The following is a 226,406-nucleotide window of genomic DNA, read 5'->3' as shown; positions in this document are numbered from 1 at the left end:
TCCTACTGGTTTCTCTGTCTTGTGATTCCTGATGTCAGATTTATGTCCAAAAATTTTCGCAGCCATGCACTTTGAGCGTGCCTGTGAGGACTCAGAAGAGGAATCAACTTTACTTCGAAGTTCAAAGCAAAATCATGCACAGTTCTATTGTGTAGCATTAATGCTGGTTTTAACATTGAAAATGTCAGAGTTTTTTTGATACCTGTACAAATATACAATTAAATGGAGTAATTTTTAATTTTGCTACTGTATTGGCAATGAAAACTTTATTTCAAAAAGTAAAGCAGCAAAAATACTGAATAAATAAATTGACAGAATGGTTTGTTTTGTCATCTCCATATAACTGACAGCCTTCATACAAAACAATAAAATATTGTAATGAATAGAATAAACCAATGGTCTTTAAAAAAAAGGCTAGGATATAAAAAGTAACACTTTTTGACATAAAAAAAATACAGCACAGAACTAAAATAAATCTGAATACAGTTTTTTCTATTTACATGGATAATTAAGGCCCAATTAACATATGGCAAAGCACATTGGGAATTCATGTAAATTTGAGAGTTGGGACAGGGGTGGGTGGGTGGTGGTGGTGTGAGAAAGTATTCTTCATTTTACCACCCCATAAATGTACAATATTGCAGCTACAAGGTACAAACCATGTTGCCAACCTAAACCTTCTCATATTACATATTAGAGACACAAAGCTGCTGTTCTTAAGATTCATGTGAATAAGCAGACCCATGAACGATGAGCATTTGTCTTCAAGTCTCATACATATGGAGGGCAATGGTCACACTCTGAGCCGGCCCACTGAAATCAATGGAGTTAACTCATTTGCAGCTAATAGCATCACCCATAATCTCAAGCTTTATATTTGCAAATATTCTCAGACACAAATGCTTCATACCAGTGTCACCATCTCTTTAGAAATATCAATATTTCTTCTTTGAAAACCTGTGTGCTCTTATTCACAAAGCAAAATGTCTACTTGAGGGCTTTAACAAACATAATACATAATACTGACTGAGGTAATGTGAATCTTCCCAGAGGCCCTTTACAATGACACTGAGATCAATAAGATCAGCTGCTAAATTATGTCCCTAACACCCTTGGAAATGTTTGTGGTTACTTTCAAGGCAAGGGTGCTTCTTCTTTGCTTTTTAAGTTGGGGGGTGAGCCTGGACCGAGTCTGTTTGCACCCCTGGGCCAAACACAGGCTCCTGCAGAGACTTCTCCAGGTCTCTCAGTTGTCAACGTAGTGGCAAAAGGAGGGACACCAGTTGCCCCAAAGGAACTTTGCCAGTGGTCCCTGTCCAGGTGGGGTTTCCTACATACAGGTGATAGACCTGGCACTCATTCCCTTTCCCAAGGAGTACTCTACCCCTAATGCTGCCACAAATACTGACTTAAACTCAAAACATTGTTTGCTCTTGTATAGGCAAGAAATTGCATTGACAAGAAATGCATATATCCTCAAGAAAAATTGGCTACCACACCACTCTAAGTTGATTTTGTGTCTTACAGGTTCATTTGAAGAGCAACATTGTTTGAGTTTGAACTGGATCTTATTTATTTTTAAAATATAGCAATGAATGAGGAGCATTCTTAAATGGAAATGGAAGCTTGAATTAAATTTTGGTCTGCTTACTAAATTAATCGGGCTAGAGGTTTCTATAAACTATTTTATTTTTAAAGGACTTTAGAGATATACCCCTTCAATGTTCTGCTTTGTGAATAAATAGGTTTCTGCATACTGTCCTGTCCTGCAATGAAGGGTCAGAATACACTGTGTTGACCTAGGGGCAGGGTCCATATAAAACAATCCCCTTAAATCCCAATGGAATGAATGAGATTTAAGCATTTAATTGTATGCTAAAGTCCCATTTTAATGAGACAGATTCCAATTTCTGGAAACTTTAAGGCCAGCATTTGTCTTAAAAATGATTCCGCAACTTATGGGTAATGAGTGCCAAATTGTCTGCAGGAGCAAATCCTAGAATGTTGCCAAGAAAGTCAAAGAGCCCTTAAGGAATCTGATGATACTAGTTGTTCATGCAAACTGAAAAATAGGTGAGGTTGGATTCTAGTATCTCTTGAAATACCCAGAAATAATTACGGTCTTACAGTTCTGCTTCAATACACGAGTCAAATAATCATAGATCCAGTTATCAAAACAAAACTTGCCATGCACAAGGATTTTTATGCACTTCTTCCTATTTCGCTTGCCCATGCACTTTTCTTCTCTACACCTACCTCTATTGTTCTTGGTTTCATAAATGAATGAGTTCCCATTTTAAAAGGGGGCAATTTCACTGGAGTCTTTTTTGCATTGTAACACAAGGACCAGAAAAGTTTGTGGTGGTTTTTTTTGCACTTTTACAGAACTTAAAAAAAGGAATACTGCTTGGTTATTTAAGCAAGCCATTAGACTGGACCTGCACAATACAATAGCCGACCTCTCTCTTCCCACCCCCCCCACCCCCCAGCTGTGTGTGGCAAACACCATCATATGGCTTGATAAAGCTCTTGGTTTTGCTGCCAATCTGGTACTGCAGAAACAGGAGGGTTTTCAAACACCTGCCTGGCTCAGTGAGTCGAAAGGAGCACATGGCAGCATTGGACTGAGTTATTGTGTCTTTTGGGATGAGCAAGGCCTACGACGACACAAGAATGCAGTAGGAGGGGGGAAATACTATAGTGGAAAAAAATGCTAAACAAAAAAACCAAAACAGTGACAGACCCCTTTGGCAAGGCTAAATATGTCTCATAGTGTTTTGTACTTAAGTGTATTTATTGTGGCAAAATATTTCAAATATAAATTTAATTTAAAAATCTACCCAGCCTAGAAGATCTTCACATATTGAACGCCTCCTTATGAAGTGAGAATTAAGTCCCATGGAATAAGTCATTGTAAGAATCCTGCAGTGATTCCAACATAACATAACTTGCAACAGAGCAAGAATATCAGAGGCTATTTTGAAACTCTGCATCTTTCTCCCCTAACAACATTCTGTCACTGTGAATCTCTGTAGTCTGTTCTCATTCTAAACTCATGCACGTGCAAATTCTCTCCCTCTTCTACACATAAACACCCTTTCAGGCTGCAAACATCCTTTGAGAATGGAATTACAAATGAAGCTTGGCACAGGGCTTCCACTGAAAACGGCACCCCTGCGTTGCATCCCCCCCCCCTGTAATGTGCAAGATTCCTTATTCCAGGTTGTGACATTAAACTGAATGCGGGAATGGATGAGTAGACAGGGGGGTAAATTCACAACATGGTGACATCAGGGAATGATCCAAGTGATTCTACAAGCATGAGTGGAGAAGGGGAGTAATGAACATGGAGTGCTGTTTAAGGCAGCCGTCCTGGGTTGGACTTAATATGTAGTCCTGCTCTTAGGCAAGAAGTGTTTCTATGTCATGGCAACATTCACACATCCACTGATCAAATGGAATAAATTAAACCCCCGTTTCTTGCACTATGACCAGCCATTCATGCTGCTAAGAAATGTTTCCAAAATAGCAATTTAAAAAGATAGGTATTTTGCTCCATCGCTGAAGTGCTCCTCCACAGTCCCTTTTGTTCTTCATTGTCATCAGTGCATGGGCAGGACTCCAAGTTTGTTGTAGATCTGGTTTTGTAAAAAACAACAACACTCCCAACAATGCTTGGCAGCTTCTGAAAGGAAGTTATTCTCATCTCTGGGAGAACAGATGCAAGAGGGAAGTGCGTATGGCCCACAGTACCTGCCTCGGTCCTTTCCAGCAGGGATATAGACTGTTATACATAAATGCCCTCTGGGTTAAAACCAGAGGACAGTGGATTCTGCAGGATCCGAAGATTGCTAGGAAGCTGTCTAGATGAACCGGGGCGCTTCAGGGATCCAGTCTGAAAAGTTGTTTCTGTGAGAGAAGATATCTGTTAGCACAAAGGACAGGTGAAAGATGTCTGCATCAGCTGCTCTCCCAAGTTCATTGTGATTTTGCCTAACTTTCCATGGACTAGAATCCCTCTTCACATGCACCCTCCAATGCAGACATTTTCATGATGATGATAACTTTATTATTTGTATTCTGCCCACCTGACTGGGTTGCCCCACAAATGTACACACACTTGTGCAGAAAAAAAGGTGCTTCTATTCTCCCCACCCCCCAATGAAGGGGAAAAGGTGGGGTGTTTTTTGGATTTTTATTTCTTTTATTTTTGCTTGGGAAAGGAAAGTGGGAATTGTCAAGGAAAGGGGCAGCAGGCTCCACTGCTTTATGTTTTTTACTGTCTCCATCAAATGCGTGAAAAACCCAGGCTTTTTGTGCATTTGAGAGAAGGCTGGGAAGGCTGTCACCCATTCCGAACCAGAGATTGGGGAAAAAGAGGAAGAGACAGGCGTATTTTGCAATTCCCACAACATACCCCTCTCAAGCTCTGTTTGGGAAGCCTCCAATTCAGTTGGTTCTGCTGGCAGCACAGTGACCTTTGTCCCGGTCTGCTGGATAAACTGCTGGAGGTTGACCTGCCGTAGCTCCTTTGTCAGCTGCTCTAGTTCTTGTTCTTTTTCCTAAAATAAAAAAAAGATGTAAACAAGCTTATTCACACAGAAACCAGGAGGGTATGGTTTCACTTTAAAACAGAAAAAAAGAAACCATGGGTGGTGTTCAATAAAGATTTGCAATATTAGTTTTTGAGATCATTATTTGGAATTTGCCATTTCCTCACAAAACAATTATATTATGATGCACATACTTCACCACAGCCCAGCTGTGGACCGTCCCTGGAGTCTTCTTTAGGGATAATCAAATGGTTCTTTCAAAAACTTCATGTGTATAACATAAATGCCAACTCCAGAATGCACTGACATTCTGCCCCTACCTTGTCCTGGAAGCCACACTGAGGTATTTTTAAGATTCCACGTCTGTGAGTTATGGAAGCATTAGCTAGGGAATGTGAAGCTCATTAAGAGAAGGGAGCACATTATGCATCAAGAGGTGAAGTAGAATTTGGTTCATCATTGCCTCAGATTTAACCCAAATCTATCAAAGCAGTCAAATTCCATCACCTGAAAAGATTGTGGAAAAACTGAAGAAACTGAGAAAATGTACATAGTGAAAATGGTTCCACAGCTGATGTGCTGGTGGCTTTTAAGGTTATAGTATCTGTATTGCAACAGGGGCAGAATCTTCCTTCTCCAGTTATAATGCTACCTATAGCACTATGAAGACAACAACAACAACATCAATTTATTATTTATACCCCGCCCATCTAGGCTGGGTTTCCCCAGCCACTCTGGGCAGCTTCCAACAAAATATTAAAATACAATGGTCTGTTAAACATTAAAAGCTTCCCTAAACAGCTTCAGATGTCTTCTAAAAGTCTGGTAGCTGTTTTTCTCTTTGACATCTGATGGGAAGGCATTCCACAGGGTGGGTGCCACAACCGAAAAGGCCCTGGGCATTCCACAGGGTGGGTGCCAATACCGAAAAGGCCCTGGCATTCCACAGGGTGGGTGCCACTACCGAAAAGGCCCTCTGCCTGGTTCCCTGCAACTTGGCTTCTTGCAACGAGGGAACCGCCAGAAGGCCCTCAGTACTGGATCTCAGTGTCCGGGCAGAACGATGGGGGTGGAGACGCTCCTTCCGGTATACTGGACCGAGGCCGTTTAGGGCTTTAAAGGTCAGCACCAACACTTTGAATTGTGCTGGAAACGTATTGGGAGCCAAGAAGACTAAGATTGTGCCTTGCTAAATCATACCAGACCAGCACTCACTGAGTCCAGCAGTATGCCTCAAACAGTCACTGGTCAACTTGGAAGCCCACACTCAATTGATTTCCAGCATCTAGTAGTCAGAGGTATTATTGCTGATAAACAGAGCTTCATCTTTTTCTTTTTCTTTTTGAAAGCTACTATTATTTATCCATCTTCTGTGAGAGGGGTAGTTAACCTTTTTTTTTTTTAATTGGAGGGACTCGTTCACCCTGGCACAAGCCTCAGGGAGCTGCATGTCACATTCTCACACACTCTTGGCTGGCACTGGCACACTGACACACAGTGTTGTTAGAAACTCAGATATATTTAAGCAAGGTGCCAAATGGCTCTTTAAACCAAGGTCACAGGTGCAAAAATAGAACACCTAGTTGCTATTTGGAGGGTAAGATGGTTCTAAAGTCTTATTTTTCAAATGATGGACTGACTGTGACCGATTCTCAGTTAAACATCTGGCTGGTTCAGAGGACAACCTTGGTCTAGGTTAAGAACTTTGAGAACTTAAAAAAGAAAAGTCACTTGATCCAGGGACGGTCCACATATATATTGACCTATTTCTACCTCTTTCTTAATGGTGACACAGACCATTTATACTGTAGGGATATTCTTCACAACTGTGAGCAGGGCACTGGGTGGGGTATGTGAGGAGAAGCTACAATAATTAACTATAATGTTGTTCCCTGCTCCTGCGCAGGCTGCACAGAAAAAGCATTTTGGTTCCTGAAATTCACTTCAATTGTGCAGATTAACTATAACTGATAGAATCCTACAGGATGGGGCATTTGTGTGTTGAAACAGTAAAGATCCCAAAAACCCCAGACATGTAGCTCCAGATGGTGTAGATGCCAGGCACCATCCTGTCACCCAGGGATCTTCACTTGGTTGCAAGTGGCCAGTAGCCAGGTGCAAAATACGCCTGGCTAATTTCGAACAACACACACACACACACCACTATCTCCTCAGCTGATCACCAGGGAGGGGGGGGTTGCATTTCTGCCCACCCCAGCTCAGGGTCTCTCTTTGCTGCTATCAAAAGCAGGGTCCTTGGCATGAAGCATACACTGGGGGGGGGGAGCTGGATTAGGTCCCTTAACTGGGAGTAAGCCAGTAGGGTTTATGATGCCATGCCATCCTCTCTAGAAGTCAAACATTTACTGGCCAGAAATATCTAACATGTGATATCTACATACAGTATTTCCTCCATGGGGGGCGGGGAACTGTGTGAATTGAGTACACATCTATGATACGCAACTCCAGTGCATTGAGTTCCCTGTTGCATCATGTGTGGGAGACAAGGTCACCCCCCCCCCCCACTTAGAACATCTGCAGGATTCTTACTCATGTATTTGATCCTGACTATAATTCTTTCCAGCAACATTTAAAAATCTTGTCTCTAGAATGATGAGCCCTTGAAACATAAAACAGAATTAAATGGAATTCTCAGGATTTTAGCAAAGCCTAGAAGATACACAAGAGATCTTTCATGGCATATAAGAAATGGTGGATATTTTTGTTCTAACTACAGTGGTACCTCGGTTTATGAACACAATTGGTTCCGGAAGTCTGTTCATAAACTGAAGCGTTCATAAACTGAAGCGAACTTTCCCATTGAAAGTAATGGAAAGTGGATTAATCCGTTCCAGACGGTCCGCAGAGTAACCGTTCATAAACTGAAGCGAACTTTCCCATTGAAAGTAATGGAAAGTGGATTAATCCGTTCCAGACGGGTCCGTGGAGTACTTAAACTGAAGCGTTCATAAACTGAAACATGGGTGTAATTGGTTCCGGAAGTCTGTTCATAAACTGAAGCGTTCATAAACTGAAGCGAACTTTCCCATTAAAAGTAATGGAAAGTGAATTAATCCGTTCCAGATGGGTCCGCGGCGTTCATAAACCGAAAATTCATAAACCGAGGTGTTCATAAACCGAGGTTCCACTGTATATAACCTTGGGTAGCATTTTGATATTTTCTGCAATTCTGTTTCCATGTAAGAATTCCATGTAAGAATTCAGTATTTATGAGATATGGCTGCCAAATCCATACAAATATTTCTAAATCATTTTTCATCAGCAGGAAAAGTATCACTAGGTTTAATTTTATGGACTCCCAGGACTCCCAAGAGTTATTTGTTTGGTGGGAAAGGTAAAAAATTCTTGGGAGAAAAGCAATGACAAACCTAGACGGCATCTTAAAAAGCAGAGACATCACCTTGCCTACAAAGGTCCGTATATTTAAAGCTATGGTTTTCCCAGTAGTGATGTATGGAAGTGAGAGCTGGACCATAAAGAAGGCTGATCGCCGAAGAATTGATGCTTTTGAATTATGGTGCTGGAGGAGACTCTTGAGAGTCCCATGGACTGCAAGAAGATCAAACCTATCCGACCTGAAGGAAATCAGCCCTGACTGCTCACTGGAAGGACAGATCCTGAAGCTGAGGCTCCAATACTTTGGTCACCTCATGAGAAGAGAAGACTCCCTGGAAAAGACGCTGATGTTGGGAAAGATGGAGGGCACAAGGAGAAGGGGACGACAGAGGACAAGATGGTTGGACAGTGTTCTTGAAGCCACCAACATGAGTCTGACCAAACTGCGGGAGGCAGTGGAAGACAGGAGTGCCTGGCGTGCTCTGGTCCAGGGGGGTCACGAAGAGTCGGACATGACTAAACGACTAAACAACAACAACAAAGGTTAAAAACTCAAGCAATTAAGTAATTCTCCCTCAAGAATGTGCACAGACTACGATGACCTCTCCACATACATCTTGGACCAATGGCTTGCTTGTCCCCTCCCCATTTGTTTTTCTATGCCATTTTAAAATTGTAGTAGAAATTGGAGTTCTTGGTGAAGTCCAGAAATAAACAGTAAATTGCAAGAACTCGGGCCAGGAGGAAGATGAATTTCAAGTAAGTCTTCAAAAGGTTTTATTTCAATGTACCAAGGCAAAGATGCTTGGTACACTCTGACCATTAAAACATTATATGCAAGATCTCTTGAGTGTGTAGAAGGCTACATTACATTACATTACATTACAATTAACAGAGCTTAAACTCTTGCCACTTTTGCATTCTTCTGTCCCTACACAGGGAGAGGAACTGAAGCAAGGAAGTACAAAGTTATGTATAAAAAACGAGCAGTATATCATGCCTGCTTCAGAGGGAACCATGGGATGAGGACTGTGAGGCCCTCCAAATGTGGCTGGCCCACCATCAACTCCCACCATCCTCCAGTAACATCTGCAGGGACACAGGTTCCCCACAGCTGACCTACATAGTTTGTAATATACCGTTCACCTTTACTCAAAGATGAGACACAGTCTACTATTCCGTATATGACATGGTTGAAATCATGTCACATTGAATAATTTAGCTGACATCAAGAATTAAAGCTGGTCCACATGAGATGGACCCACTCACCTGTAACCGCTTGGTGGCTTGGCCCAGAGACCTTTCAACAGCTTTAATGCCGTTTTCGAGCCTGAGACTCTGCTGTCCCTGAATATTGATTTCACCCTTCACTTTTTCAATCTTCTCTTTGACTTCTTCTTCATTTACTTTTAACTCCTGCACTTCTCGGTGCAACTTTTCCGCCTCAAGGCCACTTTCCATGCTCTGGATCTGGGCCACATATTCCTTCAGCTTCTTTTCACAGTCCAAAATCCTATGCCTGATCTCCTGGAGCTGCTCCTTCAGTTGCTTCTCATTTTCCTGCTCGATCTGGAGTTCATTTTCCCAGAATTCCTCCTCCTCAATCTCTACCTCATTCCTTTTAATCTTCTGCTCCAGTTTGACAATTTCATCTTCTAGGCTGTAATTAAACTTGTGCTCCCAGTACTTGACTTCAGCATCATTGGAATCCAGCTGTTTCTCAATGGACTGCAGCTTCTCCGTCTGGAAATGAATCAGCTTCTTCAGCTCATCAACTGTTGCCTTGCAGCTGAGAACTTTCTGTTTAAACTCAGACTCTTTGCCTTTGCCAAAAATGTCCATTAATCCTTTTGCCCCTCCCGTGAAAGTCAACGATTTCCTTTTTGGCTCCCTCCTTTTTATCAGCTTATCATTCTGAGGCCTTAACTTAGCCAGTGGAGGTAAGCTCTGGCGGTATAAAGTTCTTTCCGGTATCCGAGCAACACTGTCTGAAGTTGGCCTCTCGCTGAGAGATGGCCCAGTCCGCCTCAATACTAACTGCACATCGCTGGCATATTGGCCCCATTTGTTCAAGGAAATGATAGGATTCTCATGAGGTGCCAGGTGTCTCTCTGTGTCTCTCCATTTTTCTATCAAGGTATACCTTCCTGTACGGCCTAGAAAAGAAAAGACAAGAATGTCTGAAACTTTGGGTAAAAGATCTAGAACAGTCCAGTAGAGGGTGGCATTGCACAATGAGAGGTGTAGGGCAGCCAGTCAAACCATTGCTTTGTTTCTAGAAAAATAGGTGCTGGTACTTGCCATGAAGTAAGTGCCACACTTTTTCACAACAAAAAAGAGGTGCCAGTACTGCATACCCCTGAGTACCCCCTGGAAAAAAAGAACCGAGTCAAACCATATTATCAATGTAGCCGGAACCCACATAACCACCTATTTATGGAAGCTAAGGAAGACACCATCTTTAACGGATGCACTGCCGCCGGCTTATTGGGTCACAAGTACTGTGAGCTTTTTAGCATATTGTTCCATTACGGTGGTACCTTAGTTCTCAAAGGCCCCAAACCCAGAAGTGTTCCGGTTTTCGAATGTTTTTCAGAAGCCGAATGTCTGACGTGGCTGTCGACTATTGTTCCCAGGGCACCTGCACCAATCAGAAGCTGCGCCTTGGTTTTCGAACATTTTGGAAGTCAAACGGATTTCCAGAATGGATTCAGTTTGGTGCTTTTGTTTTTGCTATTTATTTTGCAGATTTTGTTTTTGAGGCTCTTTCGGTTAATTTGTTTTGTTTTGTGACTGTGTGGAACCCAGTTCTGCTACTGATTGGTTGATTGTGTGACTGCGGAAATGGATAAAAGCCCCCCATCCAAACAATGACTATCATCAGTGCAGGTAAGAATTTTTTTTTAAATCATCTACAGTACTGTCTTATTTATTTAATAGTACAGTGCATTGATTATTGCTTTTATGGGTCAATGGTTTCGTTAGATAGTAAAATTCATGTTAAATTGCTGTTTTAGGGGTTGTTTTTAAAAGTCTGGAACGGATTAATCCATTTTGCATTACTTTCTATGGAAAAGTGCACCTTGGTTTTGGAATGCTTTGGTTTTGAGAACCAAGGTACCACTGTACTACAGTCATACCTCGGTTTAAGTACGCCTCGGTTTGAATATTTTCAGTTTAAGTACTCCGCGGACCTGTCTGGAACGGATTAATCCACTTTCCATTACTTTCAATGGGAAAGTTCGCTTCAGGTTAAGTACGCTTCAGTTTAAGTACAGATTTCCGGAACCAATTGTGTTTGTAAACTGAGGTCCCACTGTACTTTTTAAACTGATCCCCCCTCCTTGAGCTATGGCAAACTTCATAAAAATTGAAGGGGGTTGGAAGTCTTGTTTGTTCTTCCTCATGAGAAATGCAAGCTTAGTAATGAACAGAGCATGAATTGGAGCAAAAAATACTGTGGGTTATTTGTAGTGGGGCAGTTCTCCTCATTGCTTTCTAGTGGTCCCTCCCATTTACGTCTGAACTCCTCTCAGCCTGATAGTAACTAACAGTCATGGCTAGCAGCTGAAATGTATATGAAACAAACATAGCATATAATCACTAAAGAAAAGGTGCACAGGTGCAGGTGCAATGAAATACCTTTATTTCATGGCACAGCTAAGATAAGGTGACCAGATTTTTTCAGTGAATCTGGGGACACTTTTCAACTTCCTACTAAATAGATGGATTTTGTCAGGGGACTGGTTTGTAAATCCGGGGACTGTCGCTGGGAAACGGGGATGTCTCTGTTTCACATACAAAAACAATCTGTAGAATACCAGCAAATGTGGTGGTAACTACTGAATATGACTGCTAAAATCTGAATTTATAATTACGATAAGCTATGGAATGAAATCAAGAGAGATTTGGATATATGGTCAAATTTGAAATTATCCTTGTTGGGCCATATTTCTGTTGTTAAGATGAATGTGTTGCCAAAAATGTTATTTTTATACCAAGTCATTCCTATCATTGATAATATGAAATGTTTTAAAGAATGGCAAAAAGTTCTGTCAAAATTTATCTGGCGGGGGGGGGGGACGACCTAGAATTAAGTTTAAACTATTAAGGTTGAATCCTGTTAAGACAGAAGTACTGTTTGTGGGGGACAGGGGGCTGGCAGGTGTGGAGGACTCCCTGGTTCTGAATGGGGTAACTGTGCCCCTGAAGGACCAGGTGCGCGCAGCCTGGGAGTCATTTTGGACTCACCGCTGTCCATGGAGGTGCAGGTCAATTCTGTGTCCAGGGCAGCTGTCTATCAGCTCCATCTGGTACACAGGCTGAGATCCTACTTGCCTGCAGACTGCCTAGCCAGTGGTGCATGCTCTACTTATCTCTCACTTAGACCACTGCAATGCGCTCTACGGGGGGCTACCTTTAAAGGTGACTCGGAACTACAACTAATCCAGAATATGGCAGCTAGACTGGTGACTGGGAGTGGCTACCGAGACCACATAACACCGGTCTTGAAAGATCTACATTGACTCCCAGTACATTTCCGAGTACAATTCAAAGTGTTGGCGTTGACCTCTAAAGCCCTAAACGGCCTCGGTCCAGTATACCCGAAGGAGCGTCTCCACCCCCACCATTCAGCCCGGACACTGAGATCCAGCACCAAGGGCCTTCTGGCGGTTCCCTCATTGTGAGAAGTGAGGTTACAGGGAACCAGGCAGAGGGCCTTCTTGGTAGCAGCACCCGCCCTGTGGAATCCCCTTCCATCAGATGTCAAGGAAATCAGCAGCTATAGTAATTTTAAAAGACATCTGAAGGCAGCCCTGTTTAGGGAAGCTTTTAATGTTTAATAGATTATTGTATTTTAATGTTTCCTTGGAAGCCGCCCAGAGTGGCTGGGGAAACCCAGCCAGATGAGGAGGGTATAATAATAAATTATTATATTATTATTATAAAAGAAAGACAAATAAAAATAATAGACACATCATAATTGTACTACATGTCTAATGTATAGGAAGCACAAAACATTTCAGTAAGTAAAAAAGTACATCCTTTGTTATCTATTTAAAGCACAAATAAGAGGGCAGAGGGAAATCAGACAATCCCTCAAAATTCATGCTAAGAGGGTTGTGACCACACGGTTTCAATAATCAATCATACCGTATTGTATTTTGCAGTCAGTGTATTTCCATACATGTTGAAATATCAAAGACCTTCAATAAAAAGTTGGTGTTTAAAAGGCAGGGGGAAAGCTGCTAAACCAGCTTACCGTAAGTCTAGAGTAACTCACAATAACTCTTTATGAGGCTGACACTGAATTCTGCTTTAATATTTATTGGAATTGCGAAATATTGGCTGCTAAGGGTTACTATGGTGTATGGTGCCATACATCATTATGGATTGTTTGTTTGTTCTTACCAGAGAACAACTGCAACCTATATATTATTTGTTAATATTAATAATCTTGACGACTGAAAAACCTAACTGAAATTATTGAGTCACATGCATAGCCAAGATGTAGACTGGAATCAGCATCTACTTTGGGAAGCCAAAACATCTATTTGTGGGTTGCAATGATCTTGTGCTAAAAAGCAGCTTGTCCTGGTAAATGCAGCCTATCCTGGCAATTGAAGCATCTCTTTTAAAATTAAGGAGGGAAACAACAAAGCGACATTGGTGATGTTTTTTTTTGGGGGGGGGAAGAACTATGATCCAACACTCTCAGTTAATTAAGATTCAGAGCTTTTAGACTATTTAATAATGCTATTAAAGACTTCTTGTGCCAACCAGAGAGAGATTTAAGTGTAAGCTAACTGCTTAGCGTATGCAATTTCAGGTTGGTTTGTTGTTAAAAACTATTACAGTGCTAAAACCAAAAAATGAAGAAAAACAAGGGATAAAACCTACATTTGCAAAAGAATCAAGATATTAAGCAAATTGCAGAACAAATAAGCAGCTGTTCATGACTGGGATTATAGTTTGAGAGCTTTGAGTTTTCATAAGAAACTTGTGTTCTACCTTGCAGAATTAAAATATACAGACTTATAATTAGAGCTGGTCTACAATTCACCATAGATTCAGGTCATGTCCTTCCCCACACAATCCCAAGTCCTGCTGCACTCCCTTGGGAGCCAGAGGCAGTGCAAAATGCACAACTCTGCCATTTCTTCTGATGGTTTATCAACATACTAAGCTAAGTTTCCAACTCTATGCATGGTTATTAATCTTCATGATAAGCAATACATGAAAAAGCTTTGGAAATACCATGGTTTCATGGTAGCTTTCCTCTTTTCTAGTTCTGTAGTGGCTCAATGTGCTTTTAAAACCACTGTGTTGGGACTGCTGAGATGTGTGAACGGCAGTTAAGTTAGCTGAAACATTGGATGTAGGAGTGAAAGAAGCAACAGTGACAGCAAGCTCAGAGTTTTGGACACTAATAATAATAATAATAATAATAATTTATTATTTATACCCCACCCATCTGTCTTATGAAGAGATCAACACTGGTGCGGACTCATCAGAAGGACTCCTTTGCTGCTTCCATTGCACACTGATTGTGCCGTACAGCAGAGCTTTACCAGGTAGTGCAAGGCATGTTACAGTCTGGCCCAAAGGAGGTGGAAGAGCCAACAGCAGCTTGCTGTGACTTGTATGCAAAACATTTTGAGGAAAAATTCACTTGCATCCATTGGGATCTTGCATCCGCTGCTACAGCAGATGAATTTCACCGTCTAGTCCTGTTGTGTTGGATGAATTTCAGTTGGTAAGGCTTGAGGATGTGGACAAGGGGCTTGGATCAGTCAGGACAACCACATGCCCCTTGTCCCTCGTGGCTGATAAATGCACACCGGAGTGCGTGTGTGTGATGACGATGAATGCCTCCTTATGAGAGGGAGTGGTCCCTGCCTCCTTGAAAGAGGCAGTGGTAGTAAAACCAGAACTTAAGAAACCTTCCCTGGATACGGAAAATCTACCTACTTGTCACGGCTCAGGAGTCAGCTTTGCCTGCTGAACAGCAGCCTGAAGGGACAGAATACCATCGACCATGGTATTCTACCTGCAGCTGATCCGCCTTCAAGGAAGGCGCTGTTGAGAACCAGCTGGCTTCAGCCTTCTTAAGTAGAGCTTCCGCCAGATGCTAGGAACGACGCTTGTAGTTCTTGGCCCAACCTTGCTGCTTTCTGCTCATCTTCACCCTTGCCCCCAAGATCATCAGATTACATGAGGCCCTGGACCATCTCACCATGGGGGTTGCTGTTTGCCCAACCCTAGAACTGTACCCAACTTTGCATCCTGCTTCTGCCTCTGGGCAAGTACACCCCAGAGACTCTTGGCTGGCCTCCCACTGCACTGAGCTCTGCACTTGGTTGCTCAGCAATGAGACCACGACACTACTGGCAAGGTGCTAATTCCCCTTTCCCGAGCAAGGTCCTGGAGTAGGTGGTTGCAGACCAGACCCAGGCACCCTTGGAGAAAACTGATTTTCTAGATCAATTTCAATTGGAGTTTAGGCCTGGTTTTGGCACAGGAACTGTTTTGGTCCCCCTGCATGATGACCTTTGTTGAGAGAGACAGGGGAAACATGCCCTTGTTAATTCTCCTCAACCTCTCCATCGACCATGGTATCCTTCTGGGTGGGCTGTCTGAGTGGGCGCAGGTGGCACAGCACTGCTTTGTGGTGGTTCCAGTCCTACTTGAATGGTTGCTCCTAGAATGTGGAGCTTGGGGAGAGCTTTCCAGCCCCGTGGAGCCTTCAGCGGCGCACAGAGTTCCTCAGGGCTCAATTTTATTGCCTATGCTATTTAACATCTACATGAAACCACTGAGTGGGGTCATCTGGAATTCTGGAGTATGTTGTCAGCAATACGTATGTTGTGATGCACAAATCTACTTCTCCTTTACATCTGCAGGTGAGGCAGTGGATATGCTGGACCAATGTCTTGCCTTGGTAATAGACTGAATGAGAGCCAATGAACTGAAGCTCAAGACTGAGACACCTCAGACAAGATGACTGGGAGTGGGGATGCCTGCTCCCGAGGTGGTTCTACTCCCTCTGAAGGAGCAGCTATGCAGGTTGGGGGCACTCCTGGATCCTTTGCTGTTACTTGAGGCTCAGGTGGCCTCAGTGGCCCGGAGTGCCTTCCGTCAGCTTTGGTTGGTGGCCCAGCTATGCCCCTATCTGGACAGGGATAGCCTAACTTCTGTTGTCTCTGCTCCCGCAACCTCTAGGTTGGATCACTGCAACGTGTTATATGTAGGGCTGCCTCTGAGGATGGTTCAGAGGCTTCAGCTGGTGCAGAATTCAGCAGCCAGGTTGCTCACTGGGACAAGATGGTTTGAGCGTATTACACTGATCCTGCCCTGACTACACTTGTTGCTAATTAGCTTCAGGGCCCAATTCAAAGTGCTGGTTTTGACATATAAACCCTTAAATGGCTGAGGACTGCAATACCGCAAGGACTGCCTGTCCTGGGCTCTGCATTCATCATCTGAGGCTCGGAGGGCGGCAACACAAGAACGGGCCTTTTCTGTAGTGGTTCTCCATTTATGGAATACTCTCCCCAGGGAGGTTTGCCTAGCACTGTCATATGTTTTTCAGTGCCAGGCTAAAACATTGCTCTTCAACCAGGCCTTGGGCTGATTAATATTCTACAGCCTTTTAAATATGTATGGGGGAAGGTTATTGCTTTGCTGTTTTGTTTTACTTATTTTTATTCTGTATTTTATTCTGTGAACCACATCTTCACTCTTATGATGAAGGGTGGTACAGTATATAAATCTAATAATAATAATAATAATAATAAATAAGAATGCACCACAGCAACTTCCATTTAGCACCCTGTTTAATATCAGCAGCTAGCAATGATTTTGTTACTCTAAGATAAAACAATGGACAGCTGATGTAACATCAACTACAAATGTCTTGCACATGAAATAGTAGTAGCAGTAGTAGCACGGTAGTACCACCACTCTATTCTGCCTTGGTCAGACCACACCTAGAATACTGTGTCCAATTCTAGGCACCACAATTTAAGATGGACGTTGACAAGCTGGAAGGTGTGCAGAGGAGGGTGACCAAGAAGATCAAGGGTCTGGAAACCAAGCCTTATGAGGCACAGTTGAGGGAGCTGGGTATGTTTAGCCTGGAAAAGAGGAGACATGAGAGCCATCTTCAAATATTTGAAGGGCTGTCACATGGAAGAGGGAACATGCTTCTTTTCTCCGGCTCTAGAGGGTAGGATTCGAACCAAGGGCTTCAAGTTACAAGGAGATTCCAACTAAACATTCAAAAAACTTTTTGACAGTAAGAGCTGTTTAACAGTGGAAAGGATTCCCTTGGAAGGGGGTGGACTCTCCTTCCTTGGAGGTTTTTAAGCAGAGGTTGGATGGCCATCTGACATGGATGCTTTAGCTGAGATTCCTGCATTGCAGGGGGTTGGACTAGATGACTTGGGTCCCTTCCAGCTCTATGATTCTATGATAATTTTATTATTTATACCCTGCTCATCTGTCTGGGTTTCCCCAGCCACTCTGGCAGGCTAACAGCACATATAAATAAAAAAATTCCTTCAGTAGCACCTTAAAGACCAACTAAGTTTTTGTTTTGGTATGAGCTTTCGTGTGCATGCACACTTCTTCAGATACACACTTCTTCAGTTACCTACCTGTAACCAGCACATATAAAAACATAGTTAAGACATCAAACATAAAAAAAAACTTCCCGATACAGGGCTGCCTTCAGACGTCTTCTAAAAGTTGTGTAGTTCTTAATTTCCTTGACATCTGAAGGATGTTCAACATGTTCAACATTACATGTTCAACAAGGAGGGCACTACCGAGAAGGCCCTCTGCCTGGTTCCCTGTAGCTTCACTTCTCCTAGTGAGGGAACCAGCAGAAGACCCTTGGAGGACCTCAGTGTCCGGGCTGAGCAGTGGGCAACTGTATGTGCCAGACTTAAATCTGGTTACACAGGTATCACCAATTAGTTCCTGGCTAGCAGCTGGAGAACATGTTACACATGGAAGACCTGGCTTACCACGTTCAATTCTCCCTCTTGCGAAGTTGCAGAACCTTTGTAAAGCTAGCTGCCTGCAAGGCACATATAGTACTATTAAGGCTTATAGGTTTGCCTGAAAGGTTTAATCATTCAGTCTAATTTGTTTCAAAAGAAAGAAAAACACCAGCTTTTCATGCAAGGCCCTAATGGAATATTGGCTTCTACCCAAGTCTGTAAGATGCCCAGAAATAATGCTGGGATAGCTATATTGGAATCTCTAGAATGAGAACACAATTGTTCCGTTTCAGTCACAGGTGGATTTTTATTTTTATTTGAATGGACACAGAAAAACTGCAAAGCTCTGCAAAAAAGCCTACAGCAACCAATGAGGCAGAAAATTATCAGTTTGTTATGAGTCAGTGGGAGTTGTCTGGGACACAGCCTCCTGAGAGTTGAACCATTAAGAGCAGAGCCAACCAAGCTGAAGGCTAATCGAGATTGGTGTATATCCACTTTCGATATATATAGGCTAGGCAATTTGACCAAAACATTCACAAGAAGCTACAGCTTTTTAAGATGTCCCAACAAGAACCTGTATTCAGGAAATATAGATGCTTGCCAATTTGATACAGATGGGGCCTTCCATGACAGAATTTCTGAACTATTCATTGTAGTTAGCTACTGGATGAAAGGAGATTATTGCTCTGAGCTTTAAGACTAATGTGATTTCAGAAAGGCAAATCATTCTAGTCTGCAATTTCTAGACAGCTTCCCAAAAGTCATAGAGGATACAAGCAAACTGCATTAGTTGAAAGCCCACGTTGGGGCATTCAGTGTAAGATTTAGGAACCAGAAACTGCTGGGAAGATGTACGTGGCTTCACACACTTATAGATGGGCAACGACAAGAGCTAACTTCTGGGAGTCCAAACAGTGCTGGCAAGCCATGGATTGGTGGTGAAGGAGGCCACTATCAAGCAGGCATTTTAGACTAGGATTTAAGAAATAGCTTCTGCTGAAATCCTTCAACGAAGTGATACTGTGTAAAGAACGGGGATAAGTGCCATAACAATGTTACACTACAATCAGTGCTACTAGTCAGATATATACCCCACATGACCACATAGATTGCAATATGAATCTGCGGCAAGCAATGTTAGACACTCAAATATATAATCTAATTGCCAAACAGCACCTTAAAGTTAGGCTGCAGTCGCCACAATGGAATGTATATGCGTTATTCCACCCACCCACCCCATGATTCTGGATTCTTCTTCTTAGGAAAGTCTACCATGACCAAATTTACTTTGAGCATATTTGCAACTCTGTTCCATTTCTTCTTTTCATTTCATTTTGGTCTGTCAAGTTGCTGCTGTTGCTTAAAAGGCTGCAGTTCTCGCTCAGTCACACAGCTTAAAATAGCAGTTTGGTAGGGAAGCGGGTGGTGCTGTGGTCTGAACCACTGAGCCTAGGGCTTGCCGATCAGAAGGTCGGCGGTTCGAATTCCTGTGACGGGGTGAGCTCCCATTGCTCGGTCCCAGCTCCTGCCAACCTAGCAGTTTGAAAGCACGTCAAAGTGCAAGTAGATAAATAGGTACTGTTCCAAGCGGAAAGGTAAACTGTGTTTCTGTGCACTGCTCTGGTTCCACATGACCTGGAAGCTGTACGCCGGCTCCCTCGGCCAACAACGCGAGATGAGCACCGCAACCCCAGAGTCGGTCACGACTGGACCTAATGGTCAGGGGTCCCTTTACCTTTAGGTAAAGGATACACAAAAGTAAATTTACTCCATCCCTTCTAAAAGTTTTATCGAGGAAAACTGTTCATTTAACTACCACACCACAGACATGAGTTCTTACCTGATATATAGTTCAGAATAAAATCTGTATGTAAAACTAAGAATGCACAGTAAATGATGTTTTAGCACTTAACGCTGAATAATGTAGCCTCAGATATCAGAGGTTTCCTCCCTCATTTTCTAATTATTTGGTGAAAGTATGATACACCATTAAAAATGCTCGCAACTCTCCCCCTTACTATGCAAAATTCTCATGTAAGTATTACAAAGCATTACCTGAGGATTTCAAAGTGAAAACAGTGGAAGTTTTGCATATGCAAATTTCGGAAAGCTTAACAGAATAGCTATTTGAATTTAGTCTGAATCTGCACAGCATGAAACAGGATTTTAAGCACAATTTCCCATTAAAACAGAGATACTGACATATTTTAAATCACATTATGGATACAGCAGCTTGAATGCTGCAAAGACTTCCGTAGGTAAAAAAGGTATATAAATACATATCCAATTTATGTCAGAATAGCTATAAAAATTAAATTGTTCAGGATGCATAACCTGATAGCACTCATTCTCTCTGGAAGAAGATATATTAATGAAATTAAATTCTAGATTTAAATCCCTTCACCCAAATCTCTTCTTAAAAAGATTTATAAAAGAAAAAGAAATTGTAAAATCAAACAGCTACTTTCAGCCAATTAGTGTAGCAGTGGCAATAGGTCCACAATAGTAAAGGAATTGAAAGTCTCATTTGTCAGTGTGGGAATATTAATAGGAAAATAGAGCTTCAAGGATCATAACCTGCAGCATACAGAATATAGAGTTGTTAAGTACTGAAGCAGTGCTAAGCCACTTACTCTCAGTTTTTGTTTTATCACAGAGATTGCGTGGGCTGTTAAACAAGCAGCAGTGGTAAATCTACATTTTCTTCTTGGAGATCTGAACTGTTTTAGGTAACATATCACATTCACAATTGGTTAAAATGGGTTAGAACTATGTGGGTGAACCTGAATAAACCAGAGCAAAGCCCCAGGCTTCCTCTTCCCCTTCCCTTTTCCTCCTTCCACATGGCCAGGAAGAGAACGTAAAAGAATCCTGGCTTAGTGTTTATTTGAACCAAGGATTCTAATTTAAAATGAACTTTATAAGTTTCATTAACAAGCAAACCTTCAAATCGTAGGCTAGGAATACGGTTTGCTAAACTATCTAGAGTTTAACCTAAACCACGGTTCCTCATTTGAACAAAATGCAAAACTAGGATTCTTTTAAAGTAAAATAAATCAAAGTCCTCTTCACGACCCCAAGGGAGAGGATAGGAAAAGTACACCTGAAAGGAGAAAGAGGTTATTCAGTTTTCAATAAGTGTAAGCAATGTGTGTATAAGGTGGCCACTGCCACAGTGTCCTTTCTCTTGGCAGATCAAGTTGAGGAGGCGACAGCAAAGGTGGCAAGGTTTTTAGCTGGGGCAATTAGAATATGATCCACTATTTGACTATTGATTCAAAACCCTAAAATGTATTTTATATAACTGACTTTTTATTTCTATTCTTTGTATATCGTATTGTTGTTTTATTGCTATGGCCGATGGCTGATGCAAATAAAGAGTCATTCATTAATTCATTCATTCAAAATGGTCAGAACTCATTGGTGACTGAATCTTAAATTCTAGGAAGCTTCTTATCCAAGTGCAAGTCTACAGTAAGAAGCCCCATAGAAGAAATCCTCTTATAAGGAAATCAACCTTTCTCTTGGTAGTGGAGGCCAATGAGAACAGAACATGGTGCTTCATGAAAGGTAATGTATCAAGTGCAGAACCCGTCGCCCTCCAGATGCTGCTGGACCAAAACTCCCATCACCCCGACCATTGGTGATGCTGGCTGGGTCTGACATCTGGAGGACCAAAGGTTCCCCACCCCTACAATAGATTAACGTATTCCCTTCAAAGCCTTGCAATGTACACTCAACTTCCTCTGCTCAACTTCCATGTACCTCCTTAGAGGGATGATAATAAAGGGAAACATCTTGAATCAAAGTTTGGTTTTGGTGCTTCAAGTATATACGGAAGCAACAAGTTGTTTGCATTATTGAAGAGTCAAACAAATGGTTTTTAGCAAAAGTGACCACATTGGAAAACTTCCAAGAATGTTCATTTGTTCAATCAAGTCAACAAGACAACAGAGTCAGGTTCCATGGAGAAGAAGCAAATGGGCAGGGACCTTTTCAAGCTTTCCTCAATAGCCATGTGGTAAGAAAATACAGAAGTCATTGAAGTGCAAGCATACCTGAACAGTTGTCTCCAACAGAAAAAGTGCCCCCACCCCCACAACACACGGATCTCTGCACATGGAGCACAAGGAGATTATTTCACTTACCTATAGCCTGAGCAAGAGCTATAACAACTTCCTGGCAAGTTGTAATTTCTGTGACACCACAAACGATCCTCTGGACTCCATCCACCCATACTTTCAGCTCCATGATTTACCAGGTCACCCAACAGCCATGGATGCAATTGAGATGACAAGTCACGTTTGCAGCTATGCCAGGTAGTGTCAACATACTGGTGGGAATTATCTGGAAAATAAAATAAAAACTCTGCTTATAGTGGCCTAGAGAGACAAAAGAAGAAGAGGAGTTTGGATATGATATCCCGCTTTATCACTACCCAAAGGAGTCTCAAAGCGGCTAACAATCTCCTTTCCCTTCTTCCCCCACTACAGACACCCTGTGAGGTGGGTGGGGCTGAGAGACTTCAGAGAAGTGTGACTAGCCCAAGGTCACCCAGCAGCTGCATGTGGAGGAGTGGAGACACGAACCCGGTACCCCAGATTACGAGTCTACCGCTCTTAACCACTACACCACACTGGCTCTCCCCTAGGTTAAAAAATTTATATGTAAAATGAAATGTACGTAAGTGGTAAAAAGAAAGAAAGAAATGTAGTAGTAAAACAACGAAGTTTATCTTTTGAAGGCAGCACTTTCTATCCTCCTCCCAACGCCCTTCCAAACAACAGAAATGGTAATTAACTCACTTTATTATTTGATTGGGTACACATTCCTATTACTAAAAAATGAAGCAACATATTAGGCTTAAAAGTAGGACATACTATTGCATAATTTAAAAAAGCAAGATTTCTGAAACTGACTCAGAACAGAACTACACTGATCCATCCATACCTACTGGCTAGAGCACTTAGTTTGGCACCAGTTCAAGGTCCAGCACTTTCCCATCCTGAGGAGTATTAACAAAGAGACAGGTAAAACTCTGGATGCCAAAGCACCCAAAAAGGATCCTCAAAATCTTTCCTACTTTCAGAACATCTATTCCTTTCAACCCATCCTGGAGCATTTCAAAAGCTGTTTGGCTCATCACACTGGTCAGTAGCTCAGCACACCCTAAATCATCACAATTCAGAAGAAAAGGAAAAAGAAACCCCAGACGGCAAACTAATGGAGCAGATGGCTCATTTAATTCAATTTTTTAAAATGCCACTCTTAGGCTTAAAGTCTTAGCACAGAATGTCCAGTGCCTACCAGCTTAATCCAGCAAAAATGTGAAGTTTAGGGTTAAATGTTCCCTCTGAAGCCAAGATGCAATTGCAAAAGCCTAACCACATTCTGTAGAACTCTGGCACAAAGGGAAGAATGTTCTGGCCATAACTGGGCTCATCTATAGGCAGCAGCACTCAAGGCAAGTGGGACTTTGGTTTTAACATACAGGTGAAACTTGAAAGATTAGAATATCGTCAAAAAGTTCATTTATTTCAGTAATTCAACTTAAAAGGTGAAACCAATATAGGAGATAGACTCATGACATGCAAAGCGAGATATGTCAAGTCTTTATTTGTTGAAATTGTGATTATGGCGTACAGCTGAAGAAAACCCCAAATTCACAATCTCAGAAAATAGAGTAGTGTTTAGCTACTCAATCCATAACTCCTGCAAAGGGTTCAGTAGGAATCACAATCATGGGAAAGGCCGCTGACCTGACAGTTGTGCAGAAAGCCAACATTGAGACCCTCCATAAGGAGGGAAAGCCTCGAAAGGTCATTGCAAAAGAAGTTGGATGTTCCCAAAGTGCTGTATCAAAGCACATTAATGGAAAGTTTTGTGGAAGGGGAAAGTGTGGAAGAAAAAGGTGCAAAGGCAGCAGGGATGACCGCAGCCTGCAGAGGATTGTCAGGAAAAGACCATTCAAACATGTTGGGGACTTTCACAAGGAGTGGACTGAGGCTGGAGTTAGTGCATCAAGAGCCACCCCACACAGACAGATCCTGGAGATGGGCTTCAAATGTCGTATTCCTCTTGTCAAGCCACTCCTGATTTTAAGTTAAGTATCTGCTTGACATTCATGATCCAACTCTATTTTTTCAAGAATATTGGGAAGAATTAACGTTTTCTATTGTAGTTTCAGGAAACCACCAGATTCACACAAACAGGGTACTGATCAGATACTACCGGTACTTTCTTCCTATGTGGTGTGATTGTGGGGAGGTTCCAAATTGTATTCAGGAAGAAGTTTGGCTCTGATGTCTGAACAGGCTTCCATACCTTTTTTATTTACAGTTCTGAAATGGAAGTATAAAAACCAATGAAAAAGTGTGAACCTCACAATGAAGCCATAGGTGTTGGCATCAAAAAGCCACCAGATGCCGAACACTAGGGTGTACCCAACAAAAGCATGTTACTTAGGTTTAAGTAACATGCTTTTGCTGTACAAAACATGAAGTCCTTGAAGTCCTATCAAAATAATAGCCAGCTCAATGATAATTGCCTAGCTAACTCACATGGAAAGAAAAACATTCACACAGCAAAAGAAATGGTCAGATCAGCTTTTATTAGACCATGTTGCCGAGTAGTAAAGACTCAATCTCAAGTTCAGAAAAATGGCATTACCCTTGCTTATGCAGTAACAACATTTTGAGCTCTTACGGCCTTGCCAGATTTCTTGCCCTTCCCCCTCCTGGCTGATGCGGTGGTCTTATTCTTGGGCAGGGTGTTCCCCTGGGGGAAGGTGATACCTCCAAGCAGAGAGTGGAGTTCAGCATCATCACTGATGGCTCTCTGTAAGTGCCGGGGGGCAATTCGGCGCTTGTGGTCGTTTTTAGCAATGTTCCCAGCTATATCCATAATGTCATAGGTCAGGTACTGAAGCACTGCGGCCATGTACACAGACGACCCTGATCCAATGCGCTCTGCGTAGTCTCCCTTCCGGAGGAATCTTTCAATGCGGCTTACAGGGAATACCAGCCCAGCCCGGCAAGAGCGAGATGTTTTCGGCCTCCTCGCATGGCACGATGGCTCAGGTTCTTCCCAGCTTTCTGTATCACACGGATCATCAGACATGTCGCAGTCCAGCTTGCCACAGCTGCCAACACTTGTTGATCTGGTCCAACTCTTCAAGGTGTTTGCCTTGCTCTGGCAATTCTTAACCTTGTTGGATTTTTGCTGTTTTGGAGGGGTTTTTCCGGCTGTTCTGCTTTGCTTGCTTCAGTTTTCCTACCCTGCCCTTTTTGGATTTCTTCCTGGCCTTGCAGGTTAAGCTATCATTTGAAAGGCTGCCACAATTAAAAAAATACTGTGTGCAGAGTTTTCCATAGCCTCTTTGCAGTGAAGATAGTGAGTGCCAAATTTGGCTCCTGATAGGCTGGGGTGCTGGCCAATAGGATGCTGTGTGCATTGTTAAATCATTTCTATTATCCCAGTGTTTGAGCTGAAAAGCCACCCTCTTCATCACACTTCCCTCCCTGAAAACCTCTGTTGCCCTTCTTCATGTGCCTCCCCTACCAGAGGTCCAGAGGGTGGAACAAGTCTTTTCTGCAGTGGCTCCCTGTTTGTGCAATGCTCCTCCTTCAGCTGGTGCCTTCACTATACCCCTTTTAGGTGCCAGGTGAAAATGTTTGGCCAGTTGTGGGAGGGAGGGATTGTTGGCTTGTTTTTGCTCATTTTTTATTATGTATTTCAAGCTTTTATATTGCAATCATTATATTGTGAACTACTCTGAGATCTATGGATGAAGTGCAGTATGCAAATTTAACAACAAGAAAAAATTTGGTTACTAAATCAAGTTTGCAAACATTTGGCATAGTGAAAAAGGCCAAAGTTGATATGTTCAGCGTACAACTTTCCGTCTGATGAGGAGATACCTAGAAAATTGGCCCCAGTTTTATACACCCCCTCAAAAATTGAAATTTTCTAGGAAAAACCATAAAGGAAAAAACCTTGAATCTTCAAGGAGTCTCACTGCAAAGTTATAAGCTACATGAGATGCATTTCATATACTCAGAACAAGGTAAAAAAAAACCCCAGCTGCTCTGCATCATGCAGTGAGCCCAACAGTCCTAGTAAGACTACACAAACATAGAATCACAGAATCATAGAATCATAGAGTTGGAAGAGACCACAAGGGCCATCCAGTCCAACCCCCTGCCAAGCAGGAAACACCACCAAAGCATTCCTGACAGATGGCTGTCAAGCCTCTGCTTAAAGACCTCCAAAGAAGGAGACTCCACCACACTCCTTGGTAGCAAATTCCACTGCCAAACAGCTCTTCTTACTGTCAGGAAGTTCTTCCTAATGTTTAGGTGGAATCTTCTTTCTTGAAGTTTGAATCCATTGCTCCGTGTCCGCTTCTCTGGAGCAGCAGCAGAAAACAATCTTTCTCCCTCCTCCATATGAAATCCTTTCATATATTTGAACATGGCTATCATATCACATGTAGGATTCCAGAGAGGAGCTCATTGCTTTGCTGCTCCATAGTACTTTTGAGTGCCACACCTCACTGAGGTTTGGCTTAGCGTACTGTCCAAAATACAACTCATGTGTACCCTTTATCCTCATGAGCCAAAGGACACACCGGGAGCAAACTGGCTGCAAGGCTCCCCTCCAGAAGCACATGTAGTCTCACTGAGCCATACCTTCGTCCCTTAAGATTGCAACCCTTCAGGCAAGGGGTTTGTCTTCAGAATTCAGGGTAAAACACTGTGATTATTTTAAGGATTAAACAGCAATAAGATCAATTAAAATAATAAAAAGGAGGTGATTGGGAGGGTTTATCTTAGTAGCAGGGTTAGGAAGGAGGCCTAGTAGAATTGTCTAGGGAGGGAATTCCACAAGGTGAATACTCAAAAACAAAAACAAACAAAAACCCTGCCTCAAGAACCTAAGAAGAGCCTGCTGGATCAGGCCAATAGCCCATTTAATCCAGCATACTGTTCTCAAAGGGCCCAGCAGATGCTTGTGGAAAACCTTCGAACAGGATTCAAGCACAAGAGCCCTCTCCCCTCCTGCCCCTTCCAGCAGCAGGTATTCAGAAGCATTGACACCCTCCAAACTGCAAAAGGCGAGTGCAGAACAAGGAAGAATCAGCAAGAAAACATCCTGGAACAGTTCTAATCTATGATAACCCTTTAAAGGAAGCAGCCATAATCTTGAATTGGGTCTGAAAGGAAATACCAATCCAGGTGAGCCAGAACTGGAGCAACATGAGCTACAGAATTCTGTGTCAGTTGCAGCTAATGGAAGCAAATTCCCTTCTAAAAGAGAGTTAATCTTGTGATACTAAAAGAGAAGATCAAATGGAAACACAAGCAGTTTGGAGAATGTGCAGCAATGCTTTAAAGAGAATGGCAACCAAGTATTTACTAGCTGTGGTGCTGTGGGTTAAATCACAGAGCCTAGGGCTTGCAGAAGGTCGGCGGTTCGAACCCCCACGACAGGGTGAGCTCCCATTGTTCAGTCCCAGCTCCTGCCCACCTAGCAGTTTGAAAGCACGTCAAAATGCAAGTAGATAAATAGGTACCGCTCTGGTGGGAAGGTAAACGGCGTTTCCACGTACTGCTCTGGTTTGCCAGAAGTGGCTTTGTCATGCTGGCCATGTGACCTGGAAGCTGTATGCCGGCTCCCTCGGCAAATAAAGCGAGATGAGTGCCGCAACCCCAGAGTCGTCTGCGACTGGACCTAATGGTCAGGGGTCCCTTTACCTTTATTTACTAGCTAAATGACTTGGGGGTAACATCTGAATTGACACATCATGGATTTGATAGCAGTCTGCAAACCATGGTTTGCAAGCCATCTACAGTTTGCTGTGACGTCTAGACTGGCAGACTTGCTTCACTGGAAGATTAAAGGTCAACAATATGGTTAGCAAACATGGCTGGGTCAGTGGAACAAGAGAGCAAGCAAAGTTTTGAAATGCAGTCTGGAGTGATATCTGTGTATTATTGTTCAGGAGAGATAGCTCTGCTTATTAGTAATTTATGACTAAGGGATTGGCCACTAGAAGAATACAAGAAAGCATTAAAGGATTGGCAGCTCTTCCTCCCATCTTGCCCAGTGGTGCCTGACACATCCTCCCCTCCCCCACCCCCTCCCCACTGGACTCCCTTCAAGCGAGAGGGAATAGTACTGGGGGAAATAGCCTGTTCACTGAGTGGATGTGTCCAGGGACAGAGTGTACCCTTTAGGCATCATCTGCTGAGGTCCGTTAAGCGGACTCATCTCTTTCCTCATCACTTGGCCTTCACACTGCTGACATCATACCTTCCTTTTACAAAACGGCATGGCGACAACCTGCTTTTCTTCTATAGAAAAGCCACAAACTGATCTACATACTTTTTGTACATCCCCAATATAAGTAATATTTTGCAGAAGAGTGAATGTTAGCACACACAAAAACCAAACTTTCCAAAACACAAGATTATTTGCATAAAAAAGTTTTCATCTACATCTATTCTCTGCTATATATAAAAATCTTTTCTAGCCAAGATCTTTATGAAAACAATGATGTTTTCTTAGCTGGGTTTACAAATTATGTAGAAATGTCAGGCAATGTTATTTTATTCATAGTGTATCATACCCCCCCCAAAAAAATGTAAAAATACTTAAAACTTTAGGCAGCAACTTGATTGAAGTTTGGACTGTTTTTCCTCTGAAACACTAATGAATGGATCTGCTTTGCTTCAGCAACAAGCAGTTTAACTCTTCTTTCTCTGAAGCCAAAATTTATATTTGCTTTCTCATTCAGGAAAGCTGCCAAAAGCTTTAGTTATATTACAGTTTTCAAGCTGAAATGCTAAAAGGAAAAAAGTTATCGCCTGCCAAAACTAACTAACCCCCAAACAAGCCAGCAAGGTTGAAAACAATGTTTTATTTTGCACAAAAAAGACGGTATAGTCATTTTAGAAACCAATGATTTTAAACAAAGGATACCCCACCTAACCCCAATTCTCCTTAACAAAATATATTTCTACACAAAATATATCCAAAACCTTTGGGAGCAGTGGATAAAGAAGTGGACCCTAACATAAGCCATGTTATTTCAGGTTAATCAATACAGGAAAAAGAAATAAAATCAATGCATATTTTTAAAAGTATTAGGGAGGTGACTTCAAAATGTAAAGCCAATTTAACACAGTGGTTTACAGGCTTTGCACATGCGGCCTTAGTGAGAAAATATGCAGTGTGCAACAATGAAACAAGGGTGGTTTACAGACCAGAAATCCTCAACTCAGCATTTCATTTTATTTAAAGAAAGTTCAGCAAAGTTCTGATATGCAACTTCCACAAGGAGGTGTTTAGTCAGGAAGATGATCCTCAAAAAGTGCTTCCTCATCTTGTCTAGGCTACAATAGCCCCCTTCACCAATATTTTCCTTCAAACTTTACAGTGCAAAGCTCAGAACACATGCTGCTGCCTGATAAAAAGCTCTGTGGAACTTGAAAGCTAGGATACTCTTGTGTTACAAACCAGTTCAACCACTTTAAAGCCTGGCATATGGAAATGCTATGAGATTTTAAAAAGTTCAAAAAAATTCCCCACATCCAAATAAAAAATTATGCATTTACTTATTATTCTCGGTCTAAAAATATATATGCTGCAGGGCAAACAAAGAAGCCTATGCACTTCCACTGAAGGGGGAGGGAAAGAGTCAAACAGACCGGTAATTAATTAATATTCATTTTATTATGAGTTGTAGAAAACAAGAATCTGATTGATAGTTATGCTCAGATGCAGTATAACATTTGCTGCACATACCCTGGAAATACTATTTTATTGTGATTTATTGTCAAGCTTTTAAAACTACACCTGATGAAGTACACACAGTCATAAGGTTTTAAAACGGCAGTCATGCCTACATGTTACAGATTAGCTTTAGTACCTTTTTCTGTACAGAAGGAAATTTATCTCAAGAGCTACAATCATTTTTACACAATAAAGAGGAAATCGCATACATGTGATACTCTTCTTTCAAATAAGAGGCCTGCATCATTTAGATAATCAATTTTTAAAAATAGATTTATCCTAACTTTAGTAACACTATTAATCCTCAACTACAAAACTGGAAAGGGGGGGGCTAATTTTTTTGTTCCTCAAGTAGCGTAAGATTTCCTGCTTTTGTAAGTTTATGTTTACCCTAATCTGTACGTTATACTTTCCAGGCTATAGTTTCAAATGTTTAATTAAACAGAACATGAAAAGGGAGGGGGCACACATTATCCTATCCTACAGTTCACTCCTGGTACATATTTTTCAGTTAAATGCTATTAATGCAAGAAAAACTTAGCTATGTAGTGTTCTACATCAGCTGCCATTAAGTAATAACATGAGCATACAGCTTGATCATGCTAGAAATCAATGGCCAAGGCTGAGACCAGAAGGTCAAGCATGCATAGCTGGCTGAAACCGGCTACATGACAGTTCACACAGGTAAGTTCTACATGCATCTTGTCATTTTAAAATCAGGTCTGTGCAGAGTCATATCAGTGGTTCATCTTACTCAGCATTTCTGTTTGCACTGGCTATGTCTCTCCAGAACATCCTTTGCATGTATAGATGCCAATGATGGAAACTTGTGGCTTCCTATGGGTGAAGCATGTGCTCAACGCCTCCTCTCCTTAAAGAGCGAGACACTCCTCAGTCTTGGCACTTTGCCGGAAGCCTTGTTGTTTGGTGTCGAGAACTATTTGACTCAGAAATAGAAGACACTACAGGACTTAAAACCTCTTGTAGTGTAAATGAGGAAAAATATAGAGTATTAGGTACAATATTTTTTGCATGAGTGACGCCAAGCAAAGCTTTTCACATCAGCATTATTGACGGTACTATTAATAATATTATTAATAACTAATATAATATTATTACTAAATAATATTATTAATAACTGTATTATTAACTATTAACTGTATACCAATGTGCTACTTTACCAAGAGAAAGGCAAAAAGTTCACTCTAGCTTGACTACAACCCAGCTCTTTGTTCTGCAAGTTTCCTTTCTAATGTTAATCTTTGAAAGAATGTTTTGACAGAGTACTGCTGGTATTGGGCAGCTGACAGAAGATTACGATACTGTTTGTTTGGGATTGAGAAGTCTAGTATTAGATTGCTAGTTGTCAGCAAAGGACAGGATATACCACATGGTGTCTTTGCACTATATGACACCAGGCCCAGACCTGGCATACACATTCCTAGTCCCATACAGAAACACTATGTTCCCCACTCATTTTGAACTCAGGTTTGTACTGAAAACAGAGAAATGTTATACTGCGCACTTTGGGCAGGATTCATTGCTCTGCTGAATTTTCTCATTTTAATAAGCTTTGATATGCAAAGTACAGCTTCTACAATCAACATACAGAAGAATAACCTTTCAGGAACACCTCCCCAGACCCAATACAGTGGTACCTCTACTTACGAATTTAATGCGTTCCGAACGCACATTCGTAAGTAAAAAAAAATTGTAAGTCGAATCCCATAGGAATGCATTGCGAGAAAAAATTCGTAAGTCAAAGCAACCCTATCTAAAAATTTGTAAGTAGAAAAAATCCTATCTAAACCGCATCCAAGATGGTGGAGGGAGCACCATTCGTAAGTAGAAACATTCGTAAGTAGAGTTATTCGTAAGTAGAGGTACCACTGTACAAAAAATAACCATGCGCATTCGAAAAATATAAAGCCAACGGGGGTGGGAAATAAAAAAATATCTGTATTGTTCACTTTCAAGTCCTTCCCCCATAATGGTACAATTGGCACCCCTGGCTCATTTTTATTTTTAAAAACGACGACGCATTACACAGCGAACAGGGACACAGAATGAGAGGTACTAGCAGCCATATGTTTAGTTAAAGTCCATCCCCTAAACTGTAGTCCACCACCCAATGGGTGTTTTTTTTTGCTGTTTTTAAAGTCAACAATTGCCATTTCCACCACTGAGTGTCAGATTTCAAATTACTAGTGCTAGACCTTTGGCAAAACTACAGAAAGCTGAAATCATGCTTGCCAAAAACCAATCAGCAACCACTCTTCGAATATAGCTGTGCTGTCCTCATTGCTGCTAGGTAAAGGGACCCCGACTCTGGGGTTGCGGCGCTCATCTCGCGTTATTGGCCGAGGGAGCCAGCGTACAGCTTCCAGGTCATGTGGCCAGCATGACAAAGCTGCTTCTGGCGAACCAGAGCAGCACACAGAAACGCCGTTTATCCTCCCGCTGTAGCAGTACCTATTTTTCTACTTGCACTGCGTGCTTTCAAACTGCTAGAGTTCCCGTTGTTCGATCCCAGCTCCTGCCCACCTAGCAGTTTGAAAGCACGTCAAAGTGCAAAGCCTGGGCACCCCAAAGCGCCTCCCCCTAGTCCTGCGTGTGGGCACGCGCCTCAATTCGGGCGCCGGTTCTGAATCGGACTAGGCAGTCTTGTTTTCTGATATCTCTGCACTGTAAATAATATGCACAATAAAAATCTGAAAGATAGAACGGACTGGAGCGTCTTTACTCGAGAGTAGCTGCAACAATCCCCTGACAATGGTGTTAAAAGGTAAAGATTCCAAAAGCACAATTTGTTCTTTTGACACAAACTAGCCAGTCACCAGAGGTGAAAACTTCCAAGACTTGATGGTGAAATCATTGTGTGGAAACCTAAACAAACCCTGCCAGTTTTGAATCATTTACTGTCAGCATACTGTTTTCCCATTCTCTGAAATCTGTCAAGTAAGCATAACCTTTCTCTTACCTAATGAGAGAAAATTAATCAAACCAGGCTTAATGATATAAGCAGTTAAGGCCAAGTGGGAGATGCAGTTCTTACAATCTGTACAAATCCTTTAATGGAATGACGAAACCAACATAATGAAAACCAAACAAAGACTGAAAAAAGTAAACATCATAAATGCTTAAACTCTCCTGGTAGTTAGAAACAGCTTCTCCAAGCATATAGGTGCTGAATGCATTCCTCCTTATCTGAATTTGATTGTCAGTTACAAACCAGTTTAAAATACTTTCTTCTGGGATGGCTTCTACTCTCTACTTGGAAGGCTCCCCATATCTCACTTGTAATGAAGACAGAAAACACTGGGGAACTAGTAAAGGAATGGCGAAAGGAAATGCACCCGCCTCTTCCCAACAGCGGGGGAAAGGGTGGGACAGGCTTTTTAAAATAACAACTATCTTTTCCATAATAAAACTTTATTTCTAGCACATGTTATTTAATTACAACTGTTTTAAATAAAATATTTGTACTTTAAGATGGCTGGACCCTGGGACCCTGGTTGTAATATTTGCTGCATCAAAATCTGTACAGAAAATTTGGGACTTTAAGCACACCCTGATTCTGAAATGATGACACACTGCAGCAAGGCAATGGTTCATCTAGACCAGCATCCAGTTCCCACAGTGGCCAATGGGTTGCCCGTAGAAAGCCAGCAAGCAGGATTTGAGCACAAGAGCAGCCCTCTCCCCTCCTGCGGTTTCCAGCAACTGGTATTCAGAGCATCGCTGCTTCCAACTGTGGAGGTAGAAGAAAGTCATCAGGTTCAGTTGCCATTGATAGCCTTCTCCTCCTCCATGAATTTGTCCTATCCACTTTTAAAGCCATCTTGGTTGGTGGGCATCACTGCCTCCTGTGGGAGCCAATTCCATAGTTTAACAATGTGCTGTGTGAAGAAATAACTTTACCTGTCCTGAATCCGTTCAGCTTCATTGGATGTCCATGAGTGTTATGAGTTGGGGGGGGGGGGACTTCTTTCCATTCACTTTCTCCAAGCCACACATCATTTTATAAGCTTATACCATGCCACCTCTTATTGCCTTTTCTCTAAACTAACAAGTCTCAAACACTGCAGTCCTCCTTCCTAGGGAGTTGCTCCATTCCTTTTCAGAACTATTTCCAACTCTACAATATCCCTTTGAACATGATAATGTAAATAGGATCCGGTTGCATCAACCCACAGAGTCAGTTTAGCATGGGGAAATTGATCCATTTTTTAAAACAATAAATTATATTCCATATCTTTCTAACTGATATAATTGTTTCAAGAGAACCCCAAGTTCTAACATATTTTGATCCTATTGCTGTCCACCCAACCGAAGGAGCTGCATATGCATGGTCTAAAATTGCCCAGGTCAGAAAATTTACACTGGTTTTAGATTTCCAATACAGTGGTACCTCGGTTTAAGAACAGCCCTGTTTACGAATGATTCGTGTTACGAACTCTGCAAAACTGTTGCGAACTTTACCTCGGTCTAAGAACGGAAGCCAAAAGGTGGAAGGGCAATGGCGGCAGGAGGCCTCATTAGGGAAAGCACGCCTTGGTTTAAGAATGGACTTCTGGAACGGATTAAGTTCATAAACACTGTATTTAGCATTTGATATTAAATAAGCTTGATAATATAGTTCCAAATTTGAAATACCAAATCGTCCTCATCCTTTACTTACATTTTCAATAAAGATATTCTTGGAATTGAAGAACCCCATAGACACTTCCTATCTTTTCCAACTTAATGTAACACAATGTCCTAGAAAAACAAGCACACTTCATCATTCAAGTGGCAATTTGATAAGAAACGCCCCCCCCCCCCATGTAGAAGCTATTCATTTGTAAGAATTTGAAAAAGACCATTTGTTGAAGTGGATATTTTACTTACTTTAATGTTATTTAGCATTTCTCTATATGGTTGAAAGCTCATTAATACAATAAAAGTACAATTTAGAGATTTCTTTTCTATGTTGTGTAGACTTCATTATGTAGCTCTCACAGATTATACTTAATGTGAGGGGAAGACAAAAAAGTTTGCGAAACTTAGTACTGGTGAGAAAAGTTATTCTCACTGTACAGAATGTTCCCTGAAGCCACTGGAGAAGCATCTGAATGATTCTGTATGGGCTTCTAGATTCCTGCCGACACTTTCATATTCCTACCCTATTATGGGAGAATCCTCATTGATTCCATTTTTCACACCAGTCCAAACCCTCAGCTGCTGCATTTGAACAGTCACAGTCCCAAAGTTCTACCATTTTATAAAAAAGTAGAAAAAGCGTATTGCAAAAGAATGCAATAATCAACCATACATGTAGGTGTTAACAAGGCTATTAGTCTGGAAAACAGAGTTTGAAACAGAAGCTTTAAACATTATCAGTTTAAATCTATAAACTATGCATTGTCTCACTGGACTGAAAAAATGCAGGGTCATTATAAAAGCTATAGCACAGATTGCGCAGGAAACAAGACCCATATTGTTTCACAATAAACTTTTTGAAATCAGGGAGAGAGTAAAGAGAGATCACAAACTCACATTCCTGAAGAACATAGCAAGAATTCACTTCCCAAGATAACATCCTCCATTTTTCTTCTGTATTAGGACATTTTAAAGGAAAACAATGTACATGTGAAATTTAAACAGTTTTGATAGGTAAAAAAGGTAAAGGTAAAGGATCCCTAGGCAGTTAAGTCCAGTCAAATTCAACTATGAGGTGAGGTGCTCATCTCACTTTTAAGTGCCGAGGAAGCTGGCGTTTGTCCTCAGACAGCTTTGCAGGTCATGTGGCCAGCAGGACTAAACCGCTTCTGGAGCAACGGAACACCATGATGGAAGCCAGAGCTCATGGAAACGCTGTTTACCTTCCAGCTGCAGCAGTACCTATTTATCTACTTGCACTGGTATGCTTTCAAACTGCTAGGTTGGTAAGAGCTGCGAAAGAGCAACAGGAGCTCACAAGGATTCAAACTGCTGACCTTATGATCAGCAAGCCCAAGAGGCTCAGTGGCTTAGACTACAGCGCCACCCATGTCCTTATGGTTTTTATACATGCACTTGAGCTGACTTTTTTTAAATACGCCAGGCAAACTTGAAGTTTGGGGGGGGGGTTACATTGAGGAAACTTCAAATACAAAAACACTAACATTTTCTAAAGTAGTGCAGACCAAGAATCACTCTACTACCTGATTTTACTTAGTTTGCAGCTCAGCTCCAAGTCAAACTGGACAGATAGTAACAGGTGCAAAAAGAAATACAGTGGTACCTCGGGTTAAGAACTTAATTCGTTCTGGAGGTCCGTTCTTAACCTGAAACTGTTCTTAACCTGAGGTACCACTTTAGCTAATGGGGCCTCCCGCTGCCACCACCATGCAAGTTCTCATCCTGAAGCAAAGTTCTTAACCCGAAGTACTATTTCTGGGTTAGCGGAGTCTGTAACCTGAAGCGTCTGTAACCTGAAGCGTCTGTAACCCAAGGCACCATACGAAGAATAACTGATCTGATGGCTGAAAACTGCACATAGAGCTTTCAAAGTATTGTTTTAACATAGACAAGCAACCTCGTGATAGTAAGAAAGATTACACATGAAAATTGTTAAATCACCTTGCTACTACATTCTCTCTGCTTACTGATAAAGGTAGAGGGACCCCTGACCATTAGGTCGAGTTGTGACCGACTCTGGGGTTGCGGCGCTTATCTCGAACCAGAGCAGCGCATGGAAACGCCGTTTATGAAACTTCCTACTGTAGCGGTACTTATTTATCTACTTGCACTTTGACATGCTTTTGAACTGCGGGGATTCGAACCGCCGACCTTCTGATTGGCAAGCCCTAGGCTCTGTGGTTTAACTCACAGCGCCATCTGCATCCCACACTGCTTACTGATAGTGAAGGGTAAAAACCAACTGCTGGTGCCAAAACTGAGTGCAAAAAAGGTGTCATTAATCCCATAATCCTAATTCCCCATTCTTTCTTTAGTCCCTGAGGTAACTGAATATCCAATTTCCTGGACTGTGATCTTGTCAGCTTTCCAACAACTTAAGTAGGCCAGGACCTGGTTAATAGGTGTTCTCCCACCCAAATGCAGCGACTGCAGGAAGTCTTGGTGACTCAACAGAAGGCTGCCATCATGCTGAGACAGTATCAAACATGATGCTTCTCTGCACTGCTGTGTATTAAACTACTGACTAGCTGTCTCTGGAGAAAACTGTCTTCCAGGGAATCATTGTGTAGCTCAAAAGGTTCTCTGCAGTTTCTCAAACAGAATATCGGAAATAGTGAATAGCTTCTCTGCCAGTATTTCCATGTACAGTGGTACCTCGGGTTACCTTCCAGAGAGATGCTCTTTTATATCTTCATTTTTTTTTAAGTTTTAGTTGACCATTTTCTTCTATTAATAAATCTTTGTATGTTACCCATTTTGTTGTCACATTTTTCTTTTTTACCGTAACTGCGAATGCCTCTAATGGTGATACCCATTTCGGCGTTTTTGGCTCTAGATATTTTTCGTATTCATATTGTGCGTTTCTTATAATATGGTTGTTAATAGGGTTGTGGGCAATTTGAGTGGTCGTGTCCCTGTATATGGCGATTGCTGGCAGCTGCCTTCCAAGGGGCAGGAAGGTGAGGAGGGCAGCAGGAGCCAGACCAAGTGGGCTCCGTTGGAGCTGGTTCCCTGGGGCTGGCTGGCTGGCTGCCTGCCTTCCCTTTGGGCTCCCTTTCCCCTCCCTCCTCCCATTGATGGTAGACTAGTGTCCCTGCTGGGCCTTCCTTGTGCTTCCTGTCAGCTGATGGCAGAACAGTTTCAGGCTCAGCGCTTCGCCATAACTGCCGTGTTCCCTCTCCCCACTCTGGCTGCTTCGTCGCAGTTCACCTCAGCCAGTTGTCAGGCACAGAGCTGCCCAGCGCCTCCTTTTCCTCTGCCTGCACCACTTTCCTTGCTTGACAGGCTGCTTCCAACTCCTCAGAGCTCCCATTTTCACATTGGCTGCCCCTGCTCCTTCACCCACTCCCCCCATCTCCCCCACCCACAGATCTCCACGGCTGCTCCGTCGCCCGATCTTCATGCAAACCCTACATAGGGTTTCAGACATGGTGATATCTTGCTATATCGCAATGTTTAGTTGGTGCTATATCATTATGTTGAAAACCAAATATCGTCCAGCCCTACTTGCTGCAACACACTATTTAATTTTTGGAGGAAGAGTGATCAACTGTAACCCAAAACCTATGAAAGAACCTTACCCTATGTACCATTACTGAACTCCTCAAGAATCGGTCAGCTACCATTTTTAAAGACTGGTATAGCACTAGGTATAGAGAAGAATTATTTAGATTCAATGCAGCTTTTATAACATAAGCATTTACTCAAGATTTACAGTTGACCTAAACCTAATGGGATTGTAACAGGTAACAGCCGCTGTGTATTAAAAGATTAGCCCCTGCCCTTGAACAATGCGCTGAATTATACAGGCCAGGGAGAAACTAAAGAACCAAAACTCAGGGAGAAACAAGGTCAGCTGCAGGTTTTTCAGTGTTAGAGGCAGCGGATAATGAATCTTCACTAGCCAGGCCAGTCATTTCCTTTTTAAAAGCAAGGGAGAAAAATCTGGGGTGGGGTGGGGGGCTGCAATGCTTTTCAGACTGTTTTACCACATAAATTCTTCTCCCCTTTTGTTCTTCTCTTCCTCCCCCATGACCCTACACTTTCCGGTAATTGACTCTTTGTTAACTGTTGTATACAAAATGTATAATAGTTGGAAGCCTGAGTTGTTTAATGTGGATACAGTATAAATATCTGCTTTAGTAATATTTATACAAAAACATAAATAAAAAGCACTATCAGGGAAAGCAAAACACATTTTTTAAAAATGGAATATTCTAATTTTAGCTGTTTCACACACAAGCAACCCTCAAATATTGGAATAAATTTTGTCACAAGGTCACAGCAACAGCACAGTATATAGCTAGGCTTCTTCAGCACTGGATGGCTCTCTGTAATAATGAGCTCTAATTTAACTTTCCCCGGCAATAAAATGTCTTTCTGGTGAAGCAGAGGTCCAACTCATCAGTTTGCAGAAAGGGCCCAACATGTAGATGACTGCTATTTTACATCTTTGACATTAGTTTAGAAAGGTCAAATTGTTTACATTTTTATGTGCTTGAAAGCCTGACTTTGTTGCCATAGACACCGTGCTGTGTCTAGAGTGCTCTTGTTCCAGGACTTAATGGCCAGCCGGGCCCAATAAGAAAGCACCATTTTTACTCTCAACAGTCCATTAAGTTTACAATTAAAACAACAAAAGACCCAGTAGCCTACATATTGCAAGCTACAACAGCTTTCATTGGCTTTAACAATAATGTAACCGAAAGCCTCATGATATTTCCATGTTCTATGAAAACCTGGTTTGCCCAAGTACAACATCTGAAATGTCAAGGTTCCCCAGAGCATTTCCAATGGGAAGATTTCTGACCCAGGCAGACCAAGTGACCTGTAAGAAACTGGTGAAGACTTATGTGGCAACAACTTTTAGAGAGACACAATCTTCACCTCTGGATGTTAATGCTTTGTTTAATGCAACAAGCCACTTGTCGGAGACAGGAATGTCGCACCAGCACCAAAGGAGGAAAAAACTTAAACACGTAGCAGAGTTTCCCCCCCAAAAATAGACCAGAGGTAATTGTACTTCATCCAGCAGAGCTTTTACTGGTGCTGAAGGCAAATGAGCATCATGGTCACAAATCCAATACATTCAGGATTGGCACAGTCCTAAAAACCCAGTTGCAGCACTTACAATAAAACTTATAAAACTTATACTAAGTCTAAACCATAACACTATAGCATAGCGATTCATAGTTAAAAGTCATTTATATATCCTCTTTTTTGCTCTTCAAAATATGGCCACCGAGTAAAACCAAGTAAAGCATCCGGATGAGGACTGGAAACAACTCTTTCCCCCCAAATGTACCCCAATTACTTCGTTTCTTATATATTGTATTTTATTGTATGCACTTTCAATTCCATAAAATTATACTCTTTTTAAGCCTTGTGAAATTCCCCATGAGGTTTAATTTCTCCTTTTTGCCCTTTTGTGCCTCAATTCCCCACCTCCTACCCTACCTTCTTTCTTGCCTAGGGCTCCCTGTCCATAAGCTTCTGTACTGGGTTTTGTGAAGATTTGTTGAGTGTTCTTATTTGGCAGCCTTTTCATTTTCACTTGAGACTTTATACTTATGGATATATGATTTATTCCCCCTACCCCCAGGAAAGAAGGGGAAAATAAGATGCAAATGCCTTCCCGGCAGGGCGAGGGTTAAACTGCTTGCCTCTCCCTGCCCTTTTTGGAGCCTTTAAGAGAGAAATGCAAAAATGGCCTTAACAAAAAGGTATAAAGAAATAAGATAGAACACATGATACAAAAACATAATTTAGATATAATATACTTACAGGAGACACATGTTGCAAGAGTCTTGATTAATAAAAGACTTGGATTGGAATTTGTAACATCAGATAAATCTAAGAACAGAGGAGTAGTAGTATATACCGTATATAACCTAAACTGGAACCGAAACAATTACTTAAGATGAGAAGGGCAGAATGAACGCAGTACAAATAACATCACAAGGTGAAAAAAAAATCATTTAATTAGAATTTATGTACTGATGAGAAAAAAATTGAATTTTTTTAAATGTTGGAATATATTGACCAGAAGATAATTTTGATGGGAGACGCAAATGGGGTAGTTTCCCTAGAAATGGATAGAACAATAAGAAAAACAGAAACAAAATGAGGGACGCAACTTTTTAAAAACTGGTCAATAATTTTGACTCAATAGATATTTGGACATTTAAACACCCACTGCATAGGGAATACACATTCTTCTCAGAACCACATCAGTCCAGTGTGTGGCTAGGTGTGGCTCTCGAGAGAATTGTCTATACAGGTCAAAAAGGTAGAGATAAAACCAATAACACTTTTGGATCACATTTCAATAATAATAGAACTAAAGGAGAAGAAAAATACCCTGTTTAGATGCAGATTAAATGAGGAACTTGTAGATAATCAGAAAATCTTACAAAAAAACAACAGAAAAAGCCCTGTGAGATTATTTTGAATTAAATAAGTGAAAAGTGGGGTCAAAGTAAAAAAGTGGTCTGCGTTGCCAGTAAAGCATTAATGAGATGCTTTTTTCATCCAACAAAATGCTTATCAGAATAAACTTAGAGAAGGAAAAAAAGAAAGAAGTGTTGGATGAATTGATTAAATAAGAAAGAGTTGGTTAATAAACCAGGGAATGAGGCAATAAAACAAACAATAAAGATGTTACAAACACAATACTCAATGATGATAAATCAGGAAATAGAATGGAAAATAAAAAGCATGAAACAGAAAATTTTTGAATATGCTAACAAACCAGGCAAATTGCTGGCATTTTTTAAGGAGAAAACAGGGCATAAATTTAATAAATAAATTAAATGCAGAGGGGAAAGTAATAGATAATCTGAAAGATATATGAAGGCAATTTGTAGAATACGATACAGAACTGTACTGAGCAGGTCCTGAAAACAAAGAGAAAGTTGAAGAATATTTAAAACAAAATAAACTACCAAAAATTTCAAAGGAGAAAATGGCTTTTCTAAATATACCCATTTCTACACAGGAGGTGCAAGAGGCAATTAAACAAGCTAAAATAGGTAAAATGCCAGGGCCAAATGGATTATCAGCAAAGTATTATAAAAAATTGCAACAACCACTTAAAGGGTTAATGGATGAGATATTAGGGACGGGGAAAGTACCAGAATCCTGGAAAGAGGCCTATATTACATTGATTCCAAAGCAGGATGCTGACCCACTTTTAGTTAAAAATTATAGGCCAATTTCTCTATTAAACAATGATTATAAATTATTTGCCAACATTCTAGATAACTGAATGAAGAGGGTTTTAGTCAGTTTAATTCATCATTAATTCATCAAACGCAGATTAAATGCTCAGAATTCAAGGTATAATGAAAAGTATAAAAAGTTTTCAGCTAGCAGATAAAAGAGATAGTATTAGTGCAGAGAAAAATCTACCTTAGTCCATACTTTTTAAAAATAAATAAATTACACCTCTGAAAACTCCCCCACTGGTCTTAAAATTGTTGAAAGCTACTAAAAAAGTTGTAAGAAGGGAAGCAGGCACCCCATCTCTGAAAGAACAAAAAGTGATATTATACCTGTCCTTTGTTAACTTTTCATATATGGTCTTTTAAGCTTGCAGATCTTCCTCCAACTTGTTTTTACGAGAATATTCTTCTTTAAAATTATCCTTAAAAAAAGTTTTGCTTCTTGTCTACAGTACTGGAAAACAATGCTAAACTACATAACGGAAGTTCAGGTGGAAGAATGCCTAGCACCACAACTTCATTCACCTTCAGATCAATAGCTCTAAGGCACCAACCACTAGCATAAGCCATAGAAAAACTATTCCCCAAAGAATCTCAGTTCCTTAAGCAATGATAGCAGAGAAATGTATCACAAGTATGATTTAACTTAAGATCATGTTATTTCTTTCTAAGTCTCATCTTCAGAGTGAGCAGATCCTTCTGTATTCTTTGCACACCATAGAAGCAACTAAAAGCAAGGCAAAACAATGTATTTTGGTTTCTGGATTCTCTGCTCCTTTCCTTCCATAATTCAGAAGATTTTAAACAGCCTACTACGGTAATTAAAATACATACTTTGAGATTCATTTGCTGCCAAGCAGAAGCTGAAAGCTGCAATTTGGACTCAAGTACTTTCTGTCCTTGTAACACAATGTAGTCAGTCATTTACAGAAAACAGCAACAACTCCAATATTCCGCTACAGAATTCAAATGACTCATTCTGGGGACAGACAGATGATGTGCTTCCTTTCTCCTCGAAGAATCAAATGAATCTATTTAAAAGAATCCAAGCCAACAAGCTCTCAGAAAAAGAGCAGCCTGTCCTGCTGCACTGCCATTACAAAGAACTACAACTTTATAAAACAGTGGTGCACAAAATTCCTGAATCCACCCCCCCCCCCAAATAGCATCATAACGATTGAACACTGGAAGAATCTGCCTACCTATGAGAATTGTTAATCATTTTTCTGTTGCTTAAGTTGCATGCTAGGCAAATTTCTGAACTTTAGTGCAATATACTTAGTGAAAAGCAAAGCACACATACAAAGGCAAAAAACACTTGCAATCTTGAACTAGTGAGGGGTTATAACTGAACTGGAAACATTTATTGCCTTCTAATTCAGCTGTTTTAAAAACATGTTTTATAAAGTTATGGAGCTAAATTCTTGCAGTACTACCTTTTGCCTAAAATGAACCTACTGTTGATTTAACTAGATGAGGGGAAATCTCTATAAACACACACACACACACCTCTTTCTTTGTTAATCTTAATTTCCCCCCTTTCATGCATCTCACTACCTGTTGCTTCCACATACCTAGTTAAACAGAACCACACACAGAGATTTTTTGTGAATTATAGGTAATCATCTTGCAAGCAGGTATGAAGTAGATTTGAATGTGCCTCATTATTATGAGAGAAAAACTGTCCCCAACGCCGTCCCCTCTAAACCCCCTGGCTCACCACCCACTGTTCCACCACGCAGCACATAACTTCCAGGTAAAATCATGACAAGCCAAAGGCTTATCCCACCTAGCAGACTTCTACAAAAATAACAAAGCCACCTTGACACAAGAAATACAAGACAAACAAGGCCCTGGCTAACACACCGCCAATGTTCATCAGTACGCGGATGACACCCAACTCTATCTCTATTTTAAATCAGAACCCGTGAAGGCGGTGAAGGTCCTGTGTGAGTGGCCTGGAGGCGGTTGGAGGTTGGATGGCGGCTAACAGATTGAGGTTGAATCCTGACAAGACAGAATTACTGTTTGTGGGGGACAGGGGGCGGGTGTGTGGGGGGGACTCCCTGCCCCTGAAGGACCAGATGTGCAGCCTGGGAGTCATTTTGGACTCACAGCTATCCATGGAGCCACAGGTCAATTCTGTGTCCAGGGCGGCTGTCTATCAGCTCCATCTGGTACACAGGCTGAGACCCTACCTGCCTGCGGACTGTCTCACCAGTGTGGTGCATGCTCTAGTTATCTCCCGCTTGGACCACTGCAATGCGCTCTACGTGGGGCTACCTTTGAAGGTGACCCAGAAACTGCAATTAACCCAGAATGCGGCAGCTAGACTGGTGACTAGGAGTGGCCGCCGAGACCACATAACACTGGTCCTAAGAGACCTACATTGGCTCCCAGTACGTTTCCGAGCACAAAGTGTTGGTGCTGACCTTTAAAGCCCTAAACGGCCTCGGCCCAGTATATTTGAAGGTGCATCTCCACCCCCATCGTTCTGCCCGGACACTGAGGTCCAGCACCGAAGGCCTTCTGGCGGTTCCTTCACTGCGAGAAGCAAAGCTGCAGGGAACCAGGCAGAGGGCCTTTTCGGTAGTGGAACGCCCTCCCATCGGAGGCCAAGGAGATAAACAACTACCTGACATTTAGAAAACACCTAAAGGCGGCCCTGTTTATGGAAGTTTTTAATCTGTGATATTTTAATGTATTTTGGTATTTGTTGGAAGCCGCCCAGAGTGGTGGGGGAAACCCAGCCAGATGGGCGGGGTATAAATAATAAATAATAATAATACATGCCCTCTTAAACAATCCAGTAGTAAAACCAGCAGCAACTAGGCCTTGACAACCTTCGGAAACCTCCTCCTACCCACAGAGACACAGAAAGGGGGTGGCATCCACAATATACAAAATACTGCTCCAAAACCCCACAAGCTCCCTTGACATAATAATAATAAAAAACCAATGGGAGGACGACATAATAAACCCCACCCAATGGACTAGAATGTGGTCTAAACTTCCCCTTGAATCCACCTCAGCTAAAAGAAAAGAACTCACCCTGAAACTCACTTACAGATGGTACCTAACACCACGGAAACTAGCGCCGATGCCCAGGAGCCTCACCAAAATGCTGGGGAGGATGCACCTCCACAGGCACATACCTTCACATGTGGTGAGAATGTCCCAAAATCCAACTCTTCTGGACATCAGTCAGACAAGAAATATGCAAAATAACTAAACAACTATTAGAAATCATCCCAGAAGAGATCCTACTCAACATCTTCCAAGACAATAATGCCCACTCACATCATAAAGAGCTCATAACCCACTTACTCTCAAGCAGCCTGGAGAGACCTGCCAGGAGTAAACATGGACCAATGGTATCAAATAGTAGGGGAAACAGCCTTACTAGAAAAGCTAACCAATACACTGAAACTGACACCTTCAGCCCAGTATGGCTCCCTTTTATCACATACATAGCCCAAGAGGAAAACAACCAGAATCCACTGACACCATGCAAATCAACATGGCTAACCTGACCCAAAACTCACCCCCTCACACACATCAACAGATCTCACTACAGCCAACCAAAGACAACCAACCACCCCCAACCTCTCTCACCACCAAGGAAATAAAACAAGCAAACAGAAAGAGAACCCACACAAGTGACGCTGAGACAAAACCCCACACATACACTGAGTAAAAAATAGAAGCATTCCCACCCCACCCCACTCACCATTCCCCCTCTTTCCCCCTTTTCTTCCCAACCTTATACTGTATGCAACACTAATGTCTCACAACAAATGAAACTGATCTGCAGAAAACACAATTCAAAAAAGACAGTGCATGTATTTTTGTAAACTAAGAAATCTTTAATAATTTTTTTAAAGAACCTATACACACAGTCTGACAAGAAAAGAACTATTGTTCTTCACAACATTTTATGAAAGGTTAAATATAATAAGATGAAATTATTAAGAGTGCAGCTGTCGACTAAGTGATAATTTTGTAAAATGGAATGTAACTAGAAGTAAATAAGAATATGAAATGCGGTAACATCATATGACAAGGACGTGTCAAGAATGGCGCACGGGAAACCACTTAACAAAATTGTATTAATTTAGAAGTAATCTGTATAACTGGGATAAAATTTGGAAAATCAATAAAAATAAATTGGCACAAAAACCACCACCATGGAATCCTATTGTGGTACAACCTAAGAAAAAACAGTCATTATGTTCCACAAACTGTGGTCCTGCCTTCACTCCTCCACAGAATAGGAGGAGTCATTCTAACTTGTTCCAGAGAAGTCTCCGCTTATCAAAACCACTCACATACAGTAAGACATTTCTTGTAGAAGTGGCTGGACAGTGAGTAAGACCATTTGAAGCATACTGTAAAATACATCTTTATTTTTTCTTAGCAGCAATGAACAGAGACAAAGAAAAAAACATTGAGAAATATTGCACACTTCAGCTGGCCCCAACATGCAGTGATCACCTGTTTCCCGCTCCAATATGCTGACAGGCATTTTTTGACATGACTGCCATCATTAATGGCCCCATAAACCATCCCCTTCTCAATTTTCATCTGTTTCGTATGGCAAAGACTGAACCTTCTGGCCTTCTATTGGCTCCTCTTTGGTCTTCTGCCGAAACCATGGATATTTAATATAGGAAGAGACATTCATAGCATCAGAATTGTAGAGTTGGAAGGGACCCCGAGGGTAGTCTAGTTCAACCCCCCTGTTCTCACTGAAAAGAGAAAGGGGGGCAGCAACTCTTGAAAAAACGTTTATATTAACCTTCCATTGGGGAGACAAACAGCCCTGGATTGTGTTTGTTAATATACACACATATTCTTCTATTTCCAGTCAAACAAACATAAAGGTGTCTGGACTGCTAACTAACTAGCTGCAAAATAAAAAAAAAATCAGCGTTATCCAACAACTTTTCTTTGGGAGGAAGGGATGGGCTATAAATTAAATTAAATGCAACAAACCTAATGCACGCTCTCTCTCTCTACAGACACACACACACACACATTTTGCAGAAATATTTCCCCCCACAAGTAATCAACAAAATACATACAACAGCATCAAACTACAAAAAGTGGAGTAAAATACGGTAGATCTTCCAGTGGAGAAGGTGCAAAGTAAACGTAATTCACTCTGTACTGCTGTTAAGTAAAACTACATTAGCCAAAAATAGTAATACATGCATATTCTCCAATTTTTTTAAAAAAAACCTTTGTCCACCTCCAAACAGTTACATAACCTCACACTGCATTAACTAGCTATGAACTGCAACAGACATAGAAGTGTTTACTGGCTGCTGCTATTTGACTCATGGGAAGTGGTCATATTTCAGCTACAATCCTTTACCTAAATAAATAAAGTTAGAATACCTCAACAATAATAGCTGGAGGCCACAAATGAAATAAGAAATTCAGCTGCAGGGCTAGAGTAGTCTTCATTCCACAGAAAGGGACAAAATAAATTGCCATTCTCCTCAAGTGGTACCTTGGCATTTATGCACTAGTTTTCTGAAACATACTTTAGTATAAAATGCTGTAACATTTAAAAAGTAAAAGTAAAAAGAGGAACCATATTCTGCTGCCTCACTTGCCCAATACAGGGCTCTTTAGAGAAGACAATCCCTCAAAAGCATCTTCTGGATTACTAAATTTTTCTAAGGACAAGTCCACCTTCTAACTCTTTCAGGAAAAGCCTTTCTACATAACAAAACATTATTTCAATATTTATTGTGTTCTAGCTTAAATCATTATGGACAATTTTTTGTCCATAATGCTGTGGGAGCCTGTCGGCGGTGGCTCTACAAATCGGAGTTTACCTCAGCGCAGCGCGGGGACTGACCAAAAGCCGCGCTGGAGATGCTTGCTGCCCCGCGACGCGTTGAGGTAAAGTGTCCCTTTGGCCTTGGACACTTGGTGAGTTTTCAAATGGTCGTGCGGGCCAGGTTCATGACCCTTTTGGACCACATCCGGCTCTCAGGCCATAGTTTGCCGACCCCTGGTACAGAGCACTCAGCATCCTATTGAAGAAGTCATCAGCAAGAGCAAGTAGTAGAGGATAATCGTTTTATCCTTTGCTGACCCACGAGGCAGAGGTTAAACACTAGACCATCCTTAAGATGCTAGACAACAACTTGAAGATGAAGAGGGGGGGGGAGGAGGGAGAAGTCTGGGCACAAGCCAGATGCCCTGTCCTAGTTTCAACCAGACATTGCTAACAAAGGGATTCATATTGCTCAGTCCCCCTGTAGTCTGGCTACGTTTACATGAAAAGGAAGTGTTTCATATATTCATCATGGGCCTCCGAATAAACTGAGAGATCACATTGTCCAAAACCCAGACTAGAGCAGCCACGGCCCCCACAGAACAGTAATTCGCTCTCTCTCTGAACTGGCAGCAGTAAGTGCTTTCCCCCAAACCCTGGAGAGTGGGGATTCAGAGAGAGAGAGAGAGAGAGAGAGAGAGAGAGAGAGAGAGAGAGAGAGAGAGAGAGAGAGAGAGAGAGAGAGAGAGAGAGAGAGCACAAAAGGCCACTTCTCCATTCCACCAGCCTTCTCTTTCTTTAACCTGCTGCAGTCCATCTGCAAGGTTATGAGTGGGAACAAGCCCACATAAGCACTTTACTTTGCTTAAACTGAAGATTATTCATCTCTTTGTTAAAAGATTGTCATCATATAGAGCGTAATAGGACCAGAAATTTGAACTGTGTAGTAAGTGCAGTATAGAGCTGACTTGTTATCAGAAATACCAAAAGTTGTTATCCTGAATTGATATCCTCTCCTTAGACAAGCTTGAAACAGCAAGGCTGTTTTTTAAAGCCACATGTAAAAAGTTGGGCAAATAAAGCTACCTGGTTACTCCCACGTAGGCCTGCACAAACTGTAGCCCATCAACACAGCCATGTATTATGGTCTGCTAGGTGGTCTACTGGGGCGCGGGTGGCACTGTGGTCTAAACCACAGAGCCTAGGGCTTGCCGATCAGAAGGTCAGCGGTCTGAATCCCCACGACGGGGTGAGCTCCCGTTGCTTGGTCCCAGCTCCTGCCAACCTAGCAGTTCGAAAGCATGTCAAAGTGCAAGTAGATAAATAGGAACCGCTATAGCGGGAAGTAAACGGCGTTTATGTGTGCTGCTCTGGTTTGCCAGAAGCGGCTTTGTCATGCTGGCCACATGACCTGGAAGCTCCCTCGACCAGTAAAGCGAGATGAGTGCCGCAACCCCAGAGTCATCTGCGACTGGACTTAACTGCCAGGGGTCCTTTACCTTTTTAGGTGGTCTACTAGTCCCAGAGAGGTAGCAAACACACAAACACACACACACACACACACACACACAGGCACATATTTGAATAACTTCGAAGTTTGAAGCCACTTGTAGTAGAAACCCAACATACAGCTCAAATAAAAGTTTAAAACCAGCAGCTTAAATTTAAACACAGTAATTTTAAAGTTCTAGGAATAGAGAAATTTAGTGCATATGGTCTTGTTCATCTATTCCCAGCAATAAAAAGTAAGTTTTTATTTCTGTCTTTACCTGAACGACTAGAGTCTGACTCTGTGATACTGCAGACCAGCCGGCCGGCCTGGTGCCTTGTAGATGATGTTGGAACTTCCATCATCGCTGGCCACTGGGTCTGCTGGCTGAAGCTGAGGAGAGTTCCAGCCCCCAGAAAGCTGGTGTAGGCCCCTTCCTACACCAGCTGCCTGAAAGGCTAGCTTGCTACAAGCCTAGATAGTATGTAGCTGTTACAGGACAAGTTTACTGCAAAAAACTCTCGAGATATGGTTATTGTCAGAGAAGGTTGCGGCTACTCATGAGTAAAGATGCTCCACTCCGTCGCTTCTTTCAGGGTTTTATTGTGCATGCTATTTACAGTGCAAGAGTATTGGGAAACGTGACTTCTCAGTCCGTATCAGAACCTCGCAGTGGCTTCTTCCTGGTCTTCGCACAGCATAAGAGCCTGGGGACCCCAAAACGCCACCTCCTCACCCTACAGGTGCTAGCACGCCTCAATTCAGGCGTCGGGGAAACGGACGCCCTGTATCCGATGGCTGTCTCAGCTCCCCCTGCCCTAGCTCTCCCTCAGAGTGGTGCAAGGGCTCTGTAGATACGACAGCCCTCTCTCCACTCCGCTCACTTCCTCATTCCTCTCCTCTGACTCGCTACTGGTGCTGACGCTGGGCAATGAGCTGGTGAAAATGATGGGTGGGTGGGGGCTCTCTGTAAGGAGACCCCCTGACAGTTATCTTAATACTTATTATGAAGTGGTTAGGAAAAACCAGCAAATCAACACTACTGCATTTTCACATTTGCTAACCCTGTATGTCAACTTCTGCTTTAAAAACAATGTTTTTAGTATTCTCTTCATTCAAGTACAACATTCAAGTTGACATTTGAAAAAATTGCGTCTCGCAAGTTAAATTTCTCCCAGAAAACCTAGAGGTGATGGTTGTAGTATGTGCATGCCTGCGTGTTTATATATAGTATTAAGTGGTGTAAATCAGCATGGGCTCTGAAAATATGTCCACTCCCAGGTTCACCAGTGTCTAAGCAAAAGACACAAAATGAAACTATGAATTGATTTTAAAACTCAATTTACAAGGGGATTTAGTAAACTAATTATTTAATAGGAATTACTATTTTCAAGTGTCTAAACAATCTCATGCATGGGAGTAGGTTCTACTGCTTTGGAAATAAGGTCAACATACATTACTCTTACATGAGCAGAGGAACAACTTTGGTTGAACACACCATTATCCATAGCAAATACCTTGGTTTTCAAACGCAATCCGTTCCGGAAGACCGTTCAACTTCTGAAACGGTCAAAAACTGAGGTACAAAGGTCTGTCTGCAAATTCAATAGAGAAAATTGAAAAAAAAAAACTAAGCGGAAGCCGTTCGACTTCCAAGGCACGTTCGAAAACAGAAGGTTTTACTTCCGGGTTTTTGGCATTCGAAAACCGAAATGTTCAACTTCCAAGATGTTTGAAAACCGAGGTACCACTGTAATATTAAAAACATGCAGCCTACCCCCCTCCCAGGAAAACTTCACTACTGTCACAGAGGAGAGCCACTAACATGAAAGGAAACATTCCACTTTATTCTACTCCATAATCTTGCAGAACCTGTAAGTTTAATTGCAAAATGAAAACTGGGTGATCTATATTTTTCTTGGAAATCAGGTATGCATAGCTTTGGCCAGAAGTTAGGAAGAAATGTTAGAAAATGTTAGTGAAAGAAATGAAATGCATACAACCAACTCTTCCTAGTGTCAGTGAGTATTTACTATAAGACTGTAACACAAAACACACAACACTATTACACAAAACACACATATGTGGCCATCATGTTGGTAGAACAAGGAGTTTCCTTGACCCAAGGGCTGAATTGCCAAGCAAAGCTTCTTCCAAAACACATTATTCCTACATTGTTCTAGCATGCTGATCTGAATACAGAACAAGTGTCAACTCAAGTTATTCAAATTTGTAACTGTGCCTTCTCAAGTGCTCCCATCATTCCGTATCATAGATAATTCAGGACAGCTCACTCTGAGCCGGCAGTGCATTGAATTGCTGTAACTTTAGGATTTTGGAAATCTGCAATATTGCAGAATGGATTCTGACACACTGGAAAGAAGAGACCAACATGCAGCCCTAACTATTTAAGAAACCATATTTCAGATTTCAACTGCCTATACTCATGGATATAGAGGTGCCCTGTGAAAGAAGATTTATTTATTTATTTATTAAAAAGCTCAACACACTGCAGAGCGAACTTTAAAACACTGTTTTTCAACAGAAGATCACAATGCAAGTCTGTAGTTTTAAGCACACAAGTGCAAGATAAATGGAAATAGGATTTTAAAGTAAGTCATGGCTGATGGGCAGTATTCTAATCCAAAATCTTTTAAACACATGCCTGAGACCCCTTGCTTGATTCTACCAAAAACACCAAGCGCCTTCAAGAAATATCAAAGCTGTAAGATTATCAGTGTTTTCTATGCATAATCTCTCTTTTCTCCCCCACCCTCCAATGACTGGTAGTTTCCACAAGGTTTGTGGAGGAGAATTTCCGAGCAGATTGTGTCAGACAGATTAAATCTGTCTGCCTCCTACTCTGGCACTCTCAACTTTGTCCAAAATCGACACATCTTGCACAAACTCTCACAACGGCTTAGAGCTTGGACAGCACATCTCAAGCCCTAGGAGAGCTCAGAGTATGTGCGGTATAATGTATATTTATCCACATGCACAATCTGTGTGTTATAGCATTAATTACTTTAGTAAACAGGGAAGAACAAGAACTGTCCTCCTCCCCCTGAACTGTTGCAACCTGTCATATGACAACCATGAGCCTTTAAAGAGAGATTATAATAGCTGCCTCGCAACACAGACTCATTCACCCATAAACCAAAGTTCTGCCAAGTTCCTACAGTTAATGCCTCTCATGCACAGAAAGGTTTAATCATTAAAGCAGTGTTAGAAACTGAAATATGAAAGCTAGGAGCTAAATGGCACCTTAAACCTAGGTTATGGGCCCAACAGAATGTCTAGGCACACTTTTTAATAACAAGAATACAAAGCTGAAAATGAATGAACTGCAGCTAAAATATTGTGTTCCGTTTTTTACATAGAATCATAGAGTTGGAAGAGACCACAAGGGCCATCCAGTCCAACCCCCTGCCAAGCAGGAAACACCATCAAAGCATTCTTGACATATGCCTGTCAAGAATGTCCATTCTGCGGACATGACCAAGCCAGCATAGATGTCACTGGGACTGGAGTGCCAACATGCTGGGAATGTGGACTTGGGAGAGCACGTCTTTCTTTGAGACTCTGTCCTGCCATGTGATGCCCCAAATCTTCCTGACACAGTGCACATGGAAGCATTGAGGCATCACTCCTGGCAGCTGTAAGTTGCCTACGACTCACTTCCATAAAGCAGCCTACTCAACATGCAAGCCTGATGCTTTTTACGGTATATATCTATCCAGTCCTTCCTTTTAATCTGTTGCCCATAGTTACAGGTAGGTAGCTGTGTTGGTCTGCCGGAGTTGAAACAAAATACAAAAAATCCTTCCAGTAGCACCTTAGAGACCAACTAAGTTTGTCATTGGTATGAGCTTTCGTGTGCGTGCACACTTCTTCAGATACACCCATGTTGCCCATGTGATAGGCAGGGAGAAAAATAAAGCTCATTATTAGGGTCCTCTGCACATGGGAACTGTGTTGCCAGCTTTAAAATGGCTACTCAAAAACAAGTCATCATCCTTTGTAAAAATACAACAAATAGTATTCACTCATGGGAGTGGGAGCAGACTAAAGAGCCTACAATAACTGAGGGCCCTGCTCGGTTTGTTTTACTGATGTACCGCATGCAGCAGATCATAATTTCTAAAACACTGTAGCCAATCTGATCTTCTCTCTCATTCCAGAAATTAGCAGTCACAAAATATAAGAAATAAATTGCATATTGTTGCTGGAGGAAATACCATTCACCCTAGGTGTCAATTCTCTGCACGCTTACTTGGGAGTACCAATGAATTAAGTGACACTTGATTTTCCATGTAAATACTTTATAGGATGACACTACACAAAAATTGCAGAAAAACATCCCTGAAGAGCACGGTCAGAAGTAATGAATACACAATCCCACCAACTGCCTACCTTTACGAACAATTTAAAGCAAAAACTGCTTTTCTAACTCAGCATAGTATTATTAGGTTTCTCATTATGATGAACAGCAGAAATGCACATTTAGAGGCTACAGAAATACTAGCTACCTCTGCCTCATCTGCCCATGAAGCTAATGCTTGCCTCTCCCTATAATTTACAATGTCTATTTTATCAAAGGGGTGTATGGAGTGTTAGGGGAGGGGTAGTACCTTTGGTGGGGGACACATCATGCTCCTTCTGCGGTGCGTTGTACACCTTTGGTGCCCCCCCTGCAGTGCTGCAATATTAAAGGTAAAGGAAAAGGTACCCCTGACCATTAGGTCCAGTCGTGGACAACTCTGGGGTTGCAGCGCTCATTGTGCTCTATAGGCCAAGGGAGCCAGCGTTTGTCCACAGACAGTTTTTCCTGGTCATGTGGCCAGCATGACTAAGCCGCTTCTGGCGAACCAGAGCAGCCACGGAAACGCCGTTTACCTTCCCGCCGGAGCGGTACCTATTTATCTACTTTGCACTTGAGGTGCTTTTGAACTGCTAGGTGGGCAGGAGCTGGGACCGAGCAACGGGAGCTCTAGCAGTTCGAAAGCACACAGTGCAAGTAGATAAATAGGTACCGCTCCAGCTGGATTCAAACCGCTGACCTTCTGATCAGCAAGCCCTAGGCTCTGTGGTTTAGACCACAGCGCCACCCGTGTCCCTGCAATATTAGGATCATGCAAGAAAAACATGACATGATTGCCTCACTAACCCCAGCATAACTCATTTGTTCAAGAGACACAGAGCTGTGCGCTCACCTGAAATCACGCCTCCCTCCTGTCTGCACTTCCATCAGGGCTACTCTTCTCATTTTGAAAAGCACAGCTCAAGAGTTTATCCACACATACCTTCCATCTCTAGGACTACATACATTCTAAGACTAGTGCCACTGCCAGCCAACTCAAATTTCAAAATGAATGGGGTTTGGGACACTAGCTTTTAGGTGCCCGTCCCCAATCTACTGGGCTCTAACTTTAAAGCAGTGGTTTATGGACAAGTGGGTTGTGAAGCCTGTGCAAGTAGGTCAGGGCCTTTATAAGCAAATCTCAAGTAATTATTGCTTGTGATCCTTAACTGGCATGATCCTCTTACAACATTTTGTTTTGTTGTACAGTGTTCTCGAAGCTACAAACATGAGTTTGACCAAACTGCGGGAGGCAGTGGAAGACAGGAGTGCCTGGCGTGCTCTGGTCCATGGGGTCACGAAGAGTCGAACACGACTAAACAACAACAAAGATTGGTGACAATGTGAGAGAACAACAAACTCAGCAAGATTCTCCTATGCAGCAGACTGTTCTTATGGCCCCATCTTCAGATGATCAGATTTTGTTACAGTGCTTTAATACCTTTATTAATTAACCATCTGTTCAACAACATGATAAAGCCAGACTAAGATGAATAAAAACCCTCCCCATACAAAGTATTTTCTTTTAATATAAAACATTCTCAATGAGCAGAGAAAAGAAATGTAAGTCTTTAACAGCAGCTTAATTTTATCTGATAAGCACAATGAGGAGAAAACAATGGTTTCCCTGCCCCTTGCTTTCTTTTAAAAAAAAGTCAGTTCAGGGAGATGGAAACTACCTAGCAAAACAAACACATCCCTATAAACAAAAATCTGCAAGACTCAAGATGGCAGAGACGTTTGATGGGGCTTTTTCTTGTCCTACAGAAATCCCAATGGAACAGCTGTGGGAAAGATTTAAAGATGTTAATCTAGCTTCAGTCTTAAGAAGATTTCAAAAATTAATACAACCTGTACAACTGTTTAATGCAACTGCCACTGTAAAGGGGGTGTAAGGATGAGTCCCTACAGTGAGCCAGCCCCCATCATCCTGACGTCCACCTCGCCAAGCACAGGGAGCAGCAGTGGCTCTGAAGCAGCCGGGGGGGGGGGAGAGACTCGGAGGGAGAGAGAAATCAGCGGGAGGAACAATGGGAAGGCTCAGGGGAGGAGAGATGCGGGCAAGGGCTCAGGGATGCTGGAGAGTTTTGCCAGCGCCCGCTCAGGGAGGAGACTGAGAGGGCATCGTTCCTCCCGGTGCAAGAGTTAAGGAGAGCACCGCGACGCAGTTCAAGGGGGAGGCGTTTAGGGGTGCCCCAACTACTTTGCTGGCATAGGAACAGACCTACGCCATTGCCGGATTCTGATTCGGGATGAGAGGTCATGTTTTAAGCTGTCTCTGCACTGTAAACAGCTTGCACAATAAAAGTCTTTAAAGACAAACTGTACTCAAGCGGAGTTACTCTAGAGTAGCCATGATGACCCCCTGACAGATAGGTAATGGGTCAGAAGGGGGGGGGAGAGACACAGGGATGAAACCTGCCCTCTCCACAGTATCTCGCCTCGGCTTTGCAGACTAGGCTGAGTGGATTTAGGGGCCTGCCTGGGGTGGGGGGGTGGGGGGGCTGAATAGGCTGCAGCATAGAATCAACTGAATATGGGCCTTTCACAGGGCCATGCCTTTGGGTAGAATAAATGTTATTTCACATAACACATGTGGGTAGGGGAGTCAGGGTTGGGACAGGGCAAAATTTTACAGAACACGCGCATTGGGGGAATGATTGTGTGCAAAATGAACGGGTCACAGGGATAACCCGGGGGGGGGGGGTGTTGGAAGGAGGAGAGGAGGGAAATCACAGGGGTAAGTGGGGGGGGGTTAGGGGGAGGAGACACAGGGGTAAGTCGGGTGGGGGGAAGAGGGGGCATAAAAGGTCATGGATCAGGACAGAGTTGGGGGATTCGCAGGGATGAGGGGGGGAATCACAGGGATAAGCCAGTGGAGTGAGGGGAGTAGTGGGGGAACCACAGGGATATGTCATTGGCACAGGGTAGGGGAAATCACACAAATAACCCACAGGAATGCGTGGCAGGGCCAGCTAGTTATTTATAAAACTTGTTCATTGTGTGTTCTGTGTACACAGAAATATTTCAAATAAATAAATAAATACTAAGTTGGTTACAGTGCAGAGTAGTTGTTAAGAGTGTCAGACAAGGACCTGGGGGACCAAGGGTCAAATTCCCACTTGGCCATGAAGCTCCGCAGGGTGACCTTGGGCCAATCCATGCCTTTCAGCCAAACCCAGCTCACAGGTTGTTGTGGGGATTAAATGAGGAGGGAGAGAACCAAGTCAAAAAGGTTTGATAGGAATGCAATGAATAGAATAATAATAAAATAAAATAATTACATTCCACAAGATATATGGAAATTAGGGAGAAATGTATAATCCTTTGCCATTTTTCCATTCAAATGATTGCTGATTTGCCCATATGTTTAGAGAACTTTCTTTGCTAGTTTGAGCTGAAGGAGTGACGCCTCCAGCTGCAATGTCTGACAGTATCCACACAAAAACCAGACAGTAGTAAGTATCAAATTATACCTGGTGCTCTAAAGAAGAGAAAGAAAAAGATTAGGTTTCCTAATCTGTCCACATCTACAAAGGAAAACATCTTAACAGAGACATAACAAGTTGCTGTTTACATTTCCCCCTCTTTTCAGGTATCTGATGTGTGCATATTATCCAGGCCTTTTCAGCTTAAATGAAGGTTACAGAGTTTTTAAAGTGTTTTAGGAAACGTGTATGTGCACATTCGCAGAACACACATATTTGAGAGCATCACAGACTGAAGTAAACCAACACCAAGACTATTCAGTCATAGGCAAGGTGCTTCTTCATACACACAACAGTCTATCTTGAGCGGGGGGGGGGGGAGAGAAATCAAACATAAATAGTAGCCTTTATCATAGTTGAGTAAAGCTTTTTGTTCTTCAGGTTGGATATTAAGTGAACACACCCAGGAGGAGTGAGGTGGGTAAGTATAATGAAGTTTATGGTACATTTGCAGCTAGGACACACTGCACCATACACTAGTTTTGTCATAAAAGCAAAATAATTCATTAGTGACTCGCTGCTGTCTTCTTAAAAAAGAAAAAAAGAGCAGCCAACCCTGTCTCCCAGAATTGAGCCTAGACCCACAAGAGCAGCCAAGACTAGCGCCCATTGGGACAGAAGGCAATAGGTGAAAGCAGATTCAGCTGCAGGTGGAACCAACTAGTCCTGGTTTTGCCACATTCTCCTCCTTCCTGAATTCTGCAAAGAGAACACAGACACTGAGGATGAGGAAGCTGAGAACCAGGGCTACCCCACCCCCACTCTGGACTGGTTGTGAGTTGCTGGCAGCTGGTGTGGGCAAGCCGCTGGTGCAGCCGGAGCGCTCCCCCACTGGAGCCCAGCGGGGCCATGCTGCGTAGGGGGGGGCAGCCTGAGGGGGAGGCAGCGGGCAGACGCCAGCCCCATGCTGCCATTTTAGACAGTACAGAGCCTGCAGGCGCCTGAGCCACTGCATCACTCCTGGGAGAGATTCCCCCCCCTGCTCCCCTAGCTACGCCTCCCATGGAGAAGAGCACTGGGGTCGCCTCTTTCCTGCCTCCCTCCATCTGTGCCTGCTCACTGTAGGTCTGGGCTGCTCTGTTGCCTTTGCTGGGGCAGGGAACCCCAAGAAACCCGGCGCCTGCGTGGGGGTGCCAGGATGCAACCCCCCCCCCCGAATTTTGTGCCCAGGGCCATGGACCCCCCTGCCCCACCCACACTATACCACTGGTTGTAAAGCAAGGAGCCAGTGGAGGCTGGTTGAGGGCAGGATGAGCTCCATGAAGCTGTGCCCAATTCATCCCAATAGACCAGCCGTCACGGAAACACCAGCAAGACGTGTTGAACAGCTAGGTGAACCTTACAAGGTCTGCAGTGAATAAGGGGGCCAGGGCTGAGGAGGAGAAAGCACAAAGGACAACAAGGCATGCGAAAAGTCCAAGCTTGTAATCGGCAATAGTCTGTTATGAATTTGTGAGGTGCCTGGACTCCCCTTCTAATTTCTGGGTGCCAGACACTGGGTTTAGCATTGTAAAATACAGACCAAACCAGTCTTCCCGAGTCTAGGACTGCCCAAATGGTTCAGTGGGTAAGCAACAAAGACAGGGTGGTGGTAAAAAATGCTTTCAGGCTGAGGGAGCTAGTGTTTGTTCAGCTTTCCGGGCTATGTGGCCAGCATGACTTCTGGCGCAATGGAAATCTGACGGAATCAGAGCGCACGGAAACGCCATTTACCTTCCTGCTGCAGAGGAACCTATTTATCTACTTGCACTGGCATGCTTTCGAATTGTTAGGTTGGCAGTGGGCAGCTTGTGGTTAGCAAGCCGTTTACAAGCTGGAGAAAGGGGGAATCAAAGCATCATGGGGCTGGCAGTTTTGCATCCATGAGAGAGGCGGAACCAGCTTTGAGCATAATGCTTTGAACCCCTCTGCATTAAGCTCAGGTTGTATATACAGTCGAATGGAATCCGTTCCGGAAATCCATTTGACTTCCAAAACCAGGGGACCTCAAACTACGGCCCACAGGCCGGATCCAGCCTGCCAGGCTCTTAAATCCGGCCCTGCACCCAAAACGCAGCACCAGGTTTACCTCAGCGCGCAGGGACTGACTGAGCGGGCAGCAAGGCTTCCATGGCTTCCGATTGACTGCAGGAAGCTCCTGCAGCCAATCAGAAGCCTTGCCACCTGCTTAGTCAGTCCTCACGCGGTGAGGTAAACCTGGTTCAGTGTTTCCGTTAAAAAGAACGTGCGCACTTAGTCCCTTCGGCCCGTTGCCTTTCACGCATACATGTGTGCCCACCACAGTAGTGAGCTCGGGACACGGAAGTGGGCAAGGCCATTTGGAATTTTGGCACAAGAGTGCAAACCGGGCGTTGAGGGGATTTGTGCACGCGCATGAGGCAGAGGGAAGGGAGCAAAGAAAAAAACAGGGCTGCTGCATCCGGAAACTCTCGGACGGACGGAACAAAGCGATTTGCTCGCATGCAGGTACACACGAGCCCTTGCTCTCTGGGGCTCCGAGGAAATTTAAAACAAAAAGAGAAAGGGTGGAGAGAGGTAATGTGCCAGCGCTTTTGTGTTTCCTCACTGGCAGGAGCGGCAGGGGGTGGGTGGGTGGGGGTGGCGTTGATGTCGCCAACTTTGGGGCAGGGGGAAAGGGCACCCTCCCTCCCCTCCACCTGAGGTGAATTTTGGGGAAGGGTGAGCCTGGCAGAGGCGGTGAGGGTAGAAACAGGGCCCTCACGTTGTATATTGATTTCTATCCTGCCGTTTCCCATGACAGGGACTTGGGGTGTCTTACAGAGGGAATGGGAACCAGCCAAAACCTGGAGGGGGGGGAGCACAAGTAAAAACATGGATGAAGCTGTGTTTCTGAGAGGCCTGGGGGAAAGGAAGCTGAGGCAGTGGTAGGGGTCGGAAGGGGCTTATTCTAGCCAGGGTCATACTTCCAAGAGGCACCTAGTTGGGGAGGGAGGGAGGGAGGGAGGGAGGGAGGGAGGGAGGGAGGGATATTGTGCCCAAGGCTTCGTGGAAAGTGTGAGGTTGGGGGGGGGGAATTATTTGAGGTGCATCCCATCCTGGGAGGGTTGGAGGCAGCAGGACTTCTGAATGCCCATCTAGTTAGCCAAAATCAGGCCCACACTTCCCACTGAAATACTTGTAAGTTATGTTGATTAAAATTGGTCTTCATTTTAAATATTGTATCGTTTTTCCTGTTTTTTGTTTTGTGAGTGGTCATCTGTGCCATCATGAGTATGAGTTTTGTGCCTGCACAGTGGCAGGTTCAAAACGTTATTGAGCTAAGCAGTAAAAAGTTGTCAAAATCCTGCTGACAAACTTCACAATAAAGACCTAGGATTATGGTTCCAGCCTTACTACCTCTTCAGGACAATAGCAACGTTCACTTGGCACGGCTTTTGAGGAAAGCCTCTTTTTCTCTTCATCTTTTTTCATCCTGTATAGTTTCTCTTTCTTTGCATTTTAGAATTTTTGATCATTACTACACCTAGTAAACTGGCTAAAATGTATAAGGAAGTTTCTAATAATTGCTGGAAATGCCAACAAGCAGATGAACCCTTTTTTCAAATGTGGTGGAATTGTAGGAAAGCAAGGGCATTTGGGGAGGTGATTTTTGATGAGATTAAAAAGATGTTTAAAGTGATGGTATTAACCCTATATGAAGCTTTCCTTTTAGAGATTATAGGGACAGAAAGTCCCAAAAAGGATGATTAAATTGTTTACACTTCCAGAGCTAGATACATTACTTCTGTTAAATGAGTCACTATAGCCGCTAGAGGGCTGTGAAAATTTGTGTCCCAGGCTTTTTAGACACGGTCTACCCATATACTATCTGAAACCAATGGGGCACATGGATTGTCAGATGTGAAATATATTGGCATCACTTTCAGCTCTCCGGCCCCACTGCATAGTCATAATACGCTTTTAAAGGGGGAATTTAACATTCCTAAAGCTGTAGCTACAGAAACACCTGCTTGAAAAGCAGTCCACTTATGTCCCTCACACGCCTTGTTCAAAGGAACACCTCTGATCTGCAGATATAACCAATTGTTTCCTGTTTCCATATATCATGCCTTTGAATACTGCTGCTGCTAATACTACTAATACTACTAATCATGTAACTCCTCCTTAGGCTATGTACCCATTAGCAGCTTAAAATGCAGCAAGGTTGTTCTCTCCCCACTCCACATTTCAAGGTTCATTTGTGCCTTGCTGTGCACACCAGAGAGGGGGCAAGGTTGTCTTCAGCAAGTACATATTAGCTGTTTTTCTTCTCACCCCCGCCCCATATAGCCCCCTCCTAGAACTCCTCAATGACTGTCTCCAATGTACACACTTGACTTAAGTTTTCTAGTTGGACTGAAGCTGGTAGGAGGAAATTGCACCAAACAGTTGTACTTTGCAAGAAACGACACCACTGATATGCATTGTGGCTGCAGTTTCAAAAACTAAATGTGTACAGTTCCTGATATTAAGATAGAAATACTGTATAACTTCCTCCAAAATAGTTAAAATTAATGATGATCAAAATGGTCATTAAAATGATCAAAAATAATTGACTGTTCAACTACTTTAATTCTCTTCTAATTATAACAAGGGCTGTAGGGATGCTGTGAAGACCAGACTCCTGAAGAACATCTTCCCTCCTAAATGTAAGTGCTTCTCAGTAAAGCACATCTCAACTTTTTAAATTTTGCTTATGTTTTATACTAGTCCTATTCACATGGGCGTAGGCAGGGGGCAGGAGGGGGCAGCTGCCCCCCCCCCCCTAGAAGCAAAAATTTAATGTATTTTACAGACCATAACCAGCACAAAACTGAAGTGGAAAGGGCTTTGCTTTAGCAAGAGCAGCTAAGTCTCCGCTGGGGGGGGGGCACAGCTGTAACAAAAACACATCAAATAAATAAAGCAAAGTGGCTACCAGTAGTTAAGCAGTTAAGACAATGGAGCATATATCCCCAGGCAAGATTCGATAGCTGACCACTTCACCCTACTGTTCTTCAGTGGGAGGAGTTAATGAGCATTCAGGAATCGCATTAAGAGTTCTATTGGCGATTTAATGAGGGTGCAGAGGATTCAATTTGACTAAGGTGGCTCTGCAAGGCTAAAAGGAAGTGAATAAGAAAGGGGGGGCTGTAGCTTTGACAGACACAGTGATGTTTATAAAAAGCAGTGGTGTTCCAGTCTGCCCCTCCTCCTGCATCTGTATACTGTAAATCAGGGGTGGCCACCTCCCAAGAGACTCTGATCTACTCACAGAGTTTAAAACTGGGAGTGATCTACCCCCTTGTGGGGGGTTCAGGTCAAAGCTGTTGAGTTTTTTTAAGGAAGGGAAGCCCTGTTTTTTGGGGTTTAGGTCAAACTTGTTGAGCTTCTTTTAGGAGGGAGGGAGGTCCATTTTTGTTTAGGGCTTCAGGCCATAGTTCAACTTTTTTTAGGGAGGACGAAAATTTTGGGTGAGCTTTTTTTAGGGGCGCCAGTGACCTACCAGTGATCTACCACAGACATCCAGTGATCTACTGGTAGATCACAATCTACCTGTTGGACGTGCCTGCTGTAAATCAAGCAGAGAGAAAGCTGCTTACAAGGCTCCTTGCTGCAGAGTTCCAGCATCACAGCGTCACCCAGAGGCACCCACAAATATAAGTTATCCCTCTCTCTATTTCTTCCTTCCTTCCCTCCCTCTTCCATCCTTAATAAAATAGGGGGGGCAGATAAGCCCCACATAGAAAGCCCATCAACATGGGGGGGATGACTCTTTCAAATACGGTATTTACCAGTAATTGGGGGGGGAGGCACCTAGGCCTCTAGGAGTTGGCTGCTATGCCTAGGAGTAGGACAATTCAAGAAAGCAGAATGATGCATATGCTATGGTAATATATCAATAGAATCATAGAATTGTAGTCGGAAGGGACCACAAGGGTCATCTAGTCCAACCCGCTGCAATGCAGGATTTTTTTCCTAAGGTGGGGCTTGAACCCATGACATGGTTGAAATATTATGCTGATATGCAGCAACGCCTCGGAGCCGTCGTGGCTGCGGCCGTGCCTTGCCTCGCCTTCGCCCGCCCTGCCACCCCCTCTCGTCTGCCCGACCCTCCCGCCCTCTCCAGCCAAGCAGGGTAGCCGCCGACGCTGCCAGTCCCAGAAGCACAAGGTGGCCGCTGCTGCTGCCGCCGCCACAATGTCCTCGGGCCCGCTGGCCCTGTAGCCCCGCCCACATCCCACTTTGTGGCCCCTCCCCTCCCGTGCCTTGGCCCCGCCCCTAAACGACCATGGCTTGCCCCCCCCCTAGTTTTGATCCTGGCTATGCCCCTGCCTATTCATTCAACGAAGCTGAACAACCACAGACATTTTTTCATTAAAAGCAAAGTAACTGCAAGACGCTGGAGATCTCTCAACTGAGATATTTTGGAAGTTTGGATCTCAAAAGGCACGGGGCTTGATACATGGACAGACCACCTTAAAATGTGAACACTGTATAGGAAAGAGGAGCACCACCTTTTCTGTAACATGGTTTGATTTTATTCAATACATACCATCCATTGAAGATGGTTTTTGCCAACCAAAAATACACAGAACACTGTGGAATGGTACTTTCAATTAATCACTTTATTGATGCTTGTGAAAACTTACAAGCTGTGCAGAAAACTACCGTATGTCTTATTTAGAGGCAAATCCACTATGGGAAGGGAAGGGTAGTTTTATTTGTTGTTTTAATGTAATTCTGTTTGTTTGAAATCAATAAAATACATTTTTTCCACACACAAAAAGCAAAGCAAATATGTGGACTGCATGTAAAAATAATACTGAATCAGGAAAACCAGGATCACTTTCAAAAACAGAAACCACCACCAAGAGAGAGATTTCTGCTCCCCTTTATAGCCAGCATTCACCAAGTTTGTGTCCTCTTGATCATTGGTCATCCATAGTGTGGGTCAGGACCTGCTGGATGTTGGTTCCAGGTATTATTAGTCATAGTCAGCAGAGCCAGTCAGAGACGAGAGTCGAAGAAGAAGAAGGAGGAGGAGGAGGAGGAGGAGGAGGAGGAGGAGGAGGAGGAGGAAGAGGAGGAAGAGGAGGAGGAAGAAGAGGAGGAAGAAGAAGAGGAGGAGGAGGAGGAGGAAGAGGAGGAAGAGGAGGAGGAAGAGGAAGAGGAGGAGGAGGAGGAGGAAGAGGAGTTTGGATTTGATATCCCGCTTTATCACTACCCTGGGCCTAAGGAGTCTTAAAGCGACTAACATTCGCCTTTCCCTTCCTCCCCCACAATAGACACCTTGTGAGGTGAGTGGGGCTGAGAGACTTCAGAGAAGTGTGACTAGCCCAAGGTCACCACCCAGCAGCTGCATGTGGAGGAGCGGAGACGCGAACCCGGTTCCCCAGATTACGAGTCTACCACTCTTAACCACTACACCACAGTGGCGGTGGAAAGCAGCAGACTGGGAAAGGCTATGGCCAATTGATCTTATTCCCCACATAGTGCCAGTAAAAACCTGACTGCAACTGTCCTAAAAGGAGCTCAAGGTGGTATACCTGATTCTACAGTCTCCATTTTATTCTCAACAACCACCCAGTGAGGGAAATTAGGCTGAGAGTCAAGACTGAACAAAGGTCATCATGAGCTTTGTGACTAAATGGGGATTACATCCTTGTCTCCCAGGTACAACATTCTAACCACACCACACTTAACCATGGCTGAAAGATTGACAGCTTGCCCTTGGACCACATAGTCCCTCACTTCTCTTCGCCAGTACAAATTCCTTCTTCCTACATCAAGAAAGTTGTTAGCTGTGGTTAATGCAAATCCTAGCAGGATTTCCTAACTAGCCTCAGGGCAGGGGAAGAACACCATTTGCCCACTGGCCAGAGCCATTTCCTCAACTCCAGTTGAGCCCTTGATGGTATAATTATATACAGAAATGTACGGAGGAACAGTATATCTGGGTAAAACAAAACAAAACTCAAAACTATTTATTGCTATTAACCTTAAATAATAATAATAATAATAATAATAATAATAATAATAATAATAATAATAATAATTTATTTATACCCTGCCCATCTGGCTGGGTCTCCCCAGCCACTCTGGCCGGCTTCCAACAAAAAAATGAAATGAAATAATTTATTAAACATTAAAAGCCTCCCTAAACAATGACTTCAAGAGGACTGTTTTGAGTATGTGGCCTGAAGAACATACTTAAATCTGCCATGGCTGGGGAAACCTCATTTAGAAAATTGAATAAGCATTGCCCATGCCAACTAAGAGTACTTTTTCATCATACATATTTAAGTATTCATAACATGGGCACCAAAAATAAAATCCAGTCATCGTCATCACTCCCTTATGCACTTCTAAGGTGAATATTTCATGCTTGCTCAAAGGCTGGGAGAAGTCATCATCACCATGTCAGAACAAGAAGAGAGCCACTGGAGATGGCACAGGCACAGGCACAGGCAGCCCATGCCTTTCCAAATCATTGAACCTCTACAGACTCTTCATTTTAGAACACCTGTAGGTCACTCAGCAAACAGTGGCTCATGCAGCCCAAATGTTTACTTTGAATTTCAAAGCTTTACATGACATACCAGATTTATTTTGCCACTTAATGTACTCTCCCCAATCTTTCACTTTAAATACATTTTATGGTTTTTAAATGAGAAAGGGGGGGGGGAGCTCACTTGTACTTACCTGAAAGCAATTTTAAATAAATGGCTGATGTGAGGAGTGTGTGGGGAAGGAAAGGCTTGTTCTGGTCAGCAAGATAGCTGCCATCATGTTAATAATAATAATAATAATAATAATAATAATAATAAGATGCCAATGTATACTACTAGTCTGAGGAGGGCCAGAGAATAAAAGCATTAACAGTTTGCTAGAAAACTCAAAAGCTTGGGAGAATGGCACAGGGGTTATCAAATGAAAGGTATTTGCTACTCAAGTTTTTCATAAATCAAATGTAACACTATTTTTCAGCATAGATATTTCCTTTTCAAATGCAGAATGTGTTGGGGTAGTGTATAATTTTTAAAAATACACTCTCAGGGTTTCTCAAGACTGGTGACAGTCCTTAAGTTTGAACTTTGTAAGCAGAATCTTAGTTTACCTACCGTCTCATGAGCCAAATTTGAACTCATGTTTGAGACCTGGGCCAGAGGTTCCCCCTCCTGATCTAGACCTGCGCATTTCTAAATCTTGCCATAAATCTTGCCTCCAATGTGGATTTATTTTCTGTAATAGTTTATTCATCATCTTTGATAAATGTGATACAATGTGTAACTAATTTTAGATGTAGCATTTTCATGCTGCTAATATTCCTACATCTGAATGAACCAGCTAATATATATACTTACCCCTCACAGACTCAGCAGCAAAACTCCCTTCCCTAAGCACATGCTTCGGTGATATGTGTGCAACCAACTATTTGAAAATGCTAACACAAGGATAATGTCACAGCAAGTGTAAAGGTTAACCAGCTGAAGAGCTGGCTGAGTATCAGCTTCAAAAACGGGTATGTACAAATTTACCTCTCACCTTTAACTCATTTTTGTAAAGAGCACACTTTTTGCCAATGCACATTACACTAAGCAGCAAATACTTTTTTTTTGTTTTAAGGTTATGAAAATTGAGGTGCACATTAGATTTGATGGCACATTGGACTTGAGTAAATACAGCAACCCTCCTCCCATGGTTAAAACACCCTGAGTAGGGACTCCAATGAAAACCTCAGCAAACAGGTGGATCCAAATGGGAGAAGGCCCCTTGCCAGTTAGGGTTTTATAGGCTCATGTCAGCAGTTTCAACTGGGCTCAGAACTAACTCAGAGTAAGTGCATATCTTTAATTTGCCTTATTGGATTAGGTGTGTTTGGACTCTGAATAGGGAAAGAAGAAGCAGCAAACACTCAAACCCCAAGTCCAATACTCCTGTATACACGGGCTCCTCTTCCACCTTTGCATGCTGAACATGAAGCTCTGAAGGTAGATTCTAACAGTCTTCAACTGACAACCCTCCTACTTTAGTAGCCTGTTTAGAACTAAGGCAGACCATGGCTTCAAGCAAATGCAGGCACTCTCAGGGAGGAGATTACAACTCCTTCACTTCGCCCCAGGAGTTTTCTTCTGCATCATGTTGAGCTAAACCATGGCTTTGCTTAGCATGTTGCCAAAACCTAGGCTTGTTGTTTAGTTCTCTCCAGACTAACCACGAGCTATAAAACAAATCCTGGCTTAGTGTAACATGTGAAGCCGGTATGTCACTTCTCATCATTTGTTCACACCCCTTTGAATTCATGTCAAGCCCAATGTGGCAATCCTACAGTACCTAAAGAAAGCTGCAAGTTCATAAAAAGCCAGGCAACATGTTTAGCAAAAAGAAAATACTTCCACTGAATATAAGCAGAAGCAGGTTATGTTCAAAACAAAAGCCAACCATGACACAGGTGGAGAGTTCCAGCCTTAAACAAAGTCTTTTTGCACTATTCCTCAAGAGACTAAGTGCAGCAAAGAGGCTAAATCTGGAATGGGGAACCTCTGCTTTGCAGGCCAATCACGGCCAGGCAGGAGTCCCAATTTAGCCCGCAAGGCAGTTTTCCCCAAACCATGTTCACTTGCCCACCGCTATCAGTTGACACCACTAATTTGGCACTGGCTGCTTGATCCTGTTCCCGGGAAGCAACGAGATTGTGTAGCCAAGGCAGCAGGATTTAATCCCTGCTCATCAGCTGAGCATGGGCGAAAGCACCCTTTGAAGCAGCCTGCAAAGAGGCTGTTGCAATAGGCTATCTTAAACCCTTTTTCAAGTTTCCCTAATTCCCCATTAAGTTCCCCCCTCAAATTCCTGATATCAGGGAATATTATGGAAGAAGGGGGTGACTTAGAAAAGCTTTTTCTCCTTTTCCTGCCTCTGGGAGGGGGGGGCTGTCTTTTTCTCCTTTGCTAGGAATTTGATGCCCAACTGTCAAATTTGGCCCATAATGCTGACCCTGATAAGGATATGGCCCATGGAACCAAAACACACTTTCCTTTTTTTAAAAAAAGAAGAAGCTACATGCAGGCTTGAGTTAGATCATGGATCAGCAAATGTTTTTGGGAGGGAGCCGGTTCACCACCCCCAGTCCTTTGGGCGGGACGGGCTGCACATGCATGCACGTGGCGGAGGGGGCTTCTCTCTCCCCCTCTCTGCCCCAGCCCTCCCCTCCCCCTGCCTACCTTCCCCCCAGCTCTGCCTGCGGTTGGGAGCTGGCAGCAGTGGTGGCGCCTCTCCTTTCCGTGCCAGTTTCCCCTGGGGGGCCAGCAAGGCTTCCTATTAAAGCCCAACCCCCTTCCTCCGCAGGGCGGGGAGAAGCCAGGAAGAGGAAGGGAGGAGGTGTCATCGCAGTGTGTGCGAGGGAAGGGGGAATTGGGGGGGGGAATGGCGCCTGGAAAAAATTTTTAAAAATGGTGATCACACCGATCCAAGCAGTGACTCCAGAGGGCAATTGGGCCTGATCCAGTCCGCAGACCTTAGTTTGCCGACCCCTGAGTTAGATGAATCATAACATCCCAGGATGCAGAATGAACTCTCAGCAAAATATAATTCCTCTCATTTACTTCACAACAGCTCTCACTAGAAAGTAAAACAAGCTTAGGTGTCCTCAAACCAATGATCCATCTCTTTTTCACCTCATCTGGATGCTCGAACTATCAGATGCTGTTCAAGCAAAGTACTTCAACAGCTGGATGGCACAGATCAATGAAACTAAAATCTCTTTTCTCTTGCCACAGTTCCCCTTTCCCAGTCTTCCTTTGAAGTCTGTACTACTGAAAAATCAAAACAGCGGAAGAACACGTGCTGCCATTACAACTCTGAATACAATGACAATATTGCACAGCATGATGCTTTGTTCTGTAATCCCAGATTATAGAAAGTATTAGTTTCTTTTGTTGAAGACAATCCTGTTTTTGAGTACCTTATTGGAGTAAACAGGAAAACTAATTTTGAAAATTATGTTAAGATTAGAATGACTAAGTACCTTGTTTAATGCACCAATCCATTCCACACTACGGTTCTCAAGGTTTACAGACAAACATTTTTAGTGCATAAGTGTTCAGAGTCCATCATATCAGCAGTCTTTACCAGGCCATATAATAATGCTCTGGTCCATGGGGTCACAAAGAGTTGGACACGGCTAAATGACAACAAATAAGAATGAAGGTCTGCATGATGCCCCCTCATATTGCAACCGAAGGGGGGGGATTGCTGAGGCTAAAAGAACAGAGAACTTCCTGACCTAAGGCCATCTAACCAGTGTTAGAAACCGGATAGAAAAGTCATTTGTCACATGGCTCCTGGAACGCAAAAACATAATAGCTAGTCGCCATTTCACACAACCCACCCCCAGTTCAGTGTCACTTTCTATTTATTTTTCTGAAACACAGGAAGTAATTCATAATTCACATCAGTGACACATTGTTAATATCACGTTTTTAATAGTAATTATATGAAAGGTTCTGGGATGCCACATTTACCATGGCAAACTAACTATGTAAATGTTAATGCATTTTGGAGACCTTCCTTTCAATATCCAGAAGCTGAGAATCTCTTAAAACATTAAAAGAATACTGTAAGCACCATCCCCCCTCTCCCACTTGATGTCTGTCATGCCCACTCAAGAGTGTGGATAAAGAAGATGTCAGATGAATGCTATTATGGCATAAACGAAATGAACATTTGTAGGCTAGTCTACAAATGGGAGTGTGCATCCACAATCAATATCTCATGTGGATATTATTGGGCACAAATATTACCTCAGTCTGGAAATGGACCAGAAAAACTTTCAGTTTCACAATCTTTTTTTATATGAACTCCAGAAAACATCCATTTGCCCCTACAAATGTGCGTGTAAATGACAAAAATGGCAACCTCAGATTAATCTGCAAAACAGACAGCAGCACTACCCAAAACAAAACCAGATTTTTGCAGATTATATACTGGAAAAGAGAGCAAGCTATTCCATTGCTAGCCCAATTCAAGTCCACAAACATACACATTTTCTGCATAAATTGGGATCTGGCATAAATTGGCCAGATTAGAATGCTTCAGCCCTTAATAGAACAAGTGAAAAGCATTCTTTTACTATCATCTGAAGACTCTGGTGCCCAAATCAATGGACAGAGATTTGTTTACTGTCTCTTCACAGTCCAGTGAGCATTCAATTCTAACTAGCAGTGATGCTGCCAAAGTGTGATGCAGAACTGGCTAAAACCACAAGACAGACTTTGTAACTCTGCAGCTCAGGCAGGCAGCATGGTTTGGTCAGGGATGCAGGCATTTATTTTCCTTCAACATTCCTGCCCTCAACCCTCCCATTTTTCCACAGGCATGTTATCTCTCTCTCCTGCCATCCAATGCAGGATGTGGCAGGTGTTAAATCTTTCGAGAGTGCCTTTCCCAATATTGCATTTTCATTTATAAACATTACTCAAACCCATGAGCAATAGTAACTTGCAATTTAGCAAAAGCTCTGCTGACGTTATCAAAATGACATGGAAACGCTTTACTGCACAGCACAGGATTAGGAGTTTTGAAACACACATAACACAACTTTGTACCATTATCAGTGACTCATAGGAACAGTCACCACAGACCTTGAGAAGGGAACTTGCTGCTGCAGCCTGGACCAACAAACCAAAGCCATCCGTTCAACCTTTTCTACTAAACTAGCCGGATTCAAACCGCCCTATTAAAAAACAACCCTGATCCACTCCTGCAGCGGCAAAGTTGATTTATTCCCCTCGGCTGGATCCTAGGCATGCTTTGACTCAAAGTATTTCTCCCACGTTCTGCAGGACTTCCAGGTAGGTGCGCACAGGGGTGGGAGATGAACAAGCTGCCCACTTGGCAGAGAAGAGGAAAGGGCCAGGTGTGGGGCTTTCTTATACTTTTTTTTTTAACCCTACAGAGCAGCGATCCTCTTTACGCACCAGGAGCGAAAGATCAGCCTGACGTTTCGACGCATCCCGAGTCCAACCCCCTGCGCACGTACGTGGGAGGTGGTGGTGGGCGGGCGTCCCCCTGAACTCCGTGGCACTTCACTTGAACCAAAGCGCGCTGCCGATTTTTATTTTTACAGTCCTGTATTTAAATGGTGGGGAACGTGAGAAGGCGCCGACGTAAAAGAGGCATTAGAAGGGGGAAATGAGAAGAGGAGGAGGCAAGACGGAAGAAGGGGAACGCGTCGGGGTCTGGGAGAGAGGAGAGTGAGACGCTGCGGGGAAAGGGAGGGAGGGAGGGAAGGGCGGGCGAGGGGGAAGAGGGAGGGGGCGCCAGGAAAGTGGCCCTGCAACTCCCAAGTTCCGACTTACAGCTTTTCTGCAGCAGAATCCAGCCCAGCCGGGGATCAACTGCCGCAGTCGCACCAAGCGGCGAAGCCCAGCCGAGAGCGAGGCGCGCGCAGGACGGAGCCCCCGTCGCTTCCCGTGGCGCAGAAGTTCGCGTCTTCTTCCTTCGGCAGCCTGAGGCGCCGCCGAGCTGCGGGGCGGACCAGAGGCGCGGGCGCGCGGGCGGGCGCCCCCCCTCTCCCCCCTCCCGGCTGGGCTGGGCTGGAATGGGCTGGGCGGAGCTCCTCCCTCCCTCCCTCGGCGCCTCTGCAGCCCCCTCTCCGCGGCTCTCCTCCGCCGCTGCTCTGCCCGCCCCCTCGCTCTCTGCGCGCTCCTGCTCCGGGAGAGATGCCGCGTAACGGAACTGGGACGCGAGCGCAGCATTGTGGGAGCCCTTAAAGCAGCAGCCCGGGGAGGGCCCGATCCGCACGGCACGACGCCTTGCCTCGGTTCGGTTCGGCGGCTGCTTCGCACGTGCCATGGATACGTGACGCAGAGCGGGCTGCTTCGCGAGCGCGCGCTCCGTCACGGGGCTTCCCCTTCAGAAAAAGGGGCGGAAAGGAAAATCGCAGGAGCACCGCTGCAGAACTTTTTGCAGCTCCTCACTCTGGAGGCCCCTGCGCTGCGTGCCTCAACCCAGGGCTGCCCTTGCTCCTCGCGTGGCTGCTGAAGGTTGCTGCACGCATCCTCACCACAGAAAAGCCACATCAGACGTTAAGCTTCATAGACTGGGGTTTCAGGGTAAGCGTTTCTTACCCTGCGGAAATTTTGTGAGAGCCAGGTAAATTGCACAGGCAGCACACGTTAATAATTCTTCCACCTTTCAAAATGAGTTCGAGGATGGAGAAGTCTAGGAAGGGGTGGGGGGGTTGCATGCGCGGGGGGGGGCGCCCGATCAAGTAAAACGATAAACATACTTAACTAACTGGCCAATCACGTCGGTTCTCCCCCCCCCAACAAAAATCCTGGCTACGCCCATGGTGGGTTCCATTAATTACATAGGTAAACCAGGTGTGAGCCTTTCATGTTTGAAGTCACAATAGAAATATGTGTCCCATGAGTCATATTCCTTTTTACATTAAAAAATACCTAACATGGGTTCAACATGCTAGGTACTACCAAATAGGAAACCTACTACTGAAGCAGGAGAAAATCTGCTAGAAACAGGCATTATTCAATTATAAACGATTATTATTATTTCCACTTTGCAAACAATAACTTTTTAATTATTTCCTGTACTGCCCTGAGCGTAAATTTGTAAGTGTGGGAGAACCATTCTGTCATTCAAGTTCAAAATGTGCCGTGGCGTTCAATCTGGATATAAGCTTATACTTTTTAGCTCTTGAATGTGGGCAGATTTAACTTGTATTGTGTTGAATAGTTGGTTGACATAGCACACGACACAGCTATTTCTCCAAGGCAGCTCTTTCTTTGGAAGCTGGAACAGAACTAACTGCTCAGCCAGCCTGCTTTTATACCCTGCTGGCTCAAACAATGTAACAAACCTAACTCAAAGTCCCCTCCTAAAGTTCCCGCCTAAAACAACTGACGAGGACCTGAGGGAAAACTCCAATACATACCACCCCTCCCCACTGAGAGTTTCGTTAGTGCAACAGCATAATGGTTTCAAGGTACAAAAGCATAATGGTTTCCTGGTACATACTTCTATTTACCACGCATTGTATCTTGTACAGAGCTAACATAGTCCCTTAAGTAGGCTGGCCGCTTGGTGACCCTGTTGGATTGCCGAGGGCCAGTACTCGAGTTCAGGGGTTTTTCCGATGCCTGCTGAGGCTGCCGTGCAACCGATGGAGGCGGTGAACCCAAGTGTTCAGGCTCCGCTACTGTCAACAAACCCTCCCTGGTTGGACTCTGTGGTTGATTCAGTGCAGCAAAAGTCCGAACCCCGGGAGAGTCCGGCTTGGCCTCTGGCGTGGCTTCGCTAAGTTCCTCCTCTGCAGGTTATGAAGGGGATGATGATGGAACCTCGCCTTCCATTGGTGTTCGTTCTATAGTTGGAGGTGCAGTTGGGGGCACTGTGGTAGTGTCCAAATTCCCAACCCTGTGGCTCAACTGATCTACGAACGACCGTCCTCGAGCGCCACCTGGTACGATCAAGGCCCAGTGACCCCCACTACCGTAGCCGGCACCCAAAGAATGTCCCCCACCAAGTTCTGAGCAAAAACCCGATCTCCCAGAATGAAAGACTGTGGCGCATTGACACACCCCGGGGGTTCGGCCACACTAACGTTCATCAACAATTCAGCTGGACTCCGCCCTGTAGTTGCATGAGGGGTGATTGTTGCACGAGCAAGTACTCTGTGACTCACTCGTGCCTGTCCCCTTGATTCAGGCGTGCAAGCAAACACCGTATTTTTTGCTCCATAAGACGCACTTTTTCCTCCGAAAAAGTACCAGTAAGAGGAAATGTCTGTGCGTCATATGGAGCGAATGCATGGTCCCTGGAGCCGAATTGCCCAGGGGTGAAAAGCAGACCGTGCTTTTTTTTTAGAAAGAGCTAAAGGTTAACAAGAGGGAAAGAGAACCCACTCAGCAGCTGATTGCAAGAGACCGGGAGGGAGATAATAATAATGATAATGATTATTATTTATTTATTTACTTACTTATACCCTGCCCATCTGGCTGGGCTTCCCCTGCCACTCTGGGCGGCTTCCAACAAACATTAAAATACATCAAATCACAAATTAAAAACTTCCCTAAACAAGGCTGCCTTTAGGTATTTTCTAAATGTCAGGTAGTTGTTTATCTCTCTGACCTCTGATGGGAGGGTGTTCCACAGGGCGGGTGCCACTACCGAAAAGGCCCTCTGCCTGGTTCCCTGTAGCTTCGCTTCTCGCAACGAGGGAACTGCCAGAAGGCCCTCGGTGCTGGATCTCAGTGTCCAGGCAGAACGATGGGGGTGGAGACACTCCTTCAGGTATACAGGGCCCGAGCCGTTTAGGGCTTTAAAGGTCAGCACCAACACTTAGAATTGTGCTCGGAAACGTACTGGGAGCCAATGTAGGTCTTTCAAGACCGGTGTTGTGTGGTCTCGGCCACTCCCAGTCACCAGTCTAGCTGCCGCATTCTGGATTAGTTGTAGTTTCCGGGTCACCTTCAAAAGTAGCCCCACATAGAGCGCATTGCAGTAATCCAAGCAGGAGATAACTAGAGCATACACCACTCTGGTGAGACAGTCCACAGGCAGGCAGGGTCTCAGCCTGCATACCAGATGGAGCTGATAGACAGCTGCCCTGGACACAGAATTGACACAGCTAGCTCCCTTCCCGGTCCCACCCCCTTGCCCAGTCCTCCATTGTTGTGTTTCCCCAGCGACATGTGACTGGCTGATTAGATTATCTGTCTGGAAACTGTAGAAATGGCTCCCTCCCCCCCCTTTCCTAAAGAAGCTGCAGAACTGTGAGTTGAACTCCATAAAAACAGGATTTCCCCCCTTTGCAAGGTAAGCTGCACAACTTTGAGCTGATGCTCAAAAAAATGGAGCTTTCCCCCTTTGCAAAAAAGCTGCACAACTGTGAGCTGATCCCCAAAAAAACTGGGCTTTCCCCCTCTAAAAATTAGGTGCGTCTTTTGGTTAGGTGTGTCTTATGCGCGAAAAATACGGTAGTTACAATAATGCAAAAATAAACATCACTATTACATTTCATTAATTACATTTCATTAATAATTGACCCGCCTAACAACAAATAATTACAATTACAACAAATAAAGGCTTGAAATATCTTGCTTTGCATGTATCTATCTCATATACAGTGGTACCTTGGTTTGTGAACGCCACGGAGGTGTTCGCTCGCTGAGGTATTTGTTCGCCGAAGGCACGCTTCTGCGCCGATAGAGTGCTTTCGTAAACGGAGGTAGTCGTTAACCGAGGTTCCACTGTACAGTATTGGTTTCACCTTTTAAGTTGCATTACTGAAGTGAATGCACTTTTCGATGATATTCTAATTTTCCGAGTTTCACCTGTACACTTCATGTTGACTGAGGATGTTAGGACCAGTGCAGGTGTGAGAGTGGCCATAACCAAATCTAAATCTGGAATGATTCCAACTCCAGCTCCCCAAAAACAGATTATTGAGCGAGCACCTCAAGCAGTTACCAGTGGTCACTTCATGAAATGGTCTCTAGTTTACCCTTGCCATAATAAATTAATTAGTTCTTAGGATGCCACAAACCTTCGATTGTTTTTGCTTTCATATACAAGTTTTAAAAGATCTTGGCTGCAATCCAGATGGCACACATACATTTAAAAAAAAAAATTGTGGGGGGAAATCCTGTTCCTCAGCTTTTTCCAGGGAACTCGTGAATTGCATTTGAATCTCCCAAATCTAGAAATAAATTTGAGGTTTTAGTAGAAGAGTTATTTAAAGGGACATTTAGGGGAACGGGAGGGGATGTGTACAATAGGGGATGCCTAACCCCTCACCATAGACCACTGAGTACACAGCAGCCAAGGTCTGAGTCTGGCAGAACCAGGGCTATATCCCGCACCAGGTCAAATTAATAGGACAGTCAGTACAAAAACAGTGCCAACTATCATGTTACCAAACCTATACAGGTCCCCAATCCTATGTTACATGCAAGCTCAAGTATTTGCAAGGATGCCAGATGCATGTGATATGTGGTGATCTTTATTCCACAGGTAATACCACAGAGCTTATTGCACTTGGAGGAATTAAAAAAAACAATTCAGTCCCAATTTGAGTTTAAACAGACTAATACTTATTTACAGTGCCAAAATTATTGTCATTGAGTAAAAGGGTTCTGCGGCTTGAAGCACCAAATGCTATTCTGCATAATAGCAAGATGGTTAGTTATTGCAAGGGTGGGGGAGACAGCGCTGAATATGGAAGAGTGAAATGAAGGCCTAGATGCACCAAGGGAATGCTCAAATACAAAAAGAGACATGGGGGGTGTTGGGAGGGCAGAACCAACCTGATTTGTCAGTTAATTATTTTTATTGTCTTACTCAGAATGGATAACCAAACTAAGTCTACATGCACATTCTCCATCCTAATGTGTTTAATGAATGTGCAGAGGGCAGAGTAATTCTCTGTCTGCTGGCCCTCCTGCAGTTGTCCCTTTCACATTAACACTGAAGGCAGAGAGATCTGGGGTGGGGTGAGCAGGCATGGTTCTGATCCCTGTCTGAATATTCAGTGGATTTTGAATTCCTAAGATCCAAACCAGAAACTCCAGGTCTCTGGGTTGATGCTCCTCAAGATTGCATAACTACCTTTAATGCCACCTGACCTGATATGGCTATAAATACTTCCAGGTCAAGCCTGAGGCAGGAGGCAGGCTCCGGACTTCTCTGTGTCGCTTGCTGGCCGAGCTCCAGATAGTGTGCATTTTCTCCCTGCCTGCATGTTTGATCTCTGTTAGCTTTCTTATCCATTTACCTGCCATTTTGTCTGCTGCCTGCCAACCTCTTTGATCCACCTCCCTTACTAGCATGGGTATAGCCAAGGGGAGGCAAGTAAATCAGTAAAAATACCCAACTGAGGTTCAGCCCCTCTAACATGAAGCCTCCCCCCCCCCAATATAAATCCTGGCTACACCCATACTGCCAGCCTCTTCTGGAGGGGGGGGGGGGTTCTACAGGATCTGCTAGAGTCTGAGCCGGTCCTACTGTTGGCACAGGATGGCAGTGGGCCCACATTGAGCCTCTTCACTGCCAGTCTGGGATCTGGTGTAGCAAACAAGTTTTTTTCCTGCTGCCCCACAAATGGCAGTCTCCACTGTTACCAGTCTGGGAGTAGAACTGCAGCTGAAATGAAAAGGCCTACATGCCAAACATAGTGTTGAGTGCAGATGATGCATTTAGATAGGAAATTTAGATCCAGTCGTATGTGTATGTGTAAACATTGTGAATCAGCAAGTGAGTGTCCATTAACATCATGGGAACATGACTTTCATCTCAGCTAAGAATTAGTTCACCATTGGTCATTCACATAAACTGCTACTGTGGCCTGATCTGCACAAGCCCCATAGATATTTGACATTTTGCTGTGCAAATTTTAGAAAAGCCCACACGGATTAGTCATTTTTCCAAAGCGTTGCACTTTAGCTCTGATAGAATGGCTTGATTTCTGTACTCTAAATATTTATCCTGTGGTATTTTAATGTATTTCCCCCTGAGATTTCTACCTCGACGTTTATAGCCTGCTAGTAGCAAATCCAAGAGGGTAAGACTCACATATGTAACAAAGAATGAATCTTCTGATCCTTTTGACTGAAGCATGCTATGCTTTCCTGCAGTGAAACAAACTGGATGACTATTTTAGGATAATTGAGTTGTTTGTTGCCTGGAAAAATGTGAGTTATGAGAAAGACTCAATATACTTCTCCTACTACCCGACTTACCTGTATATTGCATGCAAGAGAATTTTATTTGTTTTATGGAGGGTATACCCCTTTCCTGCACCTTAAGGATCAAAAGCACAGAAGCAGAGATAATTACAAAAACAAATTTAGAAAAAAGTGAGTCTAAGCTGGATAGATTTACAAGAATATCATAGGGCACCTTGTCAAAGGCCTTGCTGAAATCAAGATAGGCTACATCCACAGCGTTCCCTTCATCTACCAGGCTTGTAATTCTGTCAAAAAATGAGATCAGATTAGTCTGACATAACCTATTTTTCAGAAACCCATGCTGACTTTTAGTGATCACAGCGTTCCTTTCTAGGTGCTCACAGACCATTTGCTTAATGATCTGCTCTAGAATCTTTCCTGGTATTGATGTCAGGCTGACTGGGCGGTAATTGTTTGGGTCCTCTCTTTTCCCCTTTTTGAAAATAGGGACAACATTTCCACCAACCCCATTGAATTACTCTACTACTTTAGGGTAGTTTTCCTAATCACTTGAGGCAAGTAATGCCATTCTTTAATAGCAGATGTACCAGTTTGTTTGTAATATTTATTGATTTTCAAACATTTCAAAATACAAAAATCCACAAAGAGAGAAACAAAGAGCAAAAGGGGGGGGGATGGCAATATGACATAAACAAAAGAGAAAAAGAAGCGGGGGAGAAACATATCAATTCTTACATTAACTTGACATTGTAGACTTCCTCGATTCCTCCCACACTGGGTCCATTTTTAAATCTAAATTAAGCAATTTTCCTTTATCATCTTAAATCATTCTAATGTAATTTTTCCATTATCTCACAACCAATTCTAATCTACACAGAGGGGGGGAATCAACTATCCTCAACCTATAATTCATTAATTAATCCAAATCTCAATTTATTTTCCCATCCATCTCTAATTCTTCCTTTAGCCCCACAATTTATACCCCAATTTTTCCCCCATACATTCAAATATTATTTCTTCTATCAAAATAACCTTTAACCACTTTTATTTAATTCTACCCTCCTTCCCCTGGGCTTCTCCCAGATGCTTCAACTAGCTCCATAAAACGTTCCAGTTTTGGACCATCTTAATCAAAGTAGATGTATCAGTTTGGAAGGGAAATGAGTCACACTGCCAAAAGATAATGAGGTATATATGAAAGAGGTCATAAGAACATAAGACAAGCCTGTTGGATCAGACCAGTGGCCAGTCCAGTCCAGCAGCCTGTTCTTACAGTGGCCCACCAGAAAGCCTGCCAGATGTACTCAACAGGACTCTGCCTACTTTTGATTCCCAGCAAGTGGTAACATAATGCCTCTGATTAACATAGCCTTGCCCTTCGTGAAAAAACCATCCTAGTTGGTAGCCATCGCTGTTCCTTGTGAAAGATAGTTCCATAACGATGTGCTCTGTGAAGAAGGACTTTCTTCTGTCTTCAGTCTTCCATAATTCAGCTCCACTGGATGTCCATGGCTTCTACTAGTATTATGAAGGGAGCGGGGGATACTTTTCTCTAGCCACTTCCTTCAAGCCATGCACAAATTTCTACCATGTCACCTCTTACTCTCCTTTTCTCTAAGCTAAACAGCCCCAGGTGTATTTTTATGTTGTGAACCACCCTGTGATCTTTGGATGAGGGGTGGTACACAAATTTAAATTATAATAATAAATTATAACAAATTCTTTTCAGCTGGAACTCTCCGGAACCCAGTTCCGGCACCTCTCAGATAGGCACCATTGCCATTATAAGAGAACAAGGGAGGTTTTCATGGTGAGGTCTGGCACCTCTTTTCCTAGAAAAATAGCTATCATCATCATCATTTGCCAAAGGAACCATTTACCATACATCTGCCCTCAATCAGAAATCTTAGGAAGAAGTCAAAGTGTACTTGCTTCTTGGCAAGCCATTTGTCAACTAGTCACATACTAATATAGCATGTAACTTTGCATGCGGTGAGTCATTTTCGGAACTGTAGGGATGAGTGAGTCACACAGCCTAGCTTCCTTCACAGCTACTCAAATGTTTAATGACAAACCTGACAAATATACAGAAGGTATGATGACTAGCAATAAAGGAGTGTGGAGCACCAGAAGCCACTGCATAATATTACTGTATAATACTTTTAAATTAAATAGTCTGTAGGGGTGATTTAGGGACACAGGTGGCACTACAGGTTAAACCACTGAGCCTAGGGCTTGCTGATCGAAAGGTTGGCGGTTCGAATCCCCGCAACGGGGGAGCTTCCGTTGCTCGGTCCCAGCTCCTGCCAACCTAGCTGTTTGAAAGCACATCAAAGTGCAAGTTGATAAATAGGTACCGCTCCAGCGGGAAGGTAAACGGCGTTTCCGTGTGCTGCTCTGGTTTCGCCAAAAGCGGCTTAGTCATGCTGGCCACAAAAACTGTCTGCGGAAGCAGACAAACACCAGCTCCCTCAGCCTTTAGAGCGAGATGAGCACTGCAACCCCAGAGTTGTTCACGGCTGGACTTAATTGTCAGGGGGGGTCTCTTTACCTTTACCTTTCAGGGTGATTTAAATAAGCATGCCCCCTTTATGGATAGACATTCTGAGTTTTTAACAGCTGCATGAACAGGTAGAAACCAGCAGGCAAAACCTTACCCATCACTGCTTTGCTGGTTGATTTCTGCAACTGTTAAAATACAGATTATAAATATATTCCTTTTAATCACCCCAAGAAAACCTCTCCCCCACATCCAGGTGGTATTTTTGTATTTTCATAAAACAAATATTATTTGAAAAAAAATGAGAACCAATAAGATGGCCACATTATTTTAGGGTGAGCTCTTTCACTGCAAGGAGAATGTTACAACACATCAGGTGTGGTAAAACAGTTGTGTGTAACCACCCCTAAATTTGGCTGAGGGCTGTGCTCTAGAACTGATCTAGGGGTGTGTTTTTTTATTCAGGGCAGCTCTTGTTTGCAGGTGCCAACACCCGCAATTAAGGGCAACAAAACATCAAATCTCCTATGCAAGCAGTTCATATGGGATGCCATTAAGGATAACCTCCTTAATGGATTTTCGTGCCAATGGGAGGGAGAATTCCCGCTGAGGGTATTTTAGAATCTGGAGTACATTGGTAATACAACGGTGCCTCGCTTAACGAAATGTTCACTTAACGAAAGGTTTTTTCTAGCGGAGGTTGCCTCACTAGATGAATTCGTTTTTGTCTAGCGAATTGCGGTTTCCCATAGGAACGCATTGAAATTCAATGCGTTCCTATGGGCAAAAAAAAATCAAAAAAAAATCAATGCATTCCTATCGGATTCGCTAGACGATTTTTTTCGTTATAAGAAAAGACCCGTGGAACGAATTAAATTCGTCTAGCAAGGCACCACTGTAACAGCATAGTTTATGCAAGAGGATGTTACTCAGAAAGAGAGAGACTGAGTCCCCTCTGGATGCAAGTCCTGTGCTGGAGGAACACCTTTACATTATAAGTACACATACCAAATGAAGTGTGTGACACAGATTTGTGCACGGAAGTAAGCAAAGTCACTTAACAATCACACAATGCTGCTCCTTCCCAAAAAGCAAAAAGTGGAGCGAGGGGCCACTTTCAGATGCCATATTATTTGATACTCAGTGAAGGAGGTGCTTGCTTGCTTGCCTGCTGAGGATAAAATTGGGATGGGGGCACAACCATGCACAGAGTGCTGATATCCCATGGAGGATTGGCAGGATTAGTAGGAGCAATATTGGAAAATTAAAATTGCAGGTTCAGGGTCTGAGAAGGTTGAATACCATTGATGAGATGGTGACTTACTCTTAAAATTCTTTGGGGACGGTGTGGATTTTCAATTAGCTAATAAAACACAATTTCTGCTCCTGCAATCACGCTTCCTTCAAAGTACATCATACAAAAACCGCACCCTGTGTGAAACTTGCCTACATGTAATTTAGAAGACCTAGCTTTTTAGGAAGAGATTTTAACAGGAAACTAATGCAAGAGGCAGACAACTCTCTAGCCAAATGATTTCTGACTCTGCTCCCCAAACCACACTGTGAGCACATCTGCAACATATTTAAAGCTCGGCTGGCTCATACTTGCTACTCCCTGTGGTCCTTTTTAATGAAGGGTATGAAAAATTAAAGTCCTTAGCAGACTCATGCAAACTAAACTGCTCTCCCAAGAAATGCATGATCTCCTCCCTGCCCTCATGTAAAATACTCTACCTAGAGATTTTATGACTTTTTGTTTTGATGAAAGAAAGATAGACAGGATTTTCCTGTAATTTGTAATGCTTTCAAGGCCATACATTGCCTGTTTTCAAGTCAAAGGCTCCATTTCAAGGCACTGGGCTGGAAATAAGAGCATTTTTACAGCTTTTCAATGCCAAAATGTGAGTCTCTAGCTAATCAATCCTGCCTCTACAGTACATCTTTAATATAAAAAACCCTCTGAACCTTCCTCCCTACTTTCCCACTCAAAGCTTACAATCAATCAACACCTAAAACTTCAATATCAGCCAATAGCCTAATGAAGAGAAAAGTATTGGCAAGCTTCCTAAAATTACATGCTGATACTGCTGTTAAAAAATCTGTGTCTCCTACACACAGAGAGCTGGCACAGAGAAGGTGAGGGGTAAATGGCATTTCTGTGCACTCTGGCATTCATCACGGTGTCTTGTTGCACCAGAAGCGGTTTAGTCCTGCTGGCTGCAGGACCCGGAAAGCTGTCTGTGAACAAATGCCGGCTCCCTCAGCCTGAAGCAAGATGAGCACCACACCCCATTAACCATCCAGGGGTCCTTTTCCTTTACCACAGAGAAGATCCAGCCCTGTGTAATCATCAGCCTAGCAAAGGCACTTGGGCAATGCCTAGTTTCTGTTTCATGATCTTTTAAAGCCATACCTGATCCTTTAAAGGGAGACCTTTTAACATCACAGTAATCCAAGTTTATGCACCAACTACCGGTGCTGAAGAAAGTGAAATTGACCAATTCTGTGAAGACTTACAACACCTTCTAGAAATGACACCAAAGAAGGATGTTCTTCTCATTATAGGGGATTGGAATGCTAAAGTAGGGAATCGAGATATAAGGAACAACTGGCAAGTTTGGCTTTGGAATTCAAAACGAAGCAGGGCAAAGACTAATAGAGTTCTGTCAAGAGAACAAGCTGGTCATCACAAACACTCTTTTCCAACAACACAGGAGATGACTCTACACATGGACATCACCAGATGGGCAGCATCGAAATCAGATTGATTATACCCTCTGCAGCCAAAGATGGAGAAGCTCTATACAGTCAGCAAAAACAAGACCTGGAGCTGACTGTGGCTCAGATCATCAGCTTCTTATAGCAAAATTCCAGCTTGAACTGAAGAAAATAGGAAAAACCACTGGGCCAGTAAGATACAATCTAAATCAAATCCCTTATGAATACACAGTGGAAGTGAGGAACAGCTTTAAGGATTTAGATTTGGTGGACAGAGTGCCTGAAGAACTATGGATGGAGGCTCGTAACATTATACAGGAGGCAGCAACGCAAACCATCCCAAGGAAAAGGAAATGCAAGAAAGCAAAATGGATGTCTTCTCATTTCTTCTCTTTCTTTCTCTCTTCCTGGAAAGGCTTCACTAGTTAATCATTTAATGGTTGTTATACTTTCTCTTTTTAAAAAACAACAACACAATTTTATTATAGGTTTTTATCCTAATATGCCATAAAATTCAAACTAAACTAAAGAGAATAATAAAAACAATAAATCAAACAGAAAAATACCAGAGAAAAAAGAAACTAAAATACATTAATAATAATCCTCATGTGATCATCATAAAACACAAAATTATAAATATATCCATGTAACACTCAGTCTCTATTTTATCTTAATCTTCACAGGTTCAGAGAGTTGAATCCTCCCATCTCCCACCTGGGAGAGCTTTCCCTTCCTCAGTCTCCCACTTCGGTTGCTGCATATCAAGGAAAACGGCTTTCTGATATGCTGTGCACCAAAGCTGGATTTACAAAAGCGGACCCAAGGGCTGGCACATAGCAACAAGCTGGAAAAAGGAGCTAGCCTCTCTTTCTCTGGTCTGGGTCTCCTCTATTGCCAGATTTTCACAGGGTATGCTTGGGGATAAGTGTTGAAGGCAAAGCATCCTCCCCTACTCCCCTCCAGCTTCTCTCCTCCAAATGGGCAAAGAGCAAAGGCTGAGTCATACATGTGTACAGTAAACCCTATTATGGCCTCAACCCAAACAGATTGTGTTCAAGATGTTGACATGCTCATCTTGCCATGAAAGCTCTATAGGCAGTATTTGATCTGTGCCTGCCTCACACACGCAAGGAAATACCATTTGCTGCTGAAATCATTAAACAATATGCAGGTAAAAACTCTCTTAGATCCTTTCAGTATTATCTACAGAATAACAAATTTATAGTTTTTGCGTATTTTTTCCACAGGATTTAGAAGGGATTTTGTTCGCTTGTTTGTTTTTGCACCTTTGCTACTTTTTTTTCCTTTGCAGAGGTTTTTACACTGGTCTGTGGACCACTGCGGATCCGTTACAGATGGATAGGTTGGAAAGGTGGAATGGATAGGTGGAAAGGTTGCAGAACACTTGTCCCTGCAACCTTTACTTGTCCCTGTGCTTGATTTCCCCCCCCCCCGACAGAAATTGAGGTCATTTTGATCAGGGGTGGATTATTAGTCAAACCAATCTTCCCCTACAAATTGACCAGTTAGAGGAGCGATTCTTAGTGGCTTGATGTCAGGCTTGGGAAAAGTTATTAAAATATATGTTATAGACATGCTTTTATTTATTGAACAAAAAAGGGTGTTTGTCAGAGACCCCCAGCAATTTTCAAGTGGTCCTTTAAAAATAGGTTTTGAGAACCACTGTCTTAAGGTATCGTAGCTTTTGCTTTAGATTGGAAACTGTGAGCAGGGTTAATGTTCTTCATAATTTTTGTACAGCAGCAAAGGGCCCCCAAAGTTGATTGGCATTGCCATTCAAATGGTGTCATGTTATCAATTATGTGAGGAGGGCTTACCTGGACCCCCCTAATATTTTATTAATGTTGGCACCCCTGTACAGCACCTACCCATTATAGGCACTTCACAAATAAATACCCCAAACACCTTTCTTCGAGAGCATGCTTCCGGTCTGGAGAAACCACATTCTCCTAGCATTCAAGTTAAAGCATATTGCTTTTTTGGAAACACTGTCCTTACCTGAGCTTGTGATTTGGACTACTCTTCTAGAATGAGATTGAGTATCAAGGTGCCTATTACACTATTGATGAGTGTAATTGATGAGTGTAATACATCCAACAGATGCCTATTACACTATGGATGAGCATGACACAACTGTTCTTCCTACACACACACACACACACACACACACACACACACACACACACCATGTTGAAACTCTACTGCTCAGCCTGCATAGCAGGGTCAAGGACCACCTTTCCCCATATGAACAGACCCAGTTCCTGTGATGATCATCTGAGGGTCTTCTTTGTGTGCCTTCTCCATGGAAGGTCCAGAGGGCGGCAACATGGGAACATTCTTCATTTCTTTTCTGTTTTATTTTCTCAGTCATTTTTCTGTTTCTTCACTTCTCACTTCCCTCTGTGGCCCCCTAGTCTCATGCCGTGCCCCTCCCCCATTTACACAGTGTTCACCTGTGGCCCCCTTGGAATATCCTGGGGGGGGGCAGTTGAACACTGACCTAAAACATTTGAAGAGCACTAGGCTGTGGAAGGCTGCCCTAGCAGGATCCTCAAGAGTCACCTCAAATCTTGCTATAAGTGGGATTTGGTGATAATCTTAAGATATAGATACCATTTCCTTCTCTTTCTATTGCCACAAATTTATCTAGTCTTAGTGAAATCAATTATTTCTTAGAAATTTTGTAGAAGACAAACTAACCAAAAACATCTCCACACTTTGCATTCGGGGTAGTCAGTTACAGTTCCAATATTCAGAAGTATGGTTTGGGAAGGCCAGTGGGATATAGTCACCAACATTTCCCTTCCCAGTCATTCTAGTCACATCTAATGATTCCTCAGAAATATTTTAGTTCAGCTTAGATTAGCTCAGCTAATTCTACAAACCAGCTATATTGCACTAGGCTATAAATCTCTTTAATAAAAAAAAAGGTTTGTTTGTCCTATCAGAAAATAATTGGGTAACCTTACCCTTAAATGGCTGTGTGAATAGATTCATCCCATATGTTTGAATGGTTCTATAAAATGTGAAACACTAATGCAGTGGTGTCCAAACTTTTTTCAAAGAGGGCCAGATTGGATGAAGTGAAGAGCCATGAAGGCTGGCCAAAGGGCCAACCAAGATTGTTGACCTTTTTTTAGGATTGAAGTTGTTGAGTTTTTTTAAGGGTTGAAGTTGTTGGGGTTTTTTTTTTAAGGTAGAAATTGAGGGTTTTTAAGGATTTTACCCCAGGAAATGAACTGCCACAGGGGCCGGATTAAACCGACCGGTAGGCCACATTAGGTCTCCAAAACAGGCTTTGGACATGCCTGCACTAATGGAATAGTTACAATTACTAACTTACATTGGTCATATACCAGCTTAACTGTCACAGTTTTCCTCAAGGAATTAGCAGAATTGTAGACAGGTAAGAGAGCTGAGAGTTCTCTGCTATGAATTCTTAGCCCGCCTTTCAGAACTGCATTTCCCAGGGTTCTCAGGGGAGGGAGAATGACATTATGTAACTTATAAGTTTGTAGTGCAGTTATGCCATATGATAGGATAAATGTTGATAATATTTTCTGAATTCTTGTTGGGAAGAGTTTCAAGGTAACATGTTATAGGATAAGGCATCCTCAGGCAACCCTCATGCTTGTTGCTATGCCTTGATATCATAGTAACCATTATGTCATAGTGTGGAATATATAGGCAGCATTTTTTTCAAAGAAAATGTAGTTCTCCCCTTTTAAAATCTCTGGTATCTCGATCCATGGCAAAAGAGAGTTTATATCCACTAAAATGGAGTTCCTTCAGACTGTAAGTGTTTTCCCTTATTAATAATCCATTTTCAAATGCATTAGCATGCTGAAGTTATTTTGTTTTTGTTCCATAAAGTCTACTCACGTGTCAAATTATTTATACCGTGTTTCCCCCTTTTTAAGGCGTAGTCATAAAATAAGCCATAGCAGCATTTCTAAGCATTTGAGAAATATAAACCGTACCCCGAAAATAAGCCATAGTGATAGGCGCTGTGCGGAAGAGAGCACTGAGCTCCCCGAGTCAGCAGCAGCAACGCCGGCCGCAGCAGTGTTTGCTGAGTCCTTTCTTGCTTTTGGGACTTGGTTACTGTGCTGGCTTGGGATGGTGTGTGTGCAATTGCTGTTGCTGCTTCGTGTTTTTCAGCTGGATTCTCTGGGTTCTAAGCACTTTCCCCCGTTTGTTTGCGAAGCAGCACTCGGCTGCAGCCCTTGCCTCTCCCCGCGGCTGCAGGAGGCTGCAGTTGATCGCTATCTCCTTTTCCATTTCTTTTGTCTTTGAGCACCCGGCCCCGCCCCCTCTCCCCTTCGTGGAATGAAGAACGGAGTTTTAGCAGCATTTCCTCATTATAAAAAAAAGGTCAGGAACTTTTACTTTAACCTCAAAAATGGGATATTTCCTCTCTCTAAAAACAACTCTGACCTGAACACCAATAAAACGGGAGTAGATCACCTCCAGTTTATAAATCCGCAAGTAGATCGCAGTCTCCTGGAAGTTGGGCTCTATACTTTGGCTGATTGCAAGCCTTTGCATCTTTAAAAAACAAAAACCATGCGCCTCTCAGTCTTAATTTTTCTTTAATTCATCCCCCTATACCCTCCTCCAGCCATTGCCTCCTTCCATTCCTTACCCCCCCTCCCTCTCTCCCCACTTCCCTCACTCCTGTGCGATCTCATTTAGTCATATACTTGCTTTTTCTGTTGTGTTGTCTATTTTATATTTAATATTATTACCCTTTATGATGTTATTTTTTCCCTTGCGATAATTATTTATTTTTTATCTTTAACTAACTTTCCTTTCCATATTTTTCCATATATAACTCAACACTTTCCCATTCCTTCTTAACTCTTTGGATAGAGTGCCCCCCCATTATTGTTGTTAATTTTACAATTCCTGGATTTTTTATGGAACCGAACAGCTCGGGTGCTTCAGAATGTGCCTTCTGTTGCTACAGGGCTATGGGGCTTCACTATTTGACCCCCCCCCCAGGTTGGGATTTTTAAAGTAGTTCTGTGGGTCCCAGGGCGCAGAATCACCCCCGATCCTTTCCTTTGTCTAAACAGACCTCTTCCCCCCTGACTTTGGAAGGCTGTGCTTCAAGGGTGATACCAGGGGTTTTTTAAGACCTGCGCCTCTTAAGGATTGTTACGGTCCATAACTTCCATTGCTTTCTAAAGGGTTGGGGGTTTAAAGCACTGCCACCCCCACCCCACCCTGCAGGCGCTCGGAACTGGCAGCGCCAACAACGCGCCCAGCAGCGCGCAGAAGAGAGCACTGAGCGTCCTGAGCCAGTGGGTCCCAGTTGTACCAGCACTTTTTTAAAAAAAAGACACCCCCTGAAAATAAGCCACTGTGTGTTTTTTTGAGGGAAAAAAGTTATAAGACGGTGTCTTAAAAAGGGGGAAACACGGTATGTGTTGAAATTCAGAATGAAATAATTGCACAGGTTGCATGACCAGGGATCAGAACATGACACTTTGTGCCCCATATATTTTATGCTAGATTTATTTAACACATTTTAAGCCCCCTGTTTAGGGTTCCTATCCTCCCAAGGTAGGTTACAATGCATCATTACACTACAATATTAAAATTCAAAAAATTTAAAATAACAGTAAAATGAAGAGAATAAAATGCTGCCTAATGAGATGACGGGTAGCTTTCACCTTCTCTCTTTCTAATCAACTTGATACATAAAGTCTGGAGCTCTAGTGGGGCACCATTTCAGTGCAGAAAAAGGCTTTGAAGAGATTTGGGGGCAGGCGGAGAAGTTTCATCATGGTTTAAAGGCCTGGTCTTGGAACATATTCAAGATTAAATACATAGAACCAATATTATTTGGAAAGTATATGTTGGTTGTTGGTTGTAATAACTATAGCAATTGTATCAACACGCGACAACAATTGAAAAGAAAAGAAGAAAAAGAAGAAAGGGACTTATTTGTTTGGTATGAATACCTAGTATATTAGACCCTTTGTTTACCAAGCTAGACAGGTGTGTGATTCTGAGGTTGGCTCCTGAAATGCCATCATGGATGCTTACCTCTTCCTGGTTGGATACCAGTTGGGGCCTGTTGGGCAGGGAGAACAAAGCGCAAATGGCTGGGCAGCTGCTAGGGAAAATCTCCCGGGGCCCCCTGGAACTCTGGCTCAAGTTCCTGCCTGCTGCACCATCTCAAATGGGCCAATCGCTGGCCTCCCCAGTGGGTGTGCCTCGCAGGCTGAGAGGGCATTGGCTACATGCCTGCCCTCTATTGTATTCAGCATTGACTTATATCTTCACTGTACTTTATCATTAAGCAAAGTCCTGTGGAAAAGGACTTGAAACAGCAAATTTCTAGAAACCTCATAGAGTTACAGTATATGTATTTCCAAGTGAACCTCAAAGACTTAGTCTTTGTTGGCCAAGGAAGATCAGCAGTCCATTGTTCCATGTTCCATGTTCTTATGTGTTAATCACTTTAGATTCCTTTAATGACAAGGGATTGTTGTTTCTTTGTCCTGAGAAGCTCACTGGTTAGCTCAAATTTCAAAAGAGAGCAAGGCAATATACCCAATTCATGCTTCTCCACTCCTCTTGTTGAAGGCAATGAGCTTGTGGCTAATAGACAAATGGCATACTGTCCTTATACAGACTTTTCACTGCTGGGCAGCTGTTCCATGCACTGCTCACAAAGCTGTGAGTCTTTAGATATTCCAGCATTACTATTAAGGGTACTGCTATTCCCCCCCCCAACAATATGCTAAGCCAGGCATCCCCAAACTTCAGCCCTCCAGATGTTTTGGACTACAATTCCCATCTTGCCCAACCACTGGTCGTGTTAGCTAGGGATCGTGGGAATTGTAGGCAAGGGCGTACCCAGGATCAAAACTAGGGGGGGGGGCAAGCCATGGTCGTTCAGGGGCAGGGCCAAGGCATGGGAGGGGCCACAAAGTGGGAATGTGAGCGGGGCTACTGGGCCAGCGGGCCCGACGACTCGGCGGCGGCTGCAGCCGTTAAATGAACCCCCTAAACTCTCTCACATGAAATTCCCCTGCTCTGAAGACACCGCTCCCATCCATTTACGGCCTAACCACCCCCCTGAAAAACCCCTTTGGGCCCCGCTTTCCCTCCTCCAGGTCCCCCCGAAGCCTTGCCAGTTCCCACCCTATATATCTGGGATGGGGAAGGGGCTCAGAGGTCTGCTAGTCCTGGGGGGGCCATCCCCCCATGGCCTGGGAGGATACCGGGGACCCCCCGCCAAGCTGAGACCCTCAAAGAAGAAGAAGAAGCTGCCACCGCCGCCTCCCCATTGCGAGGGAGCAAAAGATGGGAAAGGTGGGGTGGTGCAGCGCAGGGGAGCGAGCCCCCCCCCAGCTGCGACCATGCAACGCAGGGCCTCTCGGCAGGGGCAGCAAGGGAGAGCATTGGAAAGAAGGAAACAGCAGCCAATGCCCGGAGAGGGCAATGCACGCAGGGGGAGCAGAGAGCTGTGCCACCCCCCAAGGCGGCTCCTTTCCTATTGCCCGGGGTGGGGGGCGGCAAGGAAGGGTCGCTGCCGCTGGGCTACTCCTGCCACCGGCAATCCGGCGCAAATGCCCCCCACGCAGCTTCCTTTCAGCAGCCGCAACCACCGCCTTCAGGCGCCACCCCCCACTCTTCCTTTGCGGGCTTCTGCTGCTTCTGCCCGCTGAGGCTGCACTGGCTCCTGTCGGTGCACTTCCTCTCCCGGCCCAGGAGGAGTCTCAGTAGCAACTCCTAACTTGGGGGGGGGTAGGTGGGGGTGCGGAGGGGGGAAGGGGGCAATTCCCAGCCCGCGGCGCCGACGATCGCAGTGCAGCCTACCGGGAGGCAGAGCGTGGCAGTGGCTGCAACCAATGCAGGGAGCCGCGTCTCCTTCACTTGCCAGCCCAGCAGAACTCTTAGGCAGGAGAGGTTGCCGCACGGCACGGCTTTCCATTGGGAGGCGCGAAGGCTTTAGTGGGCGGGGATTGGTGCAGATGTAGGCAGGGCGGGCTGAGAGGGAGGAGCCACCGCCGAGGAGCCGCGGCACCAGCAGCGTTTCCTCCCCCCCTGTCAACAAGCGGGGCGCCGGGTATTTGCTTCCCTAGTCGGGCCCGCGGTTTGGCCTTCTGGGGGGGGGACAGCTGCCCCTCCCTGCCCCATGCTGGGTACGCCCATGATTGTAGGCAAAAACATCTGGAGGGCCGCAGTTTGGGGATGCCTGTGCTAAGCCAGCCTTTCTCAGCCATTGGTCTCCAGATGTTGTTGGGCTACAACTCCCACCATCCCTGACCACTGGTACTGCTAGCAAGGGATGATGGAAGTTGTAGTCCAACAACATCTGGCGACCCAAGGCTGAGAAAGACTGCCAAATGGTCACTTAGTATTTTGCTCTTATTTTCTTGAACATGTGACTGATCTCACTTGCCTTATTTGAGGGCTTATCCTGTTGCCTAACTCTAGTCACAGATCTGCACTTTAAAGCTCCATGTCCAAACTGGGCATGGTGCAGTTTGACACTTAAACCAACTGAGATTACACCTCTGTAAAATGGCTACCAAACTGGAGTTGCAGTGAGGTCTAAATTAACCTTAACACTGATCACTCCTGAAACTAGAGGCACTATGTCTTATTTGTTACTCTTCTCCCAACAGGCTGAATGAGCCCAATTGATTCATTGATTTGGAAATCTTTTAAAGCTCCTCAAACCATGAATGTCTGCAGTACCCATATCATCACATAGAACACAATTGTGTTCCTTCCATGATCATATGAAGCAAGATATTTAATAATATGCTCATCCCTTGATTTCTGCAGATTAGTCCAGGTTTACCCTTAAGTCTTATATGTGCAAGAAAATGCACTTAAAACATAAAAAGTTCAACAATTTGATTTCTAGTGTTGTCTAATGCTAACATAGTTTTCACTCCTCACTCAGTATTACTCCCTGCTTGTGGGAAATTCCAATAAATGGCATATCCCACTGAGAGTGGCAACAATGCTGTTAGTTGAGTGGTGATATATGATACTCCTAAAGTCAGAGTACCAAAATATAAGGCTTGAATTCTATGAGCATATAAGTTATGAAAGCTGCAGTCACATGGTTTTTAACAAGTCCCTTGTTCATATTGTGGTCAAATATCAGGTGAATCTGAGCTGTTTCATACATGGCACTTCCATGAATAAGACTCCGCACCTCATGGGGAAATTTGGCTCTTATTGGAGCCGTAGATAAGCTGTTAGCCTATTCGTCTTATGGGAGTCATTTATAGGGAGGTTGGAATTGCCCTGTCACCCTCCTACTGCCCAGGGCAATCAGCATGGCAGCCCCCACACCCTAGTCATACAGCGCTATAGCCTGTCGCAGTAGCTGGCAAGGTCCTAAATGGATCAGTGGTCTCAACTATTACGCAACTTCACAGATAGTTGTAGCATGTGAACTTCGTGTGTGATAAATAATGTTTTATGCTTTATCATCATTAAGTTAAATAAGTAAGTCAAAACATTAGCACAGCTGTAGGCTTGGATGTGGGTAGAAAGATGGAGGAATGGCATATGTAGTTTTGTGGAGTTGAGAAGTCACCCACTGTGGAATTGGCAGCAAATGAGCTGCCATGTTACACTTCTGTACCAAACCAAGTACTGAACAGGACTGATAGACTTTGCAGTCTTAAATCTCAGTGGCACCCTGTGCGGTGCTAAAATGTGGGGGCCCCAACCTCTCCCGATCCGTTCTACAGCATTGTTGTGGCACCCCCTGCAGTGTGGCACCCAGTGCAGCTGAACTGGTCACACGACACTAAAACTGCCTCTGAACAGGCTATAGCCCCCAAATAGGATTAGTTTTATTTTTATTTTATTTTTCAAATATATTTATTGATTTTAGAAAACTGAGAAAAAACATATAAAACAAAAATACAAAAAAATCACATAAAAATACAAAAAGGAAAAAACGGGAAAAAACAAGTACCATATTTATCACTCATGTATCCTAACATTGTTGACTTCCTCAAGTCCCTCTTTTCTGCTTTTCATTGTATATCATCCTTAGTAATTTCTATATCATACTTCAATCATCTTATTTTTACCTTAACTAACAAAAATTCACCTCTTATTTATTCTATAACAACATTCAATTCTTATTTTACCCTTATATCGAAATCTTAATATACTACAAATACCTCTACAAATCCTCCTCTACAACCTCCCTGTACTTCCGAATCTTATCTTAAACATTTCCAATATTACAATTATTTCTTAAATAAATTTCTTCCAATCTTCTTCTACCGACTCTTCCCTCTGGTTACAAAGTCTCCCGGTCAGTTCGGCCAGCTCCATAAATTCAATCATCTTCATCTGCCATTCATCCACTGTAGGTAAATCTTCGCTCTTCCGATTCTTAGGTAGTAAAATGCTAAGTTGTGGCATACAGAAAAAATGTAATATATATTTTTTGGTAGTTCCTCTCTTAACTATCCCAAGTAAAAAAATCTTCTGGTTTCTTGATAAAGGTGTTTTTCAACACTTTTTTCATTTCATTATAAATTTTTCCCAGAAGTTCTTAACTTTGGGGCAAGTCCACCACATATGGTAAAAGGTTCCTTTTACACTCTTTTTTTTTCTTTTTAAAAAAAGCAATTTATTAGATTTTTAAAATAAACACATTAAACACATTAAACAATAACAAAACATACAACAACAAAAACAGCACACACAATTTTTCTCTTTTTAACATCTATTCATCTGTCTCTAATTCCCAATGCTCTGCCGAGCTTGACTTCCCTCCTTCCCCTCATTTGGTTTTCTTATCAACTCTTATCAACTCTCCTTTACTCCCTCTACTTAAAGTCATTTTGTAGGATTTATTTCAATTCTGCATACACTCTTACGTTTCCAACATTTGTTATCATGCTTATGATAAATCTTTGCTAGTTTTACCAGTGTAAGGTACCATCTATACATCATTTTCATCATATTTTCTCTTAAAGCTTTACTCGCAGTAAACTTTATATTCTTCCTCCACAACCTTTCCCAATCCTCCATCATAATATTGTGCCCTACATCTTTTGCCCAGTCAATCATAACAGATTTCGTTTGTTCATCCTTAGTATGCCATTCCAACAATAAATTATACATATTTGAAAGATTCTTCGTTTTAGATTCTAGCAATTCCGTCTCCAATTTAGACTTTTTTGTTTGAAAACCTGTTTTTTATCCATTTTAAACATTTCATTTATTTGATGATATTGTAACCAATCATTAACATTATTCTTTAACTGTTCATGTTTTTAACTTAAATTGATCTCCATCTTCCACCAATATATCTTTATACTTTAACCACTTGGTTTCCATATTCAATTTTTTATGACCCTTAGCTTCTAGAGGTGAAACCCACCTGGGTGTTTTTCTTTTTAACAGATCCTTATATCTAATCCAAACATTATATAATAATTTTCTAATAATATGGCATTTAAAACCTTTGTGAACCTTAATCTTATCATACCACAAATATGCATGACAACCAAATGCATTATCATAACCTTCCAGAGACTTCCGGTCTGTCGCGGCGGAGAGAAGGACGCAGGGACCTCGCGCGCCGATGTCCCTGGCTTCGCGGAGGGGGGGGAGGTCCGCAGAGCGAGCGGATTCCCTGTAAAAACACCGGGTAGAGAGTCCCGGTGACTCACGAGCCCAGCGGTTGCTCCGTTTTTTGCGGATCCCCCGCTGCCCGAGAGCTCAATAGAGCGATCGAGAGCCGGCGGGGTGGAACCGCGGGAGCCATTTTGGGCTATATCTTACCTCCGAGAAGTGAAGCTCCGAGTCCTGACCCGGCAAGTGGCAGATTCTTCCGAACAAATTTAAACTTCCAAAAAGTAAGTGGAATTGCGATTACGGACTTCAAATTCGTTAATTGGAAAAACAGGAGAGACTCTAAAGAAACGGAAGTCGGTCTCTTCCTAATGGAAAATTGGGAGGCGCTTTAAATAATCTTAAACTGAACGACAAAAGGCATCTGGGACTGTGGACCCGAGAGAAAGAAAGACCTTTTTGAACCCTCTCAACTCCCGAGTCCGGCACCCCCTGAGGTACAGCATTATTAAGGAGGAGAGCGCTTTGACAGCTGTCAAAAGCTGTCAAGCTGTCAAAAGACCGGGTGGACTTATTGCACTGTTAAAATCAGTAAAAATTGACTGAAAATGTGGTAGAACTATTTAATATTGGAATCAAGAATGGAGTTGTGATTGAGTTAAAAGACAAAGGAAAAGAACAGCCAAAATGGAGTCGACCGTCTGAGAAAGGAATTTTCCAGCACCTCTTTGTCCTCCACCTCCTGTTTGTCTGCGGTCAGGAGAAATATGAAAACAAAGTACTCTCGAGCCTTCCAGGAGGCTGTGCTAAACTATCTACAAATATGGGAGGATATCTACAAGGAACGGCAGCATCCCAATTTACCAGCAGATGAGGATGAAGTCCAAGTCCAGGATTTAGAGGAAAATTTGATTTTCGAGACTGTGGAGACTGAATCTGGATGCCAAGAGAAACAATTAGATGAAAATCTTAAAGAGGACTTGGACTTTAAAAAATATGTTTGGGATGAAGCAAAGCATGGACCTCAAAAGGAAGAAAATCAAGCAGAGCAAGAAAATGAGAAGCAAAGGAATTTGAGGATTGATGGACTTAAAGATCCTGGAGGGGTTGAAATGTGGGGTGATGTTAGGGAGGAATGGGAAAGACAGGGGCAGGGGGGGGGGAACAAGGGCCTGGAGATGGATATGGGAAAGAATGGGTGTGGGGTGAATATTTTAGGTAAAAGACTTTGTTTTTAGTTTCTGAGAGACGGTTTCTGAAATTTTGGCCTGTTAACGGAAATGCTGATCCAAATCGGGGAAAAGACTTAGGGAGAGGAGATGGAGTGTAAATATGAATGGAAAAAGTTGTGCTTTCTGGAGGGAATTATAAGAACGGCTTAGGAAAGAATTTAAGTTAATGTAAATTTTTGTAAGTTAAGTTAGGTTTAGGCAGAAAGCTGTCTACTCTCCTTTCCTTACTCTGAGATACTCAGTGGCAGGGGGTGCTCGGAGGGGTGAGGAGGGGATATAATGGAACCTTGGAAATGCTGTACCCCACGGGTCCCTCTTGTGGCAGGAGGGGTCTGTGGGAGGGCAGCATGGAAAAGGAGGAGGGTTGAGTCAATATTATAAGAAAAGGATTTTAAACTGAAATAGAAAACCCGCCATAAATTTTAGATTTTGTTTAAGGAAAACCAGGAGGAAGACTATCGAGGAAGTCACAAGTATTAGGTTAAGGGAATAAGAATTGGGGAGTTAAAATTCTCCCCTATTATGTCTGTTTTTGTCAATGTATACTTATGAAAGAGCTGGGGGAAGCCAATCCTCAGAGCTCCTCCACTCTTTTCCTTTCAGTGGCAGGGGGGGGAGGAGGGTGGAGGAGGGAGGGGGGAGGCTAAACCCAACTTACAATGGACCCCCTTTGATTCTCAAAGCACACGGGTTTCACTGGTGGCAGAGGTGAACCAGTGGGTGGAGGGAAAACGAAGGGACAGTGTTATATTGTATGTTTGTATGTTTGTGTAGTTTGTTTAGTTTTGTTTGTAAAATTAATAAAAATTATTTTTTTAAAAAAAATCATAACCTTCCAGATCTAATATATCAGTATTATCGAGTAAAAACCATTCTTTCATCCAGCAAAAGGCTGCTGCCTCAAAGTATATCTTTAAATCTGGCAGGGAAAAACCTCCTCAATCTTTGGTATCCGTTAACAATTTATATTTAATTCTTGGTTTTCCCCCCTGCCAGTTAAATATTGATAATACCTTATGCCATTCTTTAAAACATCTTAAATTATCAACAATTGGTAATGCTTGAAACAAAAACAACATTTTTGGCAATACATTCATTTTTATCACAGATATTCGGCCCATCAAAGATAATTTCATATTTGACCATGTCTCCAAATCTCTCTTAATTTCATTCCACAATTTGTCATAAATATTTTATAACAAATTTATATTCTTCCCTGTCATATTTACTTCCAGGTATTTCACCTTTTTAACAAATGTCAAACCAGTGGTATCCTGTAAAGTGTTTATTTCTTCTGGTGTTAGATTCTTACCCAATACTTTGGTTTTTGCTTTATTCAATTTAAACCCTGCAAGCTGTCCGAACTCCTGAATTATTTCCAGTGCTTTTTATTTCCGGATCTTGTAAAGTTAATACTAAGTCATCAGCAAAGGCTTTTAGCTTGTACTGTTTTGATCCCACTCCTATACCTTTCACCTCTTTGTCTTTCCTTATCATGTTCAGCAAGACCTCCAGAACAGTTATAAAAAGTAGAGGGGAAAGTGGGCACCCTTGCCTGGTACCTTTTTCATTTCTAATTTCCTCTGATATCACATTATTCACAATGATTTTCGCTTTTTGTTCTGAATAGATTGCACTAATACCGTTAATGAACCCTTGCCCAACCTCCATATTTTTTGATTTTTTTATCATAAAATTCCAAGAAACATTATCGAAAGCCTTCTCCGCATCTATAAAAATTAGCACAGCTTTGGTATTATTTTTTTCTTCCAGCCTTTCTAACACATCTATAATCCTATATAATAATGTCCAAGTTGTCCCTGCGTCCAGTTGTCCCGTGTGTCCCTGGGTCACTGCGCATGTGCCCCAGGGATACAGGGATTGGACGGAGGGACAACGGCCAACCGCCGCTCCGCCAACCGCCGCTCCGAAGCCCAGTCTCATGCTGGAGGTGCGCGGCGAGGCGGCGGGGGAAAGAAGCGCTCCCCCCGGCAGCCTTGCCGCGCACCTCCGGCATGGGACGGCGCTTCCTCGGCCGAAGCGGCAGCGGGCGCCGAGGGAAGCCGGCTTTGGCTTGGCGGCGGCGGGAAGAAGAGGAGGAATTCCTCCTCTTTTTCCCGCCGCCGCCAAGCCAGTCCCCAAGCTGAAGTGCGGCGCGGCGGGGGCTTTTCGCTGTTCGACTTCCCGGAGTGAAGGGGGAGGCAAACGGCGAAAAGCACCCGCCGCGCCGCACTTCGGCTCGGGGACTGGCTTGGCAGCGGCGGGAAGAAGGGGAGGAATTCCTCCCCTTCTTCCCGTCGCCGCCAAGCCAGTCCCGGCCCGCCGCGCCGCACTTCGGCTCGGGGACTGGCTTGCCAGCGGCGGGAAGAAGGGGAGGAATTCCTCCCCTTCTTCCCGCCGCCGCCAGGCCAGTCCCGGAGCCGAAGTATGGCGTGGCGGGTTTTTTCGCTGTTTGCCTCCCCCTGGGGGGAAGGCAAACGGTGAGAAGCCCCCGCTGCGGGGTTGCCGGCTCTGTCGGGTGGGGGGGAGGGAGAAGCAGAAGATCTGATCGGTCTTCGGCTTCTCCCTTCCCCTGCCCAACAGAGCCGGCATTTGGCTCTCTCAGGTGGGGGAAGGGAGAAGCAGAGGATCGGATTGCTTCTCCCTCTCCCCACCCGACAGATCTGTGCTTTCTGTCGGCGGTGGTGGGAGGGGAACGAACGGAGAGAAAGGGCTGCTTTCTCTCCGTTCGTTCCTCTCCCCTCACCACCAACAGAAAGGGCTGTCGGCGGCGGAGGGAGAGGAAGGAAGGGCTGCTTTCTCCTCCTTTGTTCCTGTCCCTCTGCCACCGACAGCAAGGACAGGTCCGTGGCGAGGCGGCGGGGGGGGTGAGAAGCGCTCCACACACCCCCCCGCCGCCTTGGCACGCAGCGCCGGCATGGGACGGAGTTTCGGAGATCTCCCGCCCCCCCTCGCCGCGCACCTCCCGCATGAGACGGGGCTTTGGAGACCTCCGAAGCTCCGTCCCATGCCGGCGCTGCACGAGAGCAGCGTTCTAGCGCCCGTTTCTAAACGGGCTGAATTCCACTAGTATTTTTAATATTATCCTTCATATGTCTAGCGGGTAAAAAAACCCACCTGATCTTGATGTATTTGATCATTTAACACCCTTTTCAATCTTGAGGTCAAAATACTTGCAAAATTTTTGTAATCCACATTTAGAAGGGAGATTGGGCGGTAATTCTTCATCTGTATTCTATCGACATCTGGTTCTCTCCAGGTCTCGGATGCTTTATCCCCTCCAATAATCTTGTTACAGACATCCACCAATGGTTCTATTAACCAGTCTTTCAAGGTCTTATAATATTTTGATGTCAATCCATCTGGTCCTGGTGCTTTGCCAATTTTCAATTGGTTTATGGTGTATTCTACTTCCTGCTTTGTAATTCTATAATTGAGTGCTGATCTCTTATCAAGCGGAATCTTTTGCAGTCCATTTTTGCCCAAGAATTGTTCTATTATGTCCATTTGCTCTTTATCTTTCTTGTAAAGCTGTTTATAATACCTCTGAAAACATTTCCTTACCTCTGTTGGGTTCTCAATTATCTTCTCTTCCATCTTAATATTTGTTATCGTGCTTTGTTTCTGTCTCTTTTTCAATTGCCATGCTAATAATTTTCCACATTTATTAGCAGATTCAAATGTCCTTTGATTAATCATTTTAATCTTCCACTCCATTTCGTGATTTATTAATTGTGAATACTGTACTTGGAGCAACTTGATTTCTTTTTGGATCTGCCGTTTTTTGGGGTTACATCTCAATTTTTCCTCTTTTTCTTTCAATTGCAACAGAACATTTTCTTATTTCTCATTTTGTAATTTCTTACTAATCGCATTCTGTTGTATCAGAAATCCTCTCATTACTGCCTTACTTGCATCCCAAATGACCCTTTTATCTGTGTCTGTACTCAAGTTTATTTCAAAATAGTCCTTTAGGATCTTTTGGGCCTTCTTGACAATCTCTTCATTTCTCATCAATGGATCATTCATCCTCCATCTGAAAGAGCCCTGCAGAGACAGCTTTAATTCCAAACACACAGCATTATGATCAGAACATGTCCTTGGGCAAATCTGTACCTTAATCATTCTTGGGGCCAATTCTCTAGTTATCCATATATGATCCAAGCGGGATCACGATTATTGAGAATCTGAAAAGAAAGTACAGTGGTACCTCTACTTACGAATGTTTCTACTTACGAATGGAGCTCCGTTCGCCATCTTGGATGTGGTTTAGATAGGATTTTTTCTACTTACGAATTTTTAGATAGGGTTGATTCTACTTACGAATTTTTTCTCCCAATGCATTCCTATGGGATTTGACTTACAATTTTTTTCGACTTACAAATGTGCCTTCGGAACGCATTAAATTCGTAAGTAGAGGTACCACTGTACTGTCTTTTTCCAATGGATTTTTTTGTCCTCCAGGCATCTATCATGTCAAGATTGTCCATCATCTCGAAAAAAAGTCTTTGGTAGTCTTCCGTCATTCGATATTTTCTGTCTTTGAGATCTGTCCATCAAAATGGAGACTACCCCGTTCAAATCGCCCATCATTACAATTTTATAGTCCATAAAATTCAAAAGAACATTGTGGATCTTTTTAAAGACTTCGGCCTTCACTTCATTGAAATAGGATTAGTTTTAAAACCGGGGTGAGTAACTTATGGCCTTCCACTTGTTGGCAGACTACAACTCCCAGCAGCCTCAGCCAATAATGACAGGAATGACTGGAGTTGTAGTCCAGTAATGTATGGAGGCCACAGGTTCCCCACCCCTGTGTTAAAGGAACAGTACATTGCAAGAAACATTCCATCTTTAGCATGGCCTACATGCTCCAGTGATATATACTTTACTTAAAAAATCTTCCTAAAGGAAACCTGTCCCACTATGATCTATACCACCAGCAAACTTAAATTAAGCATATTTAGGTGTGGGAATTAACTTCTGGGTAAATATGAATGGGACTGCATAGCGTGCAACTGTCCTGTTTTTACTGGGTCACCCTGAAATTGTAGAAGCCTTCTCATTTTATCCCAGGATGTCATGCGTTGTGCACCTTCACAGACCAGCTACTGCCGCTGCCCCCCAGTCAGCTGCTGCCCCCCCACTATAGATGCACAAGGAGGGCGGACAGGCACACGGGGAAGTGGTGGGGATGGGGGGGGCTAGTGGGCAAGCAAGCGGGCAGGAAGAAGAAGCAGCGGGTTGTTGTGTGGGACAGATGCCCCCATTTCCTCTTGGGAAATGTTGGAGTCTATGGGACTGTACTGTACAGCATTTACGTTTGTATTTAGATTTCCACCATAATAGGCACCCCTACAGCGGAAACTCTTTATTTCTGCCTTTTGGTAAAACAAAAACCAACTGTATATATAAAAGCGAAGAGTGCAAGATGACCTAATGATTTATTTATTGAAGGAAACCCTTATTATGCTCTCTAAATATGTATAATATATTTAAAAGCCTCAAGACAGACATGCTTATTGTTGATTATAGGATTATGAGTTGGCATGAAAGGAAACTTTTAAAAATAGCAATATTTTAAATACATGAGCATATATTACTCATAAATTGCTGAGGGCTGCCTCTTGAAACAAAATACAAAGGGGATCTGGTTCAAGCAAAGGGAATGAGCGCATTTTAGCAAGCTTCAAAAAGGATGTTTATTCATGCATTAATAAAAAGCTGTAAACAGGGCAATGGTATATTTAGCTTGGACATGCAGCATTTATTCCTGATTCATTCCAACTCTTTGAGAAGCATGATGCTTCAGCGTCATCCTTTCCTTCTTCTGTTTCTCAGCCTTGTGATTTGACTTAAAGTTGGATCCCCAAAATGGATGAAAGGGAGGCAGACAAGTCTAGAGCTTCTTTCCTCAGGTGCAAGAGGAAACCATGGAATAATCTGTGGTGAGCCTTGGGCTTGTGAACTCCCCTTTCACCTCTTTATAGAAGATTGAAAGCTCTGGTTTTCATTTAAAGCTGTGACATCTGAACTTGGTGAACTGTGTCTTGTTTAAACTATGGCTAGCAAGTACAAAGCAAGATCAAACCGTGGTATCAGATCTCAGTTTGTTCTCAAACCCCAGTTGAATGCCTTGGAAATCTGTGGAATTGGATGGCCTTGGGAATCTGCTTAGTATAATATCCAAAACAGTACATCTTCATGGGCATGAGAGAGGCGGTGAGAGGAGGGTGAGTGTAAAGGCCAAAGTCTCAGAGCCGTGGCTAATTCTCGCAGTGGGAACCCAGGGATCCTCATTACATCTGAACCAAGACTAGGTACCGTATATATTATGCATTCACTGACAGAATGCTTGTCAATGCTGGGTTGGATGGAAAGAGGTGTATTGCTATTGCAGGGAATTCTCTGTAGCTGCCCAGTGCATCCCTACAGCAAATACCAATGCAGATGCCTTGAGGGGGCAGAAAAAAGGAATGAGTGGGGAAGGAAAACTCCCCGCTCCCCTCATTCAGTTTATCTAGTGGAAAAATTGGAAGTGTTGGGGGAAATGGGATAAAACCCTCTTGTGAACTGTGCTTTTTAAAAAAAATTAAGAGAGAAATGCTTTTCAATGCATTTTTAAAAAACCTGTTTCAGATATACTTTAATCCCTCAAAATGCTGTCAAATATCTGTAAAATAATCCACAGTATCTGGCATTACAATCCTTGCAGACTATACTAGAAATGCAAATTCTTATATTGTCTCTGCTTCAGATCCCTCCATCTTCTGCAGCTTGCAAAAGAAACTGATATTTATTTGCAATATATTTGTACACACACCAAATCATGCCAACCTCCAAGAAGGGAGAGTCCACCACATCCCGAGGGAGACCGTTCCACTGTCGAACAGCTCTTCTCATCAGAAAATTATTCCTGAAGTTTAGTCGAAATCTCCTTTCTGTAACTTGAAGCCATGTGTTTGGGTCCTATCCCCCTCTTTTGCTACATCAGTTTCCAGTTCTCTAATGAATCTTTGATAGACAATAAAGCACTTATTGAGGGGAAAGGTTTTTATTTGAACAAAATAAAACTTCTAATGTAAAACCAACCCCCAAACAATCAATGAACCACCCTCTTACACAAAGAGAGAGGACTTATGGCCCTAAGGGAAGGGTTGATTGTGCAAGGCCAATCCTATGCCTCCTCGATCCTCTTGTGTATTTCCACTACACCCCCAGAGCAGGAGAAAACAAGCTTGTTTCCTCTTCCATGTGACAGCCCTTTAGAATTTTGAAGATGGCTATCATATCTCCTCTCAGTCTTTTATTTTCCAAGCTAAACATACCCAACTCCTTCAACAGTTCCTGATAACCATTTCCAGGCTTTTGTACTTCTGCAAGTCTTGTGGAATCCCTGCTCATACCTTTCTCTGCTGCATTTGGCTTTGTACTCAGAGAATGAGTTTGCTGCTAGTATATAGGATATACCTGGCCATCACTAGACTTCTTCTTCATGGTGTTATTCTCCTCCTCTGTCTTTTCTCTCCTTGGTCTTATTTGCCCATTTTGCCATTTAGGGTTATTGTTGTGTAGTGGGTCTTCAGTGATTTCAGCTCAGTGCAAATAAGAAGCAGGAGGCGAGGATCTGGTACAACATCTCTTTACTTCAAAGAACAAGTAAGAGCCAGAACGCAGGGAATGGGAAAAACTGGGACTTATATAGTAACAGAGAACTAGCAGGGAAAAGATACATTTTGGCGGGAACCAATGGCAAGGATTCCCTCCAGCGTAAACCAATCCAGCAGCGGATCCAAATCCTGCACTCTGAACCAGCAAATGATATACGTTCCTGCTGGAACTTATGCATCCAAATAATACAATACAATAAACTCTATATTACAATACATACTTGGCTGTGCTAATACTTTAATACACAACAGTTATAATGGGTGCTCATAAAAAGAAGCAAGTGGCTCTCCCATAGCACTGTGCCCAATTAATGAGAAAATAATTGGCTTTTGAACATTTGCAAAGGTGAAATTCTCACAAAGGAGGTGCAGTGTTTTTGTTGTGCTTCTTTTAGGTGGCCAAGGGATTTTTGTGAGTTCCCTTTCCTTCATTTATTCTGCAAGTCATGCCACCACTGGTCTGCCCTCTGCTGCAATCCTGGGCACCCATGCTTGAATTAAAGTCTAGGAGCAAAATATTACATGATGACTCAACTCACGGGATTTCTGTCTCGCTTGGTGCCATGGCTTAGGAGACGCAGGGGGCGCTGAGTGTCACCCCCTCCAGTGTGGAACATGGGGCACCCCGCCCCCTTCACCCCCCCTGCTATACCCCTTACCAGATTTGATTTAATGATATAAAAGTAATTTGTTTCACCGTAAACAGGCATTGTCTGGTCCTCTCTATCCATCTTTTTAAGTGGTTTCATTGCAAACAGCACCACAATATAAAAAAATTAATTAAATGAAGAGAAGTACCCACCTGCTAGTACACTATTTCTGGGGCCATCTATAATTTAGGAAGCAGAATCAGAAATATACAGAAATAAAAGAAAGACTCACTGAGCTGCACATAACCATCCTAAACCACTTTTTTTTAATACACTCCCTGCAACAGAGCTTTATAAAGAAAAGAGATTATGAGCAGTCACCAGGCCTAGTCGCGGAAGAATCTCTTCTGGGTGGTTGTTGTGATGTGGGGTTCGTGATTCCAGCTCTCTTGACATAATATGCTGGAGACAGTTCTCTAGTAACACTTCTTTATGCAAGACTGAGCTCTGAGGAGAGGAAAGCTACATTTATAGGGACGGGGGACTAGCTAGAAAGGGAGACATTTTGGAGGCAATCACAGTGCTGCCTTTTGGAGGAAACCAACAAGACAGAGGATCCAAATACAGCAGCTTAAATGAACCAATAGTAGCTGTACCTTCTGGAACCAAAAGGCAGTTACTTTACCCTAATGCAAATAAAGACAATAGTAATACAGATATAAAATCCTTTGACTCAATACACAACAGTGGTAAAATAATTTTAATGGGCCAGATTCATGTCTAATATAAATCTGCATAATGCTACTATCGTCAAGATGTTGTTGTTGTTTAGTCGTTTAGTCGTGTCCGACTCTTTGTGACCCCATGGACCATAGCACGCCAGGCACTCCTGTCTTCCACTGCCTCCCGCAGTTTGGTCAAACTCATGTTCGTAGCTTCGAGAACACTGTCCAACCATCTCGTCCTCTGTCGTCCCCTTCTCCTAGTGCCCTCAATCTTTCCCAACATCAGGGTCTTTTCCAAGGATTCTTCTCTTCTCATGAGGTGGCCAAAGTATTGGAGCCTCAGCTTCACGATCTGTCCTTCCAGTGAGCACTCTGGGCTGATTTCCTTCAGAATGGATAGGTTTGATCTTCTTGCAGTCCATGGGACTCTCAAGAGTCTCCTCCAGCACCATAATTCAAAAGCATCAATTCTTCGACGATCAGCCTTCTTTATGGTCCAGCTCTCACTTCCATACATAACTACTGGGAAAACTATAGCTTTAACTATACGGACCTTTGTAGGCAAGGTGATGTCTCTGCTTTTTAAGGTGCTGTCTAGGTTTGTCATTGCTTTTCTCCCAAGAAGCAGGCGTCTTTTAATTTCGTGACTGCTGTCACCATCTGCAGTGATCAACGAGCCCAAGAAAGTAAAATCTCTCACTGCCTCCATTTCTTCCCCTTCTATTTGCCAGGAGGTGATGGGACCAGTGGCCATGATCTTGGTTTTTTTTAGGTTGAGCTTCAGGCCATATTTTGCGCTCTCCTCTTTCACCCTCATTAAAAGGTTCTTTAATTCCTCCTCACTTTCTGCCATCAAGGTTGTGTCATCTGCATATCTGAGGTTGTTGATATTTCTTCCGGCAATCTTAATTCCGGCTTGGGATTCATCTAGTCCAGCCTTTCGCATGATGAATTCTGCATGTAAGTTAAATAAGCAGGGAGACAATATACAACCTTGTCGTACTCCTTTCCCAATTTTGAACCAATCAGTTGTTCCATATCCAGTTCTAACTGTAGCTTCTTGTCCCACATAGAGATTTCTCAGGAGACAGATGAGGTGATCAGGCACTCCCATTTCTTTAAGAACTTGCCATAGTTTGCTGTGGTCGACACAGTCAAAGGCTTTTGCATAGTCAATGAAGCAGAAGTAGACGTTTTTCTGGAACTCTCTAGCTTTCTCCATAATCCAGCACATGTTTGCTATTTGGTCTCTGGTTCCTCTGCCCCTTCGAAATCCAGCTTGCACTTCTGGGAGTTCTCGGTCCACATACTGCCTAAGCCTGCCTTGTAGAATTTTAAGCATAACCTTGCTAGCGTGTGAAATGAGCGCAATTGTGCGGTAGTTGGAGCATTCTTCGGCACTGCCCTTCTTTGGAATTGGGATGTAGACTGATCTTCTCCAATCCTCTGGCCATTGCTGAGTTTTCCAAACTTGCTGGCATATTGGGTGTAGCACCTTAACAGCATCATCTTTTAAAATTTTAAATAGTTCAGCTGGAATATCATCACTTCCACTGGCCTTGTTATTAGCAGTGCTTTCTAAGGCCCATTTGACTTCACTCTCCAAGACGTCTGGCTCAAGATCAGTATAATAAAACAACAAAGAAACTGTAGTACAGCAGGCAAAAACAGATGAAAAACAGACGTCTACACCTAGCTAGTAGCACCAATGCAATATGAAGAAGAACTGGCATGTGAACTTCACCAGTAGAGACTGAAAAGTGGACCTTTGGTCTGATGATCCAGCAGGGCAATTCATATGTTCTTAGCAGTGTGATCCTATACATGTCAACAGAACTACAGTGTCCCAATCAAGGGAAGTAATAGTCCCACTCTATTCTGCCTTGGCCAGACCACACCTGGAGTTCTGTGTCCAGTTCTGGGGACCACAATTTAAGAAGTATATTGACAAGCTGAAACGTGTGCAGAGGAAAGGTTATTCCGACTAACCATCAAAAGGAACTTTCTGAGCATAGGAGCCAGTTCCTAGGAGCCAATGTCCCTTTGCCCCCCCATAAAATATCAGAGGGGCTGTGATTGATTATGTAGGGTGGGCCTTACCTGAACCCCCCCCCCAATATTTTATTCAAGTTGGCACCCCAGTTTCTGACAGTAAGACTTGTTTGACAATAGAACAGACTCCCATGAGAGGCGATGGACTCTCCTTCATTGGAAGTTTTAAAGCAGAGGTTGGATGGCCATCTGTCAAAGAGCAAGCAAAGCAGCAAATCACACCGTTCGTTCAAAGTCGGAGTTAACTATTTATTAGCAAAAACATGAGCTTCACAAGCATGGCTGAGGGTCAGGCCTTATGAGCACAGCAGATCATCCCGGGTAGCTCTTACCACATGAATCAGTTGCTGAGATAGAAAGTCCTTGCCTCCTCACAGCTGTCTGCATCCTCTTCTGCAGGGCCTTTTCCAAGCAATTGGAGACTGTGCCTACATGCAGCCTGTCACTTTGCCACCTGTTTCAGCCCTCTTCTGGTTCTAAGAGATGGGGGGAGGGGAGCTTGTCACAGCTGAAGAGGAGAACCCCATGACTCTTCCCCAGTCTGATTCATCTCTACCTTTTGGTTTCCCTCCTCCCCCACTCACCTGCTTTGGTTTCTGCCTCTGATTCTGGATTACTCTCTGCCACAAACTCTTCTAGCTTACCATGCTTTGTGGCCTCTTCAGCTTCTGACACCTCTTCTTCCTAGTTTTCTCCTCCCTCTCCCTCTGGCCATTCATTGTTGTCCCATCACCATTCCTGAGCCTTCTTCCTTTGGTGGTTCCCCAGCTGGTTCCTCCTATCATTCTTCTGCATCCAACCGGTCCATGACATCATCTGACAGATATGATCTAGTTGAGATCCCTGCATTGCAGTGGGTTGGACTAGATGGTTACAATTCTATGATTCTATAATTACCATATATACTCGAGTATAAGCCTACTTTTTCAGCACCAAAAATGTGCTGAAAAAGCCGCCCTCAGCTTATATTTGAGTGAGGCGGGCGGCAGCGGAGAAAGGCACAGAACTGGGGGTTCGGAGAACATTACGCTGCTTCTCCCCCCACCCCGCCGCTGACAGCTGGGAAAGGCATAGGATGGTATTTATTTTTATTTTTGAAATTTACCAGTAGCTGCTGCATTTCCCACTCTTGGCAATAAATTTTCCCAGTTTTTTTGAGGTAAAATTAGGTGACTCGGCTTATATTTGGGTCAGCTTATACTCGAGTATATACGGATAATTCCCATTAAGTTCCAATGGGGCTTACTTCCCAATAAGTGATTGCAGCTTAAACACACAGATTTGGACTTAAATAGCAAGTAAATATGCATATGAATGTGTAGCAAGTATAATAAACACACACAAACACACACACACACTTTTAAATAGTAGCCTTTCGCAATGGTACCAGAAGATTAAAAAACTGTTCTTAGAGCTGATGCTGGCATGTACTGTTTCATACAAAGGCACAATGATCAAACTGGTCAAATCTGGTTTAATTTAATTTATGATTTTTAAATAGCACTAAAGGCAGTGGTGTGATCAAAGGATATTCTGTATTGCTCTTTTATCAGGCAAATGTTAATCTACCATATTTAATATCTCTCTGATGCCTAGAGGATTATTACATCTAATATTGCAAAGCTGATGGAAAAGTTTTTGTGTGCTTTCTTCACCCAGCAAGACATAAGATATTTTGACAGCTTGTTAAAAGCAACATATGTATTTGAACATTGTGAATAAAATAACAGGAGAACCAGAAAATATGGGCGCATTATAAATACAGTGGTACCTCGACTTGCGAATAACTCTACTTATGAAAAATTCGACTTACAAATAAAAAATATTTATGGCCGGATGGGCAGCTGGGGGGGGGGTGACAAGAGGCCGGCGGCTGTGGCGGCTCCGGCCCTATGGCTGGATCGGCAGCTGGGGAGGCGACGGGAGGCCCTCGCCGCCACAGCCGCTGGCCTCCCGCCGCCCCCCCAGCTGCTGAACCGGCCAACCCCCTGCCAAGCAGGAAACACCATCAAAGCATTCCTGACAGATGGCTGTCAAGCCTCTGCTTAAAGACCTCCAAAGAAGGAGACTCCACAACACTCCTTGGCAGCAAATTCCACTGTCAAACAGCTCTTACTGTCAGGAAGTTATTCCTAATGTTAAGGTGGAATCTTCTTTCTTGTACAGTGGTACCTCGGGTTACAAACACAATTGGTTCTGGAAGTCTGTACTTAACCTGAAGCGAACTTTCCCATTGAAAGTAATGGAAAGTGGATTAATCCGTTCCAGACAGTCCGTGGAGTACTTAAACTGAAAATACTCAAACCGAGGCGTACTTAAACCGAGGTATGACTGTAGTTTGAATCCATTGGTCCCTGTCCACTTCTCTGGAGCAGCAGCAGAAAACAACCTTTCACCCTCTTCTATATGACATCTTTTTATATATTTGAACATGGCTATCATATCACCCCTTAATCTTCTCTTCTCCAGGCTAAACATACCCAGCTCCCTAAGCTGTTCCTCATAAGGTATTGTTTCCAGGCTTTTGACCATCTTGGTTGCCCTCCTCTGGACATGTTCCAGCTCTTGTCAGTATCCTTCTTGAACTGGGGTGCCCAGAACTGGACACAGTACTCCAGGTGAGGTCTGACCAGAGCAGAATACAGTGGTACTATTACTTCCCTTGATCTAGATGCTATACTCCTATTGATGCAGCCCAGAATTGCATTGGCTTTTTTAGCTGCTGCATCACACTGCTGACTCATGTCAAGTTTGTGGTCTACCAGGACTCCTAGATCCTTTTCAGAGGTACTGCTCTCAAGCCAGGTGTCTCCCATCCTGTATTTGTGCCTTTCATATTTTTTTTGCCCGAGTGTAGTACTTTACATTTCTCCTTGTTAAAATTCATCTTGTTTGCTTTGGCCCAGTTGTCTAATCTGTTAAGGTCATTCTGAAGTGTGATCCTGTCCTCTGGGGTATTAGCCACCCCTCCCAATTTGGTGTCATCTGCAAACTTGCTCAGGATGCCCTCAAGCCTATCATCCAAGTCATTGATAAAGATGTTGAATATGGGCAAAAGATTTTGGGCATAATATTGAGTATGATGCGTGGTTGAAATTGTGGAATCAAACATTGAAGTTTACTGCATGTACCGCCCTGAAAGAGAATGTTTGGAAGATGATGTATAGATGGTATTTAACACCACAAAATTAGCTAAAATGTATAGGATCAGTAATAAAATGTGCTGAAAATGTAATGAGAGGGAGGGAGAGTTTTATCATATGTAGTGGAAATGCGAAAAAGTTAAAAGATTTTGGGAAATGATATATAATGAACTGAAAAAGATTCTTAGGTATACCTTTCCCAAAAAACCTGAGGCATTTTTATTAGGACTTATTGGACAAGAGATTGTAAAAGAGGACTATATAATATTCCTGTATGCGACAACCGCGGCCAGGACTTTGTTAGCCCTAAAATGGAAAACTCAGGATTTACCGACGATTGAAGAGTGGCAGACAAAAATGATAGACTATGCGGAATCAGCAAGACTGACTAGCAGGATCCGGAACCAGGGGAAAACAAGGTTCCAAAAACACTGGAGTAAATTTGTGGACTATATGGAAAAGAAGTGTAGAAGTTTAAAGACACTTGCAGGACTGAAATAAATCCTACGAATTGACTTTAAATGGATGGAATAAAGGAACTGCGAGATAAGAGTTGAAAAGAAAACCAAATGAGGGGAGGGAGGGAAGTCAAGCTCGGCAGAGCATTGGGAATGAGAGATTTGGGGAGAATTGTTAAAAAGATAATTGTGTGTGTTGTATTTGTTTTTGAATGTTTGTTTTGTTTATCGTCTTTAATGTGTTTATTTGAAAAATTTAATAAATTGTTTATTAAAAAAAGATAAAGATGTTGAATAAGTTCTTTAGATAGCCACCCTGGCTTCTTTAGGCACCTTCCATGTTTCTGTCTCATTGGTATTGCCTGAAATTGTGCTTTTAATACCTCCCTTTTTACAAACTCCCAACCATCATGTACTCCCTTCCCTTTTAGTATTGCTGTCCATGGTATCTCCCCCAGCGTTTCCCTAAGTTTTCTGAAGTCGGCTTTCTTAAAGTCTAGAATTTGAGTCTTAGTATGCTTGGTTGCTCTTTTCCACTGTATAATAAACTCCAGAAGAGCATGATCACTCCCACCTAATGATCCTGCCACTTCTATCCCACTAACCAGGTCATCACTATTGGTTAGGACCAGATCTAAAATGGCTGATCCTCTTGTTGCTTCTCCCACTTTCTGGACAATGAAATTGTCTGCAAGGCCAGTGAGGAATCTGTTCGACCTTATGCTCTTGGCTGAGTTTGACATCCAACAAATATCAGGATAGTTGAAATCCCCCATTACTACTATCTCACTTCCTTTTGAATGGTTGGCCATCTGTTTCAGGAAGGCATCATCTGTGTCCTCAGTTTGGCTTGGGGGTCTATAGGAAACTCCCACCATGAGATCACTCTTATTTTTCTCTCCCTTAATTTTGACCCAGATACTCTCAATATGGCTTTGAAGTTTTAAAATCCTGGATCTCTTCACAGGTATACACATCCCTGACGTATAATGCCACTCCTCCTCCTTTCCTGTTTGGTCTATTTCTCTGAAATAGATTGTATCTCTCTATTACTACCTTCCAATCATGAGACTCATCCCACCAGGTCGTATTTAGTTTGCGTATTTAGTTTTATGTTGTATTTAGTTTGCTGTACCAAGAGCTCAAGTTCATCTTGTTTATTTCCCATGCTCTGTGCATTAGTATACAGACATTGAAGACCATTGATCATTCCCCCATGTCCTATGGAGCGAAAAATGTGGTAATATGGATTGCCAGACTTTTATAAAGGCTAGAAGCAGAGCCTTCTGTTCTTATCTTCTCAATGGAACCATCTCCTCTGGCTGCTGCTCTTCGGGCAGCAACTTCCTCAACTTCCAGTTTCTAGCTCAAACAGTGTTTTTTGACTAACATAGGCTGCTAAAACTGCACTATACTGAACTTGTCAGCCCCTCCTGGGATGATACTGTGCAAAGGCTTTTGGGTTTCTAAACTGAAGCAAGTCATTTGAATTTCCATATTGACAAGTGGCTGTGTGCACATGAAGAAGGAAGTAAATGTGTTCTATTGTTCTCAGTGATAATAGGTCATCCAAAATAAAGAAAACATTTCAGAGGGACTATCTCCAATCAAAAAGTAAAGAGCTTTTCTAATGAGTATTTTGAAAGCATTGTCAAACCCAGGGTGCCTTTGTATATTTATAAAACCAAGATAAAGGCAGACTTGACTTGAAAGGGAAACTACATACATTGAAGCAATAAAATCATTCTAACTGTGGCACACCCATTATTTCTTGGTCTTGTTACAGAAGCAACAAAGGAGGAGAGGTGAGGCCTAAGCAATGTATTTTAAATAATGAATGGTCTTCTTTTGTTGATTATTTTTCTGTCTATGTAAGAATGCTAACCTTGGCATTTAATCTCTTGATTTTTTCACTGAAGAAAAAACAAACCTTGGGGCTGTGGAGATTTCCAAGAAGCAGATTAACATTTCAAGTCAAAGTCCTTACAAAAGGAAAGAAGGGGGGAAATTGACAACTGCTTAAAACTGGAACCCATTCGCCTGGTGTAGCTCAGCCAAAAAAAGGAAAAAGCATCTCCAAAGATGGGAGAGTTGATCCATCACATTGCATACCCATGCGGACAAACACAGGGAGTCTTCCAGTGATCCATTGACGGTCCTTGCCTAGTGCACCAGCACTGGATTCATGACAATCCTAAAGTGGGTGAAGGACTGCATGGTCCTCTCAACCAGCCAGGCAGAGGTGTCCCTAGGGTCCCTTGTGCCCCGGATTAAATACTTGCCAGGGAACCTCCATTTTGGGTGCTGCTCTACTCATGTGTGGGCACCAGAAATTGGGCAGAGCGGCACCAGAAGTCGCTTCTATGCATGCCCGGCGGCCATCTTGGTGGTGGCCGCATGGCGGTGGCCGTCACCAAGATGGCCGCCGCCATGCGACCACCACCAAGATGGCCACCAGGCATGTGTAGAAGCGACTTCTGGTGCCGCTCTGCCCAATTTCTGGTGCCCACACATGGGCAGAGCGGCCCCAGACGTTGCTTCTACGCAACTTCCGGTGCCGCGCCGCTGCTGATCCTGCATTTTACAGTGGGAGACTTGGCAGGTACGGTGAGGGCAAGGTGGGAGGAAGGACCATGGTGCAAGGACAGGAAGCTTTCCCCATGTTTGATATTGCTGTGACAGCAGCAGAGTGTCACATGCACATACAGTCCATAGTCTGATTGGTGTTTTTTGCACTCCCATCTGGACCTGTGCCCCCAATGGAACCAGTTTTGCCAACCCTTGGGTACCCCTCTGCAGCTGGGTCAGCCATAACCATTTAAGTCAGTTAGATGAGTCACACAGATTGGGGTGGGGACACTTGTGGCAGGCAATGCAAATGACACCCCCCCTTAGGTGGTGAAAAGATAACAATACATGTTCTATGATTCTATTAAGGGTGGAACCATTAGGACCATGGGATAGATCCAGTATACCTGAAGGAGCATCTTCACCCCCATCGTTCTGCCCGGACACTGAGGTCCAGTGTCAATGACCTTCTGGCGGTTCCCTCGCTGCGAGAAGCCAAGTTACAGGGAACCAGGCAGAGGGCCTTCTCGATAGTGGCCCCCACCCTGTGGAACACCCTCCCATCAGTTGTCAAAGAGAAAAACAGCTACCAGATTTTTAGAAGACATCTGAAGGCAGTCCTGTTTAGGGAGGCTTTTAATGTTTAATAGATTATTTTATTTCATTTTTCTGTTGGAAGTCGCCCAGAGTGGCTGGGGAAACCCAGCCAGATGGGTGGGGTATAAATAATAAATTATTATTATTATTATTATTATTATTATTATTATTATTATTATTATTATTATTAGGTAGCAGCACTCACACCAAGCCCACTATGGCTGTTATGAGCATAGGATCTCATAAAGCATTTTTAGACTGTAAATATGCAAGAGCAAGTCCTATGTCATCAGATGCAACCATTCCAGAATAGGAGAAGCGAAGTTAAGCTTTGCCTTTTATGCTAGGCTGTGTCTGAGCTTGTCCCATATGGATTCTTTTTCAATGTGTGTCTGGGAGATAGACTGGACCATAATTTCAGATTAGTAGAGGTGTTTTGTTTTGTTTTTTTAATTAATTAATAAAAAATAGGGAAAATAAACTATATTGAGTGGATGAACTGGATAGCTCAGTCGGTAGAGCTTGAGACTCTTAATCTCAGGGTTGTGGGTTCGGGCTCTACATTGGTTGAAAGTTTCCTGCATTGCAGGGGATTGGACTCGATGACTGGGAGTCTCTTCCAACTCTACGATTCTATGATTTCCTGTTTCCCAGTCTCTATCTAGGCAGCTCAGAATTGCAGGCAAAGCTGAGATTCATTTTGAAGTAACGGACCGGATGTACATATATTAGAATAGTAAGGTAAAGGTAAAGGGACCCCTGACCGTTAAGTCTAGTCGCGGGCGACTCTGGGGTTGCAGCGCTCATCTCGCTTTACTGGCCGAGGGAGCTGGCGTACAGTTTCCAGGTCATGTGGCCAACATGACTAAGCAGCTTCTGGCGAACCAGAGCAGCACACGGAAATGCCGTTTACCTTCCCGCCGGAGTGGTACCTATTTATCTACTTGCACTTGGACGTGCTTTTGAACTGCTAGGTGGGCAGGAGCAGGGACTGAGCAATGACAGCTCACCTCGTCGCAGGGATTCGAACTGCCAACCTTCTGATCGGAAAGCCCTAGGCTCTGAGGTTTAGACCACAGCGCCACCCACATATATATCTAACAGGTTTGAAATCTAGCAGCTTTATTTTAATTCAGGTGACTTATTGGAAATAAGCATCTAATTAATTCCTGTCGTGAATATCAAATATGGAATTAGTCACAAAATATGTAGTACTCTAGTCATTCTACACAAATGTCACACCAGCAAGCTCTGTAACTAATCCTAATGCTGTGTAATGAATAGGGTTTCTTCTTCTTCTTCTTCACCTTTTTTCAGTAATAGTGTAGCCATAATGTAGGTCTCCATTTGATGGATGTGAATCTGGTGTACAGTCATACTTCATACTTGCTCCTTGTTAATATTTCTCAGGCATTTACACATCCTCTCCCATGCCAATTTCCTTGTTCATGGATGCAAGTCAAACACATACCAAATGTTACAGGGTGTGGAACAAAAATAATAACAATCATGTTGGCTAAATGCTGGTGTGCCAGGACAAAATTATGAGAGCTCCACACACACAAGAGACAAGTAACAGCCCATACTTGGGACACGGGGGAAACAACCCTCACAATTCTCAGGCAGTGTAATCCCAGGCATATTTATTTGGAAGCAAGTCACACTCTGCCCAATGAGGCTTCCTCCATAGTGAGTGAGTTGAGTGAGGTTGGCGGCCTCCATCTTTGTGTGTTTCTAGACATGCATCTGGATTTACAAGTCAGGACTTGTAGTAGTGCCCTACAGGGGTGGTAAACGGTGTTTCTGATTGTCAATCTCTTGAGCCATCTACCAAGTTGCTGCATTCATTTTTTAAAGAAGCAATTATTTCTGCAGGCAGCAAGTGAATTCCATCCCACCCATATTTTACAACACCACTGCAAATTATTACATTTAAATCCATAGTCAAGTCTGCATCATTATTTCAACATTAATGTGTGTGAGAGATATTAACCTTATGAAAATTAAACTCCAAAAAACTTCCCAGAATGTTTCTTTTTTACTTTAACTCAAACCGTTCTTGACAGTAATGTCTTGCTTTATCCCATTGCGACATAGATTTTGATGCAGAAAGCCAGTCCTTGGGATCTTTGTTCCGAAGTCAGTGCGCCACAGGAGGAGGAGGAGGGGTGCTTGGTCCTGATCCTCATTACTGCTTTAATAAACCATTGTTTGGTTGTGAACTTCCAGCAGAGCAGAGGAGAGTATATTAAGTCTATTTCTTTATTTATATGGTGCATCTTCATGGTTGCAAGAGAAATGTGATTTTCTCTGGGTTAGTTAACTTATGCATGTTTATCACTCTACACTTGATGACTCATAGATATATATGGGAACAAGAAAGCTTTGCATTTGAGCTGATATGAGACCTCTGTTTTTGGCATTAGATCTGTGTTGGCCTATTCATACCGACCTCACTACTTGATTCTGCATACATGAGTTGGTGAGCCCACCTGTATAAACAAATTCTTAAGGTCACAGTAGAAGCAACCCCCCCCACACACACACACTTTTACTGTAGAGCAAGAACTTTTCTTTCTCCCTGCCTTGCTTTGTGCCTCTTTAAAAGGTTTCTCACACTAGCTGGGTGTGTGTGTGTTGACTTCTGAATTTTCCTGACACCTGTGAAGTGGGGAAGCCTGTGGTTGGACTACAGTTCTCAACGCTGGGGCAATAAATGCTTTGAGGTTTATCAGCAGTTTTTCTTCTAGGAAAAATGGTGCTGGTACTCAACATGAAGTTGTTACAGCAAGTGCCACAGTTTTAGCCATTTTTCCAGAAAAAGGTGCTGGTATTGTGGACCCTTGAGTACCCCCCCCCAGAAAAAGCACTGTTATAAGTATTTCTAAATAAATACAGCTCACCAAATGAATACAACCTCTTAGATTGTATGGCCATAGCTGTCAAGTTTTCCCTTTTCTCGTGAGGAAGCCTATTCAGCATAAGGGAATTTCCCTTTTAAAAAAAGGGAGAAGTTGACAGCTATGTGTATGGCTATGTTCAGGATCAAACACTCTTCCCAATATCCCCAGCTAGGTGTGATCTACCGGAAAATAAGTGTGTTCTATTACTAAGTAACCTTTTCTCCCTAGTGAGCATCATGCTATATTTTGCACTCAGGTACAAATACCTAAGTACAAAATAGATATACCACACCATAAGTACTCTGATACTGGCATTTTCACTTCACGTGTTAAAATGTCTTAAGTTTGGCACAAATATTTAGTCTACATGGAGGGGTGGGTATGTAAAAATAAATATATTACTACTTAGACCTTTAACATGCTGGATAATGTTGCTTTCTCATCTTGTGCACCTACTCTTTTTTGAAATAGCACTGGTGTTCACTGGAAGAATAAATTCAGATATGTTTTGTACAGCAAAAATGTAAACCAATGTTTTATGGTTAAAAAAAATATCCACCCAGCAATAATGTGTCAGTGATGAAATATTCAACAGCATTAAATTCCTGTGCTAATTATCTTCCCACAGTTTAGGCGGGACATTTCACTATTCATTTTCTTTTACAGTTTTGTAATAAAACCTTAATTTTGCTTCACCAAGGCCTTACCTCAAAAGCTTGCTAAACAAAAGGTTGTAAACTAAGCCAAACACAACCACTCAAGTGTCTGTAATAAAAGGCTCTATTTGGATTTATTAGGCAAACATAAGAGGAAAGCTTTTGCAGGAACAGATTTAATATATGGTGGATTTTATAATAAAACCAATACCGCCAGCAGCTAGTATCAGTATGTATTTCCCCCTACATTTTAGTGTTTTCGGCTCATAGATTGGTTTGCATTACGTTGTTGCTTGTAAAAGGCCACATTTTTAACGATGCCTTTTCTTCTATAATTTTACACCTATAAATATTTGACTTCTCAAATGTCAGATTTCACCCGGATCATTCCAATTTCTATGTTTACTTTGGCATGTACAATCAAAGCCATCAAACCTTTTCTTCTTCTTATGAATGGACACTTCTGGTGCTTTATGCTGATCTACGACCGTAATAAAGTGTTGATTGATTGACACCTGGTGCTCAGCTTTTCTAATCTGGGGACTGGAGGAATAGGAAATGGAGTTATACTCCCCTTACAATAAGAGTGAAGAGCGGACAACAAAGCCAAAGGTGGTGTGCCCGGTTATGTATTTGTTTCTTAAAACTATATCTCACCCTTCCTTTGAAAAACTCTGCGTAGGTTCTCTGCTGTTCGCTTGTGTTCCTTTGGTGGTGAGAGATGTTGGGGTTGGCCTAGGATATGGTAGTTCATTTGTGGTTGGCTGTGGTGGTCTTTGTTTCGTGTGTGAGTGGGGTGGGTGGGTGTTTTGGATCAGGTTAGCCATATTGATTTGTATGCTGTTGGTGGATTTTTGTCATTGTCTTGTTGGGCTGTGTATGTGATAAAGGGGAGCAATACCAGGACGAAGGCGTCCTCTTCTATTTGTCCCCGTGTCTGTTTCAGCTTATTGGTTAATTTTTCTAGTAAGGCTGTTTCCCATACTATTTGGTACCATTGGTCCATGCTTACTCCTGACAGGTCTCTCCAGTGTCTAAACCCACCATATATTAAGCAAAATAGATACACCGTCACCCAACCCCACCCACCCTCCCCCATCTACCTCTTTTCCTCCTTTCTTCCCAGTGTCTCAACAAATGAAACTGATTTGTAAAAATGTTATGAGAGACATTGCACATATCTTTGTAAACCAAGAAAACCTTTAATAAAAAAGAAAAGGAAAACTCTGTAAGTCTTGGGGCAAAGGAAGATGTACAGCTTTATGACTGGTATAAACAATTTGATAATGCCCCCCAAACAAAAAGTGTTTTTGCCGTCCTGGAGCAAAGGCAGATGTGAGGGACAGGGGATATCGCGAAGTCCCTCCCCTCCTAAGTTCAAGCCAATCCCCGAGCACAGGGGGAAGCAGAGAGAGTTCCGATTCCAGTGGGGAAGCAGGAAGTCGTGTCCGAGGCTCAGGCAAGGTAGAGGAGCCAGGGTCCCAGGTGGGACAGGAAGGGGCGAATAAGGGCGGGAGACCCATCCCCCCAACTCCGGAATTACGCAGAAAGAGGAGGGGAAAGAGGATGGGTCTGCCAAAGCTTTTGTGTTGGAGAAAGACGCGCCAAAAGCCATTAGGAGGTTCTGAAACCGACTGACAACATCACTCTGTGTAAATAGCAATGACTTGAGCACTGTAAATACGCAGCACCAATAAAAGAATAAAATGCAGAGCTGCGTAGCGTCGTTACTCTGAAGTAGTCCACTCCGGCCACTGTGACAGCAACCTCCTAATCCTTTTTGGGCTACTTTGGAGTTGCCGGGATGAGCGTGTCAGAGGCGGAGAAATGGCGGCAGATCGCGGAGCAAGCCCAGCAAGAACTGCAGCAGCTGTCGCTGCAGGCGCAGGGGGAATTGAAGGCAGCTAAAGAGGAGACTAAGAAGGTCCAGGACGACCGGCTACAACTTGCGGAACAGGTGAGAGCGCTTCAGGAAAAAGAGCAGCAATTAAGGGCGGTGGCGGTAGACCTCCAAAACAAGCTGGATGCAGAGAAAAACAAGGCGGGAGGGGCACCCCAAGTCCAAGTGCTGCCAGGAAGGAGAGCCGGGACCCTAGTAAGCAAGTTCAATGGAGACCCGAGGGAATTTCAGGGCTTTGAGACTGAGATTGTGTATGCTCTTGAGCTGCACCACGATGAGTTCCCTGATGATGAGCACAGGGTAGCGTTTATTGTGGAGCACCTTACCGGGGCAGCCAGGGAGTGGCTAAGACCGTTAATTGCAACAAGGAATCCTTGCATGAAGAATGTCAAACTATTTCTAGAAGGTTTGAAAACGATGTATTCGTCCGATAGTCATATGGATCAGACTAAGGAGGAACTTCATAATTTACGCCAAGGAAATATGACAGTTCGCGCGTATTGGGCGAAATTCACCATGCTGGTGCACAGATTGGGGTGGGAACTTGAGTCCCCCCCAATGCAAGCGGCGTTCTACTTGGGGTTGCATGAGGAGGTGAAGGATGAGCTCTCGAGAGGTCCAAAGCCCAGTAATATGGATCAGCTGAGCAAAGCGGCTCTGGCGGTGGGGGTGAGACAGGAATCCCGGTGGAGCGACAAGCAAGCAACGCGCGCAAAGCGGGCTTGGTTCCCACGGTCGCAGGAGAAGCCACTCCCCCAACAACCCTTTCAAGCCACGCCTGGGGCCAGTCAGGACCAGGAACCCATGCAGATTGATAGCGCGCGCGCGCGCGGGGGCTTTTCAAACCCCAGCGGCGCCAAGACGCAAGGAGGGAAGGGGTGGGAATTGCTTTCTCTGCAACTCCCCCCAGCATCTCGTCAGAGACTGCCCACATAGCAGGGAGTGGCAAGGAAAGGCGGGAACGGTTGTGCCCTCCCCCACTGACGCAGCACCACAGCAGGGAAACGGGAAAGCCTGGCTGCAGGAGACAAGGGGCGGCAGCCAGGCACAGTCAGCAGACAACAGCCCCAGCCCACCCACCCGCACAGAGAGGAGCAGAGCCAGCCCACCCCTCCCAGAGCAGGAGTGGTTCTAGAAGTGACGCTCACGCTTCCAAATGGCTATCCCCTGACAGTCCTCGCCCTAATTGACAGTGGGGCGTCAGCGAACTTCTTCTCGAGAAACTTTGCAGAAGAGCACCAGATCCAGCTTCTGCAGCTGGATTTTCCTCTGCACGTGGCAACCATTGACGGCAGAGAGCTGCTGGGAGGGGCCATCACGCATCAAACCCCCCCCATGAGAATGACGGTTGGAAGGCACTCAGAGACACTGGCATTCAACGTCACCACCATCTCAGACCCCCCCATCGTTTTGGGCATGAGCTGGCTGGCGCGCCATGACCCCTCCATAAGTTGGCACCAGAGATGCATCACTTTTGGATCGGACTTTTGCCTGGAACATTGCATGCAGCACCAACCAGGGGAGGGGCCTCCGATAGCCACGGTGGCCACCATGCACGTCAAGGGGGGTGAGGCAATACCCAAGCCGTACTGGGACCTGCAGGAGGTCTTCAGCGAAGCGGAGTCCGACCACCTACCCCCACACAGGCCTTTTGACTGCCAGATCAACCTGGTGCCAGGGGCAACTATACCCCCAGCCAAGCTGTACGCCATGTCAGATCAGGAACTGGAGGATCTGCGCGCTTTCATCGACAAGAACCTCAAGCGGGGGTTCATCAGAGAAAGCAAGGCAGCAGGGGGCAGCCCGGTCTTCTGGGTGGACAAGAAAGACACGCAACAGCGCCGTCTGGTGGTGGATTTTAGACGGCTGAATTCGGTGACAGAGCCAGTGGCTTTCCCCATGCCCAGAGTGGATGATCTCCTGACAGCGGCACGCAGGGGCAAGATTTTCACCAAGCTAGACCTGAGGGGGGCGTACAACTTGATCAGGATCCGGGAAGGCGATGAATGGAAAACCACGATGTTCACGCCTCTGGGCTCTTTTGAATATCTGGTGATGCCCTTCGGGTTGCAAAGGGGCTCAGCATGCTTCCAGGCCTTCATGCACCACGTCCTGGGGTCCCTCCTCTTCAGGAAATGCTTGGTCTTCCTGGATGACATCCTTATTTACTCCAACGACCCAGTGCAGCATGTGAAAGATGTCAGGGAGGTGTTGCAGCGCCTGAAGGAGAACCACCTGTATGTGAAGCTGGAGAAGTGCAAGTTTCACACCAAGGAGGTGGACTTCCTGGGCTACAAGCTGTCAGACAAGGGGCTGGCGATGGACAAGGACAAGGTGCGGCCATCCTGGACTGGCACAGCCCCAGGACGCGCAAAGATGCCCAACGCCTACTAGGCTTCGCCAACTTCTACAGGAAGTTCATCAAGAACTTCTCTCGCGTTACGGCTCCCATCACTGACTGCCTGAGAGGCAAGCAGAAGTTCAGGTGGACACCAGAGGCGCAAGCAGCGTTCGAAAGCCTCAAGAGGGTGTTCGCCTCAGACCAGAACCTGTTCCACGTGGTTCAGGACGCGCCCCTACGCGTGGAGACAGATGCTTCTGATAAAGCTGTGGGCGCCATTTTGTTGCAACTGGACGCCAACCGAGAGTGGAGACCCTGTGCCTTCTTCTCCAGGAAATTGACTCAGCCAGAGCGAAACTACACAGTGTTTGATCGGGAACTTCTGGCGATCCACGCTGCGTTCCAGCACTGGAGACACTTCCTGGTGGGCGCCAAGCACCCCATCCAGGTGTGCACAGACCACAAGAACCTGGAGTTCTGGAGAACTGCCAGGGTGCTCAACCAGCGGCAGATACGGTGGGCAGAGTTCTTCTCGAACTTCAACTTCTCCATACACTACATCCCGGGAGAGCAGAATGTCAGGGCGGATGCCCTCTCCCGCAAGCCAGAATACATGGAGGAGGAGGCGCCACCGGCACCCAGGCACATTTTCCCCCCGTCAGCATGGTCCTGCGGAGCAGCAGTGGTGAGCGAGGCAGAACTCACAGCACTGACGGCAGCGGATGAATTTGCCAACCGCATCTGCAGAGAACTGAGAAGGGGGGGGGGAGCAGGCAAAAGACTTTGCAGAACGCAGGGGGCTGCTTTTCTACAAGGGTGCACTGTACCTGCCCACCACCCAGCTTAGACGTACGGTCCTCAAGCAGATGCACGACAACCCAACGGCGGGTCATTTTGGGAGGGGCAAAACCACTCACCTAGTCATGAGACACTTCTGGTGGCCAGGGGTGCGGGAAGATGTTCGAGACTATGTACGGGGCTGTGACACCTGCCAGCGGGCAAAGGTGGTCAGAGCAGCGCCACCGGGATTGCTGGAGCCCTTAGCCACGCCACACAGGCCGTGGGAAGTGGTGTCCATGGACTTCATCACAGATCTGCCTTCTTCCAGGGGCAAGACCGCAGTGTTGGTGGTGGTGGACCTCATGTCCAAAATGTGCCACTTTATACCGTGTGCCAGGGCGGTCTCGGCAGAAGAGACAGCCAAACTGTTTGTGGATCACGTATTCAGACTGCATGGATTACCCTTAAGGGTTATTTCGGATCGTGGCCGCCAATTTGTTTCCAGGTTCTGGCGGCGGCTCATGAACCTCCTGCAGGTGGAGGTCAGCTTGTCGACGGCTAGACACCCGCAGACCAATGGACAGGCGGAGAGGGTCAACGCCATTCTGCAGCAGTACCTGAGATGCTACGTCAGCCAGAGGCAAACGGACTGGGTGGATCGCCTGCCACTGGCAGAATTTGCCTACAACAATGCGGTGCACGTCTCCACAGGGGTGTCGCCCTTTAAGGCCAATTACGGGCGTGACCTCAGATCTTTCCCTGAGAGGGAGGGGGAGGAGGAGGAGGAGGGCCCACAGGCTGAGGATTGGGCAGAGGAACTGGAGACGGTGCACCAGCAGCTCAGAGAACACTTGGAGAGAGCCAAGGAAGCGTACAAGAGGGGGGCAGATCGCCACAGGCGACCGGGGGAGGTCATTAGGGTGGGGGACAAAGTTTGGTTGTCCTCGGAGGGCCTTCCCATCAGAGGGCGATGCAAAAAGCTGGCGCCCAGAAGGTTGGGCCCCTTCACGGTCACGCAACAGGTCAACCCGGTGGCATACAGGCTGGCACTGCCAGAGGACATGAGGGTGCACCCAGTGTTTCATAGATCGCTGCTGTCACCGTACAGGGAAAGCAGCAGGCTCCGAGACAGCGAACAAACCCCTGAGGGAGGGGGGGAGAGGGAAGGCAGGGAGCAACTCAATGAGGCCACAGCCATCCTGGATTCAAGGTGGGGGGTGGGGGGCCTGGAGTACCTCATGGCATGGGAGGATGCTCCACCGTCCCAGAATGAATGGGTCCCAGCCACTCAGATACAGGAGGAATTCCTGGTAGAAGAATTTCACGCCCTTTTTCCCCATAGACCCAAGCCCTGGCACATGGAAAGGGAGGGGGAGGGGGAGGAAGCACGGGAGAGCAGTTCACCATGGCGCTGGGAAGCGGAGTTTGAGGAACCAGAGGATGAGGTATGGGTGTCACCGAGATCCACCCAGTCAGAGGAAGGAGCAGATTGGCAGAACATTTTTACCCCCACCAGCTCTGACGCCACAGACTTTTTGGGATTCCCGTCCTCCCAGGCGGAAGGGGGGGGCTTGCAGGACTGGGGGGAGGTGTTCACACCAACGGGCTCGGAAAGCACTGAGTTCTTAGGCTTCCAGTCGTCACCGACACCTGGGGGGGACCTGGGGAGGGGTGAAGGAGAGCTTGGGAGGGGGGTGGATGTGAGGGACAGGGGATATCGCGAAGTCCCTCCCCTCCTAAGTTCAAGCCAATCCCCGAGCACAGGGGGAAGCAGAGAGAGTTCCGATTCCAGTGGGGAAGCAGGAAGTCGTGTCCGAGGCTCAGGCAAGGTAGAGGAGCCAGGGTCCCAGGTGGGACAGGAAGGGGCGAATAAGGGCGGGAGACCCATCCCCCCAACTCCGGAATTACGCAGAAAGAGGAGGGGAAAGAGGATGGGTCTGCCAAAGCTTTTGTGTTGGAGAAAGACGCGCCAAAAGCCATTAGGAGGTTCTGAAACCGACTGACAACATCACTCCGTGTAAATAGCAATGACTTGAGCACTGTAAATACGCAGCACCAATAAAAGAATAAAATGCAGAGCTGCGTAGCGTCGTTACTCTGAAGTAGTCCACTCCGGCCACTGTGACAGCAGAGTTGGTGCCAATTTTATTTTCACTGTGAACTTGGTCAACAACAGCTGGTGATGGGTTTACACTTCCATCATCCAACTGATCCAAATTTCTTAAAACTGTTGGAAGCTCACCATATTCAGCAAAAATGTCAAGATTGTAATGTAATCTTTGTACTTTGAAATAATTAAACACTCATTTGAATGTCTCTGGCATAACAAACACAAGCCCCATAAAAATGGTGCTCCTACAGGGTCAGTCATAGCATCAACCGATTCATGTTTCCTCTCCATTGACATTATTTGCAATTTGCTGTCTTTCTCTGAAGCAGAGGACCAGCAATCTCTACTTTCCACAAAGATGATGTTTCAGCCTCATGATATGTTCAGCTTTTGTTCCTTACACCACTTGCCTGAAAACAAAGAGAATTTTTAGTATTAGAAATATTAGTAATCTTACATATTATAAGTATAAAATTAGCCTGGGGCCTAGTAGAGTCTCATATGATTGATTAAGGGGGGGGAGTGAAGGTTTTATGGTCATATTTTCAGGGAGTAGACTAGATGGCCCTTGGATCCCTTCCAATTCTATGATCTATGATCTTGAGGGCTGGGGTCATATTGACGTATATTTTGCTCTAGGATGCTTAGTTTGGTCAGAATTGAATATACACTTCCAGAGTTAATGCTATATAAATTACGTCTGTCAAATGAGCCAATTTAGCTGCTAGAGGGCCATGAAAATTTGTGTCCGGCCTTTTAAACCTGCCTACCCATGCCCTGTCTCAAACCAAAGTGGCACACTGGTTGCCAGATGTAAAATTTCTTTCACCTCTCCCACCCCACTAATAACAGTATTTATAACAGTACTTCATTCTCAACATCAAAACCCGTCTTAGAAATAATTTGTTAGTTTTTTATTCTGTACTAATTCTCCCCCTTAAAATTACATTGAGGGGTTCCCATAAATAATTAGGAAAAACGGCAGGTAATGGGTAACGCTTTGCTGCATGGTTGGTTGAAAGAGGCTGTTGTTTTGCTATAGCATTATACATGGTGGCTAGACATGATTTGGCAGCACATTAGAGATCATGTATAAAATAGCTAATATTGGCTTTACATCCTCCCTTTGTTGGACTCCTTTCCTTCACTCTTAGGAATAATTTTCCTCTTTCTCCAACAGCTCATCTCCAAAGAGCCTAGCAGCAGTCGAGCCATTGAAAAGCTGCAGTCAGAGCACACAAGCAGACAACAGCACATGAAAGACCTGGAGGCGAGGCTAGAGGTCAGTGGCTTTCATTTTGCTGGTAATTGCACTTACTATAAAGCAGAATTTGCAGAGGCAGGTGGACATTTCCCTGTATGATTTTTTTCTATGCCTGATGTTAAATTGTCTGTTTCATAAAGATGGTCATGTTTGCCATTCACAGTGCTTGAAGTTAGGGTCCTTGGAGAAATTCTCTTTTTCTCTGTGGGTTTTTGTTTTGGTCATTTCTGAAAGAACAAACATGCTTTGAGGCTGGTACATTAGCACTGTGTGTCAAGACTAGCATATTGGTAGTGGCAAAGAGAGTGTTTTGATTGGGAGGGACGCGTGCATCTGAATAGGTGACTTTCAAATGCTGCATGAATAGAAAACTGTTACAGGAAATCATGACAACCCATGTACAAGAAAATCACTGCTTTTCAATCAACCTGGCATACTTTCAATACATACATAACTTTGATAGAACATGGTTATAGGTTGCCAAGAGCACATGGTGATTTGTTGAAGGATACTTTTGTTTAAAAACTTAACGACTTAAAGTTTTAAAATGACTTAAATGTTAAATGTAATTAAATTGGCATTTGGTGCTTGTGTGTGTGTGTGTAAAAAACTGCTGTATATGAATCACTGTTTATGACTGATATATATTGCAAACTAGCTGTACCAGGTCATGCGTTTCTGTGGCCCTGTGATGTTAAAGTGAAAAGAAAGGAAAGCGAAAGTTTATCGGGTGGTGGGGGTGAGGTTAGGCGAGGCCCAGTCTGTGTTTCGGGATGTCAGCGTGTGAGGTGAGGAGCGGGGAGGCTGTCTCCCGGGCTTTCTGGCGGTCTTCCTCTCCATCCGGCAGTGGGGATGAGGAGAGGTGAGGGTTGGGGTGCCTCTTGTGATGTGGGCCTCGTTGGTGGCGGCGGTAGATGTGGGGGCCGGCCTGAGTTTCGCGGCGTGGGCGATGGAGGCGGCGAGTAATGCGGAGCCTGGCCTGCTGAGGATGGTGGGAGGTGAGGAGCGGGAAGGCCCGTCCTGCCTCCCGGGCTAGTTGTCGTCCTTCCCCCCCCCCCTGGCAGCTATGGTTCTGGAATGGTGAGGTAGGAGGAGGAGGTGGGGGCGGGAGTCTGGAAACATTTTTAATCCCTCCCCCCCATAGAGTGTTCTATAGGTTTTTTTCCTTTGGTGTCCAACAGATGGCGCTATTGCTACACAAACGGATATGGCATCTTTTCCTTTGACGACCACTGGAGGGAGCTATTTTTTTAACCCAAAATCATGTTGTTACCTGTGACACCTGTGACATTTGTGTAATCTAAGTTTATAAAAACACTCGCATATTGGAGTGGAACATTGTGTCCAAATTTCAATGCAATCGGTCAAGCGGTTTCGGAGAAAAGTGGTCGCACGTGAACAGAGACCTTTTACATTTCTCTATATATAGATAAAGAAAAACACAATGTGGGAGAAGAAATCCTGGTGTCCCAAATTTAGGCTGCATACAGTCCCTCCATCCCAGGAGGTTGACTGTGGTGTGTGAACATTCATTTATTTATACCAACCTATTACAAAAATCTCTGGGTGGCTCACAAGGTAACAATAAAATCTAAATACAGTGGTACCTCGGGTTACAGACGCTTCAGGTTACAGACTCTGCTAACCCAGAAATAGTACCTTGAGTTAAGAACTTTGCTTCAGGATGAGAACAGAAATTGTGCGGCGGCAGCGGGAGGCCCCATTAGCTAAAGTGGTGCTTCAGGTTAAGAACAGTTTCAGATTAAGAACGGACCTCCAGAATGAATTAAGTTCTTAACCCGAGGTACCACTGTACAGCGTAACACTCACATTGTGGAGGAGAAGAGCAACATATAAACAAAAAGCTAAAACAGATTAAAAGGAAAATTAAAAAGCTTTTTACCTGATGCTGAAATTGTCCCAAAGAAGGTTCCTCAATGCAAAGGGCATTCCACAACTAGAGAAGCACCACTGCAAAGGCTTCTCACCTATAAGCCACCTGCCACACAGAGTATCCTGCTTCCAAGATCTGAAAGGTCAAAACCAGCACCTTGAATCACGACCAGAAATGGACTGAGAGCCAGTGTGATATACTTGTATGTAGCACCAAGTCCCAGTTTGCAGTCTTGCAGCCATATTTTAAACTAACGGAAGCTTTCAGGCTATTTTCAAAGGCAGCCTCAGATAGTGCATTGCAGTAGTCCAATTGGGGGAATACCAACTCATGGCAAAACTGGGGCAAAACTACCTGTGTCCAGGTAAGATCATTGCTTTCATACCAGCCAAGATTGGTAAAAGGCTCTTGGGCTGCTTCAAGACGTGTTTGCAATCACTCAGCATTGGTGTTCACACGCTTGAGGTGAGGCAATTTTGTCTACCTGGGTTCTGTCATAACCAGCAACTTCTCCATTGATGCTGAGCTGGACAAGCGCAGTGCTTTTTTCTGAGGGAACTCAAACGTTTGTGTTGCTACTTTTCATGTCTTTACATTCTGGACTTTTTTGTTCTTTGTAGTCTGTAGTTTTGATAGCTTGTGTGTTTATTTTAAATGTTTTGCTGTATTCATTTCATCTTTATTGTACTGCTGACTTTAAAACACTTTATGAATAAGAAAATAAAAATATCTTCAATTCTGCAGGCTTTTCACACACACACTTAGTAGCGCTAAACTTATTTTTGGACGAAGCTGTCTCTCACATGAAAAGCATTCTAGGAAAACAATACATAACTATATTTCCTCTGGAAATGTCAGTGCTGTTGGTGTTTCAGCCAAATGCCAAAAATAAAATGTCAGAGTCTGATATTGGCCAGCCTTGGCCTTGCCAGTTCCTGTGCCGTCCCTGGATTAAATCAGTGCCCAGTGAAGAATAGAGTTAATACAGAAAAGAGAGGCAATTGACAAGAGATGATTCTGGTACAGTGGTGCCTCGCTTAACGAATGCCCTGCTTAACGAAATTTCCGCTTAACGAAAGGATTTTTCGAGCGGAGGTTGCCTCGCTAGACGAATTCGTTTTATGAAGAAATTCATCTAGCGAATCGCGGTTTCCCATAGGAATGCATTGAAATTCAATTAATGCGTTCCTATGGGCAAAAAAAAATTCAAAAAAAATTCAATGCATTCCTATGGGATTCGCTAGACGAAAAGACCCGTGGAACGAATTAAATTCGTCTAGCGAGGCACCACTGTATGTGTTAGATCAGCAGGCAGATTTTAGCTGCAGTTCACAGTAAGGCAACTTACAAAAGAGTTACAAGTTGACTCAGAAGTGAGTCCTACTGCCTTCAGGAGGAGGTTCTCCCAGGTAGGTTTGTATAGGTCTGTATAGGCAACATACTGTTTTCAGGATTTCAGCTTTTATCTGCACATAAACAGTGTTACATGGAAAAGACCAAGGAAAGGCCAGTTATGAGGGAAGTATGTTGACCTAAAAGACCCCCGATCCTGGTATGATAGAGGCCATGTTCAGATACTTCCTGGGCTGGCAGAACCCTTCACATTGTGGAGGAAGAGGCCTCCCTCCCCCCTTCCACCAAGCAGATCATCTCATGTGTGATACAGACACATTATTTCATCATTCTTATCCCACAAAACAGGAAGAGATTGTGCAGATTGAGTGCCTGTGTGAATATGGCATTGATGCAAGTCAGTGACATTTTCATGGTGAAGGGGAAAACTTTGCTTTAGAATGTAACAACTTCCATTCACCCAGGGAATATCTGAACTGAGCCCAAAGTTATCTTGGCATGGTACCTCTCCATGATTTATTTGTAGCATTTCTACCTCACTTTCCTCAGCTATCCCAGGGCCCAGAAGCAGCTAGCAATGATGCTTCATACAGAGTTATGCACTATATATGAAATAATCATAAATCCACAACATGATATAGTCATATGCACCAGATGAAAGGGAAGCTCGGACTTTGCCAACATTCCAGCTCATGTATTTATCTAAAAGCTTGTTGGGGTGGGGTTTGGGAAGGAAGATTTGCATTCTTTTCTGAAAATATGAAAAGGCAGACGACAGCAGTCCCCTTTCAGAGCTTGTGGACAATGAATAATACAGTGTTGCTTGTCTTTCTAGATATAGCTCAGCTAGGTGGAATGCAAAGTGAAGTCTTGGCTGCCAGGCTTGAAGGGGGAGAAAGTTCATGATGCAACAGATGTCCTACAAAAATGTGGCTCTATGCCACATTTATATTACAATGACACCCACAGAGATTTTCTACTGATGATCAGCACCTTGACTTTACCTCAGAAGGAACTGTCAGTGTTTTTGTATAATAGTGCATTCTCTCTGACCAAATGTGGGACTGGTCGCTCACCCCCTTTCCTGGGTGGGTGATGGTTGCAGATAAATATTGTTTGGAATAAGAGAAAAATCATAGTTCAGCTGTGGATTAATAAATATCAAAATAGAATTAGTCTTTTAAAATGACATCTTTTATTAAATGTAAAAAATTCAGTGCCCACAATCTACAAATGTATTTGCGATGTTTGAGAAGTGTTTGAAATCCTGTGGAAAGCATTATAGTTGGCTGTAATGTTTCATTTATTAAATATATATCTCACCCTTCGTCTGAGGATCACAGAGCACTTTGCAGTATAAAAACACAAAAAAATACGTAACATAATAACAAACAGAACAAAACAATAGCACCCCACCCCACCCAACATTTTCTGCTATGAGCGTTCTTTTGGTGGATTATTAGATCTTTGTATTCTTTCTTTAGGGCACGGACAGCACGGTAAGCTTGCTGTCTGTCCACATTTTCGGCTGTCAGGGCAGCTTTGTAAGCGTTTTGTAGGGCTCTCTTGGCTTCCAAGCAGATGTGGTCGAACCAGGGTTTATTTGAGGCCACAAATTAGAACAAGTCACAAATTATAAATATCTTGGAATGGTGGTACAGGCCTCAGGATCCAACAAACTTCACACCGGGAGCTCCGCGGAAAATTCTACCGGGAGCTCCGTAGAAAAAGCCGCAAACTGCATCCTCAAATTTTTTTGAGCCCAAGGGGGATTTTTTGTCCCCACGGCCCTTAAACTATTCAAGACCAAAACGCTGGCACAGCTCCTTTATGGAGCCTATCTTCTTCCCCCAGAGCGTGTGCAATCCAAATTTCTTAGAGCTCTCCTACAAGTCCCCAGATGCATTTCAAACACATGGGTCAGACTAGAAATGGGGATGATGAGAGTGGAGGCTTTCATCTGCCTAACATCCATCTACAAGGGGCTGACATTAAATCTGCTTCCTTGAGGAACAGCTCCATTGATCCTCTGTGACCAGTTTCAGTCAGGCTGGCTGACAGCAGTCCTGAATACTCTCCAGAAAATGGGTTTTGCTCCCCAAGCCCTTCTAAGTCTGGGTTTGGGCCAAGCAAAAGCCACCGTTAGACAAAGAATCATAGACATTGAAAGACAACAGGACTGCTCAAGATGCCCCGACTATAAAATTGGAGAAACAGAGAGATATATACCAGTAGCCACTCCGGCAGATTACCTCTCCCTCCTCTTAGCCAAAAATGCAAGGAGGGCTTTCACACTTGCCAGAAGCTCTGCCCTGCCCTCGCCGGTCCTGGAAGCAAACTATTGTGTACATACTTATTTTTAGAGCTGGCCCCTCAGTCCAGGTTTATTACAATTCCCCTGTATGTAAGGGGGCACCATGGCAGCTCCAACCTCCCCCACCTTGTGTTAGGCCAGAACTGTGTTTCTCGGCACGTGGAAATACATTTCCCATGATGCCATTGCCAACCAGCTGTGAATGCTCAGAGGCCTTTAGGATTTGCCATGCTCACGTTGGCATCACTGTCCTTGGTACTTTTCTTGATTCAGACTTCCTATGGGTGTATTAACTAATTATGAAGTAGAACTGTGATTTATTTTACAAATTAGTTGTTGACTGGAACCAGGCAGTTGCTTGCTTCTCTTTCACTTTTATTTTGGTCCCTGTGTCTGGTTTTCTCTATGGTTAAACTGGGTTCCGCAGAAGCAGTTTGGCCAGAGACACTAGCAGAACAGAAACCATGTGTGTGTGCAGCTTAGGCAACAATGGTTCTGTCCCGTTCCCATTTCTTAAGAACAAATGTATATATCCTCTTTTCATTATACTTTATACAATTTTTCCGTCAGTATGGTAAGAGCAGTGTACATTTTGGCTCCCTAGAAGTCTCTCATCCTGATACTTACCAAGTTGAGGTCCCCTTAGCTTTAAGAGTAGCCCATTGTAAATGTAATGGGAAACCAGAGTTTCCTGTTAACTGATTTAGCCACAGTGAGAGTAGGTTTCATATGTTTTTTTCTTCCCAATTCCCCAAAGTGAAACGTTGGCTTCCCTTGCCAAGCTCTATAGGTATCCACTTATTCAGCATTCTCACCCTGTCAATCGAATCACATGACTTGACTCTGAAAGGGATAAAATAGACATCTGATTCAACATTCACCTGCAATAGCCTGTGTTGCAAATATTTACATTATATAACTCATTTTCTGCAGGGTGGAGATTAAGCTTGAGTTTCCACCAGATTGGTTACTTCTTGTCATTGTAGGTGTGAGTCTTTCTGCAAAGGAGTTAGGGATACTTAGAATAAACTGTCCAACTACTGAGGAGAGCAAATAAAATATGCATTGAGCAGAGTAGTCCTTAGTGGCACTGGAATTACATTGCCAATAACTTCTTGTTTCAGCTTCCAAATGGTTCCCAAGGGGCAGCAACACAAATGAGGTTAACTGTTAGTCAACAGTATATTAAACTTATACTGTGGGTCATGTTCCTGGCAAACCATAAGAAACATCCACACACAGCACAGACAAGGAGGTAGGAACTTGTCTCATATGAAGCCCTGCTTCTGAGACCCGGTCTACACTTGCAGCAGTATATGAATATAAATTAGGGGGGGGAGTCATGAAGTCTTCGTTGTAGAAGGTAATGCATCACACTTCAGGTAGCAGAACCCCATTTTCCAGTCCTCCCCTGCATTCTTTTTAATTTATTTTTAAAAAAACAACCGTTTCCTACAAGTAGAAAACCAGCACAAAGATAATATGCTGGGCTGGGCAAGACACTTTCTCTGTGATGTGCTAGATTTTTACTTGCAGGATTTTGGGGGGCATAGTGTAGAATTGAATGCCCATATTCTATTGTCGGATAATTTTTGAATATACAGTGGAACCTCGGTTTATGAACACCTCGGTTTACAAATTTTCGGTTTACGAACGCCGCGGACCCATCTGGAACGGATTAATTCACTTTCCATTACTTTCAATGGGAAAGTTCGCTTCAGTTTATGAACACTTCAGTTTATGAACAGACTTTGGGAACCAATTACACCCTTGCTTCGGGTTAAGTACACTTCAGGTTGAGTACTCCGCGGACCCGTCTAGAACGGATTAATCCACTTTCCATTACTTTCAATGGGAAAGTTCGCTTCAGTTTATGAACGCTTCAGTTTAAGTACTCCGCGGACCATCTGGAACAGATTAATCCACTTTCCATTACTTTCAATGGGAAAGTTCGCTTCAGTTTATGAACGCTTCAGTTTATGAACAGACTTCCGGAACCAATTGTGTTCATAAACCGAGGTACCACTGTAAATAAAAAAAGAAACCATCTCCAAATTAATGCTCATCTGCAGTCTAGAGCAGAGTTAGTATCTATACCTAGCATCCCTGGGCCCGGTGCTCTTGTAGAGACCGCCACAGACATTTTGGACTTCCCATTCCTCACCTCCAGCTCAGTGTTTGAGCAGCACTGGGTGACTGAATATAGCTGCCATTTAAATCTCCCATAATGCTTGTGTTACAGTGTCACTCTGGATTCTTGTAAGAAATAAAAATGTGTAGTGATCCCAGGCAGGCAAGCCAGCCCTGATAAGAATGAATGAGTCTCTGGCAGTTTTTATAATACGTTTATTTACAATTAACATCCAGAGAGCAGCTCCGAGTCTGCCACTCTTAACTACGAGTTGGTCACTCTGAGTCCCCACCCCTTTTGCAGGATGAAGAGTACCAAAGTCCAGTCTTTCCTCTCTTGTACTTCCATTGCATTTTAACCCTTTCAGCTCTTCTGGCTCAGGGAGAAGGTGGGTGAACTGCCCCCCCCCCCGCTCTCAAACAAAGAGCCCTCTAAACGCTGCCTCCCTCCTGGTTGCATAGCAACCCCCTCAGTGCCATCTATCTCCTCCCATCCCTCTGCCTGCAAGCTTCCCAAGTCTGCTGCTCTATCTGAGTCTGAGAACTCTTGATGAAGGAGGGGGCCAAACTAACCCACTCCTGCTTTGTCTGTGACTGCATTCGCTCATCTCCGGAGTAAGACTCTGGCTCCTTCTGTACTGGCATTCCTTCATCTCCAGAGTCAGACTCTTCGCAGGCATTTGATTCAGCCACATCCCTGACAAAATGGCAGCCTTCAGCTACCTAACACTGGTATGGAAAGGGGCCAAAGTTTAGTGGTAGACCAGGCATCCCCAAACTGTGGCCCTCCAGCTGTTCTTGGGCTACAACTCCCATGACCCCCTAGCTAATAGGACCAGTGGTCAGGGATGATGGGAATTGTAGTCCAAAACATCTGGAGGGCCAAAGTTTGGGGATGCCTGGTGGTAGACCATCTACTTTGCAGGTTCCATCTGGTCCCAGGTTCCATCCCCAGCATCTCCAGGTAGGGCTGGGAGAGATTCCAGTCTAGAATCCTGGAGAGTCAGTGCCTGTCTGGGCAGACCAATGTTACTCAAACTTGGGTCCCCAGCTAGCAGAACAAGTGGTCAGGCATGATGGGAGTTGTAGCCCAAGAACAGCTGGGGACCAAGTTTGAGAAACACTGGTGTAGACATTACTGAATGAGTTGGACCAGTGGTCTGACTCAGGCAGTTCCTCTCTTCCTGTGTTTGCCCATCACCACTGCCAGGTGAGCCCACAAAAGACCAACAGTGGAGAAAGAGCCCCACAAGATGGCACTTTGCCCAGGGGCCCTTTGAAGCTGGAGGTAGCCCTGGACTCCATTTCCCTGTATGTGTAGATACAGGCTTAACATTATATATTCTCAGATACAAAGAAGAGTATAAAGACACACTGTGAAGACCTCAACAAAGAACTGCTGGTTACAGTACAGATTGAGCCTTCTGCGGAGTGTTTTAACCCTTGACCCAGACTTCTGCATTATCTCCAAGCTCCTTTGTCCACAGAACATTAAGAAGACATAGTAATAAAGGTGCCATGCAGATCTGAGAAATTGCCTCATAAAAGATGTGGGAAGTAATGAAGGATGAAGTTTATTGCCATTCCCATTTAGGCTGTTCATTCAACTTACCCAAAGGATCAGACTGGTTACCTGAAGTCCTTGACTTCTGGGAAGAGCTCCCTGCCAAACTGTTAGTTTGTGACTCAAGCACCTAGGACAAGCCATCCTTTCTGGGCCCTTTCCTGGTAGCAGCAGCCTTGAAGAAGCACCTGTCACATTAGGGCTGGGAATTTTGAATGATACGGATCTTGCTGTACTTTCTGCACCATTTCCTACAATGAAGACTTATCCTTCTAGGTTGCCAGTTTTTTAAGGTGCTTTGGCTGAAAGTACCTCTGATATAACATGGCAGGGCTTGTCTAGTTAGTAAGATTAAAACTGGAGAAGAAGTAAATACTGTCTATGATTAAAAGGTGTGACCATAATGTTAAAGGTCTTGCACGGAAAAACTGGAATGTAAAAAATGTTTGTGAGTGGCAGTTCTCCATATGGGGCTATGTAACATTTGTCAATTTCTTACCACGTGTACAGGCCCAATTGTATGAAGGACCTCCATGCCAGCACCTTATGTGTCCTGCTGGTGTTAAGTGGAGATTCCTCGTCCATTGTGGTTGGCTTATCTGCCACAAACACTGTTGCCCACACTTGTGGAGTTCTTTGGTGACTTCCATGTAGGAACTGTGAGTTATGAATGGCTACAGTGTTACAGGACAGGGGTAGAGAATGCACCACCCCCCCCCAGTGTGGGTCATTATTTCAGTCAAACCAACAATTCTTGCTTTGCCATATGGGCACATGAGGGGCTGAGCCTCACAGAGCTTTTATGTGAAAAGATCTCTTTTGAAAAGATCCTCGCCCCTCCAGTCCACAGAATTTCGATTCCCAGTACTCCCTGGGAAGAGAGAATAATGGTTATACCTCTGTATTGTGGATATGCCCTCTCAAGAATTCTCAGGACTCTTTGGGGAATCCCTGACTGTTAATGTGGTATCAATCAATACAACATTGTATTATGGAATGCATCATCTCAAACCTGAATCCAGAGAGGTGTGTGTGTTTGGTTCACAGTCAGAACCAAATCATAGAGGATGATATTCAGCTAACATACTCAGAGTAGAGCCATTGAACTCAGTGGGTTTAGGTTATGACTGAGTATACCTAGCGCTGGATATGACCCAGTGTTCCAGCTCCCCACCTGCTGCTTTGTGTGATCCATCTTAACATTTCTAAATGTGTGTAAGGTCAAGCAAAGAACCATATTTATGGTAGTGTTAGGATTGTTGAACCTGCAAAGAGCCTCCATTCAGAAATAAAATGACCGTCAGGAGGTTAACAAACTATGTATGCTCTGAAGTGAAACAGCCTTTATATATTGAGTGGTTTAGATGACCCCCCCCCCAACATCCATTTCCCCACCAGTTCTGCTTCACAGATCAGAGCAAGCTCTGGAGCTCCAGGTTTCCATTTTCTAATTACAGCCTTTGCAACAAAGAGAGACATTTTATATAATTAGATAGAAAGACCATCTCATCCAGCTTGCTACATAGACTCCTGGAGAGATTAATGTTACTTCCCAAACCCTGGGGAGAAAGTTTTTAATGTTGCATTTAAACACAATTCTCACAAGAGAATGGTAAGAGGCATCCGTTGGGATCCTCATGTTCTTCATTCCCTTTAATAGCAAACTCAGGTGGTGTGTTGTGCCGACTGACAGGAATGGAAACAAAACAGATCTAAAACAAGAAAGAGAGGTATCAGCATGCTCCGGGGGAAATCCCATGGCTTGAAGAAGAACAACAGTAACCACTCAAAGAGGAAACGGCGTACCAAGGACTGAGCATGCTCAGCAGCCGCACAATCTTGAATGTCCCTTGGGAAAAGAAACATAAAATGGAGGGTGGAAAAGGCTGAAGGGCCACACACCTCTTAGAAAAGGAGAATATGCTGCAACATTTTACTGCAAGTTCCATTGGTACATATAATGTTACGCATATAAAAAGCACACACACCACCTTGGTGGGTCAATGGGGAGAGACCTAGGGTGAATGGAGGAGAAAGTTCTTGAGCCACTAACAGAAGTGTAGCAGGTGGGATTTCAGCAGTTGCAGTTTATCATGCAGAGGTTGGGGGGGGAAAGCACATGCAATGAAAGTTACACCAGCCCCACCCTCCTTTTCCATTCTTCAGGCATTCAGTTGCACAAAGGGGCAAGTGGGAATGCACATGTCCAACTCCATGTCCTCAATGATGCGTGTGCAAGGCCCATTCCCCATATAATGAAGGATTTGGGTTAGCCGGAAGGAGATTGCCTTACTCACAGTTAGGGCTTCCAGTAAGGTAAAGGGACCCCTGACCATTAGGTCCAGTCGTGACCGACTCTGGGGTTGTGGCACTCATCTCGCTTTACTGGCCGAGGGAGCCAGCATACAGCTTCTGGGTCATGTGGCCAGCATGAAAAGCTGCTTCTGGCGAACCAGAGCAGTGCATGGAAATGCTGTTTACCTTCCCGCCAGAGTGGTACCTATTTATCCACTTGCACTTTGGCGTGCTTTCAAACCGCTAGGTTGGCAGGAGCTGGGACCGAACAACGGGAGCTCACCCCTTCGCAGGGATTCGAACTGCCGACCTTCTGATTGGCAAGCCTTAGCTAAGCTCAGTGGTTTAACTCACAGCACCACCCTCATCCCAGGGTTTCTAGCATGGGAATGGAAACCCTGATCGATTAGACTTCCTGTTCTCATATTGGAAACACTATCTGTGAATAAGGCAGCCTTTTTCAGACAAATGTCAAGCATTTCAGAGAATCATAAATTGTAGAGTTGAAAGGACCATGAGGGTTATCTAGTCCAACCTCCTGCAGTGCAGAAATCTTTTTGCCCAATGTTGGGCTCGAACTCATAACCCTGGGATGAAGAGTTTTGTATGTTCACAGTGAATGCCTGAAAAGTGTTTTAGTGATACTTAAAATGGAAGTGCTCACTACACTTTTGTGACTTTTCTCAAAGAATCTTGGGGATTGTACTTAAATGAGGTGCTGAGAATACTCTGTATCACAACTGCAGCTCTCAGGGAACTACAATTTCTTGGGCCCTTTGGGGAAAAGATAATGACTACCGTAGTGAATTGTGTGAGTATTGTGCTGGGAAGCACAAAGGATGGGGAGAAATGAGAGGGGAGATAAAGAAGATTCCCATTTTGGTCTGAAAAAGTGTGGAATACTAACCGTGTGTGTGTGAGAGAGAGAGAGAGAGAGAGAGAGAGAGAGAAGAAGGAGGAGGAGGAGGCTACTTCATAATTCCATGCCTTTCTGTTCTGATGAAGCTATTTCTTAGTCTGTGGATCAAACTGTGGAGCCCTGAGTGGGACATCATAGCAATGCAGAAACACAAATGATATTTACCATAGTGCATTTAGAGAAGGATGTATTTTGGGGACCACAACAGCAATGCAGAAACACAGCTGATATTTCCTAGAATGTGTTTAAGGAAGAATATCTTTCTTTGTGGGCAGCACAGGTTTTCCCATAAGTTTTATAGTTTTTCCTTCTCACCGTATTTAATTAACAGTATACCATCATCATCCGGCGCTTGACAGAGAGCTCTTTAAAAGGCACTGCTTTAGTAGCACATTCACCCCTAAAAGAATTATCCTTTTCTACCGTATGTCCTTCCCCTATAAAACATCCTCATTGCTTTTGTTTTAATACTAATGACCCTCCTGAAAAAGAACATGCAGTCCTAGCTTGTACTCCCTGATGTGCATGACATCAAGCCAGAGAGAGACACACAAAATCAGTAACAGACCTGCAGAGTTTGGGAGGTGCACATATGGTAAAATGGAGGGTCTGTTGATTTTCTGTATTATAGCTTTGTTGCCATAACTGTTGCAGCAGGAATGTAGAAACCAAAATATATTCCCAGAAAGTCCTCAAACTGTGTGACTCATCACTTACAATTGTTGCCAGCAGTGTGTCCCATGGTGCTTCTGCCTCCATGAAACAACTTTTTTTTACTGTTCAGTTCTCCTCCCCTCCCCTCCCCTCCCCTCTCTCCGCCTCAGTTCCTTGCAAAATTATGTATATTAGAAAATTGGACAGCCAAGAGCATTTTCCTCTCCTACTTCAGTATCAAAGCGCAGCTGGACCCACTGTGACTAGAATGTCGCACACAGCACTCCTCTCTTTGATAATCTCATCCAATGTTCCTTTTCAGATTTGCCAGGCTAATTCCACAGTGAGTGGTGGTGTAAGTCTCAAAGCCAAGGAGTGCTTGGCAAATGGCAGTTTCTCTTGATGACCAAACAGCTGTGTCACCCTTCCAACCTTCCTTTGCCAAATACAGAGTTGTAGAACTGAAAGTGGCACAATGATTTGAAAATGCTTTAGCAGGCCCAGTGCCAGAGCCTGTCACGATGGGGCAAATGCCCAGAGAGGAGCCTGCTGCAGCCAACACCAGCTTCCCTTTTTAAAAAGCCATTTTTATGGCCCACCACTCTGAAGGGTGCAATACAGCTACAAGTGCAGCTGCCCCCAATGCTTCTGTGTCACAGTCCAGTCGGCGGGCGGTTGAAGCCCTGGCTGAGGACGTCGGGACCAGAGGCAAGATGGTGGTGTAGAAGCAGGAACAGGTGCAGGGCTGAGGGTCCAGCAGCAGGCAGTCGCAGGGTCAAGGAGCAAGGCAGAGGCGAAGGTCTGGGAGTCAAGGAGCAAGGCGTTGGCAAGGCAAAGGTCCAAGGGTCGAGGATCAAGGCGTCAGCAAGGCGAGGGTCCAAGGAGCAAGGCGTCAGCAAGGCAAGGGTCCAAGGAACAAGGCTGCGGCAAGGCAAGGGTCCAAGGAGGAAGGAGCAAGGCGGCAAGGCAAGGGTCCAAGGAGGAAGGCGACGGCAAGGCAAGGGTCCAAGGAGCAAGGAGCAAGGCGGCGGCAAGGCAAGAGTCCAAGGAGCAAGGCGACGGCAAGGCAAGGGTCCAAGGAGCAAGGCGACGGCAAGGCAAGGGTCCAAGGAGCAAGGAGCAAGGCGGCGGCAAGGCAAAGGTCCAAGGGTTGAGGATCAAGGCGTCAGCAAGGCAAGGGTCGAAGGAGCAAGGCGACGGCAAGGCAAGGGTCCAAGGAGCAAGAGGCCAAAGGCAACCAGGCAGGGATAGCGTTGCTGTGGCAAAAAGCTGAAGGGAAATGCTGACCTTTTATCCTTCCCAGCTCCTGCCACCAGGTGCAGTGAGGTATCAAGTGGTCTCACCTGAGTGACCACTCCTTGCTTCTCCAGCACAAGCTGAGGCAGGCCCCAGTCCTGCAAAGCACTACAGGCCCCAGAGCCTGACTCCTGCCCATACTCCTGACATTCTGGGCCCAATGTATGCTGTGTAGGGGCCAGGAGGCATTGGGGGGAAATGAATATGGTGGTGGTGTCTGTAGCTGTTTCCCCTGGGACTTCTCTCCTCAGTGTGTGCTGCTCACCATCACAGGTCCCCACCTGCCCCCTCCACTCAGCCAGTCAGGGAGGTGCTGAGGAGAAAGCCAGAGTGGCACTGGGGTGGGACAGATAGGGAAGGCATCTGTCTGATATACAGTAGAAGGGAGTTCCAAAGGGTAGGTGCCTGGTTCCTGATAGGGTGGTATCTGCAGGGTGGTCTTTATTGCAGCATGCAGGAATCAGTTGAGTGTGTAGGGAATGAGATGCTATTTTAGGCATCCTGGTTCCACGCTGTATGGGGTATTGATGTTGTACACCAATATCAGCACCTTGAACCTACCTAACCCCGTAGCTGGCATGTGACATGTGTGATCAAACTTCCTAACTTCCCTGCTCCCTTGAAAACGGGGGGGGGGGGGGCTCCAAAGTTGATCTAGGCAGTAGTGCTGGGGTGTGTGTTTTGAGCCTACACACCTGCACACAGACCCATAGAGCGGGGAAATGCTATAGTAGAAGGGCTGGCCCCTCTCCTCTAGCACTTTTGCTCAGATCAGTTTTGGAACCCCCTCCACCTACTTAACAGGGAAAAGAGTCAGGACATCTGATCTTAGATCTTCCACGTCAAGTGTGGTTAAGTCCCAAACCTAAAAATTAAGCCTCATGTATAGGAATTATGTGCTTTGCTATTGACCTGCGGCTGATCCACCCACCGCTAATCTGTTCTTCCCATATATATGTGCTGGCTGTCAACCCCCCATTTGGCATTCCTCGAGCATTTATCATGAGAGTTCAAAAGTCTCCTCCAGTCGGGACCCTGGCTCATTGGCAGCATTTGGCACTGAAATGAAACAGACCCAGGCTTTGAAATTAGCCTCAGGATGAAATGCAATTTCCAACTCCAAAACAGAGGAGACAACAAGCAAGTGATACTTGGCACCAGTCAACAGAGTGGTGCATTTCTCGCATAGCTTAAGCGCCTAACTTTGCTTTGCAAAGCTGAACGTTTCCAAAAGTGATCTGGAAAATGTTTAACTGCCAGAAATCTAGGACTTTATCTAGTAGTGGATAAAGAGGAGGATTAGAGGGAGATTTCCAAGACTTACTGGAACATTCTGGGCAGTTTACAATTGAATCTGCCCTGTGTGGATGTACTGAAATGCTGGGAAAGGCATGCTCGGTCTGATGTTGCTGTCTTCTCTGCACTTTCCAAGATGATCTACATCCCAGGTGTTGACTCAGTGGGTGTTTCTGACCCACCTATCCAAGCACAAGTCATGAAGCGTATTTTCTGGTCTGCCACCCAGTTGCTAGGCAAGTCCTCTGTGTTTGCTGCGCCAGTCAAGCAGCAAGAACAGGAAGTTTGTCACTGGTTGCTATACATAGCTGGGAGGGCCAGCTCTACCATTAGGCAGACTGAGCCAGCTGCTTCAGATGGCAGATGCTGAAGGGCATGGAACAGACAGAGCTAGGTGTGCCACACAATCTGCCTTACACTTCCTAAGCTAGCCTACTACTCTCAGTGGTGCCCCATCACCAGGGTTAAAGTAAGAGTACAAATCTGCTTGGCTTCTGTAAGTGGAATGCCCTTTGCCCCAGGCAGCAAAATGTATTGGGCCAGGCCTAGCTGCTGGTGGGTTACAACTTGTGCAGGTCTGAACCATATCCTGCCTCTTCCATATTTATTGTCTCTCCAAAGAGGAATATTGTGAATGCAGATTCATGAAGGATATATCTGTCGCTAGCTATTAGAGAGGCAGGCAATATCTGAATTCCATCGAAAGGAAAAGGCCACCATCTCCATGCCCCAGAGGTACCTGCTGTTGGAAATCTGGGTCTGATCCAGCAGGACAGTTGTTCTGTTCTTTTATCCAATTAACATGATCAGTGATATGGCTGTTTTAATTCCTCCCATGGATTCCCCTACCCTCCCAACATTTTGCATGTGAAATTAGGAACATGGCTGTGTATTAACAGGCAGAGCTGGAAGCTTAGTACAGCAGCCCAATGTTTTAGCTGCTCAGCATTGTTGAGTCAAACACACGCCTACGGGCTTCAGGCAGAAGAGGGAACTAAACGCACGGGCAAGCAGATGGCTCCTGCTGGCAAACAAACACACACACACACACTCCACACAAGTCAAGGGCGTAATGTGCACATGCAGGTACCATACTGTATTTATGTCATTAGAGAAATTAGAGAACTCTGGTCTCATTTATAGATGAGGGGGAGGGAGAGAGGGAGAGGGAGAGAGAGCGCATCGGATCAGACAGTTTATGGCAGAAAATTCTTAAGCAGCATTTGGAAGATCCATTCAGGAAAAACTTTTGTAGAGATTTTGCAAGCAGTTGCCCCACCACCACCCCTAAAAATTCTCCAAAATCAAATGAGCTTTCTTGTGTAGCTTTTATACATTGTTATTGGTGCCTCATTCACAATCCTTGCATCCCTGAAGCTGTATAAAGCACAGAGTGCCTGCTTGGCATGCAGAAAGCGCATGGTTCAACTTCCAGTTCAACTTCCAGTGTAGATCTTTCAAGACTGCTGTTATGTGGTCTCGGCAGCCACTCCCAGTCACTAGTCTAGCTGCCGCATTCTGGATTAATTGTAGTTTCCGAGTCACCTTCAAATGTAGCCCCATGTAGAGTGCATTGCAGTAGTCCAAGCGAGAGATAACTAGAGCATGCACCACTCTGGCGAGACAGTCTGCGGGCAGGTAGGGACCCAGCCTGCGTACCAGATGGAGCTGATAGACAGCTGTCCTGGACCCGTGCCTCCATGGACAGCTGTAAGTCCAAAATGACTCCCAGGCTGCGCACCTGGTCCTTCAGGGGCACAGTTGCCCCATTCAGGACCAGTGAGTCCCCCACACCTGCCCGCTCCCTGCCCCCACCCCCAACAGTACTTGTCAGGATTCAGCCTCGACCTGTTAGCCACCATCCATCCTCCAACCGCCTCCAGACACTCACACAGGACCTACACTGCCTTCACTGGTTCTGATTTGAAAGAGAGGTATCATCCGCATACTGATGAACACCCAGCCCAACACCCTGATGATCTCTCCCAGCGGCTGCATGTAGATATTAAAAAGCATGGGGGAGAGGACAGAACCCTGAGGCACCCCACAAGTGAGAGCCCAGGGGTCTGAACACCATCCCCCAACACCATGGAGACTGGAATAGATGCACAAGGCATAATGTTTATGAATCTGGGTAGTTTATGTGAACACAAATGAGAAATGACATAGAAAATAACCAGTGACAATGAAATAACCTTGGTGGTTTAATTCTGTTGTTATTCATGCTTTCCTGTAACCATTCTCACAGTAGATTACCAACTTTCACCACCACCAGAGCCACACAAGATTTCAAAAACTCAACAGTGATATTATATAAAATAGCCTCTCGCCCACAGTTAACCCTGAAATAATTTCTGTAGAGTGTGGCTGATTGATAGAATACAGGCTGCAATACAAATGGTTATCTCTTCAAGACCAGTGACATGGAAACTTCCATTTTTCTCCTTTGCTACCATAAGTAACAGAAGCTGTAGTTCTACCCACCAGGGCTAGAAATGCCCCCCCACAAGGGCTACATTCTGCCAGGGGTGATCTGATTTCAGAAAATGATGCCACCCCACACTCTTACTCCAGTGTAAGTCTTATGGAACTCAGGTGGCAACAAAGAGGACCTTCCTGTATCTAACCGACTTCTGCTGCCTGCTGTTTCCTTGTTTCCTGATCCCACCCCCACCCTGTGTGCATCCAGATGTGTGTTTGGGTCTCCCCTCAGGGCCAAACCCCTTCTGGGTTTGAGAGAGAGACCGTGCTTCTTCCATCTCTGTGGAAGCTTTGACAAACTGGAACTGGTCCAAATCAACATGAAGGAATTCTGACCATCCAGTAGTTTTATCAAGCATCTCTTGGCATCTTCTTGAAAGTCCTCAGGTGTCTTGTCTTGTCATTTGCCTTCTGGATTGCAAAAGCACTGAGCAGTATTAGAGATTCAATGAGACATCGTTTCTGTTCCATCCTGTTTTTCATTGCATGGAGCACTGTTTGTTTTCCATTGAGTTCATCTTCCACACAAAAAACTACGGTATTTGTCTTGCTGTCCACTGTGGCGAAATTACATTATTCAAGTAATGATGAAGAAAAGGGGTGTGTGTTAAAAATGGTTGTTTAATTGAATCCATCCTTCTGCCTGGGGTTGTCTTTTTCAAAAAGCAAAGCAAAGCCAAACTTTCCTTCTTTTTGCAAGCTGCAAGGAACTGGAAAATTGGCCGGCTGGGGAATGGACTTCCTTGGGAGGCTGTGGCCTCTCCTTCATTGAAGGTTCAGAGACATTTGCCAGGGATGCTTGAATGGAGATTCCTGCCTTGCCATTGCTGCAACCTAGCAGTTCCTGCCATCTTGCAGTTCGAAAGCTCGTCAAAGTGCAAGTAGATAAATAGGTACCCAGGCCTGGCTCGCCAATTAACTCTAGTGGCGCGTTGCGCCAGGGCGCCTGGGCGATCAGGGGGCACTGAGGGGCACCCCAGCAAGTGGGGGAGCTGCACAGCGGCCTCCCTTTTCCCTCCACCAGCCGCACCGGGAGAGCAGGGAGGTAAGTGAGCGGAACAGGGGCACTAGGACCTAGAAGTTAATTATCGTCAATGTAGTTGCAGTTAATGTAGCAATCGGCTGCAAGGCTCTATGTAAATCAGGTTTGCAGCTTGCATTTTGCTATGGAATCATCAGCATAAGCTGATGACAGTTTATAGCAGTTTATACTGGGAGAATACAACCCATATTATATACATAGACCACTTTTTTGCCTTAAAACTGGGGAAACTGTTCTTCCTCAGGTTTTGATGACATTTCCTGGTGTGTACATGTGCATGGGATGCGGGTGGCGCTGTGGGTTAAACCACACAGCCTAGGGCTTGCCGATCAGAAGGTCGGTGGTTCGAATCCCCGTGACGGGGTGAGCTCCCGTTGTTTGGTCCCTGCTCCTGCCAACCTAGCAGTTTGAAAGCACCTCAAAGTACAAGTAGATAAATAGGTACCGCTTCGGCGGGAAGGTAAATGGTGTGTGTTGCTCTGGTTTGCCAGAAGCGGCTTAGTCATGCTGGCCACATGACCTGGAAGCTTTATGCCGGCTCCCTCGGCCAATAAAGCAAGATGAGCGCCACAACCCCAGAGTCGTCTGCGACTGGACCTAATGGTCAGGGGTCCCTTTACACGTGCATTTGTGCACATCTCACGTCCGTTTCAAGACTAGAGTTCTGTGTTTGCAAAATACAGAAGTGTCTGGAGCTGTTTTGTTTCTCCTGCAGGTTCATTTGAACTTAGCAAACTTAATCCCTGGCTCAAGTACAGCAAACCCTATTTGGCTCCCAGCCTGTGAGCTGGTTGAGTTTTATAGCCTTTCCTGGCCAACTGCCAGGCACTCCCTAAGTCTAGGTTCTTGGCTCAGCTAGCAGTAATAAGCAACTTCATTGCAACCAATTTTCTCTCCAGTTCAACAGCCATCTCCCATTTCAGATCTTGGAGCCCCTGCCTTTTATTGCCTGCCTCCTGCTTTTTTGTTCTTCAATGCTAGCAGCAAGGGGATAAACTAGTTATACAGAGTAATGAATGGGTGTGTGAATCCTTTTAGCCTCAGAGAACAGTACACACCAGACAGACTTCAGGCATTTTGGCACCTAGAACGGATCTTAGGAATTGTTGAATCAGTTCAAGTGAATATGTAGTTAGAATTTTCCAAGAAGGCAACGGTAAAACTCAGGAGTGCCAACTTGAATAAAAATGGGGAGGGGCCCAAGTGATCCCACCTCACATAATCGATCACATCACATGAGATGGCGCGCGCGCGCGCGCGCACACACACACACACACACACACACACAGCATTTGAATGGCAATGCCTTATCAACTTAGGGGAACAGCCTCCTCAAATATTTTATTGGTGGGGATGAAGTCCCCTCGACCCCTAGGAGCTGGCTCCTATGGTAAACCTCCTGTGTGGTTCTGCAGAGCTCAATGTATTTACACATTGCATGCTGCTAAAATCAGATTGTTTGGAGTAAAATAAGACCAAATTGTAGATAATATTTGATAATATTTATGCAAACATATTTTCTTATATCTTTGTACCTGTACCTGTACCCTTTCTGGAGAGGGGTATCCTAACTTCTGTCATGTATGCTCTGGTGATCTCTAGGTTTGATTGAATTACTGCAACATGTTATACATAGGGCTGCCTCCGAAGATGGTTCAAAAACTCCAGCTACTACACTTGGGGGGGGGATGAAAGGCACAAATACAGGATGGGAGACACCTGGCTGCTTGAGAGCAGTACATGTGAAAAGGATCTAGGAGTCTTGGTAGACCACAAACTTGACATGAGCCAACAGTGTGATGAAGCAGCTAAAAAAGCCAATGCAATTCTGGGCTGCATCAATAGGAGTATAGCATCTAGAAGATCAAGGGAAGTAATGGTTATAGGTAGGTAGCCGTGTTGGTCTGGGTCGAAGTAAAATAAAAAAAATTCCTTCAGTAGCACCTTAAAGACAAACTAAGTTTTTATTTTGGTATGAGCTTTCGTGTGCATGCACACTTCTTCAGATACAGTGAAGTAAGGGAAGTAATAGTACCTCATCTGGAATACTGTGTCCAGTTCTGGGCTCACAGTTCAAGAAGGATAACTGACAAGCTGGAACGTGTCCAGAGGAGGTCAAAATGGTCAAAGGCCTGGAAACGATGTCTTATGAGGAACAGCTTAGGGAGCTGGGTATGTTTAGCCTGGAGAAGAGAAGGTTAAGGGGTGATATGATAGCCATGTTCAAATATATAAAAGGATGTCATATAGAGGAGGGAGAAAGGTTGTTTTCTGCTGCTTCAGAGAAGCGGACACGGAGCAATGGATTCAAACTTCATGAAAGAAGATTCCACCTAAACATTAGGAAGAACTTCCTGACAGTAAGAGCTGTTCGACAGTGGAATTTGCTGCCAAGGAGTGTGGTGGAGTCTCCTTCTTTGGAGGTCTTTAAGTGGAGGCTTGACGGCCATATGTCAGGAATGCTTTGATGGTGTTTCCTGCTTGACAGGGGGTTGGACTGGATGGCCCTTGTGGTCTCTTCCATCTCTGTGATTCTATGATTCTATTCTATGTACTCAGCTCATGAAATGAATGATGAGGCAGAATAAAAACATCGGTGTGTTATAAAGAGCTGTGTCTGCTTTAAATTATTGGCTGTGTACATTTATGGATCATCTGTGTGGCACTTGTTCCCACTTCTATAGTAAGCTCTCCTCTAGATCATTTTTCCAGTGCAGGATTTTTTTAAAAAGTAAATTCATGTGTAGGTTTAGTATCCTATATAATAAAGTGCAAGTGTCTCTGCGTCCAGTCCCTGTGTCCCTGTGTCTGCACTACTGCGCATGTGCCCCACGGACACAGGGATTGGATGCAGAGACTGGACGCACACACACACATGCTCTCCCCCCCCCCACCTACCGTTTCCCTGCGGCCGCCAACCGCCGCTCCTGGCCAGACTGAGTGTTGGCGGGGGGGAGCGCGTGCGTTTGTGCGTCCAGCAAGGACAGGTCCCGGGGTTCGGAGAAGCGCTGCGCAAGCGCTTCTCCAAACCCCGGGATGTCTCCTTCCTGTCGGCAGCTGGGGGAGAGGAAGGAAGGGGGAGAAAGGACAGGTCCCGGGAGCACCGGATCGAGGAGCTGGTCTGCAGAGTCAGCGCCCAGGAACGCCGTGCTGGATTGAGGAGGCGCTGCTCCATGCGGCGCTGCTGGGCGCTGACTCTGCAGACCGGCTCCTCTATCCGGTGCTCCGCGCAGCGCTCACATATGTTCTAGCGCCCATTATTTAACGGGCTGAACGACACTAGTTTACTTATAAAATAGAACTGAGATGAATCTCATATCCAGAAATCCTCTTTTTACACTTCTGAGTTCCTTTTCTAAAATGCAGTTCTTAGAAAAAATAAGGCACAGCTGGCCCTAGAATTGGTTGCAAGTTTACATGATTTATTAATTTATGTGAATGTCTATCATAGGCTACAACAGTCATACAGAAAATGAAGCATGAAAAAAACTATTTAAAAACCACTCAATATAAGCCAGTTCTCAGACTTCCACCATCCCCATGTGTCTCATTAATGTTGCTAAATGAGATTAAAGTAGATCTAGATAGATGGGGGAGCCTGGTTGGAAAGAATGTACACTATCAAAATAAAAGTGCTTTTAATAAGTAATTTGAAAATGTTCCAATTACAAAGGCTTTCCAAATGTTTTGTCATTGTCAATGCTTCCAGAAAGGCCAGATGAAAAACATCAGGATGGAAAACATTGCTTAGAGTTGCTTGAGCTGCCTTACAAAAAACAAAAGTAAAATAGGGCTTTTTATATCCCGAAATAGTCAATGGCCACTATCCAGCTAAAAAATGAATGACTTCTAGTGCTAAGTCACAAAGAAATGAATGGGGCTCACATTTGTTGTGACTAAGACAAGGAGTCTCCAGGATATCTGCCCTGTGCGTAGATGTGCACAATGTGTTGTGAGAACTTGTATGTAAAAGAGCAGAAATGTACCCTCAAGTGCTGTAACCCTCCTGAAAGCATATAACTGCATTTAATCTTGTTACCGTGTTTCCCCGAAAATAAGGCACTGTCTACATTTGGACCTCTGGAGCCGGTCCCTTGGGGAGGCCTCCCCCCCCCCTTTTTGCGAGGCTCGCTGGAAGCCTCTCCAGAAGCAGCGACTCTTGCTCCTCCCCTGCCTCCCCCCGCCAGGCCCTTTCTCTGAGCTACCCCTTCCCTCTGCCCCAAAGAGAGCTGCCTCCCAAAGGCACCATTTGCCTGTGGAACTTATTGCCAGGGCTGCTGCAATACACAGCTGGGCAAGCCTTTGGGAAGCAGAGAGATGAGAGGTCATCAGAGGAAGGAGAGAAGGAAAGGGGGACAGAAGTCACTGTTGCCTGCGACACCCCTGACCATCATTCAAGCACCCCAGGGTGTTACGGCACACCAGTTGAAAACCACCGAAATGCTGTACAATGGTACCTCAGGTTACAGATACATCGGGTTACAGACGCTTCAGGTTGCAGACTCCGCTAACCCAGAAATAGTACCTCGGGTTAAGAACTTTGCTTCAGGATGAGAACAGAAATTGTGCTGCAGCGGCATGGGGGCAGCAGGAGGCCCCATTAGCTAAAGTGGTGCTTCAGGCTAAGAACAGTTTCAGGTTAAGAACAGACCTCCATAACAAATTAAGTTCTTAACCCGAGGTACCACCTTGGCTTTGTTCATTGCTAAGCCAAACACTACTTATTCCATGCACAATTTTGAAATTGTTGTTGATTAAATAGACCCCGTAGTTCTGGATTTATTTCTCTTGAAGATTTTTAGCATTGTCTAGGACAGGGGTGGGGAACCTGTGGACTTTCAGGTGTCGTACTCTGATTTCCACCAAGGAACAGCTTCTGGGAGGCCACAGGTTCATCCTGTTTTTTATTGATCATTTTAATATTTTATTACAATAAACTGATATAGAAATTTTGTTAAATAAAAACAAATGTCAGTAATTCAAATCTCTGCCTTCATGTTTCCTCTATACCAGTTAAAGATGTATGAAATCTCTATTATTTACATGTTTGTTTTTCATTGAATTGCTGTTTCTTATGTTATTTCAAATCCTTCCATTATTGCACAGTACAGTTGTTGTTGTTTAGTCGTTTAGTCGTGTCCGACTCTTCGTGACCCCATGGACCAGAGCACGCCAGGCACTCCTGTCTTGCACTGCCTCCCGCAGTTTGGTCAAACTCATGTTGGTAGCTTCGAGAACACTGTCCAACCATCTTGTCCTCTGTCGTCCCCTTCTCCTAGTGCCCTCAATCTTTCCCAACATCAGGGTCTTTTCCAAGGATTCTTCTCTTCTCATGAGGTGGCCAAAGTATTGGAGCCTCAGCTTCACGATCTGTCCTTCCAGGGAGCACTCAGGGCTGATTTCCTTAAGAATGGATAGGTTTGATCTTCTTGCAGTCCATGGGACTCTCAAGAGTCTCCTCCAGCACCATAATTCAAAAGCATCAATTCTTCGGCGATCAGCCTTCTTTATGGTCCAACTCTCACTTCCATACATCACTACTGGGAAAACCATAGCTTTAACTATACGGACCTTTGTCGGCAAGGTGATGTCTCTGCTTTTTAAGATGCTGTCTAGGCACAGTACAGTATTCTTATTTAAAGCCATAGAGACCACATTTAATTGTTCAATTTCCCACTTTGGCCTATTTTCTTTCAGCAAAGGTGTATATGTACAAATCTTTCCTGTTGTAATTAAAAACAAACAAACAAACAAAGACAATAGTGGATGGAAAGAGGACTGGCTGAAATATGTCACATCTTAAAAGTTATTGCTTTCTTCTTTCTTCACAAATACGGCACAAATACAGGATGGGAGACACCTGGCTTGAGAGCAGTACATGTGAAAAGGATCTAGGAGTCCTGGTAGACCACAAACTTGACATGAGTCAACAGTGTGATTTATTTAGTCGTTTAGTCGTGTCCGACACTTCGTGACCCCATGGACCATAGCACGCCAGGCACTCCTGTCTTGCACTGCCTCCCGCAGTTTGGTCAAACTCATGTTCGTAGCTTCGAGAACACTGTCCAACCATCTCGTCCTCTGTCGTCCCCTTCTCCTTGTGCCCTCAATCTTTCCCAACATCAGGGTCTTTTCCAGGGAGTCTTCTCTTCTCATGAGGTGGCCAAAGCATTGGAGCCTCAGCTTCAGGATCTGTCCTTCCAGTGAGCAGTCAGGGCTGATTTCCTTCAGAATGGAGAGGTTTGATCTTCTTGCAGTCCATGGGACTCTCAAGAGTCTCCTCCAGCACCATAATTCAAAAGCATCAATTCTTCGGCGATCAGCCTTCTTTATGGTCCAGCTCTCACTTCCATACATCACTACTGGGAAAACCATAGCTTTAACTATACGGACCTTTGTCGGCAAGGTGATGTCTCTGCTTTTTAAGATGCTGTCTAGGTTTGTCATTGCTTTTCTCCCAAGAAGCAGGCGTCTTTTAATTTCGTGACTGCTGTCACCATCTGCAGTGATCAAGGAGCCCAAGAAAGTAAAATCTCTCACTGCCTCCATTTCTTCCCCTTCTATTTGCCAGGAGGTGATGGGACCAGTGGCCATGATCTTGGTTTTTTTGATGTTGAGCTTCAGACCATATTTTGCGCTCTCCTCTTTCACCCTCATTAAAAGATTCTTTAATTCCTCCTCACTTTCTGCCATCAAGGTTGTGTCATCTGCATACCTGAGGTTGTTGATATTTCTTCCGGCAATCTTAATTCCGTGTGATGGAATTAACAGTGTGATGCAGCAGCTAAAAAAGCCAATGCAATTCTGGGCTGCATCAATAGGAGTATAGCATCCAGATCAAGGGAAGTAATAGTACCGCTCTGGTCAGACCTCACCTGGAATATATTCCGCTCTGGTCAGACCTCACCTGGAATACTGTGTCCAGTTCTGGGCACCACAGTCCAAGAAGGATACTGACAAGAGCTGGAACATGTCCAGAGGAGGGCAACCAAAATGGTCAAAGGCCTGGAAACAATGCCTCATGAGGAACGGCTTAGGGAGCTGGGTATGGAGAAGAGAAGAGGAGGTTAAGGGGTGATATGATAGCCATGTTCAAATATATAAAAGGATGTCATATAGAGGAGGGTGAAAGGTTGTTTTCTGCTGCTCCAGAGAAGCGGACACAGAGCAATGGATTCAAACTACAAGAAAGAAGCTTCCACCTAAACATTAGGAAGAACTTCCTGACAGTAAGAGCTGTTCGGCAGTGAAATTTGCTGCCAAGAAGTGTGGTGGAGTCTCCTTCTTTGGAGGTCTTTAAGCAGAGGCTTGACAGGCATATGTCAAGAATGCTTTGATGGTGTTTCCTGCTTGGCAGGAGGTTGGACTGGATGGCCCTTGTGGTCTCTTCCAATTCTATGATTCTATGATTCTTCTCTTTACCTTCCTCCCCCTCCCCCTCCCCCTCTGACCTGTAATGATGGTTCAGAGAACCTGGTTATTTGGAACACAATGCAGTTTTCATCTTGGGGAACAATAATGGATCTTTGTAGCATCCTTAGTGTAAAGTGTAAAGTGAAATAACTGCCCTTGAAGAAGTGGTGCTACTTATATTCTTAGTACTACCGGTATTGTAAGAATCTTATCCTGATTCTGTGTGTTCAAATACAGGGTCAATAGCAGCCAAGGGTTCTGTAAGGGGCGGGGGTGGAATAGTGCATCTAGCGTGTCTGGAAAACACCCGCATACGTAATTGCGTCAGGCACCGTTTAGCTGAGCTGATGATATGTTCCAATAACAGTGGACTCATTTCAAACAGCTGGTTCAGTGAGACACTATAAAAAGAGAAAAGTGAAAAATCACATTGGAAAGAGTTTGGGAAATGCTACACCGGAGGAGCCTCAGCCCCTTGTGCTTGCTGTTCCACTGGTTTTAGTATAACACGCCCCCATGTATAAGGCGACTCCTATTTTGGGGGGACCACAAAAAATGGGGGGATTGTCCAGACCTGTTGAGCTTTTGGGGGGGGGTTGCCCAGAGTTATTGAGCGTTTCGGGGAGGTCACCACCGCCAATCGCTCTACGACCTGCCCCCCACTGAAAAGCCCACCTGCCCACTCAATGCAACCACATACAATTGCACACACACCGTAAATTCCAATTTGCTGCAGTCAATCAACAGGCCTTGCTGCAGCAATCAATCACATGCACAGTTGCCACTGCCAATCTCCTGCTGACTGCTGCCACCTATTGCCCACCCCCCTCTGCTATCCGTGTATAAGATGACCCACATTTTTGTCTTATACATGGAAAATACGGTAGTTTAATTTCATAGAATAACAGAATCATAGAATCGTAGAGTTGGAAGAGACCACAAGGGCCATCGAGTCCAACCCCCTGCTGAGCAGGAAACACCATCAAAGCATTCTTGACATATGCCTGTCAAGCACCATCAAAGCATTCTTGACATATGCCTGTCAAGCTTCTGCTTTAAGACCTCCAAAAAAGGAGACTCCACCACACTCCTTGGTAGCAAATTCCACTGCCGAACAGCTCTTACTGTCAGGAAGTTCTTCCTAATGTTTAGGTGGAATCTTCTTTCTTGAAGTTTGAATCCATTGCTCCGTGCTTTCAAACTGCTAGGTTGGCAGGAGCTGGGACTGAGCAGAGGGAGCTCACCCCGTCACGGGGATTTGAACCGCCGACCTTCTGATTGACAAGCCCAAGGCTCTGTGGTTTAACCCACAGCGCCACCCGCGTCCCAATATTTGACAATATTCACTAGTAATTATAAATCACACACAAATCCAGTGATGTTTTCCGCGACTTCCCTCCCTCCTCTTCTGCGGTTTCTTATTCGTCTATCAAAGTCTTACTCCACATCTTAATTAATACACAGTGGTTGTTGGGTGGAAACTGTGGTCTCCTGAATCTCCGAGGCATCAGAGCCCTGGCAACGCTCTGGAGAAGAGACGGTGGAGGAAGGGCTCAGCGACGTATCAGAGCCCCTGCACCACTCTGAACAACAAGTGGAGGAGGTGTTTGCTCAGGGAGATGTCGGAGCCCAGGCACTGCCCCAGCCAGCGAGGGGAAGAAGGGGCACCACTCCTTCCGGAGCCCGAATTGAGGCTCGCGCCCAAACGCAGGGCGAAGGGGCGGTGTTTCGGGGTGCCCCGGTTATTATGCTGGCTCCGAAGCCGACAGGCACCATTGCTGGGTTCTGAAAGTGAATAGGCGGTCATGTTTTCTGATGTCTCTGCACTGTAAATAGTATGCACAATAAAACCTTTAAAGACACAACGGACTGGAGTGTCTTTACTCGCGAGTAGACGCAACAACTCCCTGACAGCTGGGTATCAGTATTTTTCAGTTTGTGTGAGGGAGAGCGTCCTTGCATTCCTAACTGCCTATAAAATTCCAAGGTCGATGTTGAGATTTCTTCTTGGATGAAAACTCCAGAGAATTTTGAGGGTAGCAAAAATAATAAAGGCACACATTTTCAGTAAGTCTAGTGAGATGTCCCAGTGGAACAAGTTGCACATTTCTTAATAGCACCCATTTCTTGAAATTTTGGATCTGTGGGGCTGTCTTTGTAGAGTGTCAGAAACTTCTGCTGGTTTAGAATGGTGTAGCCCATAAGCTGATTTGGAAATAGGTTCTATTAGAAACAACAACCCAGAAACCTTATTTTTCTCCCTTTATATTTTATTGCTATCTTAACTGTATTTTAATATGTTTCATATGTATTATTGTTGCTGCCCTGGTTACCATTTGGTACAACAGCAAGATAGTAAGAAAGGGCAGGATCTATCTCCATCAGTCCAAAACAACTGCATTAACCTAACATGTATGAATCTTGACTTGCCACAGATGCTTAACTCCACATTTTCCTCCCCTCCTTTTTTAAGCAAATACAGGGTCAACTTCAAACCAAGTTAAAAGCTCTGGATGCTATTGAGGACAAGAATGCTTCTCTGCTAGAAGAAATCTCTACACTGAGAAACAACTTTGGATATTTTAATGGGTAAGTGCATTCAGCACAACATCCTCCTTTCTTTAAATAAATGTCTTTATTTTAGTTTTTATCACAGCATTAAATGACAGTACAATACAGCGATGCAATATGGAGCATGTGCTGAGAGTGGACTCCAGTCATGTTCTCTCTAGAGTAGATCAATCTACGGTGCTTTTTTTACAAGTTGGAAAAAGAGAAAGAATCCTCAGCAACCTTGAACATCTAAGCTAATTGGCAGCCCCTGCCCCTCCTCCCTGAAGAGCCAAGCCCTTCTGTCCACTTAGGGAGCACTCAGGTCAAGCAGGTCCCCCTGGGTTGCACAGGGCCACACACCTGTGCCCACACACCTGGCCCTTATGGCCCCAGGGAGAGCACCATCTAGAGGCTGTCTTTGTATATGCTACTTTTCATGCCATATTTCTGTGCCTTCTCTGTTATTGTTCTGCCAATGTCGTTAGTGCTTTAAACAACAAGCATAAACAAGGCTGAAATGCCTGGTTCTACTTCCTTTTTTTTTAAAAAAAAGAAATACAGAGAACGCTTTAGTTGTCACAGATTATTGTGTTAGCCTAATGTAGGCCTCCTATGCAACTTGTAACCCAGAGGCTTCATGTTTGCAGACAATAAAAGCAGAACGTTGATCTGAATCCAAATGTGCTTCCCTTACATGGTTCCTGGGCTTCATTCTACCCCTAACCTCAGTTAAAGCCACTACATTTGGGTATGGCACTGAGTGTAGTTTTGCCAAGAGAGTATACCCTAGAAGGCTCACCCAGAAACAATGACATGAATCCTTGAGACTAGGGAGCTTGAAAACCATTGTCCTATAGAATACTGTATGGAAAATCTGACATCCATGTCCTTTACACTAATACTGGTTTTGACCTCAAGAGCCTGAAATGGCTCACGACTGCAAGACCTCAAGGACCGCCTCTCCCCATAGGAATGGACCTGAACCCTGCAATGACCATCGGAGACCTTTCTTCATGTGCCTCCTCCAAGAGAGGTCCGGAGGACGGCAGCATGAGAATAGACCTTTTGTGTGGTGGCTCCCCATTTGTGGAATGTTCTCCCCAAAGAGACTCCCCTGGTTCCATCGTTATATATCTTTAGGCGCCAGGCAAAAACATTCCACCATAACTAGGCTTTTGGCCTTTTAGAAGTGGGCTGGATGTTTTTAACGTACTGTATTTCTTTTCCCTCTTGGTTTCAATGTTTCTGTGTAGGGCTTTTTGTCTGGCTGTTTGTTTGTAAGATGCTTTGGGTTGCTCTGGGCAAGGTAAAGCAACTAACAACTTCAATAAATAATAGTAATAATACTAAAGCAACCTTCCACAATTATTCACAAAATCAAAGCTCTATTCAGAATGACCATATTCTTTGTTTTAAAAGCCCAAAGTACCAGGCACCTCTACTCCAGCTTTCTGACCTTCAGACAATTTCTGTGTTCTTGGCTTGTTCCTTTGCAACCATATATATATACTAAATCAACTAACCCCTGTGTTGCGAACTCCAGACTAAAGACAACAGCGGCAACACATGGACCGATGAAAAATGAGGGCATAAATATATATCTTTATGTATATCTTTATAAGTTGCAGCGAAGCGATATTCAAGAGTACAGTCCATATAGTATCAAAATAAAATTCATCCAGTGATATAATTTGAATGCTTAGCGATATCTGTCAATGCAAATAATAGCAAATCATAGACAGTGATCCGGATACGTTTTGTTTTCAGACAAGGAGTGGCCATGGGCTCGCCTATAGCTCCATCTGTAGCCAATATTTTTTTGGTGCCTTTGAAAAATCACATATTTTGACTACAGTAATAATCCCTTTGCTAAGTCATTGTTTTATTGTAGATTTGTTGATGATTTGTTTTTCTTGTTTGAACATGAGAATGAATTCATACACTTTACTGACTGGTTGAATTCCTTACATTCTTCTTCATCTTTTTCTGGACACCATAGTCCCGTGTCATGTGTTTTCTTGGATGTGGAGGTTTTTAAACATAATGGACAGTTAGTTGTCAGACCCCATAAGGACCAACAGACTGTAACTCCCTCCTTCATTATTCCTCATTCCACCCCAGACGTCTTAGGGACAACTTACCTCATGGTTTATTTTTGTGTCTGAAGAGGAATTCCTCATGCAATGAAGATTTTTGTAAAAATGCTGAGTCGCTAGCTGCCTCATTACATGCGAGAGGTTACCCACCTGATGTTCTTGAGAAGGCCAGAACCAAGTCACTAGTGAGGGATCGGTCCACTCTCTTACACCGAACCAACTCATCTAATACCCGTGGCAGACAGAATCACAGGCTTGTTGGAGTCCTCACCCTATACAGACAGAATTATAAGACTGATACGGAGGCACTGGCACATTCTTTGGAACTTACCAGGGTGCTCGGAATTTCCTCTGATAGGTCTTAATTGCCTTAAGGACCTCTTGGTGCATACTGATGTTAATAAGTTGTCGCGCATCCGTATTCCCTCTAGTCCTGTGGGACATTTCAGATGTGGCAGATGTCCCTCCTGCCCTCTGGCCTTACCCGCTAAGGTTATTTATAATGATAAGACAAAATTGAAATTCACCATCAACCACTTTAGTACTTGTCAAACCAAAGAGGTGGCGTATTTGATTCGATGCCCGTGCAATGTATTATATATTGGTTCAACCACACGTGCAGTGGGCACACGGATAGGTGAATTAGAAATGCGGTTCTCTTGTCGAACATTTTTAATCCAAAAATCATTCAGACTCAGATTTACTCTTCACAGTTCTGTGGATCAATAGGAGAGTTGCAAACAGCAGATGTGACTATGTAAAATGGTTAAGACAAAAGGAATCCCAGTTTATTTTGATGTTCAAGACGCTCCATCCAGAAGGGCTGAATTCTGAGTTGGACCTGAATTGTTTTATTTAACTGTGTGGCCATGCATCTTTATTTCTGTATCTTAAATCAGAGTTGGTCTGTAGCTTTAAATGTTCTGTGCCTTCATGATTAGCAGGGGAGTCACCTGTGGTCGGTTTGGTGTATATTAGACTTTCAACCTTCTCCCTGGAAGGACAGATCGTGAAACTGAGGCTCCAATACTTTGGCCACCTCATGAGAAGAGAAGAATCCTTGGAAAAGACCCTGATATTGGGAAAGATTGAGGGCACTAGGAGAAGGGGACGACAGAGGAGGAGATGGTTGGACAGTGTTCTCGAAGCTACGAACATGAGTCTGACCAAACTGCCGGAGGCAGTGGAAGACAGGAGTGCCTGGCGTGCTCTGGTCCATGGGGTCACGAAGAGTCGGACACAACTAAACGACTAAACAACAACAACAACAATAATATCATCCAGAATATCAGCGGGTCATTCACTGCTTCCACCTTCCAACGTGACATAGACTATCATCTGCCAGCAATGCCCTTCTGCATTCTACATAGAGCATAGAACAAAGAAGATTTCACCTAAACATTAGGAAGAACCTCCTGACAGTAAGAGCTGTTCGGCAGTGGAATTTGCTGCCAAGGAGTGTGGTGAAGTCTCCGTCTTTGGAGGTCTTTAAGCAGAGGCTTGACAGCCATCTGTCAGGAATGCTTTGATGGTGTTTCCTGCTTGGAAGGGGGTTGGACTGGATGGCCCTTGTGGTCTCTTCCAACTCTATGATTCTATTCTATTCTAAGCAGGCCAGTCTCTATATTAAATAAATAATTAAAATATTAAATGGACACCAATCAGACATCAAAAAGGGCAACATTCAGAAACTGGTGGGATAACGTTTAACACTGACAGGACACTTTGCTGCTGACCTTAAAGTAGCCATGTTCAAACAAAGAATTTCAAGAGGAAACTCAAGCATGAAACTGCTGAATTTCAATTGATCAGAAGATTCCGTTCTAGTGCCTCTGCCACCCACTTCACCTCTGATGGCGGGTGGACACCCAGGGATTATCTCAGCACACAGTTAGGGTGTGGAGGCTTAGGACCCATGCTGTAAAAGGATAAGCACCCCCACTTTGGATTTGGTTGGTGTTGAATGCTAGCAATTACCAAATTTGGACATGCACTGCATCCCACATATTTACCATAAATGATGGTAGCTGTATCATTTTGTACACAACCTTCTGAAAAAATATAATATGCCTCCAGCCATGCAGCATATATTTATACCTCCATCTTTTTCACATTTGCTCATTTGCTTTCCATACTATTTCAATGTTCCATGCTATAAGTCCTAGAACCCATCACAGTAGCCTGTTGGCTAAATTGTGTCATCTGACTGTAGAAATGAATGGGAAAGCATAGCATATGCATTGCTGTCCCTTAGCAGGAAAGGGCTTGACTAACTGTAAATAAATGCAATTTCACCAGGTTGGTTTTTAATGTCCATACAGAATTGAGGCTGCACGCTGTCAATTGCCCTCTGCTCCACCCCAGTTCCAGCATACCTCAGAGAACAAAGCCAGCGTCTCAGCCAAGCCTTCAGAGAAAGTCCTGTATTCACACTTTGTGCCATCAACTTCAACAGTTAGCCTGTTGAAATCGTCATCAAGAATGGTCCGGTTTCCTATGGCCTCCTCACTTCTGACCCCAGATAAAAAAAATGGTAAGCTCACACCAGAGGTCTTTGAAAAATGACTACACACTCCTCCGCCAGGCTAGTGGAAGCCTGTGGGCAAGACTGCCCTTAATGGAAGAGTCTTCACTAAATCATGAGGAACAAAACATTTATTTTAAAAAAATGTCCCCACAGAATTGAGGCAGCACAAAATGGAGTTCTGAGTTATATGATACATCCGGGTGGAGAACCTTTGGCCTTCCCAATGTTGCTGAATTACAACACCCATCAGCCCCAGGAAGCACGGCTAATAGCCAGGAAAGATGGGAGTTGTAGTTCAGCAACATCTGGAGGGCCAAAAGTCCCCCCCCGGTGGTATACATGAAAAGCTACGCTGCGCTACCAACAGACATGGGAAAGAACATAGTAGATGAAGGGTGCCATGGGCAGCATTCAACCTAAGTTTTACTCCGAGTAGAGCCATTGAAATTAATAGACCTAACTTGGGCACAGTCAGTAATTTCAATGGGTCTACTCTGAATAATGCTTAGCTGAATCTTTGCTCTACATGTCAGCACAAGTACAAAATTTACACAAACAGAGATAAATGATAAATAGATAGATAGTAAGTATTTCTGGTGTATGTGTATGCCTGTTACCTGAATTTGGTTGCATCCACCTTTGCCAGCCTGGTGCCCTCTGGATGGTTTGGCTGAGGCTCATGAGATTACAGTCCCAAACATATGGAGGGCACCAGGTTGGCAAAGTTTGGGTTCTAGACATTTGTGTGTCCTGATTTTAAATGTGCTGCTTTTCTTGAATCAAGTGCATGACCCTTTATTTTGATGGCATTGTGTAATGCTTGCGTTCTGTCACTAGGCAGCTGTTTGTTTCAGCATTGAGCTGAAACACAAAGATGCAGAAAGTGAAAGCATGAAGTGCAAGTAGATAAATAGGTACAGCTCCGGCGGGAAGGTAAAGGGCGTTTCCGTGTGCTGCTCTGGTTCGCCAGAAGTGGCTTAGTCATGCTGGCCACATGACCTGGAAGCTGTACACCGGCTCCCTCGGCCAATAACGCGAGATGAGCGCCGCAACCCCAGAGTCAGTCATGACTGGACCTAATGGTCAGGGGTCCCTTTACCTTTACCTTTATGATGACATACTCTCCAAGTCTGATCTATAATTAATTTTCACTAATAATTTAGTGAATTTTTTTCAGATAATTTACAGTGGTACCTCTACTTACGAATTTAATGCGTTCCGAACACACATTTGTAAGTCGAAAAAAAAAGTCGAATCCCATAGGAATGCATTGGGAGAAAAAATTCGTAAGTAGAAGCAACCCTATCTAAAAATTCGTAAGTAGAAAAAATCCTATCTAAACCGCATCCAAGATGGCGGACGGAGCTCCATTCGTAAGTAGAAACATTCGTAAGTAGAGTTATTCGTAAGTAGAGGTACCACTGTATTTGAATTAATTACTTAAACTTCTACCAGGTATCTAACCCAACTCATCGTGATTAATTACAAACTCATCCCTGCCTACCCAAATGACGCCGAATGCCACAATTTCCTCTTCTTTGAACATTCTCTTTTTTTAAAAAAAATATATTTTTATTAATTTTTCCAATTAAAACCAATTATATCACATTCATTATTTCAAATTATACACATATATATCAATCAAACCGAATGTTATGCCAAATCATCTAGAAAAATTTTTTTTGGGTTCCCATGCTTCAAGAAATTGGGGATTCCTCGCAACCGTCCACTGCCGTCTTTTTTCTAAAGTTCAAATCGTCTCTCCGAGTTCATAATAATCCAGATCTTTCCCTTACAGTCACATAGATGTTTTCCTCTTTCAACCGATTATTTCCCAGCTGCTGAGATAAATGTCAAACAAAGTTTCACAAATGTTCTTTCTCCTGTGTGAGTTAATCAGTCCAGCCTCCCCATAAATCTTCTTGGTCTGGAGCGTCCCTATTGCGTCGACTCTCAACACGAAGCAGCGCCATCTTAAAAAAACTCAAATCACTTTCGTTTTCTCTCATAGATTAACGATCTTTATAAAATTTACAGCTTTTCCAGGCAGAAGAACCAGACCTCACACCATGCATAGACTCTTGGTAAATTAATGGATCTCCTTGCCCTATAGCTGAACTTAGCTTCAGGTCGCTGCTCCAATTCAAAGTGCGTCACAACTCATAAATCCTCCGAACGCGTCCAGGCACTCCTCCCATCCAACTAGAGGGGGGCTTTTCTCGTCAACAACTCCTCATCTTCAAAAAATATGCTCAATAACAACAGTTTATAAAGTTCAACTTACACAGTCTTTTGCTTCTCTTTCACTCCAAACAAGCCAGGACATCACGTCTGGGAAGGTACGAAGTAACTCATATGAAAAAAAATAAAAAAGACTCGCTTCCCTTATCGCTCCGTCCCCATCAATTCTTCTTCCAGATGAAATACAGCCTTTAACTCCTCACCCTCAGCAGCATAGATTTCTCGGCAGTAAACAGCGCTTCTGCCCCTCCTTCTGAAGTATGTCCATAGATTTAAGCCGAATTATCTTCTTTAATCATGGAAATCCCCGCCATGCAGATTAGCGTCCGGGAGTCCTGGCCCTCGTAAGTACTTCAGCCCAAGCTCCCCCCACTCCATAAACAGTCGGAGTGGGTCTGGGGGCATCGCGGGCCAGCGGCCCCTCTCCGTAACCCCCGGAGAGGGTAGGGGGTTGCCATTTACTCCCCTAGCAACCGCCAAATTCCTTACGAAGGTCAGAGGGATGGAAAACAGGTCCGCCATTCCTGCAGGCGGAAACCGGAACCCCTTCTTTGAACATTCTCAACTTAGAAACCCCTTGAAAGATTACTCTGATTGGGTGCATTTCCAGACTGACAAGACAGCATTAGCCCAGGAGTTTTGGTTCAGGCTGCTCATTCTACTGCCACTCCCACCTCTGCACGGGAAAAACAACAGCAGCACAGAGCCCAACTTGCCTAGTTTCTTCAATATGGAGATTAGTGGTGATTAAGCTGCATTTTGGCCACCATATCCCCTTTTGGGTAATGCTCATCATGTACAAAATCAACACCCTGCTAATGCACACATCTGTTTTGGCTTCCACTGTGTGCCTCAGTACTCTCTCTCTCTCTCTCTCTCTCTCTCTCTCTCACACACACACACACACACACACACACTTGCTATTGGATTATACCGACTTTTCATTTGCCACTAAGAAGACTTGTACATTACCTAAAATTCGAAGCTTGTGCTCTATCTGAACACTGCCAAATAAATACTGCCTTTTCCAGTATAACACCTTTTATTATGGAAATATGGAAGCAAAGATCCTTGCATATGCAATAAAAAAAGCTGTTGGAAAAGTTCTGTCTAAGGACTGTAACTAGAAATCAGACTAGTTTTGAGGCTACAGAAATTAAAAGCAAAATATTCCTTCCTTCAGACATTTAACTGCACGATGGTTGGTTTTGGATTTTTGAAGCCTTTTCCTAGGATAGCACAGCTTCTTAGGAAATAATTCCCATGATCCACACTTCCAAGATTCTAACTACCAACACACAATCTGACAGTGTCAACATAATCCATGTTGCACTAACATAAGCACCTCCCTCTCTCTTCTGCTCTTAAACTTTCTTACTGCTTCCATACAGCATCCTCCCTAAACATCTTCAGGTTATTCTCACCCTACCCCCCAAACCCCCACCCCCACAATTGGCTTGAGCTGCCTCCAATTCGGCTGCCATGGGGATATCCTTGAGGTGGCTTCAGGATGTTGTCTCCTGTGAAGATAACCTTTTGTCTGGTGCCAACAGAGAACTGTAAAAGGAGTAGGAGAAAAACACAACAAGCGTAGTCCTATTAGGAGATATTAGCACCATCATTACGTAGGTGGAAGAAGGTTCAATACATTCATTATTGGCTTCTGGCTGATGCTATACCTTCTACCCATCCAGCAATTTTATGGGAACAGCTATTCCACTGATGGTCCCATTTATTATGTTTTAGCTACTGAAGGTAATTCCAGCAAGGTAATAAATCTGCATGTCACTAGCAAAAATTCACTTTACCAGCTGTGTCTCATTTTATAGCCATAGGTTTGCGAGAGGCTCAGGGAGCACCGTTTCACATTAACGGTGGAACTAACAGAAAGTAAATTAGATTATGCAAATTCATTCCCATAAACGGTTCCGAATGTTAGTCTCTCCCTCTCCGCCTTAAAAAAAAATACATTTTATATTTCTCCCTCTGTTACTCTTTTGCCTACCAGCTCCCAGCAGCAGCAGTTTTTTGCAGCAAAGACAATTCCCTCCTTGCTCCAGCATTTCCAGCCTTGGGAGCGATGCACTTGGACAAGGTCAGGACTACATCAAATCTTTATTTGCTGATACCAAGAAGACTACCATGGAACCAGGGGACAAAGCAGGGAAGATGCACATTCCACCAGAATACTACAACTCTTCAGCATCCAGGTACTCTAAGGAGGTGGTGGTGGAATTGCCTCACTGGAGGCTGAAATTATTCCATTTCCTTCAGCTACAAGACTCTGGGCACAAGTCAAAGGGAGAAACTGTGGATACCTGGTGGTAGGAACAAACTGCAGGGGCTGGGGGCCATGTTCAAGATGGAGTGTTGAAATAGATGGATCCTTGATCTGATCTAGCAAGCAAGTCTTTCTCTTCTCGAGATATTGCAGCTCTTTGACAATGGCTGGGAGGATCCAAAGAACAACACAGCTAGATTATAGTGGCTGAGAGCGCTTTGGACTTCTGATTCTCAAAGAGCAGGCTCAAGTGCTAGAAACAGCTTGCTGGGTGAGGCAGAGTCACTATGCTAGCTTCCCAGCTTGTAGGTTGCTGTTGTTCACCAAGAGGGCTGGGTGATCTTGGGACGGACTAAGAGGGCTTGTTTCTGATGTTGGGTCAGAGAGACAGATTGGGGATGCTGCTCAGTGATCTCCCAGACCAATCAGGCCAAGGTGGTTTCTAAAGTGGTGGTGGAGGGCCATGTAGAGATTGCTCTTGGGCTGGCTCAGGACTTCATGTCCTCCATGACATGGCTGCAATACACCATGGACTGCACACCCAAATGTAGGTTTTTACCTGGGATGGACAAAAGGTGGTGGAGGTTGTGCCAAGCACTCCCTTGTCATGCTCAGACTAGAGATGTAAAATTTCCAGAAATGTTGAAGCCATGAGGAAAAAACGTTTTACGCCCACCCTGTTTTTTTCCAGGGGGGGGAAATGGGGGGGAGTTCAGTGTGGAGTAGTTTTACAAATTGCGTGAAACACAGTGTATATAAAAGTATTATGCTTGCAATAAAAAAGGTAACCACGTGCAACAAAAGCAACAAAAAAGCAAGAAATCATCAACATAAAAAATAATCAGATTTGCCCCTTAGCACCAACAGCAAATAAAGTTAAGGTCCACCTCAATATTTAAACTCTATAGAAGGTCCACCCTTCGAGTAGTGCTTTAAAAAGAAACAAGAAACAGAAGACACAACATATACATGCATCTTATTCTATCTCATTTTCTGAATGACTACTATCATTTTCCATTTCTTCTTGTTCTTCCTCTTTGTCATTTTTCTCATGGACTTCTAAGAAACGGCTTTTGGGATAACGGGGAAAAACCTGTCCCCCCCAAAAAAAATTCCAGGTTTTTTCCAGGCCTTCCCATCTCTACTTGAGGACAGCCGGAGCAAAGCATAAGGCAATGTTTTTGCATGCCAGGCCCAGAAGTCACCAACATCCAGTTACTGAATAGCATGATGCACTAAGGCTCAAACTCTGTTTGAAAGGAAAAGGAGTGTGTGTGTTTTAAATTGAATTTGTTATTACAGTTAGGTACCTCGAGTTACAAACATGTCAGGTTACAAACACTTCGCTAACCCGGAAGTAGTACCTCTGGTTAAGAACGTTGCCCCAGGATGAGAACAGAAATCCCACTGCAATGGCACAGCGGCAGCAGGAGGCCCCATTAGCTAAAGTGGTATCTCAGGTTAAGAATGGACCTCCGGAATGAATTAAGTTCTTAACCCGAGGTACCACTGTATATATTATAAACTGCATGATGGTAAGATAGCTTTCTAAACAGTTTACAAAAATATACAACAGAATATTAAAATGGTTGATAAAACACAGTTAAAAGCAGGTATTTAAGAGTATTCAAAAGATTATTAAAGTCAGCATTGGTTAAAAGGAAGTAAATCGCATGCAGCTTCTACGTGTTCAGATGGGCTGCCCTAACAAAAATGTTTTGAGCAGTTGCCGGAAAGAGTCCAGTGAGAGCACCTGCCTGGTGTCAGTCGGCAGGGAGCTCCAAAGTGCGGGTACTGGAAGGCCTGGAAGAAAAATGGAAAAATGGGTGTTCTGGTTTTTTCCAAAGCTGTTTAAGAAAAGTGTGTAGGATATTCAAACTACCCGGTATATCAAACTATTTTTTCAATTTTTCCAGAAGAAAATGGCTTCAGAAAAAACCTGGGGGAAATCTGCCCCCCCCCATTTTTTCGTTTTCCTCCCCAGGCCTTCCCATCTCTAAGTCAGACTATGATCTGATCAAGTTTGGACTGTTGGTGCTGTGGGTGAGTGGTTAGTGTGTCTGAGAAACTGGCCAACTGCCTGTCCCAGATGGGGTTGCCCTCCCCCTGAAGGAACAGGGGTGCAGTCTAGGAGTGCTTCTGCATCAAGCTTTGTCACCAGAGGCACAGATAGTCTGGAAGGCTGAGTGCCTTTGTCATCTTTGGGTGGTATGACAGCTGTGACTTTTTCTGGACTGGGATAGCTTGACCATAGTAGTCCAGGCATTGAGGACTTCAAGACAGAATAACTACAATGCACTCCATGTGGGGCTTCCTTTGCACTGGTCCAAAACGGCAGCTAGTACAGAATGCTGCAGCATGATTGCTGACAGGCGTAACATCTTGTCACAGGTGCACCAGTTGCAGGGGCCAAGGCACTTTGGGTCCCATCAAATGTCTTAAGGAGGTGACTGGGCCCCCTCAATACCCAGCTCCCTAAGCCGTTCCTCATAAGGCATCGTTTCCAGGCCTTTGACCATTTTGGTTGCCCTCCTCTGGACACGTTCCAGCTTGTCAGTATCCTTGTTGAACTGTGGTGCCCAGAACTGGACACAGTACTCCAGGTGAGGTCTGACCAGAGCAGAATACAGTGGTACTATTACTTCCCTTGATCTAGATGCTATACTCCTATTGATGCAGCCCAGCTTTTTTTTTTGACTCATGTCAAGTTTGTGGTCTACCAAGACTCCTAGATCCTTTTCACATGTGCTGCTCTCAAGCCAGGTGTCTCCCATCCTGTATTTGTGCCTTTCAGTTTTTTTGCCCAAGTGTAGTACTTTACATTTCTCCTTGTTAAAATTCATCTTGTTTGCTTTGGCCCAGTTGTCTAATCTGTTAAGGTCATTTTGAAGTGTGATCCTGTCCTCTGGGGTATTAGCCCCCCCCCTCCCAATTTGGTGTCATGTGCAAACTTGATCAGGATGCCCTCAAGCCCTGATCCCTGCCAGAACGCAAGCTTCACCTCGCACTCCCAGCTTGAAATCCTACTCAGGCTGGCGTGGAGGGAGGGAGGGCTGTCCAGGGCGGGCTTGAGGGAACAATCAGGCTTCCCTCAGGTCCGCTCCCAGGAGATTTAAAACAGCCCATGCCAGCCCCCAATGCCCAGCCTTTCTTGGGGTAAGCAGACTTCTGGGGTATACAGTGACTGTGCACTAGACTTGGCTGGGTGGGAAGAGTGACTCTAAGTGAGGCAGCAATGCCAGCTCCGGGTGGACCCCCTACTGAATCGGAGCCCCTTCAAGTGCCTTATTCTGCTGTCTGATGGTGCTACCCACTGGGGGAGATTCCATGTTTGAATGCTCCCCCCCTAAGGGGGACTAGGCATAGATGGTAACCCCACCTTTTCTGTACTAGTAACCCCAGTATAAGTATAGAGACAGTTGTTCCCAGGAGCCTGAGAAACACTGAACTCATTTATCTTCTTATTTTTAGTGCGGTTGGGAACCTTAAAATTGTTGAAGTTCATTCGCGTGGCTGTTATGTGAAGATACTGAACAGTTCTCCTAATAAAGAAGAGAGCATTGGAGATTATACACTCCAGCAGAACTTTGGTGGCCATCCAATAGCGATCTTCAAATTCCCCCCAAAGATCAGAATGAAGGCTAATTCTTCAGTAATGGTGAGCAAAGTACAGTTATACCTCGTGTTAAGTACGCTTCAGGTTGAGTACTTTCAAGTTAAGTACTCCGCAGACCCGTCTGGAACAGATTAATCCACTTTCCATTACTTTCAATGTGAAAGTTTGCTTCAGGTTAAGTACGCTTCAGGTTAAGTACGGACTTCCAGAACCAATTAAGTACTTAACCTGTACCACTGTAACAAGGTGTATTGCAGGAGAGGTTTAGACTGCATTTGCTGTTACGTTGTGGGAAAATCCAAGGCAAAATTGTGCAGCGTCTGACTGCTTGCTTCCTGTTTCGTTGTTGCAGGTCTGGGCTGCGGATTCTAAAAGGCCTTCAAACCCTCCAACAGATTATCTCTGGAAGGACCTGGACAAGTTTAAACCAGGCCCAGAATTCACCACTATCCTTTGCAATCCTTCTGGGCAGGTACTTCTGATCATACTGTAGGAGCTAACTGCTATATTTGAAGGAACCACCCCCCCCAAAAAAAAATAAAGTTGTCTTGTGATCAATTATATGGGGCACGGCTTACCTGGGCCCCAAAATGTTTTATGCAAGTTGGCACCCCTGCTTCTGATAGCTACCTTCTGATTCTTATACCTCTGGTTAGGAACTTAATTGGTTCTGGAGGTCCGTTCTTAACCTGAAACTGTTCTTAACCTGATGGGGCCTCCCGCTGCTGCTGCCACATGATTTCTGTTCTCATCCTGAAGCAAAGTTTTTAACCCAAGGTACTATTTCTGGGTTAGCGGAGTCTGTAACCTGAAGCATTTGTAACCTGAAGCGTTTGTAACCCGAGGTACCACTGTATAGTAAACTGAGATTTCCTTGGGTTTGACTTTCTTAAAACTTGACCACCATATTGTTCCAGATCTTAATTAGAGATAAGGCTTATTGGTCAAAGGCCTTGACAAAGGCCGATAATTAATTTTGCACTGTACCCTTAAGCACCCCATAGCCCCCAGATAGAATTACCTAGTTGTCACTTTTTAATTCCGATCAGTACATTAGAAGAAAGGGGAGGAACAGAGAAAGTGGCGCTTCTGTGACACTTCTGAGAAAAAGGTGATAAGAAGGAAAGCAGGTCAGGGCTTTTGAAGGGACCTTAATAGCTATGTTGAAGAGAAAATTTCAGCAGGTACCACTTTTCCTATCCCTGCACAACAAGTGGAGAATGCCAAACATCCATGATTAGGCCACATCAGAGCTATTTTCCTAGAAAATAGAGGTGCCAGAACTCACCATGAACAATGGCCCCATTCTAAGGTGCTGGAACTGAACTCCAGTGAGTTCCAGTTTTTTAAAAAAAAACACACACAACCCAGTGCCACTATACATACTCCTATATTCTATAATATTCTATATTAAGACTAGACAGATCTTCACACACAGCTACTGCTCCCAAGCTCCCTCCTCTTGCCTTTCATTCAAAGTCCTTGTTGCGATGCCCCTTGCGGCCCCCTCTGAGCTCCATACCATGCAGCTGAACCACGCTGCCCTCAGGATACGTCTCATATGGGGGCATTTCTCATTTCACCTGGAAGAATGAGTCCCAGATCTTTAGTTTCAAATAGCTGGTAAAGAAGGAAAGAATGCCGGGTGGGAGAAGAGGAGAAGAGAGAAATTTGGTTTGTTTCCCAAAAAAACTATACATTCATTGAAACGGAGCTATTCTTCAAAATGTGCACTTCTTCAAATTTTGGGATGTAGGGTTTTTTTTTATTCAAAAAGAATGTACAAAAATGCATTTATTAATGGAAGTAACATACATTATTTTAGAGAAACCACTTGCCAAAATGTGTACCGTATATAAGGCATAATGGCATATAGAAATGTGTGTAATAGGAGAACCATGCACTAAAATACTTAGAATTTTCATTGCAAAAACAATGAAGGAATGTAGAGAACTGAATTTAAGGTTGGAAAAATGAGAAACCAAAGTTGACAGTTTCATTCCTCCCGAGGTTCAGGGGCTAGTGATCAGCTGGTATGCAGGCAAGAGCTGGTCAGAAGCCTGGCTCAGGGGCAGAATATGTGTTTTGCACTCAGATGGTGCCAGGGTCATCCTCTGGCGGCATGTCCATTTTAAAGGATCAGGTAACAGATGTTGAGGAAGAACTCTGCTGGAGATTCTGGAGAGCTGCTGGGCACTAAGGACAAATAGTTTGACCTGGAATAGTAATTATTATTACTTATTAAATTTGTATTCATCTGAAGATCACAGGGCAGTTCGCAACCTAAAAATACAAAACAAGAACACAAAATACATAATAAAAACAAGAACAAGAACAAACCAGTAATCACAAACACATTTAAAAGGGAATAGAATATTAATCAGCCAAAGGCTTGGTTAAATAGAAACGTTTCATCTGGTGTCTAATATGTTTATATAGTATGCTTCCTCCACCTCTGACACTCCATTTTGCATAGAAACCCTTAAGAATTAAACATTGTTCCAATCCTTTTACTAAGCACATAAAATAAATAATTAGGATTAACAGTTTACAGCTTGCAGGGGGGGGGGACATACACCTTTAACTCCTCTGATGTTGCCAATCCCATCTTCAGTGATTGCTGGGCAGCGCTGATTCCTGCTTGCCACCGATAACAAGACCAGCCTTGGATAGGAATGGGCAGGACTGCCTTGTTTCTTGATGCCTTTGGGGGAGTTCAAGGGATGTGACATTGGGCAGGCCTGATAGTCCTAGAAACAGTTTGCCTGAACATGCCGTGCAGTAATTTAAGCTTTTACTGTTCTCCTTCTAGGCTGTCGCTTGGTTTACCCCCATCAATTGGAACCAAAAGCAAACAAAGGAAGGAGAAGAGGGTGGCAGAATCTGCAGAAATTTAATACAGCCTATTATTGGCATGCGCCAGCAAAAAGACCGATGGCAGCCCAGGACGTTTGACAAGTGGCAGGGAAATGTTGGTCAAAATCTTACAGGGACAAGTGAACCAGAATTTATTCTACGGTATTGCACCTGAATCAATTGTCATTATTTATGTAATGGTTTATATTCGATCATACCATGCAACTTTTTCTTACCTGCTAGTTTTTGGGTGCCACAAAGATCACAGCCTCAAAAAAGTGGTGCAAGAGCAGGACCATAGCTAGAGGGTGGTGAGGAGTGCCTCCGCCAGGGGCGCAAAATCGGCTTTAAAATATGTCCATAAATATAAATATGAATTATTGCCTCATAAGAAATGGTTTTAAATAGAGGGTGAATTGAATGGGTGGGGGAGAGGCGGAAAGAAGAGCTTTGTCCGTGGTTGGGGGCGCAATCTGGACAATTCTGCCAGGGGCACAAGATCAAATGGCTACGGCTCTGTGCAAGAGTGTGACACTAGCACTCTGCTCACAAGACATGACCCGCCACAGCCACGGTCAGGTCCAGCAGGCCTGCCACAGCCAGCCCCTCAAGATTGGGGGGGGGGCTCAGCTCCAATCCCATACATGGGGGGGGGGCTTGGGTGTCCTCAGTCCCATAGAGTTGGCACCTATGCTAATAATTAAAATGGTTTGTTTATTCTAAGGATTCCTCACTATTCTTTGGGAAGCTCAGAGGGGCTTCTGTGAGGCTTTCAGTGGCCGTCCCTCATGGCACTCACGCATAGTCTAAGGTTCCAACAGAAGGTGCTTTTGGACTTCTCACTGTAGCAGATTATACCACACCCTTCCTCCTTTACAAGCCCAGGGCAGCATGAGGCACAACAACAGAAATTCCAAGTACTTTCCTTTTTCCCTTCTGGAGATCTCTTGAGCTTCAGAGTTAAAAATGCATCACATGAACTTTTGCAAGTTTTCCATTGAAAGTGTGTACTTAGCACAGACAAATCAATATGGGAGGAGTCCATGGAGATTGGGGAGGGGGTGGAAAGCCTACCGGCTAACACATCTTTTTTGTTTTTGCACTGTAGTAGACTGGAATGCAAAAGCCTGCAATTTCAGTACAAGTCTAACGAGCAAAGTCTTTGGAATTCTGCTGGCAGGGTAGAATGATAGTCTTTTAATTTAAAGCAGTTTAGCTGGATAAAGATTTCTGCATGTAAATTCTTAGCTGCCTGTTTGCTAAAACATCATCTTCCAAAGCTGGAAGGACACTGAATCCTCAACACATGAAATTACTGAGCCCTGAAAGGTTGTATGCCATGGTCCAGATCGCCCTGAGGCGAGCCAGAGAAGCTATAGAAGGGACTCTGGTGAAATAAATGCCAGCCGACAACAAAAGAAGCAAACATAGCAAAGAACATGAGGTCCAGAAGAATGCGTGAAGAGAGCCTATGCCAACATTTATTATGTTGATATTATTTAAAATATTTAAATAGATCAGAATATTTATATTTAGGATCTTACTTTAAGGGGCAGGGAAGTAATAGCACCTGTGAGGAACCCAGATTGGATCTGGATCACATCAGTGAGGGAGGAGTGACTTATTCCCTCTTCCCTTAAATGTTTTCCAAGTTAAACTGCTCCTGTGAAGCTGCTCTCTGACCTGCAGGAGAAAATATGCAAGCTATCGTATGGTTACCTGTGAGTTTTCCTCTATGGCAAAATAGTTAAAGGGGGAGAAATTTAAATTAGGTAAATAGCATGGGGGGGGGGCTCACATCAATATTTTTTCCCAGCAGTGTCTTATCAATGCACCCGTGTGCACTGAAAACATAGAAGAGGTAAAAGATGCAAGGGAAAGTCAAGCTATGATGAACTGCACATTCTCCACCTCTGAAATTTATTTTAGAAATTATCTTGGTTAAACTGGAATTCAGGGGGAGATATTAAACCAAAGAAATGATAATGGGAATGTACAGAGAGAACCTTGTCATTGTAGTGGGCACTGCAGTGTAGAAAAACAACAGCCCCATGCATCAGTCCATATAAAAGACTCGGTATGAAACCTCTTGCTTCTATTCCTACAGGGAAGAAAAGATCCCACCCATCCTGTACCCTGTTCAAAGTTCTTGGTGCCAATACCCAAGCTCTCCCACACATCCCCATTACACTGTGGGAAGATACATACCGGCGAGCATTGATGGGAGCCACGGGTGCAGCCAAATTAGAACTGAGCTGGTAAAGCATGATCCAGATACTGGTGAGTTAAAGCACTTTTAGAGAATGAAGGGTGGTGTTGGTTTGTTTTTAAATAATGACAGTTAGAAGGAACTTAGAGAAAGTGACGAGAACAAAAGATTTCTAGTAGAATCTTCTTTTGCATCAGCCCTGCCGACACTTATTGCTAACACATTCGTTGTGTTCATAGAATCATAGAGTTGGAAGAGACCACTAGGGCCATCCAGTCCAACCCACTGCCAAGCAGGAAACACCATCAAAGCATTCTTGACATATGCCTGTCAAGCCTCTGCTTAAAGACCTCCAAAGAAGGAGACTCCACCACACTCCTTGGCAGCAAATTCCACTGTCGAACAGCTCTTACTCTCAGGAAGTTCTTCGTAATATTTAGGTGGAACCTTCTTTCTTGTAGCTTGAATCCATTGCTCCATGTCCTCTTCTCTGGAGCAGCAGAAAACAACCTTTGTCCCTCCTCTATATGACATCCTTTTATATATTTGAACATGGCTATCATATCACCCCTTAATCTTCTCTTCTCCGGGCTAAACATACCCAGCTCCCTAAGCCATTCCTCATAAGGCATCGTTTCCAGGCCTTTGACCATTTTGGTTGCCTTCCCCTGGACACGTTCCAGCTTGTCAGTATCCTTCTTGAACTGTGGTGCTCAGAACTGGACACAGTACTCCAGGTGAGGTCTGACCAGAGCAGAATACAGAAAACAGCAGCAATCTATCGGAACCACCTTCATCATCGGGGCCTGCAAAAGTTTTTTGCAGATAAAGTCACTCAGATTCGGAAGGAGGTAGACTCCACCGTGGGAGCAGGGCCAGGGCGGGAGACTGCTAGAGCCCTGTTGAGCCGGGAAGGGCTGGGCGATGGGCTCCGAGGGGTGGTGAATGCTTCCCTCTATGAGGGAGCCTTCCCAGACCCACGGAAAGAGGCGGTCATTAAACCGCTTCTTAAAAAAACATCTTTAGACCCGGCCAATATGGCCAACTATCGCCCAGTCTCAAATCTACCATTCTTGGGCAAGGTGCTTGAGCGGGTGGTTGCTGAACAACTCCAAGCACGCCTGGAGGATTCGGACCATTTGGATCCCTTCCAGTCGGGATTCAGGCCTCATCATGGGACTGAAACTGCCTTGGTCGCACTGGTTGATGATCTCCGGCGGGCTAGGGACAAAGGTGAGAGCTGTTTCCTAGTTCTGCTGGATCTCTCAGCGGCCTTTGACACCATTGACCATAACATCCTTCTGGACCGTCTAGAGGGGCTGGGAACAGGGGGCACTGTCATACAGTGGTTCCACTCCTTTTTCCTGGGCCGTGTTAAGAAAGTGGTGTTGGGGGATGAGTGTTCAGACCCCTAAGGACTCCCCTAAGGACTCAGGGTTCCGTCCTCTCCCCCATGCTTTTTAATATCTTTATGAAGCCGTTGAGAGAGATCATCGGGGTTTGGGCTGGGTGTTCATCAGCATGCAGATGACACCCAGCTGTACCTTTCTTTTAAATCAGAATCAGTGAAGGCGGTGAAGGTCCTGTGTGGGTGCCTGGAGGCGGTTGGAGGATGGATGGCAGCTAACAGATTGAGGTTGAATCCTGACAAGACAGAAGTACTGTTTGTGGGGGACAGGAGGCGGGCAGGTGTGGAGGACTCCCTGGTCCTGAATGGGGTAACTGTGCCCCTGAAGGACCAGGTGCGCAGCCTGGGAGTCATTTTGGACTCACAGCTGTCCATGGAGGCACAGGTCAATTCTGTGTCCAGGGCGGCTGTCTACCAGCTCCATCTAGTACGCAGGCTGAGACCCTACCTGCCCACGGACTGTCTCGCCAGAGTGGTGCATGCTCTAGTTATATCCCGCTTGGACTACTGCAATGTGCTCCATGTGGGGCTACCTTTAAAGGTGACCCGGAAACTGCAATTAATCCAGAATGCGGCAGCTAGACTAGTAACTGGGAGGGGCCGCCGGGACCACATAACACCGGTTCTGAGAGATCTGGCTCCCAGTACGTTTCCGAGCACAATTCAAAGTGTTGGTACTGACCTTTAAAGCCGTAAATGGCCTCGGTCCACCGTCTCCACCCCCACCATTCAGCCTGGACACTGAGATCCAGCACTGAGGGCCTTCTGGCGGTTCCCTCATTGCGAGAAGTGAGGTTACAGGGAACCAGACAGAGGGCCTTCTCGGTAGTGGCACCCGCCCTGTGGAACGCCCTCCCAGCAGATGTCAAGGCAATAAATAACTATTTATTTATTTATTAAAACAACTGAAGTCGGCCCTGTTTAGGGAAGTTTTGATGCTGTTTTTAATATTCGGTTGGAATAACAAATTATTATTATTATTATCATCATCATCATCATATAGATCTGTTAGTCAAAAGGCAGTATCTCTCTCCCCCCCATCCCATTTCTTTTTCTTTTAAAAGTAGTGCACATAAATTTGCTTTTCTTTTCTCTGCACAGGCCTTCTCTGCCCAGGAAGTAGTTATAGCATAAAGCCAACAGGAGATAGTAACAGGAAAAACAGAATAAGACCAACTCATTCAGCAGGAGTAAGTAACCATGACATGTTTTATTGTTATTACAGATCTAGAGTGTATGACAACAAAAAAAGACAAAATCAGTTCACTGCCTCAAGGAGCTTACGCAATTAAAAGGGGGTGTAGATGAGGGAGGGAAGTGGAAAACAAGTCACAAATCAGCAGAGAGGAGGAATGGGGAAGACACAGGTAGCAAGCGGTGAACGAATGCTGTTTCACTTACATACTTTGGATTCATTTCATTTGTCATGAGGAAGACTAAAAGTCATGAGCCTAAGGCTTTTTATTGATTTGAGTTTGAAGACAGAGAAATGTGACCGCGCGCAGGTGTTTTAGGAGTGAGTTCTGAGCATCAGAGAATGAATGGGTGGAGCTGTTCAAGGGAGCAAGACATCTTTGGGGAGAGGAGGGCTGTGGAGCTAAAGGAGGAGATTTGAGACGGATAAGGTTATTGAGACAGAAGAAAATGGCACCTGCCACGGAGAGCTTTAAAGCCAGGGACGAGGATGTGTTGGATGCAGAGGGAGCTGGAAAGCCAGTGAAGGGAAGGAGGCACACCAAGAAAGGACATTGCAGGGTCCAAATGAGAAGAGAAGTGAGCAAGTTTTGAGTGAAGGATTCAATAGAACTGTGTGTGGAGAAGCATAATCTCACTTTTTAATCATCAAGCAGATGTTTTCCTGCAACATAAACTCAAACACAGCATCTCTCAACTGGGGGGCCAAATGACCCCCTGGGGGCCCCCAGGATATTCCAAGGGGTCTGCAGGTGAAAATCGTATAAAGGAGGTGGGCCCAGCATGAGACATGGGGCCACAGAGGGAAGTGAGATGTGAAGGAAACAGAAGAGACTGAGAAAATAAAACAGAAAAGAAATGAAGAAAATAGAAAACAGAGAAGTAGAGTGAACAGAGAAGTGACTGTGCTTTGCAGTGGATGGAGCACCACGCACACTCTGCGTCAGCGTCGCTTCTGATTCCTTCTCCTTCCCACTTCCGCACTCCTCCGCTGCCTGCACCAAGCTGTCCGCATCTCGTGTGTGGGAGCTGTTATCCCTCACAGCAAGGTGCATGGTGTGGTTATCTCTCACAGCAATAGAACTGGATATAAAAAAAAGCTTGTTTCTGGTCATCAAAGCACAAAGTTCACATTGAACGATAAATACTTAAGGTTTAACTTTTTAATGTAATTGTCTTTTGTATCAATTATAAAAAATACCGGTATAAATTAAATGGTTCTATTTACAAACAAAAAACACCACATTTAAATAGCTACCCTTCTACCGGTAGACAGGGGGTCACAGGACAAAAACATGTTTGGAAGGGGAAAGTCAGAAATAGGTTGAGAAACACTGTTCTAAACAAACCCCAGTTGCAAAGTCTCTATGCAATTCCACAAAGTGGAAAGGCATGCCTTGTGTACCAGACCATCTGATGCATCTAACGAAGTGAGCCTATTCCTACAAAAGCTTATCCCACAAACGCTGTGTTAGCCTTTAACAATGGGATCCCTTAGAAATATTTGATGTAGCTGCCAATGGGCACATTCACACACCTAGCATTTCAGGTTCAGTTGCCCTGCTTCAGCACTATAGACCCCATAGTCCAGACGTGTTCCTGTGCTGGTACCCTCTGCTTTCCATGCCTGGTAGTGAGTGGCTAGCATCTCTGGTTTCCTGTGGGTATTTGGTTGGGGTACATGGTGCTTAGAGCAGTAAGGGTGGGGTTATCTGATCTTCACAGCAGACTTACCTGAGAGATCATGGCTAGTCTAAGGATGCTATGTCCAGAAAACACACTACATCCCACTGGCTTTTCATAGTACAGTCCTCATTTTTTAGTTTTGTGTTGAAGTACGAGTGCAATTATTCTTAGTGTTTAAGGTAGGCATTAAATCTTTTTTTTTAATATTAAAAATACACTTTATTAATGATTATTTAAGCAATACACTTACAAACATACACTTACACATATAACATTAACATAAAGAAAAAGAAATTAAGAAATAAGAAAAAGAAAGAACTAACAGAAACAATAACTTAAACAGAATAATATTATAATATGTGTTGATATTATAATATATCTAAATCATAATTATAACAAAACAAAAATAGAAAAACTGACTGACATAAAAAAACCTTAATCGTCAATCAGAACATAAAAACTTATGATAGGGCCAGATAAGAATAGACAAATCATACAGTTCTTTCCGAAGGTCATCCATACTTGGCCCCTTATTTTCCCAAGTTCTAATCTAAATCATTTTGACCATTAGTGTTAAAAGGCTAACTGCTAACTAGGCATTAAATCTTAACACATATTAGCTTAGATGCATGAAATATCCGGAATAACTGATCTATATGTATGTACATTACATAAAATATTTTTGGAAGATGTCCTTCCCACCTTCTTTCTTGACACACTACAATAAGCCAGAAAGTCTCCAATTAGCCATTGTTTCCTGTTTTACATGAACTGGGAAACTATAGATGCCAGTTCCAAACAGGCTGGTAACTTAAATCAGTTTTAAAATATGGTTTAAGATCCTGCCTTGTTCTGAACCTTGGTAACAAAGCGCTTTATATCATATAATATAAAGCGAATTGTGGTAGGGCTGTTAGGAAATTTAGCTTAGGGTTTGGTTTGTGTAAGGCCACAGCTTATGCTGAGTAATGGGGGTGTGGTATGCAAATTCCTTGGATCTGATTGGTTGTTGGGGCCCCTCTTAAAGCTCCGTCCACCATTTTCTAGTCACATTTTTGCCTGGCTTTTGAACCCCTCCCACCCGCCCTTTCTTTCTTGCAGGTTAGCACGACATTGCTATTGCCTTCGGGGCCGCCTGTATTCAGGGGTCAGTAGGAATTTTTCCAATTGGCTGATTGGCTTTGCCTCTTGGTTTTCGCCTACTGCGCTAGCAAATTGCCACAACTTGTTAGGTTGGCGGTTAGGCTTTTGGTTGGTTAATCGGTTGGTAGAGGGGGTGGCACACAGATGCCTACCCTCACCTCCGTTTGCTCCATATAGAAGTATTCCGTTAAAGGAATCTCAGGGCTTACACTCTTGTCCTTACCATCCCGCCATTGGCGGGAATGGTGGGCCCAATTTTAAGAGCAAGAGCCTTGAGGAACATTCTTGGTGAAGGTGAGGAGGGAATGACTGGGCGCAGCCACCTCCTCACTCCCAGGTATGTTTACTTCCATTCGGAAGTCGGAGCAGGAACTGTCCAAGCGGACAGTGGTGAGTCCTGTCCTATGGTGACAGCTGATGTGAGTCCTGCCACGAGGGGCAGATGAGGTGAGTCCTGTCCTAAGGGGACAGCTGATTGAGTCCTGTCCTAGATGGACAGATGGGGATAGTCCTTCTTTAGGAAGGATGAGTGAATAACCAAAAGCCTAAGCCAACACTCGGATTAAAATTGTGTATTTAATAAAGTTGTGGCCCTAAATTATTTGCCAAAAACCAAACCATAATTCTGTTGTCAGTTGTGAATTATTTAAGGTAATTTCTGGGAAGCCTCGACACACAATAGTTTCCCAGTTCAAACCAAATGGGAAACTATGGCCACTTCCTGTCTTACTATAGTCTAGGATGATGCAGGATATCAGCCTATTAAGCCAACATGATTGTCCAAACTGGACCATAGTGTGTGTGTGTGCTTCAGAGTTTTAATGTGTGAGGTATTTAATGTGTTTGAGGTATGGCCCTCAGCAACTGGCAGGCCAACTATGGCCTAGTAAGGCTGGCCCTATAGACCAGGGGTAGGCAACCTAAGGCCCATGGGCCGGATGCAGCCCAATTGCTTTCTAAATCTGGCCCACAGACAGTCCAGGAATCAGCGTGTTTTTACATAAGTAGAATGTGTCCTTTTATTTAAAATGCATCTCTGGGTTATTTGTGGGGCATAGGAATTTGTTCTTTCTTTTTTCAAAATATAGTCTGGCCCACCACATGGTCTGAGGGACAGTGGACTGGCCCACGGCTGAAAAAGGTTGCTGACCCAGAGAAAAGGCCACTCAGCCTAACATGCTGCAACAGATTCATAACAGAAAGTGAGCTGAGCTTGGGAGACACTCTGTAGGTTTTGTGGCTTTGTCTTTTGGGGCTGTGTGTTAGTAAGTTTGTGTGCTTATTTGTTTTCTTACTTGTTTGTGTGCTTGTGCTGGTTTTCTAGGGCTGCTGCCTCTTGGATTTGGGTGACTGTCCAGGCTTGTGTGGGTGTTTGTTTCTGGCTGTGACCTTGTTTGTTTCTGGCTGTGACCTTTCACCTAGAAGTGTGAGTCAGGAGGGTCAGGTGATTAGCTGTGGGCGGAGCTAGTCAGAGCTTGGAGTGCAGCGACTGAGGAAGGAGCAGAAAGTGAGCTGAGCTTGGGAGACACTCTGTAGGTTTTGTGGCTTTGTCTTTTGGGGCTGTGTGTTAGTAAGTTTGTGTGCTTATTTGTTTTCTTACTTGTTTGTGTGCTTGTGCTGGTTTTCTAGGGCTGCTGCCTCTTGGATTTGGGTGACTGTCCAGGCTTGTGTGGGTGTTTGTTTCTGGCTGTGACCTTGTTTGTTTCTGGCTGTGACCTTTCACCTAGAAGTGTGAGTCAGGAGGGTCAGGTGATTAGCTGTGGGCGGAGCTAGTCAGAGCTTGGAGTGCAGCGGCGCGCGCAGTTTGACCCATCTTTTTGATCTAGGGCAGCAAGTCTCACACGTTTGTTAGGGGGGACCTAGGCCTCTTCCTCTTTCCCCCTTGACTTCAAGGTTTTCAAGATGGAGGTGGAGGGAACAACCGTTGTCACCTGCAATTCCTGTGCAATGTTTGTTTTCTTGCCAAAGGATGTGGGTAGCTACACGTGCAACAATTGCAAGTTGGTTGCCCTACTAGAAAACAAGGTTGCCCTTCTGGAAGAGAAGGTGCAGCAGCTTCAGGGGCGTGTATCTACGCTCCAGAGAATTAAAGAGCTGGAGCTTTTCTTGGATGCAGCAGAGCACACTGTCTGCACCAAGGAGGAGACAGGGGATCTCCCTGAGGTGGAGGTCAGTTCCCCAACACAGCAGCCAGATGTATGGAGGAACGTGACTCATAGAAGTAGAAGGCCCAGGGATCGCTCTGAGTGCTTAGAATTACACAACCGTTTTGAAGTGCTCATGGAAGACGAGGAACAGACTCCACCTGAGGATCTCTCCCTCATCACAGTTGATGAGGAATATGAAGACGAGCAGCAAAGTCAGTCCTCCGGGAATATGCAGGTAACCTTGGAAGGGACAGCACATGGAAGAATCCCAACCAAGCCTATGAAGAGGCATGTAGTGGTGATAGGGGATTCCCTACTGAGGGGTACAGAAGCAGTGATCTGTGGGCCTGGCAAGATGTCTCGAGAGGTGTGCTGTCTACCTGGGGCCAAGATCAAAGATGTAACAGAACGGCTGCAAGGAATCATAAAACCCACCGACAAATACCCCTTCCTTTTGGTGCATGTGGGAACCAATGACACTGCAAGCCATAGCTTACAGAAGATCAAAAATGATTATGAGGCTCTGGGCAGGAAGTTGAAGCAATTAGATGCACAAATTGTCATCTCTTCTGTCCTCCCAGTTGAACGACATGGCCCAGGGAGAGAGGGAAAAATAGGGGAAGTGAACAACTGGCTTCGCAAATGGTGCAAACAGGAACGGTTTGGATTCCTAGATCACGGTCTGCAGTTTCTTGAAGATGGACTTCTGGCAAGTGATGGACTGCACCTCACAAAAGTTGGGAGGAATGTTTTGGCCACAAAACTCAAAAACCTCATCAGGAGGGCTTTAAACTGACTTATGTGGGGGAGGGAGACAGTGGTCCTGAAGGTAGGAGTCTATCAAATGCTGAAGATGATCATCCAAATGTCAAGGACCAAATGGAGCAAGCAGCATGCAGACCTAGTGGTGGGACGAAAATATCCTTAAATAAGAGACATGGGGGAATGATCAACGGTCTTCAATGTCTGTATACTAATGCACAGAGCATGAGAAATAAACAAGATGAACTTGAGCTCTTGGTACAGCAAACTAAATATGACATAATAGGCATCACTGAAACCTGGTGGGATGAGTCTCATGACTGGAATGTAGTAATAGAGGGATACAACCTATTTAAGAGAAATAGACCAAACAGGAAAGGAGGAGGAGTAGCTTTATATGTTAGGGATATGTATACCTGTGAAGAGATCCAGGATTTAAAACTTCAAAGCCAAATTGAGAGTATCTGGGTCAAAATTAAGGGAGAGAAAAACAACAGTGATCTCATTGTGGGAGTTTACTATAGATCCCCAAGCCAAACTGAGGACACAGATGATGCCTTCCTGGAACAGATGGCCAAGCATTCCAAAGGAAGTGAGATAGTAGTAATGGGGGATTTCAACTATCCTGATATTTGTTGGATGTCAAACTCAGCCAAGAGCATAAGGTCGAACAGATTCCTCACTGGCCTTGCAGACAATTTCATTGTCCAGAAAGTGGGAGAAGCAACAAGAGGATCAGCCATTTTAGATCTGGTCCTAACCAATAGTGATGACTTGGTTAGTGGGGTAGAAGTGGCAGGATCATTAGGTGGGAGTGACCATGCTCTTCTGGAGTTTATTATCCAGCGGAAAGGAGCAACCAAGCATACTAAGGTCCAAATTCTAGACTTTAAGAAAGCCGACTTCAGAAAACTTAGGGAAACGCTGGGTGAAATCCCATGGACAGTAATACTAAAAGGGAAGGGAGTTCATGATGGTTGGGAGTTTGTTAAAAGGGAGATATTAAAAGCACAACTTCAGGCAATACCAATGAGACGGAAACATGGAAGGTGCCTAAAGAAGCCAGGCTGGCTATCTAAAGAACTTCTGACTGAGTTAAGATTTAAAAGGGATATGTACAAAAAATGGAAAAGGGGGGAAATCTCCAGAGAGGAATTCAAACATATAGCCAGCACGTGTAGAGACAAAGTCAGAAAAGCTAAAGCACAGAATGAACTCAGGCTCGCTAGAGAGGTTAAAAGCAACAAAAAGGGCTTTTATGGGTATGTCCGTAGCAAAAGGAAAAACAAGGAAACAGTGGGGTCACTCAGAGGAGAAGATGGTGAAATGCAAACAGGGGACAGAGAAAGGGCAGAACTCCTCAATGCCTTCTTTGCCTCAGTCTTCTCCAAGAAAGAAAACAATGCCCGACCTGAAGAATATGGAGCAGATGATTCAGCAGGGCAAACACAGCCCAGAATAAGTAAGGAGGTAGTACAAGAATACCTGGCTAGTTTAGATGTATTCAAGTCTCCAGGGCCAGATGAACTACATCCAAGAGTATTAAAAGAACTGGCAGAGGTGATTTCAGAACCACTGGCAATAATCTTTGAAAATTCCTGGAGAACAGGCGAAGTTCCAGCAGACTGGAGGAGGGCAAATGTTGTCCCTATTTTCAAAAGGGGGAAAAGAGAGGACCCAAACAATTACCGCCCAGTCAGCCTGACATCAATACCAGGAAAGATTCTAGAGCAGATCATTAAGCAAACAGTCTGTGAGCACCTAGAAAGAAACTCTGTGATCACTAAAAGTCAGCATGGGTTCCTGAAAAATAAGTCATGTCAGACTAATCTGATCTCATTTTTTGACAGAATTACAAGCCTGGTAGATGAAGGGAACGCTGTGGATGTAGCCTATCTTGATTTCAGCAAGGCCTTTGACAAGGTGCCCCATGATATTCTTGTAAAGAAGCTGGTAAAATGTGGGCTAGACAATGCTACCATTCAGTGGATTTGTAACTGGCTTACTGACCGAACCCAAAGGGTGCTCATCAATGGCTCCTCCTCATCCTGGAGAGTAGTGACTAGTGGGGTGCCACAGGGTTCTGTCTTGGGCCCAGTCTTGTTCAACATCTTTATCAATGACTTGGATGATGGGCTTGAGGGCATCCTGAGCAAGTTTGCAGATGACACCAAATTGGGAGGGGTGGCTAACACCCCAGAGGACAGGATCACACTTCAGAATGACCTTAACAGATTAGACAACTGGGCCAAAGCAAACAAGATGAATTTTAACAAGGAGAAATGTAAAGTACTACACTTGGGCAAAAAAAATGAAAGGCACAAATACACGATGGGAGACACCTGGCTTGAGAGCAGTACATGTGAAAAGGATCTAGGAGTCTTGGTAGACCACAAACTTGACATGAGTCAGCAGTGTGATGCAGCAGCTAAAAAAGCCAATGCAATTCTGGGCTGCATCAATAGGAGTATAGCATCTAGATCAAGGGAAGTAATAGTACCACTGTATTCTGCTCTGGTCAGACCTCACCTGGAGTACTGTGTCCAGTTCTGGGCACCACAGTTCAAGAAGGATACTGATAAGCTGGAACGTGTCCAGAAGAGGGCAACCAAAATGGTCAAAGGCCTGGAAACGATGCCTTATGAGGAACGGCTTAGGGAGCTGGGTATGTTTAGCCTGGAGAAGAGAAGGTTAAGGGGTGATATGATAACCATGTTCAAATATATAAAAGGATGTCATATAGAGGAGGGAGAAAGGATGTTTTCTGCTGCTCCAGAGAAGCGGACACGGAGCAACGGATTCAAACTACAAGAAAGAAAATTCCACCTAAACATTAGGAAGAACTTCCTGACAGTAAGAGCTGTTGGGCAGTGGAATTTGCTGCCAAGGAGTGTGGTGGAGTCTCCTTCTTTGGAGGTCTTTAAGCAGAGGCTTGACAGCCATCTGTCAGGAATGCTTTGATGGTGTTTCCTGCTTGGCAGGGGGTTGGACTGGATGGCCCTTGTGGTCTCTTCCAACTCTATGATTCTATGATTCTATGATTCACTCAAGCTGCACTAGATGATGATGATGAGGATGGAGAATTTATTTCTATGCCAACCATCTGACTGGGTTACCCTAGCCACCCTGGGTGGCTTCTAACAAATTAAAACACAGTAAGGCATCAAACATTTAAAACTTCCCTATAGAGGGCTGCCTTCAGATGTCTTCTAAAGGTTGCGTTATCTCCTTGACATCTGATGGGAGGATGTTCCACAGGGAGGGCACGACTACTGAGAAGGCCCTCTGCCTGCTTCACTGTAGCTTCACTTCTCTCAGTGAGGGAACCAGCAGAAGACCCTCGGAGGTGGACCTCAGTGTCCTGGGGTGGAAATGCTGCTTCAGGTATACAGGGCTGAGGCTGTTTAAGGCTTTAAGGGTCAGCACCAGTACTTTGAATTGTGCTGGAATCCCTTCCAGTCGGGATTCAGGCCTCATCCTGGGACTGAAACTGCCTTGGTCTCGCTGGTTGATGATCTTACATTCCTACACTGGACATTCCTATCTGCTCCCAGATCCAGCGCATAGTATTTGTTATTTCCCTGCCACACCACAGGTACCTCACTACTTTTCTCCAAGAACATCCTTGCCTGTGATAATCACTTTCCCAGACCCACTACCCTCAGCCATCCAAAGATCCTCTGCTCCCTCAATAGACTCTGCCTCACAGAAGCTTTCCACTCATGTATTTTTCATTACTTTTCATGCTTGATTGTAACTCAGCCTAAGTATGTGTAATGGAAACCATCATGTGTTCTTTTCTGTTTACCCTTGCCTTTGCTTCCCTCCCATTCCTCTGTGCCAAATATTAGATTGTAAGCTCCTCGGGGCAGGAACTTGTCCTCGTGTACAAAGTAAAGGGCCATGCCTACTGATACGTGTGTGTGAGAGAGAGAGAGAGAGAGAGAGAGTGAGTGAGTGAGTGTGTGAGAGAGAGAGAGAAAGAGAGAGAGAGAGAGAGAGAGAGAGAGAGAGAGAGAGAGAGAGAGAGAGAGAGAGAGAGAGAGAAGCTGCTTCTGCTATTGTTCACATGGTTTAAAATGACGTGTGGAAGATACTGGTTCAAATCTTGGTGAAAAACCAATAAATCATGTGAATCAAATGGCTTCCATTTACCAGACGGTAGCCTCTCAACCAAATTTCCAGCAGACTGTGACTCTTATTGGAGCCCCTAGTATCCACTCAAGAGACAGCCCTGTATCGGGAAGTTTTTAACGTTTGACATTTTATTATGTTTTTATATTCTACTGGAAGCTGCCCAGAGTGGCTGGGGAAACCCAGCCAGATAGGCAGGGTATAAATATTATTATTATTATTATTATTATTATTATTATTATTATTATTATTTACTACCTGAAGACCAATGAATTGGAGAGTCCATGAACAGCCAGATTCCTTGAGAATAACTTAAGGGTTAAGGCCCCATTTGGCATCAAGGATAAGCCTACTTGCGCATCTTCCAAGCGGCCACACCTGCTAGTGAGGAGGGAGCCACACAGAGAGAGGAGGGCCGTGGAGGTTTCTTGCCTTAGTGCCCTCCCAAGCCTGGAATTGACACTGGTCGTGATTTTTACATTATCTGCAACAGCATAGTTGCTCCTAGGCTACCACCAGAAACATCTACAAATTTTTCTAATGTGGCTAAAGAGATTGAGATTGAGATTAAGAAGCAGAATTACTAGTTTACTTTGTAACCATGAAATAAACGTCAATTACACAAACAGAATTTGCAGATAGTACCTAGAACAGTTGAAAGCAACTATGGGATGGCAATGGTCATACTACTCTAGATAGGAAATAAACAGGTACTGAGGCATATAACTAAAGTGTCAAGCTCTGCCATTGCTTTTCAGTAGCAATGGGTTCATTTCTCCAGTTCAAACAGCAGCAACAAAATCCAGAATCCTTAGCCCAGTCTGCCTCTCTCCTTCAGCCATTTCCCAATGAGCTACTCACAATTGCATTGCAATTTTACTTTTCTTTAGGCGCAGAAAAGAATACTTTAAGATTATGAACAATGGGAGGCCCCAGGTTGAGACATCCAGGCATCTATTCTTAGAACATGCAAAGAAAGAGAGCCAACTTTGTAAGGCAACTTGGTGATGTAAAAACATTTTTAAAGGAGAATTGTGATCATTAATCTCCAAAGTCAGCAAAAGAGGTACCATTCAGTACTGGTTCAGATGTTTGTAGTTTAAAAAGCAGGGTCAGTAATCCACACAAAACCAAAATGTGTGTTACTTCTTTGGTTGAAGTGAAAAACCAAAAATATAGTTTTGGCTTTATAACCCTGCTTGAAAATGGTATTTCATCTACTTAGCATAGCTGCCAACCCTCCCATTTTTTGGCGGGAAACCCCCGGATTTAAACCCGTTTCCCGCCGCAACCCCGGATTGTTAGATATCCCAGAAATTTGCCGGATTTCAAGGGAAGCAGCTCCTCTCCCTCCCCCTGCCGGCCTGGGAGAGTCCACGACGCTCGGACGGGCTCTTCTGCTGCGGTCTCTGCTGAGCGAGGGGGAAGGAGGCACTCGTGGAAAGAATCCTCCCAGGCGGGAGGGGGCGCTCGTTGCCAGGCGCCTTCAGGGCGCAGGCGGCTGCTGCTCATCCCTGAGATGCTCCCCTCCCCCTCCTCCCCTTCCCCCTGCCCCTTTCCTTCCTTCCTTCCGTTGGGGTTGCGTGTGTGCGCCAGGGGCGCAGGCCCAAGTGTCCCCCTCACGCTTCCCTCACAGTCTCAGAGCAGGCCGGGTCCCGGGCTCCCTCCTCATTTCCCGGCCGGCGTGAGCGATCCCACCCAAGTGGAAGCAGGAAGAGAAGCCCCTGAAGCTGCTGAGGGAGATGAGCAAGTGCTTTGACTGTGACCAGCGCAGCCCCACCTACACCGATATGACGGTGGGTAGCTGCAGCGGGAAGAGTTTGCGGCTTTAACCCCCCCACACACACCACTGCCTCACTTTCCTCGGCCGGCCCCCTCCATCGCTGCCAGGCAGGAGCTGCGCAAGAGAAGCATTTGCCTCAGAGGGGAAGAGACTCGCTTCCCTCAGCTGCTCTTTGTTGAACGCAGGTTCGGCAAGGGGCAGATGGAGCCCAGGGCTCCCCCAACTCCAACACACACACAGCCCTTGAGCTTCTCTTCAACACCCCTTTACTGGCCCACACACACACACACACACACACACCTTGACTTGATTCAACAAACCCACGCAGCCCTTGCTAACTATCATCATGCAAAAAATCCTGTTGCCTTCATTACAAAGAATGGACTGGGATCTGTGTTAGCCAATATGCCGTCTGTCATTTTGACTGATGTACTTTATGCAGCTTATTGACAAACCCAAAAGAGAGAGAGAACTTTTCTCTATGTAAATAAGTCTAAGGTTGTATAATTCCATTATTTTCAGAGGGGCTTATTCTCAAGACCAGGCTTCCTTAACCTCGCCCTCCAGATGTTTTTGGCCTACAGCTCCCATGATCCCTAGCTAGCAGGGGTTTTTTATATAAAAAAAAATCATTTGCTGTTTTCTATACATTGATGATTTGCAATGAATTATAATATATTTATGTTAAATTCTAATATTGATGATTGGATAACTGAATTATCCAACTAGGTCCCTCAAGATCAGATCAAGAAAATAAAGATCAATAACAATTTGATCTATTTCAGTGAATGTATTTTTTTTAAAAAAGATCAAATTAAAACAGTAATTTATTAAATACAGCCATCCCCCCATCTATGTACGTTCAGTTCATGCATGACTGAGCATATAGGGCTACAGGGAGGGTCTCCTCACAAGCCAGATGCATTTACATACATTTCCCTAAGTGTGCAGGAGGCCAGAAGGTAATCCCTGCATGAATAGGGAGTTGCCTGTATAGACACACGTTGGTTACCATTTGGACCATTTTGCACATCCAAGCACATTGCTAGATTTGCTTTATTAAGTCGCTAGGTGAATAGGTCCTGCTTACACTAAATGAAAAAGGGGTGGGCATATTGGGGTAGGCGGTTGTATTTGCAGTTCATCATGTGTGAGTCCAAAACTGGCTGAAGCCTGGAACACAACTGGAGAGAGCAAGAACTGGCCCCAGCTCCTGAGACAGGTGTCGCCATCGGCAGCGAGACAGTTTAGCCACACTTTAAAAGATGCCCTGGGAATGTACACTTCTCATGGCATGTGCAGCACTTTAGGTGTAAAAGTGCTGCCCATACTTGCAACAAGCGGCCTGGTAGGGATGCTGCAAGGAAGAACCGTGTGACTTCCAAGGAGATTCTGTAATGTATGGCCACACCCACAACTCACGGCCCCATTCCAATGAGGGCCATGTTGGTAGAGTTCAATATTATTTAGGAAGAGAGGCTGACAAAATGGTTGGGACATTTGGCTACATTCCTGAAAGATAGAATTTTTTGAGGGGCAGGTGCTATAAGGGGTGATAAAAGGAAGTTGGTTATTGCTTTGAAGAACTTTATTCAACCTACTCAAGTTCACATGGGAAAAGCTAGTGCATGGGGTTGTTAGCCGTGCTGCCCATAGCACCCTCTGAACAAGCCACAAGGTCTGAGGTTAAGCATTGCACCTTTAGCCTCAGTTTGGCCTAGAGGCAAAACACACGATCAGACAAGATGACATACTATTGCAGGGCAGGATCAACACGGGGGTGGTGCATCTTTGAATTCTCTGCCTTGTGAAAAAAGTAAATCTTCTCAGTGTATACAGAGCCTTTAAAAAAAAGTATTTCCAACAAACTTACTACTATCTCCCTTTCGAATGCTTGGTCATCTGTTCCAGGAAGGCATCATCTGTGTCCTCAGTTTGGCTTGGGGATCTATAGTAAACTTCCACAATGAGATCACTGTTATTTTTCTCTCCCTTAATTCTGACCCAGATACTCTCAATTTGGCTTTGAAGTTTTAAATCCTGGATCTCTTCATAGGTATACACATCCCTGACGTATAACACCACTCCTCCTCCTTTCCTGTTTGGTCTATTTCTCTGAAATAGATTGTATCCCTCTATTACTACATTCCAGTCATGAGACTCATCCCACCAGGTTTCAGTGATGCCTATTATGTCATATTTAGTTTGCTGTACCAAGAGCTCAAGTTCATCTTGTTTATTTCCCATGCTATTCCCATATTAGTATACAGACATTGAAGACCATTGATCATTCCCCCATGTCTCTTATTTAAGGATATTTTCCTCCCAGGTAGTAGTAGTAAATAATATTATTAACAACTGCAGGAGATGGTTGTGGTTGCAGTGTGATTTTGGGTGCTCTGTGCATATTGCAGGGTTGTCTTTGCTCTCATTGGAATGTTGTCTTCAACTACAGTAGTACCTCGGGTTACAAACGCTTCAGGTTACAAACTCCACTAACCCAGAAATAGTACCTCAGGTTAAGAACTTTGCTTCAGGATGAGAACAGAAATCATGCTCCGGCGGCGCGGCAGCAGCATGAGGCCCCATTAGCTAAAGTGGTGCTTCAGGTTAAGAACAGTTTCAGGTTAAGAACAGACCTCCGGAATGAATTAAGTTCGTAACCAGAGGTACCACTGTATAGCACTTCTGTTTCCCCATCAGAATTATGGAAAACCACTCACTTATAGAAAGTACATTCATTGAAACATAGGAAGCTAACATATCAAAATATGGTCTGAAGCTCAACATCAAAAAAACTAAGATAATGGCCACTGGTCCCATCACCTCCTGGCAAATAGAAGGGGAAGAAATGGAGGCAGTGAGAGATTCTACTTTCTTGGGCTCCTTGATCACTGCAGATGGTGACAGCAGTCACGAAATTAAAAGACGCCTGCTTCTTGGGAGAAAAGCAATGACAAACCTAGACAGCATCTTAAAAAGCAGAGACATCACCTTGCCTACAAAGGTCCGTATAGTTAAAGCTATGGTTTTCCCAGTAGTGATGTATGGAAGTGAGAGCTGGACCATAAAGAAGGCTGATCGCCGAAGAATTGATGCTTTTGAATTATGGTGCTGGAGGAGACTCTTGAGAGTCCCATGGACTGCAAGAAGATCAAACCTCTCCATTCTGAAGGAAATCAGCCCTGACTGCTCACTGGAAGGACAGATCCTGAAGCTGAGGCTCCAATACTTTGGCCACCTCATGAGAAGAGAAGACTCCCTGGAAAAGACCCTGATGTTGGGAAAGATGGAGGGCACAAGGAGAAGGGGACGACAGAGGACGAGATGGTTGGACAGTGTTCTCGAAGCTACGAACATGAGTTTGACCAAACTGCGGGAGGCAGTGGAAGACAGGAGTGCCTGGCGTGCTATGGTCCATGGGGTCACGAAGAGTCGGACACGACTAAACGACTAAACAACAAAACATATAGGTCAGACTTTTGTCCATTTAGCCCAATATTGTCTATTCTGGCTGGCACCTGCTCACCAAGGTCTTGGGCACAGGGTCTTTCTCACCACCTGCTACCTTATTGTTTTAACTGGAGAACTCAGGGGTTCAATCAAAGGCTTTCTGCATGCAGAGCATGTTGGTTTTTGTATTTTGGTTAAATAGAAAAATGCTAGATATGGTAAGATAAAAGGAGAATTCCCTAGATGCCTAGATCTTGGTTTGGGGCAAGGATTCATTGATGAGAGACCCCAGCGGAGATAGAAAATCACAACACATGTGGCAGAGTGAAGCATGGAAATATAGGCTGTCAGACCTTTAAAGCCCTTCCAAGTTCCTTACATAGTTACCCACTTCCCTTAGCATGCAAAAAGATCATGTTTGGTAAGTTAGAATAGTTTCCTTACAAACTCTCCAAAGGTCCATTTCATGTACTTTACCATACAGCAGCAAGAAAAGACAGGTTTCTGAATTGTATGTATAGAAACACAAACATAGTTTGTTTAAGACCTGTGGTCGAAGCTTGGAGCATCCAGTTTAGACTTCCCTACTCGTAGGGTTCACATGGTAGAAGTGAAAGAACAAAGACTTTGGTAACCCTTCCTCCCAGGGTGAGGGTGTGTGACCTAACTAAGCCTGGCAGGACAGCTTACTCTATGATCTTAACCCCATCATGCATAGATTAGAGTTAAGCGTGTTGGCTATATGAGGCTGATTTATCCCACAAAGGATGGTCTCTGCCACTCAGTTAGTCCCACTGGATGTAAGGGGAAAACATTTCCTGCTCCTAGCGTTTGAATATTAGGCCTGCTCCAAACTGCCCAGCCCCATCTCTCCATCTGCTAAGGCCTATCCTGGATTCTGCCTCATCCACATCATACATCAAAAGCACATAACTTCCCCAAAGAATCCTGGGAACTGAAGTTTGTTAAGGAGGAGTGGGAACTGTCACTCTCTGATGGGTAAAATACAGAGGTTCCCAAGGAAACAATAGGCTTTAAATGATATGCTGTAGATGTGGCCCCAGTGCTGGAAATTTATTTTAACTGAAAACTATCCTGAATCCTATTATTATTATTATTATTATTATTATTATTATTATTAGCAGCAGAGAGTATTGTTTTGATCCTCCAAATTGCTGTGGGATCAGGATTCTTCTAGATGCTTCTCCACGCTTTACAAAATACCAAGAGGGTACATTCTACTTGGATCTGTGCATTCAGACTGTGTGAACATGTTGGAAATTACAGGGCCTATGATCCAGCCAATGTTATGTGTTTAGCTTTCTCACTGAAATTAATGGGATTTTAAAGTGTTTAAATTTTTGGCCAAATCATGCACTTGCTTTCCAAGTGTAAGACAAATGATATTTATTGTTCTCTTTACTGGCCATTACATGTTTTGCCAAAAAAATAGTGTAAACAGGACACAAAGCTTCTAAGAACATCGGAATTTAACCAGCATATTCAAAGGCAACATTTGTCAGGATCCATGCCCACAAGCTCCGGGACACCTCCAACCGTTAATTGAAGAATAATAATAATTAGTATTATTATTTTATTTCTACCCCGTCCATCTGGCTGGGTTTCCCCACCTACTCTGGGCAGCTTACAGAATATATAAAACATAACAAAGCATCAAACATTAAAAACTTCCCAATGTCTTCAGATGTCTTCTAAAAGTTGTCTACTTCTTTAGTTCTTGAACAGCAGAGGAGCGGACTTTGGCGGTTGCATGCATTCCAAAAAGACACCGGACACAGAAAAATCATTAGGAGAAGTTTACAAAGGCATAAATCTTACCGTTTGTTGCCAGATACCCAGCAAGACACAACTTGGCTCCTTTTAGAGCAAAAATCCAGTTTCAGCATAAAAATTACACCACACATTTAGAAAATGAAAGAGATAGTCAGTGAAAGAATGAGAATAAGAAACGGTTCACTGGGCAGCAGATCTACACTTCCCAGTGACCTTGGCACTTATGGTAGATAATGCACACAGTAGAAAACAACAGCTGCTTGGTTTGAGCACAATAGAGAGTTAAGGACTCACTAAAATGCTCTAGCATGTTCTAGCTTTTTCCTGTCAGCTTCTGCACATACACAAAACTTCGCTCCATGACAACATTATCATAATTTCAGATCTGGCCTTGTATGCCTATGTTTTCATATTAATATATTAATGTAAATAATGTAACAAAACCAGTAGGCTAATTTACAAGAAAGAATATCCACAGGGAGCATTCACATCGCATTTATTTATTTATTTGGAATGTGATAAAACAGGACTAAGCCTCGGCACGAATCTCAGTTTGCTACCTACTTCCCCAGATTTGCACATAATCAGGCTAATGAGATATTTTTATATATGAAAAGCAGCTTGGCTGTCACAGTGACCAAATAGAAATGATTATGCGTTCTAATGCTGATTAAATAAATTGCAAGCAGCTGTTTCTTTGGCCTGTGGAATCACAAAAGCAGGGGTTTGCAACAAACAAAGCCAATTGTAAAATAAAATGCTCACATCATAAGCTAGAAGGTGGAAAGGCACTTTGTAGGTTCTCCAAATAATTATAAATTTATTTATTTGATATCTTTAAAAAGAAACCTTCCATGCATAAATGTCTCTGAGCACAGGTGCATATTTATTAAACTGAGTATGAGCACAGCTGTTTGTAGATAATAGACATTTCTTCTGAGGCTGCTTGATATTTGTGTTCTTTAATTTGTGCTGCTACTTGCCTCCAATTTGGGGTTTTATTTTTGGCATGGTTAACATTCTGCATGCAGTACGGACAATTTCATTGCAGCAAAACTGTTGCAGGATTGCATTTGGCTAACCTACAGCAGGCCTGGCCATTTTGGCTTGGTAGGACCTTGAGTAAAGACCCTGAGAGTGCTCTGAAAAGACCTCAGCAATGTAATTTTCTCAGTACAACCACACACAACCGACTGACATAATATACCACAAAAATTACAACAAAAGAATTGCTTCAAAATACATGGAATTCATCCACAAAAGCTCACATCACCTTGAGAATTTATGGGTGCAAAATAAATAATAGTGTCACAAGATCAATTCTAGTGAATTGAGCTTTTCAAAAAGAAACATCATGAGAGTTAATACCGCTCCCCCCTTTACACTTTCAAGCTCCTTCAAGTTCATTCTATTTTAGGGATTACCAAAATAGCTGGTGAAAATGGGCTTCCCATTTTTGGTCAGCTCTAATATCATCTGGCAATTCGGAAGATTTTTCTTTCACTCTTTAATCCCACCCAACTCATTTAAATCAAAGTATCATTTACAAACATCCTACTTCTACATGGGAGCTTGTGTGAATTCTAGTTTTCAAGCGTTGAATATCTCACAACAGACTATGTATTTTGGTGTGCAACAATATACCAGCAAAGGCTTCTCTGAGACTATCCAGATGTTAGTTACCGTAGGTTAGCCGGATCTACTTGCTGGGTGATCGTGCGTTGCCAGGGAATGTTGAGGATGCAAAGGGTAAACAGCAGAAGTGAAAGCTGTTGAATTGCTTCCCTTGGAAACTTCAAGTGGTGTGTGCTTTGCTGCCGTATAGCAGAGCACTCAAAATAAGGTGACATTACAACTCTTTTAATTCATTTCCCAAGGGTATACAAGAGAATTGAAATTGCAGTTTACAAATTGGGATCCTTAGAATCAAACCTTTAGGGTGAATATTTGTTTCATGAAGTAAAGGTTTCTTGGGCAACCTTTTGGGTACACCTGTTGTGGATTTGGCTATCAGAAAAACCTGTAAATATAGAGACAATCTAGTTTATCTAAATGCTTAAAGCTTTTTCTGTTGGGTTGTTTATTTTCTGTAGCGACAGGCATCTACCTTGCCCCCACAGTCCTGCCTCAGTTGAAGAAATTATATGTGAACTGCCATAATCCCTAGTTAACAGGACCAGTGGTCAGGGATGATGGGAATTGTAGTCCCAAAACATCTGGAGGGCTAAGTTTGGGGATGCCTGGTCCAGACATTATTGTTTGTTGGCTGGTTGGTTTATACCCCGTCCATCTAGCTGGATTTCCCCCAGCCACTCTGGGCAGCTTCCAACAGAAAAATACAATACAATAATCTATTAAACATTTAAAGCCTCCCTAAACAGGGCTGCCTTCAGATGTCTTCTAAAAATCTGGTAGCTGTTTTTCTCTTTGGTATCTGATGGGAGGGCGTTCCACAGGGCGGGCGCCACTACCGAGAAGGCCCTCTGCCTGGTTCCCTGCAACTTGGCTTCTCGCAATGAGGGAACCGCCAGAAGGCCCTCGGTGCTGGATCTCAGTGTCCGGGCAGAACAATGGGGGTCGAGACACTCCTTCAGGTATACTGGACCAAGGCCATTTAGGACTTTAAAGGTCAGCACCAACACTTTGAATTGTACTGGGAGTCAATGTAGATCTTTCAAGACCGGTGTTATGTGGTCTTGGCAGCCACTCCCAGTCACCAGCCTAGCTGCCGCATTCTGGATTAGTTGTAGTTTCCGAGTCACCTTCAAAGGTAGCCCCACGTAGAGCGCATTGCAGTAGTCCAAGCGGGAGATGACTAGAGCATGCACCACTCTGGCTAGACAGTCTGCAGGCAAGTATGGTCTCAGCCTGCGTACCAGATGGAGCTGATAGACAGTTGCCCTGGACAAAGAATTGACCTGCGCCTCCATGGACAGCTGTGAGTCCAAAATGACTCCCAGGCTGCGCACCTGGTCCTTCAGCGGCACAGTTACCCCATTCAGGACCAGGGAGTCCTCCACACCTGCCCGCCTCCTGTCCCCCACAAACAGTACTTCTGTCTTGTCAGGATTCAACCTCAATCTGTTAGCCGCCATCCATCCTCCAACCGCCTCCTGGCACTCACACAGGACCTTCACCGCATTCACTGGTTCTGATTTGAAAGAGAGGTAGAGCTGGGTATCATCTGCATACTGATGAACACACAGCCCAAACCCCCTGATGATCTCTCCTAGCGGCTGCATGTAGATGTTAAAAAGCATGGGGGAGAGGACAAACCCCGAGGCACCCACACGTGGGAGCCCAGGGGTCTGAACACTCATCTCCCACCACCACCTTCTGAACATGGCCCAGGAGGAAGGAGCCCCCAGTATGACAGTGAGATCCAGCAGAACTAGGAAATAGCTCTCACCTTTGTCCCTAGCCCGTCGGAGATCATCAACCAGTGCGACCAAGGCAGTTTCAGTCCCATGATGAGGCCTGAATCGCGACTGGAAGTGAACCAAATGGTCTGCTTCTTCCAGGCGTGCCTGGAGTTGTTCAGCAACTACTCGCTCAATCACCTTGCCCAAGAATGGAAGATTTGAGACTGGGTGATAGATCGCCATATTGGCCGCATCTAAAGATGGTTTTTTAAGAAGCGGTTTAATAACCATCTCTTTCAGTGGGTCTGGGAAGACTCCCTCACAGAGAGAAGCATTCACCAACCCGCGAAGCCCATCGCCCAGCCCTTCCCGTCTAGCTTTTATAAGCCATGATGGGCAAGGATCAAGGAGACAGGTGGTTGGTTTCACTCGTCCAAGCAGCCTGTCGACATCCTCGGTGGTAGCAGATTGGAATTGATCCCATGCAACTTGACTAGACAGACCTCTAGCACTCCCCTGCCGCGCCAGGAGAGGGCACTTCGGAGCCAAACAGACAATAGCCCCGGTTAACTCCACATTCCAGCGGGCCACCAGGGAATCGGCTAAACATGGGATAAAGCATCCCCTACCAGTCTCTGGAAACCATTTGGATCCATTAAGTGACAGGGGCGGACCATCCGAAGCAGTCCCACCTCCCTGCAGAGGGGAAGGGTTGTGGAGAAGTCCAGTTGCAGCAGGTAGTGATTTGACCATGGCACTTCTTTAGTTTCACTTTTACTTAGTGTCAGATCACCAACATCCATAGAGATAAACACCAGGTCCAAGGCATGTCCACGTCTATGAGTTGGGCCAGACTTATTCAGGGACAGCTCCAGGGAGGCTGTGCTTTCCACGAAGTCCCGAGCGGCCCCTCGTAAGGTCATGTCGGCATGGATATTAAAATCCCCTAGGACAAGCAAACTAGGTGTCTCCAGGAGAACATCCGCCACAACCTGAAGGCAGGGAATCTTTGGTGCAGCGAGGTTGGTACACCAGAAGGAATCCTGTACTGCCCTTATTGCCCAACTTCCGGAACATGAACTCAGAGAACTGGGTCTTCCCCATAGGACGCCTGGTGCAAACTAACAACTTCCTAAAAATCACTGCAACCCCCCCTCCCCGCACACAAGGCCTGGGTTGCTGTGCATAAGAGAAACCTGGTGGACAAGCAGCAGCTAAAACAGGCCCATCTGCTTCATTCAACCAAGTCTCTGTTACACATGCCAGGTCAAGTCCTCCATCCACAATCAAGTCATGGATGGCAGTGGTCTTGTGAATCATTGACCTGGCATTGCACAGCAGCACCTTCAGGTCGTGTGGGTATCCCTTGCTGATTCCAGTATCCATCCAGTCAAGACCAGACCCGGAGGCAGACAACGACTAAACCTGCCTCCTCGGTAATGACATGGTCTGGTCTTAGCGTAACTCCTCCTCCTACCCTTGATCACTGAGATCAGTTTCCCAGTGCAGATCCCCCCCCCCCCGTGGAACCTGCCCCAACCATTTTGTTGGCTAGGACCCACTCCCAGGCAGCCCTGACCCCTCCCCTTAAGAACAAACTAAAACCTATATAAAACACACACAAAACCCAATAGAACAATGCAAACCAAAAAAAATAAAAATTATAAAAGTAGCAAAATTAAACAAATTCCCAAACCCAACTAAACATCCAACCCACCCCCCACACCACAACGTATTTAAAATGGTAAAATAGAAAATTTTAAAACATTTTAAAAAGAACTCTGCACTGTTCAGCAAACACAGACCACTGAATACATAACTATATCGTTTCTGGCAGGGCCCTCCCAAGACATTCTGCTGTTTGAGGCAAAGGACGAGGTGGAGCCCTCTCCCTGTTTCACATACAGAAGCCTGATAGCTGAATAGCTGAATTTTATTTCAGTGCTGCAACATTACAAGAACTAGCTTAGGTAGTGCAGGGCAGGCCATGTGACCAGAAGCATAATGTGGGGGTGTCAGTGGGGCCGTGGCCCTGGGCATGGGTTTTTGAGGGGGCACAAAGCAGGTGCCCCTGGCAGGCTTGGCACTCCTCTCCCAGCATCTGAGGGACCAACACTTGCAGAGACGAGCACCAGGCCGGGCTGCGCTGGGGGCCAGGAGCCTCTGCTAAGAAGATAATATAATAGTTTGGGTTTTCTGTGGTTTGTTTGCAACTTGCATTGTCCTGTGCTGTTTGTTCATCTACTGTATTGTATAATAATTTCCAAAGGGCCAAAAGTTGGACCAGATAGGGGAACTAAAAGTGTGCTGTCTGCTAGTAGCCCATATTAATGTCTTCTCCTCTTTGTTACAGGTAGGTAGCCGTGTTGGTCTGAGTCGAAGCAAAATAAAAAAATTCCTTCAGTAGCACCTTAAAGACCAACTAAGTTTATATTTTGGTATGAGCTTTCGTGTGCATGCACACTTCTTCAGATATCTGAAGAAGTGTGCATGCACACGAAAGCTCATACCAAAATATAAACTTAGTTGGTCTTTAAGGTGCTACTGAAGGAATTTTTTTATTTTTCTCCTCTTTGATTAGCGTTTGGGTCAGACATCTATCTCCCATGCATAAATCAATATAGCGCTAAGTCCATTGGTATAACATAGATAGTTCTACATATATCATCTGCCAAACTGGCAATAAACAAAGCCTATGAATATTCACAAGCAGATGGAGTGGGACTGCATTGGAACTTGAGGCCAGAATAATAACATAAAATGGAATTGGCCAAAAACACTAACAGTGGTTTGAGTAGTTGATTTGATGCAGCAATAACCAGGGTATGTTTTTCACTGTGATCGAGCCCCAGCAACACAAAGGGAAAGCTGTCAGGCTTTGCTAGGAATTATTTGTGCCTGAGGAAGTTTCTGTTGCTTCAGTATGGTCTTTCAAAGCACAACTGCAGGAAGCATGCATAAGACAGGTCAGGGAGAAGGCTGCAGGAGGGTAATGGTAATTTTCTGAACTAGTGGTTAGGCCATTAAGTGCAGGCATAATCAAAAGCTTGAATAGTTCATAGCTTTCCTAAAATGTGGCAGAGGGGGCAAAATCAGAGCAAAGCAAAACAGCTTCAGTTGCTACTTTTCTTCTTGAGTTCATAGGGTTCAAACCAGATCAAGTGATAGTAACTGAAGACTCATAGAAACCAGTAGGACTTAGGGGTGCCCAGGAATTTTGTTCAGCTCACATTTTTGTGTGAACTGAGCTGATTTGCACCTGCAAAACTAAAACCAGATCAGAATAGTTACCCTTCCCCAAATTTTGAAGTACAGTTCTCTGCTCAGAAATGTACTGAAATACATGTAAATACATATTTTAGTTAAAATGTGTACAAAAGTGCGTGTGTTAGGATAAAAGGTGTACAAAAATATGAGTACATTTGGATGCAGTCCATGATCTGTCCTTTAATGAAACTGTGTGTTTACGAGTGAAAGAAGTAGGACTACAGTTCTCAAAGTTGGGGTGCCTCCAGACTGGGGCTTAATTTGCAAATGAATTACTCAGCTATCACAAACAAGTTGTTGGCAACAGTTTGTTGTTGTTAACTTACTGGAATTTGCACGTAAAGGACTACTGGTAAGTGGGATGAAGTAGGGGGATTACAGGTTGGCATTCTAATGACATTGTGCAGACACTGCAGAAAACTTGCATGGGCAAGGAGCACCCATCCCACAATATCTGGAAGCACCCCAACTCCAGAAAAGCTTTCCACTTTGTAAGCAACCCAAATGGTGTTGAAAGGGCCAGAGCTATGGGTGCCCTATCTGTAGAGCATAGCTGTCAAGTTCTCCCTTTTTTAACGGAAATTCCCTTATACTGAATAGGCTTCCTCACAAGAAAAGGGAAAACTTGACAGCTATGCTGTGTAGAGGGAGCCCCAAGCCCTCAACAACATAACTGACAGTGTAACATATGGTCCATGGCTACAAACCCACAAAAGTACACATTCAGTGAGATCACAACTCATTTATACTTGGCATCTGCTTACTTCTCAGCATCTGAGTACAGTGGTGCCTCGCTTAACGAATGCCCTGCTTAACTAAATTTCCGCTTAACGAAAGGATTTTTCGAGCAGAGGTTGCCTCGCTAGACAAATTCATTTTATGAAAAATCCGTCTAGCGAATCACGGTTTCCCATAGGAATGCATTGAAATTCAATTAATGCGTTCCTATGGGCAAAAAAACATTCAAAAAAATTCAATGCATTCCTATGGGATTCACTAGACGAATTTTTCGTTATAAGAAAAGACCCATGGAACGAATTAAATTCGTCTAGCGAGGCACCACTGTATGCCTTTTAGTTAGGACACATCCACATTAAATCTCTCCTCCACAGCTGCTTTAGAACAGCTGCGTATGTTTGGTGGAGTCAGCACTTAGTGCTCCATTTTGAGGTTTTATCGCTGGGAAGTTAGTGACTCAGCTTCTCTCAAAACATTCCTAGCAATATATGAATAGCTGTGTCCCTCCCTCATGCGAACCTGCTGTTTAAAATAGTCACTTAAGCTATCAGTTAAAATGGAGGAGCAAAAGGGATTTGAATTATTATAAACATGGAACAACAGTGAATATAAGTTGAGGGCAAGGCTCCCCTAAAATCTCTGGATTCAGTAAAGGGGTTAGAAGTTAAGCAAACCTCACAATTCCTGGCTTTAGTAAATGTTGGTGTTTGATCAATGGATTTAGCAATGTAAAAAAATAGGCTAGGCTTTGTTTTCCTAACCAGGCAATTGCCTGGGGATGGGCCATTATGAAACAAAGGCAGAGTCAGTAACCCATCAGGAAAGCCATCAACAAGGAAGACTTTCTGCTGGACAAAGAGGGGGGAGACCCTGCCCTGAGCACTGGGTAAGCAACAAAAGACCATTCTAGAGTTGGGAGGGGAAAGCTTCCACAACTGCAGTGGACAATGAGGTAAGCGAACAGGGAAAAGTGTTCCCTTTGGTAAGCTGGAAGGGGGGGGGAGACTGGGCATGAGGTAGGCAGTCTGTCTTATGCAGCAGAGAAGTTCAGACATGATGTTTGAGGTCTCTTGGAATCTGAGCAATGGGAGGAACAGGACCCTCTTGGGCTGTGAATGCTATCAACTTTCCCCATCTAGACACAGGTTGTATATATGTGTAACTATATCATAAAGACACCACAGTCTCCGTTGTGCCTTATTGTCCCCAAAAGGAATACAGACCTGGCAAGCGTGCCTGGTACCCCTGGAATCTCACATTGCTTGGAGATTGGGGTGGCGGTAATACATATTGAAAATAGACAGCCATATATACAAAATTCTCCAACTCTATATTTTCTTCTCCTTTAATATCACATTTTATTTTCAGTACAGTGAGCGTATAATATTAATTACTTCAGTACTTCATATCCATCTTGCACTTTGGTCATTTAGACAATGAATGAGACTACATGTTTTGCGTCTTCCCTTCCACAGTTGACCAAATCATTAATGATGTCTATTTGTTTGCACTTGTGCAATGGCACCGCCAGCCTCACTTCTCCACCTCCAGCCCTCTGTGCTCCTCCCCCAAATATTTTGGGTTTTTTTGGGGGGGGCTATCCTGCCGCTGTTGACTGCTCTGAGATTACTGCCGCCACTCTGCTGCCACTGCCGTAAAGCAATTGGCAGCACTCCTGCAGGCTCTCCCATGGCACCATGCCAGAATCTCTCAGTCTCAAGGAGGCTTTTCCTCAGAGGGGGGCTGTTTGAACAAGGTGACAGTCAGAGATTGCATATGCCACCTGCTGCTTTGGAACAGGAAACAGTACTAAACACTTATTATAAAGTGAAACAGTTTACTAAACTTTAACTACTGATGCCCTCTCAACCACAGTGCCTCAGTCTGGAAGGACCCTTTGCTCCCTAGGGTCCTTCTCCTGGCCTGCTCACCCACAGAAGAGGGAGCAGGAGCTGAAAGTCAATGTGAGGGGTGGCATTGGGCAGCAGGTGCAACTTTGCCTCAGGGAAAGAATGCCTTGTGCCCCCTGTGTGTCTGGTTAAAGTTGAAGAACATAAGAAGAGCCTGCTGGATCAGGCCACCAACCCAGGATCCTGTTCTCACAGTCTCCACCCAGGAAATGACTATGGGATAAACTTGCCTGTTGGGGAATAGATAGAAGGCTTCTGTGGCTTATCTCCCAACTTCATACCAGGTCCGTGGCCAGGGTGAGATTAACCCCTGCTGGCAACCTAACTAACCCAGTGCCAGTAAATATTTAAAGGGAGTACGGCAGGGTTGTATTTTAGCGCCACTTCTTTTTAACTTATTTTTTTTTATAATAATTTTTATTAATTTTTTATAGGAACAGAACATACAAAACATACAAAATAAACTCTGTCCCTTCATTTTCCCTCCACCCACAAGACCACTTCTGTCACCAGTGATACCCATGGGCATTGGGAAAAAAAGGGGTCCATTTTAAGCTGGGTTTGACCTCCCCCCTCCCTCCTCCCCCCTCATCCCCCCCCTGCCACTGAGAGGACAGAGGCGGAGGAGCTCTGAGGTTTGGTTTACCCCCCAGCTAATTCTTCAACATAACACTCTACTTAACAACAAAACAACAGATAGAAAAAAAAGAAAAGAAAAAGGAAAAAGAAAAAAGAAAAAATATAAATTCCCAGATCTTATTTTCTTAACAGTTTGTTTGCGGCTTCCACGATTCTCTTCCTCCTGGATTTCCTAACTTCTTTAATTGATTATGGCGGGTTTTCTATTCTAATTCAAAATCTTATTCTTCTCATATTAACTTGATCCTCCTCCTTCTTCATGCTGCCCCCCCTCCGAGTCCCCTCCTGCCACTGGGGTAACCCGAGGGGTTCAGCAGTCAAAAGGTTCCATTTTTGTGTCAGGGTTTCCTTCCACCCCTCAGGGGCGTAGCCAGGATCAAAACTAAGGGGGGGGCAAGCCATGGTCGTTCAGGGGCGGGGCCAAGGCACGGAAGGGGGGCCACGAAGTGGGCGGGGCTAAAGGGCCAGCGGGCCTGATGACATCGTGGCGGTGGCAGCAGCGGCCACCTTGTGCTTCTGGGGCTGGCAGCGTTGGCGGCTACCCTGCTTGGCTGGAGAGGACGGGAGTGGCAGGGCGGGCGAGGGCGAGGCAAGACACGGCCGCAGCCACGACGGCTCCAAGGCGTTGCTGCATATCAGCATAATATTTCAACCGTGGTTCAAGCCCCACCTTAGGGGGAAAAATCCTGCATTGCAGGGGGTTGGACTAGATGACCCTTGTGGTCCCTTCCAACTACAATTCTATGATTCTATTGATATATTACCATAGCATATGCATCATTCTGCTTTCTTGAATTGTCCTACTCCTAGGCATAGCATCCAACTCCTAGAGGCCTAGGTGCCCCCCCCCCAATTACTGGTAAATACCGTATTTGAAAGAGTCATCCCCCCCATGTCGATGGGCTTTCTATGTGGGGCTTATCTGCCCCCCCCCGTATTTTATTAAGGATGGAAGAGGGAGGGAAGGAAGGAAGAAATAGAGAGAGAGATAACTTATATTTGTGGGTGTCTCTGGATGACGCTGTGATGCTGGAACTCTGCAGCAAGAGGACAGGAGGGTCGGGCAGGCGAGAGGGGGTGGAAGGGTGGGCGAGGGCGGGGCAAGGCATGGCCGCAGCCACGACAGCTCCGAGGCATTGCTGCATATCAGCATAATATTTCAACCATGGTTCAAGCCCCACCTTAGGAAAAAAATCCTGCATTGCAGCGGGTTGGACTAGATGACCCTTGTGGTCCCTTCTGACTACAATTCTACGATTCTATTGATATATTACCATACCATATGCATTGTTCTGCTTTCTTGAATTGTCCTACTCCTAGGCATAGCAGCCAACTCCTAGAGGCCTAGGTGCCTCTCCCCCCCCCAATTACTGGTAAATACCGTATTTGAAAGAGTCATCCCCCCATGTTGATGGGCTTTCTATGTGGGGCTTATCTGCCCCCCCCCCGTATTTTATTAAGGATGGAAGAGGGAGGGAAGGAAGAAATAGAGAGAGAGAGAGAGAGAGAGAGAGAGGGATAACTCATATTTGTGGGTGCCTCTGGGTGACGCTGTGATGCTGGATGTACAGGAGCCTTGTAAGCAGCTTTCTCTCTGCTTGATTTACAGCAGGCACGTCCAACAGGTAGATTGTGATCTACCAGTAGATCACTGGATGTCTGTGGTAGATCACTGGTAGGTCACTGGCACCCCTAAAAAAAGCTCACCCAAAATTTTCCTCCTCCCTCAAAAAAGTTGAACTATGACCTGAAGCCCTAAACAAAAATGGGCCTCCCTCCCTCCTAAAAGAAGCTCAACAAGTTTGACCTAAACCCCAAAAAACAGGGCTTCCCTTCCTTTAAAAAAAACTCAACAGCTTTGACCTGAACCCCCCAAAAGGGGGTAGTTCACCCCCAGTTTTAAACTCTGAGTAGATCAGAGTCTCTTGGGAGGTGGCCACCCCTGATTTACAGTATACAGATGCAGGAGGAGGGGCAGACTGGAACACCAATGCTTTTTATAAACATCACTGTGTCTGTCAAAGCTACAGCCTCCCCCCTTTCTTATTCACTTCTTTTTAGCCTTGCAGAGCCACCTTAGTCAAATTGAATCCTCTGAGTCTGCACCCTCATTAAATCGCCAATAGAACTCTTAATGCTCCTGAATGCTCATTAACAACTCCCACTTAAGAACAATAGGGTGAAATGGTCAGCTATCGAATCTTGCCTGGGGATATATGCTCCATGGTCTTAACTGCTTAACTACTGGTAGCCACTTTGCTTTATTTATTTGATGTGTTTTTGTTACTGCTGTGTCCCCCCCCCCCCAGCAAGCGGAGACTTAGCTGCTCTTGCTAAAGCAAAGCCCTTTCCACTTCAGTTTTTGGAGGGGAAAAGTGCTGGTTATGGTCTGTAAAATACATTAATTTTTTTGCTTCTAGGGGGGCAGCTGCCCCCTCCTGCCCCCCCTGCCTACGCCCATGCCACCCCTCCCTCTCCCCTCAAAACACCCCCTGCCACTGGATGCAAAGAGTAAAGAGAGGGAGACAGGCAGTTCTCTACCCAAACACCTCTCTGATCACCAAAAATATTAAAAACAAACTCTAACATATTTCCTCAGCCATTCTTATACTCCCTCCAGAAAACTCTTAACCCTAAACTTTTAAAACTCTCTCCTTCCCCCTCCCAATGTCTTTTCCCCCAATTGGATCAGCATATCCTTTAGCAGGCCAAGATTCAGAAACCGTTATTCATCAACCCCAAAAAAAGAAACCTTAAACTAAAATTTTCACCCCACACCAGTTCTTTCCCACTTCCACTTCCAGGCCTTTGCTCCCCCCTCTTCCTGCCTAACCCTCCCCTCACTAACACCACTCCACAATTCAGTCCCTCCAGGATTTTCATTTCCATCAATCTTCTCTTCACTTTGCTTCTCCTTGTCGGTCTCGTCTCCTTGTTCAGATCTTTGTTTTTCATCATCCAACACATATATTTTTTGGTCCAAATCAGTCTCCAAATTGTCATCAAATTGTTGCTCCTCACACACAGTCTCAGAATCAAAATTGTCCTCTAAATCTTGATCTTGCACCTCATTCTCCATTACTGTTGGATTCAAACATTGCCATTCCTTATAAATATCTTCCCATATTTGTAGATAGTTCAGCACAGCCTCCTGGAAGGCTCGAGAAAACTTTGTTTTCATACTTCACTTAACCACAGGCAGACCAGAGATGAGGGCCAAAGGGTACTGGAAAATTCCTCTCTACCACGTTGTCGGCTCCATCTTGGCTGATCTTCTCCTTTGTCTTTAACTTCATCACAATTCAAATTTGAATTCCAATTAAATTACTTCTGAATCCTCTTCAATCAGTTTTTACAATCCACAACAGTAAAATCGATTTTCTTAATCCTTTTAGCAATTTGACAGCTTTTGACAGCTGTCAAAACGTCTTCCCCCTTGTTACTGCTGAACCTCAAGGGGTATCGACAGGGAAGGTTTGGAAAAGTCTTTCTTTCTCTCGGGTCCACAATCTAGAAAAAAAAACTTTTCCCCTTTCGGCTTGAGCATATTTAATGCGCCTCCCGATTGACCATTTGGAAGAGATCGGCTTCCGTTGTTTTGAAATCTCTTCCTATCTTCAAAATTGAAATTTTTAAAGTCCAAATAAAGATTTGACTTACTTTATAAAGTCTTTTATTTTCTTGGAAGAATCCGCCGCTTGCAGGCTGAGGACTCGGAGCTTCACTTCAAGGAGGTAAGATGAAACCCAAAAATGGCTCCCGCGACTCCACTCCGCTGGCTCTCGATCGCTCTACGGAGCTCTCGGGCTGGCTCTCGATCGCTCTACGGAGCTCTCGGGCAGCGGAGGAATCGCGTCCGGAGCAAACAGCTGGGCGCTATGTCACCAGGACTCTCTACCCGGTGTTTTTTCGGGGAGTCCACTCGCTCTGTGGACTTCCCCCCCTCCACGAAGCCAGGGACTTCGGAGCGCGAAGTCCCTGCGTCCTTCTTCACCAGCGTGACGGACCGGAAGCCCAACTTATTTATCAGCGATATGAGGAACCCATTAGCCGACTCACAAAAATTTATCCACGCCCCTCGTATAGCAGATTATCATTGTCCATTACTTCTCTACGCAGATGATGCGGTGCTACTCCAGAGTGGGTTTAAGGAGGGCACTAAAGATTTTTGTGACTTATTGCCATTTTAATCATCTATCAACCACACCAAGTCCAAAGTACTAATATTTTCAAGGAGTCAAAAACTTTATTCATGGAAACTGGTGGGTACGAAAATCAAACAAGTACATAAATGTAAATATCTAGGAATTTATTTTCAGTATAATTTAGGGTGGAAAGCGCAAGTTGAATACCTTCAAAACAAGACAAAAGCCCTATCGCACTCCCTCCTCCATTTTTTCTATTCTGAGGGGGCCTTATTCATCCCTGCGGCCTTGAAAGTGTATAGTATTAAAGTGATGGCTACAATGGCCTATGCTGCCCCTTTATCTCTCACCTTTAGAGTCGCTTCAAAGCCAATTCTTACGCCGACTTCTAAAATTACCAACATGCGTAAGTAATGCTGCTATTCGCTTAGAAATAACTCAGTGGAGTTAGTTTTATGGAGGCGAGTTTTGATTTATTGGATATCCCTATGGCATAAACTCCCGAACCACTATCTCATTCAATGCATGTGGCGGGATGACTTCACAAATTTGTGGTCAGGAAAAATCCATGCCAAATTGCTGTCCTATGAGATCTCGCCCACTGAATTGCTCAAACTGGATCTAAATGTGGCAAAAAGGTGTATGAATCAAAGGCTGGATGATGCGGAGTTATACAAAAAATTTTAGCTGGTGGTGGAGTCTGCTCGCCGTTAAATATCGGCATAACCCCTATTTACCGTGCTCCGTCCTATTTAACATCTCTTACGGCCGCGTCTCACCGATATGCCTTCATTAAAGCTAGGTTCAATGTTTTTCCAACAAACGTGCTGAGACATAGATTTACTATGGCCAAGTCTCTTCAATGTGTGCTTGTGAAATGAAATCAACTGAATCTCTACACCATGTTATGTTTATCTGCCCTATGTACAGTTCAGCTCGTGCTAGTATACTAAACTCCATAATCCAGCCTATGGCTGACAAACCAGTTGACCTACAGCTTGCCTGGGTTCTTCAAGATGTGGATCCTTATGTTACTCTACAGGTTGCTAAATTCCTAACAGCCGTCCTCTCATACAAGAGACGGAATGGAATGTTAGCTGATTATTGATAGTTATAATTTTCTAAAATGACATCAGATATTGATTTTAGCGTAGTGCCTAAATTTTAATCTTAATCTTTTCTTTTTTGAATTGTTAATATTTGTTAATATTTGTCCTTGTGAATTGTGTTATATTATTTGTGGCTTGTATGAGTCCGCTGTTTTATTTGATTTGTTGTGTTGTGTTGTGTTTTATGATGGGCGTAAAGCCGAATACAGTAAATATCTTTGCTGAGTGTCCACCCAGATGCCTGCGGGATACCCAAAAGCAGGATCTGAGCACAAGAGCTTCTGGTATTCAGAAGCATTGCTGCCTCCAAGAGCATTGCCTCTACAATTGGGGGAGGCAGAGCCTAACCTCCCTCGTGCCTAGCAGCCACTGACAGCCTTATCCTCAATGGATTTGTCTAATTCTGTTTTAAAGCTCTCCAAGTTGATGGCCATCACTGCCTCCTGTGGGAGTGAGTTCCATAGTTTAACTATCCAACTGTTTAACATGTTGGATTAACCCAGAGCTTTCCAAACCTTTAATGTTGGGGACACACTTTTTAGACATGCATCATTTCACGACACGGTAATTCAGTTTTACTAGCAAACCGGAGGTTAAACTGACCACTTTTGAGCCACAGGAGAAGTGTGATGCCAACACACTAATGTGTCACAACACACAGTTTGGAAAGGTCTGGATTAAACCCTTAATGAAGGCCCAGGGTGTCTGTTGCTCCTTGAAGTGTCACCTTAAACTAAAGACAGACTTATCATCCAACATAGCATGGAGGATGCACAGTAGATGAAACAGTGGAGGGGGAAGGGCCTCTAGTGGAAACTGTTCTCCATTTGGCATTTCTTCCTGCTTTATTATGTCTAAATCAGGACCAGCTTGAGCCTCACATCTGTTCTTCAGAATGCTTTCTAAAAAGGTGGAGATGTTATTTTTCTATAGCAGATCAGAACCAGATCTCCACACCAACAGATGACAGATCTACCAACAGTTGTTGAATAATGATGTAGCTCCACTGATTTTCATTAGCTAGGATTTCTGAACCAAGTTTTTGAGGGCTGTTACAGTTGTTTGACTGTATTGGATTGCTCAAGGACTTGCTCCAAGTTCTGTGATCCTTTGAAAAGCATTTGCAAATGCAATAGATTAATTATTTGAAGGAGCAGGCAAAGCCAGATAAGTTGGCTGGAAGCACCTTTGAGGAAAAGTTAATTATGTGTTGAGGGGATATATTCTTGGCAGGATAAAGGGAAAGTAGACTGGATCAAACTGAAGACTAAAGGCCAATTACTTTTTATTCATTTTAATCAGGTGGTAAAGTGGTTAATGTGTAGTGAAAGGACAAGATCTGGTTCTGAGGAACATGTGGGAAGGCAAATGTCAAATTCTGCTACCAGCAGTGAGGTAGGAATGGGAAGCTGCATTGCCCCAAGTCAGATGTTTGGCTGGTCTAGCTCAGAATTCTCTCAGGGATAGCACCAGCTAGCGACCAAGTGGGATACTGGCTGAGGGCCCCAAAGACTCAGAAGGTCCTTCAGGAGCCTAACCTGGCTGTGCTGCCAATTAGTGCCCTCCGCATTGGAGAAGCATTTTATCAGTGGGTGGGTGGTTCTGCTGCTTTTGAACAGTAGCACATCATAGAATTGTAGATCTGGAAGTCTGAGGGTTATCTAGTCCAACCCCCTGCACTGCAGGAATCTCAACTAGATCATATTAGACAGGTGGCCTTCCAGCCTCTGCTTAGAAATCTCCAAGGAAGGCAAGTCAACCACCACTTGTGAGAGTCTGTTTCACTGTTGAACAGCTATTGCTGTCAGAAATGTTTTCCTGATCTTTAGTCGGAATCGCCTTTCTTGTAACTTGAAGCCATGGGTCCAGGTCCCACCCTCAAGAACAGGAGAAAACAAGCTTGATTGCTCCCTCCTCCATGTGACAGCCCTTTAGATATTTGAAGATGGGTATCCTATTGTCATGACTAAGGTATTTGAGGGCAGAAACTGAAAAGTGCTGGAAGAATCTGGAAGGTTCATATTGTTTTTGACTAACTCAGGGTCACATGGAGGCAGGAGAGATAAATTCCTGGGCTCAGTGAGCTGCTTTATCTCTCTTGGCTCTCTCTTTGCTTTTTTTCTCTGCTTGTACATTGCATGGAACAAAGTTTTTGCCTCAGTAAAGTTTTGCTTTTACTGTGGATCTTTGACTCTTTGTGGTTCCTTTTTATTTACTGCAAGACACTACTGTTCATCACCTATCTCCTCTCCATCTCCTCTTTACCAGACTAAAGATACCCAGCTACCTCAACCATTCCTCGTAAGGCTTGGCTTCCAGGCTCTTCGTCATCTTGGTAGCCGTCCTCTGCACGTAGGTTTAGAGAAAATCTATAACAATACTAAAAAAAAAAAGTTAATTGTTTTTGCTGTCCATTGCTCCCATCAGCAACTGGGCGAGAGCAAATTTGAAATGGTGAACCACTTGCATCACAAACAGACCCAACCACCAGTCCTGCAACACCACTCACCTCAGAGGGAGGGGTGCTTTAAGCACCATTGAGCTCAGTGGGATTTAAGTAAACAAAGAGTGCACTGGAATGTAAACAATGAATAAGGGTTTGGTACATGTGCTCCCCATGGTCCTCATGGCTGATTTATGATTTGAGCAAGACCAAAGAGCTAACTGGAAATTGTTACAGTATCCCAGGTGACCAAGAATCTAATGGGATATCTAAGGGCTTATTTGTGCAATACACAAGCTCTACGGAAAGCACTTATCTGCCCAGGATATCATGCAGCCTAGATTTTTTATTTTTTAATGAGTTCTGAATTTGAACCCATACTCTGGTCCTTTCATGCAAAGTTTGCAAACTATGTGGCTTTTCTCTGGGCTGCTTATTGTTGGTGGGTGACTGTGGTATGCAGAAAGTGTCACTTCATGGGTTGAATGAACTGCAAAGCAAGTGCTTTTGTATGTTTTGTGTTTCCTATAAGTCAGTCCTAAATATTGATTCTGCCTTTTAAAATAATGTTTCTTAGTGTTCTGAGCATCTATGTCTGAAGAGAGAGAGAAAATATATAATTTGTAAAGCTTGAAACACTACTAAACAGTCAGTCCACTCAGTAAGAATGAGCTGTGATCTTTTAAAATTCTTATTTCAGGTACTATGTAGTCTTTCTTTCTTTCTTTCTTTCTTTCTTTCTTTCTTTCTTTCTTTCTTTCTTCATTGGCAATCACTCATAGCCAAGTAAGATTGTCTTCCATGAACGCAGTTTTAACCGTGTTAGTGATGGTGGAGGCCAATTCTGGATCCACACGTTCTTCCACAGTGAGGACATAGGTTTCCAGGTGGGAATTGATCATGGTGAGGATTTGCCAAACATGCTTTCCTCTTGGCATGTTTCTCCCTTTTGTCTGGAGTTTGAGTGTCTTTACCTTTTTCCTATGTAGTATACTGTACCGTCCTAGCTGATTTATTTACTTAGTGGTGCGCCACTTTCGATGCGCCAAGAGAAGCAGCACTTCAGGGCCTTTCAGCTATATTATTCAAGGGTAATTTAGTGTTACTGCCTCTGGTTGAGTTGAGAAGCTTAATATTTCATCAGTTAGATGAAAAGCTCTCTACTTTTCAAACAAAAAAAGGAGGAGGAGGATGAAGAGAAGGGGAATAAAGAAACCAAGAGACCAAACTGGTTTGTCAAGTGTTCCTGGCTTGTTGTTGTTGTTGTTTAGTCGTTTAGTCGTGTCCGACTCTTCGTGACCCCATGGACCATAGCACGCCAGGCACTCCTGTCTTGCACTGCCTTCCGCAGTTTGGTCAAACTCATGTTCGTAGCTTCGAGAACACTGTCCAACCATCTTGTCCTCTGTCGTCCCCTTCTCCTAGTGCCCTCCATCTTTCCCAACATCAGGGTCTTTTCCAAGGATTCTTCTCTTCTCATGAGGTGGCCAAAGTATTGGAGCCTCAGCTTCACGATCTGTCCTTCCAGGGAGCACTCAGGGCTGATTTCCTTAAGAATGGATAGGTTTGATCTTCTTGCAGTCCATGGGACTCTCAAGAGTCTCCTCCAGCACCATAATTCAAAAGCATCAATTCTTCGGCGATCAGCCTTCTTTATGGTCCAGCTCTCACTTCCATACATCACTACTGGGAAAACCATAGCTTTAACTATACGGACCTTTGTCGGCAAGGTGATGTCTCTGCTTTTTAAGATGCTGTCTAGGTTTGTCATTGCTTTTCTCCCAAGAAGCAGGCGTCTTTTAATTTCGTGACTGCTGTCACCATCTGCAGTGATCAAGGAGCCCAAGAAGGTAAAATCTCTCACTGCCTCCATTTCTTCCCCTTCTATTTGCCAGGAGGTGATGGGACCAGTGGCCATGATCTTGGTTTTTTTGATGTTGTTCCTGGCTAGCTGAGGATAAACAATACGTGATGCTTGTTGTATAGCTCCATCCTTAAGGGCAGGTGTTTTGATTTTCCTGCTTGGCAGGGGCTTGGACTGGATGGCCCTTGTGGTCTCTTCCAACTCTACGATTCTATGATTCTATGATTCTATGATTCACAAATACCCTATGTGTGGCCTCCAAAACAGATTGGGACCACGGCATGGGGGAAGGGGAAAAGGGGTTTTCAACACACTCCATGCTGTAGGACCCAGACCAGATCGACCTTCGCTCACTGCCTCATCTGCATTGCCAGAAAAGGTTTCAGACATTTTTAAAAGCACATTGGAGAAAACAAATTTACCTCATCCCAGAGTAGTTTGAGATAGAGTAGGACGTGCAGACTGTGAGTCTGTGTTCCAGAAGGGGGTTCTGTATGGGCTTAAGACGGATAGAGTTAGAGCCCTACAGATTCCCAGACTATCCCTGTATCTTTAACCTCTTAAGCCGACCGCTGTATCTTATAGAATCATAGAATTGTAGAGTTGGAAGGGATCCCAATGGTCATCTAGTCCAATCCGCTGCAATGCGGGAATCTCAGCTAAAGCATCCATGACAGATATGGACACTCAACCTCTGCTTAAAAACCTCCAATAAAGGAGAGTCCACAGCCTCCCAGGGGAGACTATTTCACTGTTGAACAGCTCTGTCAGAAAGTTTTTCCGGATGTTTAGTCAGAATCTCCTTTCTTGTAACTTGGTTTGAGCCCTACCCTCCAGAGCAGGAGAAAACAAGCATGCTCCCTCCTCTATGTGACAGCCAGGCTAAACATACCCAGCTCCTTTAACCGTTCCACATGAGGCTTGGCTCCTAGAACCTTGATCATCTTAGTTGCCATTCTCTGCATGTGTTCTAGCTTGTCAACATCCTTCTTAAATTATAGTGTCCAGAATTGGACACAGTATTCCAGGCAGGGTCTGACCAAGACAGAATAGAGTGGCACTATTATTTCCTTTGATATGGACATTATGCTTCTGTTGATGAAGCCTATAACAGCATTAACTTTTTTGCTGCTGCATCACACCGTAGACTCACCTTAAGCTTGTGGTCCACCAAGACCCCTAGATCCTTTTCACGTGTACTGCTGGTTCAAACACTGAATCTGAGTTACTAGTAGTGACAGCTTTTGCAAACTCTCTGGGAAATCGCTTTGGCAGTTTTCCCTTGGTGGTTCTCTCAGATCTATGCAAAACTCTGGGTTCCTTTGGGTCTGGTTCCTCCTCCTTGGAAGAATGGTGACCCGCTGTAGACAAAGGTTGTACACTTACACCAGTGTCTGACTCACCTGTCTGTTTAACTGAGGCTTTTGTACCCTGAGAATCTGTGTCAGTGTCAGACTCCTCACTAACGCTAGAATCATCAGTAATAACAGAAGCTGCCTCCTTCTTAACTAGTTTTGCATTATCATCATCAGAAATGGGGTAACACTGAAAAATACCAACTTTGTCCCATTTTGGGTTACAATCCATACTTCTGGTCAACTTAATTGCTTTTGTGTCTATCATTAGCACATAATATGAACCTGTTTCATAACCTATAAAAATGCCATGTTGACCACATTTACTCAGTTTGACATTCTGCAGAGTGTGCACCCACACTTCTGACCCAATTTTTTTGAAATGTTTCACAAACGGTTTTTTTCTGAACAGCATTTCATACAGGGTGCAATTACTGGCTGATTGATACCTGTGGTTATAAACATAAATGAAACATGATAGAGCTTCACCCCAAAAAGGGTTGGGTAGGCCTGAATAGTGCAACAGAGTTTTAATACCTTGTTGCAAGGTCTGGTTTACTCTTTCACACAAACCATTCATCCATGGAGATCTGGGTGTGGCAGTCATGTGCTCTATGCCCTGTTCAGTGAGAAAGTTCTCAAATTGTTCTGAACAAAATTCTCCACCCCTATTTGCTGAAACCTTGAAAAGGCTTCAGACTTCTTCTGTAGTACATAAACCCAAACATATCTGGAACAGGAATCTATCAGAACCATAAAGTAACATGAGCTTCCTCTAGAGAGTGCTAGAGGTTCAACTAAATCTGCATGTACCACTTCAAAAGGTTTCTTTACTCCTCTCCCAGATTTTGCACCTTTGAGAGCTTGTCTAATTTTGTTCTCTGCACAGGAGACACATTTCATATGATAAGGACACTTTTGGACTTTCATGCCCTCAACCATATTTTGCATATAGCTGATAGTAATTGAGCTGAAATATACTCTGAGTCCTGTAGTGATTTCATGCTCGTTATTGCAGCTTGTAAAACAGTGAATGAAACTTTCCCCAATGTCTGCTATATATACATTATTTACACAATGGGCCCTGCGTGATTGGCTAATTCTGGGCTGCTCCTGTAGGCCAATCAGGTTGCGGATTCACTTCCTCCAGAAGCCTGATTGGCTACTCCTGCAGGCCAATCAAGTTGCTGATTCACTTCATCGAGGAGCCTGATTGGCTGCTCCTGCAGGCCAATTAGGTCGCTGATTCACTTCCACCTGGAGCTGGATTGGGTGCATTCTGGATCCTATTGTTCTAGAATTCAGCTCAGAACATAACATGAGTAGTTACAAATTTGCATGAACATCTATCACTTTTGCTCTACTACCGTGTTTCTCCTAAAATAAGACGTGCCTCTAAAATAAGCCATGGCACGATTTTTGAAAGGAAAAAAAAATAAGACATCCCCCAAAAATAAGACGTGTTGGGGGTATTGTCTCTCCCGGGTCCTGCTGGGTCTCGCTGAGTCGCTCCGCAGCGCTTTGCCCCACAGCGAGCCCTTCAAGGCGCCGCCGCTGGCCACCAGGTGCTGCTGCGGATGCGACGTCGGCTCCTCCTTCCGCCGGCCACCGCTCATTATCCTCTTCCGCCGCCGGTCGGGGCTCGAGCGGGAGCCGACAAAGACAGGCGCGCTGCCGCCTCCCTCCCTCCCCGCCGGGCCGCTGCTGGGTTGGAGCTCGAGCGGGAGCCGGCAAAGACAGGCGCGCCGCCGCCGCCTCCCTCCCTTCCCGCCGGGCCGCTGCTGGGTCGGGGCTCGAGCGGGAGCCGGCAAAGACAGGCGCGCGCTGCTGTCTTTGCCGGCTCCCGCTCGAGCACCGACCCAGCAGCGGCCCGGCGGGGAGGGAGGGAGGCGGTGGCGGTGCGCCTGTCTTTGCCGGCGCCCGTTCGAGCCCCGACCCAGCAGCGGCCCGGCGGGAAGGGAGGGAGGCGGCGGCGGCGCGCCTGTCATTGCCGGCTCCCGCTCGAGCCCCGACCCAGCAGCGGCCTGGCGGGGAGGGAGGGAGGCGGCGGCGGCCGAAAAGGACAATGAGCGGCGGCCAGCGGAAGGAGGAGCCGACATCGCATCCGCAGCAGCACCTGGTGGCCAACGGCGGTGGCGGCGGTGGCGGCGGTGGCGGCGCCTTGAAGGGCTCGCTGTGGGGCAAAGCGCTGCGGAGCGTTCCGCCTGGGAGGACGTCGGCTGCGGCAGCGGCGGGCCGAGCCTCCCAGGGTAGTAGCTTAAAAAAAAAAAGACATCCCCTGAAAATAAGCCATGTTGTGTTTTTTGGGCAGAAAAATAAATATAAGACGTGTCTTATTTTAGGAGAAACACGGTAGATCTGTCTATGGGAACAAAACTGGAGAGAACTGAGACCTGCCTGTCTAGGATTACAGTAGAGGGAAGACAGAAAGGAGTTGGTGCAGAAGACTGGTTAAGAACTACCCCATTTTGCAAGAGTGCTGCATGCTCTGCTGACACCAAGTGTGCAAAGTGCTTTGAGTGTTCAGGAAAGAATGCTGTCAGTATTAAGCATTGATTCAGTATTAAGAATTGATGCTTGATTGTGTGGGCTGCAGAGTCAAATTAAGTGACCGGCTTTTTGAGGCAGGAGAGTAACTTCCAGACAGCGGCAGAGGAAGCCACTCGGGCGCCTAGTATGGCACAGCCAGGGGTGGGGCAAGCCACCCATAGGGGTGGGATGCACCACAGGGCCTCTGGAGTCTGCCTGCCTCCTCCCACTCAGCTGCCCTACAGCTGGGGGGAAGGCAGCGGGCGGACTGTTTGGGCAGCGTGGAGCCTGCAGCACCCAAGCCACAATGTCTCTCCCAGGAGAGATACATGGCTCAGGCGCACTGCAGGCCCCGAGGTGAGTGCCGCCCAGCATTTTCTCACCCCTTTCAGTGGTGACATGGGGGGCAGCCCACCCACCCACCACACCCCTTTCCTTGGCCCCTGCTTCCAGAAGCACTCTTGTTTTGCAAAAGTGTGGTGCTGTGCCCTCATCCCGATATGGGACACTTGGAATTCCTGGTTCCAGCAGCTCAGTGCCTCCTTCCTGCTAATGGTGTTATATATATTTATATCACAGGCAAGGCCAGGAGTATTACGAATCCCAGGGTCCTTCCTCCCACTGCGTGATCAGCACAGACTCGGCTTACAGATCTTACGTTCAGTTCAGAATCTGTCTTTCTACCCCCCAACACCACGGCCTCCGCCATTTGCAGCGTGGTGATATTAACAGTAAGGTCAGACTACTATGCTTGTTTCTTGGTATGCTACTTCAGGGATAAGATTAACAGCAATATTTGATTGCAGTAGTGACACTCCATTCCATCTTCAGACTATTTCATAAGGTCCAGTAGATACAGAGAAGAAACTTGAAACAGCCCACCAAATGTGGCACCTAGAGGGATTCATCACATGAATTAATTTTTAAATCTTTCCTTCCTATATTTATATACCACTTATTGATAAACAGGGCTGCCTCCAGGTTTCTGGAGACCCTTGGGCACATGATATCATTGGGCCAATGGACCCCTTGTTTTCCTCAAGCCACCTCCTCTCCTACCTCTTTGGTCACTCTTTCCAAGTAAAACAAATCTTGAGCACTATGGCAACCCCCCATTGTCAAAGAAAAACACGACAAAATGCTGAGCATTGCTGTATACATGCCTTATTGCCACTATGAACATTGTACATAGAGCAATATACACTCATACCCCGACATCCGAATGTTTCGACCTCCGAAGTCGACAACCCCGGAAGTCTTTTCACCGTGCGGTCGCCGCATGCGCAGAAGCGCGAAACCACGCTTTGTGCATGCACAGAACGGGCGCTTCGACAACCGAAGTCTTCGACTTATGAAGACGGCCGCAGAACAGATCGTCTTTGTAAGTCGAGGTACCACTGTATAGTGTGCATTGAACTTGTAAAGTGTTGCTGATCTCTTCCCACTTCCCAATATTTTTAAACAAGAAATGGGTCATAATATGAATGAATGTTAGGCTGCAGCAAATTTATATCCCAAGATAAAGGTACTGAGATTTAAATTATTATCAGTGTGTGCCTTGCAATTGTAACTTCTTGTCCCACATAGAGATTTCTCAGGAGACAGAAGAGGTGATCAGGCACTCCCATTTCTTTAAGAACTTGCCATAGTTTGCAGTGGTTGACACAGTCAAATGCTTTTGCATAGTCAATGAAGCAGAAGTAGATGTTTTTCTGGAACTCTCTAGCTCTGCAATTTGGTCTCTGGTTCCTCTGCTCCTTCGAAATCAAGCCTGCACTTCTGGGAGTTCTCAATCCACATTCTGCTTAAGCCTGCCTTGTAGAATTTTAAGCATAACCTTGCTAGCGTGTGAAATGAGCGCAATTGTGCGGTAGTTGGAGCATTCTTTGTCACTGCCCTTCTTTGGGATTGGGGTGTGCCTGTAGACTGGCCACTGATGAGTTTTCCAAACTTGCTGGCATATTGAGTGTAGCACCTTGACAGCATCATCTTTTAAAATTTTAAATAGTTCAGCTGTAATATCATCACTTCCACTGGCCTTGTTATTAGCAGTGCTTTCTAAGGCCCATTTGACGTCACTCTCCAGGATGTCTGGCTCAAGGTAGGGCAACCACACTACCTAGGGTGTACGAGACCTCCATATCTTTCTGGTATAATTCCTCTGTGTATTCTTGACACCTCTACTTGATGTCTTCTGCTTCTGTTAGGTCCTTTCCACTTTTGTCCTTTATTATGGTAATCTTTGTACGAAATGTTCCTTTCATATCTCCAATTTTCTTGAACAGATATCTGGTTTTTCCCAGTCTGTTGTTTTCCTCTATTTCTTTGCATTGCTTGTTTAAGAAGGCCCTCTTGTCTCTCCTTGCTAATTTTTGGGAATCTGCATTCAATTTCCTGTATCTTTCACTATCTCCCTTGCATTTTGCTTGCCTTCTCTCCCCCGCTATTTGTAAGGCCTCGTTGGACAGCCACTTTGCTTTCTTGCATTTCCTTTTCATTGGGATGGTTTTCCTTGCTGCCTCCTGTATAATGTTATGAGCCTCCATCCATAGTTCTTCAGGCACTCTGTCCACCAAATCTAAATCCTTAAAGCTGTTCCTCACTTCCACTGTGTATTCAAAAGGGATTTGATTTAGATTGTGTCTTACTGGCCCAGTGGTTTTTCCTACTTTCTTCAGTTTAAGCTGGAATTTTGCTATAAGAAGCTGATGATCTGAGTTACAGTCAGCTCCAGGTCTTGTATTTGCTGACTGTATAGAGCTTCTCCATCTTTGGCTGCAGAGAATATAATCAATCTGATTTTGATGCTTCCCATCTGGTGATGTCCATGTGTAGAGTCGTCTCTTGTGTTGTTGGAAAAGAGTCTTTGTGATGACCAGCTTGTTCTCTTGACAGAACTCTATTAGCCTTTGCCCTGCTTCATTTTGAACTCCAAGGCCAAACTTGCCAGTTCTTCCTTTTATCTCTTGACTCCCTACTTTAGCATTCCAATCCCCTGTAATGAGAAGAACATCCTTCTTTGGTGTCATTTCTAAAAGGTGTTGTAAGTCTTCATAGAATTTCACTTTCTTCAGCACTGGTAGTTGGTGCATAAACTTGGATTACTGTGATGTTAAAAGGTCTGCCTTGAAGTCGTATCGAGATCATTCTATCAGTTTTGAGGTTGCATCCCAGTACTGCTTTTGCCACTCTTTTGTTGACTATGAGGGCCACTCCATTTCTTCTACGGGATTCTTGCCCACAGTAGAGATATGATGGTGATCCGAACTGAATTCACCCATTCCCGTCCATTTTAGTTCACTGATGTCCAGGATGTCAATATTTATTCTTGCCATCTCATTTTTGACCACATCCAGCTCACCAAGCTTCATGGTTCTTACATTCCAGGTTCCTATGCAATATTTTTCTTTACAGCATTGGACTTTCCTTTCGCTTCCAGGCATATCCGCAACTGAGCGACCTTTCGGCTTTGGCCCAGCCGTTTCATCAACTCTGAATCTACTTGTCCTCTGCTCTTCCTCCCTAGCATGTTGGACGCCTTCCGACCTGAGGGGCTCCTCTTCCAGTGTCATAATTTTTATATGCCTGTTGTCTTTGTCCATGGAGTTTTCTTGGCAGGGATACTGGAGTGGCTTGCCAGTTCCTTCTCCAGGTGGATCAGGTTTAGTCAAAACTCTCCACTATGACCTGTCCATCTTGGGTGGCCCTGCACGGCATAGCTCATAGCTTCTCTGAGTTATTCAAGCCCCTTCACCACAACAAGGCAGTGATCCATGAAGGATAGTCATTGTTAAATCAAATTACACGGCGTCTTGGCTTGATAAGTTTTATCTGGTGGGTCATGTTGTCCCAGTGTAGGTCACATCAAAATCATCAACACAATTTCTTATTTAAGGTTCTCTTTAAGAGAACAAGGAGTGTGTGGGTGGAGAGAGAAAGAGAATATAATAGAATACTTTATTGTCATAGTACAACGAAATCGAATGCCATCCCATAAAAAAAAACAAAATAAAAACACAATTACAGCCACACACACACACACACACACACACACACACACACCCATCACAACTCCTGGGATCATATTATTTAGTTACAGCATTTAAGATGGTTATAGCTCTTGGATAGAAACTGCTTTTTAATCTATTTGTTCTTGGTTTAATTGTTGTTGTTATCAACTATAAAAAGTAAATGTGGCCCAGTCTTGCAAGTTGGAAGTAAGGGTAGATGGTCCTGGTCTGAAAATACTGATGAATGCAGAACTAGAAGATATATTTTTTATAATGTTTGTGTATCTTAGGTCAGTGCTTTGAAGACTTTCTGCATTCAGGCCCCATCTGTGCTCTACATTTAAAGCGGTATCATACTACTTTAAACAGTCATGGCTTCTCCCAAGGAGTCATGGGAAGTGTCATTTGTTAAGGGCCCTGAGATTTGTTAGGAGACCCTTCTTCCCCTCACAGAGCTACAATTAGCAAAGTGGCTTAAAAGTCAATCCCTCTTCCCAGGGAACTCTGAAGATTGTAGCTCTATGAGGGGAAGGGTCTCTCCTTGCAATTCTCAGCTCCCTTGACAAACCACAGTCCCCAGGATTCCTTGGGAGAAACCTTGATGATATAAAGTAGTATAATACTGCTCTAAATGTATAGAGCAGATGGGGCCTGGGGGAAGCCTTTCCACATGAACTTGCATTTCTGCTATGGAACCCCAAAGATTTTAGGTCATCTACTTGGGTACTGGCTAGGTGTGCTGTGCCTCAGCCTTCATGATTGTTTCGGAAACTGAGAATGTGCCCTAAAAGCATGTTGGGGAAAATTGGAAGATGCCTTTCATGGAAACTTCTCTGCCACTGCAAATCCTTGCACTGGGGAAAATGTCTGAATAAATGTAAGGTTCCCTAGGACACAGCTTGAAAAATACTGTTTTAAATCATCTTGATTGCTCTATCACCAGTTGTTGGTATATGTGTTGTTTTGTTGTTGTCTGCAACATGAAAATAAACTTTTTAAAAAGGGGAGGAAAAAGACTCTTAGAGCAGCCCTTGCCAACTTGGCCCCTTCCAGATGTTTTGGACTATAACTCCAAACTCCCATGTTGGCTGATGGGAGTTGTAGTTCAAAGCATCTAGAGGACACAAATGTGGCAAAAGCTGTCTTAGAAAAACAGGCTTTCAAGATTGCTCTTATTACCCCTTGTACGGCTAAGTAGAGCAAACTTGAGATGCATTGCAAGGAGTCAGGTATGCACATGCACACATACTGTGTTGCCAGGAATAAACTTCTCTGTCCTTCTCCATAAAATGGATTGAGACACTCCCTCCACACACATTGCATCCATCGTAATAGCAGCACTACTATTATAATTGGAAAACAGCAGAGTGCAACATGAATGGCATCCAAAACCTCACTGAAAGAATCCTATGGACTTTGGTAAACATTGGCTTGTTCCCCATTTCGTTTCTCTCTCTCTCTCTTTCTTTCTAAAAGTGTTCCAGATCAATAGAAGGTCATAACGGCCTGGTTGGATGCCAAGTGGTAACACATCTGGCAGGGGGGTGCTTTAAAAGAAGAACGATCCCAATGTTAACAATGCATTTAGGAAGGTGTTATGTATTGGTGTATATAGTTTTCCCTCAGGTTCTTGGCAGTTGTTTTAGGAGGGAACTTTGAAGTATGTTTTGTTCCATTGTTTGAGCCAGCCTCTATAAAAGCAGGCCAGCTTGGCAATCTGTTCAGTCCTGTTCCAGCCTCCAAATAAAATGCAGCTTTTGATGAATCGTTGTGTTGTCTACTCAATATTTAATAGAAGGGGTTGAGAAAAAGCTTAATAATAATTTCCACCCTTCATCAGAGTATCTCAAATGATTGCAATCCTTAATTAAGATCTAGAAACACATCTGAGTTGGTTATTTTAAAATTAGGGCAGAGAAAATTGCTTGGCAAAGGTCATAGTAAAATAAAGTCAGTGCTAGTTAATGTTATGCCTTCCTGCTCTGTTGCAGCAATTTAGTTTAAACTCATTCAAAATATAGGGAAATATTTTTCTTCTAATTCTGTTCTGATGGCCTGCACTTCTGAGGCATAATCTAGAATCCATCTCCCATATTAGCAGATATATTTTACATCAAGTATAAATGTATTTTTCTCTTTATTACTTACAGAGAACAATAGACGTAGCTGTGGAAATTTAGGGCACTCTTTAGAGGCTAGCCACTCTTTATGTGAAAGTCTTGGATAAAAATAGCTTTAGTTCCATTGTCAGAAAGACCATATCACAGAGACATCTTCAGCACTACACTACAGTTGTATGCATGCTTAAGGTGAGAGTAAAGCTCCATTAATTCCCCAGGACTGAGTAAACATGCAGAGGATCAGGGTGCCCAAATTAGTCATGCATTCTGGCATAGTTTTTGTGATAGGACAAATTTTCAAATATACCCTTGGAAACATTTTCAAGAATTCGGAAGAGTGAATAATACTAACGTCTGGATGTTTAATAAAAAAATTCCTTCAGTAGCACCTTAAAGACCAACTAAGTTTTTATTTTGGTATGAGCTTTTGTGTGCATGCACACTTCATCAGATACACTTGAAACAGAAGTCAGACCCTATCTGAAGAAGTGTGCATGCACACAAAAGCTCATACCAAAATAAAAACTTAGTTGGTCTTTAAGGTGCTACTGAAGGAATTTTTTTATTTTGCTTCGACTACGTCAGACCAACACGGCTACCTACCTGTCTGGATGTTTGTCTGTTTCAACTAGAAAGACAGTTCCTGCGTGTTCTCCTTCCCTGGCATCATCTTCCGTCTCAGTGATGGGGAACATGTGACCTTCCAGATGGTGTTGAACTCCATTTCCCATCAGCCCCAGCCAGCATGGCCTACGGTCAGGGATGATGCAAATGTATGGAACGCCACAGGTTCCCAATTTGTGTTCTTCCCATTTTGTGTACTGTCTTGAACAGAACATGAATGAAGGTGAGACTGTAGAAATGAATGGATAGCTAGTAAAAGTCTTGGCAAGGCCACTTGGAAAGAAAAATGGTTTCACTTACTATTTGTTGCAGCTGGATTTCAGTAAGTGGTGGTTCTGATGCTTGGAACTCTTTAACAATGCTATCTCATATACTATAACATAACATCACAATACCACACATAACACGTAAGAGTAGACTTTTCTTTGGCTCTATGGGACAACATATAACATCTGAAGTAAGAGTCATCTGTGTTGGCACAGAGATAAACCTCCTTTCCAAAAAAGGAGGTCACCATAGGTAAAGGTAAAGGGACCCCTGACCATTAGGTCCAGTCGTGACCGACTCTGGGGTTGCGGTGCTCATCTCGCTTTATTGGCCGAGGGAGCCAGCGTACAGCTCCCAGGTCATGTGGCCAGCATGATTAAGCCATTTCTGGCAAACCAGAGCAGCACACAGAAATGCCGTTTACCTTCCCGCTGGAGCGGTACCTATTTATCTACTTGCACTTTGATGTGCTTTCGAACTGCTAGGTGGGCAGGAGCTGGGACCGAGCAATGGGGGGATTTGAACCACCAACCTTCTGATCGGCAAGCCCTAGGCTCTGTGGTTTAACTATGAGGTCACCATAGTTAAGGCTTAACCCAGAGCTTTCCAAACATTACATGTTGGTGACACACTTTTTAGGCATGCATTATTTCGTGACACAGTAATTCAGTTTTACTAGCAAACCGGAGGTTCAACTAACCCCTTTCCAGCCCCAGGAGGAGCGCAGGGAGCATTCGAGTGACACACCTACACACTGTGGCTGACACACTAACACATTGCGACACACAGTTTGGAAAGCTCTGCTTTAACCTCTACTCAGTGTTCTTTGAGTGCACCCTTTCACTTCCTTGCATATGAAAGCCTGTTCCTAACAAGCAGGTGGCATGTTTAGCCTGGAGAAGAGAAGGTTAAGGGGTGATATGATAGCCATGTTCAAATATATAAAAGGATGTCATATATAGGAGGGAGAAAGGTTGTTTTCTGCTGCTTCAGAGAAGCGGACACAGAGCAATGGATTCAAACTACAAGAAAGAAGATTCCACCTAAACATTAGGAAGAACTTCCTGACAGTAAGAGCTGTTCAGCAGTGGAATTTGCTACCAAGGAGTGTGGTGGAGTCTCCTTCTTTGGAGGTCTTTAAGTAGAGGCTTGACAGCCATTTGTCAGGAATGCTTTGATAGTGTTTCCTGCTTGGCAGGGGGTTGGACTGGATGGCCCTTGTGGTCTCTTACAACTCTATGATTCTATGATTTTATGATTTCTAAGTGATATTTTACTAGCTCCAAGAACAAAAAGTTGAAGCAGTTGTTTGGGGTGCTGTTTTGAATCTTACAAAGCATTTGACTTTCACAAGCCCATCATTACCTCTTCAGGAGGAGCCTGTGATATCTGTGTGTGAACCTGTTTGTAACTACGACTGAGTTAAGATCATTGCATCTTATAAGACACTTATCTCAGTTCCCAACCAACAGGTGTACATTGGTTTGAACACCACAATCCAAATTAATTCAAAGGGGCACAGGAAGAGAGAACATATTGTATACCACAGGAAACAAGAGGATCTCTCACCCACCCCAACACTTCTAGGTTGTCAATTAACTAAGGAAGAATTAAGTTCAAGTAAGCTAACTGTTGAATTTTAGCAGCTGAATTACAGTCCTTTTTGCTTATTCTGTCTGTAATACTTACTATCTTTTGGGGTTTTTGTTTTCTTTTTTCTTCACAGCCTAATTTAGGTGGAGAGATTTATATAGGTTCAGCTGCACCCATCGGCTCTGCTTTACAGAAGTATTTTGCTCATTCATCTTGCAACTTCAGGCTCCTGGCCCAGACGCCTCTTACTCCCATTAACTTCCTCTAGCATCTCACAAAGGATCAATGAATAGAACTGGGTTATTTTCAAAATACAGTGCAGCAAAAATGGTTTTGTGATTCATTGCTCTGGGAATAAGGCAGCTTGGATGTTCAGGGCCACTCTATACTAGATGCTTGATTTCTCTGTAGACCTCCATGGATCTGAAAGTTAGCTTTGCTAGCTCCTCATCATTGTAGATGTTTCAGTCACATGTAAGACAATATATGAACCTAGAAGTTGGCATCCCATTGACCACTGTGGGTCCCTAGCAATACTTTTGGTTTAAGGTTACAGCCATACATTACCACTTATCACTAAGTTTTTATTTTGGTATGAGCTTTCGTGTGCATGCACACTTCTTCAGATACACATGAAACAGAAGTCAGACCCTATCTGAAGAAGTGTGCATGCACACAAAAGCTCATACCAAAATAAAAACTTAGTTGGTCTTTAAGGTGCTACTGAAGGAATTTTTTTATTTTGCTTCAACTCAGACCAACAAGGCTACCTACCTGTAACTAGGAAAATATAAGTAAAGTGCCATTTGTTCAAATATTACTATGGCTTCCTTTCTGGGTAGAGGAAAGGTGGCAGAGAGCACAGAATTGTTGGGATGGTTGCATGGCTGCCAGGGTAGGAAAGCGGAAGACTCCAAGAAGAAGCGCTGTCAAGTTGCCTGATATTGTGCAGACCTTCATTAGCCCTGAGAACATAAACCTTGCTTGGCCATCATTTCTCTAGCAAGACCGCCCCTTGGTGGTCAGATGCAGACACATCTCAGCAAAAGAGCTGTACAGTTGCACTTCAGTGTCTGCAGCATCTGTTTCTTCTGTCCTTCTAAATTGCAGGAATATGTGAACTTTCACACTTCCTGCTTGTGATTGGACTTACAATTTTGCAAGGGACAAAAGGAAAGTAATGTGCCTCTGTGCATCATATGGGACCCACGGCTGTAGTATGATTTCCCTGCAAGTCTGACAAATAATCCATGGAAGGAACCACGTGTGCTGCTTTAAGAGGGGCAGCTCCTCTTGGCCATTGCTAAAAGCTCTGGGTGGAGGGGGAGAGTCCATAACAAAACTAATACAGGCTTTTTAGCTTCCCCCTGCAAACCCTGAGGGTCCCCTCCAAGCATACCTGATACCTCCCTTGCTTCTTAGTGGCCTCATTTTTGGCAGCAAGCCTGGAACCGCTCAGCCATTGATTTCCCTATTAGGAGTGATTCTTATAACTTTTATTATTTATGCAACCACGTTAAAAAAAAAACATCCCACAAGTTTGCAAGAAGTTCTCTTAAAGGTGACCTTTGCCAGGTTTATGTTATCTGAACGCAGAAATCTTTTGAGCACAGCAATCAAAGCAGCCGCTCCAAAGCCTCTTGCCATTTCCGTAACACCAGGAACATACACTTGGAAAAACCCACTGCAGCGTCACTGCATCTCAGTGTGCACAATATTTCTGTCACCTGGAAATGCACCATGTTTGAACTTGGCCTCAGGAATTACTTCACACAACATTTTACTCAAATGTGACTCTGGGGAGGGACAGCAGAGGCTAATTATGAAAAGCACGCCAAGAGATGAACTGCTGCCAACAGGTTCAACTAGACTGTGTTGGAGGAAAGTCTTGCAAACTGAGATTAGCTAGTTTCCTAACTGGCTTAAACAAGGGGAATAATTTATCCAGCAAAGATCAGTTGTGCCAATTAAATGCCACCTGATTGTAATAGAAGCCTGCTTGGAATTATGCAGAATCACAGACACCCTCACCTCCTTGGGAGCTTAGAGGCCTGCCTAGTGGTGGTGAGTCAGTTGGCAAGAATGAAATTCCAACCACCAGCTACGTTCAATGGTCATGCTAGGGAAGATGGTGGAGAAAGTTTGGGCCCAAAGTTGCAACTGTGCCAAGCACTATTTTCGAAACGGTCACCCTATGCATACAAAAAGCAGGTGTATTTAACAGTAAGGAGCTACAGGAAAATGGTCTCGTCCTACACCTTACCTCCATTTGTGGCTCCAGCCACAGGGATACACCTCCTCCTATTCATTTAAGTCTCACAGAACACTAACTGAACACATTACTTAAACCCCACAGAACAATATATGGTCAAGTTTTGAGAATTCTCACACTTGGATTTGCAATCCTCTTGCCACCATACAAGCAATTTCTAAGCTTCTAAGTCAGGGATCAGCAACCTTTTACAGCCGTGGGCCGATCCACCGTGCCTCAGATTGGGGGGGGGGAGAGTATATATATTGGGGGGGGGAGAGAGATGAACCAATTCCTAACGGTAGTTTGAGCTTCTATCACTTAGTTTGAGCTTCTATCACATAGTTTGAGCTGCTATCACTTAGTTTGTGCTTCTATCACTGTTTCTTGTTTTTGAGCTTCTATCACATAGTTTGAGG

General features: G+C 44.2%; 3 protein-coding genes across 3 annotated transcripts; 1 reads left to right on the top strand and 2 right to left on the bottom strand.

Annotated features, from left to right (window-relative positions):
• Positions 1–251: 251 nt before the first annotated feature.
• Positions 252–71,314, bottom strand: RASSF8 (Ras association domain family member 8). Its single transcript, XM_035127576.2, has 5 exons — positions 71,069–71,314; positions 22,069–22,267; positions 9,180–10,066; positions 4,418–4,562; positions 252–3,909 (listed from the first exon to the last, which is right to left on the bottom strand). The coding sequence occupies exons 2-5, from the start codon at positions 22,169–22,171 to the stop codon at positions 3,788–3,790; spliced, it is 1,257 nt and encodes a 418-aa protein (XP_034983467.1). The 5' UTR covers positions 22,172–22,267; positions 71,069–71,314; the 3' UTR covers positions 252–3,787.
• On the bottom strand, positions 24,596–25,039 carry LOC118091102 (histone H2A-beta, sperm-like). Its single transcript, XM_035127741.1, has one exon. It carries the CDS (start codon positions 25,037–25,039, stop codon positions 24,596–24,598), a length of 444 nt encoding a protein of 147 aa, XP_034983632.1.
• LMNTD1 (lamin tail domain containing 1) lies at positions 70,338–174,995 on the top strand. Its single transcript, XM_060279495.1, has 9 exons — positions 70,338–70,561; positions 70,666–70,745; positions 125,144–125,245; positions 154,352–154,467; positions 167,048–167,234; positions 167,545–167,664; positions 170,005–170,210; positions 172,156–172,328; positions 174,767–174,995. The coding sequence occupies exons 3-9, from the start codon at positions 125,219–125,221 to the stop codon at positions 174,955–174,957; spliced, it is 1,020 nt and encodes a 339-aa protein (XP_060135478.1). The 5' UTR covers positions 70,338–70,561; positions 70,666–70,745; positions 125,144–125,218; the 3' UTR covers positions 174,958–174,995.
• The last annotated feature ends 51,411 nt before the right edge of the window (positions 174,996–226,406 follow it).

Source organism: Zootoca vivipara, chromosome 10, assembly GCF_963506605.1.
Source record: "Zootoca vivipara chromosome 10, rZooViv1.1, whole genome shotgun sequence".
Classification (NCBI taxonomy): Eukaryota; Metazoa; Chordata; class Lepidosauria; order Squamata; family Lacertidae; genus Zootoca; species Zootoca vivipara.
This window is presented reverse-complemented; position numbering and strand designations above follow the sequence as displayed.

Bases quoted from the DNA above. Each gene is read 5' to 3' on its own strand.
- RASSF8 (XM_035127576.2), bottom strand. From the start codon at position 22,171: ATGGAGCTGAAAGTATGGGTGGATGGAGTCCAGAGGATCGTTTGTGGT. The intron at 10,067-22,068 runs GTAAGTGAAATA...TTTCTTTTCTAG, and splicing joins AGCTCTTGCTCAGGCTATAG to GCCGTACAGGAAGGTATACC. The intron at 4,563-9,179 runs GTGAGTGGGTCC...TTTTTATTTTAG, and splicing joins AAGCCACCAAGCGGTTACAG to GAAAAAGAACAAGAACTAGA.
- LOC118091102 (XM_035127741.1), bottom strand. From the start codon at position 25,039: ATGTCTGATGATCCGTGTGATACAGAAAGCTGGGAAGAACCTGAGCCA.
- LMNTD1 (XM_060279495.1), top strand. From the start codon at position 125,219: ATGAAAGACCTGGAGGCGAGGCTAGAG. The intron at 125,246-154,351 runs GTCAGTGGCTTT...TCCTTTTTTAAG, and splicing joins ACCTGGAGGCGAGGCTAGAG to CAAATACAGGGTCAACTTCA. The intron at 167,235-167,544 runs GTGAGCAAAGTA...TCGTTGTTGCAG, and splicing joins AGGCTAATTCTTCAGTAATG to GTCTGGGCTGCGGATTCTAA.